General features: G+C 50.3%; 2 protein-coding genes and 2 long non-coding RNA genes across 10 annotated transcripts; 1 reads left to right on the top strand and 3 right to left on the bottom strand.

The window, feature by feature from the left end:
* Positions 1 to 42,719: 42,719 nt before the first annotated feature.
* Positions 42,720 to 44,690, bottom strand: LOC119036961 (uncharacterized). The gene is made up of 3 exons (XR_005080119.2): positions 44,443 to 44,690; positions 43,856 to 43,934; positions 42,720 to 43,252 (listed from the first exon to the last, which is right to left on the bottom strand). It is a non-coding gene; the product is annotated as an uncharacterized LOC119036961 (long non-coding RNA).
* Positions 44,691 to 59,200: 14,510 nt separating this feature from the next.
* EGFLAM (EGF like, fibronectin type III and laminin G domains) lies at positions 59,201 to 198,428 on the top strand. 3 transcript variants are annotated; one of them, XM_037128989.2, is made up of 23 exons: positions 59,212 to 59,968; positions 107,566 to 107,675; positions 108,690 to 108,773; positions 111,610 to 111,636; positions 116,115 to 116,232; positions 117,453 to 117,588; positions 133,302 to 133,468; positions 151,121 to 151,254; positions 151,823 to 152,141; positions 152,812 to 152,912; positions 154,010 to 154,110; positions 156,020 to 156,164; positions 159,475 to 159,664; positions 167,713 to 167,838; positions 168,850 to 169,093; positions 172,204 to 172,315; positions 173,112 to 173,228; positions 175,558 to 175,738; positions 182,823 to 182,901; positions 185,575 to 185,715; positions 191,832 to 191,915; positions 196,046 to 196,149; positions 196,881 to 198,428. In XM_037128989.2, the coding sequence occupies exons 1-23, from the start codon at positions 59,872 to 59,874 to the stop codon at positions 197,033 to 197,035; spliced, it is 3,072 nt and encodes a 1,023-aa protein (XP_036984884.2). In that variant the 5' UTR covers positions 59,212 to 59,871; the 3' UTR covers positions 197,036 to 198,428. The 3 variants fall into 3 exon arrangements, with proteins under 3 accessions (XP_053513296.1, XP_036984884.2, XP_053513297.1); XM_053657321.1 differs by lacking the exons at positions 185,575 to 185,715; positions 191,832 to 191,915; positions 196,046 to 196,149; positions 196,881 to 198,428 and adding an exon at positions 184,418 to 184,554 and having other exon boundaries at positions 59,201 to 59,968; XM_053657322.1 differs by lacking the exons at positions 59,212 to 59,968; positions 107,566 to 107,675; positions 108,690 to 108,773; ... (14 more) ...; positions 175,558 to 175,738; positions 182,823 to 182,901 and adding an exon at positions 184,466 to 184,559.
* LOC119036988 (uncharacterized) lies at positions 60,219 to 67,152 on the bottom strand. Of its 2 annotated transcripts, XR_005080127.2 has the most exons (4): positions 67,000 to 67,152; positions 64,909 to 65,039; positions 61,590 to 61,699; positions 60,219 to 61,418 (listed from the first exon to the last, which is right to left on the bottom strand). It is a non-coding gene; the product is annotated as an uncharacterized LOC119036988 (long non-coding RNA). The 2 variants fall into 2 exon arrangements; XR_005080128.2 differs by lacking the exon at positions 64,909 to 65,039.
* Positions 198,429 to 205,522: 7,094 nt separating the features above from the next.
* On the bottom strand, positions 205,523 to 270,528 carry LIFR (LIF receptor subunit alpha). 4 transcript variants are annotated; one of them, XM_037129015.2, is made up of 20 exons: positions 270,134 to 270,528; positions 248,676 to 248,835; positions 246,711 to 246,831; positions 243,637 to 243,776; positions 238,245 to 238,408; positions 234,164 to 234,338; positions 231,912 to 232,166; positions 228,257 to 228,386; positions 227,470 to 227,636; positions 225,437 to 225,582; positions 224,108 to 224,270; positions 222,759 to 222,829; positions 220,743 to 220,956; positions 219,051 to 219,230; positions 216,927 to 217,028; positions 216,236 to 216,403; positions 214,796 to 214,957; positions 213,822 to 213,915; positions 212,128 to 212,206; positions 205,523 to 211,737 (listed from the first exon to the last, which is right to left on the bottom strand). In XM_037129015.2, the coding sequence occupies exons 2-20, from the start codon at positions 248,815 to 248,817 to the stop codon at positions 211,114 to 211,116; spliced, it is 3,297 nt and encodes a 1,098-aa protein (XP_036984910.2). In that variant the 5' UTR covers positions 248,818 to 248,835; positions 270,134 to 270,528; the 3' UTR covers positions 205,523 to 211,113. The 4 variants fall into 4 exon arrangements, with proteins under 4 accessions (XP_036984910.2, XP_036984908.2, XP_053513161.1 ...); XM_037129013.2 differs by lacking the exon at positions 270,134 to 270,528 and adding an exon at positions 269,329 to 269,609; XM_053657186.1 differs by lacking the exon at positions 270,134 to 270,528 and adding an exon at positions 252,088 to 252,508.
* Positions 270,529 to 284,945: the final 14,417 nt, after the last annotated feature.

Genomic DNA, 284,945 nt, shown 5'->3' with positions numbered 1-284,945 from the left:
TGTATATAACAGAGCCTTATAGAATAGTCTTTTGATCTGGGTTGTCATGACTTCAGAGCAGTCACTCCATCTTCTCCATCAGCAATTAAGTCAAGGCAAAGGGCTCAGAAATAGACATCTCCGCCTGACACCTTCCTAGATGGAAATTGCGGGGTTTTGTTGGCTGTCTAATTTCCTCTGGAGACAGTGTTGGGGCCAGGCAGCTCCAAGGTGGTGAGCAGCTCTGCTGAAAGATCCAGGTGGGAGAAGAACCTGGTTGACGAAAGAAACAGTTGCTGACTCCTGGGAAGGTTGTGCAATAGAATTTCAGGAAAGGTATATAATAAATTTCAAAAATGACAAGCAAGAGGAAAGACCTAAACAAATTGTTACAGAAGTAAAAAAAAAACAAAACATTTCTCCTTTACACACTGCTCTTTTCTTTCCATTTTCCTGCACCCTTCAAGCCCCATTTTCCACAGGGTTTAAGCTGCTCCGGTGCCTAGGTCTCGCCACCCAGGCCCCAGCCATCATGCAGCCCTGCCCACGTCTGCTTACCTCCCCTCCAGGGCCCGTGAGGGTGGGGAGAAGGCTTCCTTGTGCTAGAGAACTCACGTCCCTGCTGTCAGGCTGTGCGTTCTGGAGAAGATTAGAAGTTATTCCTCGCTATTAGAAGTTCTCCCTTCGAGTCACTTACAATCTGCTCCCCTGTGATTTCTCCTTCTAGATGCAGGTCACCCTCTGAGAGACTGGGAGGCATTTTAACTCCCTCTTCTTTCAAGACGCAGCTTTCAGAGGTCTGCAGGCGGGTCCCTGTCCCTGCCGCCCCAGCCCCAGCACACTCAGGACAGGACTTCCTCCTTGTCTCCAGTGTTCACGTCATGAAGGAGCTGTCGCTGTCATCGTTTTAATGCTGTTCTGTATACAGTGTGTGCTTTCCGTCTGAAGATTCATAACCTGCTTCACTTCTTAAAGCTTCTCAGCCATTACTTCTGCAAGTCCTGCTTCTCCCCATCCACTCTTTCTCTCAGCTGAAGTCATCAGACACTTGTTAGAACTTCTCAGTCTGCCTTCCCTGTTTCTGATGGCTTGTTCGAATTTATTCTCTACCTCTCTGAACTGCGCTCTGAGTGAATTCTTCAGAACCGTCTTCCAGTTCACCAGTTCTCTCTTTAACTATAACCATTGCAGTGTTCACTTAATATTGTTGTATTTGATTTTATTTAAATATTTTACATCTCTATTACTTTACCTTTATACTAAATACCTACTGCACAGAAATATGTTAGTTTAGAGGGCAGCTTTTCCTTTTTAATGTTCTCCTTTTGCATTCTAATTGCCATGGCTATGTTTTCAGAACAATAAGGGCCCCAAAATGGGAATTTAACTCTCTGCCTTGACTGCCCCTTCATGGTCCTGGAACTGACCTCATGTGTCCCATTTCCTGAGCTTTCCCAGTCAGGACCCTGCCCTGTGAACTCACCCCGTGTGCCCAGAACTGAGTGCGGAGCACTCGAGTGCACACCCGGAACGCCAGCCTTAGACACAGGACACTGAGCAAACAGGATTCCAGCAACACACATTCTTTACAACAGCTTCTGCAAGAGGATAAAAGGAAGACACCGAGGAAATTTCTTTCAGGCAGTTAATGGGTAGGTTTAACCTGGGTAGGGGCTGCAGACCTGTGATAAATATGCCTCTTCATCAGGCCAAACTCCAGGTGAAAATGAAGCCTCAGTGGGGAAAGGAAATCATCAAAGGCCGGTGGGAGGGAGTCTATGGAAACAGGAGGCCATCCGTGCTTTGACTTAGGAGGTGATAATGACTGCAAATCATCAAATGAAGTGCATCCGGTTGGGCGTCTGGTGCTTCCTGACACCATGCATTCATTTCCATCTTGCTTGTCATTGTTCCCCCATGAGGATCTAGCCAGAGTTTGCTGGCGAGCACGTGGGGAGCAGAGGCAAACTTCTCCACTCACAGGGAGTGGAGTTCTCCTGTTTACAGGAGAAGGGTGCACCCGAAAGGAGAAGGTGGTCACAGGCCATTAGACTGTTTTCCAGTTTTTCCAAACAGCCCAGGCCAAGCCACCTGGTGTAAGAGCAGGAAGTGCCAACAACTGGCAGCCCCTTTGAGCCTCGTGTGTGAGATCGTCTGCTGGGAAGAACATGAGTTTTCGATTCAAGCTTTTGAAATCTCAGCTTCATTACTCACAAGCTGTGTGTGGTTGGAGTGGTTTCTTCACCCCTCTGAGAGTCAATTTTTACTAATTGGGTTAATGATACCTGCATTATTATAAATGAGAACTAAATGAAATAATACATATAAAGGGATCCAGTTAGTATTCAGTAAAAAATGCTGGCACCCTTGCCTTTTGGGGTGTCATTTGACAGAACTGAAGATGAGGAAGGAGGCACAGGGGTAGGAAAAGTGAAGGAGACTGTTAAGGATTATTGCAAAAGGACCTCAGTCCCCTTGGGCCCTCAGCAGTTGGTGGGACCCAGTGGTCAACACTGGTGACCTCCACGGTTGGGAGTGGGTGAAGTGCCAGGTCTTCTTCCTGCACAGCCTGGATACCTGGTGGGAGGCCCCATCTGTGACTCCATCCTGGCACATTCTGACATGGACCAGCAGTGAGGTCCCCAGACAGCCATGCAAGCTGACCCCACCAGCTCAGAATGTGGGCCCCACTTGGTCTTTTTAAACGATCAGACAAGTACATCGCAAGATAGATTGCCCAAGTGAGCCAAGCCGAATGTATAAAGCATTCTGACAGCAGCATCAGCAAACACGCCTTCCACCAAGCACGGAGCACAGGGGATAAATGAAACTCCTGGTCAAGAGCCACCCTTCCAGGTAGGCTGCTGGATGAGCCGGGTTCCTGCCAGGGCAGACAGGGCCCGTTGGGCAGAAGACTTGGGCAGGCCTATACCCTTCCAGCAAAATCTAAAGACAGGTGCAAAGTTGCAGTCGCTTGTTCAGGTGGAGGGACAAACAGTACTCTCCGTCGGGTCCGAATGATTCCTATCTCATGGCTCCATCATTATAACCCCTCTTTCGGTGAGAAAGTGACCCAGTTCCCACTCAAATTTGCTCATTCCACCATCATCCCCCACAGTCTTCAAGAAATATCTTCACATAGACTTGAAGCTTCGGAGCCAGGATAGCTGCCGCCAGTGAAGACATTGATGCCATGTGCCTATAACTGTACTTTCAGATTCTTGTCTCTTCCAGTGACCGGGATACCTTGCATTCCACGTCAGGCACTACTTTGCTCAGCCCCTAAACTCCCTCTATCTTTTCCCACTGGTGTGACTTGAAGACCCTGGGCTTCATCATTGGCAGACTTTGATCGAAGCACAGGAGTGTGGGATTCAGGAAGCTGACGCGCACACTGTCAGCCTAGCCGCAGGTGACGAGGGCCTCGCAGGTGAACACACCACCCTCCCTTCATGGCAGAGCCAGACACCCTCCATTTCGTCACGTCTGTGGGGCTGCCTGATGTGAAGACCATGCTGGATTAGGAGCACAGTCCCTGGATTCCAGCTCCGTTACCCGACAGCGGAGTATGTTTAGGAAAGTCACCTGTTTGGTGTCCTGATCAGTCGGATGGGGCTAGTGAGACTCACAGGGTGTCATTAGGTCAATGGCAGACTGCAGAGTTAGCTTCATAGAGTATGTACAAAGAAGTATTTGTAGCAATCATATAGTCACACTCAATTGTTTCTTGTGAACGTACCTTTTTTTCCAAGTAGACCTCAGGATTCTAGAAAGGGGAGGCTACAAACTATGAATATCTGTGGCACCTGACAGTGCCTCACACCTGTGGGTACTTAGTGGGTAAATGAAAGAATAAGACTTTTAATACAGAATAGGGCCAGGACTTGTACTAATATTATACAATATGTCTAGAGAAATATTTCAACACTGTTTATTCAACAAAAAGTTATCGCACCCCCGGCTGATATGGCTCAGTTGGTTGGAGCGTCATCTGTACACTGAAAGGTCACAGGTTCAATTCCTGGTCAAGGCACATGCCCATGTTGTGGGTTTGGTTCCTGGTTGGAGAGTCTGCAAAAACTAGCTGATCGATGTTTCTCTCTCTCCCCACCCCCATACCTTGCCTCTCTCTCTCTAAATAAGCAATGAAAAAATGTCCTGTGATAGTTTAAAAAAAGTTATTGAAGACCTACTGTGTCCAGAGTTTTGTGTAAGGAACCTAAGCAGAGCGCAACATGGCCTCCACCTTTGGGAGGCTGAGTGGTGTTAAGTGCAAAGAGGGCAGAGAGTCTGCGCTGAGCACAGTGGGCACTCGAAGAAGGAGGCGGCCACTCACCCTGGAGGGCGTGCAGGGTGGCGTGAGAAGAGGAAGGAAGAGCTTCTTACAGAAAGTGGGGCACGGACAGAGTCTGGAAGGGGGGCAGGCACTCCACAGAGGGGCCCGGAGGGCACAGGCACTCTGCCCCTCAGGAGTGTCTGGGGCAGAGACCCGAGGAGCGGGGCCCATGGCTCCGGCAGTGTGTGGGGCCAGAGAGTAGGGAGCAGGAGAGGGCTGGTTAGAAAGAGGTGAAACTAGAAGGGAAGTCTTTTCCCCTCTGGGTTTCTGAGAAAGGGGATTTTCTCTAAGCCCTCTCCTGACTGCTCCTTGCCCCCGGGGCAGGTGCAGCCCCTTCTGCGGTTGGGAACGTTGAAGGTTATGCACGTGTTACTTAGCCCTGTCCTCTTTCCCCGTGGGGACAGCGTTGTCCAGCACACTCGGACGTCTGCTGCTGCCACACAGGGTGTCCGCCCAGGCAGGGAATCTGCTGGTCGGCCTGTTGCCCAGGTTCTCCAGTTCAGCCTACATCAGTAATAGAGGCGATTTGTTTTATTTTGCACTTAGTCTGGAGCCCACATGGGGAAGAAGGTGCTGTGTGTTGGGGGCCCCACCAGGCGGGTGAGGGGACAGACCGTGGAGGACTCAGAATGCTCTGCCTGAGGGTTTGGAATTACACGGACCACAGGGTCTCCGTCACCACGGGCACAGGACGAGAGGGCCTGCAGAGCAAATGGCAAACGCAGCCTTTGTGAGGAGAGCGTGGGTCTGAGTGTCGGGACACCCAGGAGCCAGCCCCTCCGCTGCCAATCAGCCACTGTCTTTGGTCAGATTGCTTACACTCTCCCAGCTTCAATTTCCTCATCTATAGAATGAGTTGGTGTATTAAATCTTCAATGACTCTCTCAAGTTTTTTTTTTTTTTTTTTTTTTTTTTACAGGGAGAATTTTCTAACAGGAACGCCAGAGCAGGCTGTGGAATTTCTTTCCTTGGGGATCTTGAAGAAGCAGCTGGTTTAGCATTCAGTCTAGACGAACGATTTAATTCATGTATGCCAGGTACTCTATTAGAAGCATTATGTGACACTCTTGTTTAATCCTCATCCTCATATCAACCTGTGAAATAGATACTATTAGTTTTCCTCACTTACATACAAGCAAACTGAGACTCAGAAGTTAAATATCCTTCCCAGGAGCCTACAACTATGAAGTGTCAGTGCTGAGCTTTGAACTTGGGCAGTCTGGCACCATGGCTGCCGTCCCCAGCACTTGGCTGTGCCACCTCCGTGCTGAGGGGCAGCTCCGGGTTCTTGCCCAAAAGCCCATTGCGATTCGTAGTGTCTCTGGAGGGACCCAGTTTACAGCCTCTTAGACACGTGCAGAAGGCAGGTGCTTGGCTAGTGAGAGAAACCAAACTCTTTTGGCTCCCTCCGAGTTCTGTGCCCTCGGTTTTGACATTCAGGGGTGAGAAACACTTGTTTGGCAATTAATAACGCACTGCCTTTTGACATCTCTTGTATTGATGTCTTTATTGTCCAGTTTCTCTGCGCTTGTGACTTGTTTCCTTCCTCACTGTTGGTTGCATGAGTACCCCGTCGGGTACTCTGCTACTTGCTTCAATTGTGTTACTCCAATCGACACAACCACCTTTCCAGGTGGGCACTACTATTATCTCTGATCGACAGCTGGGAAATCTGAAGCACAGAGGGAAGATACGTTATTCTGCTAGTGGGCATAGACATTGGCAGCTGTACGTCCTTCATAAATATTTGCGAGCGGACTGATTAGTCAAGGTTCCTCTATTTCAGACATCCGATTCAACCGGGTCCCTCTGTTCTCTTCTATTTATTCTCCTCCTGGTTCTCTCTTTCCTGTATTTCTCCTATCGGCTCGGCCTAAGGTGCCGGTTGGACACTATTCCTAAATTCCTGCCCTCGGGGCCCGGGGGAGCCATGACCCAGAACGCACACACTTTGCACTAATAAGTGTGTGTTAGTGAACTGGCACACTGATGGTGGGTTGGGTTGCTTCATGATCCGCTGGTAAACACGGTTATTCATTCCTTTATGAATTTCAGGCCTGATAGTTAAGTTTTTTCTCACTTTGTTTTGGTTGTTGTTCTTCATTCTCCTGACTCTTGGTTTTTCTTACTACTTAGAACCAGACATAGCCAGCAGGATGAGGGCTGACTGGGTAGACACACTGTTCTGAACTAGTGTGTGTGTGTGTGTGTGTGTGTGTGTGTGTGTGTGAAAATTTTAAATTGATTTTAGAGAGAAGAAGGGAGAGAGAGAGAGATTGACTTGATGTTCTGCTCATTTATGCACTTACTGGTTGATTCTTGTATGTGCCCTGACCAGGGATTGAACAGCAACCTCGGCGTGTGGGGATGATGCACCAACCCAGTTACCAGGCCAGGGCTTTTTTTTTCGTACACATATTTTTGAAAGTGGTTAGAGCTGGGAAAAATAAAACCTGTCCTCTCTGCCTCTTTCATGTCTTATGAACTGCGTCTCAGTGCCAGATCCACAATAACTATTTCTTGACTTCCAGCTCTGACAATGAGAGTGGTCTTTTCCAGCAGGAAGGTATCCAGCATGGACCCGCCTGTCTACATTAGCATGACACTTTGCAAACCAACCCACCCGGCTGTAGCTGGGACAACAATCTGCTGTGACAGCAGCCACAGTGCACACAGCCAAGATGACTTCGCGAGCCGAGGTTGATGTATCCCGTGTGCCCAATGCCTCTTGTATTCTGACCTGTCAAAGTCCCTAGTAGACAAAATTGACTCACAATGAGAAGAGTTAAGCAAGAATTAACACGATAGGCTCTTTGCCTCTTCACTGCTGACCCTTCCTGGGTAAACGCTCTGCTCTGAAGTTGCCGTTAGGGAAATCTCAAATTCAGCCTTGGGCGGATTTCCTTTGGCTTCAAATGGACATGTCTCTAAATAAATGTTAGTATTTTGCAACTTTGAAAAATACCAGGAATACACCATTCTCCATACACCCCAGGAGATTCTAAGTGTTGGAGCATGGGCTGTGACTTCAGGACTCCCTCTGTGGAGAAGCGCTGTGTGCTGCCTCCCTCTAGTATGTGCTTAGGCCTCTCCAGACCAGGTGGCGCAGGTGGCCGTCTGGACAGAATCGGCATCAGCTCGGCAACAAGTGCGGTGAGGACCCTGGTTCGGTCCCCTACCCAGAGGCCCATGCTCTCCACCTGCACTGGCCTGTGCGAAAAGAGCAGGGCGACATTGAACGAGCCTAAGGAAAGGTGCTGCTCGCCCACAAATTCTTGTGGTACAAGTGGGGCTGTGTCAAAACTCCTCAAGGGTGCAATTCTCCATAGTGAGGTCTGGTAGTGCAGTCTATGACTTCACCGGGGCAGGGTGTAAACACAGTGCATCCATGTTTAAAATCAAAGTTGGGCAAGAAGTAGAAAGAACCAGTTCCCACAGGAGGAGACCTGCACAGCTGCCAAACGTGTGCAGGATGAACTGCCGAGGCTGCTGTGAGGAGAACGCACGTGAAGACTGCTAGAGGGCGCCACTTACACCCATCAGACTGGGTAGGAGGTACCAGCCATCTGGCACGAGCACGTGAGAGGATGAACGCTGAACGCTGGGAAATCGTGTGCCCTGCTGGTGGGAGTAGACATCGGTTCAGGTACTTCAGAGAAAAATTCGGCCTTATCGAGTCAGGGTGAAGATCTGCATTTCCTGTTAGAGCAAGCCTCATGCGAGTACCAAGGAGATATGTAGATGGATATTGGGAAGGAAATGACTTATTTTTAAAAAATGGAAATAACTTAATGTCCAACAACAGTGCACAGGCAGGTTGTGGCACCTTCATATAATTAAGTACTAAACGGGTGAAATGAGCAAGTGCTACAAACATCAATATCGAGGCTACCATAGGATTCTCAAGGATCCATGTATATGTATTAATAAAAGTATAAAGAAATGCATGAGGGTCAAAAGCACAGGATTCAGGATGGTGGGTTCTCCTGGGGTGGAGGGCACCCTTGGGGAAGGTACACAGAAGGCTTTGTATTACACTGATAACTTTTATTTCTGAAGCTGGGTGGGTATTTATTGTATTCTTTAAATCATTTTGTCTTTCTTAAATATTTTATAATGTATTTTTCATATTCCTTTGAGATACCAAAGAATTTCAGAACTGGAAAGCTCTTAGACATCATCTAGTTCAACAGTCTCCTTTAAAACATGATGACAACTAAAATCAGAGATAAAAGAACAGATGTTAAAACTGATACCACAGAAATACAAAGGATCAAAAGAGACTATTGTGAACAGTTATAAACCAACAAGTTGGATGACCTAGAAGATACGTTCCTAGAAACATATAAGCTGGCAAGACTGAATCATGAAAAATTAATTTGAACAGACCTATAGCTAGTAATGAGATTGAGTGCATAATCAAAAAATTTCTCAACAGACAGAGACCCAGAGCCAGACAGCTTTACTGAAGAATTCTACCAAACATTTAAAGAATTAACATCAATCCTTTTCAAATTCTTCCCAAAATATTGAAAAGAAGGAAACACTTCCAAACTCCTTTTCAGAGGACAGCATTACCCTGTTACCAAAGTCAGGGAAAGGTACTACAAGAAAAGATAACTATAGACCAATATCACTGATGAATATTTATGCAAAAACCCTCAACAAAATATCAGCAAACCAAATTCACCAGCACATAAAAGGACTATCTGCTGTGTCCAAGTGGGATTTATTTGTCAGCTATAAGGATATTTCAACATACAAAAATTAATAAATGTTATACATCACATTAACAGAATAAAGGACAAAACCATTCCAATTAATGCAGAAAAAGCACCTGATATAACTTAAAATTCTTTCATGATAAAAAATACTGAACAGACTAAAAATAAAAAGAAATTACCTCAACATAGTAAAGGTTATAAATGAAAAGCCCACAGCTAACCTCATACTCGATGGTAAAAACCTGAAAGCTTTTTCTCTAAGATCAGGAAAAGGGTAAAGGTACCTACCTACTCTCACCACTTCTATTCAACACAATACTGGAACTGGAAGTTCTAGCCAAAGTAATTAGTCAAGAAAAAGAAATAGAAGGTATTCAAATTGGAAAGGAAAATGTAGAATTTTCTCTGTTTGCAGATGATATAATCTTACATGTAGAAAACCCTAAAGATAAAAAACTCTTAGAACTAATAATTTTGGGTTAGAGACTTAAATGTAAGACCTGAAACTATAAAATGCCTAGAAGAAAACATCAGGAAACACTTCATGGCATTGGGATAGGCAGTGATTTTTTGGATATGACACCGTAAATGTAGGCAACAAAAGCAAAAGTAGACAACTGCTACCACATCAAACTTACAAACTTTTGCACAGCAGAGGAAACAATCAACAGACTACTAACAAAGCAATCTTCGAAATGGAAGAAATTACAAATGCAAACCTTATATTAGATAAGGGATTAATATCTAGAATATATAAAGAACTCCTACAATCAACAACAAAAAGACAAATAACTTGATTAAAAATGGGCAAAGGACAGATATAGAACGAACATTCCAAAAATATATGGAACCATAAAGGACCCTGAATAGCCACAGCAATTTTGAGAAAGAACAAAGTAGGAGGGATCACCATACCTGACATCAAACTATAGTACAAGGCCATGGTAATCAAAATGCCAGTCTGGTAGTCTTATGCCAGTCTGGTACTGGCATAAGAACAGACACACTGATCAATGAAACAGAATAGAGAGCCCCAAATTAAACTCGAGTCTCTATAGTTAATTAATATTTGACAAAGGGAGCAGAAGCATGAAATGGAGTAAAAATAGCCTCTTCAACTAATGGTGTTGGGAGATTTGGACAGCTACATGCAAAAAACTGAAACTCAATCACCAACTTACACCATACACAAAAATAAACTGAAGATGGATAAAAGACTTAAATACAAGTCATGATACCATATAAGTCCTAGAGAAGAACAAGGGCAGGAAAATTTCAGATATTCCATGCAGCAATATTTTCACCAATATGTTCCTTAGAGCAAAGGACATAAAAAAAAGAATAAACAAGTGGGACTTCATCAAAATAAAAGGTTTCTGCATGGCTAAAGAAAACATCAAAAAAAATGAAAAGGGAACCAACCATATGGGAAAATATACAAATATATTTGCAAATGATAACTCAGACATGGGTTTGCTCTTCAAAATATATAAAGAACTCACACAACTCCACTCCAGGAAGACAAAGAATGCAATTAAAAAATGGGCAAAAGACTTGAACAGACACTTCTCCAAAGAGCACATACAGAGGGCCCAGAGACATATGAAAGGGTGCTCAGCATCACTAGCCATCAGAGAGATGCAAATAAAAACCACAATGAGATGCCACTTTACACAGGTGAGAATGGCCATCATAAATGAATTAACAAACAACAAGTGCTGATGAAATTGTGGAGAAAAGGGAACCCTCATGCACTGTTGGTGGAACTGCAGACTGTGGAAAACAGTATGGAACTTCCTCAAAAAACTAAAAATGGGACTGTGTTTGAACCAGCAATTCCACTGCTGGGATTATACCCTAAGTATCCCGAAACACCAATTCAAAAGGACCTATGCACCCCAATATTCATAGCAGCACAATTTACAATAGCCAAGTGCTAGAAGCAACTTAGGTGCCCATCAGTAAATGAATGGGTCAAAAAAACTATGGTACATTTATACAATAGAACACTATGCAGCAGAAAGAAAGAAGGAGCTCCTACCCTTTGAGACAGCATGGATGGAACTGGAGAGCATTATGCTAAGCGAAATAAGTCAGGCAGTGAGGGACAAATACCATATGGTCTCACCTATACATGGACCTAATCAACAAAACAAACACGCAAAATATAACCAGAGACATTGAAATAAAGAACAGTCAGTAACCAGTGGGGAGGTGGGAGGGAGATAATGGGGTAAAGAAGGGAAAGAGTCATCAAGGAACATGTACAAAGGACCTGCGAACAAAGCCCAAAGGGGTAGGATTGAGGGTGAGAGGTGGGGGTGGTGGGGCAGGGGAAAGTGGTGGGGGGAAAATGGAGACAATTGTATTCAAAGAAGAGTAAATTATTTTTTAAAATGAGCAAAGGACTTGAATAGATATTTCTACAAAAAAGATATGTAAATGGACAAAAACATATGAAAAGATGCTCAATATCACTAAACATAAAGGAAATGCAAATAAGAACCCCAATGAGACAATATCTCACACCCATCGTCAACAAAACAAAACAGTCAATACTGACGAGGATGCGGAGAAATTGAAACTTTCGAACGGTTGGTGGGATTATAAAATGGTGCAACCATTACGGAAAACAGCAGGGGACATCTAAAAAATTAAACATGAAACTCCCATGTGACCCAGCAATACCACTCTGGGTATACCCCCCAAAGTTAAAAACAAGGTCTGGTCAACAGCAGGAGGTGTTTGCACGCCCACATTCACCGCAACATTATCCACAATCGCTGTGATCGTGGAGCATCCCAAATGTCCGTCAGTGGGTGAATGGACGGGAACGCGGTGTACACGCGCAATGGGGTATCATTCAGCCTTAGCAAACGAAATCCTGCCTCACGTTACAACGTGGGCACAACTTGAGGCCATCGTCATGCTATGTTAAGCGAATCACAAAAAGATGAATCGTGCAGGATTCCATTCACAAGAGGCGTCTAAAGTGATCAAGCTCATACAAACAGAAAGCAGAGGGTGGCTGCCAGGGCCTGGGGGAGGGGAAAACGAGGAGCTGCTGAATGGGTATAGTTTTGATAAAGCAGGATGGAAAGGTTCTAGAGATCTGGGCCATAACACTGTGTACAGCATATGGCTGATGCACACTTAGACATTATTAAAGGGGTGAATTTATGTTGCAGGGTTTCTTAGAACCACAGTTGGTAAAACAAAACATGACAAAAGCAAGGACTAGAGTGTCAGGAGGACCTGCCCACGGTCGTGGACCAGTGAGTGCTGGGACTGACTAGACTGGGATGGAGCCGGCCATGTCCGGATCGCCGGCCTCTATCCTGCCCCTTGCCACCTCTCCGCACCTTGATGTCGGGCTTTTCCCAGAGACGCGAGATGGCCTTCAGCAGCGAGTGCTCTTAGTCCAACGCCAGTGCTGCCCCGCGTCCACGTCTCTCTGCCAAAGGTTTGCTTCTGTCTTTGGGGGCCGGCCAGCCTCCTGTAGGCTTTCGAACGAGTTCCTTCACTGGCGCAGGCACACGCCCTGAGAATGGGCACTGAGTGGGGCTACCTTTCCAACGTGAAGCACAAGGTCCTTCCAAGGCGGTTCTGGTCCACGGGTGGTAGCGGGTGCACTGCCAGCTCTGTTACAGGGGGAGCGTGCGGCCTGGAAGGGCCAGAGGGCTTACCTGACATCAGGACGCCATCCTCGTGGGGAACAAACCTCAAAGTACTCAAGGCTTCCCCGCCCTCCCCTCCCGTCAGAGGACGTCTCTGGCCGAGGAAAGCGATTCACATACAGAAATACAGAAACAGCAGTGCCAGCAGGCCCACCTCTGCCCTTGGAAATGACCTCCTCCCCACTGGACTGTGATACTCAAATATGAAGGGTTCTCTGAGAAAAGGAGAAAGTGCACCCCTGGTTCTAGGGACACCTTTCGGCAGATTTTCATAATTGGGGCTGATGGGCTCAGAGGTGAGACGGGGCGTGGGAAGCGCTGCCTAAGAGGGGACGCAGTTGAAATAAGAGCCTGCAGAAGCAAGTTCACTGCCAGGGGGTCCTGCTCATAGTTGACTGAGCCTGGCCGTGGCAGTCACAGTTCTCTGCGTCCTGAGTACTGCCTAGGCTCCTGAGGGTAACCAGGGCTGCCCTCCCTGGGGCCATTGCCCAGTATGGGCTGCAGCTGGGCAGGCGCCCCTCTGGGGGTTGGGGCCGGCACTGGCCAGCGGCCTCCTGGTTCAGCTCAGGTTCTCAGTGTAGGAAACAGAGGCTGCCAGTTGTTCACACTGCCTTCCCTGGTGACTCGCTTCCCTTTGGTGAGCTTGCCCCAGCTCAGTTCCAAGAAAAGCGCCCTCTGCAGAACCCTGCAGAGCTGCTCCGGGGACCTGGGTGGACGGCTTCTCCAGGGTGCCCCAAACCCTGAGCCCTTGCCCTGGGTCAGGGTCGGGGGAAGCATCTTCTGGCGCCCCTGGGCCCCTGTGACCTGAGCGTTGGTGAGGAAGCTCTGCATCGCGGTGGCCCCCCTCGCCGTCTTCCCCACCTTCCTCACCTGGGGCGGGCGCAGTGATCCCTCTCTGGGCCTCCCCTGACCTCTGTCCTGGACACCGGTGCAGATTTATGTCCCTGAGCTGCCTTTTATCTCTTTGGGAAGGAAACGTTTTGCTTGGGAAGTTTTTCAATTTCCTCCTGGCCTGGACCAAGCTGCTCAGGTTTCCAAGGGGGACATCCCCTCTCCTCCTGGGTCCCTGGACACTGCAGTGTGTTGGGGCCTCACTGGCCTGCAGACAGGCCTCCGAGAGGCTCAGATGGCGACAGCAGACCCGACAGCCGAAGGGGCGCGGGGATGCAGAGCCCCTTCCCCGCAGGCCTGCTCCCTGGGCTCTGCACAGGAACCGGTCTCTCCAGATATAAACACAGGCGTAATGATGGCTTTCCCCAGGTCCCCGGTAGGTCAGCCCACAGGTTCCCGGGCAGCGCCGGAAACCCTGCCTTTCCCGGTCCGATACACCCACGCTGGGGAAGCGAGTCAGAGCCCTGCTGCCTGCAGTCCTCCCACAGCCCCACAGCACCATCCTGGGGGGAGCGAAGGAGAGAAACCCGGGCCCGGCTCGTGCTGCTCACTGGGCTTCTCACCAAGAACATGGCTCCTTCTCTCATCTTTATTTTTCAGGGAGTGTTCATCCACTTACACCTCTCTTCTCGTTTTCTCCCCACGGGACCCCCTCCCCCTCGCCCAGACTCCCCCTCCCACGCAGCTTTCCCTCTCAGCCTGTTGCCTGACACCGTGTCACTTGAAAGTCAGGGAAAGCAGGAAAGCCAGGGCATCCCTTTTATACCTTCGTGAGTGTCTTCCGTTTGGATGGGCCCTTTTATCCTGAAACGCTTCACCCACTCCACATCCCGGGATAACTTCACCCACCACTGAAGTGCCGCCAGCCGGCTCGGGCGGGTAGGCGGCAGCTGTTGCTGTGTTCAGGGCAGGAAGTGGAGAAGAACATGATCTTCAGCTAAAACTGCTGGGGGAATTCGGCGAGACGGCGTGGTCTGATGCAGACTGACGGCTCGGGAGGTCAGCCGCCGAGTCCGTTCCCACCTCCTCCACCAGCTCAGGGCTGTGACCTTGGGGCTGTCACGGAAACCCCGGCCTCGTTCCATGTGAAAACCGGGGTGATGGTGCCTGCATCCCCGCTGGGATCCCTGTGAGGATTAGGGAGATTAGGGGCAAGCACGGGGCTCTTTTGATCCCTTCAAAGTCAGCAGTAAAGGATGGATGGATGCCGTCTTCAGCGGAGAGGCATCGGCTGCCAGTTACAGGATGTGACTCGAGGTGCAACAGAAAGTCAGCCACCGCTGAGAGACCTCCCGGGCCAGCCTGCAAGCGGCTCTGAAACGCGGGAGGGGCTGGAAGAGAGCAGGTTAATATGTAAACGTGACAGCCGAGGCTTCTCCTGAGTTAGGCGGAGGGGTTTGCCAGTTTCCCAGGAGAAAAAGGGCCCCAAGTGAATGAGGCCCAGGGGCAGTGACAGAGAAAAGCTTAGTACCAAGAAGGAGATGACTGTGGTTAGGAACTTGGAGGGGAGGGGACGTGAAGTCCCAGGGCCTGGTGGGAAAACACTCCAGTCGGCGTCAGGCTGTTGGCCGCAGCGAGCCAGCCGGCCCCGGGCGCTGTTGTCTGGTGTGTGTCCACTCTGGAGATGCCGCCTGCATCCGTTCTTACCGACCCTGCTCTGCTCTACACGGTACATTCCCGGAAACAAGGCAGGGTGATGGCCCTGATGACACTGGTACCTGTTTGCTAGGGGTCAGGCAGCAGCTAGGGAGGTGACAGAGTCCCAGGGCTTCAGCTGGAGTCCCAGCTCTGTCACTTTGCCCTGGAACCCTGAATCCTTGAGCTTCCTGGGACCCAGTTTTATTACCTGGAAAAGAAAGGTAATAGACCTGTGTCACAGTGCTTTCCAGAGGGTCAGATGAAGAGGTGCCATGGACAGTGTCACAGCAGGGGCCGCAGGAGGGGGGCGTTGTCTCAGTCAGGAGAGGCCGCCTTGTGCTTCAGTTACAAGGGAGTTACTGGTCACAGCCCCAACACCAATGACTGAAAGCAGCCAAGGCTGACGTCCTCCTCCCGCTGCGGTCCCATCGCAGGGCAGCCCCACTCACCGTCGCCACGCAGGGACACGGGCCCACGGAGCAGCCACCAGGTGTGGTCAGAAAAAAGGACACAGTGGCGTCTGCCTTGGCTCTCCCAGCCTTCCACCTACATTTCATTAGCCCGAGGAAGTCACGCACCACACCGACGCTTTTTATTCCCCTTCTTTTTCTGAGGGGAATAAAAGGAAACTAATGTGAAACACACCACACCAGAGGGGAGGAAGAGTCAACACGCCCTTGCTGCGTGCACAGGGCATGCACTTCTGTGCACAGGAGGCAGAGGACTGCCACTGCACCGGCCTGGATGAGACGGGGCCCCTGCCCGCAGGGAGCTGACCCAGCCCTTCTCCAGACCCCCCCCCCCAGAGGTTTCCAAAACCTCTCCGAAGAGCACACCAGTCCCCCCAGGCCTTTCTGCTCTTTGAGTCCTCATGTAGGCCCAGGGCTGGGCGCCCCCCACCTGGTCTGCCACATGACGCCTTCACTGAAGGCTGGTGTAAGACCACCCTAGGCCTCCCCTTCAGAGCGGGTGTCCTCCTTTTACTCGGTGCCCAGGTGACCGGTGCCTCCGGATGACCGCCCCAGGCTGCAGCAGACTGCACCAGCTTGAACGGCACTGGGAGGAGCAGCTCCACTCGCTTTGGCCCTTCGTGTGCCAGCAGCATGCTGACCTTCCTGAGCCCTGAGCCTGGGTCTGTCCTTCCTTTCAGGGAGGGACAGGCCAGCGTAGGCCAGGCTTCACCCCTCATCATCCCCGGAAGCCGTTTCCAGTAGCTGTAATAGCTAACCATGTGCAAGGCTCTGTTCTGAGCACTTGGTAAAGATTAACTCATTAAGTGTCCACAACATCCTATGAGATGGAGATTATTAATAGCCTCATTTTAGAAACCAGGAGGAAATGAGCCCAGAGAGGTTAAGTCCATTGTCCAAGGTCACACAGCTAGTAAGTGGCTCAGTTGGGATTTAACTCAGGCAGTCTGACACATTATTTTCCATCATGACAGTTACTTACACAGTAGTCCAGAGAGGTGGTTGAAGTTATAGAACGTACTGTGTCAGCCACTGGCTGCCAAATGCCCCTTTGGTGGATGGCAGAAGAGGCGGCATTCCTGGTGTATTATGAGTCCATGACTGCCCTCTGGTGGTCATTCCTGAGCATTGCCACTCAGAATGAAAGCGCCTCACAGGAAAATTCAAAGGGCGAACTGGCGAATAAACCTGCAGCTCACACGCAGCCATAGCATGTTGATCCTTTTTTCTCCTTGGAGCCTGGTGTGGCGTGTTTCCCATTAATTTCTTTTTCCCCTTGGGAAAAAAGGGGGGAATAAGAAGCAGCTCTCCACCTCTGTGAGAACAGGCTGGAGGAAACCACAATTAAGCAGCTATCGTCTAATGAGCCTGCGTGTTTATTGTCGTGGCAGTTGTGTGGACGTGCCATGAAGCCTCATGCCAAGCAGATGTGAGAGCACGCTTCCTGTCATTCGTAGCTAAGTTAGGGCCAAGGGCTTTCCTGAATTCACGTCGCATGCAAAAAGACTGCTCTTTAAAACTCAGCCGTTTTGGACTGTGCGTCCCGATAGATACTGGGGGTCATTGTGTGGTCTGACGTGGGTAGATGAAGGCGACAGTTTCCGGCGTGGCTGTCATCAGGCACCAACGCCTGAGAAGTAGTTTCAGCAGCAACCACCATCCCTGGGGCAACCTGACTTCTCAGAAAGCCGCAGCCCGGAGGACGGCTGTGCCTGGGGCCTGCCCAGGTGGTCTCTGGTGACAGGCAGTGACCTGCAGAGTCATGGCCCCTGGAGGCTGGGTTTTCAGCCCTCGGACTGAGAATCATCCGCATGTGCAGTTCTGAACTTGGTGTTGACAGTCTCCCTCCCCGAGAAGATGGAGCAGGTCGTGTGCGTCCAGCCCTTTGGTCTTCAACAGCCAGCCCTGTGTGCACCAAAGCTCTTCCACGTATTCACTTGCCCCCTGGCCACACACCCACTTCTATAAACGTGGGCAGTCACGAGAAAACTGCTGGTCGGGAGAATCGGCGAGGAGGCCTACTTTCAGGACTCACGTTAGAAGGTGCATTGTGTGTGCTCAGCCCCAGCCGCCATCATGCCTGGACCACGGACAGGCACGTCCTGCCTTCGGGCAACCCTTTCTCACCCACGCCCACGCCCGTGCCATCGTCTTGGCCCAGGCTACTTGCAAACCCACTTCCTTACTGCTGCCTGCCCTGGGTCCCGCGTACGTTCAGCTGCCCAGTGGACAGCTCCTTCCAGTAGTTCCCCCATCAGCGTGCCCAAAGCACATTTGAACATCCTGTCTCAGGAAGCGCCTCCTCTTGACTTCCTGAGTGCCTTCAGTGGCTTCTCCACTGTCCCCGTGACTTCAGCTCCAACCCTCAGACTCCTCAGTGTTCCCTTGTGCTTCCGTCACTCGGCGACATCGCTGACATCTGCCTTCTTCTTACAGCTGCCTGCACTGACTGCCCCCCACGTGGCAACGTGCAGTGGCTGAGCATGAGTTTCAGAGCCGGACTCAGATCCAGCGCCGCTGTTTACTGTGAGTGTGGATGTGGACCTTCTCTTCAATTCGTTCAAACCTCATCTGTATAATGGTAACAAACACTGTGTCCCTCATAAGATCGGTTGTGAGTTCAGTGGGGTAGCGCAGACCCAGTGCCCGGCGCAGGGCCGGGGCTCGGCCTGTGCTGTCTTGGGCCTTGCGATTTCCCACCAGGGCCACTCAGCGGCTGCCTCACCAGCCCTTGCCCACGCGCTCTCGGCCAGGGCACTGGTGGGGTGTGCCACGCTGATGCGGGGGGCCGGGCTCCCCCCAGGGAAGCGAACACTCAGCAATCCCACAGGGGCCTGGCCGCATGGAGCTGGCAGTCCGGCAGAGACGGTGAACTTCTCTCCCTGCAGGGACGTATCTGCGCCCTCCTGCCCAGGGAGTCTTGCTGAAGCACAGATGGTGTCCTCTCTCTAATCAGGACTGTCCGTGGCCTCCCGTGTCCCAGCTCATGAGGTGTGTGTCCCTGCCCTTGTACTCAAGCCGTCCTTAGTGAATAAGGTCCTCGCCTCCTTTGGGGGCCTTGTTTCCTTCTCCCCCCACACGCACCCTCCCTTTCGTCCAAGTAGAACTTCCTACCAACTCCGCAGTGTAGTAACCCTGGTTTTTTTAAAGTTACTGAACATTGTTATGCCCTCTCTGCCTTGGTGAGAGGCGGAAACCCCTTCGTGCATCTGTGGGAGCTCACTGCTCCCGTCTGTGGACGTGGGGACATGGTGGATGAGCCAGGCACGGCAGTCTGAGTGGGCAAATGGCCCTCCTAGGGGCTCTGAGTTCTGAGGGAGTGACGTGGTACCCGAGGAAACACTCGAAGTGTGTGACGGAAGAGATCCGAGCGAAGAGGCCGTTGGCAGAGGTGCGGGCAGGGTTGGGGCGGTTAACCAGGCTGACAAAGCCACACCCAGCGAGGTGTGGCGCTGATCTCCCCGGAGGGTGCCTAGAGAACCGAGGGGCGGGGGAGAATTTGGCTTCTCCCCTCCGCTGCTCTGGCTGCTGCTCCTGTGGGGGTTTCAGAAGCAGGAGCACTTCCCCTGGGGAGCCAGCAGTGGCCTCGTGGGCTGGAAGCAGAGTGTGCCTCCCGGATGTTCTTGCTTCCACGCCCGAGAGGAGCAGGTGCTCGGGAAGTATGACTCGCTGGGGCTGTTGACCCGGCCACCAGAAAAGCAAGTTTGCCGTGTAAGCAGACAGACTTGGGATGCCCTTCTTGGCTTCTCCCCTCCCAAGATTCTGTCCGTCCCTCGGCTTGCATTTTCCCGGCTCCAGCTTTCTGGTTCCCCAGTCCGGCAGCTCTGGGTGTTCCCACGGGGTATCATGGTCACCGGGACACCCGGACACCCAGCCCCTGGCTAAGAGACACAGACAGCCCCCCACCCCCACCCCGACCCCCAGACTACACCCCCCAATAGAGTTTGTCTGCTCTGGTCACTGCCCAGTGCCTCCAGGAGCCGGTTTCCCCCGCGGGTGCAGATTTGTTCGTCGTCTTCCACGGCGGGATCGTCCGGGAGGGTCTCGCTCTGTCGTACCGGGACCAAGGTGGACTTTGACAGAACTGGATAGACCACGTGGAAGTGGGTGTTACCCAGAGGTGGGGGTGCGGCCCTGGGTGCAGCAACTGCCAAAACCGTTGTCCTTTTGGTGGGGATGTTTTTATTGTAATGTTTTAACAGGAGAACTGGGAGGCAAGGAGACGCACACGGCGGCAGGGAAAGGAAGTGTGCACATTTCGGGCAGCCCAAGGAAAGGACTGTGTATTTGTCTTCTCGAGTTACTCAGCAAAGGAAGAAGGGAGCGCCTTCTGACCTGGGAGGGCTCTCCGCTGCGTCCTAGCGGAGGCGGGACTTGGCCTGTGTCTCACTGCAGAAGCCACAGTGGGCGCAGAGGCATCTCTCCCCAGCACCTGCCCCGGGATGGCGAATCCAGCTCCTCCGCCCTGGACTCCCAGTCCCTTGTTCGCAGTGAGGAGACCAGCTGGCCCGTCAGATACGATGGCGCTCTCCCGCCTCTGTGTGTCTTTGCGGTGTTCCTTACTTGTCCTGGAAAGTTCTCCTCCCTCCTGCTTCTGCACATCATCCCCCACGCGTGGCAGCTGTCCACTGGCTCTCAGCCCTCACGCCCCTTGGCCAAGGGGCTGGAGGAGTCAGGGCTCCCCCTGCTCATTGTCCTCGGCCACCAGCAGGAGTGCTCCCGGGACATGGCCACCTCTCAGTGCGGAGGTCCCCTCCCGACCCTGGGCTCCAGGGTCCCTAGGCAGGTGCACTGCGCACCGCACTGAGGCTTTTGCCTGGCCCTGGCGCCCTCCCAGGGGCCCCGGCGAGGGAGGCGTGGCCCTGCGGTGCTTCCCGTAGGGGGTGTGGCCTCTGGGCTCCCGGACAAAGCGGCTCTGCAGTCGCAGGTGGCAGAGTGAGCGCTGGGCCTTCCCGCTGGGGCAACATCACCCCTCCCCTCTTCATTTCTGCAGCCAAAGGGGTCAAAATGTCATCCTCCAGCTACCAGCCCCTGTCATTCGTGGGTTTGCCTTCTTGGCCCATTCCCAGTTTTTGTAACTAATCCCCTGAATCGAATTCTCTGTGTTAGAGACGGGCAGCTTGGTGTGTTTTTCCCGGACTCTGAAGGATCCACAGCCCAGTCTTTGAGGCTCATCCCGAATGCCCCCTCCTCCCTGAACTTTCTCCGACCTCCCCTCCAGAGGTCATCCGTTAACTGTCTGCAGTTATTTAACACTCTTTGAACATCTTTGGGCATTTATAATTTTTCATCTTGTATCAAATATGCTTACTCTATCCTATCCATTTTCCATCCGAGCACTGTCTCATTTCTCACAGCAGCCAGCGCGGCCCCACACACTCGGCGGGTGTCCCAAGCAGCCCTGGGCTGGCTTGGACTGATGTTCCAAGTGGCAACACTGAGACCTCCCAGACAGTCACCAGTTCCTGTGCTGAAATAGCCGTACTTACAGTAGTGATTAAATTTTGGGTTATTATAAAAAAAATAACTGGTTAAATTGTCAAAAAAAATTATGTGCTGTGATTCCCCAAACTAAAATGGACACCCTGATTCCTGCCTTGTGCTTGCTCCTTTGTACGCTTTAAACAGCGCTTTCCACGAACGCGATCTCACTGAAGGGTCCCGTGGACGGTGTGAACTGGGAACAAATACTCCTGCTTCACACGGGACCAAATGCCGGGCTCGGGCTCCTCACCAGGCTTTCCCACGCAAAGGCCAGCCCTCTCCCGGGCCTTTTGTTTGAAGTTGGGGGTCTGGCAAGCCAAGGACCCTAAATCTCCAGGTCCTTTCTCTCTGCCGATAAGTGCATTAGACACGCGGACTTTTGTGTTTTAGGCAAAGGTACAAATTCACAGACTATTTGGGATTCCGCTGTCATATGGAATAAAGGGAACACGAGTGTTTCATTCCTTTGGCCGAGGGGCTGTGGACCATCATGTTCTCGATTTCACAGCTCATCGAGTGTGCGTTTATTAGATTAGTGCTAGTTTAGAAGCACCTCCTGGTAACTTGGCAGTCACTTTTTGATTGCTTTTCAGAATTGTCCTGCCTTGTTCTCTGCAGACTCCACCCAAAGTTCAGCCAGTTAAAACTGAAATGCTGCAGGCAGACATTGAACGCAGTCCGGGCGCAGCTCAAGTTATCACTCTCCTCCACCTTGTTTACTCTGTGGTTTTTCACTGTTGCCATTTTTTGTCTTGGGGGCTGGTGTGATCTGGGCAGGACTCCCTTCTGGGCCAGTAGACCAAGAGCAACAGATGTGTCCTGGCAGAGAGCGAAGGTTCATCCATCCCTGTCCTTGGATTGGCCCCCAAATACCTGAAAAGATAGCCCCAGACAGCTCACCTGTGACTGGCCAAGAGCTGTTTCTGGGGCAGCTGGGCATGGAGTGATTGGAGGGGTCCCGAAAATGTCCGGGCAGGAATGTTGTTCCCTCCACCACCCGCTTTGTCTCAGGTTATGGTTGATGCCTAAATTCCACAAACCAGACGTCATCTTTCCCTTTCCAAGTGGCTTTTGAATCCTGAGAAACTTAATACATTGATTCTGGGTATCTGATCTTCTCCAGTCCCCTTATCTGATCAGACAGTCTTGGCTCCAGAACCTTAACTACTCCTAAAACGCCAACCTAATGTGGGCGAAGTACTTAGAATACTGCCTGAGGCAGAAGTCCTTAAACAATGGTGGTGGTAGTGATAACAATAACTTGTTATCGTTGTTACTATTGTTGGATTTGCTTTGCTGGCTAATTTTTACAGAATGCATACTATTCTTGGTATGGGTCTGGGCACCCGCTTTGCTGTTTTGTCACTGTAACCACCCTATGAAATAGGTACCATTATTTGATTCATTTTAAGGATGAGGAAATGGAGGCAGAGCCGTAAAGCACCTTGGCCAGAGTTCGAGATTAGAGAGTGGAAAAACCCCAACCCAGCTGCTGGCGGCGCCCCCCAGTGGAGGGGTGGAGGGCAGGGCGGCCGGGTGTTCTGACAGCGGAGCCCACTGATCCAGCAGGCGGGGAGGCAGAGTCTGCGCACAGGACGTCTAAGGAGATTTGTCTAGACACTCCCCCCCCTCAAAAAAAAACAATCAAAGGCTTATGTCATTGAGGAGCAACCTGAACCGCTTTGCGGGTGTGTCCCGCAAACTTTCAGACGGGGACACACCGCATCTGGAAGAGCCTGGGTGTAGTATTCCGTATTCCGTAAGGCAGAAGTTGCATTAGAACATGGTCCTCGACCCTGCTGTGTGCACCTCGGGTTCCTGAGGTAGTGACTCCCCAGGGACGTCCTGGGTTCACAGCGAACGCCCGGCCTTGGCCGTGTGTCTCCTTCACTCCTCGGCTCTGTGCGTGGGTGGAACCTTCTACCAGGCTGGGTGGGTTCTAGATTTTTTAAAGTTTTCTTGCTTTGACCACGAGATGGCGCCCAAGGCCAACAAGCGCCAAGTCACATTCCCCGCACGGCTTTGCCAGGTTTGCTGGCTCGTTCATGACGGGCCTCAGCTCTGCCTGGAAGAACTGATCAGCGCCCACTTGGCGTCCAGACGTCTGGACACCTAGGCCAACACCCGACTCCCTTTGGAATTCCCCCCCACAGGCTTATTAACAGTTTGCCAAACCAAGCAAGTTTACCTTGGAAACTTCTCTTCAGAAACTCCAACTATTCCCCAACCCAGAAATGACACACCTGCCCACCTCTAGCCAAGACACTTTATTACGAACATTATTACCATTGAATGCAATGACACAGATATTTAATGTACTTTAAGCTTCTGAGTTTAGTGTTGCACTAATAAGGCCATATATTGTTGCATCATTGTTGCATGTAGCCTGGCCCGCTGCTGCGCCAGCCAGTCCGGTGAGGCGTGGCCTCAGAGCAGCTGTGTGTGGGAAGCCTGGGCGCTTATTGGAAATGCAGAATTTCGGGATCGGCTCCTGGCCCGCTGGAGTGGACTGTGTTTGAATAAGAGCCCCCAGGTCATTCCCATCACACTGAGAAGCACACAGAGCCACCAGCCCACACGCAGTCTTCCTGTAACAAAATGAAGGGGGGGTGCTTCTCTGCCCACAGAGCCAACCACAGACCTGCGAGCACAGCAGGATTCCAGGGCCCGCCAGGTCATGCTGCAGTTTCATTGGCATATCACAGGGCAAACCCGATTACTGATGGGCATATGTGACCTCTCCCTCCCTCCCTCTCTCCCCCTTTCTCATTCTTTTATAGTAAATGTACCCAAAAATCCACCATCATATGCGTACATAACATTGGTTTGATCAGGACACAGCAGCTTCCCTTGCAAATGTGTCTGCGAGAGGCACTTATCGATTATCAGCTACAGTACCTGGCACGTTCACGTCATATCCATTGGCCCTGGTGATCCAGGGCGGGCCACGATCTGGACCCCGGGGACCACACCCCACTGCAGAACGGATGGGAGGAGCTGATGTCGCAGCCGCCCCTTCCTCACCACATCCACCGATCCCCGAACAGGGTACATGTTTCTTTAAAGGCTGTGGGTCTTGTTTAAAGGGTAACGACAAAATGTTCTTGACGGTCTTTGTGTTAATTCTCATCTTACTCTTTCCAAGCCTGCCGTCTGGTGCACAGCATCTGCGGAATTAGGCTGACTCCTCCTGGAGAGCCCTGGCTGAGCCGACCTTCCCCTTGATCATTCCAACAGTAGTGACCTCCTCGGTTTCATGTGCCGCCAACAGAGTGAAGTATCGCCTGAAGGAGGAAGAGTGTTGAGCGTAGAGGAGCGCAGGAGAAGAGGCCTAGACAGATGGGGAGAGAGCAGATGGGAGGGAGGGGGAGGGGGAGAACCCCAAGCCCCGCCCCCTCACCTCCGGGACCACTGCCAGCAGGCTCTTGCTTCAGAGATTTAGCACTAGCTGTCACCTGGGTTAGAACGTGCCTCCCCAGGGCACCCACATGCCTCGTTTCCTCCCTTCATGAAGTTTTCTGCTAGAAATCTCTCCCCTGACCCACCCCCCATAAAACTTCACAAGCCCACCTTCCCCTCCCCCCCATCCTGCTGTGTTTTCCTTTTCAGCCTTCGCCAGCCCCTGACATCTTGCGAGTCTGTTTCTTCTTTGTCTCGCTTGCTGGACCAGAGTATTAGTCCTGGGAGAACAGGGCCTTTTGCTTTGTTCTCCGTGGGACCTCCAGCACCGAGGACAGTGGCTGGTGCACGGAGAGGGGCAGGCGAGCCCTGGGGAGGGGGGCGGAGGCCTCCTCCGAGGGTGTCCCACTGGTGGGCCCAGTTGACCTCCACAGTCTGCTGGGGGGTGGGTTCCGCACTGAAGAGAGCCTGAGGCACAGAGAGGTGAGGGGACCGGCACGGGGGTTCGGGGTCTGGGCGCCTCTGCCTTTTCCGTCCACCAGGGGCTTCCCATTGCACCGGACGGACGTCAGCCAACGGCGGCCCGCTGGCCACATCCTGCACCCTCCGCGCTTGTAAAGAACGTGGTAAAGATATGGTCTAAAGAGCCTAAGGTGCGTGCCCTCTGGCCCTTTGGAGAAGGTACTTGCTGCCCCTTGCTTTTGCAGGCAAACCAGTGTGATAACAAAGCAAAACTCGTGGCCGGCCAGTCGCACACGGTGGTGCCCGAACTGCGTCTCAGCGCGTCGTCCCCAGCGTTTTGACGAGTTGGGAGACAAGAACTGCAGTCCTGGATTCGATAACCACGTGTCCCCATCTCTGTTCTGTCCCTGATGAGCTGTGCCACCTTAGCTCGCCATTTCATGTGTCTGCATCTGTATCCCCATGTGTCTCAGTGATAACAACAGCAGCAATAAGGATAGCTCTTGCTGAATGCCAGGTTCCATTCTTGGCGATTCACTGTAGAATGATCGTGTTTGATACTCCCAGTTAAGCAGTTGGGCTTTTCATAAAATCCTGACTCTGCGAGTCCAGGCACAGGGTGGATCTGTGCTTCCACGCCCACTTGGACGGAAGTGTGGCCTTGGACTTGTCTGGGGAATGAAGTGTTGGAGGAAGTGATACACACAACTTCTGGCCAGGCTCCAATAGCCTCGCCCTCTCTCCTTGTGTCCCCTCTGCCATGGCAACCACGAGGGTCCCAGAAATGCGTGTTTGTCATCTGGTCTCGGCATGTGGATGATGAAGAGCAGAATCCTTGGCTCATCCTCACGGAGCAAAAGCATTCAGTGCCCTAATTTTTATTTGTTTGTTTTGTTTTCTTTCGTTGTGGGAGTCAGACTTTGGGACTGTTTGTTATTGAAGCGTCACCTAGCCTAGCACACAGCCAATAAGGTTCTCTCTGGGTCCAATTTCAGAGTTTTGAGAATAAAACTCCTTCCTCCTCAGGGTCAGATCTGCATTGTCTTTGGCCTGCGGGGGTGCTCACCAGAGACGTGGAGAAGGGGGGGGGGACAGGAGAAGGGCACGTTCTTCTCGAGTGCAGATGGTGAACACCCCCCTTGCCCCATGGTTATTTCAGTTGTAGCTTTAGGTGGTCTCATCCCCCAACATCTGTGCCTGTGGCCACTTGAGAATCTCCTCATTGCTCCTCCCTCTGGGCAAGGTGCTGAAAGTGCTCGTTGGAGTGTGGTGTGCAAACCTGTGCAAAGCGTGCAAACCCGAGCACTGGCCTGTGGGTTCAGGAAGGGGAGGCAGCACACCACGTTGTCAGCCCTCGCAAACAAAAACCCATGTCCAGTTTAATCCCCCAAAGGTAAGGGAAGGAGGCCTGAGGAAGAGACATTTTGAAAGGGCATCAGGGCAAGGCCCAGACGCGGACATTTCCTGGAGACGGTGAGCCCAGCGCACCCGGGGCGCCAGGCCCCTGGGGTTGAGGGAGGACTGATGGGGGACAGGCACAAGTGGGAGTCGCTTTAGGACAACTTCAAATGTCAGTCCGACCCAGGATTGGTGTGGTTTTGAAGTTTAAGACAGAGAAAGGGCATTTCGTCATTTTTGTTCATTTAAAAGAAAATTCAGCCCTGGCTGGCGTAGCTCAGTGGATTGAGCGCGGGCCTGTGAACCAGAGGATCAAGGTTCGATTCCCAGTCAGGGCTCACTTCCCGGGCAATACGGGGGCAGGCAAACGGTCACTAGGCATGGGCCAGGTCTCCACGGCTGACTCTTCTGAGACCAAGGCAAGAGGCAGTGGGGTCTCTCAAGAAGCTGAGTGGGTGGAAGAGACAGAGTGTGACCTCGGACTGCCTTTGATTGTAGGAGACCGGAGGCTCCAGGGCTGGGGGTGGGGGGATGAGGAGCTTTGGAAAGTGCAGGAGCTCCCTCCCATCTCCGGAGGGGCCAGAGAGGAGGGGACCCTCCTGGGGAGTCAGGAGGTGCCAAAGGTCGAGGGGCCCAAGTTCAAAGCAGTGCCTGTGGCTGACACACTTCAGGGACTTAGCGGAGGAGAGAGCTTTGTGGGCTAGATGATGCTATTTCCTCCAGCATCATTTTCTTTATACTTTTTACTTTGAGTATGTACATATTGCCTTTATAATAAGAGTAGACAAAAGCTGTTTCTTTTTGACAAAATTAACTTGTGTTGGGAAAAAGGTAGCAACATAAGCACACACGTTATTAATTCACTGCTAATTATTTACATTGATTTGTAATAATGATAGTAATTATACATGCATGTAATTATACAGTAATTATACTTTAGAGTAACTAGCTTCCAGTAATTATTGATGATAGTCAGCATGAATGGGCATCAGCCACAGCGTGGCGGTGTGTTCATCCTCTTTGCAGATTTGTGTCTGAGGGTAGGAGATACTTCTGGTATCCGGACCATCGGGACACGTTAGCTTCCTGTTCCCGAAAGTTCGTCATACCACGTTGTCATGTAAACATCGTGCCTGGTATGGCCAACCCCCTTGAAATTATTCACTGAGCCAGAAAGCACAGTTTTGATACCTAGTAAATGTCTGGTTTGAAGCAGGGTTTTTATCATGGAAATTCATTACTTTGACATGTTCTGGTTTGAAATTTAGAGACCTAAATGCTACCCAGGTTTCTAAGCTCACAATCTCTGAGACATCCAATGGAGCCACTCGAAAATGTGGGCTTTCAAATTCACAGCATTTTGCCTTAGTTGTTCGAACTCATGGCACGTCCAGCAGCAAAGAGAAGTCTGGTCGTGTCCGAAGCCCCGGGCAGGTGGGATTTTTTCAGCCCAATAATTCTCTAGCGGGGGCAGGTTTTCTTTACATCAGTAGGCACACGGAAAATGCGGCAAAAGCCACCCGTTGTGTCTTTTCTTCCTTGCATTTTCCTCAACCTCCTTTCTCCCCAGTCTCTTTAACTCCGTAACTGGGTCTTTACGGAGCTCCGTAAAGTTCGCAGGAGAGACGTCATCTATGCTGAGGAGCCATGCGTGTGGTTCCACTGTAACGTGGAAGCATGTTAGCAGGACTTTCCCGCTGCAGGTGAGAATGGAATGGACACAACCTTCCTGTTTCATCCTAGTAACTCTGGAAAGCGATTTCCTGTAGCACCCGAGGTGGGAAAGCCTCGCTTCATTTCCTCTACAGGGGGAATAATGAATGTAAACAGAAATATTAGGTCTGGAATGGTAGTCGCCTGTAAATGTGGAGCTGAAAGGACACTTTAGTTCATTCCAGTTATTCACAGATGAGAAAGTCGACACCTAGGCTCCCTGAAGATCAGCGAGGCAGTGAAGGGGTTAAGCTCCGCCGCACTCCGGTCTCTTGGCACCTGGCCCACTGTTTATTTCCGTAGTTTGTATCATCTTGCGCAGGCCCTGGGGTTTGAGCTCGGCCTTCCACCAGCACAGGCTTCGGAATGTGTGTGCCATCTTGACATAAACCCTAACAGACACAGGCTTCCAGTATCTGAAAATTGTATACAGAGCGCTGGAAAAGAAGTGCCAGTTTGCCGGCTGGTCCCACACGATGGAAAAAATGAGGAAGGAAGACGGCAAGTGAGGGTGGCGGGTTTTAAGCAGCACCGACGTGAAAGCTCGTGTGTGTTTCCCCCCAGTTCTGCCACCTCTTTCCAAACTGCCGTGCCCGCCAGCTGAGCTCCAGCCCCACGCTCACAGTCCAGTTTGGTGCAGTCGAGGTGAAGATCCGGGGTGACCCCTGTCTTAGTGCGACCCCAGTCTTCCGTCCGTGCCAACTCTTTCATTTTTCCTCTTTTGTGCATTAATGATGTCTCTTTTTTTCTTTTGAAGTTTAACTGAATAAAACACCCTATTTAACTGGTCTATTTGCCACAGACTAAACAATTCTCCAATCACATAGTTCTGCCTCCAGCACAATACCTCCTCTCAGAAAGCCAAAAACACAGATATGCGGCAAACAGAGTGCAACTGTGTTAAAGCTGTTTCAGGGTCGCCAGTGAGCAGCCCACCCACGGGGGGGGGGGGAGGAGAGGAGAGGGGGTGGGGCGGAGAGCAAGGCAGAGGCACCCAAAGAAAGAGCCACGATTTCGCTTTCAGAAACAAAGTTAAACAATACTTTTTAACAAGTACTTAAGACAAGAAGGCAAAGTGTGAGCACATAATATAGGATCCTGCACACACATTCCTCAGGGAAGGAAACTGCCTTATCTAGAGAAGTGAAGCAGATGATGGCTGTTGCCATAGGGATTGTTAGCTGCCTAGGGCAAAGGTCCATGGGAGTATCTGCGACATTTCAGGTGTCCATCGGATGGGCGAGGGTGTCCTGTTAGACCAGGAAGACCCCAGGAGTCAATCCCATTGGCATAGCCAGAGAGTCTTAGCGCCCTTGAAACGGCTGCATGTCATCAGGAAGTTAATTCTGTAGGGTCAGGGAAAGCAAGGAGTCTTGGCTGGGGGCAGAGGAGCATAGGGTGGCTGGTAAAAATGGCCTGAAGCTGAGGAAGAGAGTTTTTAACAATAAGCCGTTGATGATGAAGAATTTCAGAGACAAAGCAGAGACGACATTAATGGGAAGGTGGATGGGTTGTGAGAACAGGCAGAATGGCCTCATATCAAGTGCCCACCCCTCCCCCATGCAAATAGTGTTCTGGCTTCTCATCTTTTGGCTTCTATGGAGCGTGTGTGTCCTGCCTCCTGCATGCGCAAATCAGCCAAACGCCCCAGAAAGCAGTGTGTGTGTTTGCTCTCTCACGAAGAGAAGCAGTAGGTGGGCTGGCAGCAGCAAAACCAACACCAGGGGTCTGACAGGTGGAGTCAGACAGGATCTCGGTTCAGCAACCTCTGTACTTGAGTTCTGGCTAGGAAAGAATTCAGAGCCAATATTCAGACTAGAAGAGAAAGTTTATTTAGAAAGTCACAGAGGTGGAAGAAGTGAGCGGTAGAAGATGTGGGCTCGGGAAACAAGGTACAGAGGCAGAAGGAGGACCCCTGGAGTTTAGGAGAGAGAGAAAGGAGAGGGCGATGAGCCTGGGGGAAGACGGGGGAGGAGAGGCACGGGCGTGCTCCCCGAAGGTAGTGCACCCTGGGTCCTCCATCCTAAGCAAGGCTTTTTTAAGGGTGGGAGTTTCGGGGGTGGTCCACTAGTCGATGCAGCTGGTCCTGGTGTCAGCCATGGTTCTGGTTCTGCCGCGTGTCTGGTTCTGCTGCTTTCCTGGGCCCGGAGCTGAAACACAGCTGTGGCCTGGATGTCGTCCCTAAAGGCTGACACTTCAGGGAGGGTTGTACAAGGGCCCGAAGGGAGTGGATGAGGCTGCTCTCCGGTCCCTAGTTCCTCCTCCATGGGGTCGAGGGCATGACCAGCAACATGCTGGGGAGGAAAGGTCAGAGGAGGGACCAGCGATAAGAAGGGTCAGGGGGTCTAAACCACAGGACCAGTGGCATGCCCGGGGAGGAAGGTCACCCTGGGGGCCAGGTCCTGTTTTCCAGTTTTGCCCGTTGCTAGGGACCCGGGGCTTTCCGCCCCGGTGACCTTGTGGGCCTGGCCTGTGGTCCCCACTCTGCCCCTGCCTGTCTAACAGCCTGCCACAGATGGAGGGATATTTTAAAATCACCTGTAACCTTTCTTTTGGGAACATTTATTTATCGAAAGTGACAATGACAGGAGGCTGCAAAATGTTGCTGAGTCAGGTCTGAAGGGTGAAAATTGAAGTCTTAGAGATTCAATTTGTCACTTGCCCTAAAACTGTGTTCTTATTTTGAGGAAAAGTTAAATTTTCATTTCTCCTTCACTGCTAGAGTACCCACTTCATTTGATGAGCTCTGTCCAGGGGACGCACAGATATCAGGGACCCTTTTGGTGGCTTCATGTATCTAAGGCTCAGTTTTACAAACCAAAGTTACTGTCATCCTGTCTCAGTAATGGAGCACCTCAGCGAGACAGAGGGTCTTTCCGACCTTGGCTGAGTTTAGTTTGAAATCCTAGCTCTGGAATCAACCTCTCTCTCCTTCTTTCTCCCTCTCTCCTCCCCCCCCCACTCCCAGAGACCTAGCCTTTCCCCTGGATATTCAGCAACCCCCAGGGCAGCAGAAGACACTAGTCCAGACCTGACTACTGGTCACTAGGTCTGGACCTCTGCAGGCTACAGTAACATCTCGACCTACGTTACGTTTCAGCTCCTGAGCCCTCAGGTGGCGTGACCCCCTGGTGACTTTCCCATGAGACCAGACAGAGGGCACCAGAGCAGACCTCAGACTGTCCTTGTTACATCCCGTCCTTGCGAGCAAGAAGGGTCAGAGACTGCTGGGTAGTCAGAGGTGTTTTATTGGCCAAAGTTTCAAAGTTTTACCTGCGCAGGGGCGAACTCTCGGGGTGCCTCCGGAGACACAGGAGTGCAAAAATGGCTGCAAATGAGAGTCGCGCCTGGCGCTTACAGGCTAGGGTTCTTATAGAGGAGAGCAAGCAAGCAACTTCCAGAAGCAGAAGGTGGCAGTTAGCTACTGGCTCAGGGGCTTATGCTAGGGCTCGTGATCTTGCTGATGATTGGCTGGCAGGGCTCATGAACAGCTCGTGCTCAGGTTAGCCATTGGCCTAGGGGCTCATGCTAGGGGTAAAAATTTACCCCCCCAATGGATGTTCCAAGAAGCTATCTGCTTAACTTCCTGGAACATTTGCCCGGGGGTGGGGGTGCAGTCCCCCCCACCCAAGCTTGAGCAAGCAGCTAAGGTTGAACAAACAACTTAGTTTTCTTAAGACTATTTCCCTTAGCCCCTAACATCCTCAAGACCTGGAGAAATGACTCATTCCCCTCACCTACAGAACCTGTTGCCCACCGGCCATTGGGGAGTTCAAGCTTTTGAGCACCAACTTCCTGTCCCGGATGGTGCCGTCTATCAGTAAAATAGCCGCTCTTTATCCACTGCAACTCTTGGTGTTCAGTGTTGGCTCTGCTAGAGCTCGGGGACGAACTCTTCCAGATCTAACACGTGAGCACCCACGGCCAGGCTGTTGGGTTGTGGATCCCTGGGCTCACTCCCAGAGATTCTGATTCGGAAGGTGTGGGACCCGGACCCTGGGCCGGGACTAACACTTTAGGTGACTCTGGCTCTCACGCCGTGGGTCCGCCAGTGGCACTTAGGGAAGCGCTGCCTGGTCTCATCGGCCCCCTTCTGCTCGTGACCCACCCCCTCCACTTCCCACGGCCAGAAAGAGCTCTTCCGAGTCCACATCCGGGAAAGACCAAGTGGGTTTTTCTTCTCAAAGTCTGTCCACAAGTCGCTCCCAGCTCCTCGCCCAGCCGTTCCAGCTCCACCTGTTCCATCCTGTAGACTCGGCCTGCAATTCCCTGTGCCCTGGAAGGTCCTCAGACTCGCAGGGGAGGCGGGGCACCTCCATGTCTTTGTGGAGGGCTCAAAATACAGAGGTGTTCACTGACTCCCAGGGCGTGAACCAGGAGCAATTTTACTGAAAGAAAACTTGGCTTCACAATGTGAAGCCATAACCATGGCCGCAGGTGGGGGGCAGTTAGTCTTTCCCAAAGAGGGCCACGCCCACTGATGCATCCCATCCCACAGGTTCTTCTGGGACGTGAGCTCTGAGTCTCCCTTCCGTGAACCTGAGCAGGAGTTCTTGACGGCTCCAGTCCACACAGTGAGGTAGAAATAACTACTCTGCGACTTCCAAGGCTGGGTCGTAACACGAATGCATTGCACCTGGTGGTCCCACCTGCTGGTGGTGAGCTTCCACCTGGAACCCAGCCTCCACGTCAAGGGGAAGACCGACCGCCAGAGGCCTCGTCCTGCTCTTAAGGAGACCGTGTCACCCAGGCATCATGTTTGGGTTAAGGGACGGGGAATTTTTGCTGTTGGCACTGGGACAATCTCTTATTATCTACACCTGTGCCACCGAGCTTAGGCATTTTCCATGTGTGTCCTTTTAGGGATTTCTTCTGGCAGGCCTGGCTACCGTAACGAGGAGTTTTGAGTTAATTCTAAGGACAATGGGAAGCTACTGGAACACTTTAGGAAAGGAAAGCATGCCACTGTTCACATTTCTAAGAGGTCTTCTGACAGGTTCATGAAGAATGGGTCGTGGAGACAGTATGGAATCTGGGCCTGTAGGAAAAAGATGGTGTACACAGTGCTCGTAAAGGCGGAGACAGAGGTAAGCGGATGGGTTGGGGGTGTGACCCGGAGGGAGAGTTGACGGCCCTCCCCGTGGATTCGTCATGGAGGGCGGTGAGAAAAAAAGAGTTCTCTTCGCTTTTTGACTTGATTACCTGGTGGGAAAAGAGGCCTTTACTGAGATGGTCAGGATGGGCGGGGGAGATGCAGAAATCCACAGGTCCCTTTCCAGACCCTACCAGCCGCCTGCCCAGATATGTCAAGTCCCAGGGATGCCAGTGTGGCGAGGAGGAAAGAAGCCAAGGTTGTCGATGTGAACCCGAGCATCCTCAGCACGCTGATGCTGCCTGAAGCCGTGGGGCTGGATGCGGTCAGGGAGAGAAGGGCAGTGAGGGAAAGGGGGGAGCAGGGGTGCAGCCCGGGGCAGTCTCCGTCCCGAGAACTGTGGGAGGAGGTGCGGCCCGCGAAGGACACTGAAAAGGGGGCACAGGAGACCCAGCCGAGGCTGGCGAGGGTGCGTGCTGCGGAGAGTAAATGGATAGAAGAAAGAGAGAGGTGCAGGGACAAAGAAATAACCACGGAAGCAAAGTCCTGGAGACGGTGAGAGAGGACAGACCCAGAACACAGGTGAAGGGTGGTAGGTCCTTCGCAGTCCCTGGGAGACTGGTCTTGGTGGCACTCGGACTGGGACAGACTGCGCATGTGCGGAGGCTGCAGGCTGGTCGGGTTCACGTGGGACGAGGAGAGAGTCGGCTGGAGTCACCGGCTCTAAACCCGCTTGTTTGTTTATTTGATCGTTGTCATTATGGAAAACCTGCTTCTGAAAGTCAGCTGGTCTTCGGGGAGGGTCAGAAGTTCAGTTTGGTGCTGCTAGAAGGTGTTTAATCACAGATAATCTCAGAGCGGTGGTTGGCCCTGGGCAAGCAGCGAGGGAAAGAAGGCCTGCCTGCCTTCAGAACCTCCAGCCCCCATCCTTCCCCACTTCTCCCACCTCCCCATCCTTTCGCTCAGTGTCCTCACAGTACTCCGGCAGCCCGGATCAAAGAAGAGAGCAAAATACACTTCTGTAGACCAAGTCCTAAGGGCCTGAGTGTCTCACCCTTGCCAGGGCTGCTTGTCTTTTTAAAGAGACTTCTGGGGAAGAGAAGCCGGTTCCCAATACAAATCCCCAGTGGAGAAAATTCAGGGGCGGGGAAGGTTTGGGGGAGTGGCTTTCCACTCTCAAACCCCAGTGGAAACAGCAGTCTTCAACCAGAGGCAGGACTAGGAAGCCAAACGTCCACCAAGTCACCGTATACAAAACAAATCACTGCTCACAGAGGACGTCTTCCTCACCCCCAAGGAGTTTGACTGGGACAGACTCATTACCATCACGGAGTGGGGAGAGAGACCCGCAGAGGGGAGTGGGAGGCAGGGAGGAGAGGGAACCAAAATGTATCAGGTGCTGTAATTTACTGTCGCCGTTTATTGACTCTAGCTGGCCATGTAATGATCCTTCTCTTAATAACCCATTTCCTATTTAGTAGCAACTCTAGTTGGCATGTCCGACATTGTGATTATAACACATTCTACATCAGAGTGGGCTTTCATGAAAGTTGGCTTAGTTATCATCAGTCACTGCACTAATTCTTGATAATAAGGTATAAAATTTTAGAAAAAGCACTCTGTGTGTGTGTCAGAGGTACAGAAATACAGTTGGCTGTTTCGAAGTTGGGAGAAAAGCACAGTCCCTCTAATCACAGCAACATCAGCAACAAGAGCAGTCACGGGAGAAAAGCAGTCATTCTAACCATGATATTATCCTATTTAATTGTTCTCATTTCATCTTGTAGATATTTTGATAGTCCATAATTTCAAAAAATAAGTAGTATAAAGTTTGCAAGTTTTGAAAGGTCAGAAATAAGGTGTCCTTCAAAATCTACAAAAGTCAAGGGAAAGTGATCTTTAACAGGAGCATTTCACCGAGTCCGAAGAACATGTGCTCACGGTGTGGGTTTCTCCACCCGAGCAGAGGGAGCAACACCCTCACCTGCATTTGCTTCTTTGTCTCAGTTCTGCGTTTCTGAATCACGTCCCAAACCCCTGCTGATGTGAATACTGTGGAATGAAGAGAGTTTAAAGCTACTACTCAACATAACCCACACCTGGCCCCTCACTGAAACCAGCAGCTGACACCGAGGAATATGCTACTTTAGGTGGGACGGCTCAGGTGGACCGAAGCTGATGGCATGAGCCACAACACCTGCCTTTGGAGGTCGGCGTCTCTGCTATTGAGGAGCTGTGCAGCCTTGGCCAAGTTCCTCACCCTCTCTGGTGCTCAGTTTCCTCGTTAAGAAAGTAAAAACATATTCACGAGAAGTTGTGAAGATCACATCAAAGAGTGCATGTGAACAAAGGCACTGTGATGGCAAAGAGACATTGAATTTGCTGATCTTTAGTTCCTCTCCATGTTGGAAGGCACTGGGCTGGGAGAGGAGAGAGAGGATGACGAGAGAAAGTGGGTTAAGGACTGGGAAATGCTCTGCACATGTGGGAAACATTTCCTCACCGGCTCTAAGGCTGACTCCATTTCACTGAGAATAGTCACCGTAAATAGCTAACAGCTCTCTCTCCCTCTCCTCTCTCCCCAGTAGTTTCCAATAGCTGCCCCACCAAAGCCTTTGCAAAGAGGTAAAATTGCAGACTACAGGCCTCACAATCCTTGTAAGGGGGGAAAAAAGGAACAGCATGAAGCTGTCTGGTAAATCAAAAGCTGAACAGTCAGCCCTTGCATAGTTGAGAGTTGACAGTTTCTGAGGCCTTCACGCTGGCTCAAGAGCCAGCCAGTTCGGTGGACACACAGCCAGGCATTGTGCACCCACCACCCTCACGGGGCCCCAAACACAGGCACGGGTGTTTGACCTTGACCTGAACTCTGCCAAGTCCAGGATCGTCTGATCTGCCTTTAGTGTGGCGTATGGGGCAGGGGGTTGGTAGTCACTCCCGGTGGAGATTGGGTGGGTAGGGAGGTGGGGCTCTGGGGGTCATGTTGGTTTGTCAGAAGCTGCCGAACATTCTGCGCCGTGTGGGCAGGTGCACTAATACATCACCCGTCATGAAACGAGCAGACACAGTGAAAGAGCCTTCAAAAAACTTCCCCGAAGCCGAACCCTGCCTCTCACAACAACGCCAGCTGGTACACTGCAACAGATGGGTTCCTAGAAGACTCACTTGGTGGGAGAAGCCTGTGCTACAAGGGGGCCGCCCTCCAGGAGATAATTCTGGGTTGATTTTGGGTCCCCCCTTGCACTGTGTGTGTATGTTCCCTGTGAGTGCTTCGGACTTGTGTGATGTGCACCTGCACACTTTCCGACGACTGCAGGGAGACGAGGCTACCTGCCGGCAGCCACCCCTCACTGGGAGCAGGATTAAAAAAATATTCCCATCAGAGTTTATGAAACAGTGTCAGTGAGCTTGGGAATAGACAGTAGTATAATTATGAAGCGGAATCTATAATATGCATAAAGTAGGTTTATGCAAGAAATAACTATAATTAAATGAACTCTATTTATACTTCATTGGAGTTGTTTTTCTAAATAAACTGGTATTTGAACTCCCGAAAGAGTCAGTAAAAGGATAAATAAAGTCTCTCCACTCCGGTGCCCTCCGGACCACCGCGAGGACTAGAGAACCCCACCAACGCCGGGGCGCTGTGCCTGCGGGTGCTCTTCACCCCCCAGCAGGAACCCCACGCCCACGCGGACTGCGCCAGGCAGATGGGGGCGTGGAGGATCAACCACGTCCTGAGAATGGGTGGGTCCGCCACCGCCACACACACATTTCCAGGCCTTCGGCCTTTCTACTTAGTGGGGGGACAACTGGTCTTTTCTAAGGCCATTTGTCGCCTTACTCATCGCCCCTGCGGCAGGAGCGGAGGCCGCAGCAGGACCCGGCATCCCCAGGGAACCCACCCTTGCTGCACGTCCCGCGTGGGGCCTCGTTCCCGTGCTCCTCCTCGTTAACTCATTTCATTTACGGTTTGTCCATCCCTCCCATGGGGGAGGCGCCCCTCTGGAAGGAGGGAAAGCTGATGGAGAGCGACGGGGGCCCAGAGGGACTGGCGCAGGCCCACGTGCGTTTCCCCTGCAGGGAGGCCCCGGAGCGGTGGCCCCGAGGCCGGCCCGCTGCAGGCACACCTGCTCGCGGATTGGATTGGAGCAGCGCTCCACCCGCAGCTTTGCGCTCGGGGAACGACTGCACGTTCCCAGGGTGAGAGTCAATGACCCCACGCGGGCTTCCTCTTATACGAGAAGGAGAGGGGGACCTGCAAGTTCCGTCTTCAAACCAGGTCAGTGCTCCGGTCCACTCTGTCCCGTGACCGTCGCGTGCTGTGTCTCTGAGGCCATCGGCTCTGGCCAGAGGGAGACCCATGGAGGGAAGTGGGTCAAGGACAACCTCCAGCAACACTGGATCGGAAGGCGCAGCTTTGTCCTGGGGCTCGGATCCCAGAGCATGGTTTCTTGGTGTCCAAATTACCAAGTTTGGGATAAATTCTTTTTTTTTTAAGCTCATTGGTGTCAAATCATTTCCCTTAAAGTCCAAGTATCCAGAAAAGAGATTTTTTTTTTGTGGAGAAGCATTTCCTCCCCCGCAGTGCACACTAAGCACATGTCGGGACCGCCCCCCACGCCCTTGGGTCCCCAAGTCCTGGTGGCAGTCCGTGTGCTCCTTCCCAAGCCCCTGCCCCTTTCCTCCTGTGCTCCCGGGGCGCCTGCTGTCCCAGCCTCTGCAGTGAGGCAGTGAGGCCGACCCGAGTCTGAGCCTGACTTGAGTGGGACGTTCTCTGGGGCCACCTGCCCCCTGCAGCCGCCCTCGCGGTCCTCCAGACTTCCCGCTGGAATCGGAGGAGCCAGGGGAGACGGGGGTTAGCCCGAGCTCCTCAGACCCCCCCAAAGAGGCCTGTGGATAGAATTCAGGGGATCTGAGACGTTAAATGGGGGACATAATTCATTTTTATTTTCTCTAACTAAAATTTAGTATTTTATTAAATTTCGAATGAAAGCAACCAACTACAGTGGAATTAATTAACAGTGTCCATGACTTCGTCACCAGCAGACGTGATATTTCATACCGTGTCCTGAAATGTCGTTGATGATGAGGTCACAGAACGCTGTGGGGTCATTGCCATGTGGCACCGTGGACGTTCTTACTGTAACAGAAAGTGCGCATGACATCATTTGTTAAATATTGGGAGAGCCGTATTTCAACATTGGTTTTGCAATCTGAAGTAATTCATTGTCTACATTTTAAAGTAACATTTAAAAATATTATTCTGGGAATGGTCCTTAAGCTTCACCTGACTGCCACGGGGGTCCCTGACACAAGCCGGTTCGGTCGCTGCCTTGGGGCTGGAGGGGCCGCATTCCCCTGCCTCTCCCACCACTTCACCTTGAGTGTGAGCAGGAACCACATGGAGATCTGGATGCTCGTTCCCGCAGTCAGTCTGAGGCTGCTGCACAGCCGTGGGGAGGAAGGGAGGGACGGAGGGAGGAGGCCAACACTCACGGCGACTGTGACATTCAGAATCTCAGTTGGCCGTGTCTAACCAACAGGCATCGGCTCCTGGGCTTCCATCCTTGTGACCCTCAGCGAGGACGCCCACTGGTTCAGTGGAAGGAAAGCACCTTGCTGCCCAGCATTCTTACCCAGAGCTCCATGGCCGTGTCCAAGTTCCACTCGAGGAGGCTGTTCACAAAGCTGGCAGAGTCGCACCTGCCCACCCACACCACCTCGTGGGAAAAGGTGGCCAAGCCACTCTGCAGCTGCTGGACGTCGCGCAGGGGGCCACAAGCCCGCAAGAGCACGCTGTTCTCTTTCTTTCAAATCGATATTCCTTTCAATGCAGGAGCCGTGACATCTGAAAAATCTGCATTTGTGTTTTAAGTTGGTAATTAAGTGAGTTAAAAGACTGTGATTACCAGTGGCCAGGCATAGGCTTCTCATTATAAGGTTAGCTGGAAATGAGTTTTTCTTTCCTTTTCTTTTCCTGATTTGTTTAACAGGAAAAATTTCTGTGATTCTAGTTTAATGAGCCCCTAATGGCGTTCTAAGTATCCGCTGGTACATTTTCGGAGAGCAGCGGGTTTATCAGCCTAATGAGGTTGATGATTATAGAAATTCAAACCCAAGTCACATCCGTAACATATGCAATTCTTATTAACCCGCATCCCCTTGTAGGCGCTAATGTTTCAATATTGTCTGGCTTTGAGCCTTGTACGTAGGCGTGTGGGCAGGCAAAGTACAGTAACCGCCTTCCTGGGTTTCCACAGCTTCAACTCCAAAGGGGCATCAGGCACTTACAGTCGTCTTTGTTCTTGACTTGCCCAGATCTTTTATGGGCACCGTATTCTTCAGTTTTTTAAATAATTTGACTCATTGTGTGAGTTGATAATATAATGCGTGTCATGTCCAAACAGCATAAAAAACCACCTGGTAAGAAAGCGAGTCCTTCCCTTTTCTTCTGGCTCCATTTCCTTTTCTGAAAACTATCGCTGCTACCCATTTGTTATCTGCCTTTTCACAAGTTTTCTATGTATTTCTATATAACTTGTGTATGTTTGTTTTTCCATGCAAATATTATGCTAGAAACACTCTCTGAAACTTTTCTAATGTAACAGGATCATATAGAAGACCTTCCTTCTTTGTACAGTACTTCATTCCACAGGTACACCACGCCCTGCCTGACCAGTCTCTGTTTGTGGGCATTCAGCGGTTTATATCTTTGGCTGTCATAATATTTCAAAGAGCATATTCGCCCAGTGATGTTACTTTGCACATGTGAGTGTGCCAACCAAATACCAAGGGGCAGAAGGTGTGAGCGTTTTAAATCTGAGAGATGCCATAAAGGACTATGATCGCATGATAATGTCTTCCGATGACCAACATGGGACTCTTCTACGAGGGAGGAGTCTCCCAAAGAAGCCCCGCGATGCATGGAGCCAACGACTTGGTTGGCCCATCTGGGCCCAGCTGCCAGGTGGACGCAGCAGCCAGGACCTAACGCTGCCGAGCAGAACAACAGGCTAGAGGCAGAGATGTTTGGGGCTTGTGGCAGGGAGGTGAGAGGGGTGAGGGGAGCAGATCAAGGCTCTGAGAATTGAGGCCAGTCTGGCTAAAGATGCCAAGGCACGTGTGGCTCAGGAAGGGTGACTACCTGGACAAGATCACTGTGCTGTTGTGAAGGAGGGAGTGTGGAGAGGGGAGAGGGGCAGGGAGAGGGCAGGAGCACTGGCCCTGGGCTTGGAGTGAGAAGATCCAGGCTGGGCTTCCAGCTCCATCCCTCGCTACTAGAGCTGAGCCACCTTGGAACGAGCAAGGTAGCAGAGCCAGCTTCCCAAGGTGGCCGTGAGGGATGGAGAGAGCTGTGTGGGAAGACGCCCAGTAAACAGTATGAACCCAGCAACGGGTGGAGTCTCAATGCATTTAGGTTTCAACATGTTTAGGCGCCAGGGAATATCATCTTCAGAAAGTTCACAGAACATCAGCTTCATAAAAGCTGAGCGGGCTGCTCTGGCTTGTTCTCTGCTGTGGCCCCTGTGCCCAGAATTGTGGCCGAGGCTGAATCAGGGCTCTTGAGTATTCACTGAGTGAGTGAAGTGCAGGCCACGGCTACACAGCTGAGGGACTGGCTGCGGCCGGAGGTATAGTTTGGGGAGTTCCACATTTATCATTATTAGTCTAAACCTTAGAAGGAAAACCTAACTGTGGAGGTATTTTATGGAAATTTGTTGATTGAATAGATGGATGAATGGACTTCTCGGAGTGCTTTCAGAAATTGTTTCATGCAGTGGCTGGGCACCCCAAGCCTTAGGCGAGGCAAATATTATTTTTATCTGAAATATGCCTATTACAGTGACTTGGACTGTTGACAGTTACTCCATATTTTATTTTCCTGTATTTTAAAACTATTTTCGACCCATGCTTTGGTTGGAATAGATTAATAACATACTTTAGACCCTGTTGTTCGCCACAGAATTCTAAAGCCTGCTTTAAATATGAATGCGGCTTATGTCTCCATGTAAAAGTATGCAGATAAGGAAGAACTTCTCAAACTTTCTCACTGGTCAAGGATCGGGTTTGCAAAATGAAATGAGGAACTTGGGTTAGATGATCTTGCATGTCCTCTTCTGCCCTAAAATCGTAGAGTTTTGTGAATAAAAGCATAAGGGGACGAGCAGAGGTTTAATAAAAAGAGGAAAAAAACAGGGACGGAAGCTGCACGGGGCGTAACGATGAACACCGGGCATTTGCAGTGTTCACTGAGGGCCAGGCCCCGGAGGCCTTGCTCCCTGAGCCCTCACAGCGCCTACAAAAGGGGTGACGGACATTCTGCCTGGGGTCAGCGGCTGGAAAGGAGGTATCTCTCTAAGCAGGTACCATAATTTGCAGCAGCACTTGTGCCAACAACAACAAGCTTTGCAAAAGAAATCGCTGCCCTGAGTCAAAGAGCTGCCTTCCCCTGAGCCAAAGGGCTGCTGAATCTGGGGGTGGGTCTCCAGTCACAACCGACAGTCCGGGACGATGTCACCTGTGGCTCTGGAGGACAGGGTTCTGTGTGGTTGTGACCTCACGGAGCAGGGCTTTTTCGCTGGTCTTGTCCCTTTCTCCAGAATCAGCTCTTCTGTCCCTGACTGGTGACGATGCTCTTCTCCCATCTGCTTTCCCATTTTGTTGTGAACTGGCCTAACCCAGTTGAGCAGCACAGGGTGCTCGGGTTCTTTTTATTTTTCTTGGGTTTCTGTCAGTAATCAGAGGCAGGTGAGGACTCCACACCTCCAGTGTGGTCGCTACACTGCAGGTGATAAAAGCAAGAAAGACAAACTCTGCCCCCACACCAACATGACAAACCGCCCTGAAAGCACACAACGCACTGACTTCAGGCCCCTGCCCTTTCGGATGCCCCCATTTATATGGAATATTTGGAGCAAATGCCATGACATCCTAGAGGCAGGGTTTGCTTAACCTTGTAGTTGCCACTGAATAACCAGAATCCTCCAAGCCAGCCCTGAACGTAGGACTATTTAGAAATTCAACCTTGGGAACCATTTTAATGTGTGAAGAGACTTAAATTCTTAAACCCTTCTAGCCTCACAGTTGGCAAACTATAGTGCACAGGCCAAATCTGGTCTGTGCCTGTTTTTGTAAATAAAGTTTTATTGGGACACAGCCATGACAATTTATTCCCATGTAATCTGTGGCTGATTCTGTGCAACAGTGACAGAGTTTGAGGGATTGCAACAGGGGTTATTTGCCTGCAAAGCCAAAGTTAATTTACCATTTGATGCTTTATATGAAGTTTTCTGACCACTGCACTAGCCGGTCCACATATACATGAAGCACTGCTGTTTTCAGCAGTGAAAAGCCATTGTTAATATTCATATCACTAATTAGCAAAACCTCTGGTGTGGAGCAGAGGTAAAGGGAGCTGGAGTGGGGACAGCAGCTGCCTCTGGCATGTGGCCTCCTTGTCAAGTAGGAGAGGCCATCCCCACGATGCAGGTGTCCCTCTGGAGCAGTAACAGCCTCCGTGCACTTGTGAAAACCAGCACACATTTAGAGAACATTGTCAGTTTGGAAAGTTTGAAGGTAAATGGCAGTCATCACAATACTTTTTTTTAATTGCTTCTCAAAACCCATTTTTGGTATGGTTATGGTTAAACCTTCAGACAACTCTCAAATCAATAATAATATTAAGCCCAGAGTTTGAAAAGTATGTTAACTAATCGGACCCCAGTGCAACAGCTAAGACAGAACAGGTTTGGTATTATCCCATTTTACAAGATGAAAACCAGAAGGTCAGCAAGCCCACCCAGCTTCGTTACAGCTGCGGGGCTGGTGAGTGATGGGGGGAGACCCGAAGTGGACGCTTCTCATCCTCCAGGTGGTGTGCTCTCTCCTCGGCACCGGGGCAGCTTCCCAGTCCCAACGGCTCATTAACCATCTTCTCGGAGCAAACTTGAAAGATCTTAACTTCAGTCTATAGAAATAGATGCCCTCTTCAGAAAAAAAAAAATAACATTCTTAGAACTTTCTTGACTACTTTGCAAACTATCGTTACCCCCTTTCTTCACATTTTTTTGAAGTCTGGAAGTTATGGGGCCACCACTGGTTCCAGGATTGGGTACTCAGGGTGGGGAGACGTTTCCCAGAGGAGTCAAAGGAATGAAGGTAGATGCTTGAAAATGAATCTGTTTCGTCAATCACATAACACATGACCCTACAGAGTCAAAGAAGGCTTTGAAGGGCCACCCTGACCTGGAAGTCTTTTACTACAGCACAGAGGAACAGCGTTCCAGTAATCGACTCACACCTGCCAGATGAGGGAGCAGCTCACTATCAGGTCCACCAGCTCCCCCACCTCCCCCTACAGTGCGGGGCTCTACTCCGAGCTACGCTGCGAGCTGTGTCCCACCGCCGGGGAAGTTCGCCTATCACTGCTCGTCTGGGCGGGGGTTGTTAGAGATGGTGAGCTATCTCTCCTCAGCCTTTTCTCAGTCACTTTCCCTGTGACTCCCACCCTCAGTCTCCCATAACCTAGTCCTCCCCATCCGGGCTGGGTCAAGCCCACAGGTGGCACTGGTGCATTTTGATTCTTCCACCTGCAGGGTCTGAGCTTCTCCTCCAATCCAGTCCTTTTATATACATTGGCTCCCACGGGCCCCGTCCATACCGTAACTTCTGGGGAAGAAGGAAAAGGGGTAGGTATTATATTCGGGAATAAGAATCTTAATGTGTGAGTCCAAGAAGGAAGTTGGAGGTCATCTATTCAGACCCCGATGGCTGCCTGCGGTGATTTGGATCTTAAGTCATAACCATATGGATTCTACTAGCAAACGAGGTCTCTCGTTGGAGACTTCTAACAACTTTAAAGCAACAACTCAGTAGTGTAAAGAGACAAAAATGAGTTCAGGCGTGAGTCCACTGGGAGCTGCTACAGCAGCAGGGATGGGAGCAGAAGCCCTGTGTGTGCCTCAGGCGGCACCGCCTCGGAACAGCTGGGACTCCTCCGTGCGATTCTCCTCACTGATGTCTGATGGTGCGTGGAAATAGCCATGTTGGAAACAAGACGGGACCCTCCAAAGGTCGCAGTCAAGATTAAATAAATATTTATGATCCAGCCTCAACAGAGAAAGGGGGAAAGTGCCCAACAAAGTCTTGAATTGTGATTTTGGGGAAGAAGACTTACCTTGCTTCTGAAGATAGTTTACTTTTCACATAGTAATAACTTCTGGATTATGTAGTGAGTCATAGTAACACAGAAAGAATCTCAAAAGCTCAGTGCCTTAAAATCACCAAGGTCTCTTTTCCATCCATGGGACATACCCACTGGGAGTGTTGACTTCATGCTGCGACCCGGGGTTACAGCCTGGTCAGTCTGTGGAGCCTGGCTGACCCCTGGGAGGAGGGAATGAGAGCTTTGGAACGGCTTGAACCAGCAATTACTGCTCCAGCCCGGAGCCCTGCTCGCTCACAACTCATTGGCCAGCACTGGTCACATGCCGCTCACTCACTGAGGACCAGGAAGCACAATCCTACTGGGACCCTGGAAGACAGCGGAAAGCATGTATAAAATAGTACTCACGACGTCCACCTGTCGTTAAGGTTTAAAGGACAAAGTCTGGTCCAGAGTGTGTGCAGGACCATGCACGCCAAATGCTTCTGGTCACACAGACAAGTTGCCCCTTTAAGAGGGAGCACGCCCCGCAGCTCGAGGCTCTGCCCAAGGCCTGTGCGCTGGGAGGGTGAACTCGGAGACCTCCCTGGAAGGTTACAAAACGCTGACGCCGGGGTTTTCACTCCACAGATTGTACTTTAATCAACCTGAGGTGCAGCTTGGGCATCAGGATTTGTAAAGCTCCCGGGAGTGATACCAAAGTAGAGGCAGGGTGGGGCGGGGGTGGGGGGGTCACTGGTCTGTTTTAAAGGACAGGGTTTTGGGGCGATTTTCCATCCCACGTTATCTATTTATCTGTGTGGTCTTAAGTCAGCTCACCTCTCATTTCATTGTCTGTGAAATTAGGGGTGGAGTGCAAGGACTTCCAGCGATCCTTCCAGCCTAGAAACCACCGCTCGGATGCTACTGGCTTCCATCTAGAAAGCGTCCCAGGCACCTGGGAAAGTGTAGGTGCAGCCAGACAACTTTGGAAGTCGCTCTGGTTAAGCTCCTACATTTTCACTCGTGGAATGAGGGCACTGATTGGATGGAGTCTTTACCGGGTAGGTAGCTGGGTTTTTCCCACCAAACCAGGAAGGAAGCCTGGCCAGCCCTGGGGATAAGAGTTCGCACCAAAAAAGATACAGAATTAACTCGATCTCTTCATTAGATGTGGACTGAATCAGATCCCTGATCTAAAACAAAACAAAACAAAACAAAAAAGAAATGTATCACCTAAGGCTAGTCAGATAAAAATAAATGTTAAAAAGCCACGTCCCTCATTTCTTCTGGCTGAAAATGAAAAAGTTAAAGATTTCGCAGTTTCTTGGCCATGTAATCCTATCTTAATAGTGTCAGTGTCTTAACACTGTATTGATCGTCTCTGCTCCCTCTGTCTCTAAAGATGCATTTTACTCCGTGGGGCCAAACATGAAAAAGTACTTTAAAAGATCTTTTTTAAAGAGTTTTTTGATTTTCAAAAGCTTCTTGGGGGCTTATTGAGCCTCTCTGGCAGCTGGAATTAACTCTGCGATGTGTCTCCTCCACTGCCCACACTGAATCCATCCTGAAGCCGGCAGTTACCAATGACTCGCAGGAGGGAGAAGATAAGAGGACCCTGGGGATAAATTAAGGTGGTAATCATTTACCCAGACACCCGTATTTCTAGGCTCCATTGCATTGGAAACACCGGGTAATTATCAACAGCCACCTTAAATATGTGAAGTTGACTCCAGTATTAAGTGGTAGAAAGTGAGGAGAGGAGGAGATGGATGGACGCGGAAAATTAAAACTCTCAGTGTGTAAAATAGCATGGAACTGTTTTCCACTTCTCAAAATGCCTGGCAAGTTGAAATAAGACAGAATCTTCCTTTCTAGCCCCACTGGATGTGTTCAATGTCTGCATCTCTCTTCTTCAGTTATTAGAAAAAGGCATCGGAATAATTTTATTGAATACTTAGAAAAACAGTGATAATACAGCAAAATGTCATTACTTTGGATGATGGATGGTACTGTGGATGGTCCTTTTTCTTTCTTTGGGAATCTCTGTGTTTTACCACTTTTCTCTGTTGATTATCTATATATATCTGGACTGGCTTTGCTCCTCACTGTGTTTTGTGGAATATTTCTTAACCATCCTGAACCTTATTTTGCACCTCAGATGAAGATGATAATAGTATCCACCTCAAAGGGTTGTCGTAAATGTTAGATTAAATCACATGGAATAGCCGATATTTCATTTTTTGACCTATGAAAATGGCAATTTGAAGTGGTTCGATATAATCGTAAACATTTAGCATTGTGCCTGACTAAACAGTCAGGAAATATTGGCCATGAAAGGTGGTTAAGGAGACACAGAGAGAACAAATTTGAGAATAGAAAAGACATGTAATTTTTTAACTCAGGTTTATTGAGGTAAAAGTTACATGTAGTATATATACAGTTCTAAAAAAGCTGACAAACAACTGGAAAACCACAGTCAAAATGCAGAACAGTTCCATCCTCACCCCCAACATACATCAGGCCCCTGGTAGACAGCCCCTCCCCCTTCAAGCCCTGGCCACTGCTGAGCGAGTATGATGTTCCTTCACATGCGTTTACTGGATTTGTTTTCAGTGTTTTTGTCCAGATATGGTTTCACAAGTTTTCAAATGTAAACTATATACTGTTTGAAATCCTTTGATATACTATTTTTCAACACACAGCTTTTATTTCATCTTTGTACTCCTTACACAATCAAATGTAAGGAATATCGCAAGTAACTGTGAGGAATCATTTGGCATCTTGCCGTTTCTGTAGCTGGACAACTTAGATCTTATTCATCAGCCTGCTGAACTGTTCCTTTTTCAGAAACATCTATACTATCCAAAAACTTCCTGATATCCTTGTTTTTAACTGTTGTGGCTTGCTGAATTAAAGCAGCTGAATTTGATACAAGTTCAATGTCATTTCCTTCCAGAATCAACTCATCTCTCTGGGCCTGAGTTGTTGAACAAGCAACACATGACCTCATCGGAACCCTGTGGCTATATTTTTTGCCCAAGAAATTTCTGATTTCAAAAAGAGAACCATTCTCCTGAGTGACTTGGATATCACAGGTCTCCTTCTCATTCCTCCTTTTTTGTACCCTCTGCTCGTGCCTGTTCCCAAGCTAACCCCAGGCCTGCGCAGCAGAGCATCCGAGCAGGCGCCATGGCTCCCTCTGAGCTCAGACATGTTTCCTCAGCACGTGCGCTTCTCTGCTGCACCCCAACCCGACCCTTCCAACTGCAGGCCAAGGGGGGGCTGCCCCTCGGTGAGCTTGTTTGTCAGTGTGACGGGGATGGGCAAACAGCACCCCGAGGTTCAAGCCTTCGGGCTCCCTCCCTGGAAAACTATCTCCTAAAGCTGTGATGTTCTTGATCCAGACAACAGTAGAATCTTAGGGTCAGAAGGTTCTTCAAGGTCATCTAGCCCCTGGCCACATTCAACCCATGGCCTTTGAATCAGCAGCTCAGACATCCTACGGGAGCTCGTTAGAAACGTAGTATCCCAGGAGCCATTCAGACCTACGGAGTCAGAACCTGCATTTGAACGAGATCCCAGGAAATGAGCGTATTAATGTTGGAGATGCTCTGCCCTGGCCCGGCCCCTCTTCTGATGGAAAGATCCTGCCTGCAGAGTTTCCCTCCTGACCGCCCCCACGTGCTCCACGGCTTTTCCCTTCCAGCCTCAGGGTGAACTCTCTCGGGGAGAGCAAGGGCCTAGCTTTGCCCTTCAAAGTCATGTGGGGAAGTTTTACAAATCCCAAGGCTGAGAACTCGCCCCTGACTAACAAAACGGCATCTCGGGAGAGGGAGCCCGGGCACTGGTATCTTACGAAGTTCCCCGTGAGATTCCAGTGTGCAGCCGAATTATGAATCACTGATGGATAGCCATCCATTTGCATCTCAGGCCGTTTACTTTGCTCCTTGCTCTGATTTTCTGTGAAAGTGCAAATATCCCCTCAGAAAGGCAAAATTGTTTTCTCTCATTTACACTTTGCTTGGAAATATGGCTTTTTTTTCATCCAAACAAATAACTTATTACAAACTCTTGGATATCATACACTAGTTGTCTTCACAGTTCACTCGAGATGAAAGTGTAGGATGTGAACACGGGTGGCAGATGGACAGACTTCAGGCCCGCTGCTCGCCCACTTCCGATCAGCTAAGTGACCTTAAGCAGGAGGGGGCCGGGCTAGGCCATGACCCAGAACTTCTTCCACTAGCCCACTTCCGGCCTTCGGACCATCCTCTCCCTCCCGCTGCGTAGTCCTGCAGGGAAAGAGAGGGAAGGGGGAGGTGGTCAGAAGCTCTAGAGGAGCCCGGCTGGCGGCTCTGTAGGTGCCCCTTCTGCTCAGCAGGAGTTCCCAGTCTCGTCCTTGGTCTATGAGAAGCTTGGCTGGTGTTGTGCTCTGCTGGCCTCAAAGGCAGGGGGTAGTTCTCCACTCAGCGATCCTCTTCGGTAATGAGCCCTGTGTGCGTGACGTGTCTGTTTAAGAAAATGAAATCTGCATTTTTTTTCTGTTCCAGGGATTTAGAGGGAAATAATTTTGTTCATGTTTTATTAGCTTTTGAACTATCTAGTTTTACTTAGATAGGGCTGCGTTAGAATCATTATTGTTTAGGAGTATTTAAGTAAGGTTAACAGTAATTCTGAACATACTAAATACGTGATCAAGTAGAAGTTTGGAGGAGAAGAGAGAGAGTGTTATTTTGAAAGGGAAAATCTAATTAATACTCTTAGTCATATTAGTTTACTATTAATGACATATAACACAAAAGAAATTCTTATTAATATATAAATTTAAAAGCTCTCACTTTAGATTCTAATGCATATCCTTCATATATGAAAATAAAATTTAGAAAATGTACAGCTTGCAAACTCTCCCTTGTACATATTTGTTTTGCGAACTAAATACTAGTCTAATTAACTCGATGTTTGGAGATAAAACACTGTGTTCCCCTCCCACCATTCCCTGCTCACCTCACTCTTCAAATGCGGATAAACATATCGAGTGCATGTTCAAGCACGAATTGGGCACAGTGGACAAACACAGACGCTTTAAGGACTTAAATAAAATGTTGACCCTCAGTCCCTTAAACATCCATCCCAGTGGGCGATCTCAGCTATAACTTGCTATCAGAGTTTACCCTGTAGACCAGGCATGTGCTGCGGGAAGAGAGGGTGTGTTTGGTGCCAGGAGAGTTACAGAGAACGTCGGACTATTTCTGTTCTCCACTGCAAAACACGCAGTTTGGCGTCCTGAGAAAACATGAGAAAAGGAGATAGAGAATATTTTAAGAAGAATAATTTTTTTCTAAGTATAATTGTTTTCTTCCACTAATGTATGTATTTAAATTTTTTAAATGAAATCTCAGTTGGGGTACTCATATATTCCAGTTTCTTTACTGGCTTACATTTGTATTTCAACAAGGCTTTATATATATATTTGAATACATATACATTAAAATCAAAGCTTTAACTTCAGTGTCTAGTCCACTGTCAGTGAAAACATCTGGGAAAGTCTCCCTGTAGTGGCTACTTTCCTAAAATTTTTTAAAAATCATTTTTAAAAATTGTCTCCCAGATGAACGCTTTACATAAATTCTGATTTCATAAAGAACATATGTGTGAGAGCCAGCCTTTCGAACCGGCAGCTTCGTTTATCTGCTGGGCAGGTCCCTAACATGCTGAAGGGTCAAAGTGTGAAGCCGGGCCGTCAGGCCTGTGCACATTCTGGGACCGAGAGCGTCCCTCCTGTTCGCTGTCCTTCCACTTCTGCTCTTTTCTCCACTCCCAGTTTATTTTCTTGACTTCCGGTTGCTTCTTGATCCTGCTCTCCCTCCATCTCATTCTCTGCAGTTTGGGAAGCCCAGGTGTGTACAGGCAGAGGTGGGGATGCACGGAGGGGCGTGCACACACACACACATACACACTAATGCATCCAAAATAAACTCCCTACAGCGATGAGGTCTACCTTTCACCCCAGTGAAAGTGGGTAGCTTGAATTGTGTGCTGTTTTTTTTTTCAATTAAACTCATGATGACAGTAAATCTCAGGACGGAAGGGTGATGAAAACCATCCCTCTCTGTTCACCAAATGAATACGTCAGGGCTGCCTCCTACGTGCAAGCCAACATCTGGTCTGCTTGTTGGGTCTTCCCATCATCTGAACTCAGCCGCCACTTTGGTCTGTTCTTCCAGCTCAGACCACAGCCACAGTCGCATTTTTCTGGGGTAAGTCGCTGGGTCTGGACAGGATTGAGGAGGAAGTGCCCGAGGCTGCCCCAGCCCAGACACAAGAACGCCCAAGCTGGGAAGGATCTCGTGCTTCCTGCGGCTCAGCCCGTGAAACTGATGCCAGGGAGGCAAGGTGACTCACCCAGGGACATGTTGTGACTAACGACGAAGGAGGAGACAGGGAGCGTGGAAAGCACACATACTGGGCCAGTTCAGAGGGACCAGCGCCAAAGGAAAACACGAGTGGGCTAACGTTCCCAGCCACCGTGAGGCCTGTCTGAGGTCCCACCACTGCAGGTGCACTGTCCTGTGCCCATTTGTTTTGACCCCGCAGCCATGTCCCTTCCCAGGACAGTCCCTGTCTGAGCGCTCATTATCTTTCTGAGAGATCTTTCATTCCCAAAGCACAAGCCTTGACTTCCATTTGTTCCAGTCCCTGTTGAAAGTGTCTAGACTGTCCCCAGGTCTTCCGTGCCATCCTAGAGATGACCCACGGGCGCTGCTGGACCTGCACTCTGGGGAGGGCGTAGCCTGCCTCTGTGGTCAGTGTGAGCCAGCCTTCAGTGAAGGCCAAGTGCACGGTGGGCACGGCCTTCCAAGTCGGTGCCGTCCCATCGGACAGGCAGGGCACCGGGGCTGGTTTCCCCCGAGACCTCCACAGCCTTTCTTCCTGCTGTCAATGAACTCTAAGCCACCCCTCCTGCTCTTCAAATGATGACTGTCCTTCGGAGTTCTTCTGCTCCTCTTCCTCCCATCGGCACTGCCACCCCAACCGACACACGAACGACTTCTCTTGCTCACACCTTTCCCCTCACACCCTTGCTCCTCTGGGGCTGGGTGACGCGGACAGAGAGGGGCTGCTCAGGGGAGGCCTGGGTGGCGGGCCCTACAAACTGAGACTGGATGTAACCACACAGGACGGTCTGAACATTAAAATCCCTAAGGAAAAGCAGGTCGGGAAGGCTCGTCCTGGGCCTGTCTTCTTGCATCTACGATAACATGCTTTCGAAATGTCAGACCAATCTCCTTTTTCAGGACCCTGCGGGGTCCTCCCTGCCCCGCCCCCTTTGTTATCTTGTTCCCTGAATACCCTGCACATGTGTAAATGTTAACTATCATGCCCCAGTATAAAAGAGGTAGGTATCTTTTTCTTTTGTTTTGTATCTAATCTTACAGATTTCCCCTCTTTACTTTCTCCCGCCCCCTTAATCTACCACCAATGAATTTCACGTGGCCCTCCTCACGCCTCCTCCTCTGATTCTAATGTGAAAAATAAGCTGCAAAACTGCTATTCTTTGGAGCGTTTTCTCAGTTCTTTGAGACTATGCTCCCCAGCAATTGTCATTTTGGCTCAAATAAATGCCCATAAGACTTCTTCTTAGGTCGGCCATTCTTTTTTGACAGTCCCACCGAACACTCTGCTCACCCAGCCACTTTCTACCTCCCTGACACCTTCTATTTGGAGACACTCTCCCACCAGCCCCTACCTTCAAACCGTCCAGGCCTCTCCCTGTCTCACTCCCTCCCTTAAAAAACACACGAATGAAAATATAACCAAACTCAGACAGAAAATGTGGCCCTTGGCTTCTTTCCACAGGTTTTTCTCCTGGTGTCAGAAAATCTGCATTTATTTGTCGTCACCAAATAGCCCACAAAGGGAGCCAGCTCTGCTTCCTATGCCACTTCCCGCCTCGGTGGCCCGCCCCTCCCTCCCACACCCCCATCTCCTCTGTCTGGGGGGAGGGAAGCAGGGTCCTCCCCCAGGGGCACCCCCCCACCCCAGAGGCAGGAGCTGCTTGTGTTCTGCAGGCTTTGCTTGTGTTAAATGTTGCATTTTTCCTCTGTTTTAATTTTCGCAAGAGACTGTTGCTCTCCAACTTCAAAGATTTTTGTCTGAGAATAAACCTTTCACATGACTCCTTCTTGTTTTTAAGTGGCGACATTTATCTGTCCTGGGAAAAGGATGGAGGCTCTTCCGTGGAAGCTGGGATTGTGACCAGAGACAAAGAGACATCGGCTTGCCTGCCGCCCTTATTTGGGAGAAGAGAGAAAAGTAAGGTCTGCAGAGGCCGATTGCATCACCGAAGTCCCACTGGCCCCTCGGGACAGGGCTGGACCTGGGTGCAGGCCCCTTGACCTCCGGTCCAGAGACTGTCCTGACATCACAAAGTTCACACGCAAGCCTCGCGTCTTGCAGCCGAGCGCTCCCCAAACGCATGCTGTTGGGGAGGTTTCGGACGGCCTCTGTGGGGCCCGGTATTTCACTGGGTGGTTCGCAGTCCCGGGTGGGTTGAACTTGCACACCCTGGGAGGTCCCCAGCACCCCCCACACGCGGCAGGGTCCCCTGTGTTTTCAGGACGATGGCAGCCTCTCGCTCGTTTTCTGGAGCATGGGCTCCAGCAGCACCGACCAGGTCAGAGTCACCTCCTCTGCGAGGCCTGCCTTTCACGCCCCCGCCCCCTCCCTCTCCCCAGCGCCTCCCAGATTCCATGCTCTTCCGCTCGCATGTGAGGGGCCCGAATCCCTTCTCCGGGTCCCTCAGTCCCCACCATTGCCCCGTCACTCCACCTAGCCTACCTTATATTCTTCTAAAGTGCATTCATACTTTTCCACCCCAAATGGAGACATTCCTATCATTAAAATAGCAGTAAAAGAGAATACAATGCTATTCCCCCCATTTACCCCAGGCCACCCAATGCCCTTCCCACGCTCAGTTAACACCCAGGTCGGCTCTGCGGTCTTGCTTCGTCCGTCCCCTTCGTTGCATCTCGGCACGCTGCACCGGAGGAGCCTGAGGCCCATGATTTTTAGATAGCCGTGCTCAGCTCCGTTCCCCGCCCCCCTCTTCCCACCCAGGATGCGTTTTTCCAGCTTCTCCCCAGCGGTGGGTGTGACTCCAGTTCTCACGCACTGCAAGGTCCTCCCCCCTCCCCCAAATCACTATCAAACTCCTGTGCTCTACCTGCTGCAGACCAGGGGCTGATGTCCTAGGTGACAGCTAAATTTGCTAACAAATTAGTCTTGGCCTCTGTGTTAACAGGCACAGTATTAATGAGGCCTTTCTTCCTGCTCAGGAAGAACATATGCGTTTCAGGAGGGAGCCCCTGGATAAAAGTTCTTAGCACACCCTGTTCCATCTCTCTCCAGTGCTTTTTTGGACTAGAAGGGACATAAATCCTAAACCAGACACCCTTTTAACCCACGGCAGTGTTTGAAGAGACCAGGAAGTGAGAGGTTGTGCAGCAGAGGGGCTTGGCTTCTGCTCCAAAGCACTAACCAGGGTGTCCGTCTGCAGGGCTCACACCACGTGAGGACTGGGGGCGTGGCTTCGGCCTGGACATCTGCTTGGCTGGTGCTTGTGGGGGAAGGATACGGTCCAGAAGCCACATTCTGGGACTCCCATCTGGTCCTCATGGGGGTGCTACTGCCCATATTTAACGCTGGAGGGAGAGTCCTGTTAGAGAGGCAGTGGGCAGCACCCCGCCGGGTCACGTACAGAAATCCACCGCTGATCTAGAAACAGAAAGGAAGAAGTAGTTCTTTTAAAAAGCGACATGGACTGATCCCTTTGTGACCCTGGGGAAATTCAGGTTTTTTTTTTGTGTGTTTTTTTTTAAGCAAGATGTAAAAAGTGCTAGATGTCAATGAAAAAAGAAAAGATCAAGTAAATTACATCAAAACCAGGGCATTCATTCAATAAAAGCCATCATCAAAAAATTAAAAGATAAGACAGAGCAGGAAAAGTATTTTAATATAAAAATCCACCACCAACAAAAATATACTTATCCCTTGTATCTAGAATATATAAAGAATGTCCACAAACCAATAGGAAATAAGTAGATAATCCAACTGGAAAATGGGCAAAAGATGAACAGGCACCTCACAAAATAGGATATATAATAGCCAATAAACAAGTGAAACAGTACTTGACTTTATTGGTTATCAAAGAAACAGAAATTCGAACTCCGTGGTGTTACTACATACTCACCAAAGTGACTGAAGTACAAAGGACCCACAAGGTTGGTGTTTGGGATCACGGAGCAACTGGAACTGTGGTGTACTGCCAGTAGGAGTGGGCACTGGTGTAGCCACTTTGGAAAACTGTATTCTGTGCATAGGTGTCACAGCAGAAATGCACGTGGGTGCTTAGCTAAGACACATACCAGAATGATCACACAGACATGTTGGGTTGTAGCTCCGAACTAGAAAACACTCAAATGTCCATCCCCAGAAGAATGTAAACAAATCAAAATTATGTACATAATGAAGTGCTATATAGCAAGGAAAAATAACCACACAACTCGCATGAAAATCTCAAGTATTACATTGTGTACAAGAGGCTAGACATAAATGATTACATTACCGAATTAACCTGCTGGATTCCATTTACATAAAGTTCAAGGCCAGGTGAAACTAAGGTAGATGTTAGAAATTTAGGAAATGCCTTCTCATTTGGTCGTGGGGTAGGTTATAATTGGAGGGAAGAATGAAAAGACTTTAAGGACCTGGTGTTTTTCTACAGGGTCTGGCACAAATAACACCCCTGTTTTATTACAAACTCTTTTCTTACGAAGTCACAAGCATGTAATTCTGTAACACCACACTCAAGCTCACCCTATGACATTTCATGAAATGTCCGAATTGCTGTCCACCTCGAGTGAGACATCCACAGACCCCACTAACCACACTCCAGCAGGCCTCACTTCTGCCGGACCCGGTGTTTTATGATCTGGGGACTCCTCCCGCAAGGATAACCCCGTGGAATTGTACACTTGGGGTTTATGCACCTTCGTTTGTTAAAAAGTTGACATTAGAATGAAGGGCTGGAGACTCACCAGGGTGCCCAGCCTCACTACAATTCCCCAGTCATTTTTAACCGATGCCTCCAGGAAGACATGCAGAAGGACAGATTTGGAGAAGCCAGGTCATTTACCCTGGAAGCTCCAGTTCTGCCCCCGGTGAATCCTGTTATGGATGTGAGAATAATTTAAACATTTGTGAGGTTGAGGGCTATATTTTTTAATGTATGATTATGCAGGTTATCATTTGTACTACAGGGTCTTCCTCTGGACACACGGTGCCTCGTCCTACTCTGTGGAGCAGGCAGCCGTGTGACTGTCTTCTTCCCACGAAACTGCAGTCCCGTCGAGTGCAGAAGACACTGTTGTACTTTCTTTCCTGTCAGTCTTTCTGTTCTCGGACAGAGCCTTGTACACGATGGGATCAAATCTCAATGAACGCTTGGGGATGGGGGGTGCTTACATGTTCTGGGGGGGGTGCTTCCAACTTTGCTGACCTATGTATATTTGTGTATTGTCATTGAAAGTGAGTGGGAAGCTTGAATTGTCTTCATACTTCATCAAAAATATGGACATGTAGGGAGGAGGCCTGAGGGGAAGGACTGGGGGTGCTGGTCGTGTCCGGGGTCTCGGGCTGGGGGCAGTTGCACTTTCGCTGTGACGCGTCAATCAGTTCACTGACTACATGAGCACTTTTCTTTGTATGTTGCGTATTGACTGAAACATGTGATCTACATGGACATAATACATCGTTCCAGTTTGATAGGACAGTGTGCTGAACAGAGAGAGTGTGCGCACAGGGTCACACCCAGCTATTGCTTGTGGGAGTATAAATTCAGATGGTCTCCTGGGGAGGAGCTCTGGCCAAATTCCCCAAACGAAAAGGCACTCAGCCCGTGGCTGAGCCACATCTGGTCTAGAAAGGCGCCCACATCCTGTTATAACGTGAAAAACGTGACACACTCGGGACCGCTCACCGCAGTGTTGTTGGTAACCGTAACAGAAGAAAGAATGGATTGTAGCACGTCGCACACTGGAATACTACGCACCAGTTAGGAAGGGGGGGGGCAGACCTGCAGGTGAAAACGTGCGAACGAGGTGTTTCTGTTTGTTGTAAACATATGTGCAGTTATTTGTTTGTTCCTAGAATCTGTCTAGAAAGACACACAAGAAACTGGTCACAGCGGTTGCTTCTGAGAGAGGAAGGGGTGGAAGGAAAATTAATTTTCACTGTACGCTCTGCCTGATGCACTTTTCAGATTTTATATGTACGTATACACTATTCAAAAATAAATTAAATCTAAAGCTAATTTCTCTGCCGCCGTCTTTTTCTCACTCTCGCTTGGGGACTTTCTAAACATTCTGCAGTCGGCAACTTCTCCTTTCCTCTCCGCCAACGGCCTCTAAATCCATTCCGTGGAGCAAAGGTCAGAGTCTTCTTCCAAGATATTGAGTAAAGGGGGCAGGTCAGTCTTCTGCTGGCGACCTGATTAATTGAGTTTAGACCTCCAGTGAATTGGAACAGATTTTTAAAAATGAAACATTCAAAGCTTCTTTGCCCTCTTCATCCCTCCCCCTCCCACAAGGCAGGAAGCCAGGGAAAGGCAAGGGCAGTGTTTGTCTTTACCAGGTTTTACAAGAGCCATGAACCGGTTGTCCAACTGAAGGAAGAGGGAGTGGTGGCGCCCTGCGATCTGACCAGCAAAAAAAGGGCCCGCCCCATGTGCGCGCTTGGCTGTAACAGGCAGCTCTCAAGAGGTGAGGTCTTAACTCGGTGCTCTGAGGACCCAAAGCTTTTGGAAGCGCTGGAAAGTGAAACATAACAATGTAATCAGAGGTGATTCTGCAAGGAAGAAATAAGGGGGGGGGTCTCTGGAGGAGCCCAGCCATCTGTGAAAGATACAAGGGAGGCCCAGGGCCAGGTTTGAGGCAGTGGTGTGGGCGCCAGCTGTCAGCGAGAAGGCCGAAACTCAGGCTCGAAAACTTGCCACGGACAACTCGTACAGGTCTTTTAAAAAGCATATTCAGAGCAAAAGTGGCTTGCATTAGCTGATGCTATTTTATCACATAATAAAAAGAAGGCAAAGTCTGGAATTCAGCGATGATTTCATCCAGCCCCTATATTTGACCAAGACAAACTACAAGCAGGGCCGGAGATCAAGCGCCCACACCCCGCCCCATCTGCTCTCCACCTGTGTCCTTGGAGCCTGGTCTGGGGAACCAGACCACCAGGACTCATCGCAGGTCTGCCTCGTGGGGGCTGCCCGACGTCGGGCAAGTTTTCTTAAGCCTCTCAGTGCTTCAGTTTCTTCGTCTGTCAAATGGGGATGATACTGATAACCACACCCACCTGGGATGGCTATTAGTAGGATTGCCGCGCCCTTCACAGGGTGTCTGGTACGCCGTAGGTGCTAAATAAATTTTAACGTTTGGCATTACTTCCAGTTTCCACATCAGGGAGAATCCTTTTTCACGTGGGAAAGAGCAGAACCAACATGGGAGGTATCTTCATGGAAACGCTTGCTGGGCTGTGGGCAGTACGGTACTTCTGATGTCAGAAACCCTTTGGTGTGGAAAGGGCTTCCAACAACTTCTGGGCTGGCAGAGTTCATTGAGCTCAGGCGCACGACTTTGCCAAGGATGCCAACAGCACACTCCTGCCGGTGGGAGGCAGGGCCGGGATGCCTGCCTTCCAGGGGCTCTGACAGTCCTCGGGGGCTGCGATTCTGGGGCCTTGGACAGGGCAGCCCCAGGAGCAGGCACCGTGCCTGGCTTCCAGACGGGCCTTCCTTCTCTCCGCGGGAGTGAAAAGCAGTCTGCCTCAGCTTTTCTGCTCCAGATCCGCTTAGAGGACAAGCTCTGGTGTCCCGACTAAGACGTCCAAAGGCTCGAGTTGGAGTGGACTTTCAACTTATGGACAGTCGCCCCCTCGGGCTGGAAAGCCACCGGAAGACAACGTACCCTGGGCTTTGCTAACAAACCAGAGCGGGCTCATGACAGACCCTTTCGCCAGGGGGGCACTTCAAGGGAGATCTGTCAGTCCACATGTTTTCCCTCTGGTTCTCCCAAATCTCGGGTAACAAGGAGGGGCCGGACTCCCAAGGAGTCTCACCGGCGCGGCGGGGTGGGGCGGGCCAGCGCGCGGGCCAGCCCGGCGGCGACCTCTGTCTCGCTGTGCGGGGCACCTCGTGGGGCCTTTGCTCTAATCCCGGGAGGTGCTGCGGTTGCATCTCCTTCTTGGTTTATTTACTGGATCTGCTTTCTCTCTGCTCCCTGGCTTGGGGCTCAGCACGCCTGTGTGCAACGCGACTTACGTCCCGGGGTCTCCCGGGCAAAGGCACATTTTATTTAGTGTTCGGGCAGCAAATCCGGAGAAGGTGCCTTTACAGGCCAGGACGCCGGAGTGAACGGGACCCGAGCCGGCCCCCAGCCCCTCCCGCGCCCGTCTCCGTCCGTCGGGGGCTCCAGCTCACGTCCGACTCCAGGACGCCAGGCTCGACTCGGAGTTTCATCGCCGCCCCCGGAGGGTCTCAAATTGCCTTCCTCTGCCGCGAGGGGACCCCGCTCCCCCGCTCCGGGGCCCATCTCCACCCGGCGCCTCCGTCGGAGCCCAGCGGCCGCGGCCCTCCATCTGCGCATCTTAAATCCCGTTTATCTTCTTAGCGCCCGGCCCCGCCCCCGTTCTCCCCCGCCTCGCGCTTGCAAATCACCGCCCGGCGCCTCCGCTTCCCACCCACCGAGGGCGCCGCACCGCCCGGAGCTACCTCCGGAGCTGCGGGGGAAAGCGCCGGGCTGGGTGGCGGCCACCTGGGGCGAAGCGGCAGGAGTGGGTGCAGCCAGGAAGGGGGCAGGCGCCGCAGGGTCGGGGCCACGGCCGAGGGTCTTGGATTCGCCGTCGCCAATCCCCTGCTCTGTGTCTCGAGGGGTCCAAGTTGCCCCTCCTAGCCCCCCAATCTAGGTCACCACCGGGAAGGGTTGAGCCGGGGGTGGTTGGACGGAGCGACGGGCCGACTGTCCGCCCCAGAGGTGGGCGAAGAGTAAATTGCCTCAGGGCCGGCCCCTCTCACTTCCACCGGATTGTAATTCCATCCCCGGGCGGGTCCAGCCTCCCTCCCTCCCTCCGCGGCCAGCGGGTCCCTCCCCGTCGGCCTCCTTCGCCGCCCCCACCCCCCCTAAAAGCCCTGGCGCTGGCAGCCGGCTTCACTCCCGCACGCCGACCGCCTGGCTGCTGTCCTGCCTCCTCGGACTCCTCGGTGGGCGCTGGTCCAGCTTCCTCAGCCCCCCACCCCCTCGCCCCGGCCCGGGGATCCGCGGGGCCGGCGTCCTGCACGTCCCCCAGGAGACGCCCTTTCTCTGCGCGCCCGGGACTTGGTGAAACTTTGCAGGCGCCCGTGGTGAGATGGATTTAATCCAAGGCATCTTGTTCCGGCTCTTGCTCCTGGCCTCCAGCCTCAGGCCCGGCTTTGTGTCGCTCGGAGAGGCTCTCCGAAAACCAGGTAACGCTTTCGGCGTGTCCGGGGTGGGGGGCACCACGCCCGGAACGCCCGGGTCCGAGTCCTGGTCCCTGGTGAGGACGGAAAGCTGTGTCCGCACCACCCCTCCCGGCGTCAGTTTAACTGGGTTCGTCTCTGCTCAGGGCTGAGGAAAAAGACACCCCCTACCCCGCGCCCCCACCCCCATCTCCCCCACTGCCCAGACCAGGCGGTTCCAGGGATGTTTGTTAAAAGATGATCTATTACACAGACGCAGCGGAGGTGGAGGCTCTGCATTTGATACAGAGCGCGGAGAGCTGGGCGGAGATCACGCTGTCTCCGTTACAGGGGGTTGCAACTCTGCAGGCAAACAGCTCCTCCTGCGTCTCCAAACATCTTACTGAGCTCACATTGTCCAGAGCCCAGCCATTTCCTGTTAAGTGTCTGAAGATGTGCCCGCAGTCCCCTCTGCCCACCTCTGGCCCTGCCCTCGCGCTCCGTAGGGCCGGGCCTGCGCAGGGGGCGTTCGCCTTCACCCGGGGCCGCTTCCTCAGCGAGCAGGACCCAGCGGGTGCATGCGATCTCGTTGTGAGCGCTTGTCTTTGCTCTGAGATTTACACAGAGCTTAATGTGTAGGTTGGAGGCTGTTAGAAAGAAGTGGAGAGACCTTGAAACACAGTAACTTGGCACGGGGCCCTCTGGTTACACCTGGTAAAAAGTCTTCCTAGAGCGCTTGCGTTGACTTTGATTTGGCTTCTTTCTGTTGTGAGATTATTCAAAGTAGTACGTTCTAAGCAATAAAGTTCTAACCCTTGTTTCCCGAGTAACGATTTTTATTCTTTGCTGACGCTATATTTAGAATTCCGAAAAATCTGTTTTTCCTTCGTTTACTTTGTGGCAAGGTTGTCTTATGGGATTAATTATGTCTTATGAACAATGGAAGACAATGTACTCTTATTTGAATGTGGTCTGCAAAACTTTGCAGAAAGTGCCATTTGTCTTCACAAATAATGTTTTTATATATATATATAAGAAAGAGACAGCCCAGGGGACATTTATCAGAGGGCACAGAAAGTCATTTTGGCAGATTCCCATATGGCTGCTTAAGTACGTGTGCTGTTCATGGATCCCTCCGTTTGGGAAGGTGACTTGGTGCCTTGGGCGCCATCTACCACCACGTGCGCCCTGCTACCTGACTTGACATTATCGTAACCCGCGGCACGCTTGAATTATGAGCTATTCTGTTTTCCCATTCCCACCGTTCAATTCATTTTGAAGACAATAGCAGCAGCCCAATATTACACCGGTTTCTTATACGCACACATGTGCACATCCTTAGGACTTCCATGAAGGGCTTCTTTCTAACTGTCCCGGTTAAGATAACCCCATCGTGATCAATTGCACTCCACGGTCTCTTCTGGTAACGCCGTCTAGTCGCAGTTCTGAACAGTGCACGGTTCTCTCGGTGGTGGTTCTGAAACACAAACAGTGTGCGCGGTGTTCTTGAGGATGGATTTCAATCATTCAAGCAGATTTTTTTTTGGCAAAGCATTTTACAAAAGGCTGCTGTATAAAACTGCTGGTATGATTTGCCATATTTCCCTTCTTCTTTTCTTGCAGTTCCTCTCCTAGAAATATTTCCTACCTGGTTCACGCACGGTCTCATTCTGGTCTCCATGCCGTGAATGAGCCTGCTGTCGTGCCTCTTTGGTTTGATTTGAAGCATAGATGGGATTCGGATCATGGAAACTCCACCTGTTAAACACATTAGCATATTAAATACACCAAATTTGAGGCAGAAGGAGTGTTTGGACTATGTTTAGCCTAGACAAATTTTTCATTACTTTATAATTTTAACCAGACACTGGCTTTCAGGTTGGAAAGCTACTGAGATTAAAATGACAGCTACTCTATAAACTTCAGAGGGGAAGAAATTTCCTCCTGGGCTCATTTACATCCTTGGAAAGACTAGGTTTTGATCTGGAAAATTGGTCCAGATTAAAAACTGAATGGGCCCAATTTTTAACCTGGCTCTGAAGTGAACAGCCTCCAGCTCATTTATAATCTTCCCCAGACACCAGCAACTCCTGCGGGTATCCATACGAGGAATTCTTTGTAGCTTTGTTTCTTCAGTAGAAACTGGTTTGTGCTCTCTTCTTTGAAGGTAGCGTGGCCACCATGTAGGCGGGCTGGAACAGCCCTCTTTCATTTGGTGGCCCTGTCTGTCTTCCCACACTGCTACATCTACTTTTTGACAAGTCCAGCTGTGTTGGAGAAGTCTTGGATTCAGAATCGACCTGAAAATTCCCCATCCCACTCACCTCTGGTGACAAAACCCAAGAAGTAGCTTCAGTTAAGAGTCTTAATTTGGGTCCAACATGGGGCACGGTCCCTCCACCCCAAGGTAGCTCATCTGTCACTGAGCATACGTAAGGAAACCTCTGCATTTTCTGAGACTCACAAGAAGTGACAGTTTTCAAGTTAAGTCGAATTAAATAACACGAAGTAAGTGCTCGCTACACTGTTCTAAGAACTTGACACCTACTGATGGATCTGATCAACCCACAGCTCTGTGAGGTGGGTCCCACTGTTACCCCTGCTGCTGAAAATGAAATTGTGGCTTAAAGAGATGAAATATCTCACCCAAGGCCACACAACTAGTAAGTGGGGGGATGGAATTCAGGCTCTTGTATTCAGGACCAGAAACAGAGTTCTTAGCAGGTATAGGCAGAGGCAGGCAGCCTGCCCTGGAGGGCATCTGCCTCCTGGTTGAACAGGGGGGCTCATAGGACAGAGCCAGAGCCACTGCTGTGTGTGGTGGGGGGGGTTCCTGTTAAATGCTGTTAAGCATTTGTACGTGGGTGGGATCGTACCCAGGCCTCCGGATGTAGCAGAATGTGAATGATACCAACGGGGAGCTCTGGGAGCTGCTGTCTGCTGACCTCATCCACAAGAACCAGGGGTGTCACCTTGCAGGGTGAGGGAGCACTTGCTTTGTCTTGTTGAGCTCCTGGGGGCTAAGGCCCCGGAGGAGCTGAGGCCCCCTGGGCTGCCTGGTGGTGGAACAGGCCTTTGAGACTGGCAGGGCACCACCTCCAGTTCCCCAGGTCTTCATTGTCAGAGGATGGTCTGCATTCTGAGTTTCAAACTACGGGAAGTGAAAAGCCCTCATTTTACAGCTGGGCAGAGGGTGGTTAAGGGACTTAACCGGAGTTAACAATAGAAGCTGAACTTGAACTTGCACCAGGCCCTCTTGAGTAGTCTCTGGCCCCTCCCCTTTACCCAAAGTCTCACGGAGAAGTGCAGGGGCGTTTTCTGACCTGGGGCTGGAAGAGGGAAAGGGAAATCTAGGTGCATGAGTGTGCGCCAAGCCCCACCTGCTCCCAAGGGCAGATCAGATTGCTAACTCTGGGTGTGAGCGAACCCTTTGTGCTGGAGGGCTGCCCGAGGGCCCCGCCTCCTTCCTCTTCCTCCTGTCCAGTTTGCCTAATGTCCAGGGTCCAAGGGACAAGGTCAGGCTAGGCTTCAGAGTTCAGGGTTTTCCCAGGAGGACCTGGGCTTCCAAGGTCACCCTCAGGGAGGTTCGGGTTTCCGATCTTTCCCTTCCACTTCCTCCGCATTCTTCTGCCTATAAAACTGGGCACAAGTGACGATCCCGGGAAACTCAGGAAGAAAAACACCAGAGCCCGGAAGAGCAGGGTTTAGCTCCTGCATAAGGTACTGCGTGGGCCGGTGATGGGGCAGCGAATGCATGTGCGGCTGCTGGCGTGAGGCTGGATGTCTATGGGGTCAGGGGTCAGGGGCCATCCCGTTGTACTTCCCTCACACCACCGTGAATATCCTGGTGTTCACGAGATACCGGTTCTCCCCTCACAGCTCTCCTCCAAGGCCCCTTCCCAAAGCACGGGATCTGGGGTGCTCATCTCTCCGAATGTCCTTCCTTCTCCCTTTCCAACCAACCGTACTCCACCACAAGGGTGATCTCGTTGTCTTGCTTCTTGGGAAAAACTGGAGTCCACAAAGGCCACCAGACGTGCCCACACAGAAAGAGCATACCTTGTGCTGCACGGTTGTATTTGATATATAGTTTTTTAAAACAAATTAAAGGCAACAGCCTCCACAGGCTAAAAGATTTCAACTAACTGAAAACTCAGGTGATGGTTAGCATTTTTAGCAACTTCTATACATTAAGGTCTGTATGTCTGTCTTTTTAGATATAATGCTACCGCACACCTAATGGATTACATGGTGTAACCGTAACTTCAGTATGCATCGGGAAACCAAGAAATTCCTGTGGTTCACTTTATCGTGGTGTTTGCTTTACTGCGGTGGTTGGAACCAAACCTGCAAGTCTCCGCGGTAGACCTGTGTGTGCATGCCCAGCACCCAGCTGCTAGGTTACTTCTGGCAGAAATCCCTTCCTCCTACCCTCATTCCATCAGCCCTCGTCATGCCTAACCCCTATAAAGAAGCCTGTCCCCCCCACCCTCTCTTTACCCTGCCCTCCCTCTTTTGGTTCCCTATAAGGTAAAGGGACAGAGAGGTCAAGGTCAGGGGTAGATGCAGTAAAATATGAGGCAGTACTTGTTTCTCAGAATTCTTTCTCATGGAAGGGTGGCTTGGCCAGGGAAGAACTGAGCGGAGTTGTGTGTCTTAGTCTCTCACCCTGAACCCAGGCCTTCCCGAACTTAGCGTTCTTTGGGGCGGTCGTCCGTCTGTTTGTGGGTGACTCGAGCTCCAGCGAGGCCCTGCGACTCAGAACTAGATTCCTGGAAGGCAGGGGTTCGGGCGTCTCAGGCTGAGGTGGGGCCACGGCTCCCGTGGGGTCACCCTGTGGAGTCTGTGTTCTCCTGCCTTGCCCACTCGGTGGCCGGACTGTAGCTTCTCCCATCAGAAAAAGGAAAGGGGGAGGAGGTACTACAAAGTCTGAATGGCCATTGTAAGGGAAGCCCCCCCAGACTCACCCCTGATTCCACTGGTGGGGGGCCTCTGTTTTGAATAAGATCCCCCGAGTGTGGCTTCGGCCTGGTGCAATGAGCTGGAAGATATTGCCACCGTGCCCTGGCTGGGGTGGCTCCACCGACTGAACGCCAGCCTGCGAGCCAAAAGGATCATTTCCTGTCAGGACACACGCCAGCGTTGCAGGCCAGGTCCCCAGTAGGCAGCATTCGGAGGGCAACTGATCAATGTTTCCCTCTTTTTCTTCCTCCCTTCCCCCTCTCTAAAAATAAATAAATGCAATCTTTTTAAAATATATATTTCATCTTGAATAACCTCATCTCAAGGGACGGAGAAGCCCCGTGGCGTGGGAAGGGAGCAAAAGAAGGCAGACTCAGGTGAAAGTCAAGTCAAAGCACCGCCAGCAGAGGGCGCACTTTCCAAAGCTGGCTCGGAGCACATCTCTGACCCAAACAAGTAGTTTCCATGTAGGTAAGAATTTTTAGAGTGCATCCCAGTCACCTGCCTTTTTAACACGAACCTCAGGTGACTTGGTGCACCTGGGTCACAGTGCCCACTTTTGAGACGTGACAAAGTAGAGTTTGGGCCCCTGCCACCGCCTCGGGCCCTCCGTACCCCTGTCCCAGGCACTCGAGGCGGCCGCGTGCGGTTGCCGGCAACAGCACACACCCGCACCGCCACCAGGGAAAACCCTGCTCTCAGACTCTTTGCACGTGCTCCGGAGGTTGGGTTTGGGACTCGTGGTCTTTTGAAGGCTCATGAAAAATCTCTTTTCGGAGTAGACCCTCCTACTCACGTGGCTTCCCCAGCCCATTCATCGCAGAGTTGGCTGCATGACAGAGGGATACCCTGCAGCATCAGTAACAGAAAGCCACGCTGAACCGTGTATCGCCAGCTGCCCCCCTTTTCCCTCAGACACCCGCCTCCGAGCCCCGCCCCACACAAGGCCCCTTCCAGCCTGCAACCCTGGTGCCTCCTGGCTGTGCAGGAGGGCTTGGGCCGGAGCACAGACCCTGATGTTGGGCAGATTTGGGTTCCAGTTGTGACACCGTGTTTTACTGGCTGCGTGGTGACACAGGACACGCTATTTTTGCTCTGTAAGCCCCAGTTTCCTCATCTGTGAACATAGGGTAAGGAAAGAAGCTACCGTTTAAGTTTGCTGGAAGGATTAAATTAGGCAGTGCATGTACCAAGGCATTAAAGAGGATTAGACGCTCCAAGGCAATATATATAAAACGGGGGTGGACGGGGTGTGAATGCACGGCTGTAACGGAAAGACTGCCTTCCAGCCTGGAGATAAACGCAGGTACTCAGGATGCCACGCATCTTCACCCTGTTCTGTACATGTTAATGTAGGATTGCTGCATGGGATGTAATTCGTACTGAGTTGTAACATTTTCCAGTTAAATGAATGGACAAATCAGAAAGACTGTTTTTATTGCTGACACTAACAGATGTCTCCCATCCCCCCTTCTGCCCCTTCCACCAAGCCCCCCTTTCCCTGGCCTTCACCCCATATTGTCCTCTGTGTCCATGGGCTGTGCATATATGCATGTATGTCTTTTGACTAATCTCTGTGGTCGGCCACATGCCTTGATTTTGGCCTTGGACAATGTGGCTGCCAACTTTGTGGTCTTGCTTGAGTGGATTTCTTTGAGAACCAATAACCCCAAGGGTGACAGATGATTTTTGCCTACTAATTGCTTTGGCGAAATTTTGCAGGGTGTAGGGGTGGGGGTGGATAGGGTAGCAGCTGTTCTTGAAGAGAATTATCCAGACTAATGTGTGGCTGGTGGTGGGCAAAAATCTCCACGAAGCTAGAGAGCTAGGAGATGGCCCAGGTTTGCTCACTGGTCAGTCAATAGGAGGAACTCATCAGCCACCACTCATGACATAGAAAGATAAAGATTCTCCTCCTTTTTCTGTTAAATTTTCTTGTATTTCTCCAGCTTTAAACCCCCGCCCCCCACCTACCCCGAATAACCAGCTTATTTTCAGAATCAAAGGAAATAAAGCAGATTAGAGCTTTGAAAGCTAAAGTGCTACACGAAGGTAGAATATTTTTATCTAGCAGTAATCGTAGTAATTATTATTACCTTAGCCAACCAGAACGACCAAGGACACTCTCCGAAGCTTTGATCTCCTGGCCCGTCTCTGCCTTCTCCGCTCCCCTGAGGACACTCGAAGACTCTCCCTCTTCGTCTGACTCCGCAAATCCCGAGCAATTTGAATCTTAACACTGGTGTTTGCTGACGGGGCACCCAAAACCCGAATCAGATCTGATGCAATGTTAATGCTGTTTACTTTTCCTGCTGCATTACGTTTGTGTTAGCCAGTTAATGGTTTACATTGTGCAGAAGGAGTTGTATCAGCAGGCACTTTTCTGTAACATCTGGGCAGTTGGAAACATAATACGTAAAGACAACCTGAGTTTAAATCCTTCCTTGGACAGATGGCTAATTTCATTGATCTAATCTTACACTTAGGAGTAGATCCCATGATCCTTTGCTCGTAATTCTTAGAGTGAGCAGAGAAATAAGTAAAATGGATGATGGCTGTGAATTAGACGCCTGTTCTATTGTTTGTAATTTATTGTTTAAATACTTCATATAAACAGTCACCATGGGCATTACTTTAATCTCTACCTCAGGGTGCTTAGTTAATACTTGAAGTCATCCAGGACACAAAATACCGCCACCAGCGTAAGGGTTTACACCCACTCTAATCTCCTGGTGACTGTGCTGTGCCCAGGGTCAAATACTTCCAACTTCGGCCATGGCTAGCCTGGAATCCACACTCCAGGGCTGGTAGTTACTGTCTGAGGAACTTCCTGGCGAATTCCACTCTCAGAGGTGGCTGGGAGAATGCCTGAAGGGATGTTATCAAAAATCCAGGCTACAGGGTTTGTTAATGAGCAAAACTCATGTTGGAAATCATGTGTTCATTATCCTGAAATATGTGATTAGCTGGGAAGGGTATACATGTCCCTTGATTTTAACAAGGGCCAAAAAATAAGAACACGACCAGGCCAGCTGTCCAGCTGCCGTGCAGTCGGGCCGGCGCTCCATCCAGGCCCGTGTCTCCCTCGCTTAACACACGGTCGGCCACTCGCCGGGTGCTCCTGGCGTGCTCGCTGGTCCTGCTGTTAGAGCGTGGGCATGTCCGCCTCAGCAAGGCGCTCGGATGCGAACTCCTCCCCTGTTGGCGGCTGACACACAGCGTCTTCTTCATTTCCTCCGAGTCCGACGTGAGTGTTTCTTGTTGGGGGCTCTCTTGGGCTGCTCTCTTCCCAACAGCGTCTCGAAGGCCTGGGTCATTCTGTCTTTAAACCTCCGTATTGTCATCTTTAAAATGGGCCTCCCAGGCGTCGTGGAGGGTGAGGAGAAAGCCGGCTTGTGCGAGAGATTTGTGTGTGCCAGGTTAGGACCTGGTGGTGTCCGGGGCTGGAAAGTGTACGTAGGTCACCGGCGTACCCCGGGTGGAATGGCCGGGCGCCGTGTGGGGGTGTGTGGTCTCTGCGGCAGTCGTTTGGACGTCCCAGAAGGACAGACAGGGGCGTTAGCAGAGTAGAGAACTTTTGTGACTTCTTGCCCGCGGCTGTTTGTATGCGGGAAAGAATCTGGCCTGGGATTTGCTTTCACTGCGGTGGACCACCGGGCTGAGAAGCGGGTGGGGACCATCACCCTTTACTGTGGGAAGCTAGTGCGATTTAACAAAAGATCCTAAATAGCAAGCAGTCTGATTTAGATCAGTTTGCAGTAGGGCCCAGAATATGAATACGGTTACGTGAATGTTTGCTATTTGTTGCTACACATTTCCTACATTTCACAACAAGTAGAACTAATCCCGTTTAAAAAGTAAAATGAGAGTCTAGCGGGTTAAGTAGAGTGAATTTCTAAGTCACATCAACTAGAACACACCCCCCCCACCACCCAGAGTTTTCTGAAAGCTCTTGGTATTTGTGTCTCATAATAAAAAAAAAAAAGACTGTTCATGGTAAACTAATTTATTCAGTGAGAGATGCAGCTGAAAATATAAGAATTATTTTTTAGCCCCACAGCTCTGATGGGGATGGGGATGGGGTGGACGGATGCCAACGAAAATGAGCTGAGATTTAGTTGAACCCCCGCCCTCTTCAGGGGACTCACATGGAACTGATACCCTGTAGCCCTTGCCCCCTGGGCAAGGGGACTTAGCAAAGAGGAAACAGGCACAGCCGGGACTCGAACCCGGGCCATGCAGCCCGAGCCCTGTTGCTTCAGGTCGGTGCAGAGGTGTGCCAGCAGCTGGTGGGCACACACGTGATCACTACAAGGTGCTGAGTCTCCCTCTGCACCCAGGAGGGACCCGGGAGGGACCCTGCTCCCCTTCCCTGCATCTCCTGGGACACTGATTAGGACGCACTGGCACCGTTCTCACTCGTATTCCTCGAGGGTCGGTGCGCATCTTGCAAAACGCGTGATGACCGAGGAGCCGTTTGCCGCTGAGATGTGGCCGTAGAAGCTCCTCAGTCCTCCAGGTGTCCTCTGCGGAAGACCACTCGGTGGCCTCAGGGACCACCCAGGTGGTGACTCAGCCTGGCCTCAAAGCTGCCCATCCTGCCTTAGTTAGCCGCCTTCTTCAGTGGCAAAGGTCATGTACTAGAACTTCCGCGTGGCGTGGCTCAGCGTGGCAGCACTCGAGTCTCGGGCCCTCTGTTAGTTCCTTAAACATGTCCCTGAGGCCCTGGGAGTTCCCAGTTGGTGCAGTTACATGAGGAAACTGTTAGGCTGAAAAGAGAAGCGTTCCTTTGATAGCCATTTTAAAGTAATTGATGGTTTTTGGCTGCAACACACACACAGCACACATCCCTTTGGGCTTGGAGGAATTGTGACAAGAATCCTATTAAACGGACCTGGGTTTGAGCGTGAAATTTATGGCTGTCTGATCCCAGGTGGAGTTCTTAATCTCCTCACACCTCTGATGTCTCCCCCGAAGTTCAAGGCTCATAGTACCTCCCACAGGGGTTTTACATGGTAAATAAATGAGATACTGTGATGGTTAGAAGTGGGCCCAGGGAAGTGCTGAACATTCAGTGTGTAACCTGCAACTGCAGTCAGTCTGTGTTTGTGAGGTCGTTCAGGGTTGGAGAGCTCACTCAGCGGCAGGGACCACAGTTGTTCTGTGTCCGGTGCAACCTTAAGTATTGACGCTATGGGCACACACGGAGAACTGGGCTTAGGTGCCCGTGAGGATGCAATCAGAAAAAAGAATTTCGTTCCCTTAATTTGTTAGAATTTCTAGACTAACAAAAGTAGTCTAGAGTCCTCTGCCCCCACATGATGACATTGGGTGTCTAGATCAGTCACAAAGTTGCTGTCACTGATGAAAGACCCAGAGTCAGCTTCGAGTTGCAGAAAAACAGCCAACACGTGCCATGGGCTTTGTACAAAACAGAGAAGGAGGACTCAAGGTCACATGCTCTGTGTGGCCACTGCAGTAGAACTAGAGTCGCATGCACCAGTGATACAGCTGCTTATTCAGAGGAGGCTATTTGCGGTTAGAATATCAATCATTGTCCTGCTGCCCTTTGTACTGATATTAAGTAAGAATAAATGTAAAAGATGCTACTTCTACAATGTCTACTCTCTCCCTGTTTTGAATCAGCCACAGTCTGACAGAATAATCATCCCCAAATGCCGTTCTAGTTGTGTCGCTCTGTGTTTAATATTCTTTTCCGGCTTTCTGCGGCCTTCCAAATGCTGCAGCCGAGTATCGGAGCCCTGCCACAGCCTGGCCCCAGCGGCTTCCCCAGTCTTCTCAGCCGGCGCCCACCTGGGTTCCTCCCAGCCGAGCCGGATTACTCGCTCTTCTCATGGACCGCCTCTTCTCCTCCCTGGTGCTGAGCTGGCCTGCGTGTTGATCTTCCCTCTTGGAACATCCTTCCCGCTTCTCTGCCCAAAGGAAGGCAGTGACCCTTCCAAGCACAGGACAGTGGGTACCACTGTCTGCGAAACCTTCCCGCATGCTCCCAGCCAGAAGCCATTTCCCCTGTCTCCCATTCTGCCTCGTGTCCCATTACTGGTGGGCCGGGCCCAGGCCTCCCCGTAGATCTGTGCCTCTGTCAAGAAGAGCACTGTGATGTCCTCCCTCCTGGGCCCCCTCGCCGCCTGGCGGAGTGGGCTGCCTGCAGCCGGCCTGTCCCAGGCAGCGTGGAGTGGGAAATGATGGCCTCGTTTCGGACAAATATGTTTTAACATCATGTGACTAATTTGATCCTGCTCCCACCTCCCAAATTCATTTCCTTCCTCCAGTGCAGTTCAGAAAAGGGGGCGCATCCGTGTGCCGACATTTCTGCTCAACCTGAGTAGACATCGGAAAACCCACACCGCAGCAGGACTCGGGGAAGGAAATGGCCCGGGCATCCGTCTGCGTCAGGATGTGGCTGAACTCCTGCCTGGGTGCTGCCGACGGCCATTGGAATTGTGGGTTTTTAAGGAACGTCTGATTGAGTCCGGACTGTGAAATATGCCGTTTTTGATTCCCGGTTTGAGAACAGGGAGTGTTTAAAGTAACACATGGAGCTGCCTCAGACCTGAGTGTTATCATGTCTTGGGGGTTAAGAAGCAAAGGCAATACCTTTACTCGTACATCAAAATATAGTGGAGGGCGGGGAGGAGGAGTTACAACAGCCGGATACTTAATTCCCCTCCTCCCCCTGCCTGTCTTTAAAACCAAAGAAAGATGAACGGGGCTGGAGTGGGAATGGCACTGGTGACGGGACGGAGAGGCCCAGCTGCAGGAGACGGATGAAGGCGGTCCAGTGAGGTCAGGAGGAGAACAGGCCTCAAGTTCCTCCACATTCCTCTTCGGCTGCATCGTGCTGACCCTGGCTGGCTTACAGGGATCGATTGCACAATCTGTGGAAGGTCATGCGGCCAGAAGCTAGTATTTGCAAAGGTTTTTGCAGTCTTTGCTATTGAAAGGACCAACATGCCTGATAAGAATGAATGCCTCTGGGCAGCCCAGTTAGAGCAACTAATGGACTGACCCATTCACCAACCCTTAGTTCTTGGAATATAGTCTCCTGTAACATGCAGGTAGGTATGCCACAGAGCTGAAAGTGAGTTGCATTGTAATAATAGCAGATATTATATCTTGTACTTGACTTTCTGATTCATAAAGTTAAAAATGCTCATTATTCACATTTAAAAGAATTAATTAGGTTGCCCCCATTGTCTTTGTCTGGATTCCCCCGTAACAGACCACAGGACACACGTTTGAACGCAGATAGTTTATCTGAAATGTAAAACAAAACAGCACAGAAACAAAAGGCAGGAGCGTGGGGAGGTGAGCCCGCCGGCCCACTGAGGGGGCCGCCATTGGTTTTCTCACGGGTTACGTATGCTGTGGGGGGTTTGAGCTGAAACGCAGGGGAGAAACTCGAGGAGATGGCACAGGACACACGGCTCAGAGTGACCCACCTGGGGGTGAGGCGGCTGGGGTCTTCGCAGCCCCATCTGCCGCTGGCAGAAGGCTGCCGCCAGGGAGGGTGTTCATTCCCCCCACTTCTGGCCTGCCAGGCTTGCGGGCAGAGTGGGCTTCTGTGCCTTCTCAGAAGACGCTTGGGCAAAGCGTTGCCGAGATCGTTAGGCAGCTAGAAGCGGGCTGGCCAGCTCCAAGGTGGTGAGGCCAGAGGGATCGGGAAGGGTACTAACAGTTCTCCCACACGGGTAACTGAGTAATTTTTTTTGGGGGGGGAGCTCAAGACTGAATGGCATTTACCATTTTGACAGACAACCTCCTCCCTGAAAGGGTTTATATACGTTATGGGAAGAAACAAACGGTCTTTGGATACTCCGAATCCAGTTGACAGTCCCAACCTGAATCAAGATTTTTAGGGGGGGAAATCTACAGTGCTGTTCAGAATACAGGCTGTTGGTCGAATGGGTTCTCTAGTTAGAGATAATGCGGAGGATATAGAGACACAGAGGGTATATAGAGATAATAGAGAGGAGGAGTGGTAGCTCCGGCGTTAGATCTAAGGACCGTCGTCAACAACAACCAGAAGGAAAAAACCCTTCGTCTGTGTTGACTGAGGCCAGCGGAAGCCAGTCCTCGCTGTGTGTGGTTATGCTCTGTTGAGAGTTTGCTCTGTTTAGTGGTAGCTGACTGTGACCGTGAGGATGAATCCATATCTCCACTGAAGAGCAAGCCCCGTGTATTCACAAAACAGGAATGACACCTACCGTTTATATAGTGCTCGTTGTGCACCAGGCCCTGGCCGGAACAGCAGAGTCCTAAGGCTGGCGTCACAGGGCCCTAGAACTTTCGCACCGGAAGGGGCCGCAGGGACAGCTGTCTCGTGCCATATGGTCCAGCGAGGATAAGACTCTCTCCTGAGGTCAGCATCTAGTTCCTGGCAGAATCAGCTCTGAGACCCAAGGCTTCTGACCCCTGGCCTGGTGCTCTGACCCCTAGACCCAGCACCCAGTGACCACAGGTAGGTGGAGACTCACGTGTACATCTTCTCTTCTCATTGGCCATCCTTTTCCCTTTTGAGTTTGGTCTTGGTCGTGTGTTTAGAGGTAATGGACCCTCAACCCAGGCTCCTAAGACAGTGTTTGGGGACACAAATGATCTGTGAAAAGGGAGCCCAGGCCACTGTCTTGCTCCTCCTGGGTAGCTCCAGACTTCAGGGTCTTGAGAGGCGCCGTCCTCCCAGCCGCTGAGATGTGCAGAGAGCCAGGCACAGGCGTCAAGGCAGAGGAGAGCGCATTGTACGGGGTCACGCTTCGATCTGGAATGGTCTCCACAGCACGCTCTTCAGCGAACCCTTCTGGGAGGCACTCTTGAAGGAGAAATGGAGGGGAGATTTGTCCTGTAAGACACTGTCAGGGTCTTAGTTAATCACTTGGCTTGCCTCTCATTGTTAGGCATAACCTTGAGGAATTAATTTACTACGGCTAAGTTGCCAACTGTTTTTAAGAAACGCAGTTGTAGTCATACCTCATAAAGCACTGTCTTATACAGAATTGATCTTTAGAGGCGAGGCCAGCAAACTTTCTCTGTGAAGGGCCAGATGGTAGATATTTCATTTATTTGTGTTTTTATTTATTGGGTCTGTATTGTGACTACTCAGCCCTGCCATTGTCAAGGAAAAGTAGCCATAGGCAATATGTAAATAAATATGCTGGACTGTGTTTCACTAAAACTTTATTCACAAAACAGGCTGAGGGCCAAATATTGCTGGAACCCTGTGTGTTAATATAAATACGTTTTATTGTTAGTTAAAAGGTAGCGGTATGAGGTTTATTTGACAGTGTTCGGGTATAGGGGCAAAGCTTTTTTTAAAAAATACGGGCCCACTGATTGGAGCCCTGGGACGTCCTTCAAGCATGAACTCAAACAACGGGGTATTTATTATTTGAGGACAGAGAGTGGCTGGATTTTCCAATCTTTAATTTCTTCAAAAATTAATTAATTTATTTCTATTTTTTCCCATCCCATTTAGTGCCCGGTACCTCCCACTGCCCCCCCCCCCCCCCCCCCGGCAATCACCACACTGTGGTCCATGCCCATGAGTCTCTTTTTCCTTTTTGCTCAGTCCCTCCATCTGCGTTTTCCAGTCTTTCCGATTTGTGGTAATTACTGTTTAGGAATCACCTCATTAAATTACCTCAAAGCAGTAAACCTAGTTTTTACAGAAACAACTTTTTCTTATTGTATTTGTGTTTTGTCTATTTACAAAATGGAAGGTCATGTGATTAAAAACCAACTTGGAACAATACAACTGACTCTTGGTAAGCAGCCCCCCAGCCGCTGGGGGTTGCAGGGAGCAGATGCCCTCGGACCATGCACGCAGAGTGGGTCCCCGCCAGCCCCCAGCCCTGCGGGGCTCTGGCCGCCTGCAGTATCCGTGTGCTTTGCAGAGGGAGCGGAGTATGGTGATGAATTCAGGACGTAGCGTAGGGCGACTTTCTTCTCCTCAGAGTGCTTTTAACCGTTGTTTCATTTTGTTTAGTCAAGACATATCTTGCCCCCTCTCGTTCACACCCACATTTTGCACACGTGACGTCACAGTACACACTCTTCTCTGGTGAAATTGTCAGCTGGTTTTTGGTGTTTCCTTGGTGGAATTCAAAGCATTGAAATTCTTTTCAGTGAGTAGCCTTTCAGTTGTCCACAAAATCCGTGTCTTCTGTGATGGCACCTGTAGGTAAAAATGTGCTGACTCATAAACGATTTTAGAATTTTTTAAATAAAATGTAAACAGTCATTCAACTTTACATGCCAAATATTAGTTCAGGTGCTTAGAAATAATATACTTTTGTTTGCTGTAGCATCCCTTCCAGGTGCGTTTTACCCCGTCACCGTTTTGCAGATGAAGACGCCGAGGCAGAGAGAAGGGACGTGGCTGAGCTGGGGTGTGAGCCGAGGGGCTGAGGTTGCCCTGCAGAGAGTGGGGGGAGGCTGGACCTTGACATCCCCTGAGAGCTCTGGCATCGCAGTCTTTCACCTCTTACGGTCACTCCAGTCAGCACCGATGACAGGTTCTCAGCACAGCTGTCACGAGGTACCAGCCTGGGGGACGTAAGGTGAGCACAACTCGCCAGATCACCTGGTTCCTCGAGGAAGGCACAGGTGGTGTCCATGGTGGACGTCCAGCCCAGAGCGAGGTCCTGCCAGGGCACGAAAAGCCCAAGTGAGAGCTGGCCGAGCCTCTTGAATCCTCGGCCCCGCCCCCGGAAGCCCCAGCAAACGTAGCTCTCGTGTGCATACAATTGCCATTAGGAAGCTGCATCGCTGGGCGGGCTGACCCCCCCGAGGGCCAGATCCTGTGCCAAGAGCACCAGCTTGCTGTCCTTTATACGGTTATAAAACGGTGAGCAGACATCACTCCCAAATAGTGACTTTGTGCCCGTGGAATGATAACTGTGTGAACACACTCAGACCGGCCTGCTGATCTAAACCGACCATGAAGGGGCGGAACACAGCAGGCCCAGCCAGAGCCGCCACTGGTGTGTCAAGTGGTACTGTTGCCTTCAGGTTCCTAAGACGTCAGTGATGGAAATACACCAGATCGACAGGGTCCGATGGTGGTGATGATCACTTATATTCGTACGGCGCTTCAGAGTTTGAAGAACTCTTTATTATTAGAATTGCTGCTAGTGATGGACTTAGGCATTGGAGCTATTTCGCAACCCTGCCTCCTGGATTTGGGACCTCAGTCAAGTTCCTTCATCTTTCTGACCCTCTGTTTTTTTGTTTGTTTTTTCTTCATGTGTAGAATGGGGACAAGCTGTTTCCCTTTTGGAGTTTTAGGAGTTAAGTCCTTCACTGCTCACGATGAGCCGGGCACAGGGCGCAGCTGGCAGCAGGTTTCCTGAGCTGTCCTGTTCCCCTGCCGACAAGCTCAGTGACCGGGGTGGCAGAGCGGGGCCCTGGGTCTTCCGACTCTTCCAAGAGTAGCCTCTGCGCTGGATTATGCAGCGGCAGACATGTTTCTGCCTCGTGACCCAGAGGGCAAAGGCACCGTCCGGTTGGAAAGGACACCCAGCTGGTCAGGGAGAGAAGGGTCGGTGGTCTGAGCTGAGACAAGGAAGTGCTGCTCGTGCCCTGAGTGCGCGCCGTGGCCAGGGAGTGCGCTTTTGCTGATCGCTTATCATATTTTGTTGTGTATAATGCGCACCCACGTTTTTGGCTCAAGCTCTCAGGAAAAAAAGTTTTTCCTTTTAATTTTTAAATTCAATTATTTATTTATGTACCTTTAGATCCCTGTTTTTTGTACAATAGAGGAATTTTAGCGTTTATTTTGGACATATGCTACAAGAAATTTTACATAATAAATAATTAAAAAACGCAAGAATATATATGAGGCATTTTAGCTACTACCCATGTATAATGCACATCCTTATTTTTCCCTTAAGAATTTGGGCCAAAAAATGGCACATTATCCACAGCAACATACGGTATTCATGATTACATATTCATATATTCCTTCAGCACCTGTTTAGTTAGCAAGTGCCATAGGCCAGGTATGGTGCTAACTGCTGGGAATAAAGTGAATAAGAAATACAATAATTTCTCTAAAACTCATTAACGCTTTGCAAAATTCCGAAGATGTAATGATTCCTGTTGGAAAAAGAAATTACTTAGTTTCAAATTCAGCTGTATTAGGTTTAAATCATCTGATTACAGATTATAGAACTAATTATACAACTGAAAGGTACATTATGAACTGTTTTTTCAGCATAATTTCTTATGTAGATCTCTATTAATGTATTTTTATATAGATGGAAATTCAGTGCACAGGTTAGATGGTATGCAGGCTTTAAAAGTAACTGTTAAAGGGGCTTAAGTACCTGATGAGGCTGTTTGATTGTATCACTCCATTTTCTTGACATCTTCAAGCACTTTTAATACAATTAGTGAAATAGCTGTAACTTCTGAAGTTGTGAGAGAAAGATGGTCATTTTTAAAACTGAAAAATGGGAAAAACATATTACTGGAGAAGAAAGGAACTCCCCTTTGATATTATCTGTTGTGCATATTATTATCTTTTGGTCATAGAAAGCCTTCATTTCATGATTTTACTTTACCTAGAAAGAAATTAAATAACTTCATAAAACCTTATAATGTCAAAGAGCCCATATTAAAGGTTTGAGAGGGGCCACTGAGTTCCTGAGACTTTGATCCACACGTTGAGAAAATATAGCGCGCCGATCAATTCTCGAAGTAAAGTGGTATGTTTCTCAGTTACATAATGAGGCTTGGGGTGACCTACATGCAAATTTTTCTTCTGCTAAGACATTCTCGGAAAGTAAGAAGGAGAAAGATGACAAGTAGTCACTCTACTTTCCTTACACATTATATAATTCACGTGTATAGACAACACTAAGTTAACTGCACCGTTGAGCAACCTCTCCCCTGGGCGTGCGGACCAGACGTGTTCCTTCTTCACTCCTGGTCCATTGCGAGTGGTGGGAAGGGCCCTGAGTACGAGCCAGCGTGTGCTCGTGGTCATTGGATCCTTAACAGTGCGTAGGGATCACGGGGACACGGCCCCTTTGTGGGCAGAGGCATCGGAAGGCTTCTTGTGGTGTTACGGGGTAGAACCTCTTCACACTCGAGTCTCGGAACAAGACTCTCTCAGCTTTTCTGAGACGCGCTTTGCTGCTCAGTTGCTCTTTTCTTCTACCGCCTTCCTTCCTGTTTCCAAGCGTGAGTCCCTGGAGTTGTGTCTGGCTCCCTTTCTCTTCCCTTTCACTCGCTGATTCTTCTTCCTGGGCAGTTACTTTTTCCCACTCGCAGGCTCAAGTTTGGGGGTCTCGTTTCAAACTCTCTTACTCGAGGCCTGCAGTAGACTCCTGACTGTCCTGCCTTCAGCCTCTCCGCCTCCTTCCACCCGAGTTGCTCAGGGTGTGCCCGGTTATGCTGCAGTAACAAACGATTAGAAAATCTCAGGGGCTTAAGACAAAATGTACTTGTAGTTGATGGTCATCTTGGATTACAGGAGGCTGAAATCCACAGCATCTTCATTCAGCGACCCGCGCTCTGCTCTGCCGAATTTCATCAGTTCCTGCTGAGGGGGTTAGGGGGCCCCAGGGGATTTCACATTGACAATGAGATACTCGGTCCTAGAAGTGACACACTAATTGTCGTTCACAGTCATTTGTGTGACTAGTCACGTGGCAGAAGTGTGTAACTGTCTTGTGTGCTTGGAATTAGTGGATAAATGGATATTGGGCACATTTGGGGCTTTACTCTTTCACCCTACAATGAAAGCAAGAATCTTACAGGGAAGGCCATGATTCTATCAAGAAAATCGGAAAATCGGAATTGTACATTGAGGACCAGAATCCTCCAAGGAAAGCCATTGGTAGTGTCTTCAAAGCACTCCTTTGCTTAAGACCTTTCGGCAGTTCCCCACTCCCTACCAGACACCCTGGGTTTCACGGACCTCTAACATCCACTGAACAGCTGATATTTATTAAGTACTTATTATGTCAGGTACCCTGTTAGGTCCTTTATATCCATTATCTTACCTATTTCTTACAACAATTCTTCAAGGTAGGCATCGTTGTCCTCATTTGACAGATGAGGAAACTGAGGATCAAAGAATGTCGTAGTTTGGGTTTGCCCCAAATCAGACCCTGTAGCAGGGACTTGGAGGCCAGGAAGTGCAGTGAAGGAGGAGCTGTGAGAACAGCAAGAGAGGAGTGTCAGCGATGGGATAACGAGCAGGTCACCACCGTGGGCCCCTTGGGCCCCTAGTCCGGCTGCAGACCGATGAGAGGCTGTGTGGGACAGAGCTCTGCACTCCAGGCCAAGGTGCTAGAGTAGTTTTGCACCAACTTCTGACGTCATCAGTTGAAGGTTGCTCTTGCGATGTTAACTCCCCACACTCTTGCCCTGCTCTGCCCACAGGCCAAGCTCAGCAGAGATGGACAAGCCGTCAGTGTTCAGGGACAGTGCTGATGACCCCAGGGGCTGTGAGCGTTGGCAGTGGCCGTTATGGAAAGGCAAAGTTACTAGTCCAAGAAAGACAGTGAATAAGACAAGCCCAGGCCCTCTAACTCCCAAACCGGCTGTCTGTCCACACGGCGTCTCACCACTTACCAACCCTGAACATAGATCTTCACTCCAGCCGGAATGCATCACTGGCCCGTCTCCAAGCCGCTTGTCCTTTTTGTTCTCGATCCCTTTGTCCACGCCATTCCTTCTGCTGCGAGTTCTCTTTGCTCGGTGTCTCCTGTTTAAAGTCTACAGTATTCGGTGCTCAGCTCCAACCCAGCCCTCCCCACGAAGCCTCTGCTGGTGGGAAACGCTGCCTCGGGCCCCCGAGCAACCACAACCCTGCAGTGCTCAGTGGGTGGCCGCAGCCCACCCTGCACTGCCTGCGTGGCAGGGGTGGGTTTGTAGGTCTTTCTCTGCATTAGAAGGTAGGCTTCTTGAGAGCATGGGCCATATTTTATTCAGTTTCTTCTAACGTTGGTGGAATGAGATAAATATAACTGCGTAGATAGACACATATATTGTGTGCTCATTTATTTCACTTTCAGTCCAGGTTGGCTGACCTTGCCCAAGGTCACTCTGAAGTCCGGATTTCAGGGAGAGGTGTTTTCTGGTGATGTTTTTTTTTTCCTGATATCATCAGTTTCTCTATTTCCCAACTTCTGGCATCTGTGTTGCCACTTGGAGTTTGTGCCCTGAGCAGGGACGGAAAAGGAGCTGGCTAAGGAGCACAGGTGGTTTCCGTTGGTTCGCAGCAGGCTCCCTGCACGTGTCTGTCCTGCCTTTACTGCCATTAGAAATGGAGGTGGAATCAAGATGGTCTGTCCCTTTAGATGGCACCACCGGCAAGACCAGAAGACTGCAATTGACCTCAAGGTGACACTCCAAACCACACGCCGAGGATTGCTAATGACTGGGAGGTGGTAGAAAAAACCTTTGACATTGTTGGGCTCCAAACTGGGAAAAGGAAGCGACTCTTGAGCACTTCTGCCTGAAATTCAGGGTTGCACTCTCAGTGGGCTGGGGCCCCCGGTGTGGACTGAAGAGGGAAGTCCCACCGGCTGCCCCTCGCTTTCAAAGAGACACGAGTCCCTGCGGAAGGCCTCTCCGGGCACCCCGAGCTCCTCGTGAGAAAGAGCAGCAGAATGAACGGCCTCGTCCCCGGGGCCGCCTGTCTCGCCCTGCGGGGTCCCCACCCCCTGCTGTTCTGCCCTTCGTTTCCAGCAGCTGAGTCCACAGGGGGCCACCCAGGGGACCCCTTCTCAACAAAGGCGGGTGGCACTGCTCCTGTTTTCCTCCCCCTGAGTATGGGAACAGATGATATTCTTAGTTTAATCCTTTCTGAAAAAAAATACTGTATCACTTTACTTTCCTTAACAGTTTCTGGGCCAGCAAAGTCTTAAGTCAATTATGTAGTGGATGGAAAAAATGCATTTTCTTTTATCTGTTTTAATTGAGTTGTCTTTTGATTTCATCGACTGCCCCTTAGTTCTTCCTTAGTTCTTATGTGGCCGGGCAGCAGTTGGTTGGAAGAGTGGCCGTCATGGGTGGGCCTGAGAGCACTGGGTGCAGGGAAAGGAGCCGGTCAGGGAACACCAAGGACCCCACGGTCTCACTTACCTGTGGAATCTGATGAACAAAGGAAACTGACGGAGTAGAAGCAGACTGCTGGATACGCAGGACAGACTGACAGCTGTCAGGGGAGCGGGGCTGGGGGGCTGGGTGAAGAGCGTGAAGGGAGGGAGAAAGAAGTGTGAATGGTGGTGGAAGGGGGCTTGGCTTCGGTGGCGAACACACAGTATGATATACAGATGGTGTATTACAGAACTGTACCCCTGACACCTGTATAATTTTATTAACCAGTGTCACCCTGGTATACTCAATAAAAGTGTTTTAAAGAATTTTAATATACTACTTAGGTTAACAATTCATTTCTAATCAATTTATCTTCAAGAGGGGTTAAATGTTTCCTAAGTGAGGGTTTGTGGAAGTTAATTATAAAGTCATGAAAACTTTACTATAAGAAACAAGTTTATCTTTTTCTCTCACCCCCCCCCCAAAAAAGAGCAATGTCTTTGTCTCATTTTGTGTGGTCGTCTCTACTGCTTAAATCGAGTCTGCAAGGAAGACGCCGGCAGAGCCAGCTGCCCAGTTGTGAGTCTCTTGCAAGTACAGGGAACCTAAACGTTTGCTTTTACCTTCCAGACTCTGAAATCCACTCTATTTATAAGTCACTCATGTTCTCTCATTTGCTGTTCTTCACTAACCAAGTACCCAGTCCGTGAGGTCATGGCTTTTCCTGTATAAAATCACATGAAGGTCCCAGGTATGCCAAGAGGATAGATAGTGCCCATCTGTACACGTGTGAGCAATTTAAGGACACTTTGCGAAGGTACGTGCTGATGTCATGAGAGTTTCGCATATACGTGTGCAAGCAGATTGGCCAGGGCTGGGGAGTGGGCAGTGATTAATCAAGGAGGCCTTTCTGGAGGAGTCAATTTCTGTGTCAGTGGTAGGAGGAAAGAAAGCTGAGTCATATGAATAATAATTATTATTTTTGAGAGACAGTTGATATTTCTACGGAGAGCCATTGGCAATTGTTAAAGAAATCGGCGTCTGCCCTCGGTCTCTTTCCCACACTGGGGGACAGAGGTGCCCCACGCAGGGCAGCTCTGTTGCAAATCTCCAGTCCTGCTTTTTGTTTTTTTGGTTGCAGCTTTTATTTTTGCCTGGAGCCTCTGATTTCATATGTTTTTCATTTCCACTGAGAAGACTTTGGACTGTTATTGACTGAGAACTTCTAGTCGACCAAGGCATTTTATTTTTAACCTTTTAATTTGCCCCATGTTCCAAACCATGAAGACCCTGTGCTCTCCGATCTGGGCCGCATGCCATGGTCCTCACATGTGCTGTGGTGGGAAGAACGTGGGATTCGAACCAGAAGACCTTGGTTCGAGTCCAGCTCTTTACCAGTCTCAGCTGTGTGACCTTAAGGAAGACCTTCAACCTCTCTGAACTTCTGTTTCCTCGCTTGCAACATAAGTTACATAAGGATAACCGTGCTTCCCACAGAATTACAGTAAGGATTAAATCCAGTCACATGTGTTATATAAATTTAATTTTTAAAAAATGTTCAGTGTTATAATTATACTGGCACTGTGATAGAGACTTGGCTGCCAAGAATTTCTCCTGTAAGGTCTTCCCCAGTTCCTGGAACACTTCCATTGCAGACAGAAAACATATTTTCCCTCAGCAGTAGCTCTTTCCCCCAAAGTGTCTTCATATGCAGCCCCTCAAGATATAAGTGGTAGTGTTTTATGGGGTTATTTCCAAAGATCAGCGTATTATGTCAAGACTGCACAAGGACTCAGCATTATTGTTGAGGGTCTTTATTATTATTATTATTATTCATAAAGCAGAGTGGATACACTTTGGTGTGCACTCAGGCGACTCTCATTAGGGAGCCGTTTGTAGGAAGAGTATTTCCCTTCAACACTGAAGTCGCATCCTGGGGTTGACAGTCACCCTGTGAGGAGCCTGTGGGCACTGAGATCTGTTCCGAGAGTGTAGGTGTGACACTCCCAGGTCACACTCACTCTAGGGACTCGCCACTAGGCACCCTTCAGCTGATGTTTCTTTCTTTTTCTTTCCCTCATCACTCTAGTTGTTGGCAAACCACTCCCGAACTCAGTGGCTCGTAGGAGCTATTGTGTACTCTCACTCCTGCTTGGAAATGATGAGAGGCAAGTCCAAGTGCACGGGAACATGTCATGCACCGTCTTGCATGACGTCTGCTGACATCTCATGGGCAAAGCCAGCATTATTGCTACCTCTCTCTCCATCTCTGTCATCGGTCCTGCTTACTGTAAAGCCGAATCACAGGGCCAGACTCATTGTCAAAGGGGCTGAGAGGCATTACACGCCTTCCATGTTGGGGTGGGGAAGGTAAGTGTTTTGGTCGGTGATCTAATCCACCGCTATTGCCAAGTGCATACGTTGAGTTCCTGTAAGTGAAATACATATGTATGGTGCAGCTCTATAGTACGAGCAGAGGCCCGATGTCCCCCTACAAAGCCCATCCTGAAGTGACGTGCAGAGGACAATGGTCACAGATTGCTGCTTCCATGCAGAATCTTCACAGATAAGAAAAGCTATAGGTTTTACCAATTTGCCTCGGAGGTAGCTATAATTCTACTGTCCCCCCCTTTCCAGAAAGCATATCTATCTTGGTTCATTTTAAAAAGCAAACTTCTACTTTGGCACCGCAGGCATGATCGGCCATTAATAGCCTGGGATAAAGGTCACACTGATGGCGGCGTGCCATGGCTAAGGACCACAGCCAGGCTCCACGGGCCACCGACCAGTGTGCCTGCACGGGAGACCGCAGAATGAAGTTCAGGGAATGTGACCCGGGTTGTTCGTTTTTTTTTTAATGACATTTCTTCAGTCTTATTTAGAAAGGAAAGCACGTGTGTGGTCGTAATCCAGACAGAAACAGGCCCGTGTCAGGCCTTTGAAGAGATGGTGTTTAAATGTGAAACACTGACAGTTTTAGAGAGTGCGACTCATGAAAAAGGTGCAGATCGACAGACTGGCTCCCGGGGGTCGCCCAGGTAGGACCTCTCTCCTCTTTTCCAAGGTGCGTGTTAGAAGAGTGCACATTCTTCATCAAGTGCAAAAGGTGAGAAGATAATCAATTACAAATAGAAATTTGATGGACTTTTTAAAAATTCAGGCTAGAACTGAGAGGGGAATCCTGGTTTGAACTTTACTAGTGAGATAGACCTTCCTTCATACTTCAATCATACCCAAACAATAAGTAAGATTATGGGATGGTTCCCGGCAACCAGTAAAGCTACCCTCCGTGTTCTAGTGGGAAATGATACTCATGCCAAGCAGAATGTATCCCATGGCTAAGCAAACCACTTTTCCAATTGACAGTGGACCGAAAGGCTATGGCCTTCCAATGGCTCTGTGTCACCTCCATTGTGAAGGCAAGTGTCCCGGGGTAGGCAGCGCACGTATCGACTCGGAAATGTGGGGGAGCATCCATCATATATTTAGGGTTAGTGCTGTTTGAACCTCAAAATACAACCCTAAGCAAGTCCCGGGATAATTGTTAAGACACTTTGCGGGGTTTAACAAGTTTCCTTCTGCTTACACCCGACACTTCCGGCCGTGCAATGCGTTAGAAACGATGTATCGGCCAAAAATAAAAGATGGGGTAGGGTAGAAAGAAGAGTGGCCTCTATCCTCTGTGGCAGACGCCCAGGCAGAAAGGGAGAGAGACAGCGCCCTGACTCTTGTTGTTTTAACTATTTTAAACTGAGCTAGTGGATTATTCTACAGCAGGCAAGGGTTAAGTTTTGATGTGATGATGATGGTGATGATGACGATGGTGATGATGATGACGATGATAGAACTGATTCACCAGATGTGTGCCCCGGTGGGTCCAGTCATCTGGATTCTAACGGAAGTCCGTTGGACTGTGAAGTTTGTTCTTCATTTAGACTCAGCAGCCTCTTGGCGCCCTCAGCTGCCTCTTCCTGACAGAAGAATTACCACTGAGAAATGTCAAAGGATACAGGAAATAGAAAATTGCCATTAGTCAAATGCTGCGATAATAGCTAATACAGGCGCAATCCATCAGTGGATGCTAAAATCAATGGGCAAAAGTTTCGAGAGAAGCAAGATAATTCATAGTAACACAGTACCTTCTCATCCAACTGTATTTATTAATTACAAAGGGAAAAATTGTAGCATCACAGTAGAAAAGTTGGCCAACACCACCTCATCCAAGTGACCGAGGGGAACCTCACCAGCATGCGACTTGGACCTCCTGTCTTCCTGACTACGGTACAGAGGAAGGCGTCACTTATGTGTGTTCTTGCCCACAACGTGTAGCCTCTGTCTAATCACAAAAAAGCCAAACTGAGGCGCAATCTATGAAACGACTGACCGGTACTCTTTAAAAATGTCAAAGTCATGAATAAGGAAAGATTTAGTCATCATTGAAAATTGGAGGGTGTTGAGGAGACATAACAATTTAATGCAGTATGGGATCCTGAATTTGGATCCTAAAACAGAAAAAGGATATTTGTGGAAAAACTGGCAAAAAGTTGGAACAAGGACCGCAGTTTAGTTAATTGTGTTGAACAACATTGTTGGTATTTTCCTGGATTTTATCGCTGTGCTAAGGTTATGCATGATGCTGATATCTGGGGAAGCCTGGGAAAGAACATACAGGAACACGCTATATTATTTTTGCCAATTTTCTGTAAGTATGAAATTAGTTAAAAATAAACAGTTTAGAAAAATAAAGAGAATGGCATAGTTTAAATTATGACAATAAAGGCTAGGGGTTTTATTGTGTCATAAGTCACCATTTTATCAAGTAAAGACCATTATTATCTCTTATTTACCTATTGAGAAATGTAGGAATTTCTAGAATTTTAAAAACAGCAAATCTCTTGGCAATGAATTTCAAGCCACACAATTCTGTTTAGCACTAAACTGTCAGTTGAATATTTCCTTTCTTTTGATGCTGTCAAAACCTGTGGGTTTGGGACTTTTTCTATGAACTAGGCTATATGAACAGTAACTCAAATCAGAAATAAGCCAGTTGAAGAACATTTACCGACAATTCTGTCCTAAGCCCAATTTGCTGGCCTCTCTGAGTCTGTCCCGGCCCTGTGGTAATGACCTGGCCTCTGCATTGACCTTCTCAGGTAAAAGAGTCCGCAGGGGCCATGCGGCAGTGAGTGTGCTTGGCACCAAAGGCCCGAGCTGGTTGTTCCCGGGCTCTCTGCCCACGCACCAGCACCACGAGGGGTCCCAGTGATCCCTGGGCTCTGCAGACCTCCCGACAAAGGTCTCAAGCTATTTCTGGGTCCGCCCACTGCCAGCGGGGGCGTGGCCTCCAGCTGGGATCTGCTCCTCATCCGTGTCCAAGGAGACTGTTTTCCCAGCGCACTTCAGTCAGGACGCAGTGCCATTCAGCCCAAATCCACATTGAGTGTAGATCACGCAGTGGGCAGAATGGTTTCTAGAAAACTAATGACCTTGAGAGCTAGTGAAGACTCGGGCGGAAAACGTGTGCGGCTTGGCACGGTCAGTGGCAGAGGCGATGTCGGCAGACTGTCTTCCTGCGCGCTCCGTCCTGGAGGCGGTGCGCCCTCTGCCGCTCTCTCCCTCTCTGTCCCCACAGCAAAGGACAACACTGATGCTGTGATTGACTGTGACTCCAGCCTTCTCTGAGTCATGTCTGAGTCATCTTGAGAGGTAATTTCCCAACTGCTGTCTTCCAGGGCTCCTCAATTAGCAGAGGTGGATGTCCCAGCTCCTTGCCTCTCCGCGTTGCTCCCCGGCAGCAGGACAGACAGCCCACAGACAGCTCACTGGCTCAGTCCTCCTGAGCCCGCGCCTCCCCCAGCCTATCTTTCTGGGGCTGTAATTCACTGCTAGACGCTCACATGTTGGGGTTTTAAGGCGGCATTAAGTGCTCGCTTACGTATTGAGTACATTCTCGTGTAAACATTTGTGTGCCCATGAATATGAAGATTAAGACTCCCATTAAATTACACAAATAAATATAAATGCTTTTACTAAATATTAGCCAAAATTATTGAATATTTATTCTACATTAAGCATGGTGTTAAGTTTCTTACCTTGTATTAGCTAATTTAACTGTTAACAGTACTGAAATAGGTACAACTGATATTATCCCCATTTGACAGTTGAAACAATTGAGGCACAGAAAGGTTCCCCTTAGTCATCACAGCTCCTGAGTGGCAGCAGCGGTTCAGGAACCCAGGCAGTGTGGCCCAGGGACGGTGCTTTTGGTCACTACGGTGAGCTGCCCCTGGGCTGTGGCTGGTGTTCTGCCACGTGGAAGAAAAGGTAGGCTTCGTCGGGTACACGTTACTAGGGAGAAAATAATCCTTTTTCTCTTGGGTTCTCATGAAGACTCGTTATTTTTTACTTATGAAGCATCCATGTCTTACAAAGCTTATATAAAGAAGCTGAAGCCAAGTGAGCTGGAACAGACTTAAGGACACCGTGGAGAGACACGTGAGTGAGGCGTGGCTACAGCGTGTGAATCCCAATGCACCTCGCAGTAAGGCTTTGGACAGGATTCACTGGACATCTGTCTACTGAGCATCTGTTATGTGCTGGGCACTGCTTGAGGTGCATGAACTGTCTCAACGAACAGAAATGGACGCAGATCTGTGTGGAGCATATTATTTTCTAGAGGGAAGAGAGAGACAATACAGGACAACCTGAAAATACACACACAGACACGCGTTAGAGCACCGTGGGAAAACTAGAGACACTGCGGCGTCGGGAGGGTACGAGGTGCTAGGAGGGGATGGATGCGGCTGCCATTTAAAACAGGGTGATAGGGCTTAAAACCTATTTGGGGGAGGTCATTTGTGTCATCCAGGAATGAGTAAAGATGGTGACTGTCCGGGGGGAGCAGCGGAGGTGGTGAGAAGGGCTGGAGCTGGGGCTCTGTTTCCAGGACCGAGCCAGCAGGGTTTCCCAGACGCAGTGGATGTGGGTGCGAGTGAAAGGGAGGAGGCAAGGACGATGCCGAGATTTTTAGCCCGTGCGACTAGAAGGAAGGACGTTGGTCACCTCAGATGAAGGGGGCAGGCGTGGCGGGGTCGGAGGGCGGATTGGGAGTTTTGGATGTTGGCCTTTGAGATGCTGGCTAGACATCCATGTGCCGGGAAAGCAGTTGACTTTGAGTCTGGCGTCCAGAGGTGAGGTCGTGGGCGGGATGACAGTGTTTAAAGCCAAGGTGGACGAGACCAGCAGGGGAGGGAGTGTAAGTACTAAAACATGGAGAAGACAGACAGAAGGAGCTTCAGAGAGGCAGTGAGGTGAAACCAGGAAGGTGCCGCGAGGGCACGGTGTCCTGGAGGCAAAGTGAAGAAAGTGGGGTGGGAGGACCAGGGGCCAACTGGCTGGCGCCACTGATCTAAGGAAGGGGGACAGAGGGTGCTGGTGACTTAACAGAAGTCATTTCTGTGACATGAGGGAAAAACCTGCCTGAGGTGGGTGAAGGGATGATGGAAGGGGAGGAGACAGTGACCTTTGGTGGCCCTTTCGGGGACTGTTGCTGCAAAGGGAGAAAAGGAATGGGCACTTCCCAGGCAAAAAAGGATCAGGAGACTTTTTTTCAAGGTGGCGAAAAACCGGCAGCCTTGAATGACTAATAGCTCAGGTCTTGTAAAGAGCATGACGACATCTTCCTGTGTGAGGATGCGCTCAGAAAAGTTGTAATGAAACATTACGGCTGGTGTCATGCGGGGATTGGAAGAGGTCAAGTCGAACAAGATAAAAGTGTTATGGGGTGTAAAAGAGAGATCTGGAGGATCGACATGTCTTAAATTCGGGGGCTCTGGGGAGGACTGGGCACCAGCTGTGCCTGGGCCAACACAGTGTCTGGTACCAGCTAAGCCGTCCAGTGCCTGGCATGCAGCTGGCATCAGTCCTCCTCCTGTGACAACCTAGAGGGTCCAGCCTAGTCCCGTGAGGAAAAGAGAGTGGCCTCGGCTGAACGTAGGGGCCTCCTCGTCAGCCGGGCGAGTGACAGCCAGGGCTTCTCTGAGTGGCATTGGTGGGCCTGGCACGGCCCCGAGAGGCAGGCGAGTGGACATTCTAATTTAGTCTGTCCACACTTTTGCCTCGTGCACTGGGGCAAGGTTCTGAGCCTCCATTTGCTGATTTGCATCATGAGAATTATAATTATTGCTCCCTTATAAGGCCGTTATAAAAATGCAATGTTAGAGTAAATATAAATGTTAACACACCCACAAAGAGGAGCCAGTGAACTGGTTCCCTGCTCCTTTCTGAAACGTAAACTAATTTTATCTCCATCTTTAGGTTCTTTCTCCCGTAACAATTCAGAGGCACTTCAAACTCTCAACATTTCAGGCTCTATTTCTTTAAGAGATTTGTTTTTAAGTGTCTAAGAATCAAAAAAGAGCCCCTGGAGAACAAGCTTCTTCTCCCCATGTTCTAATAACTGTAAAATGGACAAAATAGATCTTTCTAAAGCTTCCCTCGTGCCTGTTCAGAGACAATGCCTTCGTTATCTCTGCTCCAGGTTGACTTTCTAAGCAGGCTGCGTGAGCTTGAAGTCGGGGTTTCATGAGCAATCCCTGCTCTTGCTGCTCCCCAGCCGTCCTCATGCCCGACAGCCCACATGGACAGCGAGCGCACCCCAGGCTCCTGGAGTCCCAGGGCTGACTTAGCAGGTGTCTCCGACTTACTGTGCACGGCTGCTCGGGAGAAAACCTCGGGAGGGCTGTCTCACAGGGCAGGTAAGGAAGGTGCGTGTAAGTGGTGGACTTGCAGAAAACACACCTGCTGTTCCTGGGATTGTCCAGAACATTCCCGGGGTCTCTTTGAAGGACCTTCCTAAAGACAAAACATTTCCCAAGTCTGAGGGCTCTTCCCAGGTCCACCGTGGTCTTCTTATTAGTCCTCAATCAGCGAGGGAAGGCAGGTGTTGGAAGTAAACATTTCGCTGGAAATATAATCGCAGTTACCAGAATGCTTCTTAGAGAGAGTACTTGGTGGTACATTTTGATAAAGATAGTTTGAGATGGGCTGGATGGCGTAAAACCCTTGAGGAGAACTTTTGTTGTCAAAAGAGTCCCTGAAATTCCCTGTGGGGAAGAGGAGTCCAGTTATCTACAAGGGCTTCTGAGTTTTTCTGAGGGACACGTGCAAGTCTGGGCCAGAGCTGAATTACCAGGCAGTCCCACTGAGGCTGCGGCCTGTGGGTCACTCACCCGTCTCCCCAGGCCCCCAGGCAGTGAGATGGGCGCCACGCTGAAAACCACGTCCGCAGGACACCGGGACCTCCGGTCTCCCTTACTCACCTCCCACGTTGTGGGCAGGTAGACTTCCCCTTTCAGGTTGGATATTGGAAGGTCCCTCTCTGGAATCTGACCAGCCTAAGAGGAAAGAAAGACCTAACAATATTGGTATTAAAACTCTTGAAATAGCTACAGTTAGGTTCACAGTCAAGGAGCCCCACTAACACAAACAAATCAACAATGAGCTTTCTATTCCTGAATGTCTAAATATGAGCAGATAATGAAGGCTTCTTGGGCATCTGAAGGATGTCTCTAACATGACATAGGAAAACCAAAAGTATAAAACAGAAAGGAGCAACTTGGAAGAAATAGGGACTATGAGAAAGAAAAAAACATTAAAAAAAACACATGCAGAAGTTTACTCGCTCAGATCCTTAGAGAGATAAGATACTGCAGCCATGAAACATGAGCAGGTTAGTACAGAAAAGGAAATACTAACCAGAGGGCAAGACAAAAAGAGTTCTGGGGTTTTCATAATATGATAGCAGAAATAAAAAATTCACTATAAAGGTTTTTAAAAAGTTGGAGAAATCTTTTGGGTAGTGGAGCAAAGAGGAGACAAAGAGGAAAGAAAGGAAAATCAGTGCCCAGGCCAGGACACTCAATGTCGAAATAACAGGCTTTCTACAAGGGAGAATGGGGACAGGCAGCAGGCCGTCTCCAGACGCGGGATGGGGACGGAGACCGTGGTTGTCAGCAGGCTGAGCAGGAACTGGAGCCGCCCGACTGGCAGAGACCGTTGGTGTTGGCCCGTCCATGCCAGCACCCCTCGGACCGAAGTGGGGACAAACCTGCTGCTCGCTTTGTGAAAGTCTAGGCCTGCTGAACAGAAGTCTTACTTGAGAGTCACCACAGTTTTTTTTTTCAAGACAGTGTCACTTTGAAGGGGCACCAAATCATTAGTCAGTCCACTGGTCTGAGTTCAAGGCTGAGTTTGTCAGTGGTATCTGTTCTGAGACAGTGGACCCGGCAGTGCACCCAGGTTAGACCTGACGGCTGCCTAGTTTAAGCTGAAGCCTTGGTTGTTGGTGGCCTGGCCTCTCGGCTCACAGGGAAATCACGGCCAGTCCCCAACGTTGTCACGTTCAGGGCATTGGAATGAATTGCATGCTGTTGTCACTACTCTATCGTTTATATTCATTTTGCTTTCATGTGCCTCTAGTTTTATTTATTCTGCTTACACATGCACCAAAGCCACACCACGGAGTACGCAGAGTTTCCCAGGCTAGTAAGCAAAGTCTCCTTGCGTGGTCTGCTGCCTCGGCCGTCCCCATCCGCCATGTCTCCCTGGCGTGGTCACGCACTTCTGCCGTCTTCTGTCTTGGAACCTGGGCCAGCCCTGTGATTCGCTTTAATCGATCGAATGCAGAGTGATGCTGAGCCAGTTCCGGGCCTCGCCCTTAGGAAGTCGTGAAAGCTCCTGCTTTTTTTTGCGCTTTGGGGAAAGACAGCTGAAGGCAGGGAGGTGAACTGCTCTGAGAGCACCATGTTGTGGGGAAGCCCAATGTAACCGCCACGGGAATAGGTCACGTATAGGAGGATTAAACGCAGCTGCCAGCCAGAACCAAGAACCAAGACCCTGGGTCACCCACCCAGCTGGGCTCGGAGCCAGTGGCAGCAGCGGTGAGCCACCGAGTGAAGGAACCGCCTCTGAAGCGGATCCTCCGGCCCCAGTCGGGTCAGCCCCGCCCACAGTGCATGGATCAGAGATCTGTCCATGCCGAGGAATCACGAGTAAATGAAAAATGAGGTTATTTTAAGACATTAAGTTTTGGGGGCGGTTTGTTATTCAGGAACAGATAGCTGCATTTCTATTTCTGTTTGTTTGTTTATCTGTTGCGCTTGGCACCTGGGCCTGTGCTGGGCCCCAGTTTCCCCGCAGCTGTGAACGAGATGCTGATTGCTGTTCTCCTTGCTGCTCTCTGTGCACGAAATTCTCTGGGCAAGAGCTTCCCCTGCGGGTAGCTGTCCAACTAAGAAAATGTGTCCAGTGGCTCCAACGTTCAAGGGACCCTTGCCTAAGAGGCTAGGAATTTGCTGGTCAGGGCGGTCTAATATTTTTGCTGCCCAGAGAGTTATGCTGCTCTCAAGCTTTGTTGCCCAGTCTGACCTGAGGGCTGGGCACGACCTCCCTTGACCTTGAGTGCTCTCTGGACATTTTTCTGGTCCGCTCTGACTCTTGGTTCTCAATTTGCTGTTTCTGGGGAAGACCTCCTTACCCCATCCCCATGGTTTGCGTGGGAAGGAATAGCTTCCCAGAAATGTAAGAAAGATGTCCCCTTAGGAGTAAACAGACTTCTTCTATGTCCTTTTCAAGTAGCTCCTTTCAAAACCTCTCCCTTCTCACATCTGCTAAGGAAATGACAAAGCAGTCATCTGTATTCCATCAAAGTGGCCCAGCAACATTTGAAAGTCAGCCGCCCTCCCCGCCTCCCACTGCTCAAATTCCATATTCCTCGGGGGTGGGAGGTCCTGCCCACCCACGGCCCCCCTCAGCACCCTGACCACTCCCCCTTTTCTCTCAGGGAAGCCTCGGGGTGTCGGCTGCTCAGGACACCCTCCCTGTGCTGAGGGCTGGGTTGTGCCAGGAGAAGGGAAGCCAGCGCTTTGGTGCAGGGGGAGAAGGGCTGACTTTGGACCAGACAGCCCCACTCTGAGGTTTCTCAAGCTGCGTGGCTTTAAGCATGTTCCTTAAACTCTCCTGAGTTTCCTTGTCCAGAAGCTATGATCTCTTAAGGCCTACTCTATAGGGTTTCTGTTAGGTTTAAAAGTAAAGTGTATTAAGAACACAGAGTGGGGTGCTCAAAAAAATGATAGCAATAATAAAGATGATGATGATGGAGTCTAGAGAAAGAAATAGGGATCAGAGAGCTCTTAAATACTTCATTCTATCAGGCCTACCTCTCTGAGACGGACAGACAGAAGAGGATGGGGGAGGAGAGAGTCTGGAATGAGGAACAAAGACTTGCCCTGGTTTGCATATCACCTCCCAGTTTGCAGGGCTGGGCTGAGCGGGTGGGACTCGGCTCTGCCCACTGAACACCAGTGTTGGGTGGCCCTTCTGTCGATGCACCCTGGTGGTGGTGGGATTGGATTAGTCACAGTGACGTGCGGCTACTGGGACCTCCCAGCTCATCCAAGCCAGTTGTTAATTTTGGGGGGATTTCATGAGCCAGCTATTAAACACAGCCATTGTACTGGGTTGGCCAAAAAAGCTGTTTAGTGTTTTCCATAAAATAAAAGGCACATTTTTATTTTCACCACTAACTTTGGATATTTTGAGTATGTCAGCTCTCTCCCATGTGGTGTAACATTTATTGATCTCAATTAACCTCTCAGTTTGATCGCTATCAACTTCAGCTGGTCTGCCTGACCGTGGAGCATTGTCCAGCAAGAAATCTCCAGCATGAAACTCTGCAGGCCACTTTTGACATGTTAGGTCAGTCACAGCACCTTTCCACACACTGCGCAAATCCTTCTTTGCATTTCAGTTGTGTTTTTGCCTTTCTTGAAATAATAAAGCATGATATGCTCAAATTGTTGCATGTTTTCTTCCATCTTCAGTATTAAAATGGCTACATAAAAATTGACCATTTTTGATGTTTTTTTAAATGCACATTGACATGACAGCTGTCACAATGCAATCTCACAAAATTGTTTCAAATGAAGTAAAAGACTAAGTGCTGGGAGAGCCATCTCATTGAAAAAAACAAACATTTTGGCCAACCCAATAAAAGCTAACATATAAATTTTCAGTCGGAAGTCATCACTTTCTAGTTATTTACTGTATTTTGTATCATCAGTGTTTGTGAGATTATTTACATCTAGGACCAACACCGTAGAAATACTGCGCCATCTAGACTCACCTTAGTAGTGCTCGTGGTATCACATGGTGACTTAAAAGTGGCCGCAGTGTGAGTATTTACACCGCAGAAGCGGGCGAGCGCTGCCAATGAGGGCGGTTAAGAACCTTCACCAGCTCTCCACCCGGAGTGCACAGGGTCGAGGTGAGCAAGTAGCAAGAAAAGCATTCCGTCCTTCCACAGCCCAGGCTGTGTTGGTCATATTGACACAGAAACTAGAACGAGTAAAGAAAAGAAACGAGGGGTGAAGAGCAGCCAGGGCACCCCAGGCTCCCGAGCTGTAGGGCGCTACGCCCTCGCCCTCCCCCTCTGTGCTCACTGAGCTCAGCGAGCCCCCATCCAACAAGCCTGCAGCTGCCGAGGTACCACTGGGGGGCGTGGCCTGAAGCCTGGAGCCCTGCACACTGAGTTTGCTGCGAGCTGCCCGCCGGAGGTTGCCGCTGCACCTCGTGGCCCGTAGTCGGGGAAGGCTTGTCACTCATCCTAGACCCCTGGTGGCACTCGCTTCGTTCCTCTCATTCCTCTGATACAGCCTGAAAGGGGGACAAATGCGCCGTTCTGCTCCCAGACAGTAAATTTAATTCTCTGGGAAGGCGGGTCAGGCCCAGCCTGCCTTTCACTTCAATGAGTGATAATAAACTGACGCTGCACAGCAGCACCAGGTGCCGCCACACCACACAATCCACAGCCAGGCCGCGCCATCAGCGGCGACAGAGAGCTGGTGCCAATGAGCTGTCACGGGGAATTTGAAGGCGATACTTCTCTTAGAGCCCCGAGGGTGCCCGTGGGTGGGGACACACAGCTCAGACAGGGGACAGGTGAAGGCTGCCTTCCCTGGGACAGAAGTGCATTGTTATCGTTCTCAGTGTTTACGGGTGACCTTTTCCATATGCTTTTTTTTTATTTCCCCAAGTCTCCAAACAGTGTAATAATCCTCCCTTCTCGGCTTGTGTAAGTCTCTATTGCACCCTGAGGCTGCTCTCTGCGGGCGAGCGCAGCGATTAAAAGCTGTGGCCTCTGGGGCCGGAGAGTGGGGTTCAGATCCTGCTGTTGCTTCCTGCCTGTGCAACTTTTTGCACAGTTTCCTCACCTGTGACATGAGGATGATGTAACACTCAGCTCCTGCAATGATGGTGAGCACTAACTGAGTTATATGTGTTACACTGAGTTAAATCACTCAGACTCCGTGTGAATCGGAAGGGCTCAGAACATGTCCGTTATAATTATTCCTTAATTATTTTCAGGTGAAGATAGTACATTCTACCCCTTCTTCATACTCTTCCTCCTTCTCTAGGAATCTCTTTGTTTGAATGTTACAAATTAACCACTAAAAAGAGAAAAAATATATTGTCATTTTTCCCCTAATGTCTTCCATAAATTTGAGGCCATTATCATGACCTGAATTTGTAGTTTTCAAAAGAAACACAAGGTTGCAATGTAGTGACATTGACCTTAAGATTTCAATCTTGTAGACATTTTATCTGTCGTGCCCCTATTTAAACCAATTTGGCCAATAAACTCTTTCCTGTTCGCAAAGAACTGTTCTCAAGTGCAAACTACTGGAGAAACTACTGCATCATCTCAGGGTGTCGTGTCCATGCCAGCAAGGCTTGTGACACTCGGAGGCTCCTTCCAGAGCTGGCCAGACGTGGGATCAGCCTCTCCCTGCCGCGTGCCTTCCGACTGCCCTCCGTCCCCACCCTCACTCTGCCTGGGCCCCTGCACCTCTCTTCCTACTTGGAGCCGTGGTTTGCCACTGTGACGTTCTATAGGCAGCATCCGTCTGTCTGCTTGTGTTTGGTTTTAATGGAAGCCAGAATGGAAATAAAGTCATCTCCAAAACACTGTAATGCATTTACACTTCCCTCCTTACCCTGGCCTTTATCAAATCATGAGCCTGGAGCAAAGTGAGCGAGCCTTGAATTGCAAACGCAGAGAATGATCTGCAAAAAAGGCCAAGGAGCAAGGGAAGGGATGGCTCCTACAGATCTTGCACACTCCGCACACTGAGCAATTGAGCGTGTCCTTTCTCAGCTGCAGCAAACGGGGTGTAGAGAGGGGGAGGGAAGTGTGGGCCCTGCATGTACCAGTTACTTAACCAGGCGGTTCGCCCAGAGGCTGGGAAGCGGGCAGGGGCCCCAGGGCAAGCCCGCCCGAGTTCTCATGCAAGTTCCTTTCCCATCTGCAGTCACTCAACACCCTCAAAGCCTCAGTGTTCCCATCTGCAAAATGGTACCCATGGGGTGTTGCAATAAACCCCACGATCACTGTAGTTACAAGCCCTGGCTTGGAGCCTGTCTGTCCTGGTTCATGTCTCGGCTCCATCACACACTCACCAGCCGTGTACTTCTGGAACAGTTGCTCCATCTCTCTGTGCCTCTGATTTTCACCTGTAAAATAGGGATGATAATGATAACTCCTAATGGCAGGATAATACTTGGGTCAGTCAGCGCATACCTGGCTTCTGGTGTTAGATGTTGCCCTGCTTTTAGCTGGAGGTGCTTCGCCTGGATTGTGTAAGGTGCCGGCACCACACCCGACACAGCCAGCACTCGGTTACTGTAACCGATTATGAAGATGCTAACGTGTCTGTCATGAAAGTGATACTGCTCTTTTCAAGAAAATGTAAACCTAGGGAAAGGTAGAAAGAAAAATTAATCTTTTTGAACCAACTGCAATAAACTTTGGCTAAAATTTTTTTCTCAGAGTGTTGATCTGAATAATTTTGTATTGCACATGTGTGCATTTCCCCATGTTATTATACACTCTGTGTAAACATCATATTAATAACTATAATGATAGGCCATCAGTTACATGCCTGTTACTCTAATTTACTTAAACATTCTGGCCTGAATTCATGTTGTTTTTAATTTTTCAGTATTACAAATATTTTGAGATGAACGAGCTCGTACTTCAGACTTTTCGCCTCAGATCTGAGGTCCTTCCCTCAGGAGAGGTTGGGAGAGGCCCGAGAAGTAGGTGGTAGCCGTATGTATTTAAGGTCCTCGTGCATCGCCCGATTGCTTTCCAAAAGAGCTGTGGCATGTAGAAGTACCCGCAAAGTGTTTAAAACGCCTGCTTTGTAGAACTGGGTTCTGTCATTGTTAAAGACTTGTTTCCATTTATAGGTAAGCAACGACCCTCAGGGTTGCTGTGAGTTGTGCGTCTTTAATATTCATGTGTTTTGAGTATTTTTCTGTGTATGTCTTAAACGTATATCTTTTTTTAGTGAACTTGTCGTTCATGTCCTCTGTCCATTTTTCTCTACAAACCGTAAAATGTTTCTGTTGTGTTTTGTATGAGTTCTTTGTACAGAGTCTGGCAGTGTGGTCGGCAGGGCACCTGAATGTCTCACATGGCCAGCAATGTGAACATTTCATTTAAAATGCCATTTGGTGTGCTTGAGTGTGGTGTTGTTATGTTACAGAATTACATGCTTATGATTTCGTAATGAAAGATGTCGTCATTAAAAAGGGGCCTTGTTTGTGGCAGACCCTGTATATTAAGTGATACCGATCTTGTTCCTGTCTGTAAATATTTCCCCCAGGCTATATTTTATCTTGGTTGTTGTTTTGACAGGAAGAAATGTCTTTTTAAAAAAAAGTTTGTTGTGTAATCTTTTTATTGTGTGTATGATTTGTTCCATTAATTAAAAACTGACAAGTCAGTATGCTGGGGTAGTTGGGGGTGAAAGGGGAGATTCTTGTTTAATGGCTTGCAAATGTAAATGTCTCTAATTCTTTAATCTGCCTGGAGTTAAAGATGTTGGTATGTAATATGAATTAAGGCTTAGAATTGATTTTCTCTTCTAATTCGTTAACTGACTCTTCTAATGTCATCTGTTGAATAATTCTTCCATTCCCCATTGATCCAGGATAACTTTCTTATCATAAATTAAGTTTCTATACATTCTAGGGCTATCCTTTCTTTTCTATTGATCGGCCTATTCGTTTCTATGCCAATGCCACGGTGTTTTAATTATAGTTGAAGGGTATTTTAAGTGACTATTTCAAGAGAGAGCTCAGTGGAGCCAGAACAATTACATGAACGTGAGGATATAGGCAACAGATACTTTCAAACGCCTATTAACTTCGTTCTCCTTGTCCAACTTTGTCCCTGAACATGTCACAGAGTGATGTAGGCATGTCCCCAAAGGGCCTCCTGGGCATTCGCTCCCCAGACAGGCCTCAGGTGGATACCACTGTCCTTTGCCTCTGACTCTACCTTTTCTGTGTTCCACATGACCTGCCCCCAGCAAGGGAGAGCATCTTTATTTCATATCCTGAAGGGATGCTAATGTTCATCCCTTGACATAATGGGATGATGACATAATGTTGATGTCTTGAGCTCAGGGGGCCCCATGTGACTAGCTCTGCTCAATGAAGGTGAGTGGTGGTGACATGTGTCACTGTTGGGAAGAAGCTCGAAAGACCAGCACATGGTTCACCAGGTTCTAGACAGAGGCCAGTCTGTTAGCCTGGGACCCCAGTGGGGACAGTATGGAGGAGAGGTGCAGCCTCGATGATTCTGCAGAGTGAACGATAACTTAGTCCTTACTGTTGTAATCTGCCGTGTTTGGGGATCATTTGTTACAGCATCATGACCCAGCCTATCCTGACTGATGGCAGGTGTCATGGTATTTCACACTTGGCACAACGTGAGCCTTGACCGATCAACACACATGCCACAGGACACTGTGGAGATGCGTCCAGCGTGATCGCTAGTCTTGTACCTCGATGAAGACCTACCATCCCCCCTTCTTTAAGGTGACTTTGCATGTCTCAAACCTCATTTATTGGGTATTGATTTTCTAACTTAGATTTTAGAGTCCTTAGTGATTCCAGCCCCTCTCTATTACCAGTGATGTGCTCTGCTGTGCTGGACAGGAGACAACCTTATATTTTATGGTTTCATCCCTGTTTATCATGTCTCTTCATTGAGCCCTAACAGGCATGGTCAATGTTCATGCAACTTCTGTCCCGACACAGACTACAGTTCTGTATCGGACTGTCCCTCGTTCATCCACAGATACGTATTAAGTGCATTTTATGTTTTCAAAACCCATGTGTGGGATGCTCCCATTGTATTTTGTTACTAATCATAAGGCCTTGCTGCCCCTCACTGAGCAGACCTGCACAGAAGACCGGGACTAGAAGCATTAGCAGGGAAGAAGGATATTGGCTCTTCCCCAGCATGTGGGGGACGGTAAAGCCTAGTAACCACAAGGCTTGGTTTCTGGGATCCAACTGCCCTTGGATTCCTAGCTCCCCTTATGAGATCTTTGATGGGGGCAACTTATTTTCTCTCTTTCAGTCTCAGTTTTCTCATCTGTAAAATGGGCTTGTTTGTAAAATTAGATGAGAAAATATGTGTGAAGCACTTAAGCACAGAAGTGATTCAAGCAGTCGTTTTTATTTTCCTATCATGCTAGTGTGGCCGGGTGTCTTTGGGTTCTCTGTTCCTGGCCAGCAGGTTAAATCCGGCAGAGTCCCTGCGTTACTGCCCCAGGCTCCGGAACGGTCCTCAGCTCATGGCCTGTCTCCTCAGCTTGGAATGGCTGCTCAGTCTCCTTCGTTCTCAGATTTCTCCCCCTAAAATGGGGCAGTGTGAGTGCCTACCTCGCAGAGTTGTCGTGAGGGCCAGAGAGTTCGTACATGCAAAGCCGCCGGAACTGCACCTGACGTATGACAAGCAGTCAGTAAGTGTGCACTGTTGTTACTCTCCATTTGCACATTTTGCAAGCTTGGCAGTTTTTATTTGCTCTTAGGCATCCGTCCCCTCTACCTTGCAGGCCCAGTTCCCTTACATTCTGCTGCTTTCCGCAGCCCATGTTCCCACCGCTTGCCCCTCACTCCCCCGGAGCCTCCTGGAGACATAAGGTCCAATTCAGCTGCTCCGGCTATTTCCTTCTTGGGAATAGCCTTGCAGGGCCAGTTTGCCCCCAACCCTGAATCTGGGGAAATGAAATTTCCCCACTTTTTTTTTTTTTTTTACCATTTAAGATGATACTAAGAAAGGATGGAGGGCAAGGGAAAAGTTGCTGTCTTGGTTCAAGGGCAGAATAGCAGGATATGCAGTTGGTGTGATTTTTGCCAGCAATTACTGTCCCATGGAGCGGATCTGTCTGTGCCCATCAACATTCCAATGGCTGTTCCATCACATGGTTCTGCAAGTCATCCATCGCCAACATCCATTTTCGATGGAATTTCTACCCCTGGGGTAAAGTCCGGGCTGCTCCATTTTTGGTAATCTTGAACACGTTCATAATTGTCTTTCTTCAATTTCCTCATTTAAAAATGGGCCCAGTGACACCTACCTTGTAGAGCTGTTGAAAGAATTAAAGAGAGTAATGTATGTAATGGTGGGCCAGTTGTGGGCAGCCGAGAGTTACAGAAGTCAGGGATCCAGCCAGGGACCCCCCATTAACCCGTGAGTGAGCGAGGAGACATCCGCCTCAGGGCAGGAATCCCCCTACCCCTGCCGCAGCCTGGGCCTTGGCCTGGGAATCTGCGTCTGCAGAAAGAGGCATCTCTTTCCTGGTTTCCCAAGCAGGTCCTGTGGTCTTGGGGGGCAGAGGGGTGGAGTGGACTTTCATTGTAAAATGCTGGAGACTGCCTTGCTTTGAGATGATGGTCAGTAAATTACAGTTGTTATCATCCTTAGCAAATTCATATGCTGAAATTATAAACCTACTGTTTTAAAGTTTCCACCATTTTGAGAAAAGGGAGGTGGGTCGTTTACTTTCTATTTTTAAAAATATTTTATTTATTTATTTTAGAGAGATGGGGAAGGGAGGGAGAAAGAGAGAGAGTGAAACATCAATGCGTGGTTGCCTCTAGCACACCCCCTACTGGGGACCTGGCCTGCAACCCAGGCATGTGCCCTGACTGGGAATCAAACCTGCGATGCTTTGGTTTGCAAGCCTGCGCTCAATTCACTAGCCAGGGCTAGTTTTTATTTTTTAAATGACTGGTAATCTCTGTTCTCTCAAGGATAAGAAATGCCAAGCATTTGTGGTTTCATATAAGCGTAGGCAGTGTATTGATCACGAACCTTCACGTTTGACTAACCCAAAGGCTTTGCCACGAAGGAGCCACAGGTGAAGGTTTGGTCCTGCTGCGATCCTGAGAATTGCAGGGGCCAGATTCTGGATGCGGAGCAGCAGCTTCCTAAGGCAGGTGTAGCCTGGACACCCCTCACCAGGTGTGCTCCACGGGGTGCTGGGGCTGGTGCTGGCAGGGAGAAACAAGGGACACCTGACCCAAGGGTATGAGAAAGAGTGACCGAGAGCTGCTGTCACCATTGAGTTCCAATGGCTGCTCACTTACATGGGCAGTGAGGGATGATGTCAGCCTCCTGTTACCAATTTTCGGGCATGGGACAGGTGAGCGTCAGGAGGGAGACAGCCTTGCCCAGTGAAAGGAGCCCTGCCTGAGAGAACAGCGTCTCCTACTGGGATTATGATGGAAAAAGGGAGGGTCCACATTTTTTTCTGTAGTTTTATTCGGGGGATTGTTCTAGGTTTATAGAAGAGCTGTGGAGGTGGTCCAGAGCTTCCATAACTAGCTTTCCCTAACGTTAGCATCTTGCGCTGCCATGGTTTATTTACCAAAACCAAGACATGAATGTTGGTGTGTGTTGTTAGAGAAAGGACAGTCCTTTCTCAGGTTTTACCAGTTTTTCCACGAATGGCTTGTTGTCTATTCCAGCACCAATCCAGGGTAGCACATGCATTTTCTTGTCTTATCTTCTTAGACTCGCTCAGTCTGTGGCAGATTCTCAGTCTTCCATGTCCTTGACACTTTTGAAGAACATCGGTTAATTATTTGGTAGAGTGTCGTTCAATTTGAGTCTGTGTATTCTTGACAGGAATACCAGACAGGCGAAGTATCCCTCACATCTCATCAAACCAGGGGACAAACAGCACCAACCTGGCTACTCGCTGGTGACATTACCCTTGACCACTTGGTTAAAGTGGCTTGTGGCAGGGTTCCCCTCGAAAGCTACCATTTCTCAGAGTCTGTTTTTAGACGTGAATCCAGCCCACACGTGGGAAGTTAAGCTCATCTATTGACCTAGAGGAAGAAAATCAAAGAGTTTGTGGACAGATGTTAAAATCACCATCATAATTAGTCAATATTTTTGACGAAATGCTTTGAAGCTTTGCAAATACTCCTTTATAAAAGCTCCCCCCACAACAGCTTCTACTGGCCCATGGATTTTGCATGAACCATGAACGCTGCGGGGTTCCGATGGTGAATTCTCTCCGTGTAAGGGCCCTTGTTCGCAGTCATGTTCTCAGGACTCTGGGGCAGCGTGGAGAGCTGCATGCAGAATGTGAGAGCGGGAGAGGAGTTAGAGACGTCCCCAGGTTTTGGACTCCAGGGGGCACGGGAGAGGGGGAGATTTGGAGGCTGACAGTGATGGTTTCGAGCTGGAACATTTGGACTTAGGGTGCGTGGAAACCAAGGTCTAGCAGACTGATTGGGTACTTATGTGGAGCTTACTTGGAAAGGCACATTTGTAGGTGCCTGGGAATGCCATGGGGGTAAGTGGGGTCACCTGGGAGAATGGAACTCACCATGGGGCCAAGGTCAAGGGCAAGGGGAAGTTCACAGGGACCCCCACAGAAGAATATTTGTGTAAAACCTCACCATTGACTCAGTAAGCTAACAAACTGCTAGATACACTATTTTTCTCTCCTTCTGCCCCGACAAATAATATACTTTCATGATGACCTGGGAGACCACATTCAACTTTGGCTTTCTCAGACTCCTTGCATTTCACTTTGAAGAGAGGCAACATGCAGAGAACTGGCTCCAAGCCTCAGTCTGGCACAGTTCTCTGCCTGTCCCTGAAGGGCTGCTGTGTGTGCATGTGGGCATCTCAACCTGTAAGCTCTGTCCGCCACCATCCGGGCCACCAGCCATCTGCTGCCCACCCCTCCTCCTGAGGACATACACTCCAACAGCATGGCCACCCTGTGAAGGGTAGACCCAAGAAAGAGCCCACCATGGACCAGGGAACCAGCTCAGGACTCTGGACAGGGAATCGTTTACTCCTGGGTACTCAGGGACTGGTCTACAGGTGGGGTGGCATCCTGGACTCTCAGTTGGAATGTCCTCTTGGCCTGGGAGGCCACATGCCAGCAATGGGAACTGGTCGGCCTGAAGTGTGGGGTTACGTTCTGCAGTTAAACTCTGGAGTGGCGCATTGCTCTGTGCAATTACACTCTGGAGTGGGGCATTGGTTTCTGCAACTACACTCTGGAGTGGGGCATTGGTTTCTGCGATTACACTCTGGAGTGGGGCATTGCTCTCTGCAATTACACTCTGGAGTGGGGCATTACTTTCTGAAATTCTGCTCTAGGATTGGTGGATTTCAAAGGGAAGCACACTTGTGATGTGAACGCTACCCTCTGTCCCCCTGAAAAGAAGCTGACAGGGCTCCAGAAGTCAGTGGTGCATTTCTGAAGTGTCTGGGGATTTCTTGAATCCCAAGTGACTGGAACAAACACTGGTCTGTGTCTCACCTCCCGTTTTCTACTGCTGCCTTGAGGGCATCACTGTGGAATTGGCCCTGGCGGCAGATTTGTATTGAATCGTTACATATTCATGGGGCTGTGTTAGTACTGACAGTGGGAACAAGCTCCGAAAAGATGGAAATAGGGTTTTTTCCCTATTCAGAATTTTCTGGGTTTTTTTAGTCAGTCTGGGCACTTTGCAGTGCATCAGTGAATATAACTTGGTTCATTCTGTGAAAATCAAATAAGTAAAAAGCTAGCAATGTATTTCTGCCACAGATGATTTTTATTTGCATTTTGAAGTGTTTCGATGAATTGGATCACAAAACTAATTGAATCAGAGATGAATTTTGCTCAGGAAGTTCAAGTATTTTATGATGTAAAATTATCATAAGAAATTGACCTAATTATTCAGAAGTTTCTGGTACAAAAATCTAATACACTTTTGAAAGACTTCCAAAGAAACAAGCCCAGGAATACGGCTCCCTCATGGCAAAGAAACACTCTTATTTATTTATCTCCTAAGAAGTATAGCTTTTAGCTTACAAGAACACCGCTTCAGGATGTATTGTATAAATGTATTATGCTAGTTTTAAAGGCTTCAATTCTTCAAAGTCAGTTTTCTATTGTGAATATACGCCTCTGTCACTGTAACTGTCGGTTAATTACGAGTGTGATTCTTGCATTTAACTGCCTCAGCCTTGCTCAGTCCATGTGTAAGTAGCCTACAACCTGGACCTTTTATTTTTAATATTGAGGAAGCACTGGTATGTTTTTATATTACAATAGATTAAAATCCCAGAAGACCTCCATGTGATAACCATTATCAAAATTTTTGCTTCCTTTGAAGTTTTTGGAAAATGTAGCTGGGGCTTGGCTTGTCCAAAGGTTAGACTTTCTCCTGATGACTCAGGATTTGTAGAGATATGAGGAGAGTTATTTATCTTTCACTGGGAGCAGCTGGAAAAGATTTAGGGAAATACGTTGATTGGCGCGGTGCAGCCCAGCTAGGACCACATACCACTGTGTTCTTTCCTCCGGAGTTGATATCAGGCTGTGGTGTCGAGATTTTTCTGTTTTTTTTCTGGCCTTTCCGGTCCTCTGCCCTTTTCTGCCGGGACTCTATCTCTGGTGGGGCCGTGTACCTGGTTGCTTACTGCTGCCTTTAATCTACCCTGCTCCATGCAGACACCAGTAATTGTGCCATCTGCGTGTAAGCTTGCTCTGCATGTACAGCTGGAGACCTGCCCTCCCCTCAAGGACGCGTCAGACAAACAGGCCAGGAGCCAAAAGCTGTGTTTGCTGCGCAGACACGCCTCCAGACCAGGCGTCGGGTGCTTCCTTCCCACCCAAGGGCCATTCATTCATCCCTGCTACTCACAAGTCTTCTTCTTCCTTGTTATTGAAATTATTGGGGTGACACTGGTTAACAACATTACATAGGGTTCAGGGGCATAATTCCACAGCACATCATCTGTACACTGTCTTGTGTGTTTACCACTCTATTATCCCCCTTTACCCTCTTCCACCTTCCCCAGCAATCGCCACGCTGTTGTCGGTGTCAATGAATTTTTCCTCTTTTTTGCTCAATCCCTCCACCCCTTCTCTCAGCCTCCCAACCTTCTCCCCTCCCCCAGCAGCTGTCAGCCTGCTCTCTACCTGTGAGTCTGTCTCTGTTTTGCTTGTTCATTAATTTCGTTCATTAGATTCCACATATGAGTGAAACCATATGGTACTTGTCTTTCTCTGCCTGGCTTATTTCACTTAGCCTCATGTTCTCCAGGTCCATCCATGCTGTCACAAAGGCTAAGATTTCCTACATTTTTACAGCTGAGTAATTCCTTCTTGTAAATGTACCACGGCTTTTTTATTCCCTCATCTACTGATGGGCGCTTGAGCGGCTTCCAGATTTGGCTGTTGCAAATAATGCTGCCATGCAGATAGGGGTGCGCACGTTCTTTCCAATTGGTGTTTTGGGTTCTTCGGATAAATTCTATTCGCAAGTTTTAGAGCCACCAGCCCTATGGCCCCAACAACCTTCATGTTGCATTCAACTGATTTGCAAAAAAAAAAAATTCCGTGTGGTTTACTAACACATTTTCTCCAGAGGGAGGTGGGCCATGCAGGCTGTAGAAGCTGTGGGAAGGAACTATATTTGTTACGATCCAGAAAGTTTCGAGAAGCCAGCGGGGAAGTCTTGGCCAGTGGCACATAGGTTCCGCTGCATGCATAGTTCCGAACAATGGCAGCGTGGCACCAGGCACTGGGTTGAAGGGAATTCTGAGGCCCCTGTGACAAGGAAAGGATGGATACTACGTGACCTACTCGATGCTGAGGGTGACTGCCAGGTTTCAGGAAGTCACAGTGGACAGTGATGCTGTTTGCCAGGACAGGGGTCACTGGAGGGGCTCAGGTTGAAGAGAGTCTCTCTGTCCCTTGTCCCATCGATAGGACCTCAGGTCAGTGCCTGAGAGTTCTCTATTCTCCGCACCCTCGTCTGCTTCATTTACCTCCTGTCCGCTTGGTAATTGCCACTCTGACAGGTGTGAGGAGATAGCTCATGTGGTTTTGACTTACATTTTCCTGGTGGTTAGTGATGTTGAGCACCTTGGATGTGCCTGTTGGCTATTTGTGTGTCTTCTTTGGAGGAAGGCCCGTTCAGATCCTTTGTCCATTTTTGAATTGTGTTATTTGTATTTTGCTGTTGAGTTGTATGATTTCCTTTTTACATTTTAAGTATTGACCCCTTATTAGGTATACGGTTTGCAAATATTTCCCCAATTTTATTCATTCTAAAATGATCCTAAAATTAATAATAATAATAATTGTAGCATCATATAAATGTTAGTTATTTTGAGAAAGAAGGAAAAATCTTCCAGTTGGTATGCAGGGCATCTGAGTAAGTCACATGAAGGTGGCCTGCTTGGAGCACTGGGCTTCCACCCCCCTCCCCCCACGGGTCTAGTTCAGAATTTTCAAGGAGACATAAAGCCAGGGCCTTAGATATCATAAGACCTGGCCTGGGCCATTCTCTTGGCCTTCATGCCCTGTGAGGCCCCATCACCCCTGTGGCAATGACCTCTAATTTCCACCATGGCGGAGAATCCAAGGGGACATAGCTGTGGAACATAGTTTAGAATCGGGACTGCCCCGGGAAATCTAAGGTTTAAAACTGTAAATACATATTATATATTTAGCATATATAATCAACACAACAATCAGCAGAATAAAAATATATGTGCACACATAAGTATTTGAAAAATTGCCTTGAAACACTTGAATAAAATTGACTAAAAGGAGGTATACTCTACTAAAATTTTGACAAGACTTCCAAATGGTGAATTATTATTTTTGTATTTTCTGAATGTTGGCAATTTGGATATATTGTTTTTACGAACATAAAACTGATTATGTGTAAGTATAAAATTATTTAAGGTAAGTGTACAGTAAGACATTGGAAATTTTCTAACCCCAGCCTTACACTTAACCACATTTTGAAACATTCTGCAGTGGGGATGGACTGGCTCTATAGAGACATATATATAAAACATCATGTCCCACTGAGTTAAAAAATGAATTTATCCTGCTTTAATACATTCCAAGCTCCCAGAGTCAAGTCAGAAGTGTTCGATCTGTGGTACCCCAATTTCCCTCTGCTGGTCCCGAAGTTGCCAAAGGGACTGAGGGCCATCGCTGGGCTGACTTCCCTGCCACTGCCAGGTTGGGAGGGGACAGCAGAGCTTGGGCGAAGTCACGCTGGAGAGAAGGCTGGCCGCATCCGGCTTTCCATCTGCAAACACCCTCCCTGTGTCTTGTATAAGTACAACTATGGTGGGACACACGGACCTTCTGACACAATCTCTTTTGTTTCGGGCAAAAACAAAACAGGCAAGATGGGGCCTCCTCTGCACGTCGCGCTGGACGCACTGAACTGCACGGCTTTCAGCATCCAGTGGAAAATGCCCAGGCACCCCAGGCGCCCCATCACTGGGTATACCGTGAGTACCTGGGCCCTGGGGGACCCCGCAGCGCTGGCCTGGGCTGCCCGCGCGCTCCTCTGTCAGCCCTGCCCTGTGGATCCCTGCCCCACGCTCCCTCCTGAAACCAGAGGAGGCAACCCCCCTCCCCAGGGCACTTGTAAGTGCCCTGAAAGTCAGTTAGGGTCTGCCCACCCTTCCCCCATTCAGAGAGGACATGATTCCTGTGTCCTGTTGTCTGCAGTCAAATTTAGAGGAAAGCAGACCCACGGGAGATACATAGTCCCTATGGAATGTTGTCAATACAAAAGAAAGTCAAATGTGAATTAGAGGAAGGGGGGGACTGGCCAGGTGGAGAAGGGAAGAGAGGATACGTCCCTGCCTATCGGAGTTTACCCTTTGGAGTGACTACACTTTCACCAAAATCTTTTCTTTGAACAGTGTTTTTGAAATGAGTCAACTTTTAGAAGTCAGAAGATTTCGAATAAATATTTGGAGATCTCAGATCTCTGGGGGTATTGGGAGCGCTGGCCGCCCTGGGCCACTGTTCTCCTGGGGCACCACACGGACTGGAGCTGCCTGCCCGCTTCAGATGGGACGGATGCCCCGCGCTGCACCCAGTGACATTCCAGACCCCCTCACCCTCCTGTCACCCTCTCACCAAGGGAGGGTGGCCACTTATCAGTGCCCTTGTCCTGCTGTCTTCTTGAAGTAGAGAAATTGTGTTTCCCGGTTCATGTAGCAAACGTGGGAAAGCGAAAGGTTACTTGACAGGCGTGGTTTTCAGAAAAACAACAGAAGCTGGGGCCAGCCCTCCCCGGCCTGTGCCCCCAGACAGGAGGCCCGGTCTGGCTCTGCGGGGCTCCGGGCCGGCGGATGGCCTGGCCAGCTGTCTGATGCTTGCTGCCGGGCAGAGCAGTGTGTGAGGGGCCGGGCACCTCGGGGGTCCCCTGCGGAGCCCGTGCGTCCAGCACGCAGGCTCGGTGGGCTGCAGAAGTCCCGCCCCCCTTACCCCGGTGTCTGCGGCTTTCCCAGGTCTTTTACAATGCCGTGGGCGAGGATAAACCCCCGCAGGAGCGGCACCACGGCGTGCGGCTGGGCCAGGACATCGCCACCCACGTGAGTACCTGCGTGCCAAGCACCCCTGGGGCTGGCCTTTCAATGACACGCGGGAGTGTTTCTACTTTGGGGGGGATGTGTGCCTACATACGCAACAACAGCAGGGAATGTGTGTTCCGTGGTCCTTGGGAGTGTGAGGCTGCCTTTCACGCCCATGCATGTTTGCACCTGTGGGAAGGCAGCCACAGGAAGAAAGTTCTGGCACCAGCGCTCGAATTCTGGACTCAAGCCCCCGGCTCATCATGCAGGGAAAAGCCAACTTTCAGCTGTTTTCCCCTTCTTTTTTCAAAAAGTTCAAGTTCAAGTGTTTTGAAATCTCAGTAAACCTTTATCCACAAACATGACACATCTGTGCCCTCACCACCGCCCGGGGACACAACGCAGAAGAAAATGACGTCATCTGAAGTGTACATTCGAGGGTCCACATTATTCTCCTCCTGGAGCCGGCTCCCCTGTCCTTCACCGACCGATCATTGCTGGCTTTTCTTCATCTGTTTCTTCTGTTTGCTGTCACGGTCTCGCCGGGTGAATTTTTCTGTCTTAGGCATTTTCTCTCTTCTCTTGCTCCCCTTCCCTGCTCTGCAACTGCCCCGCAGGCCAGGGCCTCGCCCGGCTCTCTGCGAGGAGCTGGCATTCGTGCCCAGAATGCCACTTCGGGGCAGCTCGAGGTCACACTGGGAACTCCCGTGGGGTGTGTGCCTTCCGGGCGCTGCGCATGGAAACCGATTTGTCCTGGCGATAAGTCGCTGCCCCTTCCTGAGCATCGGTTACCTGCCAGGCTCTAGCCCTCATTTGCTTTTCTGTGTAATCTTCATGACTATCCTGTGGCCTCATTTTAGTGACAGCAAGGATGCTGAGACTCAGCTGATATGACTGTACCCAATCACACGTTAGCCCATGGCAGAGTCGACGGTAACCCGGGGCCTCTGAGCTGCGCTCTGGCTGTGCGGCTCCACACACGGCCAGTGCTCTGGCAGGGGCCCCACGACCCCAAAAGACAAGCGTTTTCACCTTGCGCGGACTTCGCATGATTTGCTTTTGATCCCAGACTTCTGCTCCAACCCCCCTCATCTGCCTCAGCAGAAACCCTCGGCCCTAAGCTCTGGGGCCGACTCTGTCCTAACGGGGGCCTTGGGTTGGCCTTGCCTAGGAACCATCCACCGGGGGTCCGCCTCCTCTCGGCTGCACTGGCAGTGCCAACAAGCCAGGGGCCCATCAGGGGGCTGGCACCGTCTTAGCAGTGTCCCTAGCCACGTGCCTGCTGTCCTGCGGTGAGTGTGGCTGCAGCAGTCCAGGCAGGGAGGGCACAGGCCTGGGACAGGTGTTCTGGAGTCAGCACAGTGTCTCAGATCGAGATCCTGCACTGCCATGTGAACCTGGGCTGGACACTCGGGCCCCTCGAATGTGTGATTTGGATTTCATGGCCTTAGTGGGACGGCCGCTGCAGTGCCAACACAAAACAGAGGACCAGGAGGGGACAGGCACCGGGTTTCTGGACCCCCTTCCTGTACTTGCAGCTTGGTGACTCTGTCCGAAGTCCCTTATCCTGTCTGAACCCACCTTTCCCCCATGGAAGGGGTGTGATAATCACCCCCTGGCGGGTGCCAACCAAGGCCGTGTCTGTGGAAGCCTTTGGTAAAATGCGAAAGCAGCTGCACAGATGTCCGTCGTCACCCCCGACGGTCACTGCCTTTGTGTGGGAAATGTGCCCTCTCTGTTGGGTGCAGCCAGGCGTGAGAGGATGCGGTCTGGTCACGGCGTTTGCCCGCCTTGCGGGTTTCACGTACCTTCCAGGTGGCTGCTGTTCTCACCAGAAAAGCAGAGCCCCTGTTCCTGGGCAACTCTCAGGCTTGTGGGAAAAACCACAGTCGCTCTGACTGAGCAGTTAGGGAGCAACAGGAGGTCAAATGTCATTAACATGCCACTTACCAGGCAGGCTGAGGTGCTGAAGAGGCAGAAATTCATGTAGGAGCAAGTGCTCGAGAGGTAGAATTTGGGGCTAAGAACTGAAGCCAGGCTGTTTCTGGGAAGGTGAAAGGGGGGGGGGGCCGTTCAGATCAACGGGAATGAGTGTGCGTGTGTGGGTACAAGCCCGCTGCTGCGGGTGTGGGTGGGGGTGGGGCACACGTGGAACGTGAAGCCTGGAGAGAGGAAATAACGACCAGTAAAGGCAGTGAGTCGGGAAGAGGGCAGAGGGGGCCCTGGATTCGGGCGGCCCGCATTGCGGCCAGCCAGCTGGTAACCTCACTGGTCTCAGTTGACCCACCAGTGCAACAGGGGGTCAAATAGCACCTATCCACAGATAGCGGGTCTCCGGTTCCAAACCGCCGGCCAGGGTGCTCCAGGGCCCTGCAGCCAATCCCTGGGGCACTGTGGGATGTTTGAACTTGGGTTTTCAAAGGAAACAGCTGCTGCGCCAGCTAGTACGACCTGGTCGATTGGGTGTAACTACCGGACCAGGGAGCTGCTAGGCATTTCTTTTGGACTAGAGGTGCTGTAAAAATCCTGCTGAGGCACTAAAGGTGACGTGAACAGCGGCATTGTGGGGCGCTCTGCCCTGTATCATGTCATCCTGGAGCATCCTGTTATGTTAGAGCATTAGATGAGGTCACGGTCACAGAGCCCTCAGCGCACCCCCCGCACGGAGGACGAGCCAGGCGAGGGGTCCGCGGTCTCTGTTGTGCAGGGAGGCTGGGCGGCCCTGGGCGGGGCTGGGCAGGGCAGGGCGGGGTGGAGGTGGTCCCTAGGGGGGCAGGGGGGGCGACCCTGGGAGGGCGCACTTCTCTCCTGGAGGTTTTCCCTTCCTCTTCATGGTGGCTTGTTTTCTCCTCTGCAGGGGCAGTCTGGTCATCGGGTGATCTTTGTAAGTATGCTTTTGGAACCTTTGGGAAGTTAAACTTTTGCCCCAACCCAGGATTCGGGGGCTGTCTTTTGATCAAAATGTTACTTTTCCCACATCTCCCTCTCACTGACGAAGGCACACTACCCCAGGTGAATTGTTAGTCGTTTGGGAAGATGCCACCTTTTTTTTTTTAATCTTCACCTGAGGCTGTTTATTGGTTTTGAGAGAGACAGACAGAGTTAGACAGATAGACAGACATCAGCATGAGAGAGGAGCATCGATCGTTTGCCTCCCACTCACGCCCTGACTGGGTATTGATCCTGAAACCTATGTATGTGCCCTGACCGAGGATCAAACCTGCGACCTTTCAGTGTGCGGGACGGTGCTCCAGCCAACTGAGCCACCCGGCCAGGGCAGGACGAAGGCAGCTTTGTTTGCACCGCTTCCTCTCACACAGCAGAGTAAGGTCAAGAGCGTTATTCTTAGGAGTCGAAGTGATTTTAGCTTCGTTCCAAAACTGGGTGGCAAAGACTGAAACAAAAAGAAAACCCTTACAGCAGTGAGCACCGCTGTGGGGGTGGTTCCCCTCCGGCTGCTCCGGGCCACCTAGAGCTGGGGGCTTGCCTTCTTGGATCAAATGCCGAGCAAAAGATTGGGTCGACAAATGATGAAATGGCCCATATTTCCTGGCTGAAGAATTCTGAGGCATTCTTTGATAATCTGATCATCTGCCTGTGTGAAGACTTCTGATTTGATTAGCATTTGACACTCTTTCTTAGAAGAGCAACCTACGATTTCATCCTGGAAAAATAAATAATAAATCAGGGCAAGCTGGTCCTTTCTTAGAGATAGAGGAAAGGATGTTTAACCTGGCAGTCTCTGCACTTTTTGATCATGCATACCATCAGTTAATAAATATTTGAACATGTAACAATATATGTATGTTATGTACTTATTAATTATACATATGCTACTCTACTGATGCATTATATGCTGTAGAAATCCCACAGGATTTGAAAGGAGGAGAATAAACAAATAGAAAGTTCTCCTGTTTCATCTCGATAGCTTGTCTCCCCCTCCTGGGGACGTACCACCACCCTGCTCGGGGCCCCTCTGCTCTTGTGGGCCCAGGCAGTGATTCTGCTTGGATCTTACTCAAGGTCAGAGAGACACAGCTTAGCCAGGAATCCTGAGACTGCACCTGGCCCTGTCACCAGAGCAAGGGTCACCTTGGGCAAGGCCACCAAACCCCTCTGAATGTCCCTTTGACTGTAAAATGAAAGGCTTAATGAGTGATGTTCCCCAACCCAGGGTTCCTTTGTCCCCTGCAGGGCATGTGTGGGTATTTGACTGGACAGGCTTCAGGGAAGCCTTGCAATAAACAGGACAGGCCCATTTGAGAAAGGTTTGTCCTGGCCCAAAGCCACTGCCGCCCCTCCTGCGAACCCCTGGAGGGGGCTCTCTAACTGTCTGTGGCCACCCAGGGGGTGGAGTCCCCCCAACCCCGCCCTCCACTCTGGCCGGCACATCCTCTCTCCGCACCTTTGGGAGAAGCATGTTTTAAAGAAAGGGCTCTTCTCTCTTTGTGGTGCCTTCCATCTGATGATGCTAGAAGATACTGCCAGCTGAGAGCCAGCCCTGACTTGCAGAGTTGAATCCAAGGTTACCAGCTGCCAGTGTGAGTTACAGAAGAAGCATCGTAGGATTTCAGTGTTGGAACACTGGCCAGCGCAGTTGAGTGGCCCAGCCGTTGGGCCAGACCCTGAGTCCTCTGGCTCCCCTTCCAGGGCTCTCACTCCGGGCCTCCGCTGAGCCCTGTGAACGGGACCTCTCCCAGTGTGGTGGCCCTGTGTCTGGCTAGCGAGCAAGACGGCTTGTGGTGTCATTTTTGGAAACCCAGCAGAGGGAGAGAATGCGGCACAGGAGGGAGTGACGGTGAGGTCTGAGATCGGGGTCTAGTACTTACGTGCTGATTTGCAGTGATACCTTAAATTTCTGGTACATAAACTCCTGTGTTCATAGATAAACTAATAATCACCTGGCCTTTGGTGCTTATGAAAAGTATATGTTTTGTAGATCTAAATATTATCTAGTGTTTTTTCATCCACGTATTGTAGAATTAGAGTCTGGGCCTTGGAGTCTTAAAATGCTCACCTTGTCACTTTATAAATCTATGTCCTAGAGAAATAGTTCCCTTTCTAGGGATTCCCTTTATCTTCTATAAATGAAAATGAGAGTGAGCCCCACCTCCCAGGACTGAAGGAAGGATTCGGCCGGGCCGTGTGTGTTCCCGGAGCAGAGAAAGCACACGTGGTAACTAGCGGTGGCCGTATTGGGTATTGGCTCACAGCTAATGCCTACAGTAACCCGTGAGCCCACAGCAGTACCTCTGCCCTTCACACAACATAATGAATTCACAGGGGAAAAGACCCTGAAGCGAAAGCCTGTGAGAACAGCATGTGGTTTGAAACAGTGCCTCTGCTTCTGTGGGAAAAGCCAGGCCTGCAGTCGGGAGCCTAGTGAGAACCGAGTCTTGTGCCTGCCTGCTATGTCCAGTCTCTCAACCCAACTTGACATTCAACCCAGGGTCAGAGGGTGGAACTCAGGTGCCCAGATTCAGGAATTCCAGCAGGAGGGGCTGTGGAAGCAGGTCCGTGTGTTCAGTAAAGGATCTTCATGGAGCCGCGTGTAGGCTAGAGTAGGGGCGGGAGGGCGGGATTGGAGACAGACACTCTCCAGGGGGCTGTCGAAGCGGCCCAGGCCAGGATTCGGAGGAAGTGGAAGAGGGGAGCAGGTCTGAGGGGCGTGTGCTGGTGGCCGGAGCGAGGTGGGTAAGGGAGTCAGCCCTGTCCCTGGTCTTACTAACCCCAGGGCTTGAGCAGAAGTGCAGATGCTGTTCGTCGGAGTGGAGGGGCCAGCAGTAGGCCTGTAGGAGGATGTCCACTTACTCGGGGCGTTGGATGGCTTAATTCCTTTTCTTTGTGCATTCACGAGTTAACGTACTTGTCCGTCAAAAAGCATTGCTTAGGCCTTTGCTACATATCTGATAACACTATGCTAAGCCTTGGGATGCCAGAGAATTAAGAACTGGCTTCCTGCCCTCAGCTGGGTGGAGAGAAGGTGACAGACAAACTGACAATTACAGCATAAGGTGAGCGCTGTTGACACCGAGGTACACCAAGGACACTGGCGATCAGAGAGGAGGGGGCCCAACCGGAAACCAGGCTGGAGTCTAGGGGTCAAAGGAATGAGGTAACGTCTCAGCTGAACTGAGTCATGCAGGGTGGGCAGGGGTGCGCCCAGCAAGACCGAGGAGAAGGCACTTCATGTAGAGGGAGCAGCAGGTTCAAAGGCCCAAAGACACGGGATTGAATGGTATAAATTTGAGCCCTGCCAAGTTCTCAAGTCTGACTGGAATACGGATGCACGGAAGCCAGGTGATGCTGGAAGGATTAAACGGGGACACAGATGTGCTCTTCTGAGGAGTGTTGAGGTGGGAAGGGACACGGTCGGATTCGGGGTTCAGGAAGGCAGCTCCAGCAGGGTGGAGTCTGTACTGGAGGAGCAGGCGGAGTTGGCGGCGGGGAGAGTTGGAGCCCATTGTCAGAGTTACCGGGGCTTGGACTGGAGTGTCTGTGAGGACCCTGTGACACAGCCAGGTCCGGGTGAAATGACAGTGCTGGTTGCTGTGTGGGGACCGTGTTGATGGTGGAGGGGGAGGGTGGTGAACCGAGGAGGGTGTCAGGAGTTTCCGGTTTGGGTAATGAGGGAGAGGACAGGAGGTGCAGCCAAGTTTAGTTTCGTTTTCGGTGGGAGGCAGAGGAAGGATTCGCTGATCTTTGGTTCACTGAACCAACGTAATCTTTGGTTACGTTGAATCTGAGTTGCTGGGTAGCTGTCGGGTAAAGATGTTCGAGAGGCCGTCACAGACCCACAGCTGGACATCAGGAGGCAGGGCAAACCTGGGGGTGCAGATCTGGGGGGGCCTCACGTGAAGGGGGGGTGCTAGAAGCTCAGGGAGTATGGGATGAGCTGACCCACAGAAGACTACAGAGTCCTCCCTCCCTCATCTGAGGTTCACTTTCCACAGTTTCATTCCCCACAGTCAGGTGAGGTCTGAAAGCATTAAATGGAAAATCCCCAAAATAAACAATACGCAAGTTTCAAATTGCACACCGTTCTGCGTAGCATGATGAAGAAATCTCGTGCCATCTCGCTCCATCCCGCCCAGGACACGAATCATTCCCTTGTGCAGCCTCTCCACACTGTATATACTCCATGCCCTTAGACGCTTATTGTATAGATTTCAGTAAAGGAATTCTCTAGCCTTGTAAAGTATATCATGGTGTTTTCCTTTTTTGCAAGTTTGAAAATGTGGCCCATCTCAGAGAAGCAAAACAGCCTCTGTCCCATACAATTTCACAGGGACCTCAGGATGCAGCCCTCATGGAAATTGTCTGGTTCCCACACTGACGCCTTTCCTCTCTGGGCATTGGCAGGAGGAAGTGATCGGAGGTTTGAGGCCAGGCACCGAATATGAAGTGAGTGTGGCAGCTTCCAGCCCGACGGGCAAAGGGTGGCTCAGCTCTTTGCGGCGTGTTACCACCTTGCCCCAAGGTAAAATGGGTTCGATTCATCAACAGAAGGAAGGTGATGTGTGCTCTTCATTCATCCCTTCATTTCATTATATGTCAACGAGGACCTACTATGTGCCAAGCACTGTACTAGGCTCTGGGAATTCATTGATGAACAGAACAGCTCCTGCCCTCTTGAAACTTAGTGGGATGGGTTAAGACTTCACCTAGTTAATGTGTAGCCACAGGCTGGGGTACGTGCTCCCTACTGTGCTATTAGATTCTCCCAATACAGGGGGGAGGCGCCTAGGAATTCCCTGAGGTGCCTACTAAGTGGCGATCTGATGGTGAGAGGGAATTAAGAAGGTGAGGAAGGGGAGTGGGCGGAGAGATTTATAGGCAAAGGGAACCCAACCAAGGCTCACTGAGGTGGCTGTGGGGCGGGGACAAAGGTGCTTTGATCACAGGACATTGCTCACAAGCAGCTCGCTGTGGAGGGCGAAGCAATTAGGAAGTGAGTAGCTCCCGTGTATCTGAGATCTGTGCCCCAGACTCCGGGGCACTGGGGAGAGGGCACTTCTCCCCCTTGATGCTCATGGAGGGTTTCAGAAAGAATCCTATCTTTTGCCCAAATTTTCAGCTGCATAGGGTTTTGCTAGGAAAGAAAGCAGGAAAAATGTTTCTGGCAGAAGAATTGTATAAATGAAGGCCAAAGGACACGGAAGTCTGGGTAGGAAAACAGCGCCGCAGTTGCCTTGGGGTGAGAGGGTCACGGGTGGCTCCTCCTTCTCTACGCTGGAGGGCGTTTCCCACACGCCCCAGTGTTGGCATGTGCTCTGATGGCCGGGCGTGGGACAGGCACACACACACACACACACACACACTCACTCACATGCAAAGTGGCTCAGCATTCATTTCCCCATAGGAAAATATCAAGTCCAATGTGCAAACCGAGATGAAAGGCTGTTAGGAGGTGGAAGAATGACGAGGTTTTAAAGGGGGCGCACCCTGGTGTGTCCCAAGGTCAGGGGTCCGGGTGAGGGTTGAGTTGAATTCCCAGCCCGCGTCAGGGCTTGGGGAAGAGGGACTCGCATGTTACATGGTGAATCCAGTTGTGGCTGTTGTTTGGTTGGTTGGGTTTGGATTCGGAGGTGGTTCTGAACGGAGATGTGTAGGGAGTAGGAAGCACACGTGTTTTGTTACCTGTTCAGTGTCTCCGGCAGCCAAGTTCCCCAGCCAACTGTTGTTTGCCGTCTTGCCTAGATTCCTGCCTGCCTCCCGCAACGCCCCAACGGCCGCAGGTCACCGTGGTGTCCGAGTCCGAGGTGGCCCTGTCCTGGAAGCCCGCAGAGAGTGCAGGGAGCTCCCCTATTCAGTACTACTCTGTGGAATTCATCAGGTAGGTTTGCGTGCCACGCCCACAAGCCCAATGCAGTGACCTCGGCTACTCCGAGCGTGACAGGGATTGTCATCTCATAGCATGGCATTTAATAGATGACCAGGTCGTGGAGACCTATACTATACTGTCCCTGGGCCAGCACCTGTCCCCCTCCTCTTCAGTGGCAGGTCATCTGGTAAACCTGGTCTCACTCACGGGGCCTCTTCCCCATTTCCCTTCCACCGTCAGAGACTGATCTAGGCTCTAAAACTCGGAGTCGCTGTTGCTAAAAAGCCTGTCTGCCTTTGTCTCCCTGCATTTGAATTGTTGTCCTTGAAGTAAATATTTGATGGTGACTTTTCTGGAGGCAGAGGGGGAAAGCCCGTTAAAAAAACAAGTACAGGCCCTGGCTGGTGTAGCTCAGTGGATTGAGGGCGGGCCTGCGGACCGAACAACCGCGGTTCGATTCCCAGTCAGGGCACATGCTTGGGTGGCAGCCCAGTTCCCAGCAGGGGACGCACAAGAGGCAACCATACATTGATATTTCTCTCCCTCTCTCCTTTCTCCTTCCCTTCCCCCCTAAAGATAAATAAATAAAATCTTTAAAAAAAAACCAAAAACAAGCACAATTCATTGTTTCTGTGTTGCCTTGGGCAGGTTCCTCAGCTTGGTTTCAGTTTTTCTTTTTCCTCATCATCTCTCCCGTCCTTGTTATTCAGTTCCTTCGAGGGCAAATGAGCAATTAGGAGCTTTTCTGAGAGTTTACAGATGAGAAACATGGCTTCTCTATACTGCTATATGTAATTTTAAGCAAAAGGGAACAAGTGAGCAGAAGGAATCTCCGACCTAAGGTCCTTCCCCTGAACTGGAGTGGCCGTAGTCCTTTGAATCGAAGCGCCTGGCTGATGAAAACCGTGTTTGCGGAGCGGTGTTCTTCACAGTCGGGCTGTGTGGTTTGTCTGGGGCGGACCGCTTCACGGAACCACAAAGATGCCTGTTCAGTTCCCCATTCCTGAGGCTCTCGGAAGCTGGACCCGAGCACTCGGCCAAGATCTGATTAGCTCCGCTTCTCTTTCTTGACTTCCAGCTTATTCCTTGGTGGTGGAAACAGTTTGTTTCTCCATAGAGTACTGTTCTGAGTCTCTAACGCCTGGGTACGGAGCTTGTTTCAGGCAGGTTTGAGAGAAGATGAGGCAGTTATGTACTGCCCCTGTGCCTGTCAAGTTCAATGACAAATCTAAATTCTGTGCAGTCTAGGTCCGTGTCACCTCAGCAGGCCGTCTCCATCCATTTCTGTGCTATGCTTTGCCCCTTGGTGGCTTCATTTTTCAGGCAAGCTGTTCCTGTATGGTGGCAAGAAGGCCACCAGGCACTGGAGACTTGCAGTTGATTAATTTAGCTCCCTCTGGAAAAGGGCCCATTGAAGTTTCAATAGTCACTCTCATTGGCCAAGTGTGGGTTCCTCTCTGTTCTCTGAGCCAATCACTGTGGCCAGGGGAGACACTATGCTGATGGGTCAGCACTTGTTGTATTCTGAGCTCTGGCAGTGAGGACTGGTGGCCCATTCCGACCTGAGGTACCTGGGCTGAGAGTTCCAGAGAGTGAAAATCATGGTGCAATTTATGGAAAAGTGAAGAACATTTAAAAAGTTGCCTACCATCCAAGCTCCAGGCCATTGCTCTTCCTCAAGCATAATGTACAGTCCTGCTGTTGGATAGATTTGGTAGGCAAAACCTGGAGTGGACAAGATTCTAATTCTGGTTCCAGTAATACAAGTATAATTCTGGGAAGTCCTAAAACTTCAGCTTTCTCATCTGTAGAACTTGGAGCGACACTTAACATTTCTAATGCACCAGCAAAGCCAAGTACAAGACTTTGAAATTTAGGGAAAAAATGCAGTTTTTCAAAGGTAGCTTAGCAGATGATCTATGTAAGCCCCAGCAAAAGTGATGGTTATCGTTTATTACTAATTTGCACTAAAGCACATATTTTTAAAAATTGGTTATAGTTCTGACATCTTGGTAAAAGTTAGAAATTACAGTTTGTTGTTTTGTGTGTACAAGTGAAAGTAGATTGTAGAAGATAGATCCTGGGTTAAGAATCAGAAGAACTGGGCCAGGTGGCCCTGTGCCTGTCACTTCTCCTGAGGTCTCCGTGCCTCTGATAGTCTGGGGTCCCCCAAAGCAGAGCCAGAGACAGGGACTTGGGTGCTGGTGGTTTATTTTGTTCCCAGGTAGGAATGAGATGTGAGCAGAGTGGAGAAGGAAGAAGGACATAGGAGATGTGTCACTGAAGTCGCTTCTGCACATCAGGGTCTTGGGTGGGAGCTGAAGGCGGCCGAGCTCTCCCCGAAGGGTATAGAGCCCTTCCTCCAAAATGTTCCCATCAAAGGACGGGAGTCGTCGCCTCCCTGACGCCTGTCCCAGTTGATGGGGCTTCCCCCCAGGGGAATAACGCTCACCTCCTGGCCCTGCTGGCACGTGGATCAAGGAGGGGGTGCTGGGAGAGAGGGAGCTGTGACGTAAGCACAGCACCTGCTTGCGCTGGATGCTGGCCCTGCGAGGAGAGTCTGAGCTCACAGGGCCCTGTCTGCTGAGATCAGAAGTGGGAGTCAGGGAGGGGACTCCTTAGAAGTACTGATGACAGTGTCCTTATCTGCAAAGCATGGGTGGCAACATCTTCCAACCTGCTAGTGTGTGGTTAGGAGAATCTAGCGAACTCACATATGGGGAAGGACTTTGTAGACGTTGAAAATCTACAGAAGTGCCAGGTCTGTCTGGCCGTTCTGTGCCTATATTTAATAACTATAATTCCTCCCTAGCAAAAATGCATTTTAACATTCAGAATTGTCTCTAACATTTGAGGGGCTGAGGCCCCAAATTCTTATGTATAAATATTTTAAAATTATTCATCGCTATAACAAACTATTATGTCTTCCCCTCAGAAGACGTAGCTCTGGTCCCGTGACTGCGTCACAGCCTCCATTTCCTCGTCTGTAGTATCCAGTCCACGTGACCCTTGTCACGGGGCCCTGGGTCATGGATTGCACAGTGTTCGCACACAGCAGACACGCAGTGCGTGTGTCTCCTTCCCACCACACCATCAGTTAGTTCCCTTTTACAGAGAAAGAGGTTGAGACCAAGCCAAAGTGACTGGATGGGGACAGAATTAAAATTGGAACCAAAGTCCCCTGACTTCCAGGCCGGTGCTCTGTTCACCAACCACACCTTTTCATGTGGCTTCCACCTTCCAAGACGAGGTGTGGACTTGCCCCCACGGCCCCTCCCCGAGCCCTGCTGACCGAGGAAGTGGGGAGCCTCAGCTTGGGCTGTTGTACCAGGAGGACATTTTCGCAGCTGGTTGTGGCCTTTACTGTTTGGCAGCAAGAAAAACCCTCACGTGTGTTTGGTGAACATCTTAGCATCTGTGTCGTCACGGGTGGGTGCCTGAGGATGTGTGTTTAGAGACAGCTTCCCAGGGCTCCATATCCGAAATCGCCCTCAGTGTGACAAGTCCTGGGGGTCTTCTGTTACTCTGTTTTCCCCAGAGAGGCCTGTTGAATGTTGAGTATTGAATTCCTTTAGCCCAGAGAACCTCCTGTGCACAGAAGCACCCGTGGTGGGTCTCAGTGGGAGCCCAAAGTTTCCTGTTAGATCCAAGAGGCAGACCCCTGGCTGTCCAAGGCTGGGAAATCATGGAAATCAGTTTATGGCCAGAGGTTACTCTCTGAGTTCAATCCTCTCCGTGTGAAGTTTCCATCCGGGGTCAGCCCCTGGGAAAGCAGGTTCCGGTCCGGGCTCCATCTTGGTCACTGCTTGGACATCGGTTGCTCTTGTTTATGAAATGAGAATAATGGCATCAAAGGCATTGTTAGGAAATAGTCTTTAAAATCTTTAAAAATATTTAACTGGCTAATGAGAGATTAACCTGAGAAATTACACTAGACCAGGATATGGGGACCTGACTGCGTATTTGCATTTTGATGGTGTTGCAGAAAGACAGCATGTATTTATGAGGCTGTCCTCAGTGGGGGGTGAGCGACCCAGCCAACTTTTATTTCTCATCCAACTTCTGTCTCCCCCAAAATTGGCCTGGGGCTGTTCATTATCTTTCTTGCTAACAGTAGATTTTTAATTTTTAATCAGTTTGGAAAAGATTTGAAGAGGCAAATTCTAAGTAAGGCTGCAGGCTGTATCATATTTTGCAATGTTTTCAAAATTTTTACCTGCTTTTTTAAAACAGAAGTATCTTGCATTTGTGGTGAAAGAGAACATTTTTAAAGCGATACAGAAAATTTCTTTGTGGGCAGCAACGCTTAGTGTTTATTAAAATACGAGCCCAGCATAAATATAGCTACCTATGTTTTGAAATATTTTAGCTATAAATATCTGAGAAACTTTCCTCCTTCTGCCTAAGAATTTCCCCTGGGTAAATGCCTTTCTCATAAGCAGAAAATATATACTATGGTGGCAATGAAAACCAAAGGCTTGGAAAAATATTCTTCACCCCTGATATTCCAAGTGGGGTGCCATCCTTCACATGTACTATCTGTCAGGTTAGTTAAAGGTGAAAAACCGTTTTTATTTAACTTACCTGTAGTTGTGATCTGATTTGTTAAAATTGCCTCGGAGCTTTGTGATGTCAACTGCTGAAAGGGTAGATTAAAGTTTTCTTTAAAAAAATATTTTATTGGTCATGCTATTACAGTTTTCCCCTTTTTTCTCCCTTTTATTCCCCTCTGCCCTGCACCCCTTCTCCCATCAGCATTTCCTCCCACCCTTAGTTCATGTCCATGGGTCGTACATATAAATTCTTTGGCTTCTCCATTTCCCATACTGTTCTTAACCTCCTCCTGTCTATTTTGTACCTACCATTTATGCTACTTATTCCCTGTACTTTTCTTCCCATTCTCCCCCGCCCCCTCCCTGCTGATAACCCTCCTTGTGATCTCCATTTTGGTGATTCTGTTCCTGTTCTAGCTGTTGCTTAATGATTTTTAAAAAAAATTTCGGTTCAGTTGTTGATAGTTGTGAGCTTATTGTCATGTTACTGTTCATATTTTTATCATCTTTTTCTTTTCTTTTTCTATTTTTAAGTATATTTTATTGATTATGCTGTTGAGGTTTTCCCATTTTTTTTCTCCTTTATCTCCCCTGTACCCTGCACCCCCAACCCTCCGGCATTCCCCGTCCTCAGTTCATGTCCATGGGTTGTACATAGAAGTTCTTCAAGTTCTCTGTTTTCTATACCATTTTTGGCCTCTCCCTTTCTATTTTATGCCTGCCAATTATGCTTCTTTTCCCCTGTACTCATATTTTTGATCATCTTCTTTTTCTTAGATAAGTCCCTGTAACATTTCATATAATAAGGGTTTGGTGATGATGAATTCCTTTAATTTGACCTTATCTGGAAAGCACTTTATGTGCCTTTCCATTCTAAATGATAGCTTTGCTGGATAGAGTAATCTTGGATGTAAGTCCTTGCCTTTCATAGCTTCAAATACTTCTTTGCAGCCGCTTCTTGCCTTTCTTTTCTCTTGCTGCTTTTAAAATTCTCTCCTTATCTTTCATCTTGGGTAATGTAATTATGATGTGCCTTGGTGTGTAATTCATTGGGTCCAGCTTCTTTGGGACTCTCTGAAAGTCTATTTCCTTTGCCAGATTGGGGAAATTCTCCTTCATTAGTTTTTTTAAAGATTTTATTTATTTATCTTTAGAGGGGAAGGGAAGGAGAGAGGGAGAGAAATATCAATGTACGGTTGCCTCTCGTGCATCCCCTGCTGGGAACTGGCCCGCAACTTAGGCATGTGCCCTGGCTGGGAATCAAACTGCAATCTTCTGGTTTGCAGGCCTGTGCTCGATCCACTGAGCTACACCAGCCAGGACTCCTTCATTAGTTTTTCAAATAAGTTTTCAATTTGTTGCTCTTCTTCTTCTCCTTTCTGGCACCCCTACGATTTGGATGTTTGGAATGTTTAAAGTTGTCCTGGAGGTTCCTAAGTCTCTCCTCCTTTTTTTGAATTCTTCTTTTATCGTTCTGTTCTGGTTGAATGTTTATTTTTCCTTCTGCTCCAAACCATTGATTTGAGACCTGGTTTCCTTTCCTTCACTATTGGTTCCTTGTATATTTTCTTTATTTCACTTTTCATAGCCTTCAGTTTTTCCTCTGTTTTGCAGCCATACTCAACCAATTCTGTGAACATCCTGATTACCAGTGTTTTGAGCTGTGCATCTGATAGGCCGGTTATCTCTTCATCTCTTAGTTCTATTTCTGGAGCTTTGATCTGTCCTTTCATTTTTGGCCTTTTTTTTTGTCTCAGCATGCCCGTTATGTAGTAAGGAGAGGAGCCATAGGTATTCACCAGGGCAGGGCAACCCAAGTGGCTGTGTTGTGACGCTGTATATGGGGAGGGGTCAGAGAGGGAACAGTGGCACTTGCTGTGCTCTCTGCTGGTTCTCAGTCACTTCCTCACTACTCACAAGCAAATTGGGCCCTTCTGGTGCTGATTCCTAGGTGGGTGGGCTTGTGTACAATCTAGGACCCTGTGGGTATTTCCAAAGAACTCTCTTATAAGGCTGGGAGTTTCTCCCGCAGCCTCAACCCCCACAGGTTTTTTCAGCCAGAGGTTTTGAGGCTTTATTTCCCCTGCACTGGAACCTGGGGTTGCGTGGTTGTTCTTTGTCCCCAGTTGTTCCTCCCAGTTTATCCACAGGCAAATGTAGGACCGCCCACTCTGCCAGCTGCAGCCTTGCCCACCCAGTCCACTAGCCACCACCTTGCCATACTCCTCTCCAACCTGGCTTCCCGTCACCACCCCTCCTACCAGTCTGGGTGAATGTTTCTTCTTTAACTCCTTGGTTATTGGATTTACATACAGTTTGATTTTTCTGGCAGTTCTGGTTGTTTTTTTCTTTTTAAATTTGTTGTTGTCCTTCTTTTGGTTGTGCCAGGAGGTACAGTGTGTCTGCCTACGCCTCCATCTTGGCTGAAAGTTGGTAGATTGAAGTTTTCAATAAGAAGTCTACCACTGGCTTTTTTTGTGTGCATATGAAAGTTCACAGTATTTCTGTGTGTATTTTAGGGACACAGGTCAGGAAATATAGATCTCCAAAAATCAACTTGAGACTGTTATAGTGCTAAATGAGAAGGAGCCAGGTTTTCTTCCTTTCTTCTTTCTCACTTTTCTTCCTAAATGATGCCCCCATCTCTGTGGGTGCCTTCCATTCTAAGACTTGCACATTTCATCTGCGCACAGTGCTGCTTCTAAGGTGCCTTTCACTTGAGAACCTCAAGGTCATGTCCACTTGGGTTGGTTTTGACAGGTCCTCAGTAAATGACATTTTTGTGAAGCCATCTGTCTTTCCATCCCATCCTAAACCCCATTCAGCTATGAGTAACAAATGAACTCAGTTTCCTTACAGAAAATAAGCCCACAAAGGCCGTCACTGAGCCGTTACTGAAATGATCAATTATGGGATTCACAAGTAGGCTGGAATGGATTCTGGATTTTCCTTGAGTAGATTTAAGGGATGATGTGGTTCGACTCACGGTCAAGATCATAGCTTCAACTAAGGAAGTTGAAGTTTCTTATTCAGAAGTGAGACTTACAGTCCGATTCTAGGTTTCACCTCTCAGGTTTAAGTTTGCCCACGTGTGGAATCGGAAGACTAGATGTGGGCTGGCCTCTGGTCCTGGGGGCAGGGGCCTGATTCGAATTCTCAGCATCCTTACATGTAAAATAAGGCTGGATCGTTTGACCTCTTAAGTCTGGTGACCCGATTTTCTATTCGCATGACGAAGGTGAGGCCCTGTAGACTGGTGGTTTACCAGCAAGCTCCGGAGCTGGACTCCCAGGTCCAACTCTCACCCCCACCACTTTTACACCATTTGCTTCTGGGTGGGTTATTTATGCCCATTGTTTGTGCCATCAGAAGATGGGGGATGACAATGTACTTGCCTCATAGAGTTGTTGGGAGATGAAATGAGTTGTTGATATACATGAAATGCACAGAACAGCGCCCGGCACAGAGTAAGCACCTAAGCAATGCACGTTCTTCCTATTTATGGATTTTGTGAGAGGCCTTTTCTGCTTTTCTATACAGCCAGGTACTTTCTTGGCCAGAAATCTTTATGCCTGCTATTCTCTGCCAGGATAATTCTGCGACCTCACTCTTGTTCACCCTTCAGGACCCTGGCTTAACAGTCACTTCCTCCAGGAAGCCTTCCCTGAACGTCTGCTTCTTCTTCAGGCTTGGTTAGGTGCACCTACAACATTTACTTGCTCAAGGTCTGTCTTCCCCGCCATGCCACACAGGTGATGCCCGGCTGCCTCCCTCAGGCGGAGCACAGCACCTGGCATGGCGTAAACGTAGAACGTGCTGGGTAGGTGCCAGTCTGTGCAAGCTCCTTGAGTTCTCTGAGCCTTACTTCCCTCAGCTGTAAAATTGGGGTGCTACTAGCAGCTCCCTGGAAGGGGATGGGGAGGTGAAAAGATGTCTGTTCAGCACTTAGAAGAGGGGCTCATGGGAGATTTTGTTTACGTTGGTTCTTTCTCTTACCCTGAGCCACATGGAAATGGAAGTGCATTGCCACACTCGCCACAGGGGGTTCGATGAATCCTTTACCACTAATCTCAGAGGCCACAACAGAAACCAACGTCCTGCCTCACCAGCAGCAGAAATGGAAGCCAGACAAAACCCAACAAGCACCTGCACACCCAGGTCCCTCCCCACCCCCATACGATGTCATTTATTGCTTTTGTTTTCTCATCGTTAAAAGGATATCAGTAAGTGGTAAAGCTTCAAATGTATCAGGTTAACTTGAAAGTTCCCATCGTGAGCTTATTTCCTATTGAATGCCAGCTTCTGTGGTGGGGCTGTTTGTAGGATGTGAGAGAACTGACAACCTTTCTCCGTGGCATTCTGCTGGAATGTGCCTCAGTCCCTGGGCAAGTGACCGCAGTGTTGAACGATGACATGGTGCCATGTCGGCCTTCTGGCCCCTACAACTATAGAACCTAAAATAGTTCAATAACTTTTTCACAATTAGTTCATTTGGGGAGCATGGGGGAAAATACTCTCCCTTTCTTCGTAAGCCAGTGTTTAGGAAGTTACGCTTTTTCATTGTGAGTCTTCCCGACCACCAGGAACAGCCTCAGAAATCAGCGAGAATGAGCTCGCTCGGGGCTCAGCTGAGATTTCGTATTAACAAATGGTGCTTCATGATGAATTCCTTCTTTGTCCCTCCAGTTTCCAAATTGAAAACCTCAGAATCACCCTCCAGACTGGCGCCCAGCCCCAGAAATTCTGTGTGCTGCCAAGTTCACTCATTCAGGCTCAAATGGAAGGTGATGCTGAGCGCTTTTGCAGAAGTCCGACTGACTCTCTTCTACAAATTGATCCCTGAATGCTGCGGTCCCTCCTACCAGGAGTGTTTCTGATGTAATTCCTAGTCAGACGGATGGCAGTCGACATAAATTGAATCGTTGTATAACAGCCACGGGAGCCATTTGTACCGTAGATGGAAGTGTGTTCTGAGCCTCCGCCCGGGACAACATGGCGGCCGAGGTTATTTCTCCATTATGTCCGTCTGTTTGCCATTCGATTGGGTTGAACCGATTTGTAAATAAAGAAGGAAGGCTGGAAGCTGAAGGTCAAGTAGCCCATTTTGTAGGACGGTGACTACTTAGTGGTTTTGAACTTCCCACTGCCCTTCATTTCATGCAGAGCAAATCCCAGTGAAGCCAGTCTGTGAAACTGACAGAGAATTGGGGGCTTCTCTGGGCATGGAGGGTTCTCTCACCCGTGCGCGTTCACACTGGATGGCCTCTGGAACCCTGTCTCTGCTAGGACAGGGTGCCAGCCTGCAGTCTGTGTGTCCTTAAGGGGTCCATGGGTAGAATTCAGGGGCTCCCTGGACTTCAGATGGGCACAAATTATTAGCGGGGTGTTTTCTTCAAATATGGATATAGGCCACAAACTGCTGTGGTATTAACGATTCTTGTGACTTTGTCACCCTTGGAATCACAGATGCTCTCTCGCCCCATTTCAGCTGTTACATCTGTCTCTAAACACTGGTTATGCTTGTCGTTGCCTTAAACTGACCGTGGTTACGAAATCAATGGCTAGGTATTGTTATTTAATGTATCAATAAAGAGGTACATATACTGTAGTATATCATAAGTTTTTGTTTTTATAACTATTTTCAACATACTTGGTTTCCTTGGCGATTCTCTGCATTTAATTTTATTTATTTAAAAGTATTGTTCTGAGAGAAGGTTCAGTCTTCCTCAGACTAGCAAAGTGGCACAACTGAGTTGAAAGATGGCTGCTTTGGGCCAGGGCCGCACTGCTCTTTGTCACAGGCTCAGATGGTCAGTGTGTCATGCTTTGCCAGTGATGTGGTCCCTGTCTCAGCTACTGAGCTCTGCCCCTGGGGCAGGAAAGCAGCCATGGGCGACGGCGCGTAAACAAGTGAGGCAGTTGCATTCCAGTGAAACTTCTGTACAAAGACTGTCAGGTGGCGGAAGTCTCCATCCCTGCTTTAGAGCATCTCGTTATTCCCAAGGTCAGACCCTAAAGGTATTTCAGTCCGACTCACCCATCCTGTGCTGGACACCTGCTGTGTGGCATGTCCATTCAAACGTGCACTGTTGAGCACCTTTTGTGAGTCCATTGCACACAGAGGTGATGTTGCTCTGTCCTTCTCCACCCAAAGATGCTCTGTTCCTTTCAGTTATCCAAACTCAGACACATTCCAAATCCAACTTAAATTCTCCCTGGTCCTCGTGGACTTTCTCCTGGATTTCGGTTCACATGGACCTGTTCAAATAGAGCTCTTGAAATACACTATTTTGCAGCGGCTTCCTATTGATCCTTAGGTGTATTATCTCCCAGTACATTGTACTGTATCTAGGAGATTGTATCTTCTAGATTGTAAACTCCTTGAGACTAGAAGTATGTTTATCATTCCTTGGAGCCTCCAGAACATAGCTTCTGTGGTGGGTGCTCCATTGATAATCATTGATCACTTGCCAGGTGACTAACCCAAGGCAGCTACCTGCACGGTTTGATGGAACCAAGAAAAATGATTGTTCACTGAGGATGAGATTGTCAGTGTTAGAGGTGCTTAAAATGCCAAAAGAAAGAACGGGAATAAAGCTAGAAATATATATACCACCCAGTGATTCTGTGACTTTGGATAAATTATTACCTTCGGTGCCCACATGGTTTGAATGAGAGACTCAACCAGACAAGTGACTCAGGGCTTTTGAGAATCTGATAAAAGCTAAGGGCTCTTTCCTTCACATAATGAAATGGTGTTCACACCTCAAATCTCACACGTACTTTCTGAGAACTCCAGCCCCGCAGATGAAGTGATCTGTGAGGTCCGATGCTCCTGCCTGCTGCGTTGCAGTGGGAATGCTTCTTCCCACCCAAACGAACCGCTGAGTGAGTCTTGCTCACTTGAATCAGGTCACTGGGATTTGGGGGCCACTGCCAACACCTTGCTCGTGCCCCTGAACTCTGCTGCCCACCCACCTCCCAGAGGTACGGCACAGCATGACCAACCCAACCCCACCCACTAGTTGGAAAAGGGCTTACGGTGCCCACTGCGGGTGGGTGCCCACCTTTAGCCGGAACAGCAGAGAATTTGTTGTCTGCTTCTCTCCCGGTGGCCTTTTGGTTTTGGGGGGAATTGACGAGTGAGTGTTGCTATGGTGATTTGACTGACAACTGTGTAGTTGAATAAAATAATTTTCTTTAGTTAAAAAAGGGAGCTATTGTTTTGAGGGTGATCTGAGACAATTCATCTGCCCGTTATCTCTTTCTCACCCTCACCTTTGCACATTTGTGCCTTGAGAGACTCTGAAAACATTTAAAGGCAAATCCCATGAGAAAAGCAGAGGCCCCGTGTTAAAGGTGTTGAACCGGCCATTCAATCTGCACGAGCTGCCTCTCTCACTCCAGATAAGGAAATTAAAGGTTAATGATTTTCATCACTCATTCGAGGAAAAGAGAGCTTTCTTTCCTGTATTAAATGAACAAACACAAAATAATCACCCTTTTGGGCAGGCAAGGGTGTGTGCTGTAATGTTTACATGAAGATTGCTGCAGAAATTTGAGTAAATGATTGCATCTGAGAACAGTCAGAGGCCATTTCCTCTATAAAAGCTGCAGGGAGGCTTAGCAGAGACTGGCCACCGGAAAGGAAGGGTCATCTTTTCTGGCTTCACTGTTAGGGGCTTTACCCTCAGGCTTTCCTCTGTGAAGTGGCTTGCTCATTTGCATTTGTAAATGTGCTTCCTTCCACTCCCTGAGGTGTTCTCTCTGAATATGAAGTTCGTTCCCACAGAAGCCAATCTTTAGGGAAAAGCTATCAAGGAGGCGGAGCCCCACTCCCTCCAGGGCATGCCCTGACCTCTGCTTCTCCAGAAGCGGGGATTCTCCTCCGCCCGCCCACAGAGCAGCTGAAGCATCTTTTCCTGGGCAGGAGGACCCCATTTGACATTCAACAATCCCTGCTAAAGAGAAAGGAGGCAGGCATCTGCTAAGCAACATGTGTGCCCCCCCCCCGAGCTCCTCCTTGCAGGCAACTGAGTCTCTGTGTTCATGCCCAGCAAGTGTCTCTTCCAGTGCGGACATCAGTCCTCTCTGCTTTCTGCCATCTGAATACCTGTGAGCAGAGGTGTTTGGCCACAGAACGCTGGGCGCAGGGCCAGCAGCGAGCTCCAGGGTGGAGAATAGCCCCAGCCGCTGGTGCCCTGTGTTTCACCCAGTATCGAGCATTTTCTTAGTCCAATCTTCCCCCATCAACCCGAGTTGGCCTCACCACGTATCAGCTGTGTGACGTACGGCAAATGACCCGCCTCTTTGATGCCTTAGTTTCCTCTCTAAAAAGAGGGGATGTGGAGAGGGGTGTTTAAGATTATTGTCGACTTCATAGTGCAGTTTGGGGAAGCCAGTGAGCTAAAAGTGCTAGAACATGCTTGGTGCAGTGGTTCCCCTCACTCAGGGTTTCCCTTGCCACAGTTTCAGTGATCCGTGGTCAACCATGACCTGAAAATACTACACTGAAGATTTCAGAAGTAAATCATTCATGAATTTTAAATTGCACCATTGTTCTGCGTAGCGTGACGAAATCTCGAGTTGTCCCCGTCCACTCCTCCTGCTGGGGGCGCTATTCATTGCTTTCTCCAGGGCATCCGCACTGTGTGCACTGCCCGCCCATCAGTCACTTAGCAGTGTTATAGGAAAACGAAGCAACCAGACACCGAGGGATTCTGGAGTACGAGGCTTATTATTAATGTGCACGGGCCCAGAGGAGTCAGTCTCCAAATTCTGAGCCCTGAACAAAGGATTCTTGGGGGTTATATAGCCTAGGGGTCTTCCTGTCTACGTGGCAAAGCGGGATACAGAAGCAGAATGCAATTATTAGTTCTGTCTACGGGGCAGAAGCAGAGTACAAAGGCTAAATGTGAAAATTGGTTCTATCAGTGGGGGTGGTAGTCCCAGTCCTACTGACTATCCGGCTATTTGCTTTTCCCAGACGGCCTTATCGTTCTCCTACGGCGCCTGGGGTCTTAGGTGAGCAAAGGTCTCCTAGGGCTTCTCCCTTCAGCAGCCGTCTTGGTTATCAGAGTGACCAGTAGGACGGGCAGACCCACTGTCGTAATGTCGTACTGCTTGTGTTTAAGTCACCCTTGTCTTACTTACCAGTGGCCCCAAAGCACAAGATGCTAGCACTTTGGAAATGCCAGAGAGAAGCCGTAAAGTGCTTCCTTTAAGTCAGAAGGTGAGCACAGTACTCAAGATATTTGAAAGAGAGAAACCTCATCTACCTAAGTTTTATTACAGTACATTGTTATAATTGTTCTAGTTCACTATCAATTATTCTTGTTGATCTCTAATTGGTAAATTATCACAGCTATGTATGTATAGGAAAAAACATAGTATATGTTCAGTACTATCTGCAGTTTCAGGCATCCACTGGGGGTCTTGGAACGGACCCCCCTGGATAAGGGGGGATGGCTGTACTTCTTAAGAACTGGGTAAACGGTGACCGTTCTGAGCTATCAACTCAGAACTTGCACTCCATCCGACTTGGCCGCTCACGCTGTCCCTGCTCACACACAATCATTCCCATTGGGCAGCCCAGAATACATTTCGATATGTAGTCAAGGAGATATTTTGCATTTTTTCCCTTTAAAATCCAATGTATGTTTTAAACTCACAGCACCTCTCAGTTTAGACTGGCCACATTCCAGGGGCTGCCTGGCCACCCAAACCCAGGTCTGGAGTGAGCGGGTGGCCCGGGGTAGCCACCTGCTCTGGGCCATGGGGCGGTCCCTTGGAGAATGGCCGACACACGCGGGTGCTCACACTCTGCCAAGGACATGCGTCTTATTTCACCTGCACGGCAGCCCCTTAGGTAAGAACTTTTGTTACTCTAAAGTTGTAGAGATGAGAAAAATGAATATTTAGTGAAGTTATGATGGGGGACCCCCCAAAACGGAATTTATTCATAAGAAATTGTGTGCTTACTCTTACATGTTTAAACTTCAGTCACCTTCCAAGTACTCTCCATTTGATGCAACGCACCTGTCGAGACATTTTTCCCACCGCTCGAAACAGTTTTTGAACTTGTCAATTTGATGCCTGTCAGTGCTCTTGCTGTTTTTGGTTTCATCTCTTCCACATTGGCAAAGCGTTTTCCTTTGAGGACTTTTTTGTCCAGGGAAACAACAAAAAAAAGTCACTCAGGGCAAGATTGGGTGACTAGAGAAGGTGGGACACAGGGTTCATGCCATTTCTGGTCAAACGCTGCTGAACGCCCAGTGCAGTGTGGGCAGGTGCGCTCATAACTCACCCCAAATGCGCAAACGCGTTGAAAGAGTCTTTAAAAAAAATTCACTGAAGCTGAAGACAGCCTCTCACAACAACACCAGCTGATGCACTGATGCAGATGGGTTCCTAGAAGGCTCATGGAGCAGTGTAGGCAGGGACCACCAGTGGCCTGCCCTCCAGGAGATAGCTTTGGTCCCTGCCACCCCCCGTAAACAGGGCTAGCGCGTGGCAGAGGCAGGACACCAGCGGCTCCGTCAGCCCAGAGCCCCACTCCGACCCTGCACCCCCTGCTGCTCCTGGATGGCAGCTCCGAGTGGAGGCCTGCACCCTCCGGGAACGTGAGAAAACTCCACAAGTTGGCCCCATTGTGCAGTTGCGTTCAGAGTAAGAAGAATGGCCGTGAACAACAGAGTCTTCTTGGCTTTTCTGTGACGATTCATACGAATTAGTCACCCCACAAAATTTATATCTGTTTATTTTGTGAACAGACGGTGAGTGGAGGGGACCTGTGCTCCCCTGACCTCCAGGAATGGGGGCCCGCAGGGGAGGCCTTGCTCATGAAACATCTGGAAGACAGAGCCTCGGACAGAGCCTATGTGGGGATTTTTTCTCTGCCGTCAAAGCTGCACAAGGAAAAGCGGCCGGTCTTTAAACAGTGCTTAAAAACGGCCCCTAAGCAGGACCTCCTTGCCTTTATTGGCAGGGACTTAGAGATGATGACCTGTGACTTCATGTCAAGATGACTTTTGGGAGGGAAACGCTCACTCATTTTTGTAGGTGCTGCTCCCAGAGGCCAGGCACCACCAGTTGACACAGCCTGTGAATGTCCTGTCCTCTGCTGTTTCTGATGACCGCCTTTTGTTCTGTTCTGTTCTTTAATCACCACAGACCAGATTTCGACCAGAGCTGGGCCTTAATCCAAGAGCACGTCCAGATGGACTCCATGGTTATCAAGGGCCTCGATCCGCACACCAAGTACCAGTTTGCTGTGAGGGCTGTCAACCCCCACGGCCCGAGCGCCCGCAGCCCGCCCAGCGACACCGTCCGGACCTCCCGTGAGTACCGGGGCCCTCCGGAAGGACAGGCCCAGTCGCGTGGCCGAGGTCGCCGAGGACGACCCACTGGGTGCCCTGCAGGAGGGCAGCCCACACAGGGCGCTCCAGGGCCTTCTCTGCTGCAGCTTTCCCAGCCCTCGGGGTGTCCGAGGCTTTTGATGGGGACACAAGGTCAGCAGATTTATTTTCGCGCCGTCCTGAGGGAGCGTGAGGTCAGTTTTCTGTCATGATCGCAGGAACAGAGCACGTACCACAGCCCGCCCCCCCCCAACTTTTTATCTTTTGAGAACACGGGTTCATTTTAAAATCGCAGGATTAAAGACAATGCTCCCAGACTCTTCAGGGCTACTGCTCGCGTGCCAATCGAGGACACTTAGGCAAATCGGTCCCTCGGATGACGGTCAGGGACAGCCCAAGGGGGCCCTGGAGGGGTGACAGGTAACTGGGGGGCCCAGCTGGAGCATCAGTCCCTGTCGGTCACAGGGCCTCTCCGGGGACTGGGGGAGCCTGGGTGTCCAGCAGGGCTCCTGAGGAGTTTCGAAATGTTAGGCTCTGGATCGCAGCCTAGGGTTTAAGAAGCTTTCCCAGGAGCGATTCAGGAACAGTACTTCAGCCACGGAGGCCCCCTTGCCACCCCTGCTTAGGGACCTTTGTCCTCTCAAAGTGGGGGCACATGGACGTGCAGCTGCAACCCCGCGGAGAGGGGAGGCTCGGAACTGAATGTTACCACTTTTTGGTTTGAAGACTGTACTCTCAGTTTTTGCCAATAAATTCCTCCAAGTTTTTGTCTGAAGAGCCCTGTGGTCACCCTGGGCCTTCTTTCCCTGGGGAGGAAGCATTGCCTGACACTGTCCCGAGTCCGCTGGCTTTCCACCGGCCAGTGCAGAGCGCCGTTTGGGTAGTAGGTCTGAGTAAAGTCCTCTGTGCTCTCAAAACACCCACACAGCTGACTTCCAAGGTCAATGCTCTTATCGGGGGTGGAGATTCACCGAGTCCTCCAAGTGCTAGGAATTTTGACTCTTCTGAGAACAGTAACCCCTGCCCTGTCCTTGAGTGTCAGGGCTTCTTCTGTCGCCCTTCGAGTGGGATTCTTGGGGGAGGTGGACCTGTGAGGAGGCCACACACACACTGTTGCAAGCACAGTGACTGTGAATGGAGGGTGGACTCCTCTTCTTCAGAGTTTAGAAGCTAAAACTCCCCAGGCACACAGTGGGCCGTGAAGCGCCTTCTTTCTAGAAGAAATGTTAACGATTCTGTTTCACATCCCAGGAGCGCCTCCCTCCACTCCTGCTGGCTGAGGTCTGTGCCGTAATCTTTCCTTAAACTTGTGATGCGTAGCCAAAAATCCAGGTAACAGGAGCTGGGGCAAGCCTCGGATCTGACTTTTGGACATTTAGTTTGTCTTCGTGACAAGCGGAGCAGGCGCCCAGGGTGCCCCCGCCCCGCTCCCCGCCCTGCAGCCCAGCACCGAGCGCCTCTGCTCCCACGCCGTGAGCCACACTCGGCCCCCTCCTTCCGTCCGTAGTGTCCCCTCCAGAGACAGGAGCAGGGTGAGGGGGAGCAGCGCGTGCTGGCCCTGGACGTGGTGTGCTCATCGGAGCGGGGCGGGGGCAGGGGCCCGGGGTCTGGTCTCGGACTTTCTGATCGTCGTGACCCCGTTGGTGGATCCCAGGCTGGTGGGTGACACGAGAGAAGGACGTGAAAGTGCTTTGCGGACACGTACCATTTCATTACCACTGGGCTCCTACGCTAAATAAAATTTTATCCTTTCGGTGATTGTGTGCGGGCAGGTGGCTGACTGAGGGAAAACTCTCGGCTGTGGAATAGTCTTAACTAATACAGTCGAACTGCTTTGATGGATACGGCTCCTTAAATCAGGGTGACGGAGGCAGACCGTGTCACTCGGCCTCTCTCAGGGACCCCCGAGAAGGTGCGGTAACTGGGGTTCCTGTGGTGGGTTTTCTCACAGTCCCCTCTGCTGTTCCAGAGAAGCCCACACTCCGGCACACCCAGCTTCGTCTCTGCTTCTAGTCTAGACCATTGTTTCGTTTCCAGAACCCATTTTCCCGCGCGTGAATACTGCATTCCCTGGTGGCACTGTTTGTACTGTGGTCGCTTGTCGGTACCAGAGCTGCCATTGCGAAAGCCCCCCGTGGCCCAGGCGCCACGCCGAGCAAACCCCGTGTCCTTCCTCCCGGAAAGCCTCGTGCCGGCCGAGTGGCGTTCCTTTGTCTACATTGTCACAGGGTGAGTTTTCGAAAGGTTGCGTATTTTGTCAAGAATGGAAATTATAAAGGCAAGATTTGGACTCGGGTTTGGCTGCCTGCAAAGCCACTTCCCCGAGTGAGATTCGAATGAAAGGACGTTCCTCGTCTTCTAGTGCAAAGTGGCACGAGAGGAGGGTCAGTGATGAAACACAACAGACGGGCCGAGGAGGTCCTGGCAGCTCGGGGCCAAGCCGTGGGAACGTTTTTCACTGAGAACTTGTGAGCCGTGTCGTGCATCTGCGCAGGCCTGAGATTCACCCAGTCGCATCCCAGTGGCCCGGGAGCCGGTAGCCCATGGCCCTCCCGACTGGTTAGATCCCAGCCCAGGTAAATAGTTGGAAGGTGGCCCTGAGGGAGTTTCTGAGAACGGCGTTGCTACCTGCTGGGCTCTCCCTCCTCAGGGTCCTTCCTGCAGGGATGTGTTCTTGGTGGGATGCCCCCTTTGCTCCAACGGGATGTTCAAGGTCACGGCTCAGGCGAGGACCTGAGCAGGTGAAGGTGCCCATACGGAGCCCGCAGATCCCGCCCAGGGCACGGCCACTCGCCGGGCTCCTCTTGCTTGTTTTAGGCCTCCACCCTCCTTGTTCCAAGGAGAACAGCACTTCAGCTCCACTAACCAGCCAGCACTGAATTCCCCGGGACCTGCCAGCGCCAGGGCCTGTGAGCAGCTTCACTGCTTCGTGGGACGACGCCTAGATCTTTATGTCTGTGGCTGATCAAAGCCAGGGCCAGGGTTTTATCAGGGCTCCGCTCAAGTGAGCGAGGAAGGAGGAGGGTGCTGATGGCTTCCCCGGGGTGTTGCTAGGTACACTCAGTGTCCACAGCTCATCTCCACAAAGTCACGGGGCAGGGGAAGAAGAGCCTACGACATTTTAGTGTTCCTGCGCCCGAAGGAGCGAGGGAGCCTTTCAGTGACCTGGACGGACAGTGGCGCTCCCCTGCGTCTGCTTCCATCCTCCTCACCGGGACTCGCCTGCCCTGCCAGCACCTGCGCTGGTCCCCCAAAGGCAACACGGAGGCTCAGGTCACGGTCTCTCAATTTTTGCCCCGACCTGCTACATTTTTTAAGCGATGCCAACAGTATTATAACCTGCCGTGGCGCTCCGTGGTGTTCTTTTACCCCCGTGATTAATTTCGTAAATGAGCCCGTCGTAACAGGGGTGTCTGTGGACCCTCACAGACGCGGTGCACCTGTAACTTTGGAGGGCACATGCCAGCCCCGCCAGGCACTTATTCTCTGGGATCTGAGAAGGATGGGACAAGTAATGACAATATGAACTACAAATAATAGAGATGGCCAAAGTCAGAAAGTGTGTTTCTTTTTACCAAAGGCAAATGAAATGGAATCAGAAATAACTCACACTCCCCATGATGGAGGCGGCGACAGAGCCCGGTTCTCCACCGAAGTGAACTTGGCATCCTCAGGGCCGTCCCCAGCTGACGGTGTTCTTTTCTTCCTATCGAAAGTCATTTCCCTCTTTCCTGCCTGGAGGACACCCTGTTGTCCCTGCTGGAACGCTCCCTCCCCAGACTCTGCCGTGACCGTCCCCACCGCCCGCTCCTTAGCACCAATGTCACTTCCTCGGACAGGCTGTGCCCTCGCTGCTACCTCAGCCCCGTTCCTGTTTGACGTCCTCTGGGCCCTTGTGAGCCCAGAGCTCTTCTTCAGAAAGGCACTTAACCCACATCATCTGTATCCAGCCTCCAGGCTAAGCCCCACCCTGGGGTGCAGTGGTTGGCTCCAGGCTGTTTTGCAGCCCCCTGCTCAGAGGCGGTGCTCCAGGAGTGCTGCCTGAGTGCAGGAGGGACCGGGTGTGAGTTGAGGACACAGGCACTGCCTTGGGGGCTGGCTGACCTTCCCCTCCCGCTGTCCAGGAAACTCAGTGGGGAGACGGGAGGAGAAAGGTGGTCTAGGAACCTGCCAGCATTGCCCCGTTGGCACAGTGTACAGGCAAAGTCGAGCCCCCAGAATCGCAATGTGACACAGATAAGAAAAAGTAAATACAGTAAAAGAGGGAGGCAGGAAGGAAGGAAGGAATGGAGAAAGCAAATCCAGGGGGATTACGTTCAAGGCAAGGAGGATGGAAAAGAGGCGTGTGAGAGAGATTCCAGCGATTCAGAGGACAATTCAGTGCAATGGAAGGTGAGCAAGGAAACAAAACATTTTCTCTCCAAGCCCGTATTTTGTGCCTGTGTTTTTTCTTGATCATAATAAGCTTTTATCATTTTTATACTGAAGTGTTTTTCTGGTCCTAAGACGTCTAGCTATGGTCTCAGAGCCTCGGAGATTGCACTGGGAGGCATGGGAGATGTTTGGTTTCTTTGGTTTTTGCTGTGTTCTCCCCACAATCCGATTTCTCTAGCAGTTCCAGAAATACCTCCTTCTACTGAATGAACTGAGACAAACCCTCCCTGGCTCAAAGCAGTCAAAGTTCTGCAGTAAAACTGATTCCACGGTGTCCCCGCCACCCCCCCACCCTTCACCCCACTTTTCCCCTCTGCCTCCCTGCTCACTCAGATGTCACTCAGTTCAGCTCTGTTGGCCGTGTGTGTCTGTATGTTCACGCCCTTTGTCACGCAAGTGTCTGCGTGTGAATCTGGAGTTTTCCCAAGTTTGCTCTGAGATTCGGGCCCTGGTTTTTAATTGCCTGACCGTCTCCCCAGGGACAGCTCAGCATGCCAGCATTCCTGGGGAGACGTTGTCACTCTGCAGCCACAGGACAGAGTTCCTTTATCCCAGTCACTGCTGAGGCCTCCTGTGAGATGGCTGTGCCCCTGAACCGGCTGCAGCAGTGAGCAGAGGAGGAGGAAGTGGGGACAGAGGCGGTGGCCTGCGCTAGGTGGCCTGCAGGAAGTGATCTGGGAAGGGCGGAAAGCAGCTTTTGCGAAGTCCTGCCACTTTCTGTCATCCACATAGCCTGCTGCCTTTGAAGAGCCCCCACCAACCCCTGAACACCCCTCACTGCTTCTAGTCATCAGCTCCTTCAGACAGAGTGGGATGTGGCTGGCCCTTCTGAGTCTGAAGGCCAGGAGCACTGTGCTCTTACTGCCTTGCCGTGAGATCTTCTTGAGAAAGGCACTTAATCTCTCTGGGCCTCAGTGTTCTCATCTGTAAAGTGGGTACAGTGATGTCTGCCGTAGGCAATATTTTCTACTTCTCAGAGTTATTTTGGGGAAATGCATGTGAATAGAGGTTACGGCCTCTCCTTACTCTCCGAGATGAAGGAGAAGTGAGCCAGGCGCGACTGCTGAAGGGCGGTGTATCTCACCGCGCGGTGACACCTGGTCTGTGGCTCTTTCCCTGTGACTCATGCCCTGTGCCCTGCTCTTGGGCCTTGGAGGCATCAGGATGTCACAGTTCAGAATCGAAGGTCCAGGAGCAGAAGCCCTGCTGACGGAAGTGGGAGAGTACGAGGGACCACAGGAGTGTGGTCGGGAAGACTCACGAGCATGGGTTGGGTCGGTTGGCGAGTTTTAGAAGGCCGCGGATTGAAGAGACGCCAGAGAACTCAGAGGGGGAGGCGCAAAAAGATTTCGTGGCCGTCACTACTCAGGCGAGAGGAAAAGGGAAGCGGGACGAGCCCCGCAGAGTCAGCGCTGCGCCTCTGGTCCTTGTGTGTGTGTCCCCGCGTTTGTTTCTAACCTCCCACTGTTAACCGCTCGCTTACACGGGGCACATCAGATTTTTCTCCGGAGGGCAAGGTAGCCGCCGGGTGGGGTTTTGGGGCCACCTCGGCATGGAAGCAGCAGCTGTAGACAATGCGTGTGCCTGTGTCCCAGGGAATCTGTGTCCATGGGCACTGGAATGTGAACTTCATACAGTTTTCATGTGTCACTAGGGATTACCCATTTCTAAAGCTTTTTTAACCATTTAAAAGTGCAAAAACCATTTTGAACTCCTGGATTGTTAAACATGATTAAAGAAGACAATTGAGGTGAAGAAACCAAGTTGACTCAAGGCTTCCCTGAGTGAGAGGTCTCCATTCTCAGAAGTCAGAAAACGGGGAAATGCGGCTGAAGGCAGGAAGCTTTCATAGGATAAAGAATAAGGAGCAAGAAAGAGAGAGGAAAGTGGGAAGTCCATAAGGAAGGAGGAAATCGGTATAGAGCTCGGAGCTGGTGCTGGCGGATTGGCTGACGGAACAGCCTGCGTTTCTGGTCAAGCAGAGCGTGTACAGGGACCCTGGGTGTCCATTTGCTGAGCTGGCAGGGGGCAGGAGCAGCTGCATCTTGGGCCGTGACAGTTCAGCAGTACAAAAGCAGGTGCTGTCCAGGTGTGGCCTCTGGGACATAGTTGGCTGACCTCTGCAGATCCTCCGGGAAATTTGGGAAATCTCACAGGGAGCAGTTTTGTCCAACTTGGAACCGATCAATGAGTGTGTGTGAATGAAATGGTCGCCTCAATAGATACCCCTACAAGTCACTTTTCACACAAGCGTTCGGAAATAAATAAGAGACGCGGTGAGCCTGCGACCCAGCTGTATTCAGAGAGGCTTGGGCTGCTCCTGACACATAGAGCAGCTGGGGGAGGGCTGGCTTGGCTTGGCATCGCTCCCGGAGCTGGGAGTGAAGAGGCCGATAAATTGGTGAGCTCACGGATTTGTAAATCTTGGGGATGGAAGACGCACAAGGAAACAGGAGAGAGAACAAATCATTCGTTTCACTCAAAGCCTAGGCAGTCTGCGTGCTAAGTGTGCAGTCTATACCTGGACATAGCTCCAGGGGCGCCCTCCGCTCCCTCACTTGCCGGATGTGCTGCGGCCCCGCCGTGTGTAAATCCGAGCGGCAGTCACTGGCACAGCCTGACTGGTTCCAAGGGAAATGATTCACTTAGCTGTGTAAATATCCGCTCCCTGCTAATTGCTCTTCCCAGGCCTCTGTACGTCCTTCCTCACTGTACATTTACTTGTTATCAGTACACCGATATTTTACTCCCTCCAGCTAGTTAGGGAAGGAGGACTAAAGCAAGTGATAAATAAGCAAATAAAATATTCTAAAGAAAGGCACTCCCAGTGCCCCAGTTTAGACTGTAGCATCTGCTCAGTTGGCCACATGTGGGCCACTCCATGCTATTTATTCATCTCCGTCTCAATGGATTTTTAAACATTCGTGTGTGGTACTGAGACACACCCAGATGTTAACAATTTTTCCTTTGCTGCCTTCCATTTCCTTGTTATCCATTCTGTTCTCTTTCTTTCAGACTCCTGATGTCATGGTTAATCTTCACCGTTCTTTCTGTTAAAGCCCTTGTTACTTTTACACAGTTCTCCATTTGGACAGTGTCTTAGCATTTCAGTCCTTGAGTCGGGTTCTTTGATGAGCACAAGTCGGGCCTCAGCCGTGGTTTAGCCCAGAGGAGGAGTTGCATGAAGTCAGCCGGGCACAGGGACTGATGGACGGATGGACGGACGACAGGGACACGGCCGCTGGCTGAGCCTGTTGGGTCTTGTCGGATTACTCAGCCGAAGGTGGAACACACACACATCAGAAGAGTGTGTGTGTTCTTCTCCCACAGTCCCCCAACTGTGGGAGAAGAGGTGACTCTTCCAATGATGTCAGGTGTCACCAGCCGCCCAGCAGGAGACAGGCACGTGCAGTTGGGTCATTTGAAGTGAAGTTAGTGAAGGGACTGTTTGCACATGTTCAGACGGACAAAAGGAAATCAAGAGGAAGTAATTACCGACTTCTGGAGACAGACAGGGAGGGCCGTCCGGCAAGAGCTGTGACCTTCAGACACACGTCCTGCAACAACCTCATAGGATGGAAGTTGAAGAACAAAGAGTCTGACTCATTTTCCTTGCTCCTTCCACTGTCCTGCTGAAGATTCCTGATGGGCAGAACCTGGCTAAGAGCCACCCGGGCCAGCCTTCTACAGCCTCCAGACAGAGTGTGGAAGGGCAGAGGTGAATCTGGGGCACGTAGAGAAGGAATCACCCCAAGAAGTAATAGTATCATCTCATGCAATAAGAGAATGGTGCCTTTTGAGTGGAGTCCAAAAGCACGAATTGGTCTTTCACTCATTGAGGTAGAACATAGACCTCATCTCACTCGTCTTTGCCTGTTTAGCATGTTGCACTGAGCATAGAGATTATGAGACCCCACACTGACTGTTGCTGACTGAGGGTTTGTACACCCACAGCTGCAGAGCACCACCTCAGTCAGCACCTGCGGAACGGAGGCCCGGGGTGACGTGGAAGCCTCCCCAAGGTCCCCCTGTCGCAGGTCCTGGCCTGGTGGCCGCCTTCTGAGGGGGAGTCCCATCTTCTAAAGAATCTTCTAAAGAACAGTTTACAATGTGCCCACTTGTTCTTTCAAATGACAATTGAGTGCCCACCATGTGCCGGGCGCTGTTTCAGATGCTGAGAATTCAGCCCTGGACAAAACAGGCAAAAGGAAGATTCCTGACCTTGCAGAGCTTACGTTCCAGGCTGGCAAACCGAGAGAGGTCAAGTAAATTGAAGAAATGCAGACGGCACGTCAGATGGTGATGAAGGCTACGGAGGAGAACAAAACGGGAGGCGATAGGCGGTCAGAGATCTTCCTGAGGAGCGACATTCGGGCCACAAGAGCGGGGTGAGCTCTCTGGACACGTTCACCTGGACCGATTGTCTGTCTGTCCATCCATCCGTCCATCCATCCACCCTCCCACCCACTTGTGGGAAGTGTGTTCTATCAAGCGCCGAGGTCCTGATGCAGGAGTCTCCTGGGTGGTCCGTGTTTTGGGAGGGAAGGAGAGCCCTGTGGCCGGATTGGGAGGGGGGCGGGGTTGGTGGAGGCTGATTGGGACCTAGGAGGCCATGGGAGGCGGCTGGGCTTGGCGTTTGCTCAAATAGAGTCGGGGAGACCGGAAGATGCGTGGAGGGGAGGGGGGTGCTTGACCCGAGGAGTGAAAAGAACTTGCTTAGGTTCGGCAGAAGCTCTCACTGGTGTGTGAAGGAAGGACTCTGGTGGGGCGGGGGGATCGGTGAAGGGAACCGTGGTGATGATCCCAGAGCGGAAACTGCATTTTGATCGTCTCTAACTAGAAAAAGTAACCCATGCTTATTATTAGGGAGAAATTCAAACAGCGTAAAAGGTGTAGGAAATAAAAATGCCAAGATTAATGGCCACTATCACCATTTGGTAAATAATGTACAGTTTCTTAATCCAGTGATGATTGTTGTGCTTTCATACTTTCTGGGGTATAACAAAATGCTGTACACATGTTTGGATGTGAGTAACTGGAGATGCCTCACTAACCTGGAAACCACAGTGTGTCCCATTCTGCAGTTCCACCACATTCATTGATAGATCCTTCACTGATGGACATTCACATTGCTTCACTACTGTTGACAAAGCGGGGCCACTGGGCAGCGTCCACATCTTTCGGCACGTCCAAGGTCACAGTTCCCCTTTGCATGCCTCCGGGGGGCAGAGTGGGGCAGGGTTGTGACCTCTCTCGTGGGCCCTGATGGGCAGAAGCGTGTGCACAGACATCAGCATTATGGATGGCATTTGAAACCCAAGCCTCTTACGTGCTGGTCCAGCCACTAGTGTGACAGACACTCTCCATAGTTAAACACACTTTTGAGACAGTTTTTTTTTTTCAGAAGGAAACCATCTGCTGTATGGATGAAACCACCCATTGTTTAAGCTCAGGTCTTAACACAAAGCTGTTGTGGTTCCCACTGGCAGGGAAGCAGAGGTCTGGAGCCTGATTAGCTGCCTTCTAAGTCCACCCCAGGCTCTCCCCATGTTGAAAAATGTGAACGCAGACTCGTCCTGGCCCAGTGGAATGTTCCTCCCATCCGTGGTCTTGATCACATGGTCATGAGGGATCCCAGAGCTCAGCAGATTCTGAGGATCACAAGCAGTGGTAAATGACCCATGATGGGCTCCTCAGGACCCAGTAGGGAGACGCGTCCCCAGATGGCGGTAGTTCACAAGTCACCCAGCAGATGGCGACAGGTCACAGACTTTCAGAGCACGAAGAGTTGTTTTGAGTTAGTTTGCAGTCACTTGACCGGGTTGAGAGGGGGCAGAACAGCAGGTCTGCACAGGGCCTCCGCTCATTGACTGCTTCTGCGGCTAATGAGTCCCCACCAAAACGGGAGAGAGGGCCACTCACTTTAGATTTTAGTTTTTGCACTGGAAAGAAAAGTTCGCAAGGAGAAGCTGAAATCTCTTCAGTCACCCGAGGCCTTTATGATATCTTATTTATCACCAGTGTTGGGTCTTAATGGTACAAAGAACTGAATTTTTTTAACTGCCCGCTGATTGGTTTGAAATCTTCAGTGTGACTAGAACCAAATCAAATATATAAGGAAATTGAATACAGTTTCATATAAACTACATGTTAGCAGCTAAAGTCATAAAGTAAGTGTGCATTCGGTAGAGAAGCCACCATAAAGACACAGCCATTATTGTCGCCAATACCTGTTTTCACCAAACCCTTTTCAAAGGGAACTGGACCAGTCCTTGCCTTCCAGGGGTTCACGACCCAGGCCAGCGAACAGACGCGCAGGTGCAACTCCTGCGGGTCCTGGAATAGCATCCTTTCGTCGTGACATGATGAGATGCCATAGGGAACCACCTCTTCAGAGCCGGTGTCCTTATGTGTCCCTTCCCTTTGGTCACAGACCTAGTGATGAGGTTGGGAGAGGACTCAGTGCACTGGCGCAGTGACAGGCGGCACACTCGGTGCGGCCTGCAGCCTGGGGCGGGTGGGGGCGGGGCTGACTTGGTGGGTCTGGGAGCCGGGTGGTGGGTGGGCCCAGGAGTCACCGAGACGTGGGGGAGGGCCCAGGAAAGCGGAGCGGGATTTCTCCCAAGGCAGGGGGACGCGGGTCAGCAGGGTCTGGCTGCGTGTGGAAGGGGGATCTCTGACGATGTGCGTGGGGTCAAAGGCCCCGGGGGCGCAGAGACGGAAAATGCACCCCACCACTGCACCTCACGGTTTTGGACTTTTTATATGTTTCTAACAAGTGCAGTGCAGTGACGTAGCAAGCACTGGTTCGTGACTAATTTTTTAACTTTCACGGGGGTCGAATTGCCAAGTTCTGGTTCACGAGGTGTCACTACTGTGCGGTGCCCCTGTGAGCGGGCCATCGTGTACCCACTCATCAGTTTGATGCTGGTTGTTCCAGCTGCTCCGATTCTCACCATGCTAAACGTGCCGCAGCCAGCAGTCTCACCCGTGCTTCCTCGGGCTGAGCGCTCACAGGTGGAGCTGCGAGGTGGTCGGGCGCGCCTGTCTTCAGCTCCATCACCTGTCGGAAGATGGGGCCCCTGCGTGTTCGCGGCGATCTCCGCTGCCCCTGGCCGTGTGTTCCAGTTCCTCCCTGCTGGGCCTTCTCAGCAACACCGGTGTTACCAGGCTTTTAAATAAGGCCGTGCTGGTGGATGTAAAGGAATGTGCTGTTAGTGTTTGTACTTGCATTTTCCCACTCCTGGGGAGCTCACACACAGTTTCATATGTTAGACTCCCTGTGAATTGACCTTTTATATGCTTCGCCTGTTTTTATTGGTGTATAAGCATGTACAGATAAACATTAGTAAGCGTTAATTTATAGATATGTTAGTTATGTACATACATTTAAATACTAATCCTTAATAACATGTGCAGCAGACATCTGCTACTTTGTGACTTCTACTTATTGTATCAATTATTGAAAAGAAGTATTTGACTCCTGTAGTTATATTTCAGTTTTTACTTACGATTTATGTTTCCTAGGTTTTTAAAACTATTTCCCTTTAATTAAACAAAATCCTGTTATTTTATTCCACGAGTTTAAAATTTTTGGTTTTCATATTTAGGGTTTGAATCTACCTGGGATTTACTGTTAGGTATGGAGAAGAAGGAGCCTAGTTTAATATTTCTCTTCAGACAGAAAACCAGTCACCCCAGCACCACTCACGGAATCGTTCACGCCTTCTCCCTGATTCGTGACGGCACCTTCTGGTGTGTCTATCGCACCTCCATACATTGTGGGTCTGCCTCTGAGTCCTATCGTCTATTTCTTCATCCTTTCTCAGTGCTACACTGTCTCACTTTCTACAGCTTTATAAAGTCGTGGTACCTCATGGGTAATTCTGCTCCACCTTGTTCTTCTTCAAACTTGCCCTGTCTATTCTTGACCTTTTGCTCTTCAACATAAACCATAGAGTCAGTTTTTTAATTCCATGAAAAACCTGTTGGGATTTAGAAAATTGTAATTATACCATTTTGATACATCAAAGAAACTCACTATGTATATACAAAAAAGCTATGTTACCTTTATAAAAACAAACATACAGTTATTTTGTAAAATAAAAGCCATCCTTAACTGATTAATAGAAATTTGTATTTTGGGTATTAGCTTCTCTTATAGTAGAATACCCTTGAACTTGTTTTGCATGCAGTCAGTGGTTAGACTATCCTGGTTTTAAATAAATGCCTCCTTTTTAATTTTCTCTTTTCCTAATTAACAAAGTGCCAAGTAGAAAGAGATAAGTTATGTGCTTTAATTAGAATAGCCCCAGGCTACTGGGAGAATGCTTATCGCTGGCTTGGACTGTACATTCTGTCTTCATTTAGAAATAGCATTAGCAAAAACTTCATGAGAGCCCTGGATTTGAGATCTGAGGTGGTGGCTGATGGGACGTAACAGCAGGGACCTTTATTCCAGGTTCCTTCTATCCTGCTGTGTCTGGTCCTCTCCGTGTGCACTCCCTCCCTATTAGAAATGGGAAATGACTATTAGCCTGGGCTGTCGTGGGAGATGGGGAGTCTGAGATGCCGCGAAGAGTACTTGAGTCCAGAATTCCAGATCAGCTCTGCCACGAATGAGCTGCCTCTCTGGGCGCGTCCCATGGATTCACTGGACATCAGTTTACCCCTCTGTAAAATGGACTTGCTGTGCTAGCTGATTGCTGACTTCTTTCTACAAAAGTCAGAATTTCTTAGGCTCTGAGTCTTTGTAACTTCATATTCCTTTGCCCACTCTTATCTCATGCTCTTCCTGTTCCCAATCTAAGCAACATCCGGCGTCAGGGAGACATGTTGTATACAGTGTCAGCACAGAGCAATTTATGTAAACACCAAAGAACTTTATCCAATGAGTAGTGTACCCCTTATTTTCCTTGTCAAGATGAGCAGAGGACCTGGAATCATTTCCGCTCTCAGTGTGGCAGCACTTCGGACCTGCAGCAACACCGCACGGCATGGGCCTTTTCTTCAAGGAGTTTCCTTCAAGATAGACTTCTGGGGGGGGGAGTTACGGGGCAGGAAGTCGCTCTCCTCCGTGGCCTCAGTTCCCACATTTATGGAACGAGAAGTTTGGACTGTCTGGTGTCTGAGGTCTCTTTCAACTCAAAACTTCTAGTCTGAGTTGGGAGAAGGGTCAGGAATGGGGGCAGTTTCCAGGGAATGTCTGTGGCCTTGGGGGCTGAGTCTGACCCTGTAAGGATTCCTTTCCAGGGCACAACCCTCTGGGCCAGGACAGAGCCAGTGCCGCTGGAGACCGGTAGCACTGTTCTTGGTGAGCACACACAGTGTCAGTGAAATGAGGATGGGAAGGAAGATCGAGAGTGTAAAACACGGTTTCTGCCCTCAGGGATTCACAGTTGGGTTGGGAAATGGGCATCATTCCAGGCCAGGAGTTCAGAAGGTGTAAAGACTTTCTTAAACATCCGCCGATTCCATCAAGTGATGGGAGCTGATTCGGCGCTCAGGATGGGGCAGATGTCCACGTGTGGACGGCCCCGTGTGGCAGGAGATGCAGGAATGTCGGGTAGGTCTCGGCCACACCATCTGTCCTGGAGCCTCCATTTCTTTCTCCAAAAGAGTTTTCTCCTTTAAAATGTCACTTGATTTGGGCTTTTTGACGGTGCACTCTGTCTCTACAGGACGAGTGTAGCTGGGAGGATGGGTAGGCTGTGCAGAAGGATGTAGGAGGGGGAGCAGGATGGCAAGGTGGAGAAGGGCGTCAAGGAAAGTGTTGGGGTCAGAAAACACAAGATGTATTCCAGAGTCAACCGGTGGACCAGTTTGTCCTTTGAGACTTTTGAAGAGGGAAGAAGGAAGCCAATGGCACAGTCAGATCATAAATGGCATGATTTAATCACAGAGAGTCCAAGGATAAAGTCTAGTTCTGCTGTCTACTGTCTGCCTGCCTTTGATCAAGTTCTTTAATGTTGCTGAGTTCACATCTCCATGTGGTGAAGTGGGAGCAATAGTAGCAATTTCACAGAGTTTTGTGCAAATTAACAGAAACTGTGTGAAAAGCTGGCCCAGTGCAAAAGATCAATAAATGTGAGTTTTCTGAATCCCAGGCTCCTGGAACGACATGGTGGCCACTTCTCTCAGGAGGAGCAGCAACCAGACAGGCCTGGCTTGGAGTCAGGCTCTGCCAGTGATGGAGTCTTTGGTCTTAGGGTCACTTCATCTCCATGAGCTTCAATGGACTCACCTACAAAGTGAGATGAACCATAGTTAACCTTTCAGGACCACTGTAAAGTTTAGAAATGTTGTGTGTTAAACATGTAGCCGTACCTGTTCCCAAGGGAGAGGCACTAAGCTTCAATAGGTACTGGGGGTGGAAGACAGAAGGAGGAAAGGAGGAGGTGGTGTCACCGAGATCCTTGAATTCTCGACCAAGGAGCTTGGGATTCATCCTGTAGGCAATGGTGGGGTTGGGGGAATCTTTGAAAGCCTTTATCAAATTGGTATCATAAGGTGAAGTGAAAAATCTCAGCATAGATGAGAATGGATCAAGAATGATGAAAATGGGTGCAGGGCAAGAAAAGACACCTGGGGAAAGAGGGAGACCAACCCACTGAAGATAAAACCCAGCTTTCTTCATGTCTGTGCGGTACAATTCTTTTATTACCAAGCGGTTCTTTCTCCTGAAATCCAACAGTTCTGAGTGTAGGGGAGAGGCAGGCACAGAAATGGATAGTGAGAAAGGAACAGAAAAGAGAAGGAGACCCAGAGAGAGAGAGAGGCCTAGAGAGAAGTAAAAAGATATGTAGATGTGAGACGAGACCCAGGGCTTCCGACCCTCTGTGTGAAGACATTGGGCTCCCACTGGGCTGGGTGGATGCAGGTGGCTGAAGAGCACTTGCATCCAGGTGTAAGCCTGGCATAGGCTTGGGGGCGGTGTGTTACCCACCTCCACCAAGATGCGCCTGCCTGCTGCCTGAGAACAGCTCCTTCCTGCTGTCTCTGGATCACCTGCCACCCCCCACCCCAGGGTCTCCCTGTTCCTGGTCTGGGAGTGATTTCTGCTCAGCAGCTGTCTGCTGAGAACACTGCCCACAGCCCCTTTCCGTCCTTTCCTTCACCCTTGTTTGCAAGCTGCTTGCTGTTTTGCTTAGAAGAGGGTGAGTTTGCTTTCAAGAAAGGTATTGGGCTTAGCTTACTCGGAAAGCAGAATGTCTTTAAGTTCAGTTTATGTTTTCGGTGTTTTCCTCCCTCTCTCCTTCCCTCCCCCACCAGGTCATGCAAACTCTTCATGTCTAATAATCAGTGAGCATCCAAAGCCTGTAAAGTCAGTTCTGTTGCGCGTTGCTGCTGCCCTGGAGACCAGCGCCTTGTGCACCTGTCTAGAGCAGGCAGCGGCTTCCCCACTTGCCCAAACCTGTGGGGAAGCAGGGGCGCCGTGGAGCAGGACGCTCGTCCCAGGGCTTGTCCCAGGGCGAGCCCCCTGGGTCCAGCCCCGTCAGGACTGCTGCGGGTCAGTAGGTTTTGTGGGTGACGGCTGAAGGAAAACGTGAACCTGACTGTCGCTGGAGGACAGTGCTCTGTGTTGTCTGTCTCCCGAGAGTTCTCAGCCCACCTGCCAGAGCTGCTGAAGGGAATGGGAGTGGTGGGGCCCCAAGATACCCCATTGGGCCCCCTTTCCCTGGGTGTGGGGTGTTTGCTTCTGTAAAATGTCTCTTTTTTATTTAATGTAAAGAATTTTAAAGAAAAAATATAACAAAAATAATAGGTTTACCAAAAAGTCTGTTACTTTTTTTCTGGTAAAATAAGACATTTTTTATTTTCAACAATAACTTTATTGATTTGGGTATTTTGAGTGTGTTGGTTGTCTCCCACTATTTATTGCCTTCTAAGCAGGTAGAGACCAGGGTGCTGCTAAACCCCTTCCAATGCATAAAACAGCCCCACAAAGAATATTTGGCCAAAATGTCAATAGTACAAGAAACTTCACAAACCACTTCTGACACGTTCCATTAGTCACAGCACCTTCTCCACACACTGCACAAATCTTTTTTTGTATTTCAGTTGCATTTTTCCTTCTTGAAATAATAAAGCATAATGTGCAGAAAGTGTTGCTTATTTCCTTCCATCTACAATATTAAAATGGCTACACACAAAAAAATCACCTATTTTGATGAGTTTTTTTAATGCATGCTGATGACAGCTGTCATAATACAATCTAACAAAATTGTTTTGAATAAAATTAAAGACAACTAAGCACTACTAGAGCCATTGTACAGAAAAACATGCAATGAACTTTTTGGCCAGCCCATCAGTGTGACCCCCTCACATGTACCCAGCCCCCACCCTAATGGTAGAATGTCACAGAGACCCTGGAAGGCCCTGTGGTACCTCGTGAACACCCTTCTTCTCTCCCATGGGTATTTTAGTCACTGATGGACTTTTTTTAGTCATTTAAACTGTACAGACATGTATCTTTAAATAGTATATTAAGTTTTGCTTGCTGCTGACTTTTTTAATAAATGGCATCAAACTGGGTGTGTTTATCGGCAACTTGCATTTGGGCACAAAGTGACACAAGGTTAGGGGCATGTTGGTGCATTGCTAAATGCTCATTCATTCAGTTCCCTGACCCATAGTGTTCCGCCCCATAGATACACTCCAGTTCCTTTATCTGTTCTCTGTTGGTAGGTGTATGGGGTGTTACTTGCTATTCTAAATAGCAAATTTGAGCTCTTTTTCACTGTTACAAATTCTAAGGCTATGAACATGTCTTGCGCATCTCCTGGTGTGTGTTTTCCTAGATGTTGTAATTTAGGGTAAGGTCGCTGGGTCTGTAGGTGTGAACGTTTTCTACTTTATAAATATTTCCAAGTGCCCTGCAGAGCGGACGCGCATGCCTAACATCGGTATGTGTGAGTCCCCATCGAGCCCATCCTTGGTGATGTTTTCTGTTGCTGACATTTTTGCTGATCTTGTCGGGATGAAAGGGCAGCCCTTCTGGGTTTAATTGGCATTTTTTGGATTACGTACGAGACGGACCGCTTTTCATACTTTGCAGGTGTTGATGCTCTCTCTTGTATTGAATTCTTGGTGTGGCCGTCCGCCCCAGCCCACTGGGCGCAGTGTCGGTGACTGGTCAGGACAGACGATGGGCTGGAGGGTGTGTTCACAGCAGTGTGTTTGGTTCTCTTCCCTGCAAAGGCCCCGAGGAGGCAGGAAGCGGCCACTATGGACCCCATTACATAACCGGCTCAGGCGTCAGTGAAGATGATGAGGATGATGATGACGATGACGGCTTTGAAGACGACTTGGACTCGGATATTTTCTTTGAGGAGGTAACAGAAATCTCTGCTCTTAAAACCCAGGGTGCTTTTGTTTTCTTGCCGAACAAGGCAATTTGGCCAGTGGACTGTGAGCATTTTACTTAGAACTGACTTAAATCGGCTCATTTGCTTTTAACACATTTATTTCCTCTGACAGGCTCTGGCTGATCATAAATTAGTGGTAACTAAGTACCAGCCATGCTGATGTTCTGGGGCCAGCTCTGCCTGCTTGCTTCACAGTCTGGGAAAACACAATGCGATTTCCCACCAAGCACGGTTTGACAGAGTCAGGTATTATAAGGAAATGAGCGATTCCTTGAAAATCCCATCTTTGTGATATTGTAATAGTCAATCATATAATATCAGCTTTACTACTGCTCTTCTGAGTAACACAAAGCAAAGTTCTCAAATCCTTGAGCCTCAGGGTCTTTATCCATAAACAAGAGTCAGTACTACCTGCCCCATCTACACCAGGGGCTTGTAGGATGCATGGAAGTGACCGTGAATTCCAGAATCAGGCGTCCACCACAAGAGGGCAGTCTAATGCTGGTGCTCTGTGTTCCTCTTTCTCTGGCTTTAGGTGAAACCACTTCCTGCTATTAAAGGGGGGAATGAGAAATTATTGGTGGAACCCAACATGGTGCCAGGATCAGACCCAAAAACCGTTTCTAAGCTCGTGCCCCCGACCCCAGCGTCCCTCCCCACGATGGTGGTGGCTCCCCAGCCCACTCCAGTGAAGAGACAGGACCTGAACGGCGGGCCCAGGATGCCGAGGCTCTTCGACATGTCTTGCGATGAAACTCTCTGCCCTATTGACAGTTTCTGTGCCAATGCCTACACCAGGGGGCGATCTCGATGCCATTGCAACCTGGGCAAAGGGGGTGAGAGCTGCTCAGAAGGTAGGTCCTTGGTGTGGCGGAGACCGTGGTGCTGGGCGGGCCCCACTGGAAGCCAGAAGGGCACTTCTGCTGCCCACCTGTGGCTCTTTCCAGCCCTTTCTCTAAGATAAGCCCCTTCTTCATGTGTGTGTCGTTAAATGAGCTGGGCAGAGCAACCATGAGGCCACTCCCGTCGTTTCTTGTTGGAGAGCAGCCCTATTTCTGTGTGTGCCACGTGTGTGTGCCACGTGTGTGTGCCACGTGTGTATGCTTTTGGTACACTTAAGAATCATCCTGCTGGCACCTGGGGGGTGGGCTGTTCTGTAGTCACATCTCTACTGAGAGAACTGCGGCCGAGATAGGTGCAGGGAAGTTGAGAGAGGCACTGACGGAGCCCACTGAGATCGCACAGGGGCACGGCTGGGAAGTGGGGTCAGTGACCCTGCAGCCGTCCGTTTCTGTCGGGGAGCAGGTGACAATCCCCAAAGGTCCAGGTTCTCCCTGAGAGCATCGGCAGCTCAAAGTCTCCAACAATGAGAATTACGGGGTGAAAAGTAGAGAAAAGAAGAAAGGAAACTAGGTCTCACAGACCAGAGCTTTTCAGTGAACGACCTCCAAGCAACGGTGCATGTTGGGTTTTGCATTTAAAGAGAGGAACCGGCCTGTTCTGTGTTGTCTTTTTCTCTTTCAGATATCGCTATACAGTACCCTCAGTTCTTTGGCTACTCTTACGTAACCTTTGAACCTTTGAAAAACTCCCATCGGGCATTTCACATTACCCTTGAATTTCGGGTAAGAAGGGTTAGTTGTTTGATGAGTACCCTCTGGGTATCCTATCACAATGGGGAGGGGGGAGAGGAAGCAGGGAAGTCAATATGACACAGAGCCTGTCCTGAAACCTGTTCACAGGTAGCAAGGACGACGGGCCCGTTCACATGTTCAGGGGCACCAGTGAGGGGCGGGTGGGCTCTGCATGTTGTTGAACAGCGGCAGTGGCTGGCCTGAAGCTTCCCGGAGAGGATGTTTGGGTCCTAGCCACGTTGCTCATAGAAGTGACTCCTCCCTGGCCAGGATGTGAGAAGGCACAATGCATTCTCATCCCCAAACCCCTGCTAAAGGAGCCCAGACATTGGCTGTCGTTGCAGTGGCTGTAACTGAATAAGAACTAAAACACACAGCCTGGCACAGAGTGAGGCCCAGGTGGTGCCCTCTGCTCTGATCTTCTGCAGCTCAGAGCTCAGGCAGCAGCCCCAGCTCACTTACAGTGACTCCTTTGGGCCGCACAGACAATGTGCAAATGTCTGGAGATCTGGAAACAAGTCCCCTTTGAGGTCATGGTCGTGATGTTGATTGTCCACAAGACGATCTGTCGCAGCCTAGAATAGCCCGCCTGGGGGAAAACCAAACCAGGGTGTTGAGGGCTGTTGTTACTGCTCTGTTCCCCTGGTAGAAGGAAAGAAAGAAATGTGCACGCTTCTCGGAGGGAAGTAAAAAAAAAAAGGAAGACCGTAGGATGCTCTCTGGTGAGAACAGAACTGATGAGCTAACCAAGAGCAGCCTTCTGTCGCCCTGGTCTTGGTGCCCTGGTTTTCCTGAGGCTCTGCTGGTGGACCCACAGTGCCAGGAAAAGAGCAGGTCGAAATGAGGTGCCCTCCTCCATCGCCTCCCTGCCGTCCCTCGCAGTTTGTGCCGCTCACTGTCAGCGGTGTGCTGGAACTGAACTGTGAGCGGGCACCTGGGGATTCATTCCCTGGAGCCCACCTGCTTGTCCCTCCGTGAATAGGGCCACCGAGGGGAACACTCAAGTCTCATACTCAGGAGTGTTTCCCGGTGTCGCTTCGCGGACCAGGACGAGCTCATCGTTCCTGTGGCTTCTGTGTGTCCCGCAGGCCGAGGCGGAGGATGGCTTACTGCTCTACTGTGGGGAGAACGAACACGAGAGGGGCGACTTCATGTCCCTGGCCATCATCCGACGCTCCCTGCAGTTCAGGTGACTCCTGCCAAAGGCCCACAGGTTTCTTCACACCCCCCTGTGTTATATTTACCATATTTTGCTGTGGCTAATGCACACCCATGTGTTGTGTGCATTATCAATTTATCGATGGGATTATTGTCCCCATTATTGTCCCCATGGTGTGTATTCATTATACCTATGTATAGTGCACATCCTTACCTTTCCCTAAAAAATTTGGGTAGTGTGTGTTATGTATGGCAAAATATGGTACGTTTCATAGTGTGACTGGAATAAGTGCAGCGTGGGTTCCTGTAGATGAAGAACAGTGTGTGTGAGGTGCATGGACCAGTTTACCAAACACTGGAGTTTCAGGGTTGCAGGGGGATCTTTGCCACGTCTGGAGCCTGGTGACCAGGTTCATTCATTCATTCCTTCACCAGCAAGTGTTTCCGGAGCGCCCACAGTGCCCTGGCACTGCTGTAGGCTCTGGCGGTGTGGTCGTGAGCCGCGGGGGCGAAGCCCCTTCTCCCCTGGAACCCTGTGGATGTGATGGGACAAAGACTGGCACCTTCTCCTTGTCCCCTGTGGTCAGTACGACTGACGGCCATGGAGGGCAGAGAGGAGCCACAGCCTCCAAGGGTTCCCTCATCTTCCCTCAGGGCTGATGCGGTGGCTCTTGGCTCACGTCCTCTGCCCTGGTCAGGTCTCTCCCAAAGCGCTTTGGAAGCCGCCTTGAGTTTGGGCACGGTTTCCTGCGGGCAGAGTTCAGCAGCGGGGTGAGTGCTTTAAGCGCCTTCATGAAGGTGTGCATGGCACCTATTTGAGAGCAGCCAGAGAGGATCAGCCTCGTCCTTCTCCAGAGCCCGCTGGTTAAGATCCTGACTGCACCGCTGCCAGACCCTCCGCCAACGACACCCTCTCCAAGGCTGCGTTTCCCCCTTGAGGACCCCAGAGGGCTGTTGTGAAGGTTCAGTGGGGTGCTGTGCATGGTGCTCCAGGCAGCGCCCGACCCGTAGCAAGCTCTCAGCGTCAGCCATTATTGTCTTTGAGTATTTCAGCACGAAAAAGTATATTTGGTTTTGTTGGAGAAGACCGTTGAGCATCCCACTTGGGGTAGGAAATGGCCCTGCTTCCTGGGCTCCTGGGAGTTGGATATCAGCCACCAGGACCGAGGCATTGGTTTGGACCTGCCGGGGCTCTAACACGGGGATCCGAGGGACTCTGGTGGCACCGGCAGTTACAGCCAGTAGCGAGCAGCCCCAGCTCTGCAGCTCCTGCTGAGTGGTCCCCGTATGTCCCCACAGTGCCTCTCCACCTCTTTTCCCTCCACTGAGGATCGCAAGACAGAGAGAGACCTTGAGAGTGGGCTGAGGTTAGTTCAAGTCCTGACCAGGATGATGCCAGCCATGCCTCCCTCCCCACGGGCAGCCTCAGGACCCACTGGGAAGTGACATGGTGGCTGTTTGGAAGTTGACCCGGAAGGATCAAAATTTGAGATGTCAGGCACAGTGACCGCTCCGAGCACTGTCCTTTTTTACATTTCATTCGTGACACTGAGCCTGCCATTTGGAAGCTGGGGGACGTCCCCCGAGAAATCCCTGGAAGCAGAATGACTCGGGTTCTGATTTGCTGCACCTGGAATCGACTTCGCATCTGGTAACCTCCGAGGAGGATAAGGAAGTGCTCAGCTGCCCATTGGTTTCTAAGCTGAGGGGAAAATTGTGTTAAAGCCCCACACTGAATGGTTCTATGGGCAGGTGCAAGATGAGTAGACTGATGTCCTCCCAGAGAATAGGCTTCTAGTCCTTCCATGCATCCTTGTAACCTGCCCTTGATACCTGTGACCCTGGAGGAGGCCGTCACCCTGAAAGTGACGTCCGTGGGGTCTGAAAACCCACTGAGCTGGTTGATCAAAGATCCTTCCTTTCCTTTTCCTCCTCCACAGGTTTAATTGTGGAACCGGGGTCGCCATCATCGAAAGCGAGACCAAAATCAAACTGGGGGGCTGGCATATGGTGACGCTCTACAGAGATGGGCTGAATGGGCTGCTGCAGCTGAACAACAACACCCCGGTGACCGGCCAGTCCCAGGTGAGTGCGCGCCTGCCTCTCCGCCCACCCGGCCAGCACCCGCTGTACGCATCCGAGAGCAGGAACTGGCAGGACCCGAGCTCTGGATGGGCCATTTTTCGTGGTGACCCCCTGCAGCCGAGCTCTGGTGCACTCCTGCCGGAGGAGGGCCTTCGGGACACGGGTTCGTCCCAGAGGGAGAGCTGAGTGTGCAGACATCGTCGCGGTGGGGGCCTGAGGGCAGGAAAGCCAGGGCTGGAGGAAAAAGCGGCACTGGTGCCAGCCTCCAAGCTGGCTTTTAAGATGAGGATGTTGCAATCCTGTGGCTTTGGAAGGTGGTCCAGAGAGGTTCACTTGGTTCAGTGTGCAGGAATACACCACTCATCTGTCCTTTCGGGACCATGATTATAGGGAGCGGTAAAACAATTTAACCGTTGGGCTGCTCAGCAAATCACCTAGGTATTCATATATTTGTCATGCTTGGGGCAATTTTAGGATTGTGTTTGGAATAAGCAGTTTGGGTTAGCAACCCGCCAAGGAAATGAGCCTGTAATTATAATCAGTCAGGTGTCTGTGTTCTCTGAGGAAAAATGTAGCAAGAAAGCCTTTGTGTGTACGTAGATAGCTTCCCCCTGCCTGGGCTCTTCACTGCAAGACACGCGCTGTACAAAGGGCTGTGCCTTGCTGTGTCCCGTTAATTCAGACCCCAGTGGTTCCAAAGGAATCAGAATCCAAATCTAATAAATGTGAATCCAGTGAGGTCACTTGTTTATAAGGAAGGAAAAGAGAGTAAATGAACTAGAGTACACCTGTGCCAGAACAACAGGAACAATATGACTAAAATTCAATTCAATAGGAATAAAGAAGCTTTGACCCTGGGTCCAGAAATACTAACGTGAAAACAGGTTGAAGAACCTATAATAGAAGCAACACCTGTGAAATGTCTTAAGGTTTAAAGCAAGGAAGTTCAATGTAGGTTAATAAATGGAGCCATGTGGTAACAACAAGCTGAAGAAATTACAGATTGCATTAATAGAGCCATGCCATCTAGGAAAAGGGAGGAGGAAATCCTGTTTTATTCTGGTGACTGTGTGTACAGCTTCCAGACCTCTAGTGGCCACCTTGGTCCCCTAAGAGGCTTGTATTCAGATCTGTGATTGCAGTGTAGGAGGGATATGGACTAACTGGAGCCTGTCTGTAGAGCAGCCAGTGAAGCTGCTTGAAGATGTCATCAAGAAGATGACTGGAAATCCCTGGGAAGATGGATTGAAGGAGCATGGCTTAGATCGGAGGAGCGAGGATGAAGGTGTGGATGGTGGCTTTTCATCAGAGTCAAAGGGAGAGTGTTGGGGCGGAAGGACTTCCTCTGTGGATCCCAAGGCGGAAGCTGAACCGGGGGAGCCGCTGTCAGCTCTGCCCACCCACGCGAAGGTGTGCAGCGCTTCCGCAGCCTGTCTCAGGGATGGCGCCCTGCCCTCGCGGCTGCTCGGAAAGTAACTTACCAAAGCCTTTCGGTAGCGATGTTGCAGAAATCCAGCATTAAATGGGAGCTTGGGTTAAAGAGTTTTTATATTTTTTTCTAATTCTAAGAGTCTGTGACTTTAAGGAACATAAAAATTAATTGTAAGAAGGATATAATTGTGGGGGAGCTTTGCCCCAGGCAAGGCAGTTCCCAACATTTGCTTTTATGGATACTCAGGCAACGTTTGTCTCCCTACTCCCAGGACTTGCTAAGCAAGTTTCGTAAACAGGACCTCAGATGTGGAATGTTTAATCAGCTGTTTGGGGAGAAAGTGACTCTGTCTTAAGTTGGGGTTCCCCAGAAGCAGACTTGGTGAGATGAGGAGTCTTGTGCAGATGATGCGTAGGGAGGGGCCATCACAGGAGACCGGTAAGGGAGGGGAGCGATGGACAGGGCAGGACTGAAGGCAGTGTGAGTGAGGTCCTGGGCAGAGTCCTTCAGGGTCTGGCTTCTGCCGCAGCCCACCGGGGAGCTTGAGTATACGTTACAGCTCTGAGGAACTGCAGCCCAAAGCAAGTGAATTGGATTTTCATACTTCTGCACTCCTTAAAAACTGGTAAGGGTGTGCTGGGGGAATGCAAACTCTGGGGCAGGTCCAGTTCTCTGCATAGCAGGCAAAGCGCATCTCCAGGGACCTGAAGGCGGCCCTCATCAGAGGAAGGTACAGGCCAGGCTCAAAGGCTATGGCCTGGGATGTTGTGAAGCGAGCCTCAGAGGGACCAGGTACCCACAGTGATGCTCTAGAACAGGAGGAAAGGATTGAGCGGTTGGGCCCCTGCCCTGGTCCAGGATCAGGGAACCGGGCCCGTGAATTCTGAGGATGTTGGGGAAGCGCACCAGTGGGGCACTCCAATAGTGTAACACATGCAGGGTGCCAGTGGCTGGCAGACAGTCCTTCAAATTCACCGTGTGCACTTAACACCTGCCCGGCTCATAGCCACTGTGCCATCTACGCAGGAGTCTCACCTGTTCAGTAGCTGAGATAGAGGGATGACGACAGGCTCTACTTTTTGGTAACAGAAGTGTAAAAAATAAAGATTACCTTCAGTGGCTTGACTTCTGGCCATTTTATAAGTCTGGCGGCGTGCCTTTTCCCAGCATTCTTCTTTATAGCTGTTAACCCAAATGAATGCGGTATTTCCATAACCAAAACACAGATGACCGAGGGCTGCTTAATTTTATCCCACCAACTGCTCCGCTCTGTGTTTTATAACCTCAAGACCTGCAATCCAGGTTGTGGTCTGCTCTCTGACTGGAAATGTCTCCACCTAACTGTAATGACACTTAAAAAAAAAGCTGTGTCCATAAGCAAATTTCTAAATATTTTGCAATAAAGTCTGTTTAGTAATCTTCCCCCCAGCCCAGATATTTCTTGCAGGACGTAGTGCGGAGGTGATGAGGACGGAGAGAGGGTAAATGTTAGCTCGTGTATACACTACATTAGTATTATCACCTTTGGAAACACAGTGTAGCTCTGTGACCCATCCAAGGTACACAGTAAATTGGTGTGAGGACTGGAAAAAGAAAGTTTGTTTTGGATGCTCAGCGTGGTCCACTGCCGGTCGGGTCGCTCTGGGCCCTGCCCTTCCCTCCCTGCCCTTCTAGGCGTTCCGAAATCGTCCTTTCTCCAAACAACCCCCTGAGAAGCTCCCCGAGTTTCCTATGGTGACCGTGGGTTGAATGTTGCTAAGGGGTGAAGTCTGAAAGATATGTACGGATGGGCGTAAACTACATCCTAATCATGTCAGTCGGTTGCATTTTCGACTTTTGGTTTTGTTTCGTGAATCACCGTTTTCCTCTTTCTTAAAGGGCCACTACAGTAAAATCACCTTCCGGACGCCTCTGTATCTTGGTGGGGCTCCCAGTACCTACTGGTTGGTCAGAGCCACCGGAACCAGCCACGGCTTTCAGGGCTGTGTGCAGTCGCTCTCGGTGAATGGGGAGAGAGTGGACATGAGGCCCTGGCCGGTGGGGAAGGCGCTCAGCGGGGCCGACGTGGGTAAGTGGGTGCCTGGCGGGCTGGGGTGCTCTCGGGAGAAGCCTCTTCTGTGTGGGGCTGGAAGGGAGCGGCTCCGGTGCGGCCGCCCTCCACGGCTGCAGAACAGCAGGGAGAAAGCGGGGGCCCTGGGGGGGAGGTGGGTGCTCTGCAGACCCTGTGTCTGAACCCCAACACATGTAAGCAACACGCTGCACAGCCCTGGCCTGCACACTACTGCCCCTTGGCCCTCTTCACGGGGGGTGGCGTGGTCTTGTCGGACTGCGCAGCGTGCGGCTCGCCCGCCCCGTGGAACAGCCAGCACAGCGATGGGAGGAGACGGCCCACCTGCTCTCGGGGGCCGAGGGCGACGGTCAGTTCTGATCCCGACCGCCGTGCCCAGCACTTTCTCGTGGGCTCGCTCGCTCACTCCTCACATTCAAATCTAGGAGGCAAAAATTATTACTACACCTGTTTTATACATGAAGAAACCGGGGCTCATAGAAGTTAGTGATTTATCCAAAATAGTGGGCTAGGGTTGTTTTTTTTTCTTTTTCTTTTTGTTTTTGTTTTAAATTAAGATGTTATTTTTTGAGAAGTTTAAGGTTCACATCGTAACTGAGGGAAGGTACGTGCATTTCTCACCTACGCCCTCCCCCCTCCCTCCCCCAGGCACAACCTCCCCCATTACCAACACCCCCCACCAGAGCACCTCGTTTGTTACAGCTGATGAACCTGAACTGACACGTCATTGTCACTCGAAGTCCATCATTTCCATTAGGGTTCACTCACGGGGCTGTACATTCTGTGGGTTGGACAAATGTATGACAATGTATATTCAATATTATGGTGTCATATAGAGTATTTTCACTGCCCTGAAAGTCCTCCGTGCTCTGCCTGTTCATCCCTCTCCTCCCCCCCGCCAGCCCCCGACAACCATTGATCTTTGTGTATTCTCTGTAGTGTTGCCTTTCTCAGAATGCCATGTCAGTGGAATCGTATGGTACGTAGCCTTCCCGGACTGGCTTCTTTCAGTGAGTCATGGCTTCATAGCTCATTTCTTTTTAGTGCCGAATAACATCCTGTAGTTTGAATAGACCACAGTTTATCCATTTATCTCTTGAAGGACAGCTTAGTTGCTTCCAATTTTTGTCAATTATGAATAAAGCTGCTATAAACATCTACTTTTGGGGGTGGGCATAGTTTTGAACTCGTTGGATAAATACCACAGAGTGATTATTCGATCACGGTAGAGTATGTTTAGTCTTGTAAGAAGCAGTCAGACTGTCCTCGAGAGCGGCTGCCCCATTCTGTACGCCCCCGGGAATGAAGGAGGGTCCCTGCTGTCCCACGACGTCCTTGCCAGCACTTGGTGGTGTCAGAGTTGCAGATTTTGGCCTTTGTAGTAAAAGGTGTGAGGGTGTCTTGAAAGTTGCATTTCCCTGACAACATATGTAGTGGAGCATCTTTTCATATGTTTATTTGCCACCCGTTTATCTTCTTTGTTGAGGTATCTGGTAAGGTCTTTAGTCCATTTTTCAGCTGGGTTTTTTAGTTGTTGAGTTTTAAGAGTTCTTTGTAGGTGCTGGAAGATAGTCCTTTATGAGCTGTCTCTTGCAAATATTCTCTCCCAGTCTGCGGCTTGTCCTCTCATTCTCTTGACACTGTTCTTGCAGATTAGAAATGTTTAATTGTAACCAAGTCCAGCTTATCAATTATTTGTTTCATGGGTTGTGCCATTGGTGTTGTGTCTAAAAAATTACCCGCACACCCAAGGTCACTGAGGTTTGTGCCTAGTTTTATCTTCTAGGGGTTTATAATTTTACATTTTACATTTAGGTCTGTGATCCATTTTGAGTTAATTTCTGTGAAGGGCATAAGATCTGTATCTGTTTTCTTTCTCTTTTTTTCCCTTGCATGTGGCTGTCCAGTTGTTCCAGCGTTATTTGTTGAAAAGATTAGGATTGTTTTGCAGACAATAAACACATTTATTCTATCACCGAAGGCCCTTGATAGATAATTCTGAGGTTGGTTAATTAAGTGACTGTTTTCACCTTCTAGGGCTGCCTTAGCAAAATACCACCAACTGGGTGTTTTAAACAATGGAAAGAATTATTTTCTCCCAGTCCTGGAGGCCAGAAGGGCAAGCTCAAGGTGCCGGAGGTTTGGTTTCTCCTGGGCCTGCAGGTGGCATCTTCCCACCGCGTCTGCCCGTGGCCGCATGTCTGTGCTCCCATTCCTGCTGTCTCGTCCTCTTTCTTTAAGGACACACTCAGGTTGCATTCGGGCCCCCCTGTGTGACTTCATTTAACCTTTATCCCCCCAAGGGCCCCCTCTCCAAATCCAGGCACGCGGGGCGTCCGAGCTCCACGCTCTGGATTCGGGGAGACAGTTCAGTCCAGAACGGCGCCTCAGAGGTCTCGGAGCTCCGGGCTGGTGTCTCGGTGGCCCCCTTGCTCTGACTCCTCATCCCACCGTGGTGCCGCATCTCTGGGCACCACCTCCTCACACGACATTGTCCTTAGCAAGCAATGGCAAGTCCCTTTCTTGAGTCTCTTTTCCCTCCCCCTGCCGGGTGCTGTGTGGGTAGAGTGTCCGGTGAATGCTGCCCAGACTCCACTGTCAGCGTGCTGGCCACTCCTCCCGTCTCCGGGTACAGTGCGTTCTGTTTGTTTTGTAGCCCATGTCAGCCGAGCATTTACTAGGTGTAGACACCATTCTGAACTACTTTGATCTTTCCGATGCTTTTGCATGAGGTGCTGTGATTAGCCCTAGCTAATGAGAGCCGGTGGCACAGTCAGGTCACTTGCCCAGCGTCACACAGCCGGTAGGCGGTGGAGCCTGAGTGTGGCCTCAGCTGTTCCGGCTCCAGTGCGGCCCTCTTACCACACACGCCACATCGAGGGGTTCCAGACAGGCTTCCAGTTGCTCCCCTCCACCCTGCTCACTCCCAGAGATCATACCATTGTCGAAACTCCAAAACATGGAGTTTACTTCAAAGGAAGAATTGCTATTCCCAGGTCAGTTTTGCATCGCTTGTTATACTCTATGGTATTTTTCCCCAGCCGATCACTGAAACGGGACAACAGACAGCGGTCACCAAAACGATGAGGAAGCTCCCACTGTGGTGGGACGGTGTCTTCCAAATCCCTCTTCCTGGGTATCCGGGATGATCAGAACATGAGAAGCGGCCCTGGCTGGTGTGGCTCAGTCAGTTGGAGCATCATCCTGTACATGGAAAGGTCGTCGGTTCAATTCCCAGTCAGGGCACATGCCTGGGTTGCAGGTTTGGTCCCCGGTTGGGGTGTATGAGGCAACCAGTCGATGTTTCTCTCCTTCTCTCTCTGCCTCCCTTCCCTGCTCTCTAAAGTCAATACGTGTGTCCTCTGTGAGGATAAGAAAGAGGACGTGAGAAGCAGCAGGACATCGGGAGTCTCCTGCGCTGTTTAAGAGCCTAGACTCTGAGGCGGATGGCCTGGCTCTGGCCACTCAGTCAGCCTCTCTGGGACTCCGTTTCCCCATCTGTGAACAGGAGCTACCTCACAAGATGATTCTGTCCAGGTGAATGGTGCTGCCTGCATATAAAGTCCTGGGATAATGCCTCCCACATAGTGGACATGTTCTAAATATTGCCCGGTACTGATATTCTCACTCCACCCACCGAGCAGGGGTGACGTTTCCTCTCCCTTCGTGACCTGGCAGAGACACTCTGGTAGCGCTGAGCCTGCGTGGCAACCTCTGGCAGTCAGTTAAGTTAAGCAAGGACCCACTTCTGACGGCATTTTAAATTTTCACACAGTGTGATTCCAGCCTCCTCACTGAGCAGACGTACCAGGCGCTCACCTGGCTGGGTCTGGGCTTCTGCAGGATTATTTTACTTCTCTCCCTGAACCCAAATGGCAGGCATCGGTCACATTGCCTGCTTTCAGTTCTTCCCATTGTCCCCGCTGGGGCATAGGAATGGGGCTGGTCGTCTCTTCCACCTCTGTACTCGCTTTACTTTGAGTTAGTCCTGAAGTTCAAGTTCTTGTGAGTTCCATGCAGTTTCAGGGGGAAGACTGAGCTTCTGGTGGAGACACCATATAGGCTTCCGGCAGAGGTGACAGCATCTGTGGGGTCACAGGCTTCCATCTGATACCTCCAACTTGACAGTGTCGCTGGCAACCACAGCTTTTCCTCTGTCCACCTCCCCACCCTCATAAACTAGCTTCCACCCCTCACAGGGGCTCTTCACTGTCTGTCCCCCCACCCCGCTTCATCTCCTCCATGAGATTGCCCCCCATTACTGGACTTTCGGCATTCACATTCTGTAACAGTCGGAGATCCTAGCAAAAATTTACATTCTCTGGCCTAGCCTTTTCTTATTTCCACCCAAATTCTCAAACCTAAACCACCACCACTCATTTTTTCCAGTCCTGTCTGGCCTCGCCACACCCTCCAGAGCCAGCTTCCCAAGTTGTGTGGGACTCCAGAGGTCTGCGGTGGCCCTGAGTCTCGCTGTGGTGTGTCACTCTTACTCACTTCTGTTTACATTACTGCGTGTTTCTCTGTGCACCTGCTCGGTGCCAGGCACAATGCTGAGCGCTGGGGATAAAGGCAAGAACAAGAGGAGGGTCCCGGTGCAGCCCTGGTGTGGCGGCCATGAGGACAGAACAAATGAATCAGCAGCCGTACCAGTAAACATGAATCTGGGGTAAGGGATGCACAGGAGCAAGGACAGTGCGACCAGGGGGAGCTTTCAAGGCCTGCGGGTCAGGGAGTGCCCTTCTGGGGATGCAGCGGGACCGCAACGTCTGAAGCCAGAGTGGGAGTTTGAAAATAGTGAAGAGGGAGGTGTGTTCCAGGCAGAGGCCAGGGCTTGTCCCAGGGAGCGGGGGGGAGAGGCGGGTACCACGACCTCGCGTGTTCTGAAGCGGCCCCTCTGCCTGCAGACAGCCCGTGGGAGGGCGTGGTCAGTGGGGGCCAGTGGAGGCTGTTGCAGCAGGTCCAGTCCGGAGCTGATGGTGGTGTGCCCCAGCGGGGCAGTGCTGGCAAATTCGACAGATTTTCAGGAGAAGGAACAGACAAACCTCAGTTACTGGGCTGGATTGGGGGGTGGGGACAGGGAGGCAGCTCTTTGTCCATGTTACCTTAATGCACCCCCCCCCAATGTCCCACCTTCTGTCCCCTCCGAGGGAGCCCGGTGCCTCCTCTGACCCTCACTTCATTATCTTGCACAAACCTCCACTGCAGCCGGTCTGTGGTAGGTGCTGGGGCCGATTGTACATTGTTTGTACATTGATGGCGAGCTCCTGCCCACTCTCCATGTGCAAGATCTCGCACCTCCTTCCTTTCACTCTCAGGTTTGAAAGTTTTTCTCCTGACTAAAACTAACCTATTCGTCTACACTCCACACCCAAACTACCTCGAGTGCCTGGGACCTTCTGCCAGGACTCCCTCTTCTCGATGACCAAGGGCTCTTAGCCTTTCTGTGCCACGGGCCCCTTTGGCCATGGGGGGGGGGCTCTGGGCCTCTTCTCAGAGTGGTGCTTTTGAAATGCAGAGAATAATATATGTGATAGGAAACAAGCATATTAAACTAAAGCTATACAGTATTTTAAATTTTTGATATTAATAGTAATACATGGGCCACTCTATAAAATATTAAAGAACATGGTGGCAATAATGACGTGATTTTGAGATAGTCAGCAGCACAGGTGATCTTTTGAGATCGCTGCAATAAATGAGATAGACATGGCAATAAGTCAGGTCCGTGGGTTCCAAGTCGCAAGGACGGCTACCAGCGGAGGTTTGTTGTCTACGTCTGTCATTGAGGGAAGACCTCAAATCCAGCTGGAAGGGAGGGAAAACAGAGATGACTGCTTTCCCACCTGGGTCCACAGACCTGCTCTTGATTATTCACACCAACTCAGGTCCCCTGCAGCTCAAACCAGCACCACACCCGCACCGCCCTGCCACCCTTCTGGTTTGGGGACCCTGGGGACCACGCTCCTTTCTTTCAAAACCTGACTCCAGCAACCCTCCCAGGCCCCGTCTGGCCTGCTGTCCCGGGGGCTTCTGCCTCCCACTGCCCAGCGAAGCTGCTCCCTGAGCTCTGCGAACCTGCCCCGTCTGGGTCTCCCTCTGTCTTCTCACTTTCTGCGGTTCCCTGGGAGCCCCGTGGACCCTTTCATCCCGTCCTCTCTCCCAGGCCCATTCGTTCTTGGTGTCAGGGTCACCCCCACATTGTGTGCAGACCCCCTCAGTCACCAGAGGTGTCAGCTGAGCAAAAGCCCACTCCTCTGCTCCCAGCTCCCTCTCTCAAGCCTTTCCTCTTGCCAAGCTCCTGTCCTCTGCAAACCGGCAACCCTGAGGCCCGATTCTGGGAGGAGCGGCTGTTTCCTCCTTCCCCGTGTCCCTTGGATTCCGTCCTTTCTCTCCATTTGCTCTGCCACCGGCCATCCTGCCCTCTTTCCCTCCTGGGGGACTTCTTTCCTCCCTCCTGCCCCACGGCTCGCAGTCACCCTGCTTGCATTCCACTGCCAGAGCAAAGTGGCTGCGACGCTGCTTCCACCCTCAGTACCTCTGGCTGCGCCCCCATCTCACCCCACCTCTTAAAAATAGCTACAGTGCAAATGTGTAAAACAGCATTTTCCACATGTATCCAAGATAACCCAAGGGCCTCACTTCTTCCTGTGGGCCCAGCCCTTCTCGTAGAAAGACTCTCAGCCCACAGAAATTAGAGTGTGGGCAGTTGGGTTCTCAAGGTCAAAGTCAGCCTGTCTGGAACCTGTGGATGCTGTGGCTGAACAGGCCAGTGGTCACTTCTGCCCGCATGTCCAGCGGCCCCCCAGCTGGAATTCCCAGAGGCCAGCCCACCCTGCTAGAGTGGTAGGCCACCTGGAAGGGCTTTCATTAAGTTCGTGGTCAGCCCCTGATGTCCGTCCGCTCTCCTGGCTGCACAGTTGCCCCCAGCCCTTCCCCCACTGCCCAGTGAGGCTTTACAAAAGGGAAAAACCACATCAGTCCAGCGAATACAGATGACCCACGAGGAAAGGATAAAAGCCTCGCCCTTCGGAGAGGACGCAATCGGGCCACGGAGGGCCCGTCCTCTCACAGGGGTGGCCCCACCCCACACAGGTGCAGCATGGATCCTGGGAGACCGCCAGGCACAGAGCTGGACCCTCCCGGCTCCATCAGGCTGTACCCCCTTCCCTCCATTGCCCCCAAAAGTATTTTGTGGTCACCTCTGTGGTCTGGTCCGCCTGTCTTATTTATTTCTTATACACAAGGAGAAAAGGAAGATTGAAGAAGCAGTCCTCTGGAAAATTTGTTTTCATGACGTCTGGTGATCTGCACTTGAATATGACCAAGGGTATTGTCTAGGGGCGTCCCGCATATGTGATCTCCCTGGTTCAATGCACCAGCCCACCCCTCTGATGTCAGACCTTCAGCCACTCTGCTTGTGGTGACCCTTCTCTCCCTCACGAGATCACACCTTTGAGGTGGAAATAGGGATCCTGTGGCCACTCGCTGAGGTCTTACAGAGTGCTCCCTCCTGCCCACCTCCCTGCTCCAGACCCAGGAGTGCCTGACTCAGCCAGTTAATGAGCTTAGATGCAGCTGCTTAACCCCTTCAGTGCTTGTCTCAGTCGCCTCGATTCTCCATCCACAGGAGGCACTGGGGCCACGCGAGTTAGAACTTTTTCCTGCATACCATGTGGACATTGGAGGTATTGAAACCCACTCTTATGGGCACACCAGAGAGGTGAATTAAAGCAGAAATGACTCAGACGTCCCCATCAGTGGTCATAAAGTTGTCCCCAGATCGGTCATGTAATTCATTGTGTCCACCACGTCTCAGAGAGTCTCAGTGTCTGTTCAGAAGGAAGAAGCCAGAATCTGGTTGAAAGGAAGGGCCGGTCCCACTTACCCTGGGGGCCGGTTTGCAGTCGTGCGGACTGAGGTGCACGTCAGCAGGGGCGGGGACTGAGGTGTGTGTGTGTTCCGAGCCGTGAGCGGTCGGCACGGCCAGCCCTGCTGTCTGGGACCGGCTCAGTGACGGGTCCCTGTGTGTCTCCGTTCCGTCTCAGGCGAGTGCAGCAGTGGGATCTGTGACGAGACCTCGTGCGTCAACGGCGGCACCTGCGCAGCGGTCAGGGCTGACTCTTACATCTGCCTATGTCCCCTCGGGTTTAAAGGCCGACACTGCGAAGAGGGTGAGGAGGCGCCAGCGGATGGCATTTCTCTCTGCAAGTCGACGCAAAGCCCCGTCCATGTTTACGGGAGTAACATTGCTTTCTTGGGGAGCTCGGGAGAATCTTTCTCCTTTTTTTGCTGGGTTGGCGTGTCCTCAGGTGTAAGTGTCAAACCAAACCTTCCCGGCCAGGCCTTGGTGGGCTCCTCTTGGCCCACAGATAACTCGGAAGAGCCTGTAGTTTCGGGGCCCATGTCAGGCTGCACGGAAGCGTTGACGGTCCCAGAGCAAGGCCGGGAAGGCGTGTATCACATCAACAGTGGGATGGGCGGAGGGGTCTCGTTTCCCTTTCTTTGCACTTTTCTGCCGAATTTCACTGCCGCACATACTGATCACACACATCAATCACGCCCACTCACCTGTGGACACATGCATGGAAACACAGGCACACACAGGATACGGGAACTTTTGGAAAACCATGCAGAGTCGCACGTGCTTTGACTTCTCCACCAGCGATTCGGATTTGGACCTCAGACACCTCCTGGAGGAACTTTTCACTGTAGAACGTGAAATGTCACGGCTCGTAGAGGAGGGGACCGGCCTGTGTGTCAGACCGAGTCGGGGCTGTCCGTGCGGTCTCTGTTGTCAGAGCCTGACGTGACAAAGGTAGACCCTGGCTCATGTCACACATACTGCAGGTCGGTGGAGGTGCTGGTGCCGGCCCCCCCCCCCAGGTGGCCTTTTCAGGGACACAGGCCCCTGCCTTCAGGGGGCTCCACGGGGGCTTCAGAGGCCCCCACTGATCCCTGCATCTGCCAGCAGGCGAGAGAGGTGAGAATGCAGGAGGTGGAGGGAGTCCTAGGGGCCAGGCCCGGGTGCCGTCCAGCCTTCCCCGCCACATCCCACTGGCCCGGACTCAGTTAGACCCCCCCACGGCGGACAGCTGAGGACAGAGTTGAACCCCGTGCCCAGAGAAACGTGCATGGCTCATTGTGCCCCGGAGGGATTCCTAATGCTCTGCCTGTCTCTCTAGCTTTCACCTTGACCGTCCCTCAGTTCAGAGAGTCCCTGCGCTCCTACGCTGCCACGCCCTGGCCCCTGGAGCCCCGATACTACCTTTCCTTCATGGAGTTCGAGATCACGTTCCGACCGGACTCGGGCGACGGCGTCCTCCTGTACAGCTACGACACGGGCAGCAAGGACTTCCTGTCGCTCAACATGGCAGGCGGCCACGTGGAGTTCCGCTTTGACTGCGGCTCCGGGACCGCCGTGCTCAGGTGAGGGCTGGGACCTTTAGCAACCCCCCCCCAAAAAGCCAAACAGCAGCCACTTTGGGCAAAGCTGACTTTCTCATTCAGTGGGTTATGACCTGCCTGTCTTCCTCACGGTTCCCTTTTCTGAAACCTGTCCTGATTCATGCCCACGACACGCTCCCCCTGGGTCTTGCCATCTTGGGGCCAAGGTTTCCTTTTCCAAATAACTGCCCAGTCGACAGCGATCCTCTGCGTCAGGCCAAGGAACGCGGGTGTGCTTCCGATGGGGGAGAGGGGTGGACCGCCTTCCTTTCCACGCAGCGTCACACCAGGCCATGTGCAGAAGTTGGATGAGTTGTAGTTGATCAGTGCTGTGCCCACAGCATCACTTGGTGGGTGCTTGGCAAATAAATGATGAGCAGTAAAAAAGTATTAACAGAAATGCAATGAACAGCCGTGTGCTCGGTGACCTCACTCAAAATGGTAACTTCCCTCCTGCGCTGTTTGGATGGACGGTGACTGGTCCCTTGGCAAGTCTCTGGCGGCCGCTTTCTGACCACGAATCACCAGCCATTGCAAAGACCCGTTTTGGACCAATTGCTCCAGGACACTGTGTGATGAGGGCTTTCAGCCAAGCTCGGCAGTAAATCGGTGCCTCAGGCACTTGCTGGTGTCTGCAGAACTGGTTCTGAGTCCTCCAAAGCCCTCCGCTTCCCTGCCTCCCGGAGTTCCTTCACTCTGCAGATCGGTCCGTTCCGGTACAGGGTGTCGGGGCCGAGTCCCTCGGAGCCTGCGATGGGAGGTTTCTGTGTTTTTCCTATTTGTGTCTTGCTCTCCTGAACTGTGTGCCTCCCGTGGTAGTTTTGACCTTCGAGCCAGAGGCCCGCCAATCTAATGCCAACATGCTTCTGCTTCTGTGTTTGTCTGGTTCTTCTGTCTTGAAACTGCCTGGGGTGTTCTGTTTCAGTGGTGCCCTGCGGCAGAAGTCGGTGAGTTTGCTGTTGTTTTGAAGGCAGTCGCGGGTCATATTCAAGCTGTACTTGTATTGCTGGACTGTCATTTTTAGAACATGGGCCTGGGGTGTTACCACCGAGTGTTGCCCTTAACGGCCGGTCACTTTTCATGGCTGATGGGAAGTGCTAGCTGCATTGGAGTTTTCATAATTCTTCAGAAGTACAGTTCATTTCTGTCCTTATGGCCGAATCCCTACACATCAATGACACCTCCCCCCTTGGGGAACGGACACACATTTTTGTACCTCTGGTTCTGCAAAAGTGTCCTGGGTGGGTATTTCACTGATTCCATGTATATGTGATTATGCAAAGCAGTCTGAGCAATTCACTAAGAACCGTTTGTCAAGTTGAGGAAGGAGGGCACCTTGTGTATCGCCTTGTGCATTGGAACGGCTTCATTCTGGGTGAGGAATGACCAGCAAGAGCCAGGCGGCGCCAGAGCACAAGCCCTCCCGAGGACAGATGGCTCCCTGCACCTCACGTGGCAGCCACAGCGAGGGGGTCACCAGCACACTGGACCTCAGAAGTCCAGCCTTTTCCTCTTCCTAATTCTCTGCCTACTGTGGACAAGAGGAGTTTTTACAAAAATAAGTTATTGTTGTCCTGCCTGTCAGGAAAGGCTCCTGGAAATAGTTCTTGCCTGTTAGGTGTGGAGAAAGGGAGGCGAACACTCAGAGTGCACGAGGAACAAGGACCGGCCACCCTCGCCCTTGTCCCATCCCCCCTCCAGGGTCACCTGACGGCTGTGATCACTGTTGACGTCCCAGGTGCCCTGGGGAAGACATTTATGTTACAAACCTTTTCGAAGACTTCTTGCTCAGTTAAGAAACTCCTGTGAAAGCCTGAACGGCATGAGGCTGTGGAATGGGCCAGAGGTTTTTAACTTTGGGAAAAGAGTATGGTGGTCAAATTGATTATGAACTTCATTAAAAAATCAAGACAATTGTAACGAGCTGGTGGCGGCCATGATCGATGTTTCCGGGCTGGGGAGCAGTGCATTGACGGGCCACAGCCACTGCAGGACAGAGCGTGACTAAGGCTGTTGCTTGTTGTGGACACGGGGCCTTGGGAAAAGTGACCCTGGTGTCTCTACTGCATATTGATTTAGCCAAGGCGATTAAATCCTAATTGCTAGGACAAATCACAAAAGCCTTTGCCAGAGCAAAAAAAAAAATCAAGGAAGCAGGTGAAGACCTTTCCGTAATGGTGCACATTGGTATTCCTGGTGCTTGTCCAGGTCCACAGAATAATGAGGAGGCGCAGGGAAGGCCAGGAGTCCCGCCGTTAGAAACGCAAATGCAAGAATTGCGCTCTTTTTGCACACCTTGCTGTAACAAGGAATGTGTAAAACTTATCAATATCCTTTAAATTCACGTGATTCCACCTTGAATTAAACACTGAATTTTTAAAATACTTTGAATCCTTTTCACAATATCAGATGCCTGTTCTTGTCCTAATACTGTATTATGAAAAATTTCTAACATAGAAACGTTTAAAGGACAGTCCATTAAACACCCATATACTCACCTCCTGTAGTCTACGGTTAAGGCTTTGCTCTATTTGCTTTTGTCCCATATCTAGCCTTCCACCCATCCAGCTGTCCTTCCTTCCTTCCTTCCTTCCTTCCTTCCTTCCTTCCTTCCTTCCTTCCTTCCTTCCTTCCTTCCTTCCTTCTTTCCTTCATTCTTTCCTCCCCCCTCCTTTCTCTCCTTCTATCCATCCATCCACCCATGTTACTTTTATCTGAATTTCAACACATGCTGCAGATATCAGTACACCAAAGCATCCCTGTTTTATACTGTGGTCTGTATAAGTTTCTCTTCTTCCAAGCTCATGTGCAGCAATGATCGTGTTTTATCCTCCTGTTACCCTTCATCTAGAAAACCCACATTTCAGGCCTGTTGCAAGGAATAAACAAGATAAGAAATGCACCATCCCTACCATGAAAGGGGTCTGATAAACGGACCTAGCGCTGCTGTGTTTGCTAAGCAGGAGTGGTCGTTGTCACTTGCTGGACAGAGTGGGGTGCCTGAGGTTGGCACCGGCAGCGTCAGAGCTAGATTGACGAGCGTTACCGGTGACCACGGGTGCTCACCCACGCTCAGTGTCCTTCCCTTGCAGGAGTGAGGAACCCCTCGCCCTCGGTCACTGGCACGAGCTGCGTGTGTCCCGCACGGCGAGGAACGGCCTCTTACAGGTGGATAAGCAGAAGGTGGTGGAAGGCATGGCGGCGGTAAGGACTCCTCTGTGCCCCTGGTTCGGGGTGGGGACGGGGCTGCTGTTTGCTTTCTGTCCTGGAGATGAGAGCAGCAGCACAGTGGTTAGGCGCATGGACACCAGAGCCAAACGGCCTGGACCGACCTCCGCTCTCCCCTCCGGCCAAGGCACTTAGCTTTTCTACTCCTCAGCCGTGAGTGTGGAGAATAGCCACAGACGCCTCCAAGGGTGGTTCCACCCAGCGTCAGGACGGGCTGGACGGTGCCACAGGCCGTCCCAAACAAGCCCCAACATCAGCAGCTATAACAGGGTTCATTCTCACTCATGCCACATGCCCACCAACGGCCAGCTGCAGCCTTGACCTGAGACCTGGACGGAAGGAGCAGGGTCAGCAAGAAGGCCTAGTGGGCTGCTCCCCGGCCCTGGAAGCTTCTGCCCAGAAGTGGTTTGTTTCTCTTCCACTCACGTGTTGCTGAAAAACGCCAGTGACAACCTGAGGTTGGAGGTCGCCTTCCTGCACAGAGTGGGTACTGCTGACTAGCAGTCCACTGCCTTGGTTGTGACACATTGTGAGGTTGCTGTTGTGACCCCCACTTTATGGATGACGAACCTGAGTCTCAGAGCGGTTAGAAAATGTACAAACACTCAAAGAGGCGGCCAGCAGCAAAGCAGAGCAGTGCGCAAGTCAGGCCATGGGGGTCGTGATGGGTCTTGGAGGGGCCAGGTGACAAGGACCCAAAGACATGTGTGGTCATCTTAACCATCTTTTCCTAAAATTTTACGTACCGTGTTTGTTTTTCATCTGTTGGCAGGGAGGCTTCACACAGATTAATTGCAACACGGATATTTTTATTGGCGGAGTCCCCAGTTACGATGAGGTGAAGGACAAGTCGGGCATCCGCCAGCCGTTCAGTGGGAGCATCCAGAAGGTACTGGCTTCGCTTTCTCATGCTTGCTCGACCTTGACCGCAGACAGTGGAACTGAGAACTGGGGTCAGTGTGCAACCCACGGTACCCAAAGAAATTTTGATAAAGTTTTGACGTTTTTAAGATTTCATTTTTTAATGCTTACAGCATAGCTTTCCAGCCCCATTTCTTACAACATCTGCTCCTGGGTCTCTGCCCAGCAGATGTAGCATGAACATGACTCAGTGAGTTTTTACGGCAGATCCACAAAAAGACCCCGGGACTCCCGAGGGAGGCAGCTGGCATCGGGTCGCTTTGGACACTGTACCAAAGGGGAGGAGGTGCACGGGGTCGATCAGCAACTCAGCGCTTCTCCGCAGGGGTGCTCTGCAGCTTGCTGAGGGCAAGGACAGACTCACCTCCACCTCTCCCCACCCCGCCCCACCGCCACAGTTTAGCAGTTGTTCATCAATCATGCTACCAAGCTCCTAAGAGCAGAGGTTAGGGGTCCTTCCATAGAAGGTCCAGGAAAGAGACCACTCTGCTAGTAAAGACCCAGGGCACGGGCCCCGCCCCGTTTACCTCTTTTCCTTCTCTGGGGGCAGCCAGGGTCTCTCCAGTTATGGGGACAGGGAGTTCTGTTTGCAGCAGAGGGCTCACTCACCCTCCCTGAGTGCCGGGACCACCGAACCTGGGAGGAAAAGGGTTTGAAGAAAAGTGTGTCGGACGTGCGAGTCGTCTGGTTTCCCCTTTAGCCACCGGGTGGGCGTGGGCTGCTGACCCTTTCGAAGCCGAGGCAGAGGAGGGCCAGGGAAGGAGGGCCGTGTTCTGGCCTGCTCATCGGAGCGCGCGTCCTGGTGTGGGGGCCCAGCAGGATTTGCTGACTCTGACACGTCCGCCTTTGCTGCTAAACTGTGGTGACAGTGACACCTCAGTTCAGACCACTGTCTCCCCCCACCCACAGCCATGAGTGGGCTTGGCCACGTTTCCCCACCCCCGTGTTTGAAATTCTCACTCGGCAAGCAAGCTGAGGTGCTGAGGGGCTTCACCCCGCCCCTCCCCAGCCACCCTGGTCAGGCGCAGCCCCTCATGGACACAGATCAGATCAACCCTTTCCTCCTGGCTTCCCAGAAAGGCCACTGCCCCTCACAGGGTTCAGACTGTCGCCTGGGCCGCATCCTGCGGTGGATGCTGCCATCCTTGGCTTGTCTCAGCCACAGGTGACGGTTTCTCTGCCCTTCACTTTCAGCATGGACAGGGGAGACTATGGAAGATTCTGGCTGCTCTTTAGCAGCTTCTGAGACTCAGAACTGAGGAAAAGTTGTCTCCCAGCCCTTGACCCTCTCCAAGGGCGCGGCAAGCCTGGAAACAGGGACTAGAGGCAGGAAGTGCCGTGGCTACCCAGTTAGGACCCCCTGCAGCGTGGGGGTCCCCTGGGTTCTCTGTTCTCCTTGAGTTCTGAGCAGCATTGGAGACATGGAAACACCAGCAGCTAGAGTTCGGTGCACAGTCCGAGTCAAGGGCGGAAAACAATGGGTCTATTTATCTGGGGTCCGGAGCCCTGTCACCTACTGCCAGAGTCGTCAGTTTCTCCAGAGCCCACTGGCAGGGACAGAAGGGGGCAGTCCCAGCGAGTAGGCCCGGCAGTGGGGAGGGCTCGGGAGCTGAGTTTCAGTTTTTTCTTGAATGAGGGGGCAGGACGTGGAGGGTGGAAGGGAACTCGGGAGTGTCGGGGACGGAGGAGGGGGGAGGCCCAGCGGTGGAGCTCGAGGGGCCCACGGGAGGATTAGCCAGAATCACAGAGCAGTCCCGGAGAGGCTTCCCCTCCGCCATCGGCCGGAGCCCCCCGTCCCTCTTGGGTTCTTTTGTTTTGGATCCTTCCCTGCTCAGCTCTAGGGCACACACTGAAACCTCGGGGGCCGCACCTTAGAACCACCTGGACGGCTTTCCAAGGTTACTGATAAGTGGACGCCGCCCTCAGAGATTCTGACATGATTGAGCTGGGTGGGCCCTGGGCCTTAGGTGTTTCCTAAACCCCCCGGGGGCTCCACCAGGCAGCCAGGGTGAGACCTCCGATTGTGTGTTGGCAGTTACCGGGACTTCTCTTTGACCTCTCGTGGGACCGGGTCTTCCAGAACCAGAGGGGCCTTGACGCTGCAGGTTCTCCAGGTGCCGGGCATGATTGCGTCCGCTCCTGCCTCATTAGCAGCACAGGGGCAGCACCTGGACCTGCTCGCCTCCGTCTAACGCTCTCTCTCGCTGTGTGGGTCTAGGTTGGTGGGCGAGGGACGAGTCAGTAACCGCAGGGCTGTTTTCTGACTTCCTGACTTCTTCGCGTGTTCTCTCCCCAAGATCACCCTGAACGACCGCGCCGTCCACGTGAAGCACGACCTGAGCTGGGGCGTGAACGTGGAGAATGCCGCCCACCCCTGCGTGGCGGGCCCCTGCGCCCACGGGGGCAGCTGCCGACCCCGAAAGGAGGGCTATGAGTGTGACTGTCCCTTAGGCTTTGAGGGTCTGCACTGCCAGAAAGGTACGTGGGGGCCCGGCCCCATGTCGGGGGCCGTGGAGGGGAAAGACTGGGCGGACTAGGGCGCTGGCGGTGCCGGCGCAGCAATACTGGGTGTTTTTATCAGTGATTGCAGTGATATCATAGGTAGCCAATTCCATAGAAACCACTGAGATTCTTTAGTAATTAAAAGGTGGAAGTCCCTCTGTAACAGTAGGTAAAACAGCTTCCCCACGCCCCTCCCCTGCCTCCTTGCCTGGGAATCCCCTCTGGGCCCAGCGGTCAGACGGTGAGCCCATCTTCCTGGGCGTTTGCCAGACCCCGTCCACCTGAGTCACCCTCAGAGCCTGTCTGATAGGCTGGTAAACGTTTTAACTAAATGTTGACCCCTGCTTGAGAATTTTTTAAAGACATATTGCCAAGTACAGAAAAATAAGGATTGTACTTCTCTAAACTAAATATCAATAAGCTTCTGTAGAGAGCGGCTCTCTGTGCTACCCAAGCCTCCCCCGAGCCTCAGTTTCCTCACTGTAGGGTGAGAATGAAAATAGCCACAGTGGAGGCTGTGGTGTGGGCACAATGGACAACACATGTTCCTTGGACGAAGGCCTGCTGAGCCCTCAGAACACCAGCCGTTATAATTATCAATGAGGAACAGAAAACCTGTTAGCAGGTGCTGTGAGCGACTCGGCACCGCCCTTGTCTGAGCTCCTCGGGCAGGTCACAGACCAAGAGCCCTGAGTGCGGGCGGCGGGCCGCGGCCTGGTGTCCCAAGAGGCCTGTGCACAGGTGGCCGTCATTGTGTCGGGCCCCGTGGAGTGACTTGTTTGGGTGTCCGGACGGCCTCACCTGCTCGGGAACTAATCAGAGAGAGGTAGTCAGGCCTGGAGGACGTCAAGCCGCCAGGCTAGGTGAGGGAATATGTTGTTTTTCTTATTTTGTTTCTAGGTTCTTAACTTTTTTTAAATCCTCACACGAGGGCATCCTTATTGATTTTGGAGAGAGAGGAAGAGAAGGGAAGAGAGGGAGAGAAACGTGTGTGAAAGAGAAACATCGATTAGTTGCCTCTCATATGTGCCCTGACAGGGGACCAAACCAGCAACCTAGGCCTGTGCCCTGACCAGGCATTGAACTTGAAACCTTCCGGCGTGTGGGAGGCTGGTCCAACCAACTGAGCCATATTGGCCAGGGCTCCAGGTTCCTGATTTTTATCGGAGGTAGGGCTCAGAGGAAAACTGTAAATTTCTGGCAGATATTTGGTACATGGAGTGATAGGAGAAGTTGTTTTGCAGTGGCCTTGGAAAATCTGAAAGATGCCAGTTTGCCAGGTGGAAGATTAAGTGGCATTCTACTTAAATGAGTTTTTCAACCTCATTTGCATGACAAATCATATGACATATTTATTAACATAGCCCAGCCTGTGGTAACCCCCCAGAGGAGAGCAGTTGACCCATCTGTGAATGAGTCTAATGCCGATTCTAACAGGCAGCCCTTGTCGAGCTCAGAGCGCGTCCTCACAGAGATTTAGTCCGAGTGGCCCCTCATTCAGACAGTTGGGACTGGACTTCACACAGCAAGGTCTGTGTCTCACCACAAGCAGCGCAAGCTTGCTGCTGCCTTAGACGCCAACCCTAATGGTCATCATTCAGAGTCTGGGCTGAAATGAACAGTTGGCAGCTTTGGGAATCAAAGGAGGAAGGGCTGGGTTGTTTGCCATCTTGTTGACCCCATTTGCCTGCTGCAGAACATTAGCCATAACATATATGAAAAGCTCACGTTCACAGCCCCATAACTATGGGTTCAGGTTGAACAAAAAATAAATTTCACCAGAATGAAGGGGCTGGTCCCTGGGGAGGCTCTGGGCTTCCTGGCAGGATCCAAGCAATGGACAGTGGCAGGGGGACCGGGGGACATCTGGGCCTCTTTCTGTGACACACTGGGCTGGACCGTCAGCTGCCCCTGCTGTGCCATTATCCCCTTGTTCTTTGAAAAACAGGCAGTCCTTCTGGCACCAGGGGGGCCGGTGCCGGTGGTAAGGAGAGGCGCACCGGGGAGGCACGGCCCTCCTCCCCTGTGACGCGGCTTCGGAGGGTGAACGGGGCTCTGGGCGCCAGTGAGGACAACTCAAGGAGAGTCGTCCCAGGCCTCAGCAGGCACACGGCAGAACACAGCCTGCTTTTATACAGGGGAGGGCGTGTAGTCCCAGATAAGGACTGGAAAGAAATGGGAAGTGGGCAACCACAATAGTGCCACAGAAGGACAGTCTAGACATCTGGGTAAATTCATAGCTTGGACAGCCAAGCAGGGCTGGAAGTCCACGTTGGCCAGGGAGGATCCTGTCTAATCCAGCAGGGGACTCAGAGCCTCGTATGTTGAATACTTAAAGCTTTGGGGTTTTTCCTCTGCCTCCAAACCAGGTCGTGCTTCCAAAGCAGGAGCCTGGCCCCAGGGAGGGTAGACCTGTGCCTTTACATTGAGCAGCTAGTGTGGCCATCGCCAGCATCAGGCCCCATTCTATCCACGCCGAGGGGCACCTTCTCCATCTGGGGGTTCGTTTGGGGCTCCTCAGTGGGTGGTTTTCTGTAACCTCCTCGGGGTTTGTGGCAGGCAGGTGAACTCCACTAGGGACCTTGTCAGCAAAGTGGACACTTGCCTGGATGGCTGGGGCCCCAAACTCAGACGAGACCTCTCCTTGAGAGGGTCTGGCACCCAGACCACCACAGCGGTTTGGGGAGCCCCCGAGGCCCCTGCAGGGCCAGGGGCAGGGGCAGGAGCACCCTCTGAGCGCCGGGCCATCCCCAGGGCTCTGCAGGCTCCTGAAGCGGCAGCAGCAGAAAATGCAGCCTCGGTCCCAGCTCGGGAACCACCGAGGCAGGAGGAGCAGGGGTGCTCCTGAGTCCCAGCCACGACTCAGGTGCCGGTGATGTGACCGTCCCCTTCTTCCCGGGCTCTCGCTCCTAGGTGCCGCCCTCCTCACGGCCTCACACCTCAGCACCCCAGCCCTGAGGCCCCGTCTCATCTCACCGGGGGGCTGTGGACAAGCCCTTTGTCCTCAAAAGAACACTCCCCACCCTTACCTACTTAGGTCTTCTTTCTGCTCCCATCCGATTTACCCACCTTGTGTTCCAGCTCCTCACAGACCTTACATCCAAGGAAGTGACTCATAGTTGAAGCCAAGCCTCACAGACTACGTCTGAAGGAGTATTCCTGGCTGGCCGGGCCGCACCGGGGCTGCGTGGGGCAGAGAGAGGAGCCAGACCTCCTTCCTGTCCCTTCAGTGCTGGCTGCGGTTTGGACTCAGGCCACTAGGTGGGGGTGTTTCTCTGCGGCCGGTGAGCTGAATGTGCTCAGTCCAGATACCCACAGCCACGGAGGCCACGCCTGGGCCAGGGCAGGCGTTCTTCGTGGGACAGGGTCCTAAAGGTGGGGTCCCCCTGATCTCTACTGACGCGCCACATGCACAACATCCAGGACGTCTTGTGTTGTGTTCACATCATGTTGCCGGGTCCGATTCGGATGCATGTTTCTTGGTCCCTGTGTATGGAAAATAGCTTCAGTAAGTAGAGGCTGTCCTCTAAGACAACCCAGGACATAGAAACACAAATTAACAAAATACACACGCCAGCAGGAGTTTCTTTTCTTGGGGTGGTGTAGGATTAAACCGTGAGAAATTGGGGGTGGTCAGCCGTGAGGCAATTCTTTAGCCAGCCAAGGGCTGGTAGTGTGGAGAGAGGTGTTTGTTTGTTTGTTTGTTTACCCGGTGGCTACAGAGTCTGCTTTGTAACAGGATCTCTGTACCAGGTAGCACTGTCCCCCAAGGGCCGGGGGATGAGCGAGCTGCCCAGGGGCTGGACCGCGTCCACCAGGATGTCCATGAGGGGGCCCAGGTTGTTGGGAAAGCTGGATCACCGCCCCCCACCGCCCGCCCCCGGGGCCTTCCTTCCCACGTCCTGTGACTACAGGACAGAGCCCGCCCTCCCCTCAGCTCTTTAGAGCCTGCTGGGAATTTCAGGTCCCTCGAGTGGAAAGTGGACTTTGTCCGGCTTGGGGGCTCCTGCTCCCTGGAGGACTGTTGTCTGCGTGTCATCAGATGGCACCAGCTTTGAGGTGTAAATGTGGGGAAGTGGCAAAAAACACATTTCAACTAATGCATCGAAGACGATGTAAAAAATAGATATAAAGGGTTAGAGCCGTGTTTATACTGCGTATTTAAACAAACTACGAAGGTGCCCGAAAGGGCTAGATGGTGACTTCCAGCCCCGATGGCTTAGGAGAGAACCAACATGCGTCCAGGGGTACTTACTACAGTGAGTGTATTTTTGCTGCATTGTGCTCAGCAGTGTCATTTCTGGAAGATTCCCCTGCCCTTTGTTAACCGCAAAAGAACCAGAGCTCCGGGGGCTTGCCCTCGGGGTGGTGGGGTGGGAATTGGGCTGATCTTTTCCACTCCACAAAAAAGAGGCTGCTGGCAGGCTTATCGCTCCTTTTCCACACACATCCCAGAGCCAAGAAAAGTAATAATCATTGACGAGGTAAGTAACTCTTTAGCAAGGAACTGTTTCTCCAGTGTTAGAATAAGCGAGGGACCGTCAGTTCAAGGTCGGGGGAGCCTCGGTGGTGCCAGACAACGTATTACACACAAGTCTTCTCGCCTTCTCGGTTTGCCCGCCCCTCCCCTCACTGCCACTGAGGCTGGGGGGCCAGCGGGCCCTCTGCGGGGTTTTATGAGGAAACAGGGCTGCTTCCCAGTGATCCGCCGCTGGTGTAACTGGGGTTTTTACAAGGACTGTGAAACCCTGACTTTCCCTGTTCTGTTTCACGCTGGCGCATGCAGAGTGCGGGAACCACTGTCTCAACAGTAAGTACAGTGCGCCCCGTGAAGGGCTGTGCCAGTGCCCGGGGCTCCTGCCAGGGCAGGTTCCAGAGGACAGGCCGTGGGCACCGTGCGGCACAGGCAGCCGTGTGCGCCAGTGCCGTGGGACTCGGACACACCCACCAAGGTGGTGGCAATCCTCCCTCCAAAAGCACAGCTGCCCTGAGAATGCACTTGAGACCCCGCTGGACTTTGGGAAGCCCTGAGCCCCTGAGCTGGGGGCTTGGCCGGTGGCAGGACCCGGCTCACACAGACCCTTTAGGCTCCGTGTGCAGAGCCGATGCCTGACCAGCACTTCCTGACCACTTCAAGGAGCCCAGCGCAGCCCTGGCTGTTAGCCACAGGCCCAGGTCCAGGGTCAGTAACAGCAAGGACAGGCTCCGCCTGTGCCTCTCTCCCTGTGGTGGAGTCAAACCCAGGGGGGCGCCGTGGTTTTGTGAAGCTCCTAGGTAGCCTCTCTTCTCTGTTCTCAGCTCTAGATCCTGAAATTCAAGGCTCCCCTGCCCCCAGCTAGGAGCCCCCTGGTAGCTCTGCAGTTTGGCACCCTTGGGTCTCTCCTGGGCCTCCCTGCCGGACCTCTCACCTCTGCCCCACTCCGCTGGCCATTCTCCCTGCACCTTGCCTTTTCTGCCCCCCTGTCCCTGCCCCAGGGGCCGCCGGTCCACCCGCCTTCTCCTCCTTTACTTTCTCAGCATTTTCTTCTCTCCCCTCCTCACTCTAGCTTGCCCCTCCCACCCCAAGCCCCCCACCAGCCCCTGCTCTCCACTGTCTTTCTCTTTTGCATCCCACTCTTTTCTCCTCTCTCCCCTCCTCCCCACCTTAACCGGAAGGGGGAGAGGCCAGCAGTGCGACCCAGGAGTTCACATACAACGGCCTTTGCTCGCTCTGTTCCTGACAGGCCCCCTGGGCCATGGGCGCTTGTCCAGCTTGGCCTGTGTGGCTTCAGAGAGCAAGAGAGCAATTTCTCGGGAATTACTTCAAAACTTTTTCTCTTCCTTTGCTTTTCTTGTTTTCCTTGCTTTCAAAAATTTTTCTTTTTATGAAAATATTTTGGGACTTGTCAACACAGGAACTTACGCTTGGGAGCTCAATGTTACTGGGTTTTAGGCTTTGCTGTTCTCTCTCTTTCTTTAAAAAAATGGTTAGAAGTTATGTTTAAATTCTCCTGGGTGTTCATCATGTCAAATAATTATATATGTTTTTTCCCGGGTTTACGACCACATACTTTTGTGAAACTCTAACTCATTTCATAAGCTGGCTTATTCTATTTTGTTTTGCACATTTCTTTGAAAATGAGATTCATTCCACCTTAATTCTTTAAGGTGTCATTGCTGTATTTTTCGAAAGACAGAAGAAATCTGGCTGTTATCTCTTTGGCTAAAGTCTCCTCAATTATCCCCAGGGTTTGATACCAAACCCAAACACATAACCTAATTGTATACAAATGGGGTAGAAAAGGAAGATTTCTCAGGAACACAAAGCGAAGGCAAATTGAGGGGAAGGAAACTTCATTTCTGAAGTCCTGGGAAGTAAGCAGTGGGCTGAGGACCTGACCCAAGTGGGCCAGTCTGGTTCTGTTCCCTTAGTGACATCATCTCGGGCCGGTCCTTGGTGACCTCTGGGTGACCTCTGGGCATCGTTTCCCTGTCCTGTAAAATGGGTCTATCTGCCCCTCCCTTTTCTGCACACTCCCCACTACTTTGTGAGATTGTGGTGAAGACCTTGTGAGATATGGCACTGGACAGCGCTTGGTACAAAGAAGGCAACGCCTCATTTCTTGTACTTTGCCAGTCTCTTGCAGTGTGGCTGGAAGCATTCTGGGGCAGGTCAGCTTTAAATACAGGAATCCTGGAGGGCTTTTGGGGGGGTTATTTCCTCTGCTCCCCTTGGAGGGCATCTAGGTTTGCCCCCAGCTGCTCCTCACACAGCCCACGACCTGCTTACATGGATAGCTGGGCGCGGGCCAAGTTTCAGCACCTTGCAAGCCCTTCTGTGGAGTGCAGAGGCTGTTCCCAGGGTCAGCCAGCCCCAGGGAGGGGTGAGCAGAGAGACACTAACTCCAGGCCCTCAGGCCAGGCAGCCCCAAACCTGGCCAGGAGGAAGGCGCTGACAAGTTAGCTTGTTAAATGTCCTAATTCCAGGAGCTGGCCTTCTTGATGTTTTCTGGCCACAAGGTTGAGTGCTGGGGTCCACGGGGCCTCAGACCACATAACCCCCATCTCTGTTCTGTCTCAGCCGTCACGGAAACCATCGAGACTCCGCAGTTCATCGGCCGCAGCTACCTGACCTACGACAGCCCGGACATCCTCAAGAGGTAAGCACTTCCCCAGGCACCTGCCGTATCTCTTGAGGGTAGAGTTCTCAGTGTCGTTCCTAAGACTTTTCCTTACTTCTTGTGCCAGGAGCTAATCCTAAAGGAGGCAGTTGAGCCGTGGCCTCAGGGGAAAACAACCACACATCCTAAACATACGTACCAGAACAAAACAACACAAATAGACTTGAAAAAGGCAGGCTTTGAAGCAGCCCAAATGCTGTCGGAGGAGGTGCCCACTTTTGCAGACAGGGTGAGGAGTCCGGGGAGTCGCTTCATGCTGTTCTTGGCTGCGGTGTGCAGCTCAGCCTGGAGGGACCTGGTGCCCCACAGCCCAGCACAGCGCTCAGTCTGTGCCCTACTTGGCATCTTCGGCCGCAGAGGTCCCCTGTCCTCCTCAGGCTCTGACTGGCTCGGTGGGGGCTCCTTGGATCTCTTCATATGGATACGAGCAGATGCCACGTTGCCACCGTGGCTGTCAACCCCTGGTGGCCGGGGTTCCAGCCCCTCACTGGAGTCCAAGCTGCTGGCTCGGAGGAGCCTGTGTATGTGACCAGGGAAGGCTGGCCCTGGGCTGGTCTTCAACCCAGGGATCCTCGTCTCTGGTGCTTCCATTTTGCCTCTTCTCTCTCTTTTTCCCCCCCTACTTCTTTGTAGTTTACAGTCTGCCATCCTGCACAACACTGCCAGCACCACCATTCTCGAATTTTCCTTCTTCTTTAGGTTGACTTTTCTTAAGGCAAAGCTTTAGGCTAAAAACACCCAGTTCTTGGGGTGGAGGTTGGTGGCTTTTCAAGCAATATAGGTGGTTGAGAGACATTTTCCTGGGGCACCGGACGAATATTTCCCTGGTAACTCTCAACACTCACCAGACAGACAGACATTGCTTCGTTTCTCTAATCCCATATTGTATTTATCTTGGTGGTCTTGGCATGGGACCGTAGGCAAAATGATTTCCAGCCAAGAGAGACCCAGTTCTTTCTTCAGTCCTTTTCTCCAAAGATGGAAGGGCATTCAGTCTCCAGAAAGCAGGTGTGAAAGGGGCCCAAGTCTTCAGCCCCTGGGATGCTTCATGAGCGGCACCAGGTAGCTGGTGGGAATAGGAGGCACTGGGCCCCAAACCAGAGCAACTCGGGTGGCCCTTGTGGCATGTCTGTGTACGCATGCGTGTGTGCGAAGCCACAGGTAAAAGTCAAGTTCAGGGTCTGTTTCAGTTAGATGCCTTTGGCTGCAAGTAACAGAAAACTCAACTTGAAATGTCTTAAACGTGAGGGTCTTTCTTATTTCATACAATAAACCATCCAGACTTAGACTAGACCTTGGCTTGACTGATTCAGAGAATCGTCAGCAACATCAAAGACCCAACTCTGTCTTTTTGCCTTACTATCCTCAGCACATTCTGCAGTGGCTACGCCCCTCATGGTCAGGAGACAGCTCTGCATGAGACGCTCATTAGATGGACGTCACTCAGGGCAACGTCCAGTGGAAGTGAAAAACTTTTTTCCTCATTTTCCTCTAGGAAAGGACTCTTTCCTAGAAACTTCCCGATACATTACCTCTAGCTCATTGGATAATAGCGAGTGACATGGCCATCCCCAAACCACTCACTGCAAGAGAAACAGAGCCATCGCGATTGGCTCCCACCGATCAGCACATCCCAGGCAGGTGGTGGAGGAGAAGGGCCGGAGCTGGGTTGCTCTGCGCCTGGCCAGGGGAGGGGTCGATGCTGCGGACCCTGCTGCTCCCTCACCACTCTGAGGCCCTGCATGGGGAGGGCAGGACAACCCTGGTCTCTTCCTGCCTGGGCCAGGCTCTGGGAAGCCTGAACAGAAGTCCCCTCCACGTTCACTACTAAATGCATCTATAGCTCCAGGTTCGTGGGACAGACAGAAGGACGGTACAAGTGATGGGGGCGTAGAGAGAGACTTTTCCAAAAGTGCCATATCAGTAGCAGGATTAAAGTTGTGTTTCCTCTTACTGCCTTTTATGTAAGGACCTCATGCTTGCTCTTCGCCCTGTGACAGAGGGAACATGGGTCACTCTGGTTCGACTGGGTTTCGGAGCTAGGCTCTGCCTGGGAACTGATGGGAGCACAGGGCCCCGGCCAGCTCTGGCACCTCCCCTTTCCTCCCAGCTCCTCATTCCTCTCCATCTGGCCTTTGCCACAGCACCTCTCACTCTGCCTCCTGCCCAGTCTCCCCTCTGTCCTCCAGGACAGTCGCCACCAGAGCTGGCCGTCCACAGTACGATCACAGTCCAAGGAAGCTGCCAAGTTCAGCCTTTTGGAAACTAAGAAGGCCACTCCCCTTTGGGGGATGGGGAACCCTTTCCCAAGGACCCTGCAGGCATAGGACAAGAAAGGAGGGCTGGAGTGTATGTTGGGGTGCCGCTGGGACTGTAGACTTGACCAGGATCTGGCCGATCTGTGACTCACCGAGTGTTCTCATGGGCCTGCACCACGCCTGGGGCCGGAGATGCTGCTGCCCCGTGAGCAGGCCTTGTGCCTGTGATGCTGTGACTTGGGGTGAGGACACCAACACTAATCTCCTGGTGGTAGGTGTCAGGAATGCCAGATCGTCCGTACACCTGGCTTCTCCAGGCTGGCGGACAAAACTCGGGCGTGGATGCTGCTGGAGAGCGGTTGATTTGGTGCAATTGTTTGTGTGTTTCCGCCAGGGTGTCCGGATCAAGGTCAAATGTATTCATGAGGTTTAAGGCCACTGCCAAAGACGGCCTGTTGATGTGGCGGGGAGACAGCCTCCTGTCCAACAGTGACTTCATTTCCTTGGGCCTTCGAGACGGAGCCCTGACGTTCAGGTAAGGCCCCCGCCAGCTGCCTGCAGCATGGCCTTGCAGCCCACGCCAGAGTATTGCCCCAGTGAACCAGAACACAGTTCACTGGCATGACCATTGCCTGGAGCTCCAGGCTTCTCTGAGGCTCCTGGTCTTTCTTGCCAGCGCCCGTCTTCCCGAGCAGCAGCGATCAGCCATCACAGCCCAGGGGCCAGGGCTGGCCCGCCACCCATTTCTGTAAACGAAGTGTTGTTGGAACACTGCCTTGCTCCTTCATCCATATATTGTCCGTGACAGTTTCCATGCTACAGTGGCACACTCGAGTGGTTTTAGAGGGGACCGTATGGCAAAGCCTAAAATGTCCATTTCCTGGCTCCGTGTAGGACAGATTTTGACCCCCAGTTGTGCTGCGTTCCTGCCACGTGCTCCCCACTTGCATGTCGGGAAGTGGGGGAAAGAGGACTTGGGAGAGCTGAGCGTGGCCCGCGGTGGGTTTGATGCTCTCTGTCTGGGGCTGAGCTGGAGACCGCAAGTCAAAGACCCGGCTCTAGGTGCTCACGGTGCCCCCTGCTGGCTGTGCAGCCTCGGGGAGCAGATGCCTGCCTCCCAGTCTCCCACGCAGAAAAGGAAGCACGGATTCGGGTCTGGATGGACCAGCCCAGCGTTGGGGGTTTTGTAAATGCTTCTTGGGTGACACTGGCAAGGCAGTGCCTGGGCCTCTTAAACTCAATTTAGACTGCTTTCACGACTTTCAAAGGGGTCGCTAGGAAATAGCTGAAGGGCCTCTCACAGCTTTTCCTCAGCAGAGCAGTGGGAGCCGGGTTCCCACCCGGCAGGCCTGTGTAATATGAAACCGCTTCTGCTGGAGATTGGGAACTACTCATCTGGACCAGGGATTCTCCACGTGTGGTCCCTGGGCCGGCAGCATCACCTCGCCAGGGAACGTCAGAAATGCCAGTTCTCAGGCCCCACCCCAAACCAGAGAAAGCAGGAGTGGGGCCAGCCAGCTGTTGTCACCACTTCTCTCGGCAACTCTGATGCTCATCTCCGGGGGCAGGGGTTCCTCTGCCCTTCCCTCCTGTGACTCCCCCCCTGGGGCCTGGCACGAGTGTTCGTGGGCTGAGGGGGCTGCACTGGAACAGAAGTGGACAGAGCCACGGCAACTGAGCCACAGAGTGGATGAAGGCTTAATTCTGGGCGTCCGTGGGTCGTGCCCCGGGGCTCCTGGACAGCCAGCTACATGGACGTCTGTTCAGTCTGAATAAAAAGCAGTCTGAGAGGAAACGCCATTTATCCGGTGTCGAGCTTGCTCCTAAATAGCAGAGCAGGCATAGTGGCGATCCTGTGACTTTTGGGGCTTTGAGAGACCTGTGTGGTTAAAGGCTAGAGGCCGGCCCACGAGAGCTGTGCTCACCGTCCCCACCCCCGGCCTCTCCAACCCCTGCCCCAAGGTCAAACGCCAAGCTTTTCACACCCCGGCTTCGGGCTGGCTGCCCCGGAGCCATTTTCTTGTGGTTTTCCTGTGGTTAACCTCACCGAGGCCTCGAGTACTTGATTGTGCCCAGAAAAGGGAACTGAAACAGTAGCTCAGCCACGGGTGGGAGGCCCACGTCCCCCTAAACCGCCAACCAAAACGCGTTGGCCCCCCGGCCCTGCAGAGTGGGGAAACGCGATCCGCTCGGGGCTGCCGCGCAGCTCCCATGGGCCTCCGGCGGACCCGGCCAGCCTCCCACACCCCCTGGGCGCCTTCTAGCAACTCCACTGCATCCAGACACAGTTCTGCAGCCACCGCTTCTTTCTCCGTTTTCTGACGATTGGCCCCATGTTTTTCTTCGGAGCCTGGAGCTTGGGTTGGGCTCTGGATGCACAGCGTCTCCCTGGCCTGCCCCTGGGCCCACAGCTGCTGCCGTGTTCCTTCCTCTGACAGGCAGGCGTGCGGATGCTCTGGGGGAGGCTGGGCACAGGGAGGACCAGGGCGCAGGCCGGTGGGGGTTGGCCAGCAGCAGCCTCAGCCGGCCAGCCAGCGGGGAACCTGCTTCAGCCGGACAGCCCTGGGCCTACACGCAGAGACCGATGGAGCAGGTCTCCTTGGGCACGAGGGGCTGATGGGAATCCCTCTGGGAGCCCACACTGGGATTCAGGGTCCGATGTCCTTGAAGGCTTCAGAATCAGACAGGCAGGGTTCCCATGGCCACGTGACCTGCTGCAACTTACCAGAAAGGACCGGGTTGGCTGGGAGGGCTGAGTGCGTTCATTCACCAAAAGGGCTCCCTGCATCTCTAGTTATTAGTGGTAATGACGACCACAATTGCTTTCCTCCATGGAGTGTTTTCTACCCTCAATATGTTCTAGAAACTCCAACCTCAGATCGGTAACATAAGTAAGGAAGTCAGCATGATATATCTGCTTCATAAAAGGCAGCTATTGTTATCGTTGCTATTTTTAATAGAAGCGGGCCCCCGCCTTCAAGCGGCTTACATCAGCGGAGCCTAGTGAGTGAACCGGTGTCACTGGGCAGAAAAACCATTTTTGAGGTTTTGGTGTTTGACCCAGATCCCAAGTAAACAATAGAAAACCTAAAATAATAAAATATAGTCTCGACTTCCTTGACTCTTTCTCTTCACTTAAGTGCTAGTCCTTGTGCTAATTTAGTGCTCAAAGGCCCTACAGCAGAGAATAAGGAAGAGCAATGGAACACTAAAAAAAGTATTGATGGTTGTTGTGCAAGATTAAGTCGAGGAAAAGGAATGAAAGTGCTTAGGTACCAGTGTGGCTTCCGCTTTTGTTTAGTTTCACTGTGTCCTGTGATTATACGTGAGGCATAAAACCCAGTAAGCAGGCTTCACGAAAACCATGTGACTGACAGTCTTTCCCACTAATTTTCCACATGACCTTGATGACATTTTTAAGCATCAGGAGAAAAAAGGGAAGAGATCTGAGTGGGCAGGGTGCCCCGTGCTACATCTTAAAGGGGGCACAGCATGCAGACGGTGAATGGTTTGCCCCAGGCCTCACCGGATGGCACATCCTGGTGTCTGGCCTTGGTGCTCAGCCTCCCGGCCTCCCGTGGGCGCCCGCCTGAGCAGGGCAACTTGCGTCAGGATAACCGATGCGTGCTAACCAGATTCATGAGGCACTGAGAGTGAAACCAGACGTGCGCTCATTTGTTCACTTTTCTCATTCATTCTTATCTTTTTGCTTTTAGACAATGAGCTATAACGTATGTGAAGTGCACAAATGTTAGGTGTACAGTTTGATAGATTTTTAAGCGTGTAAAGACCTGTGGACCCACCACACAGAGTAAGATACAGAACATTTCTCCTACCCCAGAAAGCTTCCTCAGGCCCTCTGCCAACAAAGATAACCACGGTTCTTGATCATTTATTATTATGTAAAAGAGAGCCTTTTGTATGGATAATAAAAAGGGCTGGGTGGCTTAATTGGTTGTTCTGTGGACCAGAAGGCTGTGGATTCGATTCCTGGTCCAGGCACATAAGCAAGACAACTGATTGATGTTTCTCTCTCATGTCTTTCTCTCAGAAAGAGAGAAATCCTCTCTCTCTAAATCAATAAACATCCTCAGGTGAGGATTAAAGGAGAGAGAGTCCTGGGTGAAGCACCAAGTGTCTGGGAAGCAGGAGGTTACTGAGGGTCTGCAATCAAATGGAGGGGGTGGGTTGCAGAGTCGGGCGGTGGAGATGCCAGCTGAGTGCCCTGTGCCCGCGTTGTGCTGATGGCTGGACTCAGGGCCGACTCCCCGAGCACAGTCTGGCTTTTGCATAAACAGGAGCATGGTGGGGCTGGAGGGCAGAGGGGGAAAGTGCCTCCATTGTCCAAACACGCCTGCAAGGGTTTTCATTCACTGGGTCCCAGCCCCGTTCGAGTCCAGTGTCCCTGCAGGTACGCCCAGGTCGCCTCTGCTCTGGACTCTGGGTGCTCCTGACCTTCTGGGTTACATATTTACAGCCGGTGGTTTATGCTCACACATGACTACTCTTCCAGGAGAGCCCCGACACATTTAAGTCTCGGTGGCAACTTTCTCTTCCCTGCTGGTTCCTCCAGACTTGTTGTCCCCGTGTGGGAGCCGCCTAAAGTGCGGCATATGCTTACTATGATCCTTCGGGGAAGGTGCAGTAACCCCACTTCACAGACGAGGAACCCTAGGCTCAGCCAGATGAATGAAGCACGTGACCACGGCCACAGGCTCGTAACTGGCAGAGTGGGAATCCAGGCGGGTTAGACCATTCTACACACAGTCACTCAGCTGTGTGTCTGCCAGCCAGCTCTCAGGCTGCGTCATAGTCATCCATTTCTTCAACAAGCGTTTGGCCACTGAAAATGAAATCTGAAAATTCCACCTCCTGGCTGCTTCCTACAAGGGGCCACTGGGTGTGGGAATATTCATGAGGATACAGTGGGTTTCTCAGGGTCACAGTGACAGCTTTGTCCCAGTTTGTCAAGTTGCCCATGTGCTATTCTCAGCTGAATGTTGATGGGCCGTGCGAGTGCTCTGAGCCCTGTTATGAAAGAAAGGGCCGGGGCACTTTCCCTGGGAAAGCCGAGCGCTGTCCCTGCCTGCTCTTTTCTCAGGCTGAGCGCCCACAGGGGCGTAAGATGAGCCCAGGCTTTCTGGATGCTGTTTCTCGGCCAGTGCACTGAAGGGGAGACGCGTCCCCTTACAAGATGAGGAGAGGGTCGTCCAGGTGGGGCACCTTGTCCTTCAAGGATAAGTTTTATCCTGTTACCAAGGGACGGTCTGGGCAGCTGGCCTGGTGCCTGGCCGAGGGTCATCACTCACTAAATGTTTGTTGAATTGAATTAAGTTAGAATCATTGAGTGAACACTGGACCAAGGGGGATGTCTCTCTCTGGCAAACAACATGTGCCTGTCTTCTGATACCCTCAAGGTATCGGCCATCTGGAAGCTGAAACAGGAAATAGAAAACTACTGAGTAGACCAGATATCAGCGTAAAATGGAGGGGGCGGGACAGATAAGACACCAAGTTCATCCCGCACATAGCTCTGGGGTTTTAGGCACATGCTTTTCATCTGTTTGGAGTTCAGCCTACTCTGCAGTGATCTGTTTTGTTTCCGTTGGCTTTGTAAAACGTGAAAGCACGTGTATTCATTGCCAAGGGCTGCCATAACAACTGATCACAAATTGGGTGGCTTAAAACCGTAGAGATTTATTCCCTCACAGTTCTGGGGGTTCAAAGTCTGACATGCAGGTGTTGGCAGGGCTGGTTCTTCGGGGGGGGGGGACACAGGGGAGTCTGTTCTGTGCCTTCTCCCAGGCTCTGGTGCTTGCCCGCCGACCTTGGCATGCCAGGGCTTGTGGCTACATCGCTGCAGTCCCTGTCTTCACCTTCACGTGGCTTTCTTCCCCATGCATCTGTCTGTCTGTCCCTTTCTTGTGAGTTCCTTTTCTTATGAGGACCCTAGTCACATAGGATTTAGGGCTGCCCTAATCCAGTGTGACTTCATTTTAATTTATTACATCTGTGAAGACCCTATGTCCAACGAAGGGCACATGCTGAGGTTCTGGCTGGACATGACCTTTGGCACGGGACACTATTGAGCAGCGTGTAGCACATCACAGACGATAAAGCCTTTCTTGTTTCCGATGTTGGATGGATGCTTCTGTACGTGGCCTTGAGGACGTGATGCCGAGTGAGACAAGCCAGTCACCAGGAGACAAATACTACATGACTCCACTTCTCTGAGGTCCCTAAAGTGGTCCAATTCGTGAGATACAACGTGGAATAGCCGTTGCTGGGAGCAGAAGGGAGGGGGAATGAAGAGTTCTCGTGTGAGAGGTACAGAGTTGCAGTTTGGCGAGGTAAAGAGTTCTGGAGATTGCTTGTATAGCTCTGTGAGTCAGTTCATACCACTGAACCGGACACAGAAGGATGGGTAAGGCGGTAAGTTTTGTGTGCTGTATGTGTCGCCATGATTAAAAAACTTTTTTTGACCATTCCTGGCCTTGCTTGGAAACCTAACTTATAACATCACTTTGTGTTGTGTTAAGGAAACTGTTCTGAGTTCCATAGACCTTTTGCGATGAGAGTCGCTTGTGAATGAATGTGCATCTGCCTGGGCTTCAGCACTTTACTCTGTTCTCTTTTTCTCCGACGCTATAGCTATAATCTGGGCAGCGGCGTGGTGTCCATCGTGGTGAACGGCTCCTTCCATGATGGGCGGTGGCACCGGGTCAAGGCTGTTCGGTGAGTACCTGCCACGGCGCAAGCCCAAGCTGGAGCCCAGCAGAGGTGGGAGGTGCTCTCGCGTCCCCGCAGCCCCACTGCCCTCTGCCCAACCTTGCCCTGTGTCCCATACTCCTGACCCGGTCGTTCAGGGAATTCTGCTGCTGACTCCCACCCGGGTCCTTCATCGACACTGACAGACCCAAGAGGCTGAACTCCCAAATTGTCACCCAGCATGACTTTCTGGAGCAAGAACTTTCTGATGGCTCAGCTGGAATTTAGTGAGCTCTGGGCATCTCCCGTGAGATGAGACTTTGAGGCACCTGGGCTTTGAGGAATGCTTCACATTTCATTACGTAGGCAATTTACCACGTTTCCTTTGGCATCACGCTGCCTTAAAAGCTATGCGTATCCTGCCCCAATTGTGTATCTCCCCTCTGTGGAGTCACTTCCCTGACCTCTGATTAACTTTGGGTGAATCGCTCCCTTAAAATGATAGTTTTGCTCCCTATGTTCGTATTTCTAACGGGGTGTTTTGAGAATCACAATAGCAGGCCCCAGCTCAGCAGTTTGAAGCAAGCTCAGTCCTGCTGTGGTAGATGAAGCTTCTAGGAGATGAGGTGGACAGAGTGTTTGATCTGGGTTCCCTGAGAATTTACTGCGACCCCTGCTGGGGAGGGACACATGGGGCCACCGGCGTCACTTTCCTACTCTGCACACGTCCAGGCTGTGGTGGGGGTAGCATCTTGTCCACTGCACCTGCTGCGGACCCCCTAGAGGGACAGACAGGCCACAGAGGCAGGTCTGTGCCCGCCAGCTTCCCAGGTCGCCCGGAAGCCCTTGCGACAGAGATTTAGATGAAGCCCCAACTCTGACTTACTGAAAAAAGAAATGTCTTTCCACAGTGAGTATTTTATAGGCTTAATCTAAAGTGTATTCTAGAAGCCAAGTTAAAAAGCTTGTGGTCCAAACCAGCTCCAGGACACACTGAACTCCGTGGCCTCTGAGCTCTTTCTCTCTCCGACTTATCTGTTGCTCAGAAACATCCCGAGAGAGGAAGTCCTTGACCACGCTTGATCTCTGTAGCCCCCCATCCTGCGAGCTCCCTGCTCTCAATTCTCTTAAATAGAGGAGCTTGGTAGGACCGTCAGACCTTGTGAGAAGACTTTTAAATGCTCCAGACTGTGGCTTGATTCTGTGCACACTGGTGAGGACTCTGGGCACTCTAGGACATCCAGGGAACCGGAGGTTAAGTGACTTTACCGAGGCTACGCACCTGTTTGTGGGCAGATGTAAGAGTAGGATCTTAGATCAAAGTTCTCACCGTCCCACTCCATGGAGGAGCCCACCCCAGCCAAGGTTTTAGAGGGAGGACAGGTAATGTCCCACCAGGAGAAACTTCGATGTCAGACAGTTGCCCTCGGCACCATGAAGCCAGTTTGCAGAGCCGGTCTTGCTGTTGTAATCCCTGACCTCTCCCCCGGTGGGCCTGAGGTTGCAGTCAGGGTTGGATGGAAGGAAGGGACATGAGGACCTCAAGCAGCTGCTGTGAGCCGGGCCCCACAGGGGCAGGCAGGCCTAGAAGGGCTGGTCCCACAGGTGGAAGCAGGAGCCGGGGCCAGGCTGTGGGCATCACAAGCAGGGTCGAGTGGAGACCTTAGTTCCCCAAGGCAGCTCAGAGGCAGAGGCGGGGAGTCCATGCCGACTTCGCCAGGGGGAGCCCTGCTCTGCGCTCTGCCTCGCTCTGTGCAGTCCTGGTCTTACAGGCATTAATCCTCGCAGAAAGGAGGGACCAAATTCTCCTTTGTAAAGCATCCTCAGGATGCCAGATCCTAGTTAATATTCACAGCGACACAAGTTTCACAGTCTCCACTTTGCGGATGAGGGTGACGATGTGCTGATAACGGTAACGACGCCAGCACTCTCCATAGAGGAGGCGTGTGCAGGTGCCGCGCTCTGCGCCGTGCACACACGGTCAGTTGCTGACCTGCGGAAGAGCCTCGGAGATCGGTGCCATTACCTGGTTTCAGAGACGGGGTGGAGCGCCACAGGTCGGCCTGCTCATCCTTCCACCACTGTGAACCCCGTGCTGCTCCGACACAAATCATCACTGTGTCTGGGCACCTGGCATGCGTCACCGAGCAGCACGAGCACCCCCGCCTTGGTGGCCTTGCCCTCCGATGGGAGGCAATAGACGGTAATGAACCTAGTGAGGATGTTCACTGTGCGTTAGGTTAGAGGGCGGTACCCATTTATTCTTTACTTAAGGCATCATTGATTGTAAGACATAGCCTCATTTTAGAGAGAGAGAAAACGAAAAAGGCTTATAACTGATGAGCAAAAGTGGAGAAAATGGAGCTTTTTTAGAGTGATGGGGAGGAAAGGCAGGCCAGGCAAGGCGTTGCCGGTCACAGCCCCCAGGGGTGAGGCTCTGAACGAGCACGTCCACAGGTGGGGTGGGGGTGGGGGGAAGGGTGTGGTCTGGGGGGCGAGGGCAGGATGGGGGACAGACCTCTATCCCGCCTGCGAGAAGATCTCTTCTCAAGAAGTGAGGCCTGGGCCCCCAGATTTATAGCCTGTTCCCCCCTCCCACATGGGCAGAGCTGGGGACCTCTGGAAGGTGAATGAGGAGCTAAAAGCAGGAAGATTGGTTTTAAATATTTACTTGAATTCACTTGCGGACTTAGGGTCCAAGCCCTCCCTCTGCTCTCTGTAGCTGGCACACTGCCCTTCCCCAGCCCGTGGAAACACGGCAAAGTCCACTCACTGGACCAGGTAAAGTAAGGGCGTCCAGAAGGGAAGACCCTGGGTCCCGCTAAACCCTGGACTGCTGCCTGTCATATGGGTCAGGACTGGGGACTTCGTGACGGGTCGGGTGTTGAATACTAAGAACCCCATCATTCTTTCCCTGTAATTGGGACTCCAGAATGCTGGCAGCCAGACCCAGTAAGGAGTAGCAAACCCAGGTGTCCCCAGGAAGTGCTTGAGCCAGATCACAGCCGAAGCCACCATCCCCAGAACCCTTGCGGCCCCCAGAGCTTCCAGTCTGCCTTTCAGAGCTCGACACCTCACTAGGGAGTAGCAGTCGCGATCACAAGGCTCTGGAACTGTGTTTCTGGGGTAAAAGACAGGTGTCACAGCGAACAGTGACAGGTGTCACAGTGAACAGACGCAGTAAAGCAGTGTGGAGGGGACAAAGTCTCTGAATGAAAGAGTGATGTGAATGTCGTCATCGGACAGATGGGAGGGGTTATTCACCCGAGAAACAAGGACTGTTTGTTATGAAAAAGAAACATTAAAAGTCGATAAAGAATTCTAAGGAAAGAAGAGCAGCCCGGGTCGGGGGCCCCCCCAGGGGCTGTAGAAGCAGACGTACTTTTGTGGAGAAGGTCCACGGGCTGAGTGGTTTGGAAAACCTGCAAAGCCCTTGCCACAGGTGCGCACCTCCATGGCCCTGCCCTCAGATTCCCTTTCGCGTGACTCTCTGGGACCTTCAGAAGTTGCTAAACCATCCTTCATCCTTCCCTAGAGTAACCCTCCCCCTACAAAAGCTGCTCCATCCCCACTGTACTCAGAATGCCATCCACAGTCACCATGCGTCTCCAGGACGGCTGCCCTGTTCTCGGTCTTCTCCGGCCCCCTCTCACCTTCAGGACCCGAGCTGACTGAGCCCCCCACGCCCCTCACCGCCAGCCCCTGGCTTCCTCTTCCTCCACTCTTCTCCCACCTGCAGAATTCTCTGGGCTGGGTCTGCACCAACCCCCTCGTCTTCTCTTTCCACAGCCGCTTCCTGTTGGCATTCGCTTCCCCCTTCACTCAACCCGCCCAGCCTGCAAAACTGGTCTCAGACAGACTGTCCTTGGAAAAGCTTTCCGTGACCTCTGTCTGCCTCCTGAGTGATCCCACAGTGTCCCGGCCTTCTTCCTCCACAGAGCGGGGACACCGAGTTGTCATTTGTACTTTTCATTGTTTCGTGTTTCTCAATAGACCTAATGCTCCGGGGGGCTGGGAATGGGTGTGTGCGTTTGTTCCATTTTTGCAGCTCTGCCATTTAGCATAGTGCCTAGCGCATCATCAGTACTTTAATACATTTCTGTGGAAATGAGTCGGACGGTGGGAGGAAGCTCCAAAACTGGTGGTGGCTTTTACAGGGACGGCCCGTCGGGAAAGATCACGGTGGACGACTATGGGGCCAGGACGGGCAAGTCGCCCGGCACCATGAGACAGCTGAACATCAACGGGCCGCTGTACGTGGGTGAGTGACCTCGGGCCAGACCTCGGTGACGCCCATGCTTTCTCGGGTCGCTCCGTTTGCCATGCGGGGGCTCCTCCGGGCCGGGCTCCCCTGGGTCAGACGCAGACTTGGAAGTCGGAAGGTCTCCAGATAGTTCATTCTCCCAGGTTCTGAACTTCTGACTCATGGCTGAGGGGCAGGAAGCACTTAGATGCTTCTGTGCTTTGGACCCACCCACCAGGAAAACGGTGCTTTTCTTGTTTATAGAACAGGAACCTGCTAAATATAGCTCCCTCTGGGCAGGAGGGGCTGGCTTTCTGGCCCCTTTCAGAATTAGCGTGAGTGGTATTTCTGTGAACAGCTCGGAACCCGCTAGTGCAGACCCGTGAGCATGAGAAGATGTGTCCGTCCATGTCTTTTCTAAATGGGAAGTTAATCGAAAGCCTTCAACATCAGCGTTTTTCTTTCAGTTTAAGGGGACATTACCTCTAACTACACACTACATTTTATTGACATTATACAACGTTGCAAAATTTACCAGATACTCTGTGGTTGGAAGTGGCCAACTGGGTCAGAAGTCACAAATGAAGTAGCTATTTCTAGCCTCTGGTTGTGTATCACATTGAATGAAGTCAACTTGTTCCTTCAAGGATGGTTATACCTCAGACGCTACGTACGGATCAGTTCCAGGGGCCCTCCGCTGTCAGGGGATGGGAGGGCGCTCACCCTGTCTCCCTCTGGCTCCCTGGCAGGTGGCATGAGGGACATCGCTCTGCACACTAACAGGCAGTACGTGCGAGGCCTCGTGGGCTGCATCTCCCATCTCACCCTGTCCACCGATTACCACGTTGCCCTGGTGGCGGATGCCGCGGATGGTAGGAACATCAACACCTGCGGAGCCAAGTAACGCCGGCCGGCCTTGCCCAAGGGACGGAGCCTTCTACCCTGAGAGCCCCCGGGGGGCCCTCAGCCCCTGCCGACACTGTACGCCGAGGCAGGGGGGGCTGGCTGTGCTCGTTCCCATCGAGGGGAAAGTGCACCCGGCTGAGAAACTAGAACCCAGACAGGAGTCCCTGTGTGGCCTTTCCTGCTGACACTCCGTGGGCCAAACCTGCCGGAATCTTCCGTGTAGGAAGCAGCGGACTTTGTCCACTGAACGTGCCGTGGCTGCCAGAGATCACACACCAGGCCCACTCGGGCCTGTCCGCTGTGGCTCAGTGACCGCCCTGTGAGTCATGATGCGTTAGAAGAGAGACCTGATGGGCGGTATTAACATACTTCTCCCCGTCCCTGACTCGTGGTACTGACTGACAGCAGAATGACTGTGTGACCTTGAACCTGGAGCTTCTCACCTTGGCCCATGAATTATTAGGATTAACCCCTTCCACTCCTCACTGGCTGTTTCAATGTGCTCTGACTCTTCCATGAAAATAAGAGGGAGGGGAGACCACATGGAGACTCATAACCGTGATGCTGCCCTGAAGTTTACCTTTAGTGAGAAATCCCTGCTTTTTATAATGTTAATCTAAGAAAGTGGGCACCCTGATTTTGTAGCTGTCCTTTTGTATGTGTATATTTTTATAGCTGCAGATTGTCCACACAGTATAATTTTGCAAGTTTGGGTGGCCAGCCCTGAATTCTTTGCACAGCTCCTGAAAATGGGCCCTTAGTGGTATCAGTGGAGTGGGGTGGGCGTTGTCTTGGGGAGCTGACCGTTCTCCTCCGGTAAATGTTGACGGCTGGAGGAAAGGAACTGGAAGCTTCCCGGATAAGCGGATCAAAAGGTACACGTGTTACTGGGGGCGGGGTGGGAGAAAGGGGCGCTGTCATTTCTGTTTTCAGAGGGGAGGACTGTCTACAGGGAGCTCGGATAAAGGAGATGAGGAGGCCAGTGCTCATTCATTCAATCCTTCCCTCACTGCTGACGGTGCGGTGGCCCCTGCAGAGGCCATGCCCAGAAATGGAAGCTGAGACCATTCCTGTGTCCCAGGCTGTGCTGGGGGTGAACAGCAGGGCCATCAGCTGTCCCTTCGCTGTTCACGCACGTGATGCTGGTGACAGCTGCCTCGCTGGCAGGTCCCCATGGCAGGGCTCACCGGGGGAAAGGTGAGATGAACACTGACCCCAAAGAGCAGGGAAACATGACCCAGCACACCGAGGAGCCTGTATCTGGTCCCGGTCACGACTCGACTCCGGTTTGTGCCGCATTCACGCAGTGAAGGCGTTGGGCCCTGTGCGGGGCGCACCTTTGGGCACAGTGAGAACTCTGTAAAACGAAAAAATAAACGAGAGGCGTTCACTGTGTGCTTCCAACTTCTGGCTCCTGTCTTGGGGACCCTTTGATGAGCAGGACCCCTCCTCCCGGAGGAATGATGGCAGCAAAAACAGTAACAACAGTAACAATTCATCCTCCCCTATGTATACATGTCTCCTCGCACGTGCAGTTGGAGAACAGCCACATGGCGGCCAGCGGGTGTAACCGCCTCCCAAACTCCCCCACCTCGATGCCTTTTCCGTGGAGGCTGCTCCGGCCATTGCTTCCCAAGGTACAACAGCAGCTTTCACAGCACATTTCGAATCAATTGCCTTCAGCCAAAAAACCATTGTGATTTTAGCACAAGGTCCAGCTGAGCCGAAGCCAGAAGAGCTGTGTTATAGATGAGCCATTGTTCTGTGCAAGTGTCGTCCAGAGAAGGATGCAGCGACCCAGGGCCGGGGGCCCGGCAGTGTGTGAGGTGGAGGAGGCTCTGAACCACCGACTTGGGTGGGATGCAGAAGGGCTGGAGGGGGAGGGGTGGCCCACATGGTGACAGATTCAGGGCAGCGCAGATCCTGCTGGGGAGACGAAGGCTGCAGGGTGTGGGGCCCCAGGAGGAGCTGATCACATCGGTGGCTCTGGTTAGGAGAACAGGGTCAGGAACTAGCCCCCAAGCTAGGAGGAAGGCTCTTTGACCTTGGCAGTGGACAAAATCCGGGAGATGTGGGGTGGCTTTGTACAGCAGAGGTGGTTGTGAGGATAAAAGCTTTGTCCTGAAGCTGAGGGATTAGACCTGGGTTCCGAAGGCAGGAGAATTGAGATGATCGGAGCTGGGCCTGAGGGCGCCCAGTGTTCCCTGAGTGTGTCCACTTTCTACAATAACGCGTGTGACAAACAGCCATACAACCCCGGTGGCACACCAGAATACGTGTTTCACTTACGTGCCTTGAGTGGTCAGCTGGGCAGCTCTGATGATCTCCGCTGGACTCCTCCCCTGCATGGCAGTCGGCTGGTCTAGGATGGCGTGGCCTGAGGCGGCGAGGTGACTTGAGTCAGTTCTACGTGGCTCGTGCTCCTCGGGGGACCTGTGGGAGCCTGCACGCCCTTGGGGTGATGAAGGCAGAGGCGGAGAGCACCAGAGTGAAGGCGGGAGGCCTGTGCGGCCGAGGTTTGGAGCTTCCACCTGTCACTTCTGCCGCATCTTCATAGTCCAAGTTCGTGGGTGTGAGAAATGAGAATACAGACTCCATCCGTCACCACCTGGCCAAGGGCCTGGATGCCGGGAGGATGAAACACCAGGGCCATGAGTGCCATGAACCCAATTTTGGGAGAAGTGGTGCCATAGTCCTTCCGCGGGACTGCTGGGCTTGGGGACAGGTCTGTGAAGTCCTCGGTGACTGGCTCAGCCTGGCCGGGTCCAGTAGGGCAGCATTGGGCCCTCCACCACCTCCTCTGCTGCCTCCCTACGCTCCCCGTCCCTCCACCTGTTGTCTGCCACTTGGCCCTGTCGTTTATCCTGGGAGGGGGACTGGCAGAGGGGTGGCAGCATGAGTCAGGGGTCTGTGAAAAGCTCTGGTCCCGCATCAGGGTCTGGGAAAACCCCCAGAACTTCCCATGTGTTCCACGCAAGGTGGCTGGAGGGTCGGGGGAGGGAAGGGGCTGTTCTGGCTTTTCCTATGAAAACTGACGTTCACAACATGTGCTTCCTCTAAGCCCGGTCCTGGGGTTGCTGGCAGGCGGGTCTGCAGGGTCACTCTAGTCCCCACGCCCCACGCCAGGAGCTATCAGGCACCCCACCCGCGCTGAATGCAGCCTGGCTCTCCGCCCCTGTGTGCCTTTCACTTCCGGAGCCGGCCCTGCTCCAGCCTGCGGGCAGCTCCAACACAAACAGGCCTCTGCTTTCCCTTCTGCTTTCCTTCCCACTTCCCTCCCGCCTTCCCGCCGCCCTGCCTCCGCCCAGAGTGGGAGGAAGGAGCTCGGAAACGTGCCCGGGGCTGGCAGGCCAGGGCTTTCCACTTGGAGGAAACACTGCATTTTTCACCTTTAACCTAGAAAAATATGGTTCTCAGAAAGCTTGTTTTTAGCACTGAGAGTTCCCAAAGGAAGAAGAATGGGGAGTGGGGGGGGGGGGCTTGGCAGCCCCTCTCAGGCTCTGACAGCCAACCCTTGGCCCCAGAGGGCTTGCTGTTCCCTGGGAGGGGGGCCCTGAGGGGGGCAGGCAGGCAGCCCGTGGAGCACAGGGGGCCAAGGAGGCGGAGAATCTCAGCCCCAGTGGAAGGGTGGTGGAGACCTCAGGACAGGAGGTGGGGGGCAGGGGGGCTCCAGCGAAGCAGGGGCTGCTTCTGCTCCCTTCCTGCGCCTGCAGGGGGCCCAGTCCAGGAGCCCCTGGGGAGGGGAGGGGCGCAGGTGCTCCCTCGGTGGGGCGGGGTGTGCCCTGGGCTCCCAGTGCCCCCCCCCCAGGACAACCCCGCCCCATCAGAGAGTCCGCAGAGGAGAGGGCTGCCAGCGCAGGGTCAGAACCAGAAGCCCAAGTCCGGGCTTGGGGCCACTTCTGCCCCCTCCCACAGAGGCGTTACCCAAGACAGCAGGGTTATTCTAGGACAAGTCCACCCCGGATTTCCAGGGCACACCCTGCCCACAGCAGGGAAAGGCCAGCCTTCCTGAGGCTTCGAGGTAAGCCCCTGGGGGGCGGCAGCTTACAGGTGGCAGTGTTCAGGCAGCCAAGTGACCGACCAGCTCAGTGCAGGGCCTGCTTCTGGGACGGCCCTATGAGGACCCGCACTTTGACCTCACCTTCAAAGAATGTTCTGAGTAACAGCCCTCCCTTGAAGAGGGCCAGAGCGGATGGGCACGGCCTGACTCGGGAAGACAGAGTCTGGCCAGGAGGACTGGGTCCCACCGTGAAGACACAACCCTGACGCTTTGTGCGGAGCTTTCCTCCCCTTGCCCTGACCTTCAGATGCAGCTGCCGAAGGACGTGGGGTCGCTCAGCAGTGCACCGGAGCTCCCTCGGGTGGCCTACCCGTGGCAGTATGGTCTTGTGGGGGTGGGCGTTGGGCACAGGCCAGTTCCTAGTCACAGCTCCAGCTCTTCCTTCCGAAATGCTCTCACGGCACGATGGGGGCCTCTGCAAGCAGCCCAGAGCTACTCCATCAAAGTTGGGCTCAGGGTTTGAAGTCTTTGCCCTTCTCTCCTTTGCCTTCTTCTCCGCAAATAACCTCCAGGGCTCAGGGGAGCTGTTGCAAGCTATTTTCAAGCAGCAGGCGCTCCCCTGGGCCTTGCCTAGCCCGAGTGAGGCCAAGGGCTGGAGGAGCAGGGCAGGCTGTGGAGAGAGCCCCCCCCTTTGCCTCCCCTTCCTGCCCGCCCTTGCTGAGGCTGCTTTGTCCTAGAAAGTGCACGGCTCCTGGAGCACTTGTCTTTTCCTGGAAAGATGTGAACGGAACACTATGTCTCAGCTTTGGGGATGAGGTTTCTGCTTTCCTACTGGCCTTTGTCTCTCTGACTTGCAAAGGCACAGAAATCTCCAGACATGTGGTACGGCCTCCCCTAAAGTCCCACGGCCCCACCAGGGCCCAGCCACGAGGCCGCAGCCTCCCTGGACAACCTCGCACTAAGGGGCTGCAGCTCCAGCTTGGCTAAAAGATGGCGTGGATTGCAAAGTCTCTGAGAAGGAAGGCCAGGGGAGCTCAAGGCATTTGTTCCTATAATAAACTCATTTAGAAACAAAAGTAACAGGTATCACGCACCACGCCAGGGCATTAGCTGCGGAAGGCCTTGTCTCCAGCCGGAGACAAGCAGAGGCAAAATAAGGGGCTCTCAGACTGGAGCTGTGGGGCAGCGTGGTGCACGGTTTGAAGACCTGCTGCTTGGTCTCAGTTACACACATTAATACATTAATAAGATGTGTGCATGAAGATTCACACATTCGCATAGGAACATGCCCTACAGGATAAAATAAAACTCGTTAAAAATAGCTAATGCAGCCCTGGCTGCTGTGGCTCGGTGGACTGAGCACTGGCCTATGAACCCAAGTGGCCAGTTCAATTCCCAGTCAGGACACATACCTAGGTTACAGGTCAGGTCCCCAGTAGGGGGCGTGTGAGAGGTAACCACACATTGATGTTTCTCTCCCTTTCTCCCTCGCTTTAAAAATAAATAAAATCTTTAAAAAATTAGCTAATCCTGAGTAAAAAGATTGTGCGATTTGTGTTTCTTTTTCCTTGTGTCTGTTTTCTAGTTTTTCTTCAGTGAGCTTGTAGTGAGTATCTATTGTTTTGTCCACTCAGAATGTCACCTTCCTTCTCTTGGGGGACTGGTTGTCCCCCAACTCTAATGGGTGGTTCTCGTGAAAGCAGCCCTTGGGGATGTCTGGCCAGAGAGAAGGACGTCTGGACGCAGAGGAGAGACACGCGTTACTCCTGGGAGCAGTGTGGGGCCCAGGGCTCGCCTACGGGAGGGAGAGGCCCAGAGTCGAGCCTGGGTTGTCTGCCTTCCAGAGAAGGGGCAGCAACTGAGGGAAGAGCGGTGGGGACAGGAGTGGGTCCCTTGTCATGCAGAAGGTCAGCTGGCAAGATACAGAGAACCTTACCCAGAAGAGTGAAAAATTCTGAAGTGGGGGGAGGGAGGAGGGGAGGGTGGCCGGGAGCAGCAGAAGGGCTCTAACCTGTTGTCTAACCTGTTGTGGCTTCAGAGGCAGCCCATTTGTCAAGGAGACAGAGGGTGACAGCAGTTTCCCTGAGGGAGGACAAAGGGTGGCGTCTGGCCCCCTCGTGGGTGCCCCCACCACAGCGAGCCTGCCAGCTTTTCAACAGGCCCCAGGCGTTGCACAGCTGGAGACCATTCTTCCACAGGAGGATGGCCTCTGCGAAGTAACACATCTCTAATATCCCGGGAAACACGTGAAGCCACTTCCGCTCTGCCCCCCGCAGGCATAATTATTTAAAGGTTTATCAAGCACTTGTGACGCAGCTGTTACTACGCTGTGCTCTGTGGCTACTCTGTGGACGCAGGGGTGGCTGAGACCTTGTTCCATTCCCCTCACGAGCTCAGTGCTCAGTGTCAGACGGGTGCTCAGGGCTGCGGGGAGGGGCGGGCAGTGCGGAGGCCGATGCCTGGGTTCCCTGGGTGCCCTGGGGCCGGCTTCTGTGGGCCAGCAGCGCTTACACCGAGGCTGAGGGCGGAGGGCGTGCAGAACAGTGAGCGCTGCGTTCCGCCACGCAGGACCCAGTCCCGAGGTGCGTCTCGTAGGCCTTCTGGGTAACGGAGACGCAGATGGATTTGGATACATTCTAGAGCCAATCAACCACACCCCCTAAACTCACCATCCACAGTGAAGCCTGACACGTGGATTGAATGGTGCCCTTAATCCTCCAGACAGGCGCTGCTAACAGCCCTGGTAGGTAATCCACGAAGACAGAAATAGGCCGTCTGACCCGGTTTGAAAGCACGTGCACCTGTAAGGTGCCGACGGGAAGTCAGGTGTTGCTGAGGTTTGCCTAGGGGGCGACATCTACTCTACCTGCAGTCCCCTCCGCTCAGGGAAAGGAGGTTTCAAGACCTCACTGCTTGGAGCTGAGGAGAATGAGAGGTTCGGTACCTTCTCTCAGGCCACCCTGGGAGTAAGTGGTGACCTTGGCCCTGAGCCAGGTCTGAGCAGCTCAGGTGGGGCAGCGGCGGCCCTGGCCCTGGAACCTGTGTTAGCCACTGTGGGAACGGAAAGGAGCCCCCCACCCCCCCAAACCCGCCGTGGTCGTTGAGAAAATCAGACTTCAGGTCCGTTTCTGAACGGGGCGGTTGTCTGCACTTGTAGTAGGGCAGTTCCGGACCAGGAGGGCCCAGTTGTTACTACTCTGCTCCTTCAAGGCCCCCTGGCTCACCCAGCAGCCCTGAGGAGCAAGAACATGAGAGCAAGGCTGCGCAGGTGGCAGTGATGGGGACGTGAACAGACTGCCTTGCTTTCGTTCGGAGCCTCGGCCTGGGCCAGAGACACTTCTGCAGCAGTGGGAACGCTGGCTGGGGGCGTGAGGGGAGAGACCAGGTCTGAGCTGAGACTCGACATTCTTCCGCACCTGCTGAGTGCTGGGAGACAGGTAACTGCCCTGCACTCACGGTAACCTGATCCCTGCTCGGCGGTTTTGCTGATCAGTCATCCTCAAAAGCTTTTCTTGTCTCTTTAATCTGAGACTAATCACTCTGGGATAAAATTAGCTCCGATTTAATCCCAAATCAGCTTAAGACATCTCTTGTTACTTCAACTTCTCTGTACTTTTAATTCAATGCTACTGTCTCTCCAGGGGACGGGGTAATGGATTGAATTGTTAAGCCATTCAAAGTGAATCCTTACACAACTCTTTTGTAAAGAACTTGAGTTTGTAAGCTAACCTTTCAGTGTCCTGTATGTAGAATACCATACATTGAGAAGCTTATTCATACATCCCTAATTCTTATTTGCCTGGGACGAATCGTGACTTCATTCCTTCTGGAATTGCTGGTGCTATTTCGGCTCAGGAATTTGCCATCTGGGAGACGAGTTCTGCACGGAGACCTCCCTGAAAGGCAGACCACGTGCATGAGCTCCGCTGGTGCTCACATACGAGCATGTGTCACAGTTAGTTTAAAATCTGCCTACGGGTTCTTCGGGTTAAATCCAGGTCCACTCAGAATTCAGCTGTTACTCTAGGTAAGCCACATATGAACACTTAATCCCTCCTTTTATCTTAAACAATTTCTAGTTTAAGGTCAATTTATACTTTAAAAATTTGAGGTTTTGCTGAATGACTGTAGTAACAACTCGCAATGAAATTTTGATACGTTCCTTGAATCTCCAGAAATGTTGAGGTTATCTTCATACGAAACAAATGAAAAGCAATGGCTGAAGGACCAGTATTTCATAAAGTTACATTCCCACTCTTTGGTTATGTCTGTGCTAACTTCCCAGGTAACTAGAATAGAGATTTAATGGAACATATGAAAGGTTATACTAATGGCATAGCAATAAAAGCATTAAAAATTTAGTATCCAACCACCGCAGCTCTCGTGGGATGGAACCAAAAGTACTAACAACACAGCAGAAGCCACTTTTCCTGATGCTCACACTGGAAGGAAAAAAACAAACAACAATGCCCATATTCATCAGTGTAAGTTGTAAGAAAATATATTTATTTCTTCCATGACAATACTATGATAAAACTGTTAAATACATGCATGTTTTAAAAACAGACATAAGGAACATCTTTAGGAGTTAACAGCCAAGCATACTAATTTTACATTTAAGGTCTCTTAGTGATAGGTTATTTATACTCTATGTTCTTGCTATAAACATGTTTTCCAAAAGATATTGAAACTAAGTTCTGAAATTACACAATGATATGAAATGATCAAATTTTCCACTCTAGTGCAACGTACTCTCCAAATTTTCACAAGGCAGAAAATACTTGTCACCTGTGTAAATTGAGTTGTTTTATTCCATATATTAAACTCAGATTTCTGCGAATCAGACCGAATCACACAAATACCCTACATCCAATGGTTTGCTTCCTATATATGTGTTTAAATGTTTTCTTACATGATTAAGCATGATTTTTAGATACGGAACATTGCGACTGATCACTCGGGTCAGAAAAGAGGTCAGCAGTGGTACCACTGCAGAAATGAGAACAGAACAGTCTTAGCTCTGCAATTTCTCCCTGTCTTTCAGCTACATCTGCACACGCCTGACCAAACAAAAAGTAGTAAACAGTTGCTAGTATTTATTTTAAAAAATTGAAAATATTTAACATATAACATCCCCTTTGAAAAAAAAAATCATTCTACAAACAACCTCATAAAAAAACAAAAACTTGTATCTGTTCACAGTATGTGTATTTTGTAAACAGGAATTCACTATAATGCGATTTTGAAAGTAAAAATGTGATTTCCTAGCATTGTAAGAACTTACGGTCAGCTAAAAAGTAATACATTCCTACTAAAAAACGTTGAGTATTTCAAAATGATTTGACCTACAGACATACTTTTTTCAGGTGGCGCCACCTCAACTTTAGGATGCCTTTCCAGGCCGAGCTTGTCAAGCAATTCTGAACTGAAATGTTTGTTTGTTTTTTTTAAAGGCCGTGTCCATACTTTTCCAAAACATGATGTTGGAAGACAAGAATTAAATGGAAGAATATATCATAAATAATGGGGAGAAGTATTTGGAATCAAACTGGGGGTACGATATTTGAAAAAATACATGAAAATTATTGTTCAGTATTGTTTTCTTTGATCAAATGCAAAACACCAACACCAAACCCAACAGCTAACTTGCCCATGTTTTAATAATAATGGTGTTACCGCTGGTAAATCTTTGGATGTTTTATGATACACTGCTGGAATGCTTAGAGAAAACAGTGAGTTCAGAAATTGAAAGCTACTCATTTGAAATGGAATAACTCCAAAGAAAAGCACATGTTCAGTGGGTACAAGGGAACGCAATGCTCTTCAGTGAGCCGTCCAATCAGGTGCACAAACTGTTTCTGGCTTATGTTCCGTGTGAGGTCCAAGCTGTTACCACTTTATTTTTAAAGGTTCTGAATGGCTACTGCAAAGGCAATCTCAGCAGAGATATGTAAATACCATGAAATCAACTTCCTTTTTAATTGGATATTAATTTTTTACCCATTCACATCTCTTAGCTTCTAGGGTGAGTTGCTGCTACCAAAAAGTAAGGTAAATCCCTACTGGTTTGTATTGGTTAACATTCAATAGGTTAAAAATTAAAATTTAATTTAGAGGTCCTGATTTTTTTGTCTCTGTGGTTCGTCAGCTAGGCACTTACACATAAAAACATTCGGAGGATTTCCTTCTTAAAATACTACTTTTAACTTTGATGAAAGTGTTGCGCAGTTAGAATGTGTCTTGCACAGGTAAATGGTGTATAACCAGGAACCTGTGATCCAGAACATTAACATTCTTAATGGAGGGACAAACGAGCGTGACTTGTGGTTAAAAATAACAGAACCCTGTCATAACTCAATGCAGTAATCACGCAGACTTGGATGTATTCTAGATCAAAGCACATCCCCTAAAACGTCGCCATCCACAAGAAAGCCTGGCACGTGAACTGAATGCTGCCCTTAATCCTCCAGACCGGCCTGGGAAACTGCCCTGGTACTCAGTCCACCAAGACAGAAAGAGACCAAATCAAACCGAGTGATTTCCCACGATATTCTCAGGTCGTGCCTAAAAGGTGCACGTCCAGTTCAGTCTGGCCACAGGTCCTTTCCTTGTGTGGGAAAGTTCTTTTGAATATAAATGATGGGCATGGCAGTGCAGAACCTCGTCTCAGCAGGAAAGACCATCCTGAAACATGGGCCTCAGAGGGAAGCCTGCGCACCAGCACCAGCGTGCTGCTGGGTTGCTACGGCACAGGCTGCTGGGCACAGACACGCCCCAAGTGCACACCCACCAGATACAGAGGGACCACGAACACGTCAAACTGGGGAGAAGCAGGAAACCTGGTGATGCTTCATGTGAGTCTTCCTCAGTGTTTGCTCGACCTGCGGCGCCACTTCCAGGGCACTGACTCTCCCAGGTCACAGTCTCAGGTGCGCACGAGTTATGGCCTGACAGGTACGACCCTTGGGAAAACTCTGCTGCACGTGCCCAGTCTGGGATGGGCCGCGGCCAACGAAAAACTACGCGTGGAACTTGCACGATGTGCCTAAGCTTGGTCATCAGCCCATGACCCCATGTTACTCTTGAGATGCCCGATTTTACACTTCCGAAATAAAAAAGATTTCATAAAAGATACACAAATTTTAACAGAAAACAGCAAAAATCACTGTAAAGAAACAAGCAAAAGGTCTTTTCAGATTACGTGCTGGAGCGCGAGAAGATTTTGAGATAACATTTTCTGCATATTGACATGTTAGGCAGTACTTTAATTTCAAAACAGCATAAAATTGATTTCACATTTGTTCTGGAAGAAAATATGCCTCCGTCTCCTTTAGTACACTACCTCTATTCAAATGCAGAAAGGACAATAATGCTCTTTACGTATGGGTGGTATGAAGACAATTAAGAAGTCGTGGGACTAATTACCCACAAGAACACAAGTTGCATGGAAATGCTAAGAATGTGACTTTGGCCTGGTGTTCAGGACGGGCTGTCCTCAATGCCGCCCTCCTCAGATCCATGAGCCGTGACGGCGAGGCTGGCGCTTCTGCCCTGGAACTTGCCCACGAATGGGTCGGAGCCGCAGGAACACAGCACTCCCAGCTCCACTGTCCAGGCCTCGGGGCCGCAGCCTCAAACTAGGCTCAACGCACCAAAGGCTTTTGTTGTACACGGGCCCACGCCATGCAACATGTAACGTAAAGAGTCTATTTAGTGTCGAAAGCCTACCCAAGTCTTCTCAGATACTTATATGTTAGGTAGTGTCTGTTTAAGAGCGCCACTCACAGGAGATACAGTGTCGGGACCGCCGGGACCTACCCTCCTCACAAGGGAAGCCTGACTTGGCGCTGGCTGTGAGACGTGTGAAAATGTGTTCTATGTGTAACACTGCATAACATACACAGTGGACATAATTCTTGGACAGGGAGGAAGGGTTCAAGAGCCAGACTGAGGTCACCGTTAGCCAAACAGATGAATCATTATGTAGAAGGGCACTGGATTCAGATGGTCTCGGCTGAATGCATCAATACCGATGATGGCGGAGATCACTCAGCCACTTGCAGTCTTTCCCCATTATCGCGGGTTAGTGGCGTTCAGACCAATAAACTCTCACCTCCGCCAGCACTTATCCTGTCTCTGAGAGATGAGGCTAAGGGCCTACATGTTCCAATGGCGCACGAGGCATGAGTTGGGGACAAGAGGTATGGTGATGACAAGCTTCAGCAGGGACAGAGGCAGCCCCAGGTCTCAGTGTCTCTAGGAAAAAAGCCACAGGAAGGGGCCCAAGGGGAGAAGCCAGCTGAGGGGGCAACTCCGTTAGGGGCGGCTCTGGTTTGATACCTGTCTCATTGTTGAAAATCTCTATGAGCTGTTATATGGTTTTAATACATTACGTGGGTATATAATTAATTCTATTTCATTTTACATGTCCATATTTCATGAAGCTCAGGAATTCAGCTGACTCCTAGCAGTTAGAAATCAGGATTCATAACAGAGTACCTACACAGATGCTGTCCTTTGTCACCCTGCGGCCTTTTTTCACAACATGGTTTTTATAAAGATAGACACATTATCAAGTGGGAGGAAAACTGATCCATTATGTACAAATACATTACAGAACTTCAGGGAATTTTGAAAGAAAAAAGAGGCATATTTTGACTTACTCAGCTATTTCAAAATTTTAAGTACTCAAGCATCCACAGACAAAATGCATAGGCAACCTGAGGGCAGGCTCACTGTAAGGTACACTTTGTAGTTTTCCACCTGCTTTTCCAAGGACCCCGTTCCATCCAGACACCACTGGCAAACACCAAGGGTGGGCAGAGGGTGCTGGGAAGACACCCGACTCCGGATGGCCCACCAAGCAACCGGGATGGAGGCGTGCCTGTCCATTCGAATGGGCTGACATTTCATATAAAGTAGCCCTTGAGTAACCTGTAAGAAGCATTTTTCTTTCTAGTTTATATTTTCTTAAAAAAACAGCTGAGGTCTGGACAGAGTAGTCTGGACTGATGATCATGTGAGAGAGAGGAGTGGCACCAGGCCCAATCGAGGAGCGACACCTGCTGGGAGGCGTCACGGCCCCTACGGGACCCCGGGCTCAGGGCACGGTTTTCTCGGCAGAAAGGGAACCGGTCAGAACTACACAGGCAGCTGGTGCTGCCAGATATTGCTCAGTTGTCTCGGACAGTGAGTCACTAGAATTGACGACTTAGGAGTTACGTTGGTTTTGCTCACATATTTATGTAACTGACACTACAGAACAACAACAATAAAATGACCCAGAATAAGGGAAAAAAAAGCAACACCCTATATATATATATATAGTCTTAGGCATTTAAGATTGAAATATCAGGGCGACCGCCTGCGATACGGGAACGGAGCGTGGGAGTTCCAAGAGTAACAATGAGGTCCGGGAAACCTACCGAGGGCAGGCAGGACGCTCGTTTTCCGAGTTTGTACCCCTGAGAAAACTGTTTGCAACCATTGCACAGTAGGCACAGAAGTCAGCACACTTCATCAAACAGACAGTAAAGAGCTGTCCCTACACCAAAAATTACATTAACTTTAGTCAATGATGTGGAGAGAGGAGAATGACATTAAGAGGCTTCAAATCTGTGCTTGGTTTTCAACCAGAAAGTGGCATCAGGCAGGTCCGTCCGCCACGTGGGCATTTCCGCCCTCGCCTGCTGATCGACCCCCTTGCAAAGTGCACACGTGAGAAAACCACGACAACAGAACCGGACGCGGTGGCCGCGCGTTCGCTTTGCCCGTGCGGGCCAGACAGGATCAGGCTCGAAGTGCTTCTCGAAGGTGGAGAACGTGGGGATTCTTTGGCTGGAACGACAAAAAGCTCCGAGTCCTGAGTTGGGTGCACCGACTGCCGCGCCACCGTACTTTGGCTTTCAGACTGCGATAAGAGCACAGGAACCCCTAGTGTAACCTGCACACAGTGAAGTCCACCTCACGGACAACGTGTCACAGGATCCCGCCCCCCCGCCCCCCAAGATGCCCGGTGCTCTTGCAGCAGCACCGGCCATGACAGCTCACTGAGACGGCAGACAGAAGGGACGCTGTTAATCGTTCGGTTTGTTCTGAAAGAAGTTTGTAAAGGACCACCCGCCGCCGTCGGATTTCGGGGAGTCTCCGTCCTTAGGAGGAATCAGGAACTGCCGCGAGTTGACAGAGCAGGGGCTGCCGAAGGACCCGACCTCGCTGTTGCTGCCCGTGGACCTGGGCGAGTCCGGGGACACTAAGCTCCACGCACGCACACTGGCCTGCGGCCTATAGCCTGCGGTGTTGTCTGCGTCGTCCTCTGCGGCTGCGTGCTCCACAGCAGAAGTGACGGGCAGGTGCATCTGGGGCTTGTAGCCTGCCCCCGCCGCAGCCTCAGTCTCTGGCTCTTCCTCTGGCTTTGCTTGGGGCTGGTACATGGACTGGACATCGATGTAGATGACCTGGGACGTGCCCCCGGCTTCATCCGCTCCAGGGTTGGGCACCTCTTCCTCGATGACCGGCGGGCAGTAGGACACCACCACCGGGTTCTCGGGCTCTGCCTCGGGGCTCTCGCCTGGACGCTCAGCGACGGGAGAGATTATCTCTGTGTCTTCTATTTTAGGAGCCGTCACCCGAGTTTCCAGAACCTCGACGTTATTTGGGGTACAAGGGTTCATTTCCAATGTCTTAAGAGCACTGTTTCCCTAGAAATCAGTTTGAAGACAGATTACAGAGAGCACCAAAGCCGCCGCAACGCCCCTCCTACACCAGGGGCATCGTTTTATCTACTCTTTGCCGCCTGCTTGTGAAAATCTGTCTCGCTGTTCTGTAGGGCGATACTGCAGCAAATCTACTCCTGTCCCTACACATCAGTATCACTCTTGCAGTGAACAGTAGTGGGGGAAAGAGCATGATAGAAATCATTAAAATGAGTAATTTTAGAAAATCAGATGTTAGACCACTTTTATTTTTTCAATATGGGTGACATTCGCATGTTAAAAACTTTTCACAGGAGACAAAAAAAGATAAAAAAATAAGAAAGAAAGAGGAAAGCCAGTACTTCAGAGATAAATGTACACAAAATAAAGGGTTACCTCACAGACGCCCTTCTGAAACTGTAATGCTTTACAATTTTCTGGGTTTGGAATATCAGGGTAGAAGGTTTCTTTTATCCTTTAAATAAAGAATAATTAAGTACATTTAATAATTATAAGATTAACAGTTAGGCAACAAACAGTTAATAAATGACGAGGCTTACTTTGACATTTCATGAGAACACTGAAATGAGTGATAGACGAAAATGCAAGGTCACTTTCAGTGTGATCATTAACTAGAACATTCTATACAATGTGCAGAAAGGTCCCAATTTTAAAACTATGAACACCACTCTTCTAGGACTACAACGTCTCATGTATCTTACGTAAGTGGAAAGCAAGAATTAAAACGGTGATTGTCCTGTCAGGTTAAAAATAGAACGCAGGCCTTGCTCCTGTAAACAAAACGTCAGCACTGCAAACTGCAGGAGGCCTGACGGATAACAGGGGGGGGATTTGCAGGAGGCAGTTCTCTGCTGCTCGTTAACAGGCACCGGGCTATCAGAAAAAGAAGGGCTACTCGACTTCAGCAAAAAAGAAGCACAAACAAAAGCCAGGTTTGCTTGGTGCCGCGCCATGCTTACAGCTACTCAAAAGAACATTATTCGAAATTCCTGCAGGAAAAATGCTTTGTTAATGTAAGTCTAAAATGCTCTAACTTCAAACTCCCTCCTTTACTTATGTATCTGTTTTTCATATTAAAACCAGTTTTAACCTGTGATTTTGGGTAATGAGAATATGGTTACCAGGACAGGGAATTCTGTAGTTCTCAATTACTACTGTTTTGATTGATAAACCAGAATGGCAAGGACACGTCCTTGTCTTTGTCATAAACGGCGGTATTTTCAAGGCTGGGAGAACTGTCTGCATGAACACAGCCCTTGCTCCGGCGCCATCCACAGCGGACCCTTCCCGCAGACCCTGCCAGAGGACCGCGGGCGCTCCATCCGGCTGACCCTCACTCGGACACACAGTGCTTCCCACGTCCTTCGGAAGATCAACCTCTTTCCAATTTCTGGGTCCTCACAAAAGGTGTCTTCTCTGCCTGGAACTTTCTTTGCCCCCTCCTTATCCTTTGGGACCCTGCTCAACAGAAATGTCCCAGGGAGGCCTCAGCGGGCCACCCCTAGCGCCAGGGCTCTCCTGCTGCGCTCCTGGCGCCCGGGCCCCTGCCCACTGTGCGAGCACGTGCCCACTGGACGGCTGTGGCTCAAGGCCCAGCCCCGCACTGCCCTGTGAGTCCCTAAGGACCAGGCTCGCTTCGTCACCACTGCAGATGCCCCTCTTCACCTGAGGGGGGCCCTTCACCTCTGTTCACTAAATGAATAAATGACCACTTTCTAAATAGGGCGCCAAGATGAGGGACACTTCAATCACTAAACTACACTTAATCCTGCACACAGCCATGGTCATGTTTACGCCTGCAAGTATTTTTTCAGTGAAAATGCTACTTCATTGAATCATTAGCAAATAGAGTAAGGAAAACATTTATACTTTTCCTTTAATAATTTTTAAACCTTTAAATAATAGGCCACCTTCTCGCCTAACATTAAATCCAACATTAATTCTGACTAGAACAAATATTTTCTTACTAACTAGCTTCAACCAAAATAATGTACTTAAGTTGTTAAACATAAACTAAATAACCAACCCCGTACGAACAAAACAGCAAGAATAAACACAGGCAGCATTACCATTCCCGCTTCCGGTAACAAAGGATGCTGGATACCACGCCGACCGTGACAGCCACGGCGACCGGGATGAGGATGGCGATGATTAACCCCACGGCTGAAACGAGAGCGGCGCCGAGTCTGAACCACAGCTGTCGGTATGGAGGGCAGAATAAACTGATACTGGCCAACAGTTCAGTGGGCAGGTGAGAAGGAAAAAACCCTAACTGCTCCAGGGACACTGAAATGCTGTTAAAATAACACCTGCAAGTGTTTCAACGAATTTTACACAAGCACTGAAAGCTGCCGGAGCAGGTTTCTCAGGCTCGGCACTGCCAACCCCGCGGGTCAGACAGGGTCCGAGGGTGCGGGGGCGTCGTGCACACTGCGGGGAGGTGGGCAGCATCCCTGGGGCCCCAACCACTAGAGCCCAGCAGCACCCGCCAGTTATGACAACCAAGAGGTCACCAGACACTGCCAACACCCCCACGGGGGCAACATAACCGCCAGTCGGGAACCACACCGTCTTGGTCACTCATGCAAACGTGTGCGTGAGTCCCAGCTACGAGGTAACACGGTGAAGTGCTTCGCTGCCGACAGGAGAGTGAAGTGCACCACTCTTCTCTACTTTCCATCTCCAACTGCGAGTTGTGCCTAACACTTTTTTTAAAAGAATGTTTCTTTCACTCTTCCCTGGATATGACAAAAGCCACAGAACAGTTAGGACAAAAAAATTTAAACTGGTTGGCCCTTATGTACATTCAACATGAATTTAGATCTCCAGACTCCAGACGTGTCCTTAACTCATTAATTTCTCAGGGACTCATTAGGAAATAGCTTCAAATAACAAGGATAAATGGCCCTTTAACACTGCCTTCTACTCACTATAACAACGCAACAACACGTGAAATTAGGAAAAGGGGACCCCTACACAAACAGAAACTGCTGGAAACACCGTGTGCTGCAGCACGGGAGCGTCTCCGGGGAACACGACTCACAGTTCTCCTTCGTCACCACGAACATGCTCCTGCCCGGACCCAGGCCCCCGCTCGTGTAGGCGTGCAGGACCAGGTGGTAGCTGGTCTTGCTCTGCAGGTCGGCGATCCTCAGCGTCTTCTGGGATACGTCGGTGATGTTCTTAACTTTCACGTCGGGACGGCCTGGGTGGAAAGTGGGGAGCGTCGCTGTTACTGGTGGCCACAGCGACTTCAACACGTGGTTACTCACAGCTGTCACCCCGAGGCCCGCGGGCCCAGCCAGTACCAGCTCTGCCAGCGAGGGGCCGCGTGAGCTGGGCCTTTTATTTCAACCCCCCTGAACCACATTGTCTAACTAGTGTGCGACAGGATATCAGAACCTTATCTCACAGGGCTTTAGGCGTTTGTTTGTTTTTAAACTCTAATTGTACTGACCTATCCACCATGTCTCACTGGAAGTCTAGGTGCTGGGTCAAGTGTAACATTCCCGAGCATTTGAGGAAAATTAAACTAGGCCCTGGAAGGCTGTGGAATTGGATCTGTAGGGCTTCGCTCTTCCCCAGGCCACTGGGAAGATTCGGGAAATGCAGTCGCATGAATCTGGGGCGGGGGGCACACAGGTAAAGCGGCCGCATCTGCAAAGGGGCTTTGCTGATGCCCACCAGCTTCCCCACGCAGGGACGCGGCTGTGCTTGTCCTACTGGCGTTCAGTCATCACAGCGGTTTCGTTCCGAGGGGAGGTCGTCAAGGGAACTGAAAGCTCTCAAACTGATAAGCTGATACACTTGTGTTTATGTGGCCACAGACGAGAAACACCGGACTCCGACAGAAATACAATTTAGGGAAAGCCAGAAGTCTGCACACGCATTTCTGTATTTGCAAACCGGAGAACTCTCTGAAGACTTCGGGCAGACACTTACCAGTCGAGGACCGGCTGTACTTTCCTGAGGTCTAATGTACACACTTGTCCCCAGTTGAGTCAAATAAGTTTCTCGGCTCCTCAAGGCCATGACTAACCGTGCAGGTGGCGTTTTGTCAGGTGACGGGGGAGGCTCTGGAGCCGTTCTCTGGGCTCCTGAGCCCCCCACCCCCGTTACAGAAAGTATGGGGAGACTATGCTTTTAAAGTAACCTTCATAAGATGCTGCGCTAGGGGTCATGCCAGACTTGGGAGAGGTGGCCCCTGCGCTGTAAGCTGAGAATCAAAGGCTTCAGAATAACCAGTTTACGTAACTCCTGAAAGACTGCCTTTCATTTATCATGTACTTAAAATCTTAAAATGCTCATATTCATAAAATGACTACATTTCACTTCCTCATTTTTCAGCCAGTTCTGGAAACCAGCATTAAAGCCACGAGCAACACTTTTTCTTTTTTCCTTTCTTTTTCTCAGCGGGGGTGGGGGCTGGATTTTAATGGAGGAGTCCTGGGAAGCACTATGGTTGCTGCAGTCAGTGACTTACCTGATTCCAAACCCCGCATCTTAGAGGTGTCTCTCTCTCCTTTTTCAAAGTAAAATAAATAGCCTCTTAAAAAGCCTCTCAGCTCCTCCACAGGAATATCTTCCCACTTCACTAGTATCGAGTCTGCAGATGTATCCTCAACGGTAAAATTCGGCGCAACGACCGGAGCTGTGAGGGGAAAAAGCCAATGGTAGAGAGTTTACTAACACAGAGCCAGACGCCAACGGGTGGGGAGGGTTCTCGCCGCAGAAAACGGCTCAGCTCAGAAGGACGACTTTATTTCTCATTCAGTCATAAACCTCCCCAGGTACTGCCATGGACTCTTCTGCTGCAAAGCTGCTAACCAGACACACAAAGGCAGGACTCACTATCTAGGGAAGCAACCTATGCAAAATCTTTAAATGGCTACTCATTTGTACTTCCCGTTTTTATTGATAGTGTGGAATAACTGCAAATTAAGTACTTTTGACATCCAAATCAAGATTTTGTTAATGACCATATCATTTGGGAAATATAAACATTAAACAAATGAAGAATAAGTAGTCATAAATAATTTTAAATTTATCATACAAATTATTTTTCCTTCCTTGAACTGAATACCCCAATTTGATGTATTCTCAGAATCCAATGCTGTGAATTTATAATTTCTCATGTCACCTTGACTCTAAGGAAACTCACCCACTGAACTTACCCAATTCCTCTATGTATCCAATCACAGAACGTAACAGCTGATATCCTTGATTCCTGCAGCCGTACAGGAAGAAATTGTATCTTACCCCTGGTCGAAAGTGATCTGTAGGATGGACACAATCAGGAAACTTTCATAAGTGCACATTACTATGAATATCTATTTCAGAAATATCAACTTTATAGTAACTTACTCAGAAACTGTCAAAGCTAATTTTAAACAGGGGCTTTCTTATAAAAACACATCTGTATTTCCAAAATTGGTAGAGTCTGAGTGGAAAACTGATGAAACCAAATTCATTTTCTACTATAATAGAGTTTAGCGTTGTAACATGGTGTCACCTTGAAGAGGGGAGGGACGTGACTGAGGCTTTGATTTTGTTCTTTAAACCAGCAGTGACGCCTCTGTCCTGGTTCCGGCCCAGGCCCGGGCCCGTGTCCCCGAGCTCTGAAAGGCCCCTGGCCAGCGTCAGTTCTGCGTGGGGGAGCCGCCGTGGCTCTCCTCCCGCACCGACAGGCAGGCACTGCAATGGCCGCTCCCTTCTGGGGCTTCGCACGGAGGGAACCAGGTTGTTCCTCAGCATCTGTCCCTCCGTGCACGTCACCACCAGGCCCTCGCGTCAGCTCCAAGCAGGAGAAGCACCTTCACTCCACTGTGAAGCCCCTGGCAGCACAGTGCCGGGTGGGAGAGGCGGGGAACCCAGGGGGGACAGGCTGGAGACAGATGGAAGGGACGAAGGGACCGCTCGACGACACACTGCTGGACGAGGGCCCTGTCGTGGCCGTGGCCCCTTCAAGGAGGGAAGACAAGACAGTGCCACCAAGACATGACGCCGAAGGGCTATGCGGAGCTCACCGGCCGGGGGCCAGGAAGAGGGCTCTGCCTCGGGGAGAAGGCCAGTTCGCGGGCTCGCACTGAATTTGTGGGACGCGCCTCGTCCACCGGGGGCGACGCGCCAGCACCCACAACACCAGGGGCCGCAGGCCCCACCGCGAGACGGCGGCCTTCTACTGCCCGCTTCGTAAGTGTTTCCTTCAGGGACAGGACACTCCGAGTTATCGGAGGTTATCATTTTTTCACTATATTTCTGAGTTGTATTTTTTATCCTCACCTGAGGACATGCTTATTGAGTTTACAGAGGAAGAGGGGCGTGGAGAGCGAGGGAGAGAGGGAGACACAAACATCGACTCCGTGTGCCCCGACGGGGACCGAGTCGGCAATCTTTGCTGTATGGGGCACCGCTCCACGTTTTGAGAGGGGAAAGGAGGGAGAAACAGAGGGAGAGAAACATCACACGCCCCCTACTGGGGACCTGGCCCACAACCCAGGCCTGTGCCCTATGTCCTGACTGGGAATCGAACCAGCAACCCTTTGGTTGGCAGGACAGCGCTCAATCCACTGAACCACACCAGCCAGGGTGCAAGGTCATGATTTTAAACTGCATGTACATTAGTAAATGTGTACTCAGTTTAATGTTCCAATTACATATACCAATAGTATTTAGGATTCTGATGTCTAAAATGAAAAAGCACCTGAGTGGGTTAGAGCACGAGGCGCGTGTTTTGGTCAAGGGCAGCTCGCCCAGGAGGCTCAGGGCTGCTCGGCCCACCCACTGGGCCCGCCTCGGGCCAAGCAGCGATGGGGGTGCAGGGCCCCGTGCCGGCCTCTCCTGACCTCCGTCGCTGGGCCCTGGGCTGGCACGGGCAGCAGCGGTCTACGGGGGACCGCGCTCCCCGCGTTCCGCAGCCTTCCTCCCGAGCACCGCCCCACGCGGTTCCGCCTTCCACACAAGTGCTGCTCAACCCTCCGTCTCAGAGAGGAGCCCCCATGGACTTGCCCTCCCGTGAGCAGCTTTCTATCAGGGGACAATGAACGATGCTGCGGTGACCATTCTCGGACGGGAATCTGGGGCGCTCTCTCGTTTCTTAGAATGAATTCCTAGGCAAGTAACTAGGATCAAGGGATCGGAGCCCCTTCACGCACATACTGTCCTAACCGCCTTCCCGCAGAGCCAGACCGATCAACACCTGGCCCCCTGGTCAGGGAGGGCGGCCACCCCACTGCCACCAGCCACCCGCACGTCGCTCTTTTTGAGAGCACGTGCGGGGCACTCGGAGAAACACTCACCGGACTCTACCACGGTCTCCGTGCCGTTTGAAGGGACCTTCTTCCAGTCCATGAGGCAGGGCTCCACCCGGGAGGAGTTGCACCACTTGACGACGTAGTCGCACGTCATGTTGGGGTCGTAATGCCACGTGAGGAGAATCCCCTTTCCCCCTCCCACGGTCTGCTCTGTTTCCAGGTCATCTTCAACGAGAAAGGAGGACACCGTGACGTCAAAACCAGTAACGTACGGCAGACCTCATGAAAACGGGCGCGAGTTACACAAATTACTCCACGGAAATGTTAAAAACAGTGCTTGAACCAGATAAACCTTCAGTAGAGCTACAAGTGCAGCCGTAACTATGCAGTTACCTGTACCTACGGGTCCACTCGACTGCTGAAAGGAAGCGGTAAGAAAGCACACAGGATCGGGTGGTGGCGTAGCGAGGGCAGAAAGGCTCCAGCGTGCGGAGAAAGGGCACCGGAGGGGGCGTGGCGGCCCGGGGGGGGGGGGCAGAGCACTCGTGGGCAGACTGCGTCCCCGCTCTGGTCACCATCAGGGGTGCGAGCCCCGTGGTGGCAGGGGCCGCGTCAGCAGCCCCAGCTGGACAGAGCGCACAGAGCAGGAGCACCATGGCCCGAGGCGGGTGGGGGGCTGCAGCAGCCCCTCCTCCATTGCTGGAACACTGCCCCCTCCCAGATGGGCTTTGGGGGTTCGGGAGACAGGGTAGGGAGAGGAGGAATCTGCTCAAACGGTTTGGGAAGGAGAGCTGAGGGACAGGCCGGCCAGTGTGGGCCGACAGGGAAGAGGCTGAACAGGGCCCTGGGGGACACAGTGGGGAGGTGCAGGGGCTGGTGGGAAGGGGGCCAGCGTGGGGTCACGTCAGGTGTCGGCCTAGGTGACAGGGAGGCCCAAGGTGGGATGGCGAGACATTAGCGTGGATGAGGGCGGCATGGCCAAAAGGGAGAGGGAAGCCCGAACCAATCGGTGCTGTAGAAGTGGCTGGGAGAGGAGGGCCCACGTGGGGCGGAGCAGCAAGGTTGGGGGGGGCAGGGGCTCAGAGGGGGCGCCAACAGGGCGAAGAGGCCAGGATGGCCACTGAAGACCCACAGCCTGAGGGGCCACCAAGGCAGCGCAGGGGGATGGACTCCTGGCTGGGCACCCAGAGAATGAATGCGGAGGCAGGCAGGCAGTCATTTAAAAGTCGCACCATTTTTACAAGTTCATGCTCAAAGTCTAATTCAGACTTTGATAAGACTTTCTTATCAGTACAGGATTCCTAATGAAAGAATGTCCTTTCAACAAAGCCGCCATGTAAACCCAGTGTCCTTCCCTGCCAGACGGGTTGAACACAGCCTAGCTGACCCAGGAGCCGACTTGCGTGGGGCTGGGGAGACGCATGGACACGGTGTCTGTGGAATCATTTCTCCCTAAGAGTAACGTCCACCACCGCCGCCCTCAATGCTGCCCGTTAAAGTGACCGGGACCAGCGACTGCCTCGTCCTCCAGGGCCGACGCTGCCGGTCGGGACCAAGGACCGCCGTCTCGGCGCGCAGCTGACCTTCGCCCGCCCGCTCCTCCGTAGGGGCCAGCGCAGCAGCGGCGGCAGCGGCGGGCCGGGGACAGAGGCAGCGGAGGTGCACGAGAGCAGGCAACACCCTCAGAGTGTGTCCCTCCGAAGTCCCGTTCTCCCGTTCACCGCCCTAACCACTCACCGTTGGGAATCTCCATGCTGGCGATTTTGGACGGGGGAGAAGGGCCGGCAGAGTTTTTTGCCACCACACTGATAATGTAGTCATTTCTATCAAGCTGTATCTCCGCTTTGTGCTGAGGGTCAGGGATCTCAGAGAGGGACTCTGTCCTCTCATCTGACGAGCAGGACACGTTATAGAAGAGTATCTTTCCGTTGGCTTCATTGATAGGTAAAGGCTGCGCAAGACAGAAAGACACATTCGGTTGTGAAAACACGCAGAAGTGACCGTGTGACGAGGCGAGGCTGTCAAGTCCAGAGTGGACACCACCCTCGTCGTAAAGATGCCAGCAGAGGAGATGAAGCTGCTCAGACTCGAGAGACCCGGGCAAATCGGGACGGTGACTCTGAGGAGGAACAGTATGTGCCGTGAGCACACACAGATATAAGCAAGCAGTCAATAAAAAGCCGCATTTAGCCTCTCATTTCCTCGTAACAAAAAGTTACGGGAAGCACTGCTCTATATAAACATAAATGAAATGTTAAAAAGTATGGCATCATTGTTTTTTTTCTTTAACATTTACTGCGTTCTCATTTTAAAGTAGCGCCTGCTCATTACAGAACATTCATGTTATTTTCTGCTGGTCCACGGGCCCCTTGGGCCTTCCCAGTCTCGCCCACTGGCTCCTCCTCCTTTGCCGGCCCCTCCTACGCAGCCCCCTCCCAGAGCCCACCCCAGCCTCCTCCTCCCTGCACACCCCTGAAGGATCCCGCTGACACGGGGGTGGGCAGGGCAGGGTCACCACTGTGAGGGCACGAAGCACAGTCTTATTCTGGTTTATCACTGTCTATTAACTATTGCTTTATTTTCCACACAAACAACTGTAGTCATGCTTGTGCCCTACCCTGGACGCCCCTCAAAGCCCTGTCTCTGGCTCCAATCTCATTTCTGAGAGCTTAGACCCCTTATTCGACCCCCCCAGCTCCTGGACTCTGCTCAGGTACCCCAGTGACACATGTTCAAAAACCTCAACACGTCCAAAACAACTTAATTTTCTACCCAGAAAGGGCAGAAGTAATTACCCTTGGGACTGCAGTTAGACTCTGAATCACTTCAGTAGTTTTAATCCCTGGTTAAACAGTCATCTACTTGGAACAATATTCCAAACTCCTTCCACTGGGAAGTGATCTGTATAATCGTCACTATGTTGCTGTGAAATCTGACAGACAGCTCAGGGTAGCGGGGGGTTTCTAATCGAGAAAGAGAGGCTGCTACTGAGGGTTTCGAAGCAGGAGGAGAAGGGGCTGCTACCAACCCCTCAGACGACTTCCGAGCAAGGGAGCTTCTATGGAACATGCACTTGGACTCCACTTGACTCAAAGCTGTACTGACATCAAGTTTTTGCAAAAACAGTATCATACTGTTTACTCTCAACAACAAAACCCACCATTTAAAGGAATCTGGTTATGACTGCTCTTATGAAATCGAAGGTAGAAAACAACTGTTGGTGTTTTTAATATTCACAAATCAGATAAAAAAACACAGCAACAAAAATGTCTGCTCTGCTAGGGAAAAACAGTAAAATAGAGCGTGATTCATGTATTATCTAAAATTTTACAAAACTATCATTGCATCGTACAATACAATTTATTTAATGGAAACAGATCATACATAAAATATATAAAAAGTTGGTTTCCTATTCATCAAAGGAAAAAATGCAACATAAATAGCAGAATTGTAACTTGCAGCTTCTGGCTCCGTAGAATCGAGAGGGACTGAGTTCACGAGATCCCCGGGGCCCCTCGGAGGCCTCATAAAATCAGAACACTGAGCGCCGAGGCCCCAGACCAAGCTCACCAAGCTGCCTGGGCTGCAGCTGCGGTTAGGAGGGGGCTGGGGGGGCCTGCGGCCCGGTCACACTCTCAGCAGTGCTGCACCTCTCGGGACCCCGACTCCTTGAAAACCCCAGGACCCTCTGAGAGTCAGGTCGTTTAGCAACATCAAGCCATGTCAACGTTCGAGCAAACGCGAGGTGTTTACCTTCCAGTAGATCACCAGGTTCCTCCCATCCGAGCGCCACTCCCTCCACGTGTCTGGGCCCTTCGAGGGAACTAGGGAAGAGGATGAAGTCAGTACTCCAAGCGCTGTGCCAGGTCGGTTGGTAAAGTCAGTAATCGAGATGGTGGGGCTCGAAAACGTTTAGTGGTCTCTCCCCCACCACACCAGGGTTGGCTTGTGTGACCAACAGGGTCTGGCAGAACGAAGGTATGTCCCTTCTGAGGCCAGGTCTGAAAAACACTAGGTGGGCCGCCCTGTTCCCCAAGTCCAGGAGGAGCCGGCTGCCACGCTCTGAGGACACTCCAGCAGCCACGTGAGGAAACCCATGGGACGCAGACCCTCTGCCCCGGGCAAGCCTGCAGCCCCCACCCCTCGGTGACTGGCCTCAGCAGAGAGAGAGTCTAGGCCAGAGCCACGCCGCCAAGCTGCTCCTGGGTTTCTGACCCACAGACACTGTGAGATCACAAATGCTTGCTGTTTTAAGGTGCTGAGCTTTGGGGTAATTGGTTACGTAGCAATAGGCAACTAATGCACTCTTACTCTGGACACTCACACTGGATTCATGTCTGATAATCCAGGTAATTCTTGCACATATGGCAAAGTCCCCCCACCCCAGCCTTCACGTGGGGAGACAGCATCCAGATTAGCATGCATCACCACTTTTTGTTTTCCTGTTTGTTAGATGTGCTGGCAGAAGCTTTATATTCCCTATATCATATGGTGCAAATAAAGAATTTGCTGTGTTTTGGTAAGTGATTCTTGAAAATCACACCTATTTCTACTTTCTGTTTTAAAGCTGACATCCAGTTAATCAAGGATAGACTCTTAGTTTTGTCTTCAGAAATTGTCCTCAGAAAACCAGTTACCTGATTTGCTGGCTATTCTGACCTAGGCATATCGTGGAGACTGAAGTTCAAAGACCTTAGCCCCATCCATGACTCAGCCTTAGGTCAGAAATAAAAACTCCAACAAACTAATTTTTAATGAAAACGCAACCTAACTAGATTGTGAAAAGTCCAGGCAAAGGAGGGAGGAGTGTGAGAAAAACCTCCCCCTCATCTCACCACGGCTGCGCCACGTCACTTTGCCATCGACGCGACCACACTGCGCGACCACACAGCACCTGCTCCACGTGCTCCCTGTGCTCACAGGACTTTAGAAACCACCATGCAAACCGTCCGTGTAATACTGTGCTAGCGTATGTTGTATAACTTTACAGTGTACCTAAGCATTCTCCTATTTTTAGTCACTTGGGTGACATTTAAAAAAAAACATTGTAAAATTCCAGGACCCACAGTAATAATTAACCATAAACCACTTAGTTAACTTACTGGCTTCTGTGGTCAAGTACTGCTTCTCACTGCTCCATCTGCTCCATTTCCAGAAAGTTTCACCGGAACAGCGGACCCGAAAGACGTACACAGTGTACGGATGCAGCCCGCCCACAGCAGTGAGGTAACTCGAGCCGTCTGCCCCTTGGAAGGTGACATTCCGCTGGCAGGAAACAAGCAAGGCGATGTGTGCACACGGAACCTCAGGTGTGCACACACACACACACATTTTTGAAATAAGAAAGCCTCCCAAATTTGCAATAAACTGTCTGCATGAGTTTGCCTCTACGATCAAAGTCAGTCACTCCTGTCCTGTTGTAATTCTTACGTAAATGCCAAATCAGTGATGTTATGATGCTCTGCAACAGCAGGAAGCAAAGCTGAGGTGTCTTTTTAATCCAACTATTGAACCTAATTAATAGTGGCCAATTAAAGTACGCAGAGAGGAGAATATAAACTTGGTAATCAGTCAGTGGCTAATGGTGATGCAATAAACCTTAACATACTGGCATAACCGGAGACAGCTTTGAGGAGGACCTGGGCCACTCAGAGGGTCCTTGGAAGCGGATTGGAGGCTGCATCATCTTGGCCTTACGTAGAACTTAGTGCCTCCGATATGGTGCTAAACACGCAGACCATTCAACAGATACTCAAACTAACTAAAATTAAAATGAAGCAATTCGAAACAAATTTGAGAATCTGCATGTCTCAGGGAAGCCTCCAAACTCCCGATTACTTACTATGGAGCAGCTTTGGAGGTTACGTTTTGCAGTGTGACTGATATTCTGGAAATCACCAGGAAGTTTCCAAATGAATATTTAAGTATGACATCATTTATTTTGGATTTACCAAAAATTACAAGATGGTGCAGTATAAAAGTCAACCTAAGTATTTAAAATGTATTAAAAGTCATGTTTTGACTTATAATAACCAATTATAACTTGCTCCTGTAGCTGCGCTTAGCGGTTTTAAAAATCACATCTTCTTTCCAGTGCCAATGAGTCCATTATCTAATGCTAAAGGTCACAGCAAAACTACTTGTTAATTCACAGATTTATTGAGCACCAGCTACATGCCAGGTGCACCACCAGACCTGGAAACGATCTGAGTAGTGAAAGTCAAACTTACATTCTACGGTAGCCAGTACTGTAATTGTCTTTAAGGGCTAAATACAATGCTGTCAAATTATATTCCTATGTCGTATCTTGGTTCTTAGTCAATCTCTACAATAATCAGAGTTTACGCATATAAATTGAGTTAGTTCTGTGGAAAGCTAAATGTTTTATCCAAAATAACCTCTAAGGAAATTTACAGAAGCATCTTACTCACCAATTCTTGTGCTGAATTCATTTTGTTGATTTCAACCTGACACAACAGCTTAATCTTTGCAAAGCTGCCCGGTAAATGCCAGGAAAGTGTAACGGCTGTTGCATTAATATCTTTCACTTTGACTGAAGTAGGAGCATGGGGATAAACTGCAAACATAATTTTTAAAGATTAATTACTTCGAGAGCTATTTCCCAATATGACAAATGCGAATCACAGGAGACAGACAACAGGAGAGGCACTGTCAGCGCCGACCAACAGTGTCCCCCTCAGTTGGTGGGGGACACGACCTGACTGCACTGCTGGCAACAGTTCCGCCGACGGTTCCTCGGAACCGATCACACTCGAGGTTCCTCAATCGAGGTCAGGAACTCTAACTAAAAGGTGCTTAGAGTACAGCCTCTACCCTCAAGGAACCTCTAATTTACTTGGGGGATGACATGCAAACAAGAGAGTTACAAGAGTATATATGCCAAATTCAAAATGTATGGTATCCATATTAAGTGCTGTAAAAATTTAGATATAAACATGGTAAGGAGAATCCTGCACTAAAGATGGGACTTAGGCCCTGGCTGGTGTGGCTCAGTAGATTGAGCGCCCGCCTGTGAACCAAAGGGTCACCGGCTCGATTCCCAGTCAGGGCACAGGCCTGGGTTGCAGGCCAGGTCCCCAGCAGGGGGCATGTGAGAAGCAACCACACACTGATGTTTCTCTCCCTCCTTTCTCCTCTCTCTGAAAATAAATAGGTAAGTAAGTAAATAAATAAGAAAGAAGGGACTTAGGATGAGCTTTGAAAGAAGAACTGGAGTAAAGCTGGCAGAATGGATGCGGAAAAGCATTCCAGGCTGGGGTCCTGGCACAGCGAGGCACAGGCACACTGCACTGGCGAGGACCCAGCTGAGGGTGGGGGGACGAACCCTGCCGTACGTAAGGCCGGAATGGCGGAGGGCGGACAGGGACACACAGACACTACCAGTCAAGGAAACACAAAATGTGGCCACTCTGTCCTTGGGTAAAGTGAGGACACAGAAAGACGATGGGAAGAAATACTTGATGAAGGTGCTTCATGTTTAGCGAGCACAGCCGGCCTGCAGCGGAGTGCGTTTGGTGTGAGCCTTCCGCCCCAGACTGTGAGTCGCTGCCGTGCTGCAGAGCCAGCATGGAGCCGACGCCCACGGAACAGCCACGGGAACGCATGCCAAAGGGCTGCACCGAACTGCATTTCTATTCTGAGCTCTGTGTTAATAAGATTGGCAAAATGAAGAACTCATCAGCAATAGAAAGGACTGCACTGCTTATTGATCCGTACGACAACCTGGATGGATCTAAAGGTTATTATTACCTTTAGTAAAAAGTGCCAGCCTCCAAAGGCTGTATGCTGCCCCACCCCATGTGCACTGCATCTCAGAATGACAGAGCAACGGGGAGGAAGAACAGATCTCTGGTGTCCGGGAACAGGGTGTGTGTGCCGGGGGTGGGGGCAGGCACAGCGACAGACCAGTCCGGTATCCTGACTGCGTGGGTTCCCTGAACCTTTACGTAAATCTGCCTGCACAGACCTACACACACATAACACACACGCACAACTGAATGCACGTGAAGACCGGTGTGTGCTGAGCAGGGTCAGTGGCCTGGCCTGGATGCTGAGCAACAGCAACGTGAGCCGCTGCCCCGGGGAAAGCCAGGTGAGGGGGCAGAGAGCTCTCGTTTATTAGTTTTTGCAACCACCTACAATTGTTTGAAAGTAAAAAGTCCTTAGAGATTGGGCAAAATTTTCTCAGAAATAAAGTATTAGATGAAGCCACTGATGCTTTCTATGTAAATGAATATTTCAAAAATTCACTTGGGTTCAATAAAATGTTGCACCTGAAATTACATATTTTAAAGCTTTTAAAATAGAACTTACAAGATTAACATTAGGCAGTTATAAAGAAAATAATCAGGAAAACATTGTCTGGAGGCTCACTTTCCATTCATCTCGAGACCTCGCACCACCTCCGCAGGTGTGTAAGGTGCTGGTTCGTGCAGCCGCTTACCTCTTTCGGTCACGTTCACTAGAATCCGTGTTTGTGACTGGCCCAGGGGGTTGTGAGCACTCAAAGTAAAATTATAGAGCTCTTGATTTGGAAGGATTTGAAAGAGTAACCGACAGCTTTCATTTATGAACCCTTCAAGTCTCTGAACTTCATGTTTTCCAGAAAAACTGTGAATTAAGAGAGTAATAAATAATATCAAAACAGCATCAAAACGGCAAGTGATAAGTAGTGCAGGAAAAATAAGTGGGTGAATTTCTGATAATTAACGTTTTCAAAGCTTTTGTAATTATAGATGCGCTACATACTCAGGGAAGAAAATAACCAGCCACCAAACAGTCTCTGTTTATATCTGAGGCTTTGTAGGCTCCGTGAAAAGGCTACATTTGTCCGAATGGAGTCTGCACGCACTAAGTGGCAGTACTGATAGTATACACCCAATTTTTACACCACTCGTTAGCTGATAATATAAAGAGATGGAGCCCTGGCTGGTGTAGCTCAGTGGATTGAGCGCGGGCCTGCGAACCAGACAATCGAGGTTCGATTCCCAGTCAGGGCACATGCCTGGGTTGCAGACCAGTTCCCTGCAGGCCAGTTCCCAGCAGGGGACGCACGAAAAGCAACCATACATTGATGTTTCTCTCCCTCTCTCCTTCCCTTCCCCTCTAAAGATAAATAAATAAAATATTAAAAAAAAAAAGAGAGAGATGGAGCATTTCCGTGTGTCGGGAGACGTCATTCTGACAGACGCCTCACTGTCTGCCTGACACCCTTTCCCGGTCACCTGTACCTTTCGAACAAAGTGTAAGTTGTGCCGCGAGGGCCCGCCAGTGCCGTTGGTCTGCCTGGGTCCCAAGTACATATAATCTCTTTTAAATCATACGTCTCACAATTCAGTTTTTGGGGAATATCCGGTGGATCTAAAAGGAAAGAGGGAGAAAATGGAGGTACTTATTTTAACATATATGTTCCCTGCAAATATCATGTCTCCTAAATGTTCATTAAAAATGAAATAGTGTACTGTTTATATTTTATTTTTTGAACAATACAGGAATTACCATTCTATAGCATGTTTTTAAAATTACTATTACATTAGAAATGATAGTTTAAAATATACTAAAGAGTGACTATTAGCTCATTTGAGAACTCCCTATTAGCAAACTGAAGAAATTATCTATCACTTTTTTCCCCTTAAACACTACTTGAATCTGCCAAATCTCTCAAAGGGAGGTGTACCCAAAAAGTCAGAAAAATCTACGAGTTAAAAGTATTATTACAGATCACCAATATATACTTGCAAAGTAGTACCAAATCACATTGTAAGTCAACATACGTCGTAAGTTTCAGAGTTCCTGAATAAGTTACCAGGACTATTATTTCCAGAGTAATTCTCAGTAAAATTCTGCATCTCCCCGTATGCAAAGTGACTACTGTTCTTCTGTCATTTTCACTTGTCACTAAAACTACTGTCTGACTTGGTGCAGGCAGGACGAGAAAGCAAGTGTTTTCTGAGTGTGTCTGTGATGGAAAGTGAGGAGGAAACTCTGCACTCTGACACGAGTACAGAAATTGATACATTTGTGACCGTGTTTAACGGGCATACACAGAAGCTGGTATTTCCTCCTGTCCCATTTATCCAAACTCTCTGGCATGCAAGATAAGCTTTTAAAAAAATAATTATCTACTTGTTGAAAAATCCTGTAACTTTATTTTTAAAAAACTAAAACTTTAAATCAGATTTTAGTTCATCAACCAAGATTTAGAAAACTTCACATACCTTCTTCAGAGATAAGAATAATGAATGTCCTTCAGTGATATTTTAGGTAATGCCAGGAGGAGTGACAAGCATTATATGATAGTCTAACAACTGGATAATAAACTGATATCGACATATTTGTTTTAGAAACTGTTTCAAATCTAAGGCTAAATGTTAAGTCATTTTATTAAAATGACATACCAAATTTTTTAGTATATTTAAAATGTTTATTATTTTAGTATTTGGCAGATACATTAGGTTGAAATACTTAAAGTCCAAATAACAGGAGCAAACTAGACGGAAGTGGAAGTGAAGACAGAAAGAAGAGAAACATGAGAGGGTGGTGTCTGAAAGCTAATGTACGGATTTTCTTTTCTTTTCAAAGAAATTAACTTATAAAAGAATCAACTGAAGCTTGGCAAGCTAATTATAAATGACCTGTATATATTTCTGTGTACCAACAAACTGTATTTTTAAAATTGAAGCCATTTTTATGAAAATATTTTCAAATGAAAGTATAAAATTTGACATGTGATATAAATATCTACATTTTCTAATCCTACGTCACAGTGCATTATTTTAAAGTATCTTAAATATGATGAAAGATTAACATCAAGGTCAATACTGAGTACGGAAGCGGCACTATTGACAGGGACTAAATGGTAATGGAAAAAATACAATAAAAATTTAAATATAACTTACTTGAATGATTACTGCCCAAATAATTGTTAGTAACAATTATTTGGCTTATGATTAAATTAGCATATGCATGAATACTAACAGGTACTATAAATAACTATTCTGTCTGCTAGATAATGAATTTATTTTCAATTACAAGAATAAACTGGAGAGAAAAAAGGCACCCTTATTGGCATAAACACCAAACATGGAGGAGTATCTTTTAAGTTTACTAAAGGATACGCAAGACCTCCCATCCCTAAGACGAAAGAAAGAAGGCCCAACTAAGTGGAGGATGTGCCGTGTCCCTGGTTTGGGTGACCTGCAACGACGGAGGCAACATCACGCAAACCAAAGTCGGGGCAGGTTTGGAAGAAGGATGTGTGTGGACAGGGGGAGGCTGACAAGCTGATGCTCGCGTTCCTTTCAGCCTTTTCAATGCCTTGTGGGTTAGGAGATGCCTAAAGGGCAAACAAAGTGAATGAATCTGGACTCCCGACTCACACCATCTGCTGACCTGGCTGTAAGTTCCTAACTAGCGCCCTCGGAAGGGAAATTCTACAGCCGCTCTTGAGCGTTCAAACCCTGAGCGGTATCTGAACCTACAAGTGATAAAGGACTGGAGCCCTGTCTCCACTACCAGCGCCTGTGAGCGCTCGTCTCCCCGTTTTCACGCTGCTCTTCCCCCTCGCGGGCGGCTGCCTCCCTCTTCAGAATCACCAGCCAGGCAGCTTCACTCCCTGTACCACTGGGTCTCAACTCAGATGGCAAGTCGTTCCCTAAGATACCGTTAGGAAGGAAAATTTAATTTTCTGACGTTTGAATGTGAACGTGACCCTCACCCTCACATGAATCCACGTGAGTCCCTGGGGAGGCGGAAGGAGACTACGTGCACCTAGTCTCGGTCATCCACTCCCTGGAAGCAGACACCTAGTCTCGGTCTTCCACTCCCTGGAAGCAGACACCCAGTCTCGGTCTTCCACTCCCTGGAAGCAGACACCTAGTCTCGGTCTTCCACTCCCCTGGAAGCAGACACCTAGTCTCGGTCTTCCACTCCCCCTGGAAGCAGATCGGCCACCCACCCTGGCTCCCGTGGCAGCGGGAAGGAGGCCGAGGGCCGCTGGTCTGGAGCAGAGCCGAGAACTGTACAAGAGCGGAAGGAAATCACTAAGCTTGGGGGAGAAAACTCACAGAACCCACTCACTATGTTTCACACGCTTCATTTCATGAGCCCCTCAGATCCCATGCAGAGCCTGTGAATGTGGAATGCAGAGGACAGGCAGCTGGAGACATAAAGCCACGGCATCTGACTCACTGCAGGGGAGGGGACAGAGAACTCAACAGACAGGGTGATCTGGGCGCAGGCCACACTGGCCGGGTCATTCCCGCAGCCACTTCTGCCCCCCGTGGGCTTAGAACTGCTGGAGCAGCCGCCCTGGAAAAGCTGCCTGCGTCTGGGGCAGCGCCCACACGGCGCAGCGCAAGAGGACGCATCCTCGCACCCGAGTCCTCCAGCTACCCCCTCCTCCGAAAGATTTTTTTCAAGTTGAAAATATACATACTATTATGCTGCTAAAAGATTTTATGCAAAATCATTACAATTTCTTTAATGTGGGTATTTATTTTAAAAAGGGCATGCTACAATTATACAGAAAATGAACTTTTATGAAATGATTACTAAAGAAGGTAGGATTCGTAAATACTGTACATTAACTACCCCAACTCAACAAAGCTGTGAACCAAGAATTCAAACTACAAGTTAGCAGTCAAATGCTTCAAATCCTGTTACAAAGCCTGGAAGTCACACAGACACATGCACATACAAAACAAGCTTAGACCTCACCTTTAAGTGAGTAAAAATTCCGGTGCCTTTTATATCATTTATATTAAAGAATAAAAGAATAAAAAAGAAATGGACTCACACCCCTGCCCCTCCATAGAAAAAGCATTTAGGGTTTCAGAGAGAGCACAAAATGATGGATAGAAACTTTAAAAAAAAATTTGTACTTACATCCTGCAAAAATAACTGTTCCATAAATGTCTTCCTTGGTTATGAAAACCACATTTGTTCCACTGTTTTCAGAAACAGAAATGTTATAGATCTTGATTGCGACGTTCTCCCCGTCAAGGTGAATGAGGGGGCGTTTCACACTGCCGATCTGGGCTGATAACACTTTTTCAAGAGTCACACAACAAAATGTTATATCTGAGCCCACAGGTATCACTTTGTCTACAGGAAAAACCCTGCCATGAGAATCAGCAGACCCTAGAAAGATCAAGAAAAATTACAAATACTTCAGAAATCTTTTACCATAAAAATAACCCAGTGTATACAAAACATACTTGGGGTGCTTTGTAGTAAGAGTGGCCTGAAGATAAGGTTTGTCCCCCAGGTTTCAAAGGAGCAAGACATATACAAGAAGTGAAGTGTGTGATTCTATTTACTTACAGTGCAGTGATGGTGGGGGAAGGGACTGTAGGTCAATGTCTAAGGTCACAGGTTAATGTCTCAGAAGTTCTAAAAATTCCATCAATGGGTTTACATCCACACGTGAAAAATCAACACCAAGAAAAAGTGTTGATCTTAAATAATTCCATGCCCCTGAAATGATGCTATGTATTTAGGGCAGACCTCTTACTTTCCATCAAGCCTAAATAAACGTATGAGTACCCCATATCCTAAAAAAGCACTGTTTCTTTAATCCCAACTCTGCAGCTGAAAGCCTACCTTTCGTTTTTATTCTCCCAAACAGCCCGTCTTTTAAATTACCTGCACTCTCCTTTTGACCTGTTTTCTCCTTCCCAGGCTGCACTCTGGCTCCTGCCCCAACCGCAGTACTGAAGTGGCCGCTGACCGAATGGCTCAGTCTAGCGCCTGCTTCTGAGCAGCCTTCCCCTTTGACTTCCACGGCTCCCGGCAGGCTGCCTAAAGTCCTCCTCCTTCAAACCCCCTTCTCTCCCCGGTCCCTCACTGCGCCCTCCCGGCTTCTCCCAGTCCTCCGGCGCCTGCCTGTCTGCTCCACTGGACTTTCTTCCTTCCTCCCCGAGGACACAAAGCTTCTAAGGAGCACGTCCTTGGTCTCCATTCCCTTTTCCCTGAGTCATGGTAGCCTCCAGGGTTAAAAAATTTTCACATCGCATACACACTAATGCTTTTCAAACACGCATCTCCAGCTCCAACTGATCACCTGGACGCCACACCTGCGTTTCCAGCTGCCTATGAGACTTCGCTATCCAGACACTTCACACGTGCCTCAAGCTCGAGGCATGAACAATGAAATGAGTCTTTCCTACTTAATTTGTTTATGTGTTTTCTGTCTCAGTGGAAAGCTGCACCAGCTGCCCAAACTAATAGTCGTCTTTGGCTCCCTTTCTCCCTTACCAAACACAGTGTCACCGATTCTGATTCTGTCTCCTCAGGGTTTCTGCACCTTTTTTTACCTCCAACCCCAAGTGTCCTAGTCACGCCTGCACTATTCTTCCCTGCACTGCAACAAGCTTCTCCTTACTGATCTACCTGCTTCCAGCCCCATCTTCCTCCGACCCATTTCTGCAGAGTCCCTAAGCTGAATAATCTACAATGATCGGCCGTCTTTTTGAAATTCTGCTTCACTGTCAGTACTTTGCTGGGCCCTCCCCCATACTGCCAGCATTCTACCTGCAAATGAGTTTCATTCAATGCACTGATGGTTTGGGGCATATCTGCAAATTCCTGTGTCTCTGCAAAAACTGTAGGTCACAGGGTCTCCTCTGTGGATGACAAATTGGGCACTTAAAAAAAAAAACAAGACTTGACCTCATTACCACCTACACAAAAATTTTAGATGTTCTTGGATGTCTACTACATTGATTTTCAAACCAGGATGTTTATCCAATCGCTCAGGAAGTTCTTTAAAAATACAGATTCCCAAAGCCTATCTCAGACTTTTTAAATGAAAACACACAGAGATGGGCTGTGGCCGGGTAGCTCAGCTGGGCAGAGCATTGTCCTGGTACACAGAGTTGCAGGTTCAATCTCTGGTCAGACCACGTACAGGAAGCAACCAATGGATGTAGGAATAAGTGGAACAGACCAATGTTTCTCTTTCTCTTTCTACAAATCAATTTAAAAAATACTGGGACGGAGGACTTGGAACATCCCCAGGTGACCCTCATACAGACAAATGGGGATCCGAGAACTCAAAGCTTAAACTAAATCTCACCCTGAGGCAAGGTTGATCTCATTCACTTGAAACAAAAATTCATTAAATAATGGTAGCTTACAAGAAATGTTCTTCAGGGGGCTCCAGTTGCTCCACTCTTTGCGACCAGAGAAATGTGGGTCATCGACGTAGCATCTGAGTCCCACAGAGTGCGTGGTGCACTCCAGGGGCATGTCGGAGACCCAGCTCCAGTGATGGACAGTGTCTTTGCCGTTCAGAGTCGTGTTGTGGGTCACCTGCAGCAGGGACAAGACACGACAGCATTCTACCTCCCAGCAGCGGTACGTTCCGCGTCCCTTCAGACTGCACCTAACGGCCAGCGAAGTGAGGTGAAGGGCTGTCCTCTTATAAAACCATCTCGGCTTCCTACGAGGTACCATAGCATTACAGCAACGATAACCATGTCTCGTTTATGTTAACTCCAACATCAGACCCCACTCCTGTGCATTTTTATAACAAGTGTGGATATTCCAAAACACTGAATACAGTCTACAAGAAAATATGCCATTGGTGAAAATGATCTCCATTTGTCATGGAGAAAAAATAATAGATTTGTACATCCAAGAATTAAAGTCAAAGAGAGAGCAGCATTTCAAAACAAAATAAATCACCAATATAGACTGAATTTGCTTTTAATGTGTATGTGTTGTATATTTAAATTTTTACTTTTAAATACGCATTTCATAACATGCAATATTAATCTGTTATGAAAAGTGGATAATTTTAACCAAATATTGAAGATCTACTAAAAGAGACAACAGATTTTTTTTAAGCATTTCTTTTTTTCTGACTTCCTGAAATCTCTCTAAAATAAGAGTACACAGATGTCTTTAGGTGTAAATGCACAAGGGCAAAACACAGGAGAACCACCACCAATTAAATGAGATGCTGGAGAGCAGCTGGATACAGGAACTCACTCAGAAGACCTGCGAAAGCTGAATCTCAAGCCTCGGACGGGAGAGCCAGCACAACCGGATCCCTACCACAGACACGCCCGCCACCGGGCTCAGGGAGGAGCGGCACCGGGCTCCCCCGGAAATGCACAGCGAAGGTGAGGCGCCAAGCAGAAAGACCGCTGCAGAGTTGTCTGAAGAGATCTCCTCTCACATTCTATGCTGCCAAAGCACTAACCCTTCTTGACCTTGGCAGAGGGATGCAGATTTATGCGCTAGAAAAGTGAAACAGCATACTTCTGGAATGAAGAACCTCGGGGAAGTTGAGAATAAGGAATAATGCATCAAAAAATAAGGGGATTGGTAACCAATGCATTCTTAAGGCAGGAGTAAGACTCCTGCCTTCTTCCTTTACTCAGCTCAGGGCAGTGATGGCCAAGTTCATATTCACCAGGGGTAGTCTAAACAAACTTTTTTGGGGCATATGAACTGGTCAATATAAAAACTAAAATAATATTATTAAGTTTTTTCCTAAAATAATATTGATAATTGGATATCCCATTTTAAGTACTTATGATGAGCTCCAGTCAACAAGCCTTGTCTAGCAAACAGAAGTTTCTGTTGGGTTTTTCTTGTATTTTAAGAGCCACTCAGTTAAACATGCAACAACCAAGATGACCAGAAAGTGGAGAAGAAGTTCTAATATAAAAGTCACAGATCAAAAAATTAAAAAAAAAAAAAAAAAACTTTAAAGAAGCAGAATGTACAAAAAAAGTTTTTTTTAAAATTATTGATACCCCCAGAGATTAGAAGAGACATTGCAAGAACAGGACACATTTTTCAGAGGAACAGAGAACGAAAATGGGGATATCTTGTAAATTAAAAATATTAATAGAAATTCAACAGTAGGACTGCAAGATAAAGCTTAGGAAAAATTACTCAGAAAATAAAGCAAAATACAGATGGCAAGCAGGAATGACAGGACAATTAAAGAACCAGTATAGAAGGCTCGATTTCTAAAAAAAAAAAAAAACAGAGGTTCTAAGAAAAAAAATAGAAAACAGATATGAGAAATTCAGACGTAAAGTAAGAACATTTCCCAAGCTGAGAGACATGTTTTTTCAGACTGAAAGGGCCCAAAATGAGTGTCCATCCCCCACAACAGATCAAGACAGAGCCACAACGAGAAAAAGTTGAACAATGCCCTCAAAATCTTGAGACAATTTAGAATTCTATACCCAGCTAAACTAGCAAGCATGGGTACGTGCAGAATAAAGACATTTTTAAGAACGTCAGGTCTCAGTGTATTCATCCAATAGCATTTTACATTTCCACCAGAAGTGTATGAAAATTCCAGTTGTTCCACATCTTTTCAGTAGTTAAAATCAATAGTTTTTTTAAAGATTAAAAAATAAAATGTATCTGTAAGCTACCATTCTAAATAGCAGAGAGTATCTATAATAACCAGCGAATAACTGCTAGAATATATGCTTTTACCAAAGAAAAGAAATAAAAGGGCAACACGAAATTCAGGAAAAGTGGATCTGTCAAAAGAAAAAGGTGAAAGGAGTCCCCTGGATGATCGTGGAACCCCCGAGGACCTGACAAATGTGCCGAATGACACAGGCACTTGTCTCGAATGGGTTACAGGTGCACCGGGGTTTGACTCTGCCCACCCAGGGGGGACTGGTGGGAGCTGAGGACGCTGACACCTCTGGCCCCGAGAATCCTCAACCATTCCCCACACTCTGTGCCCACAACTCTCGTCAGGCTCTGTGTGAGCCCTCGTGAAAGGGCTGGGAAAGAAGTCGGAAGGCCCTCAGAGAGACTCGCTCGCAAATACATCATCGATAAAAACACTAGTATGCCTGAACATTCTGACAGAGATCTACAGAACCTGGAGGGGCCTTGGGACTGAATTAAGGAAGCAGATAAATACAACTAAAAATATAGAGCTTTACAAGAAATTGGAAGGAAGAAAGCAAGCAAGGAAGCAAGGAAGGAAAAGAGGGAGAACAGTATACACTACTTGGTTGAGTTGTAAATAGGGTTTACATAACTGTAATACAAACAGTAAATACTGGTCTTCCAAAAATTATAGCCAACAGTAATGGAAAAAGGTTTTTAAAGAAGTGCGGGAGACAGAGAGCCTAAGAGCACGCAGACAGGTGCGTGTGTGTGCCCAGGGGCCGGGGTGGGGGTGGCAGGGCACTAAATTTTTATCTTCTGTTTGCAAAGTTAATAAAGCATGGCTCAAAACGAAGAGGGACAGGAAATTTAGAGGAGGTGAGGAGGTGCCTCGGAACACCCAGGTGTTGTTCAGGTGTTGTTCACGTGCAGCTCGGAGCCACAGGCAGCTTCTGCGGCTGCGTGCGAGGCTGCGCGCATGCGCAGGAAGTGCCGGGTTACCAAGGAAGACACTATGAATGAAACTGATTAGCAAAACGCTGATGTACAGTATTACTGATCTTTAAACTTCCTGCTTTATCTCTCCATATAAAGACTTTTCTTCAAAGATTCTATTCCCAAAAGTCGAGAATTACTACCTTGCCTTTGCCACATTCTTATGAATTAGTCATATGACTTTAGAATAATGCTTCCATTCATTCACGGTGGATTTCACTCACACTTCAAAGAGAATGCCTCTTATTCTAGCATCCCTGAGTTAGTTCTAAAAAATAAATCTACCCCACCAAGGAAGTAATGACTGCTAGTAATTGTTTAGCAGCTTTATAAACAACTTATCATCAACTAGAGCAAATATTAGCCTTACTTTTACAGATGAGAAAAAAAGGTTTCAAGAAGTTACCCTAAACCAATAAATAGGTCAGAACACAGAACACAAAATGTTAAGCCATAATACAAAGCCATGTAAATCAATGTAGTTTTAAATAAGTAATAATTTTAGGACAATGATATGGAGCTATATCATATCTACCTATAAACTGGATTGGCAGGCAAGAATTACCGTTGAAATTCAAGAAAAGAGCCACCATTTTAGATTGAGGAAATTAGGGAAGGCTTTAAAACAAGGGGCAGGATTTTACATGAGTCTTGAAATGTAGGTTCAGTTTGGATAGGTGAAAGGGAGGGCATCTTAGATGAAAAAATATATATTCTTACTGCATAAAATAAATTGCAGTGGTTAAAAGCACAGACTCTGGAACCCAGCGGCCTTAAAAATCGTTTTAAAACATATTTGGGCTTCTTCAATGTCAAGGAAAAAAAAACTGCTTCGTTCAGACTTACTAATTTCACGACTTCCATGCTGTCTTTACGAAGGACCTTGATCTCCCAGATGACGTTTGAGTGGCGGGGGAAAACAGAACCCTTGTCACTCCACCTGAGGTGTAAGGTGGACGTCGGGAAGTCAGCGGACAGGTCTAAGATCTCCGGGGTGTCTGGAATGAAGGCTTCAAAAGGGGAAAAGATATAACTTAATAAAATAAGTAATGATTTTTCACATTGCCAATTCCATTAGTCAGTTCATCTTAAACTCTATTACTTCTTGATCAAAAAATAATCAAGGATTAAAAGCAAACTCTTGAATCCATTACTAAAAAAAAGGAGCAAGTTTGTGAATTTATCTGTATAAGCACCTCCCAGTGACCCCTCAGCCACACCTGAGCAAGGCTTTCACCAGCTGGCTGTCTCTCGCCCACAGAGCACCACCCTGGTGTTGTCTGGCCAGGGACCTACCAGCAGGCAGCAGCAGAGGGGGAGCAGCAGAACTTCCTGTGCATGGCCGAAGGTCGGGCCTAAAAAATGGCCTACACAGAGTACGGAAAGGCTGCTTTGCTAGAGCTTTCTGTGTGCTTTCTCAGCAGTCCCCCCCCCCCCAATCTCAAGAGTGTCAGAGCCCCCTGTGCTGGGGGACGTCCCTCACACGAGGACATGAGGGGCTATTCCTGGTTACAGGCATCAGTAAATACTAAGACCAAAGGAAAGACAGAGACTCGGAGGGAGGAGGCCAACGGGCGAGGTGCGGATCTGGAAGTCCTCCCAGGAGCCAGGTGAGTGGTGGTTTGTTACTCGTCTGTAGGGGACTGAGGCGGAGACCGGCTGATCGAGTAAGAGACCGCTGGGGCAGGGGAAAGACAGGACAAGGTCTGAAGGGCATTTCAAAGAAACAAAGAAATGACGGGATCCGAGAAATGAAGGATTAGTTAGAATAACAAGGAAGGCAAACACCTAAGACCGCCTCAAACTCCTAGCCCAGAAAATCGCGAAGTCAAAAGGACTCGGGGACCACTGTGCAGAGCCGCAGGAGGCTGCTGCGGGCGCCCACGTGTCAGGGAGAGGAGGCCATGGCCAGACTCGTGTGCAGGCAGCGGTGGGGCAAGACCGTGGACAGAGTCGGGAGGGGCCTGCCCAGGCCTCCTGGCTGAAGAAATGAGGGTGAGCACAGAGACATAAACCAGCAAAGCTTGTCTGGGGCCCATGGTAGGCAGTGACATGTTGAAGAAACCGCACTCCAGAAAGAAGGGCACAGAAGCAGAAAAAAAAAGAAAGAAAATCCAGGATCACTGAGACCAAAAGATGGGCTGTCATCCAGGCAAAAAAACCAGAATTCGCAGGAGAGAGAGAAGGCCGGTGACACTGGGGACGGGACTGTGGTGAGGGGACTGTCAGTCTTCGAGAAAGAACATGGGGGGAGCTGGCAGGCAGTGGGCTCTGCAGCTGCATCACGGAAGGTGGAGAGAAAGTAGCAGAAAAAGCAAGGGAACCTTCAAAATCTTTCAGTCTCCCCATGTCTAAGGGACAAGTGGCTGGATTTGGGGGGATCGGTAGGAACCATGGAAGGCAGGAGCCTGCTCTGCTTTATGAACCAGGCTTCTGGTGTGAGGCCAGAGAACCTTGGGCTCTTCCTTGGATGTCCTGGCCGCCCATGACAGGAAGCAATGGGGAGCTAAGAAATGCACAGACACACGTTCAGGCCTCGGACCCACCCTGGCGGCTTCCCCACGAAGCTCAGGGACCAACGAAATGAAGTCCCGGCTGGAGGGGAGCGGCATATGCTCAACCACAGAAACGACAGAACAAACCCATAGGATGAATTCATCTGGGAACTGAAACATAAGCCCTCGCTGAATTTAACTACATTCTGCCAACCACGGCGCCCCACAGTGGGTTTGCACGGGGTGTTCAGGGCTGAACAGGACAGGCGCGTGGCACAGTCATGAGACAAGGGCCGTGGAGGCTGCGTCCCCAGGGAAACGTCGGGTGGGACGCGCCACTTCTAAAAGCGGAGCACCCAAGGAGACGGGAGCCGTTTTCAGGCCAAGAGAGCGGAAGTTCAAGGTGCCACTGTGGCCACACAGAGCAGAGGCTTCCAAGAATGTGGTTCTCTCAAATGTTTCAAGTTATCAAAATGTAGTAACTTCAAAATTACGAAACATGGGAGTATTTTACTAAGGCAACATTCATTCACTAAAAGGCTTTCCTTCCCGGAAAGCACACAGTTTACATTTTATCTAAAAAGCAGGGGGCGCCCTGGCTGGTGTAACTCAAGGGATTGAGTACAGGCCTGCGAAGCAAAGGGTCATGGGTTCCATTCCCAGTCAGGGCACACGCCTGGGTTGCAGGCCAAGTCCCCAGTAGGGGACACATGAAAGGCAACCACACACTGATGTTTCTCTCCCACTCTTTCTCCTACCTGTCCCCTCTCTCTAAAAATAAATGAATGAAATATATTTTAAAAAATTAAAAAAAAAAAGCAGGGGGCTACTCTTCAAAACCCGAGCCATACCCAGGACTGCAGGCGGAAGGCAATCGTTAAGAATGAGAGGAGCACACGTGCGCACTTTCTTCTTCTTTACAGAACGCGTGGGAAGTTCCCGGGGCCCCCAGAAACCACCAGCATCTCTATTGCTTTCCGGTTAAAACAGACACTTGAGAGCACTGTAACTTGCTTTCTAGAAACTCGGACCTTTTCAGCTATGGAAAAAGTTCCATCAACCCCATTTGTTTATTTTTTTAAAGCTAGAGCATCTCTTCCCTCAAACCTCCATTCTTTCTGCCTTAGAATATCAGCAGGGGGTGCCCCCCAGCTCCTTCACAGGAACCCCAGAGCAGGTGTCCTGCCTCAGCCGGGGCCCCAGTCTCAGATGATAAGGAACTCAGACATCAACGTTCTCAGAAAGACTTGCGCTTGTGCCTGCCCTTGTCAACCAGAAACTTAGTCCGTGTATGCATTTGTGTTAAATAACTTGTTTGCTTCTTTGTATGTGCACTTTTGAAAGCAACTTAAGATCTGGAGAAAACTTAATTTCTCATATTTAGTGGCACACTGCCAAGGACCCCAGGCCCCCCACTGCACAGCCGCCTCTCATTCCGCAGCTTCCCCAGACACAGCAGGGGCCCAAGCATTTGCTGGTGCATACGCCTCCCTCTCTCGTGTTCACCTGAACTGCTTTTCAATTTGTTTTTTCAGGGCTGTCCCAGCAGTAGTAACATCTGAGTACTGGGATACCGGTAGTCTCATATTAAAATCACAATCAAGCCATTAATAAAAAATGCTACCAATTACATCATGTGCAGAAAAAACAAACTGCTACATAAGTCAGCTAGAGTCTCTCTTGATCTGCCTTTGCCTTTCTAATTCCATCCACCAACGTCGTCTTGAAGGAGCTTCCCAGATGGAACCTTCTGAACCTGCGGAGGAGGCAGGCAGGCCCTCGGACGGGGTCCTGGGAAATGTGTTTTAAACCTGGAGTAAAATTGAGTTACGTTCCTCCTGCCACACTACAAAATAATTCCATGTGAATTAAAGACTGAAATCACCCACGAACACAGAACTAAAAACTCATGAAGGAAAGCAGCAAGAGACTATGTAAAAATGAAAACCTGTGGCGTGAAAAATACTGCAAAGTTAAAATTTTAAACTTGGAAAAATATTTGTGGCAAATACGACAGAATTAACAAACAATAATTTAAGCATGAGAAACCTTACAAAGGACACAGATTATTCAGAAAAAATAAAAATGACTGCTCATTTTAAAATAACCACAGAACCGCAAAGACAGTGGTGCTCTAAGTCAGAGGCTGGCAGACTGAAGTGGCAGGACCACGAAGGACACGCCCCAGGCCCGGCCGGGACGGGGAGGAGCAGGCGCTCTCTGAGATGACGACCGTGGGAATGATTCGGAATTTGGGGACCACTGGCAGTGGATATTAAAAGTCATAAGAAGTGGGATTTATGTGCGGAAAACGCACATAAAAAGTGCATTTTCTAATGCAGCATTCCCAATTCTAGAAATTTAGCCTAAGGGAAACATCACACAGATGCAGAAACTCCTCTGTGCAAAAAGCTGTTCACTAAAGCCCTGGTTGTAATGCTGAAAAACGGGAAACAAAGACCCTGACATTACCAACCAACCGCTGCAGAGTGACTGCGCGGCTCCACTCGAGGCGCTGCCTGCGGCTCGTGCTGAGACAACGGCGGGGAACCTGCCTGCGTCTTCTGTGAAGCAGATCACAGGTGACGCTCACTGTCTACATTTCTACACACAGGAAACACACCGGAGTGTTCACGGTGGTTCTCCCTGGGCGCTGGGACCACGCTGACTTGCACAAAACCGCCCCACATGTAGCTCGGGGGTGGGGGGAGAGCAGGCTTTGTTATCGCCTTTCAAACTGTCTCAGACACAGACCTCGAGCATCCCTCCGTGAGACTGGACAGATTGCAAAGGTAATTGTATTTTCTTTCCTTTGCTTCAAAGTCAGCCATCCTCCTAGGACTCGTCGTAATATTATCATGATGCCAATTCCATAACAGTGGTCAGAAGCCACCCAAGCTGTTTGCCCCGCCACTGAGAGTGGAGACTCCTGGGGTGTTCGAGGTCTGGGCCCGGGGCAAAGCCTCCCTCCCCGTGGGCCTGGGCTGCTCCGAGTCTCCCGTCTGCGTGCAGCACGCGTCCTGGGACGTCCACTCAACACGCTCACACAAGAAGCCAGCCGTGTGCAAGGCGTGGCCGAGGGGGTGTGGGGGCACAGTCCCCGCCTGACGGAGCCTAATTACAGGATGGGTTACTAAGGCAACCATGAGAAGTGCCGCAGAGGGGACCTGCAGGCTGCCAGAGGGGAAAGGAACTGGGTCTCCTCTGAGACAGGTGGTCAGAGGCTACTGCCCGGAGCGGGAGCACCTGAGAAATTCTGACGGCTGCGCAGGGTCCACGAGGCAAAGGGACCGAGGAGGAAGCATCCAACTGAGGGAAGGACCCTGAATTCAGTGGCGCCTATTTCGATTGACTTGAGCAGGGATTTTCAACCTTTGTCATCTCATGACACATACCAGCTAACTACTGAAATCCTGTGGCACACCAAAAAACATAATTTTTGCCAATCTGACAAAAAAAATGGGTATGGTTTTGATTCATTCACACCAACAGCTACTGCTGTGTTGACCGCTGTCACTTTCTGCATCCAGGCAACAGCCGCTGGCCTGGAGGGCCGTGTGCGTCCGCCTGCGTCACCACTGGGCTCCGCCGCTCACGGGAGGGCCGCGGGGAGGGCGAGAGCATCCCTGTCCCCACTGAACATCAGGACAACGGCCAATGTCTGCCAATTGCGACGCACTGCGGAACCAACAGAGGCACTGTTCTGACTGATTTCCAAGCCCATTTTCTTTTCAAATACTTACAAACATCTTTTTCATTTAGTACGAATTTACTCATAGAACTTCCAAAATCATGTAGCGGGTTTATCGTTATTTCATGATCACCAGGTAGAAGAGATGGGATTTGAGTATTTGTTTTCCCCAATTGATAACATGGAGGGGACCTGCAATAGAAGAAACCACATTTTAATCGGCAGATAAAATGTAGTGTCATTTCCATTAAAACGTAACACAAAATGAACTGGAAAACGCATTATGCGCATACTGCGTCTGAAGACTGGAAAAAGAGAGGCTAATGGTGAGTGCGTCCATGTAGGTGGGAGGGAGGAACCACCGGACTGTGCGAGAATGCCGAGTGACACAGCTGACTTCTCCTGGAGTCAGGGCTGCGGCTCACTCTCCCGACCGCGCCCAAGTGCCCTGTGCAGCCTCCCCTCTGGCTGTACCCGCCCACCTAACCAAACACCCCTCACATCGAACAGAGACTGGCCACTTGACGCCCCTAAGAACACGCCCCGATGGGCCGGCTCCTCTGTCTGGGCCCCCGGTTCACTGCACAAACCTTTCCGGTCAACGGCTTTCGAAGGCTCCCAGCTCCCCACCCACTGCCTCTGCGGTTCCACGGCCCTTCGGGTCCTTAGGAGACACCAGCATTCGTTTTACTGTTACTCACAAACAGGTCTAACTTCCCATAAATGTTTTTTCCTTTATCCTCACCTGAGGGCATGTTTTAATTGCCTCTACAGAGCGGGGAGGGGGAAGGGAGAGAGAGAAGCACTGACTGATGGCCTCCTGCTCCCGCCTGCACGGTGGATCGTACACGCCCAGACCAGGGACGGACCCACATCCCAGGCGTGTGCCCTGGCCGGGATGACACCCCAACCACCTGAGCGACACTGGCCAGGACTTCCCAAAACTTTTAATTAGAGCAAAGGGCCTCTCGGCGGCTCCTGCATCCGTGGCCCACGCCAGCGCCTACCAGGGCCCGTGCACAGTGCTCACGCAGGGCTGAGGACGTGAAAGGCTCGCTCATCTCTCGGTTCAAAGGGGAGGCTTCTTTTGGTGTCAGCAACACAAAACCACTACGGGGACGAGGCGTCAGGACCAAACACGCAGACAGAAGTGAAGCCATGTGAGACTCAGCGCCTGAGGTGAGAGTCCCATCAAAAGCTTGTGCACACCACAGATGTTCACTCACACCACGCGAGGAAAATAGACCACGAAATACACCGCGTGATGGTTAGGGCGAACCCCAGCGTCTCTCTCCCACTTTCCCCCAACCGGCAATGTTGCACAGAAGCTGCAGACACAGGCTCAGCCCCTGGAGCCACCGGGGTCCCCCTCGCTCACCTGTTAGGGGAGACGCGGCACTGTCTGCAGCGCAGCCCACTGTGTCTCGCTGCCTCACTGACAAACTCTCGCCTCCACCTCCTGCCTGGCTGAGTTCCCCCTCAGGGCCAAGCACCCTGGTGCCGCAGGGCTGCAGTGCTCCCTGGGGGCCTCCCCTCTGGCATCAAAGCACCCGAATGCCCTAAACCGAGCTGTGCCACTCCTTCAGACACTGTGCCCAGTGTTCCTTCAGCCTGGAAGGTCCTCTAGTCCTCTTCCCGCTGAGAGAACCAAGGAGTCCCACGCCCCAAGCACGCTTCCTCCAAGAAGCGCCTCGGAGCCGGCCGTGCACCCTGGCCCCTGGAGTGCAATCCCTGTGGGCGCCGAACCGCAGAGTGGTCAGCTCTGCCCACTGGGAGCTCCTAGGCAGCAGCACCAACTTCTCGGGATGGCCTGTGGCGCTCTGTACCCACTTTGGAGGTTTTCCCCACCTGGACTCACAGTAGGGCTGCACTTCCCCGCTCCTCTGGAGCGAGGCAGGGCGAGGCACCTTCTTCTGCAGGGAACTCTGCGTGGAAGTCGCAGCTGTCAGCCTGGGAAGGAGGCTGTAGAAGCTCTCCCGGGGGGCTCCCTCTGCCCACCCCCATGGCCCTGGGCCGGGGCCCTGAGGAAGAGACCAGGGCGGGGGTGCCAGCCGACCCAAGACAACACAAACTGGAGCAGAAAATAAAAAAAAGAGAATAGAGAGCTGTTCTGAAAACCAAACCATCCACACTGACAGACGACCCCAGGGATGAGAACAATGCTCTGAAAACGAACGCTGACTGAGAGAGTAGCTGAGGGCCCTGCAGTACGCAGTCAGGTCAATTCACATCAGCACCCAGAACTCGTCGGCAAGCCGGGCCTGGCCGGGGAGAGGGCGTGCGGACCCGGGATCCTTCGGACAATGCCGGGCCCTCCAGGAAAGCAGGTCAGGGCAGCCCACGGGCCTCGGCCCCAGACTTCAGAGCGTCCGGCCGACTCCTTGGTTACCGGAGAGGGTACAGCGGTCTGCCACTTGCCTCCGAATGTCCACTTCCCCCTTTTCCTCACTGACACGAATGCAACGTTCATCTGTCTGGGCCCATGGCCGTCTGCCAGGAGCGAGCGTGGCCCAGCCTCCACGCAGCTGGGCTCAGCCGTCTGCCTAAGCTCTGCCTGTGAAAGGTGAGCAGAGGTTCTCTTCTCACAAGTCTCCTTGAAGGAGAGCGTTTTTCCTCCCCGCCTTCTGGAATGCATACACGAGAGCTGCTCCTCAAGCCTCATCCTGAACCACGAAATCACGTGCCAAAGACAGCAGAGCAGCATGGACCGAGGGCCAGGGTCTCTTGTGGCCATAAACAACCAGGTCAGCCTGGAACTCCCACTCCGGGCTTCACACGTGAGAGCAAATGACTATCTACCTGTTCAGCCGCTATTACTGACATTTTCTGTTAGGCTGGGGCAGGCGAAACTTCAACCTAACTGATGTGGGTGGACACATCAGAACCACAGCACCGTGGAGGGGTGGTACCTACTCCCCGTTTACATAATAAAAGAACAGACCTTTTGGCCAGGAGAAAGGTTCCTTACCATCTTGACTGATGAAAGATGCAGAATTTTTAGGAAAAGAGAGCTAAGATTCTGAATTTCATTAAAAAATTTACAGAACAAAATTCCTATGCTCTGAAATTAAAGAGCACAAATATTTGTAGGTGATAGCTGTAGATTAATAGGAGCGTTTCCATTACCTGTTTTCAATGCAAACTTCATAAAGAGCGCCGCGGCCCGCTCCGGATGGCGCTTTCCAAGAACAGTCCCACACTCGCAGGTTGGCGGTTGTGCACTTCAAGTCTCGAGGAGCCCCTGGAGCTGGAGAAGCCACACACACACACCCCCCGCTTAATCATTCAGCTGCATGGTCAGCAGTCAGTAAGTTAAACTGTTTTCAATCTGGAGTACAAGCATCAGTGGCTGCGGAGGGGCCGTGTTCTCTGTGAGGCTGAGATGAACCTACAGTCACAGGAGGTGACCGGTTTTATGTTTCTTTTTGTAGCTGTGGCTTAAAAAAGCTCGACAGTAACCTGATAGAGTGGGCCAACCGCTAAATCACTTAGGGGTTGTTGGGCTTCTATCAAAAACTCCACTTCCAGGCAACTAAGACAAATAGAAGGAGCACCTGTGTTGATTCAGCGACGGGACAAAATAAGGGCCTGGGAGAATTTTCATCTCCAAAAGCCTCATTTACAGAAAAAAGAAAAAAAAAGACACAGAAATGAGCAGTAGCCTAACTCCAGGTAAAAATGACCTCCTCCCCAGGCCGTGAACACGGCTGCTGCCTTGCCACTGGCTCCCGGACTGCCGCCTACGTGAAATCCCATAACCAGCCTTCAGACTTTTATGAAGCGTATTAAATTTATACAGTAATGAGCTCACACAAGTATCTGAGAAGTATATATTTCATGTGGGCCTGGACAACTGAAAAGTAACAAATAATTTAGATGATTACGATCTGACAGTACTTACTCACATCTATAAAATGACATTACATCATGGAACACGTACGCACCACACGGTGGAGAACTGGTTCCCAAAGGAAAGTGAGGGGAGCGAGAGGAAGAAGGCCATGGGGGGAGAAAAGGGGAGTGGAGGGAAAAGCAATTAGAGTGCAAAGGCCGTGTTCTAGCTCAGACCTTCTCGGCAAATTCCAACCCTTTTCACCTCATGGCCCACATCAACTAATTACCAAACTTCTGCAGCACACCAAAAAATATATTATGTTTTGCCAGTATATCGAAAATAGATGTAACTTTGACTCATTCACACTGACGGCTACTGTTGTGTTGGCTGTTGCCATTTCTTTACTTGACAGTCTGAGGGAAAAGAGGTTAGTGCCCCTGACTAGTCAGTTACTGCATGTTTTAAAAATTCTGGCAGCTCACTGGTTGAAAATCACTTTTCTATACAAATGTCTCTTAAAAGGTCTTTTTCTCTAATTTTTCCAGAGTTGGCACTATATATACTATAGCAATAAATAATAAAGCTATTTGTGTAAAACAAAACAAAAACAGAAGCACTCAGAAGTTACCAGTAATTATAATAAAGTTATTTAATGGTGATCTTGGGGGAATGAGAAGATGTGTTTAATTATGGAAATGATATAAAAACTAAACCCGGGGCAGACGGGTAATGTTTCACAGAAATAAGCTAGGTAACATCTACACAAACATTCTTAACATAGCTAAGTAAGATGAAAACAAATAGCATTAAAGAGCGAGATTTGATTTCAGCTCCAGGGGGCTCCGAAAGGCCCTGCAGAGACAGAAGGCTCGTGTGGGCTGCGGGGGAGGGGCTGATCACTGGGGTGGTGCCGGTGGGAGGGGCTGATCGCTGGGGGTGGTGCCTGTGGGAGAGGCGTGGCTGCTCAGTGTGCCTGTGCTGTACGGGAGTCCTGACACCAGTAGGCGTCTGTCAAAATCCACAGCTCTTCATCCTAAAAGGGTGGATTTTAGTGTATGTAAATTATACCTTAGTTTTTTTTTTTTAATGGGAAAAGAATGCAGATCTGTCTTTAAGAGCTGCATTAAGTAGAAACTGAAAGCACACTGAGAAAAGCTTGCAAAGAAGTGGGTTTCGACCACCCCAGCCCCAAAGGCTGCAGTGAAGACCCAGGGCAGCAGGGCAGCCCGCCCCTTCTCTGGGACCCACTCACTCACCCTTCCTCTGGCTGTTCACGGGACTCATCAGACCGAGAAGAGCAAGCGTCCATAAGAACCGCCAGAAATGTGAGGTCATCCTCCTGCTCTCGCCGGCCACCCTCTGGGACGGTCGTCTGAGACGTGAGGCAAGGTCCATCATCGTGCGGCCTGGGCAGTCCTAGACGGGGAGGAGAGTTTCAGACGCTGCTCCAGCCCCTGTGAGCATGCACCTCGTGCCGTGCACACGGAGGCCGGAGGTGGGTCCGGACACCTGCGCACACGTCCCGCACAGAAACAGCTTTGGAGATGCCAGGCTTAAGCTGACTTGGCTTTAGCAGACATCAGCACTCAGACTGAGCTGTTGCCTCAGGGTCCACTACTGGCCCATTTTCCAATGACAGGCTTCAAGTTCAAGATTATGACTCTACATGTTTATCAGCTCTCCACTCTACTGCTAGTGGAATATAGAAAAACAGTGCATACAACTGGAGTTTTGGCAGACAACTTTAAGTAATACACGTAACACTTTAAATTAATTAGTATTGACTTTGATAAATTAATACTGACTTTGATAGCTACGTGTTTATGACAAGCAATACCAGTTTTTCATGGACACTGTGATATAAAGTTTCTATTTCATATAAATTTAAATAGTTTAAAGAGCAAAAAAGGGGGATAATACAGGGGAGTTTCAGATGTGACAAAAACATAGATAATGACACACAGGCGACTGAAGTTGAACGTCATAGCAGCTGTGCTGGGAAAGGGACCCCGGCAGACGGGCCGCGTGCGTTTCTGCCGGACACTGAACACCTGCGGAGGCAGTGACTGGCCCGCTGGGTGGCAGGGAGGGGGTGTGGCCGTCTATCGAGTGCCAGCTCCCCTCCGGGCACTGGGGCACGATGCTCAACCAAAGTCCCTGCCCTCAACGGCCTTAGACTGGAGTTCGGGGGGGGGGGGGGGGGCACAGCCCTAAACATGTGATTTAAAAACCAGAAGTCTCTGTGTGCGTGCCGTGCCTATATGTGCGTGAGTGGACGTGGGCTGAGATCTGACTGACGAGGAGAGGACCATGACAAGATGAGGGGACAGAGCAACAGTAGCAAGTGCCAGACCCGAAGATGGGGGCAATCTCTGGGGAGGGGAGGGAGACGCGGGCTGGTCAGGCCACAGGAGCCTCGGGGCCAAGGGCAGGGTGTGGAGGGTGACAGGGCTGAGATGAGAAGCCACCGTGGTGTTTTAATCAGGGCGATCCATGATCTGCTGGGCACTTTGGGATGGGTTCTCTGGCTGCTACGTGGAGGACAGACTCCCTGGGGTGGGAGTGGGGTGGGGGACAGGGCGGAGGCAGGGAAGCCACCGTCCCGGGAGAACGGCGAAGGCGAGGACTCGGTTCTGAAAGCAGAGGCTCTGCTGCAGGGGGGAGGGTCTCACCGACGCCGTGCAGGCAGGAGGACGGTGGGCTGCCTGACACACAGACGGGGTCTGAACCCCGGCTCTGCCACCTGCTGTGTGACCTCGACCTCTCCCTGCCTTGGTTTTCTCATCTGTGCAGTGGGGACCACACATGGGTTTGTTGTGGAGACTAAAGGAGATTAAAGGAGTCCAGGCTTAGAAGAACGCCAAGCACACAAAGTGTTGTGTATTTGGTGTGTGGTGGGAGGTGCAGGAAGATCCCATAAAGAGCAGGGACAGCTTTGCTGGAAGAGCAGCAAAAGTGGGGAGGGTGCCATTCAACCCCCTCAGAGTGCACGAAGCAGGCGGCAGTGACTTGTGGGCTGAAACTAAAGGATTTGAAGGTTGACAGAAGTCAACTTCGCTGTGTTCTCCCTACAGACACGAGGAACACTCGAGGAACCCGGAGCAGCTGACACCGTCCCGGGTGCCGGGGGCCGCCGTGCACGCCTGGCACTGAGGGGCCGCACAGTAGCTGCCCCCACCTGCTCTCGCTGAATGAAGCCCACCCGTCGACAAGGCCTTCCACGTACTGACCACTCCTGGTCAGTGAAACTAACGTCGGCTCATTTTTATGTGGAACAGACAACCACGGACCACAAAACGTGCAGTGGCCAGAAATGCAGTTTACGAAAAGGACAAAAGATACACAGGGACACTACAATAATCAATGGATAAATAACGATACAAGAAGGGTTGCAGTCGTTTCGCAAATTCACAACTACAAACCAACTCCTGCCCACCCCTGCATGTGCGGTGCCCGGGGCATCACAGAGACATTCAGTACGCTCCGGACAACCAAAAGGAAAGTAAAAGTTACCCCCGAGGACACGGGGAGAATGGAAAACAGGAACACGGAAGGGAAAGCACAACCAGCAGACAAATGCCTCTGAGCAATGTTCTCCCGGCAAACACAGCTCAGCCACTAAAGCAGAAGGAAAAAGGAAGAGTCGGGAATAAACTCAGCTCCTGCAAGTTAAACATACTGCTCGACAGTACATTTTTTTCAAAGATAAAAATGTTGAGTGATCTTTCTAAAAACAGAAGACAAAAACAGAAAATGTCACAGGAGAAGTGAGAAACAGGGACTCGACAGGAGAAAGGAAAACCAACATCTAAATGACCGGAGCCCAATAAGAGAACCGAAAACGTCGTCCGCAGAGAGGCAGAGAGCTGCCAGGAACCAAGGCCTTGAGTCCCAAGCAGCTGAAGCGATCAGAACCCAGACACACACAGGGCCGAACGCACACACGTCCTCAGTGCTCGGCTGCTTTCTGGACGAGCAACTTTCCAGTCGATTCCCGGCCATTGGAAGTACTTGTCACAGAGGAAACATACTTCTGGAATGTCTAAAATGCCCATTGTTAATGTTACACAATTCCGCCGAGTGTAAAGGAATAACTGAATGAAGGAGATGAAAATAATCACAAACCATATTCACCAGCTGGCTAACCATTACCTCAAAGTGAGGCAGTCCCTCACTACAAGCTGACAGTTGTTCTGGAAAAGAGAAGTGGCCTGGCAGGGTGGGGCAGGGTCCGAGGACCAGCTCTGGGCCAGGTGCTGCTTCGGACCACACCGTCCGGCACCCTGGCTCCAGTATCGATTCGGGTGGGGCTGGGGGCCAATCACTTAATCCTCCGGCTCCAGCCTCCAGCAGTGCAGCGGAGGCGCCCCAGAGAAGCTTCCCAACCGTGAGCTGCATACTCACTCCGGCCGGCAGGCAGCAGGCAGAGGTCTGTGCCAGCAAGAGCCACTGATCAGGGGCGCGTCCGAGGAGGCCAGTGAGCAGCAGGTAGAGAAGAGTCGAAGGCAGAGCCGCCAATGCCTGCTTAACTGAAAACAGGCGGGTGATAAAGAAGCCTTTCTTTGTCCTGACGTTTACGGAGAAAACTGAGCAAGTCACTTAGGTAACACACACGCTGCCCGTACAGACCTGCTTTCTCTCCCCTGCGGAACTTCCAAGTGGACTTACCTGAGACCAAAACGCTATATGGACAGAGCCTGCCTTCCAACGTATTTCCAGAAACACAAATGAACAAACACACCCGAAACTTATCTGTTCCCTTCCGATTCGCAACATCGTCAGAATTTCCTTCTTTCCCACCAGTGATGCATTCTCGGAGAACACGCTGTTACAGAATTCCAGGAGCTAGTTCTCAGAGAGAACACGTTGTTACAGAATTCCAGGAGCTAGTTCTCAGAGAGAACACGTTGTTACAGAATTCCAGGAGCTAGTTCTCAGAAGGAGGAGCGCTGTCTCCTGCTGCATGCCTAGAGGGCAGTGCAAGGAATGAGCTATGCGGGCAGCAACTGGCCACGCACCCATTCTCTGGAAGCGACCAGAAGATGTGATTCACCCCCAAAACGAGGTAGAAAACGAAACAATGAGAAAAACGATTCATGAAACTGGAGTTTCAACCCAGTTACCCCCCCATAATCTTATTCAGGTCACATTAAAACAGATACTGTTCTCCAAGCTGCTGGGTTCCCTTGTGACTCCGTATCCACACACATTTCCCTTCTGACTGCAATTCCCTCCCTACTGCTTCCTGCCACCCTCCTCGGTTCACCTGGGAACCTGCAGGCAGGGGGTGGAAGAGCTCACCGCCACCTTTGCAGCCCCTTCCAGGATTCCCTGTGGAGGGCTCCCTCTGCCTCCCCGGGGCTTCAACCACAGCCCTAGGCGGGGCTGCACAAACTAGGACCCAGGAGACAAATCCCACCCACCCTGCTTCTGTGAACAGTTTTACCAGGCCAGAGTCAGGCCCACCGTTAAGCACTGCCCAGGGCTGCTTCCCCACAGCAGCTTCCACAGAGGCAGCCCAAGCCCTACTTGTTTGCTGACCCTGCCCGAAGGCATCGCTTCCTCCCACAGCTTGTAACTCCTTGGGAAGAGGTCACTGTTAGCCCCTGCCCCCACCCCCACGTCCAAGCACAGCGCCTGGCACTGAGCAGACATGGACAACTGGCCAGTGGGTAGACAAAATAGCAAGACACAACTTTACGTCCGTGCTCTATGCTCTGAGTGTTAGGCCTCGTACTAACCCAAGTACTGTGAGCAGGGGACCTAAGTCAGGGCTGTGGTTCCCAAACCCTGCACTGAGGAGCCCCAGGGCAAAGAAGCAAACGAACTGAGTGTTTACATTACGGTTTTAACTTTCCAAAGCAAAGAAAGTGGTGTGTGCTCCACACGGTCAGAACCTTGAGCTCAGGACAGCTCCGTTTCCCAGCTGGGGCAGCTACTGGCCTTCGAATGACGTCATGTCTTAGTGACGGGCAGGAAAGGGTATTCGTTGGTTGCTGTGACAAACACAAGCACCGTCCAAACTCAGAGCAGAAACGGAAACCAGGGTGGCAGTGTTCAGTTTCCAAAGCCCAGGGAGCTACGACGGCCCCAAAGAGTTCACACGTGTGGCCGTCTCTCCTAAGTTGGTATGCGTTATTTTTTAACCTCTATTAATGTGCCAGGTCGGTTGTCTGGACCTGACTACTTCACAGAAGGAACTGCTAGTTATTTCTCTTGACCTGGGGCGGGGCGGGGCGGGGCCGGGCGGGGCAGGGTGGGTGCACCGAGGAGCCCGGAGTCCAGGCAGGGCTCTGAGACTGCCTCGGTGGGCGTTCTGACGGCGCGGGGAGGACAGAAGACCGACAGTGAACTCGCGCCGTGCGATGAGAATATGCCGTTGTGGACTGTGCAGCTGGTGCCCCAGAGGAACCGCAGTTCAAACCGAGCCTTCTCGTCCTTTTCACACTCTTCTGCGTCTCCAGGGAGTTGGTCGCCCTCTGCCACGCAGAGTTTTTGTTTCTCAGGGACCTTCCACCAGCTCTGTCTTCTTCACTCCAGTGAGGCCTTGCCTGGTAATTCGAGAGCCTGTCCCTGATCAGCGTCACCATCTGCTGATGGTGAAGCCATCACTTCAACAGAAGTGAGTGCATCGCCCCAGGGCGGACGGTCTTCCCGAGGCTGCTGCTGCTCCACCCGCCTGGTCGGCCTGGCAGGGGAAGCCCTGCCCATGGCCACCGACTGTCCCCCCCCCCACCAACACACATACACGTGCAAGCACACGCACACACACACTGTGCAGTGGGGACGATTGCTGCAGCTCCCCTGCCGATTTCCCCACCACACTGCAGTCCTTCCCATCCCTCAGTTCCCATGGGAAGCTTTCTCGCACTGAAGAGTGACATGTGTCCTCATCTGTCACCTCTGCTAGGTTCTCAGAGTGGCCGGAATGCAACCGCCTCCTCAAATGCTCACGAACGCCCATCGCACAGTCGGACCTGCTGGTGCCTGCCTCTGCTGCAACAGCGGACACTCCATCGTCACAGTGAAGAAACCACCCAAAGAACATTCCTTCTGGTTAAAAATTAACTGAAGGTTTTTTAAATGCAGAAAGCGTGACAAAAGCTAACCTTCAAAAAGCACCAGGAACAGCGACATTTCCGGGGTCTGCTTCCCCGCACCCTCTCCAAGACCCAGGGATGCCTTTTTTTTTTAACGTTAATCTCTTCCGACTGGAAGGCCAGCCGCGTGCGTGTCCTTGACTATGTGGGCAAAACACCCTCTCACATGTTTATTGGCAGTTTGTGATGTTGTGTTTACAAACTGCTTATTCTACCTTTTCTCTGGTTTTTCTAATTAGGTATTAACCTTTTCCTCACTGCTCGGTAAGAAGGAAATACCCTGAGGCCCACATTAAATCTGTTATATACATTGCAAATACATTTCCCACTGAGACTTGTATTTGACTTTCATTAAATCAATTTCTCAATTTTGTTCTTTATAGTTTCTGACCAAAACTCCTCTCTCACTCCAAGATTATAAATTGTCACCTATATTGTCTTCAAGTACACTTATGGCTTTGATATTTTAAGCTTTAATCTCCATGAAGTTGATTTTGGTGGACAGTACGAGGCAGGGACTCATCCCTCCCTCCTGTCCCCACCCAATGGCTCCCACGCATCCCGACGCCACCAGTGGAACTGCCCATGCCGTCCCCACTGACCCGAGAGGCCGTCAGGATGCCATTCCTCGTCAGCTTCCGTGGTGGGGCGCCCTCACCCGGCTTCCTCACCCCACACTCCCTCCCTGCCAGCGCTGTCCCCTCACCACCACTGCTAACTGATGACTCCGGAGTCGGTGCTTCCTGCACTGGCCCCTCCCTGTTGCAGATTAACTGTCTGCTGGACAGTGTCCTGCCTTTCTGCCCAAGTTCATCCCAACGAGGTCCTTCGGGAACGACAGAATGTCTGATACGACATATCCACTTACATATCTCAGAGATTCCTCAGAAACTCTGCATGTGCAAAATTAAGCTCACTTTCCCTTCCACGCAAGCTCTAGTGCACCCCGGCCCCTCCATGGCACCCTTCCCAAAGAGGAGTCACCCCGATTCCTCTCCCTCCTCACCCCTTCCACCCACTCACCGGCTTTACCACCAACACAGGCCGCAGCCCTTGCCCTGGCCTCCACCTCCGTGTCCAGGGCTCTGCGGAGGCCCTCGCCCGCATCTGCACAGGTAGTCTCTCAACCACGCCTCCATTTGACTCATGATGACCATCGAGCAAGGGCCAGGACGGCCTGTCTTCCACAGTGACTCACCTGACCTTAGATCGCGTCTCTCTCTAGCCCTCGTCTGTTCCAGCTCCAGGACAAACGCCCGGAGGCGCTCCCACCAAGTGCTCCGACTGCAGATGGGACACACCCCAACTCCAGCTGGGCTCCACGGTCTGCCCCCTTTCTACTCCCGACCTGGGGGCATCTCTGTACTTGGCCTTCTCCCAGGCCGCCACCTCCAGGTCCCGGTGCGCTCCGCACGCTCCCGCTGCGCTTCCTTACCTTCCACTCGGACATCTGTCCCAGCACAGCAGGGGTTCCAGAGGTCATCATGTGTCCCGTCCTCCCTCCACCCCGGACTTCTCCCTTTGGTTATGGCCCCGCTAAGAGCAGAGACTGATCTTGCATCTAAGGGGGCTTTAGGTGGGCTGGATCTACAGCACGTGTTTAGTGGGCTGCACAGACCGGCCCCCTGGAGTCTTTGGGGAGGACTTACAATACTTTGACGACGCCCAGTCGTCTCTTTACAGAGAAAGCTGAATAATATGCTTTTGACTGCACTGGCTTGCTCCTGAAGAATTTATGAATAAAAAGGCATTATCAAGCCAAATTGCTAGAGACTATTTTTAAACATGTGAAATAAAACTACCCTCAAGCTCTTTCTACGTTCTAAGAGGGGAAAATATTAATTATGCAATAGTTTTGTGTAGTTGACACACTGGTTTTAGCTAAGTCAACCAGGATGACATACAGCTCATAAATATTACTTTTCAGATACTGTGTATTGTTTAGGTTTATGATGAGCGGGCACTGTTTTACATTCTTTAAATCCAATATTGAATTTAATCCCATTGCGAAATAAAGTCAGCGTCATTATTCTCCCCCTTTTACAACAAGGAAAATGAGGCCGAGAGAGGTTTTTGACACTTGCTTGAAGTCACTCAGCAAGTCAGGGGCAGAGCTTGGATTTGAACCCAGGTCTGACTACGAATCACCTTCCTAGGCCACGTGCTAGACTGGAAAATGTGGACACTGGACCAGAGTTGGAGCCCAGGGCTCCAGTCCCTATTCTGCCAATGACTAAGTGGCAGGTATGTGACCTGAGACAAATGTCCCCTGGAACAAATTCTCTAAGAGTTTGAAGATGACACAACTCTGGCCCAGGGCCTACTTCCCCACATCGAATGTCATTAAGATGTTACAGTTGTGTGACTCGTAGAGGTGACCCCGTGCCCGTCATCTCAGAAAACTGGCAGAGGGAAAGCACGGCCGGGGAAGCCGATGACGCCCTGACACCCCGCTGACACCCTCCTGCGGGGAACAGCACCCGCATCACCACGCACTCCCACTCACCACGTCACGACCAGGGCCCGGCAGGCAGTCTGAGGGACACGATGATGACAACGGCCGCACCTCACCGCTCTCCTTCCAACGGTAATAAGCACGCTTCTCACTGCCTCGCCCTCAACACTGCAGGTGCAGACGCCCACGTGCGGGGAGGGCCGCCGGCCCACGAGAAGGCTGCTCCCGGGAGACGCGCAGGCCTGGCAGGCTGGCGGGCAGCGGCCCTCACTGCTGGGCTGCCCTGAAGCTGCGGGAGTCCACTGTAGGCACAGACCTTCAAGGTTTTCCAAAAGGTTGTTGTTTAAAATGTAAAATCGCCTTATTTTTAAATGCTGGCCACTAATTCCAGTTGTTGGTTTTTTTTTTCCCCAGAAATTTCATGCAGGCCAAACTAAACATACACACAGGCCAACACAGTTCTCAGGGCGCCAGTTAACAACCTGTTTCAAAATGCACTGGCATTGAAAAATTCTGGTCTTGCTGTTGAAACAACCTTAAAATATAAACTGTTTGAAGACTTTATTTCAGTGCACAGATTTTTTTTTTACCAAAATGTGCCAGAGTCCTTTCTTAACATTCTTTGGGGTCTGAATCTGAAACTCTTTTCTCCAAAAGAACTTGAATAGCTTTTAACTCTCCCTCTCTTTTTCTTTATGATATTGTTTAATCCCAAACCTTAGAATACAAATGCTTCTGTAAAAAAAAAAAAACAACTTTGAAACATTACCTTACATTTTCTCAAACCTTCTACATAAGAGTGGCATACAGATCTTGAAATAACTGGCATTTGGCAAAATGACTTAGGAAAGGGACATTCTGTCAGGAAAGCAGATTCCACACAGCAGTGATGTGTGAGCCGGCTGCTCCCCCTGGATGCACTGCACTGGGAAGGGGACCTGGAGAAGTGTGGCCCATCCCCCTCCTCGCCTCGCTCAGCCAGCCACTGCGTGGGGAAAGCAAGGGCCAGAAACAGCCAGGAGGCATCCGGGTCTGAACAAGCTCTTATCTAATGCCTAAAAAGTATTTATGAGCAAGATGCAGAAATACAGGCTGTGCCCTGACTGGTGTGGCTCAGTTGGCTGGGCATCACCCGGCAATCCAAAGGGTCGCAGGTTCGATTCCCAGTGACAGCACATGCCTGGGCAGCGGACTGGGTCCCTGGATGGGGTTGTGCGAGAGGCAACCGATCCATCTTGCACGTGGATGTTTCTCTCCCACTCTTTCTCTCCCCCTTTTCTTCTTTCTAAAAAATAAATTAATTAAATCTTAAGAAAAAAAACAGTGAAGGGGATTCTTTTACCACGTGATCCTGACTCAGAGGGTGCGAACTGACAGACGCTGTCCACTTGGAAAAGGTCACGGACGGACGTGACAGAGCCCCTGGCACTGTAACTAATGAGTGTGGCGGAGACACGGGGATCACGTTAATCAAATCTGCAGATCAAAAAACAGGCAAAATAGCAACTACCCTGGATGTAATAATGAGGACTCTGGTGAGTTAATCCAACAAATAAATCCAGTAAGATTAATTCAGCACTGATAATTTCAGCATCCAAAAATCAAGCCATAACACACAGAAAATGAACAAACACAGGCCGAAGGAGACAAAAGGCTGGTCAGTGAAATGCGCCAATAATGTAACATAACTGCCAAAACAAGAAAAAGAGACCCTGACTGGTGTGGCTCAGTGGGTTGAGCGATGGCCTGCAAATCAAAGGGTCGCCGGTTCGATTCCCAGTCATGGCACATGCCTGGGTTTTGGGCCAGGTCCCCAGTAGGGGGCACACGAGATGCAACCACACACTGATGCTTCTCTCCCTCTCTTTGTCTCTCCCTCCTCCTCTCTAAAATAAATACATGCATACATACATACATACATACATACAATCTTTAAAAAGAAAAAGCAGGCACGCCCTGGCCAGTGTGGCTCAGTTGGTTGGAGCACCATGCCGTCCTGTAACCGGAAGATTGAGGGTTCAACCCTTGGTCTCAGGGTGTGCAATTCTGGTCCAAGCAACCAGTCGATGGCTGCTTCTCCCGCCATCAATGTCTCTCTTCTCCTCCCTCTAAAGCTGTGAAAAGATGCCCTTGAGTGAGGACAAACAGAAAAAGAAAGAAAAGAGGGAATGTTTTGGCTCATTTCACCACGAAGCGCGTCTACAAGCCCGTCCTGCGGTGGCGTTACAAGTAGACATTTTTTAGTCTGAAAAATTCCTAAGTAGGTCACGCAACATGAAGGTATTACTAAGACACAGAAGCCATCATTGTCCTTATGACTGCCCGAATGACTACAGACGCTCCCTTCAGTGGAGACCTCACTCGGTATTCTTATTCCATCTCTCCACAGGTGCAACCCACTTCCCCCAGCGTTACCGGGGTGTGACTGACAAATGAAACTGTGGGTGTTCAAAGCGCACAGCGTGACGATCTGCCACACCTGTCCACCGCGATGTGACCACCACAATCAAGTTAATGGCCACGTCCATCACTTCACAGTTACCTTCTTTGCTGTGCGTGGTGGAAAATCTTTAGATCTACTCTCCCAGCAAATTTCAAGCGCACCAGACACTGTCATTCACTAGCCACCACGCTGCCCATTAGATCCCCAGAGCTGATTCATCCAACTGCAAGTCCGTACCCTCTGACCAGCAGCCTTAGCTTTGCTACTCCGTCACTCCAGCCTTCACCGGCTCCCTTTTCCTTTCTCCTTGTTTTTTTATTTCTTACCCAAGGACATTTTTTCATTGCTTTAAGAGAGAGAAGGGAGAGAGGAGGGGACAGAACCAGAGAAAGAAGCACTGATCAGTTGCCTCCCATGTGGTCCTGGACCCAGGATTGAACCTGCAACTTCGGCATGTGCCATGACCAGGAACTGAACCCCCAAACTTTCGTTTAAGGACAACAGTCCAACCAACCGAGCCACACCGGCCAGGGCGCTGCCTTTCTCTGATACCACCGGCACTGGGGGACACCTTGGACATTTAGCCGCTTAACGGGACGGGAAGGCATCACAGGTCTGAGCGCGAGAGCTCTGAGCACATCGGCGCTTCTTCAGTGAGTCTAATCAGCAGCTTTAGGGGCAGGAGCAGCTTGACGTCAGCACCGTGGCCTGTGCACATGAGCCGCTGCCCCGCCACTGTTACGAAAACACAGACGGGCTTCCAGGCCAGCCCGGCTGAGGCGGGTGGGGGCTCCTCCCTGCCTCCAGACCCCCAGGTCCTCTCCGGCACAACTCACAGCCACCCTTCCAGAACTTCCGTCTCCCGCGCCGCCTGCGATTTCCCATGGCTGTCCCTGGCCAAGCAGAAACGAGGCTCCCACTGTCTCCTGGAAGTCAGGCGCCGCTTCCCAGTCCCACTTCCCCGCGTGGGCCCCGTGCGGAGTCCCCCCCGGACATGCCTGCGCACACTGTTTTCCCTCTCTGGTGCCCTTGTCACCCACGCTCCCTCATCCGTTCAACCAACTGGTCCTTCAAAACTCAGCTGACACGGCCCCTTCCCGTCTTTCCTTCTTGGGCCCCAAAAAGGAGCCGAATTTCAGCTGCCATCACCGCCTCTATCACCGCTGTCTGTCCTTGGGTAGAATTAAGGAGCAAGCGAAACAGCCGTGGCTGTCTCTGTGGAAAGCCTAAGATGAAAGGCAGACTGACGGCTGGGCTCTGCAGGGGACCCCAGGGCGCCTGCATCGGGGCTTCTGCTCCCAGCAACAGAGCCTCAGACGTCGCCCCCACGGCTCTGCCCACTGGGAAGCGCCCTGAAAAGTTCCACCACAGAGGCGTCTGCAACTTAACCGGAGCTGGCGTGAGAGATAGGGCGGGTTGGTGCGGTTCTCTGTCCTTCTCTGTCCGGCCCACAGCCTAACGTCGACATGTCAACACAGCTGGCTGCTCTTTTGGCCATGACATGGTCAGTCAGTACCTCTCATGAGGGGGATAAAGAGTACTTCCTCGTGAAAAGTGACCTTCCAACCAAAAAAAAAAAAGGAAGCTAACTGGTGGTTCCAGTGGGCACAGGGGGAGTAAAGTGGGCCACGAAAAGCAATGGTGGGGACAGGAAAAAAGGCAACAAATAGGAAGAACAAAATGTTCACTTTGCTGGTGGCCCCAGCCCGTGACGTAACTCACCACTCACTACACAAGCAAGAGCGAGAAAAGATGACGTGAGACCATCCCCTTCTATCAAGCTGCACGGGACAGGGAAGTGACACCCCAAGCCCGTGTTTGTCCTGGACATCCCAAGACATCTTTCGTGACTACTGAGGGTCTACTTTGTATCAAAATATTTACAACTGTTGCCAACTCAAGAAAAAACCGTCCCTGCATAAGGAACAAATTATGAAATTAATGTCAGATACTGTCAGATAGAAACATTATTTTAAGCTGAATGCCTTACTGCTCTCATCCTTGGTAGGATTACGTGCTGGAATTTCCCAAGCAGAACACCCGTGATTTCCATTCACCCTAAATTTATTGGTGGAACCCACCTCAGTAGTTTCATAAAAGATAATCTCAAAAAGGCAAGTCCCTCCAGAAGATATATAGCAGCAATTTTAAGACTATTAGCCTAGGATATTCACACACATGTATAACATAAGTCATCACTAAATCATCAGTGAATGTCAAGGGGAAATAACCTAGTCTGCTCCTCTTGTAATTTGTGGAATAAGCAGGAGGAATGTTTGTGTTCACTGAAAAGTAACATGACAATAAAGTCTCTCTTAAAATTGCAGGGGAGGAAAGGAGGCCTCCTTGATGGTCAATTGTAACAACATATTTATTTTGTGTGCAGTCCTGGTCCTGAACGGCACTGGTCACTTCCCCTGTCATTCAAGGGGGAGGGCATGTCCTTCCTGGGCACTGCTGCGTGTCTGATGCCCCCCCCCCCACTGCCTGGCGCGCGCGCGCGCGCACACACACACACACACACACACACGGCCCTTACTAGCTCCTGATGAATGAATTGCGCTGCATTCTAACACCTTTCTAAAAGAGGATCCAACCCTGACCTTCAAGAACTTATCATACAGATTTACTGAAAACAACAGTAGAAGGAAAAAAAATGCTTCGACTCAAAATAAAATAAAGTTTCTTGGCAACAGAAAGTATTTGTTTTAGAGTAAATAAAAAGTCAACAAAATATTTCCCAGGGACCAGAAGCAATGGAATATTCTGTCGGAATGTCCAGAAATGCTTTTCATAACAGTTCGATGGTACATTATAAAACAAAGTTATTCTACTTAGAAATCCTGTATTAACAGGAATAGAGGGTGGGACAAAAGTAGATTTGCAGTCGTTTGTATGAAAATAATACAATAACAAATAAATAATGGTACAAGAATGAACTGTGTTTTGTTCCCAACTGTAAAGCTACGTTTGCCCGCCCCGTAGACCGTGGGCTTCAATCACCACCCCAGACCCGTATCTGACTTCACATGCGGGCATGACAAGCTGGACGTCACTGCTCCCGTCTTCCAGATGAGGGAACAGACACAGAATGTGCCCAGTTACACAACCTGTAAGTGGGAAACAGGATCTCATCTCACTCCCTTTAGAACATAACATGCTTTCTAGGTTGGAAATCAGGAAAATAAGAAGAGTAATAGTCATCTATAATTTCAACACACAAAGATGATCTCATCTAACATTTGGTACATGATCTTCCTGCCATATTCTCTCTCTCTCTCTCTCTCTCTCTCTCTCTCTCTCTCTCTCTCACACACACACACACACCAGCTCTCTCACACTCACCCTCCAAAACCAAAGACCTTAGATCGGCTGACACACACTGTCCTGTAACCTGCTTTTTCGGTTCACAAGCTCCGAGCACCTGCCTGCATCGGTGGACGTTCCCCTACCCCACGCTCAGAGCAGACAGGGCTCTCCACTACACGCGTGGGCCTTTGGTGTAGTCGACCTCCGAACGCTGAGCACTAAGTTGTTTCCGGTTTGTAATGGTTATCACAGCATAAACAACAAAGCCACAGAAATCGTTTTTGTCAACTAGAGGTGGTTCTTTTGCACGCACCTTCTGCAGAGGTCACCAGTTCTGGAGACGAGCTTTCCCCAAACCCTCAGACAGCACATCCCTCCTAATTTTGAGGCACTCACTCCACTAAGCAGAATCCCACCAAGTTAAGAGTCAGTGTGCCGGGGGACGGGTGGGGGTCTGGTGGGGGTCTGGTGGGGGGATTACAGGAATACCGTGTCCGTATGCCCTGTGTAGGTGAGGACCACTCCTCTAGCCTGGTCTCTGTGCACATGCTTTGTTTTTTTTCCTTAGATTCCTAGTGGTGGAAATGCCTGACTAAGGGACATGGCACATTTTTGAGGCTTTCGATGAGTAATACAAAATTGCCCTCCTGGAAAGTTGTAACAATTGAAACACTCACCAGCAGCCTTTGGAAGTGACAATTTTCAAAACTATCTAGGTGGCTAGATAGTATCTAAACAATAAAATTGGCTAGTATTTGTATTTAAACAATAAAATTCCTATATGGCCCTAAATTTTTAAAAAACAGTGAATCTGTTAGTAAAACATATCTAGAAAGCAACAAACAATTTGACAACAAGTGCTAGATTTTAAAGTATATATATTTTCAAATACAAAATATAAAACTTTAAAGGCATCCCATCTCACCAGACAGAATTAAAGGAAGTCCAGTGACACCAGGCTCTGGAAGATTCCCAAGCTTGTAAATAAAACATCGACTCTTAATATGCCCTCCTGGCTGATATGAGGCTCAACAGTCTGGGCTTTAGTAGCAACATGCTCATTTTTTAACAAGAAACTCGTAAAACTGCATATTCCTTCAAATGCTATAAATACTGCCTTCTAGCTAGTGTGCAGTCCCAAGTTCTCAAATCCCCTTCCCTCTCCCTTTATCTGATTCCTGCCTAAAGGCCGCGGGCTCCGGGTCTCGGCTGCTTTATGCGTAAACTTCACCAGAGGAGGACGGGGTGACCTGAGGTCTCCCCTGGTTCTCAGACTCTATGCATCCTCTGGTTTTGACCGAATGTTGAAGTTCCTATTACTCGTAAGAGCTTTGCATTTCAGCTCTGTATTGTTCTTCCATGAAATCAGCACCAGGCTTTCAAAAAAAAAAAAAAAAGTTAATTTTTACAGTGACAGTAAAACACTGATGCCCCAGGTGTCTTGGAGGACGAGACACGGGATAAGGCTCAAATGAGAGGAAGATTTATGCTCCCGACTTCATTACTGTTTCTTAGAAAAGATCTCTGCACCGCCCTGGCCTCCTCCGCCTTGGTGCTGTGCTGTAAATGCTACGGTGCGAAACATGAAACAGGGCTTCACCGGCCGGCACGGCAGCGAGTCTCCGAGGCCAGTGTGTGTGTGTGGGGGGGGGAGAGTGGGGGGCATGACGGGCACCCCAGGTTGAAGGTGGCAGCGCTGGCACCCTGGGGCTGCAGCACTGAAGTGCTGGTTGGGAGTTTTTACTTCTACGCACCTACTGCCACCAAGAACTCAACAGACACACGACTCTGTCCACAGAATGTTTACAACTCACTGCTCCGTTAGCATTTCTAATATTAGAACTGGGAATCACTGTCTGCCACCACGTGTTCCTTTCCACCAGACTCTCCTGCCACCACCACTTCAACTGGGCCCAGGGTCTCCTGGGAGGAGGCTGCTGCTTGCAGCAATCTGAGGAAGGCAGGACAAGGGACCTCCGTCCCACTGCCCCCACGGGAGGAGCCACAGGAGGACTTTCAGGAACTAATACCGCCTCCTTGTGGTCTTTCAGAATACTGCCGCTTAATAATGTAGGCAACATAGGCACTCTCACCTGCAGGCACAGAGAACGATTCCAAGTCTTCCTCCATACATGCTCTGCCAACAGGTGAGGGCCAAGAATGTATCACCTCTGTGCCAAAGCACATACAAAATTTGCCCACCAGAAGTTTCCCCCTCAACCTGCAACATAAAACCATAAAAACAACCTCTGCTCCCATGAGCAACAGCAGCAGTGGCTGGTGAGAAGGCGTGCTGTGATTTCAGACGGCGTGAGACAGAGGGGTGAGTCCTCATCTCTGCAGTTCACAAAGAAAATGCACAGGAGGTCGTGAGAGCACTGGACCCCAAACGCCCAAGTCCCTGCACTCACCACAGCCAGTTCCCGGAACCACAGGTGCTTCCAGCCTCTGCTCTCTGCCTGGAGGGCCTTCACTTCAATGACAAAAGTGACTGAAGAGCCCGGAGTCAGAGAACCCACCCCTGACAATGCCTGCACAGAGCCTGTGAGAGAGGGATGGAGGATAAACTCATCTCCCACGGAAAAAACGGACGGGGTCCTGGCACCAACCAAGTAGAAGGGGAAATCAAAAAACCAAAACCCCCCATCCTGCAAGATCCCCAGACTCCCGATGTTGAACAGGAGCCCAAAGTCACCGTCCAGGCAAAGAGAGCAGATGCTTATTAGACGTCTACAACAATTGCTTGGCACAAAATTCATTTCCCGAGCTTCCAGTGAACATAAAGGAACATATATTTAGAATGACGGCTTGGCAGTGGGAAGAGGAAGTGCCATGGTTCCTGACATTCCCTGAAATAGAGCATGCACAGCGCACAGAACACGTATGTGCTCATCGGCCTGTCATCGGCCCAGAAGAATGAAACATTCGGTACAAAATGCGTGTGTGTGGGGGGGGGCATCTTTGAAGATTTTACACTTCAGCAAGTGGCTAACCCACTGAAATCAAGGTAAAGTTCTGACTTAGAAATCACTATAATGTCCTGGAATATTAGGTATGGCTTTAAGGCTTCATACTTTAATTTCAGAGAATAGCAATCAAATGCAAGTGACTTCAGCAATGATTTGAGAGGCTGTGGCAACAAAGTGGCAGATTTGGTGATTGCTGTCGAAGGCCGGAGCCCAGGTTGCTGCTGTCAAGGGCCGGAGCCAGGTAGTAAGCTCAGATAAAAGACTTCTGAATCTAAGTATTCTGGCCCAAATCGAGCAAGACTATTTTTTGAACTCTTTGATTATTTATTAATTCAACAAATATTTCCGGCCTATTGTGACCGAGGCTGTTCCTGGTGATGGGGAACCAACCCTGCTGGAGCTAACAACAGGTGGAGAAACTCCAAGGTCTCCTTCCCACTTCTGTAGACATTCTTTGACATACGCAAACGTACAGGGCATGATCCCAGCGCCCGCTGCCTGCTCTGTCCAGCCTGCCACCCCTCCCCTTCATCACAGACTCCAGCCACAGGGGCAGCCTCTGTTCCAGGCACAGGTGGACCTGAGGCTCACCTCACCCCAGGCCCTTTGCACTCGCTGTCCCCTCAGCCTGAGCCGCTCTCCCTCCAGATTTGCAAAAACACAGGTTTCTTTTCTGTCCTTCAGCTCTCTGCTCAAATCTCTCCCTCCCGGAGAAGTTTCTAGAGGCACTCAGTCTAAACCAGCAGCTCCGCCCCCTATTTTATTACTCTTCCAGTATTTAGCACTATTTGATACCATCTCCTTTACTGCTCCTCTGCTTTCCATCTCTCTCCCACTAAGATGTGAACTCATTACAGTGGGGCCAGTCAGTCACGCCCTGCTACATTCTTAGTCCCTATAAAGTTGCCTGAAATAGCATAACAGATGCTCAATACATACTTATTTAGGAAGATCAAATATAAACAATTACTACCAGGTTTTGTACCATGATGACAGGTACCAAACAATAAAGGAAAAAGCGATCACCTTAAGTGCTAAAACATGGGTTTGATCAGTTAAAACGAAAAGGTCATTATCGCTTGCACTAGTCTTAGAAACATTCTCAAAAGTAAACGTGACGGAAATATGAAGCTCACCACCGGCTACTACTCAAATTTTATGACGTATTAGGCTCAATTTCTAGCATTAACACTACTTCCGCAGTTTATTGTTCTGAAAGCACTCTGAGAATTCAATTTTTAACTTAAAATGAAAGAGCCAAATATTTCCTAAAAGCATATTCCCCTTTAAGACTTATCAATAACCTCCTCCAAACTGTGCAATCTGTAACCATATTAGAGCAACATTATAATTTGAGATATTGGTGACAATGTGCAGCAGGGAGGGATTTCACTGCCTGGTGGCAAACAAGTTGCATAAAACAAACTGCTGTCAGGGTCAACTTAATCAAAGGTGTAAGTCTTTTCTCCGTGTTTACAAATATTTAAACTCTTAAGAATTTTTCTTAAAGATTATTCTGAAAAATCTATGTCTCTCCTTTTATTCCTTGTGTTAAAACAAAGTATAAGGTGTTAAGCAAGGAATGTGACTTTAGTTCCTGGCCCTCACTGCTTCATCACAAAGACACCAAGGACCCTTATGGATCCCTTGGAAATTCCCTAAAAACAAAAGGTGTTCATTGGAGTGAAGAGGCATTTATTTCCTGGAATGTGCTACAAAGAAGTAAATTACTTCTGTGGGCCTTTGGCAATGATTGAAATCCACTTAAAAACCTCAAAAACTAATGTTTTACAATTTTAGAGCAAAATATTACAAACAACCTACACCTATCTCAATAAAGAAGAGGTTAAATCAATTATGGTTTCTCCTTAATGGAGTGCTCAGCAGCTGTTAGGGAGGGAGACAGCTCTCTGAGGCACTGACGGAGAGACTGCCAAGATTTTGTCCTCCAAGGGGAGGGCGGGAGCTGGTGCAGAACAGAGTATACAATGTGTCGTTACTTGTGGAAAGACAAATAAAAAGAACACATACTAAATGTTTATACTAACATATGCCACATCTGGAAAGACACAAGCAAGGAGCTGGTAAGCCTGGTTACTGGGGAGAACCACGTACAGTGGGGCATCGGGGGAGAGGCATATACTTTCCATTCCATACCTGTCTGCATCTTCTGAATCTTTCACAGGGTGCACGGACTGCCTGTCCCACACATTAACAGGATAATTTTAAATACTGGAATATTTCCTGTTATTGCCAATTTATTATTCAGGGATGGCCATCAAAAAGCAAAAGCATTCAAAAACCACAAAAGTTTGTTCTCTTCGACTGCACCGTTCTAATCCTCAATTCCCAGAAGAGAGGCATGCTTGTTGTGACCTATTACAAAGCAAATAAGCCTCCACTGGATTCTTGGGAGAGAAACAGCCGGGCAGTTCACCTAAAAAATGTACCTCGGATTTCAGTTGAGCGTGTGCCTACCTCGTGAAGCCTACAAAACAACACCGGTTCGACCTGGCCACAAAATAGAAAGTCCAAGTAAGAAACAAATGAGGGGACTGTCTCCTGTTTTTACAATAAAAACACTCTATTCTCAGGTTTCCTTTCCTCTCCTAGGCTCAGACAAGCAACCCTCTGATATCAGTGAAATATGATTTCGGATCTGCAGCAAAATAATCAGTGAAGGGGAGGGGCAAGCATCATTTGCACCAAACGCTTTTAAAGCGTTGTCATTTGTGGGGGAGGGGAGATGGCTTTAAATGTATGTTAGGGATCATTCTCCTATCCCTGACTGACTGATACTATTAAGTCATATTAATTTCACTTCAAGCAATTGTTTAAAAGTAAATCTGAAAATGAAAATGAACGAATAGGAAGGAACGCTTTAGGCAAACTTTTCTGTTGAATGTAATCTTAAAAAACACATAAAAAGAAATGCAAAAAAATAATTTCCACACAAATGCCACTCGCGGTGTATCATAGTTGACTGTATTAAACACATGCATATGAAAAGAAACACAAAGATACCTGTAAGTAAAAGACTTCATATATTTTTGCTAGCAAAAGATGAGGAACAGAAAGAATCGCGGTATTCAAGCCTAGATGTAAATCCGCAACTCTGATATGCAGTTTTCTGTAGGTCAGAACTCATGGTTCCAGCTTGTGCCGTTAGACAACACACCAGAAGTGGCATTTGTCACGAAGCCTAACTGTAATTGCTAAGACTTTAACTTTGGATTTAATCGCTATAGAGCCTTGGGATATGAGCATGTAAAAACACAGACAAAATAAAAATTAAATCTCCTTCCCACCCCCCCACCCCCGATAGCCTCTGGCCTCAAAACATAATGCCCTACGTAGGGGCAGAAGTTCGCAGCCCCGGAGTCGGCGCCCTCCGGGACGTGAGAGTGGCCTAAGGGCGCGCACAGAGCGGCGCGACTCCGAGCGCTTCCCCCTCCCCCCGCCCCGGTCACTCATTTCGGATGCTCTCGGAGACCGGAGACCAGAGCCGACCGAAGCGCTGCCCCCACCACTGCCCGGGCCGCCAGGCGCTCGCGGCGACGCGCCCACGGGACCGGGCTCCGGGCTCCGCAGCTCCCACTGCCCGCGCCGCGCCCACCCGCCCCGGGCACTCACGAGCCGCTATCTCGCCATCCCCCGCCGGCCGCTCCGCTGCGTTGGCCGCAGCCCGGGGACTGCCCGGAGTCCGCAGTCGCTCGGGGCTGGAGGCGAAGAGGGCCGGGCACTACCCGCCGCCGTCTCCTCGCCCCCCTGTCCCAGCGCTGACTGCTGGAGGCGGCCACGGGCCGCGGGCTGCCCGCTGCCCTCTGCGAGCCCCGAGAGCCGCTGCCGCCGCCAGAGCCGCGCGGAGGCAACGGTCACGCCACGGCCACGGAGAAGACGCTCCAGCCCGGACTGCGGCGCGCGGGGGCGGTGCCTGCACGCCACTCGGCTGGGGGCGCTGCGGCCCCGGCCCCGCCCCCAGCCCAGCCCCGCCCCGCCGCCCGCGCCCCGCGCGCCCCCGCCGGAAGCTGCCCGCGCGTCCCCGCTGTCGACCCCGCTCCCCACCGCCAGGCCAGGCTGCGCTCGTCCGGCGCTCGCCCGCTAGGCCTCCTCTGGGAGCCGGAGGAGAGCGGCCGCCCGCCGGGCCCGAGCGCCAAGACCGGTGCTTCCGCGGCGAGGCCGATCTCGGAAGGTCCTGGGAGAGCCGGAGAGAGCGGAGCGGCGAGGCGAGCCGGTGCAAATCCGCACGCAAGGAGGCCTAGCGCGAGGAGGCCCCGCGAGAAGGAGAACGCCAGCCCACACGCTGTTAATGCGCTTTGCAAACAATGCATAGCACAGAGGAAAACGTGGCTCCTTGTTTTAGCTTCCTCTGTAAATACACACGAAAATCAGCTTTTGCGCCGCGGAGTGGGGCGGGTGGCGGGTCTAGTATATATACCTAAAATGCTCCTAGGGCCGGGCGCTGCTGCTCAGGCCACCTTCCTCCTCCCCGGCGCAAGGCTCCCTCGGCACAACGGGGCCTGCGGGGCGTTCTAAGAATATCCTGGAGCCTTCTAGTCTTGCCTCCAAGGCGTGGTGGGCTTATTTGTGCGCTGAAGAAACGGTTCCTTTAATGGGGTGAGATTTTTCCTCCCTGCATTGTTCCCATTTCCGCAGTTTCACTTGGCCTCGATTTTCTTTCAGAGTAATGCACCAAATGAAATTAGCTGGAGAGCGTTTGATGGCGCAGAATCATGGTTTGAAGATGTTTACTCTGTATGCCGGACGCGTTTGATGATGTTCTCTTCAGCACAATTAATTTTGCAAAGTTCAGAAATGTGCCGGATAAAGTCCCTGGCACGCAGAGTCACGGGGCTCTGCAACCACACCTTCAGTAAGAGGCCAGCTTGTTTGTTTCATTTGCAATTTATTGGATGCACCGGCACCAAGGCCAATGTCTGTTTTTCTGAGACCTTTAAATGAAATTCCGAAGCCATTTCTAAATTGGCAAAACGAAGCTTCTTTTCTGAAATAACTTTTCCCCTGTTGATAATGTAACTAAAATGGGCAACAAAAACACCTGCCAGCACGTTGATTACAAAGTCCGCTCCCTGGACGAAAACGTTTCACAGTAACACATGGTCCCTGCCAGTGCCCTGATGACTGGCTCCGTCCAGTCGCACATTTTGAACACCCCAACGAAATGCTTTTGTTATCTGTATCTGTGAGTTTTCATTTGTTCGTCTTGTTTGTTTGTTGCCAGAGGGAAAGGAAGGTGGAGAGGAGGCAGTAACGGGTAAAAGGGGTCAAATATATGATGACAGGAAATTTGACTTTGGATGCAAATTTGAGAATGCAATATACAGAGATGTATCACAGAATTCTGCACTGAAACCTGTGTAAGTTTATTAACCAATGCCACCCTAGTACATTTAATAAAATTTAAAAAATCCTTCTAAGGAATAGAATGAAGAAATAAAATGGAGCCATTATGGTCACACTGCTAAATTACTAAAATCAAGTAGGCTGGGGCAGAGGACATCATACCTGTAAGGAAAGTTCTAGAAATGAAAGGCTTCGTTCTTTGAAAGGATCGATCACACAAAAATAGCAAACGTGACAGGGTGGGGCTTTGTTATGAAATTACATCTTGGCTCTCAACAAGCTTCCCAGGGTGGGTGCTTGAGCGTGGAGCAGAGTGCTTCTCAATCAGTGGGACACGGTGTGGCTTTCTTCCTGCAAGAAATTTTGGAACCAAATAAAAATCTACAAATTAAGCAGAGTCATTCACCAGTGAACGGCTGGAATGAGTGGAAGTCTTCTTCATTTTAAGCTTGATGGATAAATGTAGATTTAAATTGGGTTATTTTAGAGCACGGCTTTGGACAAGATTCAAAATGTTAATTAGATCCCTGTAAGAAGAAGACATATGAGAGCAATCAGCTAATTTTCTCTAGATGTGATGTTCTTGACCCAAAGTGGTGTGGAATGCTATCTGAGAGGCATAAAAAATGCGATAAACACCATGAGCGATAGTGTCTGCCCGGGATTATGTTTAGAATACTCTTCTTGAGGTAGAATTTTCAGGGTGTTATGTAAACTATTTTGGTAAAGTATTAGGTCCCTAGCATGGTCCCAACAGAATTGTATTTTGTTTGTCTTTTATTTATTTATACTGTACTTTTTTCCAAAGAGTCTTAGATGGTTTGTCATGAAATACAAATATGAGGAAGAAGAAGAAGAAAAAGAAGAAATTCTCTCTGAGACTAATGGGAGCATTTGAGCACTACACTTGGTTTCAGCCTTCCTCACAGCCACGTGAAAGAGGGAAAAATGAAGATTTTCATAAGTCTCATTACCAAGTGCAAGGAATCACAAAGTTGGTTTAGGAGCAAGGCTTTCCTGGCCTAAGTAAGCTCTGAGAGGACTTGGTCATCGGGCCTGTGCAGGGGGGGTGTTCAGCACTCCCTGCTCAGAGAGACACTGCACGGCATCCCTCTGGCCATCTTTTGGTGGCAGGCAGAATACGTATTTTGTTTTCTGATGAACAGCTTAGAAATTGCTATTGTTGAAAATCAGTAGCCAGGCTCCTACAAAACTAGCTTTCTTTCTTTCTTTCTTTCTTTCTTTCTTTCTTTCTTTCTTTCTTTCTTTCTTTCTTTCTTTCTCTCTTTCTTTTCTCTCTCTCTCTCCCTCCTCTCTCTCTCTTTCTTTTCTTTCTTTTGGAAGACTGCATGGTGGTTGATCCTGCCGCTAAGTAAGAAATACATGTTAGCTGTGGCCATTATTATTACAATTTTCCACTACCACTCTTAAATTGATCAAAGCAGGCAGATGAGCCCTGCATTGGTTGGGGCAAGGCGAGGGTGTGAGGTAATTGTACACACTTGTTATCCTTAGTGGGTGAAGCTTAGAGGACTGGGGAGATCACTACGAAGCCCATAAAATTGTCTTGTTCTCTTTTATTCCTTTTCCTGTTGGCCTTTAAGACCTCTCTCGTGACGGATCTTGCCAAGTCTCTTACACTTTTGAGAGGTGAAATGCCTCTCGGTGGTAAAGCTGACTCACAGAGCCAGCAGCCGAGGGGCGAGGAGGAGGAGACCCAGGAATGTGGAGAGAGCTCCCAAAAGGGCCAGAGACGGTAGCAAACCGTCTCTTTCTGGAACCAACCTGCCCGCCCCTCAGCTCTGCCCTCTTCTCTGTACCTCCCACTGGACCCCAAGGACCAGCTGTCTGATTAGAATCTTCGTTTCAGGACCTGCTGGTCCTCACTCAGCAATCGTACGGTTTTTCTCCCCACCACTCCCATCTCCCCTTCCCTGCGTGTCTCCACGCAGGCCTCTCTTTTTCCCGGGGTCCTCCACCCCTTCGTCTTTTCTCTCTTCTTCAGACTCCCCAAGCCCTCTCTTCTGTCCTTGCTTTGCCCTTTCCTATCTGTTGTCGAGTCATTTAGGGGCAAAGCAAGGCATTAGAACTGATGCTGCCCCACTCCTGGTCCATCACAGACCCAGGATCCTGGGCTAATATTCTCAGTCGAGCTAATGGATCCCACAGAAGAGCAATCTACTCCATTCTCAGTGACGATGTGAAGCCCATTACTTCATTTATTCCTCCGGCTGTGGCACTCAGTGTGTGGCCAGAGGCAGCTTGAGCAGGTGGAGTAAGAGACCAGAAGATGAAGGAATGGAGCTGAGGTCAAGACAGAGGTAGTGGCAGGACTTGAAACTGGGCCCAAATCCCTTAAATCCTTGACTGTATTATTCTAACCAGTGCACTTAACCTGCAGTCTTCAATGGTCTGAACAACACCGAACCACCCGAAACCAGAGGAGAGTGGGTCTCTGTTTCCAGTCCGTGACCGTGAAGAGTTTTCAATGGTTACACCCTCGCCCACAGGCTCTGTTCAAGGTCTCGGAAACTGGGCAGCTGAAGGTAACATCAGGGAAGTCATTTCAAAACCAGCCTTGTCCCAAGGGTCTCCTTCAGGTACCTAATCTGGCCCACTGCCTGAGTGGCTGTCACTATGGCAGCGCCGGTCAGCAGGGACATTTGTCTTCCCTGTGGGAACGGATGGTAACTGAGGACGCCACAGTCACAGAGAAAGTCTGCAGCTCTGAGCGTCTTGCTGAGACAAGCCCGAGAAACCTGAGGTCGGGGCTGTTTTGTTCAGCTGCGGAGCGGTGCTCTCCCGCTGCCGACAGGAAGCGAGCACCACCTGACTTACCGCACCGCCCCAGGTGGGCTGGAGTGCCCCCGGACTCTCACCGTGCCCACCTGGGCAGGCCTGGCCTGGACTGCACCAGTGAGTCTGAACCCACCAGATTTTTTTTCTTGACTCTACGAAAGATAGTCGTACATGTGACCCTCTGAAAGATAGTCGTACATGTGACCCTCTGGTTGGGAGAGCGATACTCACTGGTTATTAACATAACGGAGTTTCGGTGTTGGGCATATTTTTCGTGTTACAGGTATTAGTCCACCTTTAGAGATGAACAGACCAAAGCTCAGAGAAGTACAATAACAAAGATCAAGCACAGCAGTCTAATTCCAAAGGCCTGATAGTGACTTGGAAGGCAGTGGCTGGGGGCAGGGCTCTGAATGCCCCGTGGGTGGCGCCAGCGCCGACCTGTTACTGAGGACTCACCACGCCTTCTGCTCTCTCAGTGGCTGTGAGTCGCAGGGAGGGCTGTCGTCCCCCTTTACAAAGGAGGCCACAGGAATATCGCCCCCAGTGTGATTCAAACCACCGCTCTCTGGTCCCAAACCCACACTCCCAGTGCTGGGCTCTGCGTCCCACAGTTAGTGACAGCCAGGAAAACTTCTGCCTCTTCTCATTTGGATACAGGGTGCAGCCGGTGCGGGGGGGGGGGGGGGGGGGCAAAAAAAGATTTGGAATGGTGTCCAGAATTCAAAGTGTATAGGAATTTTGGAGATACATATAAGATGTCCTCACCCCTTCTCCCCAAGGGTGTGAGTTGGGGGAAGGGACACATGGAGCAGGAACATGAAGGGCTGTTTTGTACAACCACAGCCTTGCAGCTAACCTCTGGAATGGTTATTTAACATATCTATAGCCTTTAACTGGTTTCATAGATATGTTAAATAGCTGTGGCCAGGCTTGGAGCTAGGGGGATGAAGTCATTTCCTCCAAGATGTAACTGGGGGAAGGTCCCCCAAGTTACAGCACCTAGGTAGGAGCTTGGAGAAGATTGGCTCCAGGACATGGGGTGATACCTGCCCAGACTAATGATGGCAGCCCGGTAAAGCTGGGAGGGTATGAGAGTCCCGGCAGGTGTAACTGATTGTAGGAGGAGTCGGAAATGGGGCTGCAAAGGAGGATGGGCTCAGAGATTTAAATCGAGACGCAGCAGCCATTGGAGAGAGAGCCACAAGGTTTCAGCAAATTAAGGGTCTCCTCTTGGCCACGTGAAGAGGGAGCCATGTGGTTTCAGCAGAGTGCAGACCCCCTCTTGGTCAGGTAAAAGGGAAAACCACGCAGCTTTGCCAGAATGGAGATCCCTGCGGCCAGGTGAAGAAGAAAGACACATGGTTTTGGTGGAGTGCGGACTCCTGCAGCTTTGGTAGAAGAGGCCCACGCGGCTTTGGGGTGCCCCCTTTGGCCACATGGCCTGGAAAGCAAGAGAGACTTTCACTGGAACTGGGTACAAAGGACTCTTGCCAGTGGACCATGAGAGGGTACCACGCTACTTTAGATTAACTAGAGATCCTGCCTGACACAGCTGACGATGCCAGTGGCCTGAAAAACAGACGTGTTCCTTTCCTGATTTACAGTACCTGGAGTTGGGACAGTGGGAGAAGCGAGACCTGTGTGGGTGTAGGTGTATACCCTAAAGGACTTTGATATTTTAGTGGAGGCATTAAGCCCGAATAGCATTAAATAAGCATTTCATTTCCTTTTCACAAATCTCTGGCATTGAGAGATGTTTTTCCAGTTGGTGGCGGACAGAAAAGCCCAGTAGATATTAGTATTCTATCCTTGGGAGGGGTCCTTGTTCTTTAACAGTTTTTGGCATCCCTGGATGAGCCAAATATTGCCCCCTGCCCTCGGACCTGTTGTTCTGTAACAATTTCAGGAGCTTTGCTAGGATCTCGCCTACAACTTGCTGCCCCGAAGGGGTTGGGGGGGAGGCTGTGACAAAGATGGGTTTTGCCCCAGAGCCGTACAAAGCCCTCCCCAACCGGGGGGCTTGCTCTTCAGTCCCTCTTTGTCCCGTCTGCCCCTCAGCTTTGCCTCGTTTGGCTTGAATCGAAGGCTTTCCCTTGCACGTCCCTGTTGCAGATTTTCTCAGTCACCGAGGGGGATGACGTGCCATGCTGCGTGGGGTCCTTTGGGTTCTGCCAGAGTGTAAAGCACAGTGTCCCTGCAGGGCCTGGCTCCCACTCACTGTCCCCAAGCTCCTCTCCTCTGCACTGAGAGCCCATAATCATGTTTTAACACCATCACTTACCTCTGTGGGGTGAGTGCGTCCTTCAGCGTGAAGAACTGCTCTGCCTGGTTTCAGGAATTGTAATTACCCCCCAGGGCTAAGGATGAGCGAGTGACCAGAAATCAAGCCACAGGAGATAAAAGCTTATCTCTGGTAGCAAACCCTGCCTCAGTTTCCTCTCCCTGCCCCCAAAGCATGGCTGATGTCGTTGACAGGTAAGACCCCTCACAGTGGGGGGCAACTTAAGCCAGACTCGATCACTTGGGAGGCCTTCATGGAAGGACTCTGGGGGGCTGCAACAAAGAAAGAGCAATAGACCCTTGCCGCCCACCCCCCATGTGACTTAGCTGGAGTCCCCATGTCCTCTGGGAGAAGTGCTTCCTGGCTCTAATCCACTTAAGCCTGAATATCTAATGGGGAGGGGTGCAGCTCCTTGCCTTGCCAGAGTGGTATCCAGGGATAAATCTGGCATTACAAAGAATTCCTAAAAAACCTGTGAAACCTGCTTTGTTAAGAGTGCTTTTATTCATATGATAAGGGTCTGAGCAGTAAATGAGTATGTCTCCCAAAGTTTCTGCAAACCCCCTTCCTGACAGACTCTGAGTCAGACTTAAGCCCTCAGATTTCTTTGAAATGTTATCTACTGTTTGATCCTTGCTGCCTATATTCCTGTGTATTACAACCCAATAAAAGCCCCTGGAGGAAGGGGCTCCTGCCTTTTTCCTCTGAGAAACTGACCACCTATCCTCCCCAAGCAGGTCATGTCTTGGTGTGTTTACTTTCATCCGTGGCGGACCGGGTTACTTGCGGGCAAAGTTGCCCCCACACTTCGGCATGGAAGTGTCTTTATCTTTAAAGCCCCAAACAGCCAGGAGAGCCCCCACATCTTACTCTGCATTCACAGAGAGTACTGTTTTTGCATGTGCCTTACAAGGTGTTCAGTGGCCACACATAATTACACTCAGTGTTTGGGCCCCACATGTTCTATGCACTTGTCTGTCTTCAGAAAATAAAAATTTCCCGTTAGAGAACAAAGAATAACTTTGTGCGCTGTACAGTTTTTAGTATAACAGATATCCATGAAGACCGATGAAAGTTCCATCCCTGCAAGTGGCAGAAACGCCACCCTGACATTCTGCTGCGCAGGGCCGGAGTCAGCACAGAACCTCTCAGATGGCTGCACAGCTTTGTGGTCTGGGCTACGGGACAAGAGGCCAGGTCCCAGGCGGGTTTATGAGGATGCAGAAGGAGAAAATGTACCTGTGTCATCATTATTGGGTTTTTAGGTCATATTAAGCAAATAATCACTGACACTTACTATACACCAGTGAGCAAAACAGAGACTTTATCTTCATGAAGTTCACATTCTCTGACCCTTTAAAAACATGGTCAAGAAGTATTTTATTGGCCTGAGTTGTCAAAAACAAAAAACATAAACAAAAACCGGCTTTAAAATTAATTCATTTTTTATCGTTCTTTGCTCTGTTTTTCTTTTTTTATTTTCTTTCTCCCCCTGCCCCCATTCATGTCATGGCACTAGATGAAGCTGTAGACCTAAAGGTTTAAAATGTTAACATTCATTTTGTCAAAGGCCGGAAGTTAATCATAGCTCATGAAAGTATTAGAAATTAACATATAATATTCAGCCTAAATGATACAAGACATAGGTTGTTTCTTAGATTTTTATCTAGTGGCTAAAAATCAAAATAAAAATACGCAGGCATATCACTTGGTTCCAAATCAACACTTCCTTCACTGTAGATACTTTTAAATTGCTATTCAAGGGAGAGGGGGACACAAAAGAAGCATGTTTTTCCCAGCTGCCAACACAGCAACAGAGCTACATACTAATAATACTTTCCTTTTGCCCTGGCTGGTGTAGCTCAGTGGATTGAACGCAGGCCTGCAAACCAAAGGATCACGGTTCGATTCCCAGTCAGGGCACATGCCTGGGTTGCAGGCCAGTTCCCAGGAGGGGATGCATAAGAGGCAACCATACATTGATATTTCTCTCCCATTCTCCTTCTCTTCTGAAGATAAATAAATAAAATTTAAAAAATAATAATACTTTCCTTCTTAGTTCCCTTATCTTGTGCGTCTGTACTCCGGTCCACTAGTTTCCAAAGGCATTGGGAAGTTAACCAGTTTGATGAAATGGGCTCCCTAATCAGAGAAATTGGGTGATAATGAGATCAATAAACCCAAATGGCTTTTAGGTGACAGCCATTTCAGAGCCGTTAGCTCATTGGGGGTCTCCAACTACAACGCGATGTGATGTGATGTGATAATATAACCTCCGCAGGGTAGAGGATACTGCCCAATGTTCATCCTTTCGGTAACAATATCCCTGTTGCCCCTTGGGGACCCACCCCTCCCCCTTTCTTAGTCCTGGAGTTCTGGTGGGTTTGTCCCCATTCCCTGACTTTAGACGTGATTACAGAACTAGGGACGTGGTGGTTAATGTTTAACAAGCAATTCATCTAAGAAAAACAGCCTCGATTTACAACATTTGCCTATTTCCACGGTGTAAATACTGCCACCATGGCCAATGTCATTTCCAAGGTGAAGCCTTGACACACGGAGCTGGGAAAAGACACACAGTCAGCTCCCGGGGGCTCGGCTCCACACATCAGGTGTGTCCCGGACACGGTGCATCAGACAGCTCATTCCTCCAACGGCTCACGGTGCCCAACTCAGGCCAGGCTTGCTGCTTGTTGGGCTCAATTCCTTGCATATTTTTGGAGCTGTTGTGGAAGAGTCACGTCTTACGCCAAATTTGTCGAGAGGAAGGAACTGGACATGGTCCTGGTGATCTCCTTGCTATGTGACCCATTTCAAAAGAGCCTGGCTAAGAAAGCGATTGCCTCAGAGAAGAGCAAAGCGGAGAGGTGCAGAGAGACCAAGTTCCAGTACCGCTGACAGAGCCCCCAGGCCCCGTCCAGCCTGACCTCCGGGCTTTGCACTGGTGTGAGCCAGCTCCCCTCCCCTCCTCCATCCCTCTGCGGGCCTTTGTCCTCTGTCTATCTGCCTTCCTCTGCCTGTCCTGCTTCCTCTCATCTCTATGTCGGTCTCTCTTTCTTTGCTTGCTTATTTATAGATTTATTTATTCATTTGTCCTTTATGAAACCTGTTTGAATTGGGTTCCGTTCCATTGATACCGTATTTTCCAAGTATGATGCATACCTTTTTGCCCAATTTTTTGAGGGAAAAATAAGGATGCATATTGTACATCAGTAGTACTAATTCCATACCTATATAAATGTTTTTAATGCTTTTATTTATGCTTATGCATGAAAATTGTTACTCTAGAAAGCAATAATGATCTCCATATGCAAAACAATACCCTGGAATATGGTAATCGGTTTTGTTTCTAAATACAAATAAATAAAAAACTGAATTAAAAATTAAAATGAAAGATTTTTTTTTCCTGAAAGTTTGGGCCAAAAAATGTGGGTGTGCATCATATACAGGGACATGTTGTTCACAGTAAAATAAGGTAAATGGGGACACGCTATTATTTTTATTCCCAAAGAGCCACACGTGGGAACTGTGGTTCCAGCTCAATCTCCCCCACATTTCACAGAGAACTCTGTCTTTACCTGGAAACCTGAACTGGCTGTTCAGACATATCATTTTCAAAATGAAATTCCTATTTTCTGCTGAAAGTACACTCCTCCTATGCCCCCAACTTTCATTAATGTACACACAGAGTATGCCCCTGAACTTGTCATCACAGAGCTCTCATTCTAGAGAGAGAAGCAGACAATAAACACATCGACAAATAAGCAAACAATACAATTCCAATGTCAACTCGAAATGAGTGCTTTGGGAAAAATAAAAGGTGCAAGGGGTAGAGAATAAGAGGGGCGCCATTCTAAACGGGATAGTTGGAGAGGCCTCCCTGAGAAGTTTTTGAGCAGATGGGCCTACAGGAAATGAGAGATGGAGCCTCAGGACACCGGTAGGTTGCCGCAGGTACGTGGCTGACTTGTTCCAGACCTTCAAGGAGGCCAGAGTGGCGGGAGCATGGGGAGCAAGGACAGGTGTCTGGGGCTGGCTTGGTGGGGGGGGGCACTGTAGGATGATGAGGACATTCGATCTCCTTCTGTATGTGATCCTTCTGGCCTGTGTGACCAGTAGTTTAGAGAGGCCAAGAAGAGAATGACAGAGGCCACCAAGGGGTCTGTTAGTGTTGTCCAGGTAGAGGTCGTGCTTGCTCAGACCATCATCCCTCTGCCGTGGTCGGGCATCTTCTCTGACTCGCGCTCCTTCATGGGCTGCATTCCTGCATCGATGCCCAGCGGGGTGGGGGTATTTCTACGGTGCACCATAGTGTCGCTGGGAACAGGTTGAGGTCCCCAGGACACAGATTCTGAGACAGATGGGCATGGAGGAGGTTTGTTAGGGAGTCCTCTTGGGATAACAGCTTGTTGAGGAGAAGGGAAGGAGCAGGCGTGGGCAGAGAGAGAAGTTCAGGGCAACGCAGGGAGTTCAGAATCTGTGATGATTCTGCTAAGCCGTCCTGAGCTGTGGTGAGAGGCAGGGGTCTTTAAACCTCCCCGCAGCACAGGCACAATGATCGGTCACTGGATGTCAATGCCTCCAGGAAGAGGGCACGACCTCGGATAAAGGGGGCATGAGCCTGGGTGAGGGGGCTGGAGAGCTCTGCTGGCAGCATTCCCAGTGACCTGCACAGTGGGACCTTTACTCCTGAAGAGGGGCTGGGCACCCTGTTGCAACATCTGCCACACCATCCTTTTTCCATTTGTCTCTGAAACTGCCCTGGTCTCATTTCTCATCCCTCCTGCTTAGACTGCACTCCACCACGCTCTCCCCAGAATTATGCTCCAAGGGAAAGGCAAAATTGCTCCTCACTGACCACAGGGCTGCACTTCGGTCCTTAGCATAGCATTCAGGACGTTCTAAGAGCCGCCTACCATCTCCCCACTGCAGGTCTCCCCATCTGGGCAAATGCACCTACTTTGCTCACCCTAAAATGCATGCTGCTGCTTGAACCTGAAGTGTTCTCCCCCAAATTTCAGCCTCCAAATCGTATTCTTAGAGGCTAGCTTAAATTCTGCCTTCCTCTTTCCCTAGAACCTCTGTTCCCTTGTTCACTTCATTCCGCCTGGAGTGAGTTCTTACCCGTTCACTGAGCAAGGGCACAAGGGCCAGCATCTCACCCCCGCAGACCCTAACAGCACTGGGCGTAGTGGGCTCCCCATAAATGCTGGGCGACTGGTCCATTTCAGCTTTTGTCAGTGGCTCAGATGAAACCCTGAGGCGGCTGTGCAGCAGCAGAGGGGTCAGGAGCAGGGATTCTGGATCCATAGGACTTGGGCTCAGATTTGGCTCCACCCCTTACCAGGTCCAGAATCGTGGGGAAATGTTACAGGTTATGCCTCAGTTTGTCCATTTGTAAAACAAGGAGAATGACACCACCTACTTCACAGGGTCACTGTCAGGATGAAATGAGTTAGTATAATGAGAGCATTTAGGACAGTGGCCATCACCTCGTAGGCACATGCAAGTATCAGGTCACAGAGATCACTAGGGGACCTTCACTGTCACCAGTCCTCTTGTTGAACTGTGTCCCCGGTGCCCATCAAGTCTGCTGTGGAGGAGGCTAAACTCATGAGCTCGGTGAGGGGGACTTCCTACACCTCTTTCACGGGGAAATCTGTTAACGGACTCTTGTTTTCCTCTTAAGAGCATTCCTTTAATGAAAGGGTATTCTTGCAAAACACTGCATTCTTTGCTTTCCTGGGGCCTTTGCGATCTGGACTAAGGCTGATTTTACGAGGAGGGTTATGCACATTTCCAATGGCGCAAAGAGGAATCAAGCCCAAGCACCACATTTCTAAGTGAGCAGATTCACAGACACTTTTGAACTGAAAAGGACTTTAGAGATGACCTGGTCCAGGAAACAAAACACATGGATGCTTCGTGACATGTGGAATGCACACGAACTTATTCAATTTGTCTATTTTCTGTTATGTTTTTAGACAGAGGGGGAGGGAAGAGAAATAAAGGGAGAGAAACATCCATGTGTGGTTGCCTCTCACATGCCCCCTACTGGGGACCTGGCCTGCAACCCAGGCGTGTGCCCTGCCTGGGAATCGAACCATGGACCCTGTGGCCAGGGCTCAATCCACTGAGCCACACTAGCCAGGGCCTTATCCGACTTCTTAAAGGACAAAGTTCCTCAATAAAATTATCCAGTTTTCCCCCCCAAAGGTGTTATTTCCTTCAGTGTGCATAATTCAGACAAAAGCAGAACAACAACAAAGGCATCCTGTTTATTTCTCAGTCTTACTGTTTTAGCCAAAATTTCTCTATGGTTTGGCATAATACCTACTGGGTTCATAATTACCTTCTCTTGTGAGGACAAATAATGACCATAATTATTCATTCAGTTATGTTTTCATTCATTTACCCAAAAGACAGTTGTAGAGTGTCTTTTATGTACTGAGTGCTGAACTGAAAATGTGAAATGAATTTTAAATCATGTTAACATGAATTAGCCCTAGTGTTCTACAACTGGCCCCATCTGTGTGACCTGTGTGTCAGCTGCATAGTCCAAATTCAAGCAGTTTCAGAACATGGGCTCAGGTGAGGAATTGATCTTCGTCAGCCCAAGGTGAAATGTGGTCCGTCACAGAGCTGGACTCAGCAGAGTTGCTGCATATACAATCCGTGATCGCTACAGTGAGAATGGTTTTTCTAAAAACAAACGGATGCCATGTACTGGTCTCCTCCTCCCTCTCTCTGTCTCCCACTGATTGAGCTCTACAAAGGGCAGGACAAAACAGAGAGGGGATTACACGCTTTGTAGCACAGTGTGATGTTATCATAACATGATATTCGTACAGATGTCACCATGTTTCTATGAGCTGTTAGTGAGTATTAGGTGTAAAAAAGTTTCCACAGTCAAATCAGTGTGGAAGACTCTTTAGTGTGCTTGCTTTTCTGAATGTTTAACATGCCAACCTGCATTATGGATCTCAGAAGTGTGTGACCTAAGTCCAACTGAGTTGCATGTAAAACACTGTGTGTACACTGCATTGTCCATGAATATTTCCAAACCCAGGCCAATTCAGTAAATTTCCACAATCCACCATCTGTCAGGCACTGCTGTTTTGCAACTAAAGAAATCCTTTCGTAGTCTAAGCCTACCTGTCTTTAATATCATATCGTATGTCAGATATTTTAATATTTTTATATTGAGAAAAATGACTCAAAATCATCTGTATGAGAACCCTGTCTTTATTGAACGCTATGATTAAGGCACCTCTTGGCGTGCGTGCTCTGAGCCACTGTCCGAAGCTCAGGGCAGACATCTCTCATCCAACACGTGCCCTTTCCTGCAGGTCTGGAAGAGTTCCAGAATCTTCCTCACTGCCATGCTGTAGGCAGCAGTTTCTAATCCGTAAACTTGGCCTGGCAGGTTGACATGAACTTGCCCTCATTGTTAACATCCACCCTGTACAGCATGCCCACTATGGGCCAAGCATTTACCGAAGCCTTTTCCTTAGACGCTCCCATTTCATCTCTGTTGTAACTGCTCTCACCCTGGTCTAAGGGGCCAGCATCTCTCACCCAGACTGTTGCAGTCACCTCCTAACCAATCAGATCCCTACATCAAGAGAGCCATAAGAAACACATCTCTGCTCTACAGGTCCTGAGCCATTCAGGCCCCGTGGACCTCCCTGAGCTCCAGCCATTGATCTACAGCTGGATTTGCAGGTTTGGAAGCTCAGTCTGCTTAGTCCACTGTGAGGGGACGAAGCCCTAGAGAATCAAGTTGTGCAAACAACTCACAAGATTAATGTGCAGTGCGCCATGCCAATGAACTAATTTACAGTGACAAGTGGAGCAACCAACCCAACCAGATGTTTTCGTTGTCTTGTCTGTGACCCCTTTCTGGAGGCCGCGAAGAGTGGCCATTGAAAGCTGCCCAGGTGTGAGTCCTGCTTGGCTCTCTGCTCACTAACTGGATGATCTCGGGCGCTTTTTGGTGTCTACCTCCCCATTATTGACAGACTAAAACCAAGCCTACCTCTCTGGGTTGTGAGGAACATTAAATGAGAGACTACACCCATTATGAAATGCTCAGAATAAAAGCTGGTGTATAACAAAGACACAAGAAATATTAGCTGCTCTTCCTAGAGTGGAAGTCTACTTAAAGAGCCAAGTTAATACCAGAGCAGAGTTGTGTTCACTATTTGTGAACACATTACTATTTGTATATTCATTGATTGAACCCAAATAATCGCAGACATTACCAGAATCACTCGGTAGTCCCTCATCCCATAAATATAAATGAACTCTTGCACCAATACTGAAATGCCAGTTCACAAATCAATCCGTATTTTTGCTCTCGCCCAGTTCAGTCACCACTCCTGCTCCATCCCCACCCCCTGCTTGCTTTCAGTTTGAAATGCTTCAGAATCAATGAGGGCAAAGCCCATTGCTGACAGGCCCTGCCCGCCCCTCCCATCTCCTCTCCCTGCTGCCCTTTTCTGTGCTTTGTTTGCACGCTGTCTCTTTCCCTCACACATGCAACGCTCCTTTCTCTCCTAAGATTTCCCTCTTGCTGGTTCACCTGCCTGGAGTTTTCACCCCCAGCTCTTGGTCTGGCTCACGTCTGCTTGGGCTCAGAAAAGCTGCTTGGGCCCCCAGCCTAGGTTAGATCCTTTCAACCCATCATTGCAATCAAGTGATCATTGTTTGCTGTTTTCTTTCCCAGTGAAATCAGTGAGGACAAGGAACCTTCCTTCTGGTTCACCTCTGAGTCCCCAGCATCCTGTATGTGGGTATGCTT

This window comes from Artibeus jamaicensis, unplaced genomic scaffold (assembly GCF_021234435.1).
Source record: "Artibeus jamaicensis isolate MK-2021 breed Jamaican fruit bat unplaced genomic scaffold, CSHL_Jam_final scaffold_369, whole genome shotgun sequence".
In the NCBI taxonomy this organism is placed as follows: domain Eukaryota; kingdom Metazoa; phylum Chordata; class Mammalia; order Chiroptera; family Phyllostomidae; genus Artibeus; species Artibeus jamaicensis.
Note: the sequence above shows the minus strand (reverse complement) of the source record. Positions and strands in the feature narration are given on the sequence as shown.

Excerpts from the sequence above, each read along its gene's own strand:
- LIFR (XM_053657186.1), bottom strand. The coding sequence starts at position 252,195 with ATGTTGCGAATCGGAAGGGAACAGATAAGTTTCGGGTGTGTTTGTTCA. Across the intron at positions 225,583-227,469 it reads AGTGAACGTGACCGAAAGAG|TTTATCCCCATGCTCCTACT; the intron begins GTAAGCGGCTGC and ends TTATGTTTGCAG. Across the intron at positions 220,957-222,758 it reads ACCTGGTGATCTACTGGAAG|CCTTTACCTATCAATGAAGC; the intron begins GTAAACACCTCG and ends TGTCTTGCGCAG.
- EGFLAM (XM_037128989.2), top strand. The coding sequence starts at position 59,872 with ATGGATTTAATCCAAGGCATCTTGTTCCGGCTCTTGCTCCTGGCCTCC. Across the intron at positions 117,589-133,301 it reads TACTCTGTGGAATTCATCAG|ACCAGATTTCGACCAGAGCT; the intron begins GTAGGTTTGCGT and ends TAATCACCACAG. Across the intron at positions 172,316-173,111 it reads TGGTGGAAGGCATGGCGGCG|GGAGGCTTCACACAGATTAA; the intron begins GTAAGGACTCCT and ends ATCTGTTGGCAG.